We start from the raw sequence: 288,358 nt of genomic DNA, 5'->3' as shown, positions 1-288,358 counted from the left end.
GACGTGGAAATGTTGCCCTTGCATTAGAGGGAAGGAAGTCCCAGAACAAGGCGAAGAAGGGAATGCTTGCCTTTTTATGAATCGTTATCCCATCCCTCCAGGGCACGGACAGGAACAACACAAGGAGCATGCTGGGGGATGCGTGCTCATGCCGTATATTATGTGCTCCAGATTGTTAAGTGTCAACCTCCTGGTGGGGAGAGTTAGAGAGGCAACAACACAGGCATATGCAGCACCAGCGTGAGATAAACAACACAAGGGCCCTGTCAGCAAGAGCCAGGCAACTCTAACATCTGGATGGGAAGATTCACTATTCTTTATTTAATTATAAATATATATAATTCATTTGTTGTTAAACAGGCCCCCTTTACAATGCTTGCACGTTCCCCATCGCTACAGCTGGATGGTTACTGAACTATTTCCAATGGAGCGCTTGGAAGAAGGCCACCCACTGTGAGTAGAAATAGACATTCACATTTTTACTACACCAATGTGTCTAGAGAATACATGATAGACTAACTGACAGTAATGGTAAATAAATGTAATAACAGATTTTTTTTTATCATACTCCACCCGAAGTTGTTTAAGGACTAACAATGGGATGTCATCTGGCATTGGCCCATCATTGTTAGACTATTTATTAGTCAAATATCCCTCTTGATAGATGAAGGAGCTTCATACTGAAAGGTTTTGCGTCACATTTTTGTATTAATTTACAGCACAAAATCCATGCATGTGTCCATGCAGATGACACAATCCACACCCATTGGGGAGCGCGACTACCAAGGATTAGTTTGGACCTAATTATGCTAATACCAGACAATATGTGAGAATGATTCATCCACTTCACCCAGCGAATACAAATAGATCCTCATAACCGGTGAGTTATAGTGAGGAAAATAGCTTACAATCCTTCCTCTCCTCTCTGACATGTTCTGCAATCATAACAGACAGAGAAGAGGTAGGAAGCAGTCCTCAGGGAAATAAAAAGGTTGGTGTTGGATGAAATCTGAAGAGTAGCTAATTTTACACTCTCTGTGCGACTCCCCTACCTGCCATTATCTGTGAGACTGTGGCATTTTACACACATCCTTGCTGTCTGTATACTGTATTGTCGCAGCAAAATAATCCTTCAGCGACAGGATTTGAACGTTTAGTCCATAATGTTGCTTGATCCTTGGTAACACTATTTGATGGTCAAAATGAGGCTACATGAAAAGTGGAATGCTGCTAATATAACCGTGTGTTAGTATGGGTTTTTGTGAATTGATTTAAATCACAAAGCTCATCAAAAGAGTTATCAAATGAAGATCCTACATCTGTAGCCCTGAGACTGATGTGAGAGTAGCAGAAAAAAAAGTACAGTACGGTGGAATGGTGGAGGTCGTGTTAGGGGGAAATTGGTTAAATCTATGCCTGCTGCTTTAGTTTTCTTTTGTCTTTCTCGCTTTCTGTGTGATGTATTTACACCACTGTTGTTTATCCTATCCAGCCCCAGCTGTCGTGTGTGAACAAGAGAAATAACAAGAGAGAGACAGAGAGAGAGAGAGAGAGAAGAGAGAGAGAGAGAGAGAGAGAGGTGTAAAAGAGAGGGAAGAGAGTGGTAGAGGAGAGAGCAAATTATGGTTTAAAAGGAGCTAAAAAGAAAACAGGAATGCACATACTCTATATGAGGACATACCTCAGTGGTGACAATGACATTTGCATGTTTGCATTACATTGCACCAATGCATTATATCAACCTCGATTCGTTTTGCATGCAACCACCAACAGAAATGGACTTGCATCTCACCTAGTACACCATTAGTGTAGCAGTGAAATCATTTATTTAGCAGACCATTTTTAGGGGGGAAAAGCCTGACTGATGGCTGTAGAAGTGGTGTTGAGACTGTGCGGAGTCAATTCTGACTTGAGGACATACCGGTATGCAGAGCGTACTGGGACCTGGCGCCTTACCGAGAGAGGTGCTTAATGTTAATTCCTTCATTTATTTCAACAGCTGAGAGGGGCTCCAATCGAGAGAGCCTCCAAAGCGGCACCTTCACCTGGAGCCAACGGCGTGCTACTGATAAGACATTAACCATTTTGATCTATCCTCAGCATTAAATTGTCTCTCTCATTAGGTGAAGTATATTCACAGCAGGCCGGCCCGTGTTGCTTGCTGCCAGGCCAAGTAACCAACAGAGGCTTTCACTATCAAGCTTAGCTTGTCAATAAGAAAGAACGGCCGTGTTGCTAATCACCGCTTTTATTATCGCTATTACCGACACCATGGTCTCTACTTAAGATATTAAACATCATATAAATCAAAGGGGAAACATCCTATTATCTGGAGTAATCCTTATTTACTCTCCCGAATACAGAGGATTCTGGAACGAAAACCCGACTTTCGCTTATGACAATTCCTCTCAGCTAGAAAATCAACAACACAAATAATCCTTTTTTTGAGGGGGGGGGACAAGAACAACACAAGAGTAAAGATTAAAGGCTTATTAGTGTATCTGTGCATCCTTGAGGCAGCAAGGATTACACAGATAATTCACATTAGCCTTAGTGAGACAGCAAGCTTGACGCACAGTATTTTATAAAGAGCCTCCCTGCTGACTGTATTTCAAAACTCTCAAATAGCTTATTTTCCCTATAGCCTATTTCTGTGGCAACACTGGACAAGCAATATGGAATAATACTTGTTATGTAGGGCTTTTACAGATGCTCAAAGCACTTTAAATTGTAAAGGGCTAACATCCACTATAAAACTCCATTGGTTTCATCAATCCATTATTTTGGACGGGCCAAAAGAGTAATAAAGCAAATCTTTTTTTCTATGGTTGAATTTATAATTTACAATTCCTGAAGGTATATTTTGAAATGTATTTTTTGCTGTAGGTTATTAGAGATCTCATTACCCTTCCCTGTATTCCACCCATTATATCCATATTGCAGTGTGGTTTAATGTAGTGATATAACAAGTGAAACATAAAAAACCTTGCTAGGTCACTTATCTATTTCGAAAAGGTCACTTCATACTTCAGCAAGTGCTGCATACAAGCCAGTGTGTGTGGGTTGTTTATATGATCCCCCAAGCATGTGCTGAGTCTTGATCTTCCCTTTCAGGTATCGGACAGACATCTTGTCCTCAGTTGACCCAGTGGGCTTACTGCTCATGTCTCGCCTGGCTCGCGGACAAAGAGAGGGTGGAGGCTTATCGCACAGATCCGATCAGCACAGCCAAGCCCCCGGCACATCAACAGCACAATCCCTCTCCAAAAAAAAGTGGAGGCGACCATAACAAAGTGAACAACAGGACGCTTCAGAAGCCCAGGCGGTTTGCTAAGGGAACGGCAGCACTTTAATTGTTTTCAGAGGGATTTAGCCGTTAGCCGCGGATTTCTGCTAGTCCCAGTCCTTCCTTCATTACACCACATCCTCCCATCCCTGGCACTTGTTGACGTGGGCACACTGCCTTCGTCCCCCGTCCCCCACTTCCCTCTCCCATTCTCCCAATCCCCCATACGCAGTGGGCTTCCTCTCCACTTGGCACAGATGGGCGAATCTAGCAGATGTTTTATCAGTTTTTTTCTCCCGCTCTCCTCTCGCAGAATGGATTTAGGTTGGAGAGTTAATGAGGTGATTTGCATCTGTCTAAAGCTGTTTTCTGTTGATTGTTTTGAGGGAAACCAGGCAAGGGAAACTTTCGGCATGCATCCCTCTCACAAGGCTTTTTATTTGTCCGTCTGTCAGGTAGTGTATCTGTTCAGTTCCCAGACTTGCTCTCTGGTTCGTATATGCAGCTATACATTACTGTGCATGATACCGTGCTTGTTTATGGTTTCTTTTTGTTTTGTTTTCCGGCTAACAAAATCTGTGTGAAGCATACAAGTATTTCTCACAATTGCGTCGGCATGCTGTAATGTATCTCACTGCAAGACGTTTGTCAACTGTCCAGGTACAGCAGACACAATAGATTGGCTGCAGAGTGTTTAGTATCTCACGTATTGCTCTCATTGCAACTGGAGCTAATCTCCATGTTTTTGCCGAAAGGGATATAGAAAAGCTGGCTGACAATTTTGATGTTCTGAAATTGTAGATATATATGGGAACAGTAACACACTCATAACTGACCACTTAGGCTGCACATGAATGAACACAACTGACTTTTGTCATACTATGCTCGTGGTCCCAGTATCTTCTTTATTAACTGTAGAGAAATAGAGGGGTTAATGACAATCTGGCAAGATCAGTGTGTGTATGTGTAGATATCGGTTTCTGTATTTCTGTGTGAAAGGGTGTGCATTCAAGGTGAATACACCCCCTCTACTTTCCTTCAGGGTCCAGTCAGTCTTGTGTGTAACCCATTTTCCACTGCTGCGCGTCTATGCTCAGTCATCTCGCCCAATAACAGAGGCCCTCTTCACCTACAGCAGACACAGAGGCCCTCTTCACCTACAGCAGGCACAGAGGCCCTCTTCACCTACAGCAGACACAGAGGCCCTCTTCACCTACAGCAGACACAGAGGCCCTCTTCACCTACAGCAGACACAGAGGCCCTCTTCACCTACAGCAGACACAGAGGCCCTCTTCACCTACAGCAGACACAGAGGCCCTCTTCACCTACAGCAGACACAGAGGCCCTCTTCACAGACAGCAGACACAGAGGCCTTCTTCACCTACAGCAGACACAGAGGCCCTCTTCACCTACAGCAGACACAGAGGCCCTCTTCACCTACAGCAGACACAGAGGCCCTCTTCACCTACAGCAGGCACAGAGGCCCTCTTCACCTACAGCAGACACAGAGGCCCTCTTCACCTACAGCAGACACAGAGGCCCTCTTCACCTACAGCAGACACAGAGGCCCTCTTCACCTACAGCAGACACAGAGGCCCTCTTCACCTACAGCAGACACAGAGGCCCTCTTCACAGACAGCAGACACAGAGGCCTTCTTCACCTACAGCAGACGCAGAGGCCCTTTTCACCTACAGCAGACACAGAGGCCCTCTTCACCTACAGCAGACACAGAGGCCCTCTTCACCTACAGCAGACACAGAGGCCCTCTTCACCTACAGCAGACACAGAGGCCCTCTTCACCTACAGCAGACACAGAGGCCCTCTTCACCTACAGCAGACACAGAGGCCCTCTTCACCTACAGCAGACACAGAGGCCCTATTCACCTACAAGCAGACACAGAGGCCCTCTTCACCTACAGCAGACACAGAGGCCCTCTTCACCTACAGCAGACACAGAGGCCCTCTTCACCTACAGCAGACGCGGAGGCTAACCAGGTTATACCTGAATCGGATGATCAATTTCTCAGCTGAGTTGAAATCTACAGATTGCGGGCAGAAGGGAGTGTGACAGCCTAAGGACCCTGCTGTCAGGGCAGATTGATGGAGCTCCTTATTTGGAGAGACGGAGGACCCATTTATGAAGCTGTAATTGTTCCTGTGATATCGACACTCTTTCCTGGACGCACTTAACCTCTGCCACTGGCTTCTCTCTCCATTCAGCCAGATATCCTATGCCCATAATGTCTTCATCTTCCTTTTGCGTAAATCAAATCAAATAATAAATATCGTTAGATCATAGGGCTGGGAATTGCCAGGGACCCCACAATACGATATTATCACCATACTTAGATACCGGTACAATATGTATTGCAATTATCACGATTATTACAATTCTATATGTATTTTAAAATTTTTATTTCACCTTTATTTAACCAGCTAGTCCTCATTTACAGTTGCGACCTGGCCAAGATTGTAATGCCTGGGGTGTAATGGAGGAAGAAGTCAGGCGCAGGAAGCAGAGAGTTCATGGTAGCGATACTTTTAATACACCACAGCGGTGAAAACGACGCCAACCCAAACAAATGCACCAAACACGGGGAACTAAACAGTTCAGCAAAACACACTCACACGGACAACCGTGACTTACAGTCGTGTACAATAGTACACTGAAAATAGCCCCACACAACCAGCAGGCGGGCCGGCCGGCTGGTAAATAAAGCCCAACCAATTAACCTAACTAAACACAGGCGCAACTAATAAACAGACAAGGGGGAAAGAAGGATCAGTGGCCGCTAGTAGGCCGGTGACGACCGCCGAGCGCCACCCGAACAGGAAGGGAAGCCACCTTCGGTAGGAGTCGTGACAAAGATAAAGCAAAGCAGTTCGACACATACAACAACACAGAGATACACATGGAGTAAAACAAACATACAGTCAATAACACAGTAGAAAAATAAGTCTATATACAATGTGAGCAAATGAGGTGAGAAGGGAGGTAAAGGCAAAAAAAAGGCCATGGTGGCGAAGTAAATACAATATAGCAAGTAAAACACTGGAATGGTAGATGTGCAAGGTAGAGATAGAAATAGTGGGGTGCAAAGGAGCAAAATAAATACATACAGTAGGGGGAGAGGTAGTTGTTTGAGCTAAATTATAGATGGGCTATGAACAGGTGCAGTAATCTGTGAGCTGCTCTGACAGCTGGTGCTTAAAGCTAGTGAGGGAGATAAGTGTTTCCGGTTTCAGAGATTTTTGAAGTTTGTTCCAGTCATTGGCAGCAGAGATTTAGAAGGAGAGGTGGCCAAAGGAAGAATTGGTTTTGGGGGTGACCAGAGAGATATACCTGCTGGAGTGCGTTCTACAGGTGGGTGCTGCTATAGTGACCAGCGAGCTGAGATAAGGGGGGACTTTTCCTAGCAGGGTCTTGTAGATGACCTGGAGCCAGTGGGTTTGGCGACGAGCATGAAGCGAGGGCCAGCCAACGAGAGCGTACAGGTCGCAGTGGTGGGTAGTATATGGGGCTTTGGTGACAAAACGGATGGCACTGTGATAGACTGCAACCAATTCATTGAGTAGGGTATTGGAGGCTATTTTGTAAATGACATCGCCGAAGTCGAGGATCGGTAGGCTGGTCAGTTATACAAGGGTATGTTTGGCAGCATGAGTGAAGGATTCTTTGTTGTGAAATTGGATTGGAGACTGAGATGTTTGGAGATGTTTGATGTGAGTCTGGAAGGAGAGTTTACAGTCTAACCAGACACCTAGGTATGTGTAGTTGTCCACATATTCAAAGTCAGAACCGTCCAGAGTAGTGATGTTGGACGGGCAGGCAGGTGCAGGCAGTGATCGGTTGAAGAGCATGCATTTAGTTTTACTTGTATTTAAGAGCAATTGGAGGCCACAGAAGGAGAGTTGTATGGCATTGAAGCTCGTCTGGAGGGTTGTTAACACAGTGTCCAAAGAAAGGCCAGAAGTATACAGAATGGTGTTGTCTGCATAGAGTCGGATCAGAGACTCACCAGCAGCAAGAGCGACATCATTGATGTATACAGAGAAGAGAGTTAGTCCAAGAATTGAACCCTGTGGCACCCCCATAGAGACTGTCAGGGCCTGGACAACAGGCGATTTGATATTCTAAACATATTTCTCATTATATGTATGCTGCAGAGGGACAAGAGAGAGCCATGAGAAAATGAGTTTTGATCAGTCAGGGAAATAAAAGTGCTGAAAATATGTTGTCTTACTATTTAAAAAGGGTTTTGAGTTTTGGCTCAGGTACATCCTACTAGCGCTAGCTAACGCTACCTACTTTTTTTGACTTTTTAGAAATCAATACTTGCATTCAAATATCGATATATAGTCCAAAAATAATATTGTGATATGTAACTGTATCTATTTATTCCTTACCACCAATATTAGATAACGCCAGGTGGCTGAAATCTTGGAAGTGTTCGAAGATGAGAGAGTGAAAGACAAGAGAGAGACTGAGAGAGATTACTTTGCATGGGTTCTCTCTGTTCTGTATCTCGGAGCTATACAAGCTAGCACATTTAGTATTCAGATTCCATGCTGGTTCAAATCAGATGTGTTATCACACACTGAGGTGCAGGAGATGGGATCTTAAATTAGACCTGAAGAGGAGAAGAGATAAGCCACTATTAGAAGCCAAACTGAAATAACAAGGGGAATGATTTTATATAACACCCCCCTTTTTACCCTCCATTTTTTTGTGGGGCTAACGTCTCAGAATTAGCAAAGCAATTCTCTCTCTTTTTTGCAGCTATGCCTGTTGAGCCATGCTGCCAGTTTTCATCGGTTTTCATTACTCTCTTCCATTATTTCCTAATTTCCGTTCAGTTGCTCTTCGGGCACCTCTCGCATAAAGCAATCACATTGTCATTAATGGCTGCTACTGTCCTGTTCTTTGCAGAGGAGCTGCCAGTCTGAGGGTCCCATGGTTATTCAGAGATAGTGAAAGGAGCAAGAAACGGTGCCATCTGTCTGAAATGTTACCATTAGTAGTGCTCTTTTAAAGGTCCAGCCATGATTAGAGAGAATGTGGCTATCAATTCATCTTATTGGATTTTATTCAGGTGCTCTTCTTGTTTTAGGATATACCAAGGAGTTGGTCTTTGGCTCCTTGATCTTGATATATCAGGTTGATATTTCACTAAGCTTGTTATAAGTCCAATGGAGCCGTTTTTATCTTAATATCAAATCATTTATTGGTAACATTTAAGTACCTTACTGTGATTGTTTTCAGTTCAAATGTTCAAAAAGAAACAAAAATATATTATTCGCAAAAGAGCAATTTCTCAAGCAAGAATTTAGCTTTGACTGTCTGGGAATGGTTTGAGTTGGGAGGGGAAAACTGAAAACTACCTGATATTGGCAAAGAGCTTTGGAACTCTTTTTCTTATTTGTCTATTAACTAATTTATCGCATGTTGATGTCACCATGGAAAGGCCAAAGCTCCATCCCAACAAAATGTCACAGTGTTACTCCAACATCATAGAAATACATTTAAAACACAGGAAAATCTAGTTTTTGACTTCACTGGGCCATAACATAATATTTTAACTTCTGTCAATGTTTTAGAACAAGTCTGGACTTTTTCTTAACACATTCTGATAAGAATAACACATCTGATATAAGCTGTGTCATGCCTCTTCATGGTCTATACAGTCTCTAGATATCAGAGATGATTGGTGATAAGGGAGAACGATTGTTTTTTTTAGGAGCATGGCCTTATTTCTATTACAGCATATTGGATGACTGTCATGCATATTCCATTCACCCAGTTTAATGTAACATCGATAGGTTTAGGCTACTACATGATACTAAAATGTTCCTTATACCCAACTTGAGGTTTTGACAACCTAGCCTCTAAATGAAAGTTTACAATGTAGGTGTACAGATGGAGACAAACTTTAGAAATCAAGGTGACAGACAGCAGTTGTAAATGAGAGTCTCTATTGGACAAAATGCAGGTATTTTTATCCCCATTTCATTGCATATGCTTCCTTTTATGGATTTTGTTTTTACAGAATTGGCGGAATGATCACATGCAAACTCAGTTCATTTTCACAGCAGCCACATACAGCATGATCTCTTCGATCGTTGTAGAATTCATTCTCACATCTACGCTCTCCTCCTCTGACCTTTTACCATTGCTTGTGGACTTCAGTACACAACACATCAGCTGTCTGTGACTAGGTGAAGAAACCTTTCCAAGCCAAACCTTCATATCATAACCGCTAACTGCTACACACAGCCTATGACTGCCACCATATTATAAAGTCATAGTCAACATAGATACTAGAGTTAACGTGTTAGTAAACCCGCTACAATAATGCAGTACAGTGTACAGTCACAAAGGAGTTCAGCAGTTACACCGGCGAGCCCGCGCGGCAATAAAATCTAGCTGAAAGTGAAAGTGAAAACAAATGACTAAATATAGCTAGCTCTCTCTGCCTCTCTCTCTTGCTTCTCCTTAATTTTTAAAGAAATGCATTTGTTCAAAACTATTCAACTATTGTCTTTCTCTGTCTTTGAGTCAACTACACATTGTATGCACTGCGGTGCTAGCTAGCTATAGTTTATGCTTTCAGTACCAGATTAATTATCTGATCCTTTGTTTGTGTGGACAACATGTCAGTTCATGCTGCATGAGTTCTGATCGGATGGAGAACTCCTGGGTTTTGTATTTAAGTCAATGTACCCAGAAGAGTACTGAGCTTCTACATCTGCATTTCTACACCTGCATTGCTTGCTGTTTGGGGTTTTAGGCTGGGTTTCTGTACAGCACTTTGAGATATCAGCTGATGTACGAAGGGCTATATAAATCAATTTGATTTGACTTGATTTACTGAAACTATCTGTCCTCCGGCTACACCATGGTGCTACCCTACAGAGTGCTGTTGAGGCTATGTAGACCTTCATTGCAAAACAGTGTGTTTTAATCAATTATTTGGTGACATCAATATTTTTTGCACAGGACAGGACAGCGGAGTCAATCACCACCTTCCGGAGACACCTGGAACCCCACCTCTTTAAGGAATACCTAGGACAGGATAAGTAATCCTTGTCACCCCCCTAAAAGATTTAGATGCACTATTGTAAAGTGGCTGTTCCACTGGATGTCATAAGGTGAATGCACCAATTTGTAAGTCGCTCTGGATAAGAGCGTCTGCTAAATGACTTAAATGTAAATGTAAATGTACAGTTTTACCTAAAAAGGATACGTTTTAAAATGTTTCACTATTTAAATGTTTCTGAAATTCTTCTGAGAAGCATGGTCCTCCCTCCCCTGAGGAGCCTCCACTGCTAGGCATATCATCTTCCACATTAGTTTTTTTTGGTGTACTATATAATATTGGCATTAATCGTGAAAATTGATATGGACAGACATTCCAGAACTCTAGGAAGGCCAAATCCTCCAGATGCCACCTCCATTTCCTCAATGTTTCGGGGTGCACAACTTGGGGTGCACAAGCGAGGTCAAAACCAATCAAAGGAGTAAAATGCCAAATTAGGGGTGTAGTGTAGTATGCGGTGATTGGGTAAAGAGTGACTGTGGTCATGCGATTATCCTGCCATTCCCTGTGGGTGATTACACCTTGTGGCCTCCCCTGCCAGCTCTCAGTGCTTGTTAATAAGGCTCCAGAGGTGGAGTAATTGGCTCTTAATTATTGTCGTCGCCCCACCAACAGGCATCTAGAACAGCTGCATCCACCAAAGGAACAAAAACGCAAGAATCCAGAGGGATGACATAGCAAGAAGAGCACGGGCAAGTCATTCAAAGGGTTTTGTTCTCTAATTGCGAGCAGGGTAAACACTCCGACGCCTCATCGGGACAAATTGCTGAATCCCTGAATTATATATTTCAGAGAAACTATTTCCCTCGCTTTCTCTCCCCTTCCGAACAGCTCTCAGGCTGGGGAGGCAGCCTTGCTCATGAAAAGTTAAGAGGACAGATGGTAACAAAAACACTGCATGGAAAACAAGAAGGAAAAGCAAGGGGAAGACCCCACTTTAGACCTTACCAGTTTAAAGTGCACAGCATATGAGAGGATTTTTTTCTCCCATTGTGACAGAAACTATAGGGTCATTGCAGCAACCCACACCATAGTAACGCGTATCTCTTTATTAAAACATCCTAATAAAGAAATCCCCATCAAAATATGTCAGTTTAAGCTAGAGATATCCTTTTAGTTTTTTGCAATCCACCACATCCACCTCTGGCAGCCTTCTGCGTCTGCAGAAGAAGGTGGCCGAGCTACAGTGGTGTAGTCTGTAGCGTCCGAACGGTTAGTCCTAAAACACTAATATGACCACTCTCCGATTTGCTCTACGACCCCCATAAACCCCATGGGACTCATCTGAAGTCAATACCGTTGATGTGCCAACTTCTGTTTGTAGCGTCCAAACCGTTTTGGCTATAAACTAATGTAACCCGACTGTAGAAAGGGGTTCACACACGGCCATGATGGTGTTCTCCCATTCACTCTACATCCCACCACAAGTCTTACAGCACTTGTCTGAAGGTAACCGGTACCGTTTTTTAAAAATCATGGCAAATGGAGGTAAAAAACAGGGTTAAATGTGTGTAAAAACACCAACAATATTTCCTGAGCTTTCTTAGATCTCCTAGATATAGGACAGACACTTCAAAACCTTGTTCCTCTTTATTCATTTTTCACTTTCTTTTTTGACGTTTATGAATGTGTTATTCAATGCATTTCTATGGGCTATAATGGGCTATAATTTCTCAAATATTTTTTATATATTATTTTTATTACATAAAGGGATCCTAAAATTCTAAATCAAATAGCTAAATTATTCATAGTACGACCATCTTAAAACAATTCCATAAATTAGTAACCTTAGGAGGCGATTTCGTGGCACTTATCACCTAGTTGTGAGTTAAAATGTATATTTCAGTGAATTGATATCAAATTTCATTCTCCCTCTAGAGCAGTGTCTCCCAAACTCGGTCCTGTGGACCCCAAGGTGTGCATGTCTTGGTTTTTGCTCTAGCACTAGACAGCAGATTCAAATGATCAAAGATTGATGATTAGATTATTATTTGAATCAGCTATGAAGTGCTAGGGAAAAAACTAAAATGTGCAGCCCTTGGGGTCCCCAGGACCGAGTTTGGGAAACACTGCTCAAGAGGATACTAAATCTGTATGAACTTAAACTCTGATTCACACAAGATTAACATTCTGCAAACCATGATTGATCACCCAATTAGAACAGAATAACATTTCTTCAATACTGTTCAGGTGGCTGGTACTGTAATAATGCAACAATATTGAACTTAAAGAGTCATGAAGATTGAAGAGTGTGTTGTGAATAGGTTTGCACATATCTGTCAACCTTACCAAAGTTCCCTCCTGGTAGTTTTGGGAAAGTTACCATAGTTGCACAACACATTTTCACAAAGTCAGCTGCCTTAGTTTGTATGATGGCAATTTGCATATACTCCAGAATGTTATGAAGAGTGATCAGATGAATTGCAATTAATTGCAAAGTCCCTATTTGCCATGCAAATTAACTGAATCCACAAAAAGCATGTCCACTGCATTTCAGCCCTGTCACAAAAGGACCAGCTGACATCATGTCAGTGATTCTCTCGTTAACACAGGTGTGAGTTTTGATGAGGACAAGGCTGGAGATCACTCTGTCTTGCTGATTGAGTTTGAATAACAGACTGGAAGATTCAAAAGGAGGGTGGTGCTCGGAATCATTGTTCGTCCTCTGTCAACCATGGTTACCTGCAAGGAAACATGTGCCGTCATCATTGTTTTGCACAAAAGGGGCTTCACAGGCAAAGATATTTCTGCCAGTAAGACTGCACCTATATCAACCATTTATCGGATCATCAAGAACATCAAGGAGAGTGGTTAAATTGTTGTGAAGAGGGCTTCGGGACGCTCAAGAATGTCCAGCAAGTGCCAGGACTGTCTCCTAAACTTTATTCAGCTGCGGGATTGGGGCACCACCAGTACAGAGCTTGCTCAGGAATGGCAGCAGGTAGGTGTGAGTGCATCTGCACGCACAGTGAGGCGAAGACTTTTGGAGGATGGCCTGGTGTCAAGAAGGACAGCAAAGAAGCCACTTCTCTCCAGGAAAAACATTAGGGACCGACTGATATTCTGCAAAGGGTACAGGGATTGGACTGCTGAGGTCTAGAGTAAAGTAATTTTCTCTGATGAATCCCCTTTCCAATTGTTTGGGGCATCCGGAAAAAAGCTTGTCCGGAGAAGACAAGGTGAGTGCTACCATCAGTCCTGTGTCATAACAACAGTAAAGCATCCTGAGACCATTCATGTGTGGGGTTGCTTCTCAGCCAAGGGAGTGGGCTCACTCACAATTTTGCCTAAGAACACAGGCATGAATGAAGAATGGTACCAACACATCCTCCGAGAGCAACTTCTCCCAACCATCCAGGAACAGTTTGGTGACGAACAATGCCTTTTCCAGCATGATGGAGCACCTTGTCATAAGGCAAAAGTCATAACTAAGTGGCTCGGGGAACAAAACATAGATATTTTGTGTCCATGGCCAGGAAACTCCCCAGACTTTAATCACATTGAGAACTTGTGGTCAATCCTCAAGAGACAGGTGGACAAACAAAAACCCACAAATTCTGACAAACTCCAAGCATTGATTATGCAAGAATAGGCTGCCATCAGTCAGGATGTGGTCCAGAAGTTAATTGACAGCATGTCAGGGCGGTGTCACGCCTTGGTCATTGTATTTTGTGTTTTTGGTATATGTTTGGGTAGGCCAGGGTGTGACATGGGTTTATATGTTGTGTTTCATATTGGGGTTTGTATTCATTGGGATTGTGTATGATTAGGGGTGTGTCTAGTTAGGCTTGGCTGCCTGAAGCGATTCTCAATTGGAGTCAGGTGGTTCTCGTTGTCTCGGATTGGGAACCGTATTTAGGTAGCCTGAGTTCGCGTTGTATTTTGTGGGTGTTTGTTCCTGTCTCTGTGTTGTAGTCACCAGATAGGCTGTAATTAGTTTCACGTTTCGTTTGTTGTTTTCGTATTTCAGTTATTTCATGTACCGTTTTCATTTCATTAAAGTCATGAGTAACCTACACGCTGCATTTCGGTCTGACTCTCTTCTTACAACAGACGAACGTCGTTACAGGCGGATTGCAGAGGTCTTGAAAAAGAAGTGTCAACACTGCAAATATTGACTCTTTGCATCAACTTCATGCAATTGTCAATAAAAGCCTTTGACACTTATGAAATGCTTGTAATTATAATTCAGTATTCCATAGTAACATCTGACAAAAATATCATAATATCATAGTAATATAATAGTTGTGTCAGACAAACAACTCAGTCAGACAGAGGGACTGGGTATTGTTTGGTCAGTCATCGCCACAATGTATTGGCTGGAATTGTTTATTGCTGCTCATTTTTTGGCATCGAGACATTCCCATTGACAAACCCAGTGTGTAGCCTACCGTTACAAGACTAAACTCAAACTTAGTTTAAATGATATATTGCACAAAAACGGTATTCTGGAAAACAAGCTAAACACTGTAAACACTGTAAACACATGACATAAGTATTTGATCACCTACAACCCGTAAGAATTCCAGCTCTCACAGACCATATTTTTCTTTAATGAAGAATCCCTCCTGTTCTCCACTCATTACCTTACTGGTAGGTTGGTGATCAAATACTTATGTCATGTAATAAAATGCTAATTAATTACTTAAAAATCATACAATGTGATTTTCTGGATTTTTGTTTTAGATTCTGTCTCTCATAGTTGAGGTGTACCTATGATAAAATTACAGACCTCTACATGCTTTGTGAGTAGGAAAACCTGCAAAATCGGGAGTGTATCAAATACCTGTTCTCCCCACTGTATTTATGTATTATTATTATAAGGAGCACAGCTACCACTAATATGGTCATCAAGAAAATGTACAATACTGTAATAAATTGAGAGCAGAAATGTCACTTAATTTTCCTCCATCTACAGAACCACATGATCCATGAAGATATGCTGACCTTGTAGTTGTCCTCTACCTGACACCAACACACAGGATAAAATGGATCATGAAAAGTATAGGATACAGCAATAATGCTGATAAAACGAATGCATGTAGCAATTAGACAGGACGAACTTGTGAGACAGATCATTCACCCAGGGGTTAATGCAGTGTAATGGAGATGGGAGTATCGATGGAGATCCAATTCCATACTCAGATTCTAGTGGGTGTGGGGTCAGCAGTGAAATTTCATATGGATCCTTTAGGCCAGAACCCTCACGTCTATCATGGGGGGGGCCAAAAGCAGTGGCTATCTCTGCCTGACTAATGGTGTTATTATAATACCATACCATGAAACCCAAGTCTTGGGCCTCATAAATATCTAAGCTTGGGATTTCTGTGTCATAATGTGGAACGGGAGGGAAATGTAACCAGGGGTCATTTTAGAGTTCAGAAATATGCATTTTCAAAATGCAGACCATCAAAAAATCTGTTTTAAGTCATTTCACCTTCATTTTATATTGAAAGTCAACATTTTTTTTTTTGCTTGAATAGAGTGATCAGAGGTGTGCAACTATTGGTTTCCTCCACAGAAAATACACTAGTACAACATATTTGGCCAAAAATGTTTAAATTTTCATCAGATGCCAACATCGGTGCAACAATATTTAGCTAGCAGCCTACAATGAAAAACTATGCATGGCCGTCATACTACAATTCTATATGTTCTACTAAGCTAACATATGGAATTATTTTATATTTTAAGATGGTCGTACCATGGTAATTGCGCATTTTAGGACCCCTGTATGTATCCTTAAAAAAACTAACATTATTTGATGAAATATTGAATTTGGCCTTTCCTACTATAGCCTATAGAAACGCATTGAATAACAGATTCATAAATGCCAAAAAATGTATGATAAGGAATCTGGTTTTGAAGTGTCTGTCCTATATCTAGGAGATATAAGAAAACACTGTTTTTTTGGACACATATTTAACCCCTTTTATTGGCACAAAACTACCTCCATACTACCATTAATTTGTATGAGTTTACCTTCAGATGAGTCACTTGACACTTGTGGGGGTCGTAGAGCAAAACAGAGAACCATCATGTTCTTGAGAGTCTCATCTTTCCAAAAAGTGGTCCTCTTAGTTACTATTCAGATGCTAGTTACCGTTCAGATGCTACAAAAGTTTTCTAGAGAAGACTGATTTTCGGGATGTCTCCTGGTCTGACAAAAACTCCTGTAGCTTGCTCACTTTCCACTGCAGCTGTGGAAGGCAAACATAGACAGATGTGGTGGATTGAGACACAACCCATGCAAAACACAGACATCTTTAGCTAAAAACTCTTAATTATCCACCGCTTTTTAAAAAACATTTTTGCGTAAAATGACATACCCAAATCTAACTGAGTGTAGCTCAGGCCCTGAAGCAAGGATATGCATATTCTTGGTACCATTTGAAAGGAAACCATTTTAAGTTTGTGGAAATGAGGAAAATAATGTAGGAGAATACAACACTATAGACCTGGTAAAAAATAATACAATGAAAAAACAACCATTCTTTTGTATTTTTTTGTACCATCATCTTTGAAATGCAAGAGAAAGGCCATAGTTTATTATGCCAGCCCAGTTGCAATATAGATTTTGTATGTTAAAAGTTTTAGACATCCATTGAACCATTGCCTTTCTGTTCAAAACTGTGAATCAAGACTGCCCAAATGTGCCTAATTTGTTTATTAAACTGACGGATTTTGATAGCGATTTTATAAAATATGTATTGACACACGTCAATAGACTGTTAAGGATATTGACACACGTATTGACAAACGTGTGGATTTAACCTTTCATTTTACCAGAGAAAAGTATGTTACACCGAGAAAATTCTCATTCGAGTGGAGAAATGTGTCTGAAGCAAAAATGCTGTCTGATGCCGAGCAGAAATTATAATAGATAGTATTTTATATTTACAAAATGTAACAAGATATTTCTTCTGCGTTTTGTCTTCGCTTTCTGCGTGAAAAACGAACGAGGCCCCTGGTAACGGGTCTGGATCTGTATCTCTGATAAAGATGATGAGGAGAACCTCATGAGGTTCAACCTCTGAATATTCTAGATGGCCAGTAGACTCTATCCTTTTACCTTATATCTTCTTTACAATACACTGATATATTATGATATACAGTACAGTATATTGGCAGCTGAGCAAGTCTACCTATAGGTACAGTATATGTAGGCTGCTTCAGATCTCCAAGCTGTATTTGCGTAGGCCAATGCATTGGCTGGCAACACATGGCATTTTCCTGTACACTTTCACACCTTCTCGGGCGACAGTGAGTGGGATGTAATTAGGAGTCTAAAAGGGTCTTTTATATACTCAAACACCCGGTGACACAGGGTCGACCCCTGATAGTCACTGCTGTTTGTTAATGAAAGCAATGCCCTTTGACCCCACATATTGCATTCTTTCTGGGAGTGATTATTTGGCAATGGAGAGATGTTTTCATTTACCCTTGCACCTGTCACTGGAAAGGATAGACAGTTGGTGACAGGCAGGGTCGACCCCGGAGCTGAAATGATGCGGTCTTGGAAAGATAATTGCCAAGCCGCAGGTCATGTTTGCAAATGTATCTCAGGCCACGGTGTCAGAATCTCAATGGTGTGTCAGAATCAAAGTCTACAATAATGGGGATATGCTCTCTCTTCTCTGGCATTATGTTTTTCTCTCTCTCTCTTTCCCTCTCTCTGTGTTGTTTCTTGATATGCCCATGCAAAACGAATTCCCGCTTGATTTGACAATTCTCTCCTTATTTCACATTGCGCCAAATGATTTCAGAACACATTTCACAGATTTTCATGAGCATCGAACTGTTTCTTTTAGGCCACTGTCACTCTCAATATTTTACAATTTGAGCATTTCTCCATGAAGTGATGCTCCTTCTGCTTTTTTCCAGATGAAGTATTTGTCTCGTCCTGTCCTTAAGCATTAGTCTGCACAGCTCACCATCCCATGACAGAAACAAATCCTTCACTGTGCTAAACCATATTAACGTCACAGCTTAATTAGTTGTTGTTTCTCTCTCTCACTTTCTCTCGCCATTCTGACGCTTGATGACGGGAACAGAGTCTGAGCTGTCTGTCATTAACTCACAGACTCACAGGCCAAAGCCTCACCTGAGCCATATCAATTAGATCCACAGTTTAAAGGAAACTGAGATCAGTGAGATCTAAATGAGATGAACGTTGTTTGTGAGGTCCTCTCTAACATGTCATGTCTCGTCCATTTAAGCCTTTACAAGTCCAGCCTAGTTAACACTTTACAAGTCCAGCCCAGTTAACACTTTACAAGTCCAGCCCAGTTAACACTTTACAAGTCCAGCCCAGTTAACACTTTACAAGTCCAGCCCAGTTAACACTTTACAAGTCCAGCCCAGTTAACATTTACATTTACATTTACATTTAAGTCATTTAGCAGACGCTCTTATCCAGAGCGACTTACAAATTGGTGCATTCACCTTATGACATCCAGTGGAACAGCCACTTTACAATAGTGCATCTAAATCTTTTAAGGGGGGTGAGAAGGATTACTTTATCCTATCCTAGGTATTCCTTAAAGAGGTGGGGTTTCAGGTGTCTCCGGAAGGTGGTGATTGACTCCGCTGTCCTGGCGTCGTGAGGGAGTGTGTTCCACCATTGGGGAGCCAGAGCAGCGAACAGTTTTGACTGGGCTGAGCGGGAACTGTACTTCCTCAGTGGTAGGGAGGCGAGCAGGCCAGAGGTGGATGAACGCAGTGCCCTTGTAAACACTTTACATTTCAAGCTTCTGTGGTTTTGTTCATTTACACTACAAGTCCACAATTGCATAAAAGCTGTCTAAAACCCATAACAATACATATACTGTACTTACAAACTACAAAATAACCATTAATATACACTCAGGAGAATAATGGACTGCCCTGTTTTAATTTTCTTTGCCTATTGTCCTTAAGTTAAATTACACCAATTAATTGCTGTGAATGCACAGATGTTGTGTTGTCGATGCGACATGAGCATTCAACCAACAATTGAGACTAAAATGTCAATGACGTATTTAAAGGGATACTGCAAGATTAAAACATGTTTATTTCTCTGCGTACAGAACGAAGGACGTTAGCGGTAGTTTTGCAAGCCAATGCTAACTAGCGTTAGCGCAATGATTGGAAGTCTACAGGTACAGCAGCAACGTACCAGAATTTCAAATGCTAATCTTGTAGTATCCCTCTAAATGTACACAGTGAACAAAACATTAAGAACACTTTCCTAATATTTGGATGATGGATCATTATTGATACACACAGGAAACTGTTGAGCGTGAAAAACCAAGCAGCGATGCAGTTCTTGACACAAACCAGTGTGCCTGGCACCTACTACCATACCCTGTTCAAAGGCACTTCCATATTTGTTCTTTCCCATTTACCCTCTGAATGGCACACATACACGATCCATTGACTCAATTTTCCCCTCACCTTCATCTACACTGATTGAAGTGGAATTAATAGGTGTCATCAATAAGGGATCATAGCTTTCACCTGGAATTTGATTTGATTTCAATCTCCTGGTCAGTCTATGTCATGGAAAGAGCAGGAATTCCTAATGTTTTATACACTCAGTTTGTGTGTCTTCCAGTTTCCATCTGCGGTAGTACAGCAGTAGTAGCAATTTAGTTTTGTCTCTCCATTTTCAGCAATTTCTCTTTTAGTTCCCTCTACTTTGAACGCTGGTGGACTGTCAAGGCCTCTGCCTTAACTAATGGCTGCAGTGGACCATCTGTGACTGACTCAGCCATGTTCAGTTCTGCAGCACTTAGAGGGATTAAAACCATTAGCACGATTTATATCAAACATCCACCATCAGACTGGTCATCCGTAATTATTTTTTTTCCTTCGTTTATTCCAACTTTCCCGAGGAAGACATCCACACATAATCTAATTGAGGCTATAGCTGTGGGCCACAAATCGTTACGGCTGGAATGCATTTGAATACAGGGGGAAATCAGTTCTTCCCTATAATAAGAGGGATCGACTGTTGTCCAGAAAATATATAAAGAACTGTAGGTAGCCAGGGGCGGAGTGTTTTATTCTGGGACATGATTGGGCTGAGGGTCAGTGAACCATGGGTGTGGGGGAGGATGTTCCGACCCCCAATATTTGCTTCTAGTCTTGTGCTCTTCAATCTGTCATACCTATCGGAACAGACAGCCCAGAAGCCTGGTCTAGGGGAAGATGCATTGGACTGCAAAGGAAGGGGTATAAATGAACCGGAGATTTAGCATCAGAACTGTACGTGCTCATTAAAATTAAAACACTCATTAAAGCTAATTGCCAATTTAGGAATACGATCCATCCACCCCGTTCTCTTTGTCTGTCATTCACCAACGAATGGCCAGGAATCCACTGGCCAGCACTGGTCTCAAGCAGGGCAGCTAGCCCTGAAGAAAGGGGTCAATGGAACACTCCTTGCATAGATGGCACTATGCCAGCCGCAAATCAGGGGCAGCCTTAACCAAGGAGCCCTTTCATGAAATGACCCGGGGTCCTTACCAGCTGTGGTGTACATTCATTAATTGCTTTGGGCCCTAGGCTAACTGATTGGCTCAGATCATACCCAGACAGACACAGGGAAAGCCACATGCCACCTCACCAGAGGCTGGATAGTAATAGCAGGTGAACAAGCTGCAATGGCGTGGACCCCTCAGGGTGAAAACAAACGTGGGAGACCAGGAAACACCTGGATAACATCTTACATCAGCAATAACAGAACGGAACATAGTCTGGCCCAAAAAATACTATAGTGGAGAAAATGAAGATGTCCTATGCTCCTCACGGGGTTAGTCAAGTAAGTAGCAGCATTGGAAAGTCAAACTTATAGAAATATAATCAAAACAGTCAAACAATACAGACTGGCAAAACCTTGGAAGACAAGTTCCATGTGGACGAACAACCATAGACTCAGGAAGAGCAAAGGTCAGAAGTCAACCCCTTAAAAACCTATACACTGATACAAAAATCCACATAGCCTAAATGCATCCAACTTGCTCATCCAGATCAATAGAAAATGGTCAAGCTCTCTGCAGGCCAATTGATAATGCACAGGTTAACATTACTCATGTTGACCACGAATAGATTTACAAGGTCAAGCGTTACATCCTACATTACTAGAGGTCAAACAGACATTCTCTGCTACATTAGGTTCAGTCTTATGGGAGACTATAATGAACTATTGTTATCAGGGTACTTGTATTAATATGCTACATGGCCAAGAACACAGGTATATGCAGTATGCTACACACAGGTGTATGCAGTATGCTACACACAGGTGTATGCAGTATGCTAAACACACGTGTATGCAGTATGCTACACACAGGTGTATGCAGTATGCTACACACAGGTGTATGCAGTATGCTACACACAGATGTATGCGGCATGCTACACACAGGTGTATGCAGTATGCTACACACAGATGTATGCAGTATGCTACACACAGGTGTATGCAGTATGCTAAACACACGTGTATGCAGTATGCTACACACAGGTGTATGCAGTATGCTACACACAGATGTATGCAGTATGCTACACACAGGTGTATGCGGCATGCTACACACAGGTGTATGCAGTATGCTATTTTCTAATTACATTTTTGTAATTAGAAAATATATGATATATCCCTCCTAATATTACATGTATTATTAGGGAAATATCATATATTTTCCAATTACAAATATGTAACTTTTGAAACCCAGAATATACAGTATATATATTTTTCGACATAAAATCCAAAGTTTCATGGCTTCCAGTTTCTAAATTCTCACATTCCCTTGCACTGAATTGATTGACTGTAATCCTGTGAGGAATAATTGAGGATAGAGTTGATCATTTCTTTATGAAATCAGATACACCTACAACAACCCTGTGGTGCTTATAGATTTGGGATTTTTCCTAAAAGGGTTCCAGAAACCTCATTTTGTTGGCAGTTACTGGGCAAGTTATGGCCCATCCAATACACTAGTGGATTAGGGCTGAGTATGGATCATATCTATCTCTCTCTCTCTCTCTCTCTCTCTCTCTCTCTCTCTCTCTCTCTCTCTCTCTCTCTCTCTCTCTCTCTCTCTCTCTCACTTGCTCTCTCTCTCTCTCTATCACTCGCTCTCTCTCTCTCTCACACACACACACACACACACACACACACACACACACACACACACACACACACACACACACACACACACACACACACACACACACACACACACACACACACACACACACACACACACACACACACACACACACACACACACACACACACACACACACACACACACACACACACTGGTCTGGCTCTCACACCCCACCCCACGGCTTTGAGCGTTAATATTAACATGTGTGTTTTGGGATCTTAATTACGCTCTGCTGTATGGAGGTACACCATTTATAACAAGCACACACCACCAGTCCCCTGTATCCACTTACCTTGCTGAGATTTTGCTAAATTGGAAGATTATTCACTCAGGCGAGCAAACATGACTAGCAATAATTGCCGCTTGTGGATTGAACTTATTAGTATGATGCATCGATCGGCACAGATGGAGCTGCACAGAGCTCTGCGTGGCTGAAATCTATATCCTCTGTTTCCTGTTTGTTGTCTTTGTCAAAAGGTCAAACGAGAGAGCGAGAGAGAGAGGAAAGGAGAGGAGTGGGAGAATGCCCAACTAGTGGACTAGCTTGTGCAATACCACAGATGTATGCCTCAAAGATAACCCTCTCAGTTTGTTTTGATTGCCGGCTCCGCACTGCGATACCATTCATGAGGGAGAGACGGTGCCATCATTGATCATGGGGTGAGTGGGGGGTAGACCTATGTGCACTGTGTGGCCCTCTAATGACCTAGGCAGTTTCCGCCAGTATCTGTCAGGTAAACCGATTATAACTATTCTGCCATGGTACCTCGGAAGCACCTGAGAAAGTTTAAACAGATGATGGGGTCAGAAGAAGGGGGGTCAGGACAGAAGCCATTTTGATTAAGTGTTAAGTGATGGAGGGTTTGTGACGGTACAGGAGAGATAGGTCACCTGTCATGGCCCCCTCTGTCACCCCGGAGCAGTCCCCAGCAGCGCCAGAAGGACCCCAGACAGCATGATTCATGACCCTACCTGGCAGAAGCCTCTCAAAACAATTTAAGGATAAAATATCCACATTTTTCTCCCTGCCACTTAATGCGTGACACCCCATTTTTCCCTCCCTTCTTACTCTGCTTCTAACGACTTCCTGGCCCCTCAGTTGCTTCTGACCTGGATCGTTTTGTCAGGACAGAAATAGGCTGAAAGAGATAGTTCACCCAAATTACAAAATGACTAATTGGTTTCCTTACCGTGTGAACAGTCTATGGACAAGGTAAGACTGCAATACTTTCTTCGGTTTTATTTACCTGGCCACTCTCTCTAAATGCAAACGTTTTAGTATTTGTGCCACAAATCCAATGCAAGTCATTATCCCCCAATATTAGTATGTTTTGTGCATCCCTGAACATTTTGGAGTGTGGTATAAGCAACTGTTATTTGGCGGAGAGAGAGGCCCTAACATTTTCTCAGTCAGAACAAAGCCTTGTATCCACTTGCAATGAATAATACAGTAATTAGGTGGACATTTTGCAAATAATTTGTTCCAGTCATCCTCAGTGAGACCTGTCTCATTCTTATACCGCACCGCTAGCTTAGCACAGTCCTTTATCGAGGATTAATGAATTCCAAAGCTCACACTAATATCAATCACATGTCTTTGGCACTAGTGAACATTCATCAATCACATAGATGGGAGGAGAAAAAACAAAATAACTGCTAGTGGAAGTGGAATTCCTTCTGCTGTTCTGCTATTCTCCATCCAGCTCAACAGGCCTCCAGGACACAGAGCTGAGAAGGCTTGCGCTGCATAATATCACTGTTACAGAGGCCTTAATCCACGAAAAAACCATCCAAAACAAAAATTATGCTTATGAACATTTCTAAGGCAAGGCTTCACTCGTTCCTATTCAGGTGGCGTTCCACCTTCAGCTTTATTTTCCTCTGTATTGTTCCCTGAAACAAGTGCTTGATTTGAAATCACTCACGATGCAAAAGTGCTTGAAGGTAAAATGTACATAGTTTAAACTGGTGGGATTTTATTTAAATTGTATTTGTTTGATGCAAAAGAGTAGTGTTTTTCGGCAATCTGAACATTAAATCATTTGAATTAAAGGGATAGTTCACTCCAATTACAAAATGACATTGGTTTCCTTATCCTGTAAGCAGTCTATGGACAAGGTATGACAGCAATCCATGTATTGGTTTAGTTTCCTTGGCAATGTTTCCAAAAGCTAACATTTAAGCATTTCTGGCACAAATCTACCTAAACCAAAGCATGGATTTCTGTCATACCTTGTCCAATTTGGGTGAACTATCCTTTAAACACATCGGTGAACATTTCATTGGTATGTGAGAACTTGACAACACAGATAAAGCAGGGGGTAACCAAGTATTCCAAGTGAATTATTGTCATGCCATTGATTACCTCAGGTGAATCATACATCAATTGTCAAGTCGAATAAAACACAATCCTTTATTGTCCTCTGGAAAGGAAACTCTTCACTCATACGCCAAACCAATATTGTAATAATGTTCACACAGACCGTTGAGTGTAAAATATGAACTTTGTGGCCCAAATATAACAAATGTGAACAAATGTGGCTGTTCTGGTTACATTACGCCTTGTCTATAACTAAAAGGCTTGGGTGAGCTAATGTCCCTGAATGGCCCTTTTCTCTGCAGGGGTTTGAATGGAGCCAAAACAGCCTTTGATGCAGGATTTGGATTAGTCCAGGTAAATCGTAAAGGCACTGGGGGTTACCAAGTTACGGTCATGGCCAGGTGTTTATCAGCATATGTGTAACCTTCAAATAACCTTCTTTGCCTGACTAAACCACTCCCACTAGGAAACAAAAGTAATCACCCTGATTCTAAAACTTTTCCTTTATTCAACCCTTGTGTTTGACTGTCAGAATCAGATTTCCATCCAACAGGTGAGGCAGAAAGAAATTCAGACATGAAAGGAGATAACAAACGTCCATGAAAAGGTTTCAGTGTTGATCATGGTGTAAAGTTAAGATGACTGAATGCCTACTATGGTGTAAAGTTAAGAAGGCTAATTGGCTATTATAGAGTAACCTTAAGATGGCTGAAGGAATACTATGATGTAAAGTTAAGATGGCTGAAGGCCTACTATCATGTGTAGTTAAGATGGCTGAAGGCCTACTATGGTGTATAGTTTGTCCCCTGAGACACATATATCTCGTTGTGGTTGCTGAAGACAGAAGTGTGCACAGACATGAGGTACACACATAATTTACATTCATTTAGATCAATGAGGACATATTGACATGCACAAACATACAAATACAAAACAAGCATTTCCCTACACCCACAATAACATCTGTTAAATATGTGTATGTGACCAATTAAATGTGATTTTATTTGACACAAAACACACACACACAAACACACACACACACCTATTCCAGTCCCTGAAGTGAAAGTCAGTATCCACTGTCATGGTCAAGTCTCTCCCGGAGCCCAGCAGGGGGAATCATTAGAGCAGGGACGTGTGGAGGGGTGCTCGACGGGCCCACGGAGCTCCATCAATCCTTCACCGCTCTTTGACAGGCTGAGAGGGCCAGCGCTGTGTCCCGCTCGCTCAGGAGACTGAGGTTGTCATTGAGGTTTAAGATCATTACTGGATCACACCAACCCTTCCTGAGTTCAGCCACTCTTCTCGATGTACACCTTCACCCCAAGATTATGGCTACTTGTTTGTTAGGGCATTTTGGTGTACGTCTCTGTGGGTAGTGGAGTGTTAATGTGGTGTGTGTAGACGTGTATGCCTGGAAGGGCTTGTGTTTCCTTGGCCATATGGAGTGTATGGTGTACATGTATACAGAATCCATTTTCGGAGATTCTAAGTGGTCTGACTCATAATTAGAGGATGCCTTTACAGATGACAACAGAGAACTGACATTGTAAATTACAAGTAAAACATTTGAGAATGACGCCTGTGTCCATTTCACCTGACTCCAATTTTGCATTTCCAACTGAGAGGTGAACCGAAGCTTCTCGAAAGAGAACAAATCCCACATAAGTTGAAGAGTGACACATTCGGTAGACAACTGAGGATGTTGTTGAATGTACTCCAGCTTTGTACATTGTATGTGTAACAGGCATCGGCGTACTTGCCAGTATCTCCTCCTTCCATGTCCCTAACCGAGTTTACAGGCTCGAACCAGGGATCATCTGCATCGCAAACATGCGTGACCGCCCACTTGTCAAGGTACTATCCAGCTACCCCACCAAAAAGCTAGCAATTCAGCGCCACAGGTGAAGACATTTCAAACTGTGGAGTGAGGTTATGGTTATGATCTTAACTCTGTCACATATGTCCTGTGCAGGTACACATGATAACGCAAGTTCAAGAAAGACATCTGTCGAAGTGCACTTGAGCAAGGCACTTAATCCTAGTTGTTCTGCATTGTCTACTATTTGACTGAAATGTCATGGAAAATGATTGGTCTGTCTTTGCAGATAGAGGGATGTCAGTCTTTTCCCCTTTGTTGGACATGATCCTGGATTTCAGTCATACACATGTTCCTTGTAGAGAGACAGTAGAATGATGACCCGCAGAGAGCCGTCACGCCCAGATCCTTTTTATTCTCCATTTTGGTTAGGTCGGGGTGTGACTAGGGGGGTGTTCCTATCTAGGTTGTATAGTTATATGTTGGCCTGGTATGGTTCCCAATCAGAGGTAGCTGTTTATCGTTGTCTCCTGATTGGGGATCATATTTAGGCAGCCATTTTCCCCACTGTGTTTTGTGGGATCTTGTTTTTGTGTTGTTGCCTTTGAGCACTTCATTTACATCACGTTTCGTTGTTTCTTTATTTTGTCTGTTCAAAGTTCCACTTCAATAAATATGTGGAACCCAGATCACGCTGCGCCTTGGTCCGAGTATGCTTCCAACGACGAACGTGACAGCCGTAGGTGGCCGTTACATCACTTACGGTCAACAGTTATATATAGGGAGCACCTGTGGGGTGGTTGCGGCAGTGGCCGTCTTCCAAATTCAACATAGATTTGGAATGGCAGTCAGCCCCGTTTTCACACCCTTGAGGCAAACCAGCCAATCAGACAGTGTGCTAGGGCGCTTTCCCCCAGCGAAAATGAAAGTTAAACAAATAAGCTTTCGGCTTTATTCTAGACAGTAAGTTCCAGTGCATCTTTGAACTAAATAAGTAAAAAGATTTCAGCAGACAACCCAGTCGAAAGCACTCAGTAGCATTCCTGTGTATGTGTCTTACCCAATAGGGGCCTACGTGGAGAGGAAGCAGTAAGAACACTATAGGAAAGCTCAATAACAGCTATGGAGAAGAAAGATTGGGAATAAACGATTTGCAGTATTTTGTGCACATTCTGAACGGTCTGAAATGTCATATCATTACCCACGTGTAATTACTTAATGATACTTTTGGGTAATAGGAAACTTTGGTTACTCATTATTTTTTAACTGAACCATTCAACATTAGTTTGATTTTCAATTTCAGACTGATTAGATTTTTTCATTCACTGAATTGTATTCTGCCATTACTCTAATAATGCCTAATTGCATTTTAAAGACGTGATAGATTATAAAGTCGTATAATGAGGCCTGCCACTTCATTTATGGCATAAATCTCTGTCAGCGTAATTTGTGTCCGTAATAATGCTTGTTCACAGGCTACTGAATTAATTCAAATCAATTGAACCTCTGGTATAAATCAAGCTAATATATTATTAAATTATATTGTGTCACTTTATGTGCACAAAAGAGACTTCAAGAATGCATATAACCAACGACAATCAAGACAATGGGTGTGTGTGTGTTTTGTGTGTGTTATGCATGCATGAGCGAGAGAGAGAGAGAGAGCGAGAGAGAGACAAAGACATATGTTTCCCATGCCAATAAAGCCCATTGAATTAAAAGAAAGAGAGAGAGAGAGAGAGAGAGAGAGAGAGAGAGAGAGAGAGAGAGAGAGAGAGAGAGAGAGCATGTGAGTGTAATGTTTAATGTAAAAAAATGTATTGTTGATTTCACTTTTGTTAATGATCTATTTCACTTTCTTTGGCAATGTAAACATATGTTTCCATGCCAATAAAGGCCTTTAAATGAGAGAGGGAGAGAGAGAGAGAGAGAGAGAGAGAGAGAGAGAGAGAGAGAGAGAGAGAGAGAGAGAGAGAGAGAGAGAGAGAGAGAGAGAGAGAGAGAGAGCGAGAGAGAGAGAGCTCTATGGTATGTATTTTGTAATATTTCTGCCCGACTCTTCACACATTCCCCATCCCCCACATACACAAACAAACACATTTGTATGCTCATCACTTCACGCCCATACAACTCCCCTCCTGTCCCACCTCTGACACTCAGATGTGATGTGTACATCAGCCAATGGGTGAGTGTAAATTGATATGGCTCTAATCTTGTTTCCCTTAATGGATGAGCCTTTGAAAAGTCAATAGTGTATAGTGTACTTCCTGCTAAGTGCCAAAGACCAGCCACCATTTACACCTCTGAGGTACATATTGACCCACTGTAATGTACAGGATGTAGATTTATCATAAAATAAGGCCCCAATCTCCCTGGTTAACTTGATTTGTGTAGAAGGATTGATTACAATGTAATGTCTATTTCTCTGGTTAATGTATTAATGTCCCAAGCTCTTCAAGTACTCCAGCTCCAGACAACCACTTGTGTATTGATTTATTACTTTCTCTTTCTAATTACTGGGGAGGGGTGCTTTATGAAGAGAAAAAGGAAGCCCCAGTGAATACAGCCTAGCTTGACTGAGGAGGCTATTGAGGAGGGTAATGAATGTGATTTTGACAGTGTCGTCTTTAACGCTGGCCTGCAGGTTTAGCCAACTGAAAAAGGGCAGGGACCTTTTCTCTGTCCCTCCCTTCCTGTTATCTTATGTAAGCCTTGATTGGAAAAGGGTGGTCAAAGTGTATCAGCAATGTCATGGATATCCAGGATCAGACATCCGGTCGAGGTGGAAAACATTGGGCAGTTCATCACAAATGTGAACTTTGGTCATGGATAGATTGCTACACATGCACTACATACAACATATATATATTTATTTATCTCTCTCTCTCTCTCTCTCTTTCTCTCTCTTTCTCACTCTCTCCCTGCCTCTCTGTCTCTGTCTCTCTCTCTTTCCCTCTGTCGCTTTCCCTTTCTCTTGCTCTAGTTTTCTCTCTCTCGCTCTCTCTCTCTCTCGCTCTCTCTCTCTCTCTCTCGCTCTCTCTGCACCATAGCAAATTCAGATATGTGTTAATTCACAGCTGAGCTGGCTTTGCTGTGTGCAGATGAATAGGGGAGAGCAGAAGCAGACAGTCAAGTTCAATATTGATCCTTGGTGCACTCATCTCAGAGAGCAGAGAGGGACCTTGGCTGTGACCCACTACTAGGTGACACAGTTTACACTGACATCTAGTGGCTAGACTGTCCGGATTTGAATGTGCCCTGTAAACACACACATGCACGCATGCACGCACACACAGACACAAACACATGCACACACAACCACACACACACCCTTCTGTTATGAAAGTGTATAAGTTTGTCATTCCTATTAGATTTTCACACTTATCTTCATGCTTCATGTGTGTGTAATAAAAACTCATATTAGTCAAGGTTATAAAAATTCCATCAAATGAAAGGATAACGAATAAGAAATGATAATGAATGACGAAAGGATAATGAATTCTTAAAAGGATAATGAATAATTAAAAGGGTAATGGATATGTAGATGATGCACATACAGCGCATTCTGAAAGTTTTCAAACCCCTTCACTATTTCCACATTTTGTTGCATTACAGCATTATTCTAAAATGTACTAAATTGTTGTTATTTTCTCATCAATAGCCCATAATAAAATACGAAAATGTAATATCACATTTACATAAGTATTCAGGCCTGATTTACAGCTTTGGGTCTTCTTGGGCATGAAGCTACAAGGTTGGCACACCTGTATTTGGGGAGTTTCTCCCATTCTTCTCTACAGATCCTCTCAAGCTCTGTCAGGTTGTCATTGCTGCACAGCTATTTTCCGGTCTCTCTAGAGATGTTCGATTGGGTTCAAGTCTGGGCTCTGGCTGGGCCACTCAAGGACATTCAGAGAGTTGTGCCGAAGACACTCCTGCGTTGTCTTGGCTGTGTGCTTAGGGTTGTTGTCCTTTTGGAAGGTGAAGCTTCACCCCAGTCTAAGGTCCTGAGCTCTCCGAAGCAGATTTTCATCAAGGATCTCTCTGTACTCTGCTCTGTTCATATTTACTAGTCTCCCAGTCCCTGCCGCTGAATAACATCCCCACAGCATGATGCTTTCACCACCGTGCTTTACGGTCGGGATAGTATTGGCCAGGTGATAAGCGGTGCCTGGTTTCCTCCAAACGTGACAGTTGGCATTCAGGCCACAGAGTTCAATATTGGTTTCATCAGTCCAGAGAATCTTGTTTCTTATTGTCTAAGAGTCTTTAGGTGCCTTTTTGGCAAACGCCAAGTGGGCTGTCATGTGCCTTTTACTGAGGAGTGGCTTCCGTCTGGCCACTCTATCATTAAGACCTGATTGGTGGAGTGCTACAGAAGGTGGTTGTCCTTCTATAAGGTTATCCCATCTCCACAGAGGAACTCTGGAGCTCTGTCAGAGTGACCATCAGGTTCTTGGACACCTCCCTGACCAAGGCCCTTCTCCCCCAATTGCTTAGTTTTGCCGGGCAGCCAGCTCTAGGAAGAGTCTTGGTGATTCCAAACTTCTTCCATTTAAGAATAATGGAGGCCACTGTGTTCTTGGGGACATTCAACGCTGCAGACACTTTTCATACCTTTCCCCAGATCTGTGCATCAACTAAATCCTGTCTTGGAGCTCTACGGACAATTCCTTCGACCTCATGGCTTGGTTTTTGCTTTGACATGTACTGTCAACTGTAAAACCTTATAGAGACAGGTGTGTGCCTTTCCAAATCATGTCCAATCAATTGCATTTACCACAGGTGGACTCCAATCAAGTTGTTAAAACAGTTCAATGATGATCAGTCAAGATGCACCTGAGCTCAAATTTGAGTCTCATATCAAATTGTCTTAATACTTTTGTAAATAAGGTATTTCTGTTTTTTATTTATAGTACTTTTGCAAAATTTCTAAAAACCTGTTTTTGCTTTGTTGTTGTGTGGTATTGTGTGTAGATTGATGAGACAAAATGTAATTCATTTCAGAATAAGTCTATAACGTAACAAAATGTGGAGAAGGTGAAGGGGTCTGAAAACTTTCGGAATGCACTGTAGGTCCTGAAAAGTATTTCCCAATTGTTGCCAGTACATTTCCAAATGTATTGAGCTGAACATACACAGTCTTAGTAAGATATAATTCATGTTTGCATCAACATACAGTAATGTGCATCTCTCACACACTTAACAGAATGCACATACATATATATACTGCATGTATCTCTTATATAGCATACTGAACTACATCTACAATCCTCAAAACAGTAGCATCATAACAACATGCAGCGTCTTTGTGTGCAGAGAGCATTCAGCATTCTGCTCACACCAGCATCACACTAACTAGGACACAATTAGCCTGTTGGCTTGAACTCATGGTTCAATGTAAAACCCTTTTTCACAGACCTGCTCATGTGAACATGGTCTAGTGGGGCTAGAGTGAAAAGTGGCACATGCTGTCTTCTAAGCATGTCATCATGCACGGAGCCACTAAGCCTATATCCCCCCCCCCCCCACACACACACACACGTTTACACATACATGGACACACACACACAAACACACACATATTTACACATTCATGGACCAAAACACACACTGTCCCCACCCTTCCACTGGCCTCTCTCAGCCACCCATCCCACCAGTACAAACCACTCCTTCAGCGGAAGCCGATTATCCGAGCTGAACTCTGTCTCACGTTGGGAGAGTTGGTAGGGATTTGTAGGGAAGCGGCATGGAGAGCAAAGGCAGGAGGCTGTGGAAGAACAGAGAAAAACAGAAGGTTGGCAAACGGCGATCGGCGGGACCCTGACAGCTGGTGACGAGGGGCTCCCCTGCTTTTCAGCCGTCCACGGATCGGCTCACCTGTATGATCCTGCAGCCCATTGTCCTTGCTCCGACACCGGCTAACTCTGGCTCTCTCCGGCGCTCTGCTCTCCTTGGCAGCTCCAAGGCTCCTTGTGGATTAATAGCAGGCGGATCGCGGGGCATCTGCTGCGTGCGCTGCACCAACTGCTCGGCGTGACATGATTAAACGTCCCCCCGACGGCCCCGGCACATGTGGAGTCTGCCTGTCTGCCTGCTCAGAGCACACTGCTTTGTGTTAGCGTAAAGAGGGCTTGGTTCCATCCTCTTACAGAACATGTTTAGACTTGTCCAGCAGGGAGTTTGTAGTCCCCATCTTGGCATTTGGTCAGTGTAGATGTCCTTCAATGAGATGTGTTCCGTTGTTATTCAGGTTGGTCAGTTTTTATTCCAAACATGAGATTTTACCTTTTGCATGAGATTTTTCAAAACATGGACCCCTTCATAATGTCCATCTATATCTCAAACCATGGGCCTCTTCATAATATCCTCTACAGTATATTTTAAAACATGGTCCCCTATAGTAATTACAGCTATATTAGACTTTTGCAATTCTGGTTGCTCATTAGATCTTGGTAAAACAATTATAATTGCTTCCATATTGTTCCACTGTGAAGCAATTTTTCTTCCTTGGGCAAGCGTCAGTAGAATGGAGCTGTAGAACATTGAAAAAGTCCTGAGACTCCATTAGTGCTGTCCATCTTGACGCCTGCTCTTTTCAGTCAGTGTCTTTGAGGAACACTGTAAGCTAGCCTTACCCTGACAATGTAATGCTAATTGTTTTTCTTATCTCTCCTGACCATTATTATGTTAATTAAGAGTCAATATCTTCTCTCATTTCTTTTCCGCAAATCACCCTCTTGAGAACATCAATGATTTGAACAACAATATTTTTTTGCGGGGGGTAAAGTGAAACGAGATCATATATTAGCCCCTGGTGTTGAGTTGAAAATTGCCATTTGGATTAGAAAACAACACATTTTGTTGAGAGCTTTGGAAAAGTTCAGTGCAGAGTGAGAAAGGCGTTTACTTTTTATGGTTTGCCCTTGTCTGAGTCTAACTTTCTGTTGTCTCTGAACACCACTACTTAGGACGGCTGCCATGACAAGGTCACAGCCCCCAGCCCAGCTGCCATTAAAACCCTCAAGCAGAAACACTATGCACCTTGTGTGTGGTGTCTTCAGGCATGTGTGATTTGAATTTGGTCAACTATGAACTTTGAGAAGAGTCGAAACGAACTCATTTTAAATAAGACACTATTTCCTTTGTTTTACCCTAGAGCAGGGAGAATGGAGAATGAAATCTATGGACATGAAATGTTGATTAGTTGGACAGTGACCAGGTTCAAATGTGCGTATTCCGGATAGTGGCTCATAGCAGCTCATATCCCACTTAAGGTCTTATTGGGAATAAGCTGTTTACATGCACCTTTGATATCCCGCTCATGAGTATCCCTGTTACCACGACTAAATAGAATATTCCTTATTTAAGTATATGGGTTAAATGGAATAGTAACTAACTATTCTATAACGACTCACATGTAATATAACATTAGCTAAATTACACAACAAATGTTAATTTTGTCTCGGGAACAGGAGTGGAGAAATATGATTTAATTCTTTCAGCATTTCTTGAGAAAATGTCAATGTGTGTGTAATGTGTTATCTTTGGCACTGTTATGCAAGCAGACAGTATTTCAACCACATAAAATACACAGCCAAGAGGAACTGAAATGAAGTCTTATTGGAAACGTGTTTTGTCACTTTCTCAGCATTTAATTCCTTAAAACTGGTCAAATTGATTACATTTGGACATTTTGCACAACACCAATCTTTCCACTGTTTTGGAGTTATTGCGTAGCCAAGAGTAAATTATAGTAAATTAATTATAGTAGGCAAAATTATTATGGAAATATTATGGTGGATCGAACTGAGCAGGTAGCCTACCTTTTGAAATGATTTGTTTGACAATCAGATGAAAACATCATCACAGAACACCCATGATATGAGAAACGCAGACCGCAAAAGCAGTAAATGGAATAAGATATTTACATGCCACAGTATCCCTTCTTAGATCAAAATATGCCAGGCATCTTATTCAGGTTTCACATAACCGGGATACAAGCTTTTGGGGGTTAGTGTAAATGGGATATGATGTTAATATGCATCAACTCAAGAGCAGAATACTTGAGTATCCCGAATAATAATGGGATATTGGTGTGCATGTAAATGTGCTCATTGTCTTTCTGTTAGTTACTTCCCCCTTTCTCTTCCTTGTCTGTGTACGTCCATCTTGTCTCCCAACTTGCCTTCCTGTCAATCCATAAGAACAGGTAGCTACACTGGAAGGAAGACCTGAATAATTAGTCAATATGTGTGTAAAAAGGAGCATGACTAGGCATCTCCCTATTGAAGCAGGGTCTCCACACCCGGAGTATGGGAGCACAGCACCCCCTAGAGAGCAAATAGAGAGGCCCTGGCCTCCCGCCTCTTCAGGGGCAGAGGGAGAGGAGGAATGAATATTTCACAAGGTTTAAGTTCAGTTAAAGGATTCATTCTAATTGGGCCTAAGTGGAGTATCTCTGCTCTAAGTAGATCTGCTCAGCTGCAAGCTTTTTTTTCTAAACTGACATATTTCATAAACTTGATGTTTTCTAAACTTGGCTCTCCTTTTTTATTTTTTGCTCCCGGTGGGAAGTGAACTTGCTGAATCTACTCACATTGTGAGCTTTAAAGAGACTCATTTGACTTGGCCTCCTGCAAAGTCTTGCAGTGCTGTAAAACACAGCGACGAGCAATTGAGATGAGTACTGAAGCAAAGTAGAACATCTATTTTGTATCCTGAGTAATAAAACTGAGTGCATCTATGACATTTTGAATACATAAATAGGCATTAGGGATGACCTGTGTGCTACGTGAAATGGCAGTTGAGACTTTATTCAGAGACGGTCGATGTGACTCAAGCTGGGAGAGCCTCCACATACAATCTGATAAGAAGGGGCTAGCTCATTGACATATACAATGCATACTCACTCAGAATCACACACCATGTCACTCAGAAACACACACCGTGTCATACAACACGCACAACCATGTCATACAACACACAAAACCATGTCATACAACACACACAACCATATAAACACACACTATGTCACATATTACACACATTAATTAAGACAAACGCTAACTGTCGCAAAAATAAGTTCAAAAACACACAAGGGCTATCTCTTCTTTCTCGCTCTAAAACACCCCCACACATAATCACAGGAGGCTCCTGTAGGCTTGAGAGGAGAGAGAGAGGAGAGAGATTGCCGTAGCCCTGCTGTGGGGGTACGTAGTCTCTCCGTAGTGGTCTTCGCTCGTTTGATTCCCCTGTTCCAGCGTCTCTGCGCTGGTTTCTCTCTTTTTCCCTCCCGACAGTTCAGAGAAGTAATGGACGACAGGAAGACGGGCGCAGTGCTTTGTTGCCATGGCAATGGCAAAGAAACTAATAACCTGGCAGAAGGGAGATAAGGCGGGTGTGCGGAGGAGAGGGACGCCTGAGGAGAGGGACGTCTGTACAGGGGATGAAAATAGTTGTACACGAACAATCACTTGTTACCAGAATGAAAAGCTTCTTGAAAGACATTGGCTGCCCATCGGCGGTGGCGTGCTGAACAAGGCACCACCGAGCCACAGGCCTTAACTCACCTGCGGGGCAACACACTCGAAAGATCAAGATGGAGTAAAGCCGCAACTAAATCCAAAACCGGAAGAAGAAACCCTTTTTGAAAGCTCATGCATAATACAGGGAAAGCATTTCGAATGTACCGTCAAACCACTATGCAATTTGCGAAACGAATAATTAAGCAATAAGGCATGAGGGGGTGTGGTATATGGCCAATATACCATGGCTAAGGGCTGTTCTTAAGCCCGACGCAATGCAGAGTGCCTGGATACAATCCTTAGCCGTGGTATATACCACAAACCCTGAGGTGCCTTATTGCTATAATAAACTGTTTACCAAAATAATTAGAGCAGTAAAAACAACCTCGAACCACCCAGTTTATCATTTCCATTTGTAAACACAAAGAACACAAGAGAAGCAATTGGCATCACTCTCACTCACTATTAAAACAAGTGCGCCTATTCCTTTCTTTTGAGTTTTGGTTGCACTTCGTCTAACTGGTTGAGCGCCTTCTAACTAGTTACTACTCTTCAACACTGGAGAAGCTGCTGAAAGTCTCAGACCGAAAGTCTTGACCATCTGAACTCTTGTGTTTAGTTTCATATAGAATGACCGTGTGAATGATCCCAAAGAGGCATGCCTCACAGACCCTCCAACAAGACATGTCTGAGCACACCTACAAGACTACGGAAACTATTTTCCGCTTGTCCGCTTACCGGTAATAGAGCACCAAGAAATTCACCGGAAAGGAAGATGGCATCAATCTAAAGCCATAGAGACGAAAAGTAATACTGGGTCTCCCAGATATGAAACTGAGATTTTTAGCTGGAGTCCATTTGGTGCTGTGCAGGAGGGTGGAAGTGACTGGAGTGGCTGTCTGGCCATAAATGTCAAGACCTGTAATTGTTCAATCTGTGGAGCGGTTATCGCTGAGAGTGGCGTCTGTTTTGGGGGGTGAATGTGAGAATAATCCACTGCCACTCAGAACAATGTGCGGCCTCAGCCAGTGGTGATAGAGTCAATATCCAGTCCTCTGAGCTCATAAGCTCCCAAACACCAGGACGCGATGCACTCAAGTGTAGTGGAAATCTCCCAGGGCCAACAGGGCAAGGCACCGCACACACGCACACGCACACACACGCGCACACCCACACACACACACACACACACACACACACACACACACACACACACACACACACACACACACACACACACACGCACGCACGCACGCACGCACGCACGCACGCACACACACACACACACACACACACACACACACACACACACACACACACTAATCACCACAACTTATATGAGCTGTACATTCAAATGTTTTAACCTAAATTGAGACTGAATACTACTTTGACAAAACTTCAAGAAATCTGTCATTTTTTATGGTAGGCGTTGTTACAAGGAGACATTAAGCAAATTGATAGTTGAGGGTGCAACCAGAGTTGAGCAAGATTGAATATTATGCAAATAACTGGTGAAGTCGTGACTTTGATACTGTGTTACATATAGATATAATTTCAGCCAGTTTACCACAGCAGGAAAATCCTCCTGCAGCTTCAGGAAATATGAATTATTATGTGGATTATAATTAATGAACATTTTATAGATGTTGATGCATATTTCGTAAGGGAAAATTAAGACTAACATATCAAAAGTGGACATTTGAAATTTCAGAAGCCTTTTTTAAACCTCAAATACAACACACATTTTTAATTTTCTGCATTGCAGGAATATTTTCCGGCAACAGGGTGATTAAACAGGGTGATTAAATTAAGATCTGTAGGCTACCAGACAATGTGTCTGCTGCATGATGCCCTAGTAATCTGTTTGTATTCAAGCCTACAGTTAGGCTTGAATATTGCAAACTCAAGTGATTTGATCTTGAAACAAGTTGCATATTCATCATACTATTACTAAATATTATAGTGTTAATCTCCGCTCAACTATATAACAACTGTATATGTCATGTCAGTGAACGATCAGAAGAATGAGTTTCAACAGATGTTTGCAGTATGACTACAGGAAAATTCTCAGATGGAATACTTAATCATTCATATCCGGGACTCTAAAAGAGCATTTAATGGAAAGGATTAATCACTGTTTCATTTTAAATAATGCAACATCTGATATTGATGATAGAGTGTCCGTCCTTGTTTCTTTCTAAGGGGTCTGGCAAATCCCTGACATGTTTAAAGCATTCTGTAATGAGGCGAAATAAGTGAATTTATCCCTGTGATGTGTCTCTGAACCTAGCTGATGAAAAGATTTCCTCCCTTTGCATTTGAGGCGACACAGACAAGAGAAAGAGAGAGAAAAATGGGAGCTTTCAGAACGTCTATTTGCTCACCATATCAAACAGCTCCAGACAGGTTTCTCTTTTTGGTATAATTTAACCCACATCTGAAATGAGTTTGGTACTTACGCATGTAACTATCCAAATTCAATTTTCTCTGAATACTCTAATGTAGTGCATATACACCAAACTGTATTTGCATACATGAGAAAAGAAAAGGCTTGAATAGAGAACTCCAGTTGGGCTTATTACCGTCATGCCAAGACTCTGCCGAGTAGCAATTAATCATAGTTTTGCTTTGGGTTAGAATACTGATTTCCATCTCTCGCACAGGAAATGTAATATCTTTAGATCCTAAAATTCCTCCTGAAGTGGGCATTGGTCTCATGTTTTCTCCTACCTGAACCCAGCAACCCACTGTGCTGAATATTATCAAATGCTCCAGTCAAGGCAATGACGTCCTTCTGAAACCTTTTTGTACCTTGACTTGGACACCTGGAGCGAGGCTACCCATGGTCTGTCTTGTCTGTTCATTTGGTGCCTGTTAATACCAGACAAAAACTAGACAGTAGGTGTACAATTGCAGTTGTCCTCACCAACTGTGGTTCCAGTTTATGGGTGTGATTGTGAGTGAATGGTAGTAGTGTGTGTGTGTGTGTGTGACATCTGTGTGTTTGGTGATTACTGCAGCATCAAGGCAGCCATTCCCAGCTACTACTTTTAATTAAGTGATTTCATTTCCAGTGTGATAAGTGTCAGTTTTTAAATGGAAACCTTGAGAATATCTCAACATGTACAAATGAACTTCCCCCGCGCTATCTAATGTGTTCACATTAGGATGTTATTAAAATTCTAGTTGTGGGTAATATATGCTTTTCACACATTAGCAAGATGTCAGTCACTAAATGTATTCTCCTACATTAGGATTGAGTGTTTGCTCTCCTCACTGTCCGTCTATGGTAATATTCAGAAAATACTAATCTGAGTAACGTATAAGCACATTCACTAATGTAAATGGAACTTTGAAAGAGATGAATATCATCATCGTCAATTTTAATTAAAATTGAAGAAAACTATCAGCAAATTTGTTTTTAAACTTTCCAATAGTGGATGTTAACACCCACCATTGAAACACACTTGTATTCTTAGTCAAGCATCTGTTAGACCCAAAAAGCAGACCATATTGATTGACCAGTTTCTTTCTGTCATTTGCTTTTAACCCAGCCCTAAAGAATCTATATAATTTTTAAACCATATTTACATAATCAAGTATTCCGACCCTTTGCTGTGAGACTCAAAATTGTGCTCAGGTGCATCCTGTTTCCGTGGATCATCCTTGAAAAGTTCCTACAACTTGATTGGGGTCAACTTGTGGTAAATGCAATTGATTGGACATGATTTGGAAAGGCACACACCCATCTATATAAGGTCCCACAGTTGACAGTGCATGTCAGAGCAAAAACCAAGCCACCTGATGGAAGGAATTGTCTGTATAGCTTCGAGACAGGATTGGGTTGAAAGGTATCAAAACATTTCTGCAGCATTGAAGATTCCCAAGAACACAGTGGACTCCATCATTCTTAAATGGGTATCAAAACTCCTGTTTTCACTTTGATTCTAGGTCTCTGCAGGGGAAATCCTCAGAGCATCATTTAGACTTTTCATACAAATTTAAACGACTGACCAAAAGTAACTTGTTATAGAGCACTGTGCATGGAATGAGTGTCCTCTTGCATGGAATGTGTCCACTGCATGGAATGAGTGTCCACTTTGAATGGAATGAGTGTCCACTTTGAATGGAATGAGTGTCCACGGTGAATGGAATGAGTGTCCACGGTGCATGGAATGAGTGTCCACGGTGCATGGAATGAGTGTCCACGGTGCATGGAATGAGTGTCCACGGTGCATGGAATGAGTGTCCACGGTGCATGGAAGGAGTGTCCACGGTGCCTGGAATTAGTGTCCATGGTGCATGGAATTGAGTGTCCACGGTGCATGGAATTGAGTGTCCAAGGTGCATGGAATTGAGTGTCCCCTTTGCATGGAATGAGTGTCCACTTTGCATGGAATAAATGTCAGACTAACTCTTTTTTTGGGTAATTGGCAATGTCATGGGTAGCCTTGGCCTCTGTTACTAGTGTCGAGTGCAGGCTTGCTCTTGAAATTAAATGTGTAACATTGATTGCGTCACAGTGAAGATGTCTTAGGTAAAACCACATCATTTTTGTCCTGTGTGTGATTAGTGTTAAAAAACAGATGGCGAGTTAATTTGTGGTACATCCATGTTGCCATGGAGCCCACTCTAAAGTACATGCATTAGTAAGATTTAGAACAAAACTCTGTGTTTAGATGTAAAGCAGGAAAGGTGGAGAACACCTAAGTAAATACCTAGTAGTTTCTTTGTTCCACAAAACATTTTCAGAGAAAATTCACTATAGAAGCTTGTTGAGATTTAGAAAAGTGTCTATTTAAAACTTCTTAGGGCTAGGCCTCTTTATTTTCTCAATTTCTGCCTGAATGATATGCCCAAAGTAAACTTCCTGTTACTCAGGTCCTGAAGCCAGGATATGCATAGAATTGGTACCATTGGAAAGAAAACACTTTTTTAAGTTTGTAGAAATGTTGAAATAATGTAGGAGAATATAACACAAAGATAGGGTAGGAGAAAATCCAAAGAAAAACCAACTGGAATTTTTTTTTGAGAGAGACCATCCTCTTACAATGGCAAGTATGAGGTCATACTGGATACAATTCCTATGGCTTCCACAGGGTGTCAGCAGTCCATGGTCAGGATTTCAGGCTTGTCACTTCAAAAACGAAAAAGGTATAAGAGTTTTAGTAGAATGACACAGTCTTGGAAATTCATATTTGCGCGCACCGTGAAGACAGGAAGCACCTGCTACAATCGGTTTCCTATTGAACATACTTTTTTCTGTAAGAAATGTTATAGATTGATCACATTTTAGGGTATCTGAGGAGTAAATTATTTTGACTTGTTGAATCAAAATTTAGGGGTAGATTTTCAGATTCCTTTCTCTGCATGTTGAACGAGTGGATTACTCATGTAAAGAGGGATTTTATCTAACAAAACAACACTACATGTTATAACTGGGACCCTTTGGATGACAAATCAAAGGAAGATTTTCAAAAAGTAAGTGAATATTTAATTGCTAATTGTGAATTTATGAAACCTGTGCCGGTGGGAAAATATTTTGATGTGGGGCGCTGTAACGAACTTCTTTGTCTGATAAGGAGTAAGAACCAAAATGCAGCGTTGTAAGTGTCCATGATAATTTATTATATAAGAACATGAAAAATACAAAATAACAAAGTGGCTCACTGCAAAATCACCAGATGTTTTTGGAACTACTGAACATAACGCGCCAATGTATACTGAGATTTTGTTGATATAAATATGAACTTCATCGAACAAAACATACATGTATTGTGTAACATGAAGTCCTATGAGTGTCATCTGATGAAGATCATCAAAGGTTAGTGATTAATTTATCTATATTTCTGCATTTTGTTACTCCTCTCTTTGGCTGGAAAAATGGCTGTGTTTTTCTGTGTATAGGCACTCACTTAACATAATCGTTTGTGGTGCTTTCGCTGTAAAGCCTATTTTAAATCGGACACTGTGGTGGGATTAACAAGAATATATCTTTAAAATGGTGTGAAATACTTGTATGTTTGAGCAATTTTAATTTAGAGATTTTTGTTGTTTGAATTTGGCGCCCTGCACTTTCACTGGCTCTGGCGCGGGCAAGTCCAGGCAAAAGTTCAGATGAAAAGTCATATTACAGTTCGTAGAAACATTTCAAACGAAGTATATAATCAATCTTTAGTATGTTTTTATCATAAATCTTCAATAATGTTTCAACTGGAGAATTCCTTTATCTGTAGAAATGCAATGGAACGCAGCTAACTCTCAAGGGAGGGTGCGAGACTGAGCTCTTTGCACTCTGCCAGACACCTGACTCAATCAGCTCTCATTCCCCCCTCCTTCACAGTAGAAGCCTCAAACAAGGTTATAAAGACGGTTGACATCTAGTGGAAGCATTAGGAAGTGCAATATGATCAATATCCCACTGTGTATGCGATAGGTCAAGAGTTGAAAACCTGAGAAATTCCACTTCCTGTTTGTATATTTTCTGGGGGTGGCAGATTTTCAACCAAGCTCTCATTGAAATTACAGTGAGATATGGATGAGTTTTCACTTACTACGCCTTCCACTAGATCTCAACAGTCAATAGAACTTTTTCTGATGACTCTAATGTGAAGGGGGGTCGAATGAGACAGGAAATAGTCACCACTGCCACGAGTTGACCATGCTTTCACTATGCACGTTCACAGGGGAAGGACTTGCGTTCCACCGGTCATCTGAAGTCATTCTAATTCTCTGGTTGGAACGTTATTCAAGATATATGTAAACAGCATTCTAAAGATTCATTCAGTACATCGTTTGGCATGTTTCTACTGACTGTTACGGAACTTTTGGATATTTCGTCACGTTATAGTGGACGCGCTTTGTGACTTTGGAATTGTTTACCAAACGCGCTAACCAAAGTAGCTAATTGGACATAAATAATGGACATTTTCGAAACAAATCAAGCATTTATTGTGGACCTGGGATTACTAGGACTGGATTCTGATGAAGTTCATCAAAGGTAAGGAAACATTTATCATGTATTTTCTGGTTTCTGTTGACTCTAACATGGCGGCTAAATTGGCTACTGTTCTGAGCTCTGTCTCAGATTATTGCATGGGTTGCTTTTTCCGTAAACTTTTTTTGAAATCTGACAGCGATTGCATTAAGGAGAGGTATATCTATAATTCCATGTGTATAACTTGTATTATCATCTACATTTATGGTGAGTCTTTCTGTTGAAGCGATGTGGCTATGCAAAATCACTTGATGTTTTTGGAATTAGTGAACCAAATACGCCAATGTAAACTCAGATTTGTTCATATAAATATGAACTTTAGCAAACAAAACATGCATGTATTGTGTAACATGAAGTCCTATGAGTGTCATCAGATGAAGATAATTCAAGGTTAGTGATTCATTTTACCTCTATTTCTGCTTTTTGTGAATGCTATATTTTGCTGGAAAATGGCTGTGCTTATTGTGGTTTGGTTGAGACCTAACATAATCGTTTGTAGTACTTTTGCTGAAAAGCATATTTGAAATCGAACACTTTGGTGGGATTAATTATGAGAATAGCTTTATAATGGTATGAGACACATGTATGTTTGGGGAATGTTAATTATGCGATTTTTGATGTTTTGCAAATGGCACCCTACACTTTGACTGGCTGTTGTCAAATTGCTCCTGTTAACGGGATTGCAGCCATAAGAAGTTAATCCACCAGGCGTGTCAGATTTCAATAAAGCTTTTCGGCGAAAGCATACCAAGCGTTTATATAAGAACTTCTCTCAGTAGACAAAATATTACAAACAGCATGCAGCCAAGTAGATTGGTCACGAAAGTCAGAAAGGCAATTAAATTAATCGCTTGCCATTGATGATCTTTGGATGTTTGCACTCACGAGACTCCCAGTTATACAGTAAATGTTCCTTTTGTTCCATAAAGATAATTTTGATATCCAAACTACCTCCATTTGGTTGGCGCGTTATGTTCAGCAATCCACAGGCTCGAGCGGTCAAGACCGGGCAGACAAAAATTCCAAATAGTATCCGTAAAGTTCATAGAAACGTGTCAAACGTTTTTTATAATCAATCGTCAGGTTGTTTTTACAATATTTAAACTGTTAAGTCGACCCTCTACTTTTTCGAACATTCTGTTAAAAATCGCGCAACATTTCAGCGCCCTGCTACTCAGGCCAGGAATATAGTATATGCATATGATTAGTATGTGTGGATAGAAAACACTCAGACGTTTATAAAACTGGTTAAATCACGGCTGTGACTATAACAGAATGTGCGTTTCATCGAAAAGTGCAGGAAAATCTGATCACTGAAAATGGAAAAAAATATCCATGCGCGACTTCAAGGAATTTGTTCAAAGTGAACCGAATTAAATGAGGCCGAGGTTGCAGTGCCTACAGCTTCCACACGTTGTCTAGAGTCTTGTCATTTGATTCAGCTTTGATTCTTGGTCTAACCGAATCAAGGGAATCGATTCCCTCCGGTCTCCGACCGGATGTTTTGGTCGAGCTCTCTCCAAGACATTTTTTCGAGACAGACACCTATAGAATTGACATCGCCTCCTGATGAATTTTATCGCTTACATTTACATTTACATTTAAGTCATTTAGCAGACGCTCTTATCCAGAGCGACTTACAAATTGGTGCATTCACCTTATGACATCCATTGGAACAGTCACTTTACAATAGTGCATCTAAATCTTAAAAGGGGGGGGGGGTGAGAAGGATTACTTATCCTATCCTAGGTATTCCTTAAAGAGGTGGGGTTTCAGGTGTCTCCGGAAGGTGGTGATTGACTCCGCTGTCCTGGCGTCGTGAGGGAGTTTGTTCCACCATTGGGGGGCCAGAGCAGCGAACAGTTTTGACTGGGCTGAGCGGGAACTGTACTTCCTCAGTGGTAGGGAGGCGAGCAGGCCAGAGGTGGATGAACGCAGTGCCCTTGTTTGGGTGTAGGGCCTGATCAGAGCCTGGAGGTACTGAGGTGCCGTTCCCCCTCACAGCTCCGTAGGCAAGCACCATGGTCTTGTAGCGGATGCGAGCTTCAACTGGAAGCCAGTGGAGAGAGCGGAGGAGCGGGGTGACGTGAGAGAACTTGGGAAGGTTGAACACCAGACGGGCTGCGGCGTTCTGGATGAGTTGTAGTGGTTTAATGGCACAGGCAGGGAGCCCAGCCAACAGCGAGTTGCAGTAGTCCAGACGGGAGATGACAAGTGCCTGGATTAGGACCTGCACCGCTTCCTGTGTGAGGCAGGGTCGTACTCTGCGGATGTTGTAGAGCATGAACCTACAGGAACGGGCCACCGCCTTGATGTTAGTTGAGAACGACAGGGTGTTGTCCAGGATCACGCCAAGGTTCTTAGCGCTCTGGGAGGAGGACACAGTGGAGTTGTCAACCGTGATGGCGAGATCATGGAACGGGCAGTCCTTCCCCGGGAGGAAGAGCAGCTCCGTCTTCCCGAGGTTCAGCTTGAGGTGGTGATCCGTCATCCACACTGATATGTCTGCCAGACATGCAGAGATGTGATTCGCCACCTGGTCATCAGAAGGGGGAAAGGAGAAGATTAATTGTGTGTCGTCTGCATAGCAATGATAGGAGAGACCATGTGAGGTTATGACAGAGCCAAGTGACTTGGTGTATAGCGAGAATAGGAGAGGGCCTAGAACAGAGCCCTGGGGGACACCAGTGGTGAGAACGCGTGGTGAGGAGACAGATTCTCGCCACGCCACCTGGTAGGAGCGACCTGTCAGGTAGGACGCAATCCAAGCGTGGGCCGCGCCGGAGATGCCCAACTGGGAGAGGGTGGAGAGGAGGATATGATGGTTCACAGTATCGAAGGCAGCCGATAGGTCTAGAAGGATGAGAGCAGAGGAGAGAGAGTTAGCTTTAGCGGTGCGGAGCGCCTCCGTGATACAGAGAGGAGCAGTCTCAGTTGAATGACTAGTCTTGAAACCTGACTGATTTGGATCAAGAAGGTCATTATTAACGTGTACTAATACCTAAAGTTGCATTACAAAAGTATTTCGAAGTGTTTTGTGAAAGTTTATCGTCAACTTTTTGAATTTTAAAAAATGACATTACGTTATGAAACACAATTTTTTTCCGTTTATTACACAGTCTTCATAGATCGATATCTAGGCTATATATGGACCGATTTAATCGGAAAAAAAAGACCCAATAGTGATTATGGGACATCTAGGAGTGCCAACAAAGAAGATGGTCAAAGGTAATGAATGTTTTATATTTTATTTGTGCGGTTTGTGTAGCGACGACTATGCTAATTATTTTGTTTACGTCCCCTGCGGGTCTTTTGGGGTGTTACATGCTATCAGATAATAGCTTCTCATGCTTTCGCCGAAAAGCATTTTAAAAATCTGACTTGTTGCCTGGATTCACAACGAGTGTAGCTTTAATGCAATACCCTGCATGTGTATTTTAATGAACGTTTGAGTTTTAACTAATACTATTAGCATTTAGCGTAGCGCATTTGTATTTCCAGAGCTCTAGATGGGACGCGTGCGTGCCAGGTAGGAGCAAGAGGTTAATAGATAGTATTTCAATGGGGACTGTAGCTTCTTCAATAAGAGAGAGAGAGAAAATGTCTGCTCCAAGCTGTTACGCATGCAAAACGCTGCTGGCACCCAGCCATCCACTGACGTGATGTGATCTTTCTCACTCATTTTTCTATATAAAAGTCTGAAACTATGCCTAAAGACTGTTCACACCATGGGGAATCCATAGGGAAAGGAATCTGGTTTATATCCCTTTAAATGGAGTGAATGCAGGCTATAGAACAGAGAGCTTTCAGGAAAAACAGCACTTCCGGGTTGGATTTTCCTCAGGTTTTCACCTGCAATATCAGTTCTATTATACTCACAGTCAATATTTTGACAGTTTTGGAAACTTTAGAGTGTTTTCTATCCTAATCCGACAATTATATGCATATTCTAGATTCTGGCCTGAGAAATAGGCAGTTTCATTTGGGTACGTTTTTCATCCAAACATCAAAATACTGTCCCCTACACTCAACAGGTTAAATATAAGTAAACGTATGGCCAAACATACATTTTCATCCCCGACACAGATAGGCTGAAGCTCATGTTACTCAAACTTGTTGGCATTGACTGAACTACATTTTACTTAAATATTTGATTGAATGTAGAAATCCCAACTATATGTTAGATGCAAAGGTGTATCAATAACATTGACAATCAACTTCAACTGTCAAACTATCATCGACATTTCAACACATTTGGGTTTTGAGTGTAGCAGTCTTGCAACCACCAAAACACAATGCAACATTTTTGCTTCTTAATTGAGCTTATCATACTTGATAATTGAGGCTCATTACCTAGCCATTTATCTGCCTCCGATCTTCTGAAACGGGATAAGAATCAATCAATGGCCATTCGTCTCCCCAGCCCCATCCTCCAGATGGAGAATTAGGAGAGCTGAATTAAAGAGTGGATTACGGTGGTGGCAGTCGCAGTGCCAGGGCTGGGAGCGCTTTGATGACACCACACAATCGTAATGGGCTTCTTCACGCTGCGCTCACCTAATCACCCATATCAAAACCTTTCACAGGGAAAAATAGAGAAGCGAGACCCCCGTTATTTATTTGATTTCTTTCACATTAAATTATATGGGATTTAGAGAAGGGATTAAAATTGTACACTTGTAAGAAGCCTTAGCTACTTAATTAAGGCTGAAAATAATACTGTAATTATTTTGGGGGAGTGCGAGTGAATTTCTATGGCCTCTGTGTATTCAGCTAATTATAATGGTGCACTTTGACTGATAATGTGCAAAAACTGAATTCACTCTACTTTTATAGAGAACTTGTCATTGCATTTTTTATGTAGTGACCGTAATAGTGTCTCTCTAACAAAACAGTGGTCAGTGAAAGTCCATTACTTGACTAGTACATGGTAATTGCAACTGTTGCCTCAATGTTGAGCCGTCGCAAACAAACCACATTTTCATGATATCTCAAATATACTAGCTAACTGAGCAATCTCATTATTATACAGTTAAAGTCAGAAGTTTACATACACTTAGGCTGGAGTCATTAAAAAATATTTTTCAACCACTCCACAAATTCCTTGTTAACAAACTATAATTCTGGTCGGACAGGACATCTATTTTGTGCATGACACAAGTAATTTTTCCAACAATAGTTTACAGACAGGTTATTTCACTTATAATTCACTGTATCACAATTCCAGTGTGTCAGAAGTTTACATACACTAAATTGACTGTGCCTTTAAACAGCTTGGAAAATTCCAGAAAATGATGTCATGGCTTTAGAAGCTTCTGATAGGCTACTTAATCATTTGAGTCAATTGGAGGTGTACCTGTGAATGTATTTCCAGGCCTACCTTCAGACTCAGTGCCTCTTTGTTTGACATCATGGGGAGAAAATAAAATAAACCAAGACCTCCACAAGTCTGGTTCATCCTTGGGAGCAATTTCCAAATGCTTTAAGGTACCACGTTCATCTGTACAAATAATAGTATGCAAGTATAAACACCATGGGATCTAGCAGCCATCATACCACTCAGGAAGGAGACGTGTTCTGTCTCCTAGAGATTAACGTACTTTGGTGCGAAAAGTGCAAATCAATCCCAGAACAACAGCAAAGGACCTTGTGAAGATGCTGAAGGAAACAGGTACAAAAGTATCTATATCCACAGTAAAACTATTCCTATATCGACAAAACCTGAAAGGCCGCTCAGCAAGGAAGAAGCCACTGCTCCAAAATTTCTATTTAAAAAAGCCAGACTACGGTTTGCAACTGCACATGGGGACAAAGATCGTACTTTTTGGAGAAATGTCTTCTGGTCTGATGAAACAAAAATATGTTTTGCCATAATTACTATGTTTGGAGGAAAAAGGGGGAGCCTTGCAAGCTGAAGAACACCATCCCAATCGCGATGCATCGTGGCAGCATCATGTTGTGGGGGTGCTTTCCTGCAGGAGGGACTGGTGCACTTCACAAAATAGATTACATTATGATGGAGGAAAATCATGTGGATATATTGAAGCAACATCTCAAGACATCAGTCAGGAAGTTAAAGCTTGGTTGCAAATTGGGTCTTCCAAATGGACAATGACCCCAAGCATACTTCCAAAGTTGTTTCAAAATAGCTTTAAGGACAGCAAAGTTATGGTACTGGACTGGCCATCACAAAGCCCTGACCTCAATCCTATAGAACATCTGTGGGCAGAACAGAAAAAGCGTGTGTGAGCAAGGAGGCCTACAAACCTGACTCAGTTACACCAGATCTGTCAGGAGGAATGGGACAAAATTCACCCGACTTATTGTGGGAACCTTGTGGAAGGCTACCCAACACATTTGGCCTAAGTTAACAATTTAAAGGCAATCCTACCAAATCTAAGTGAGTGTATGTAAACCTCTGACCCACTGGGAATGTGATGAAAGAAATAAAAGCTGAAATAAATCATTCTCTCTACTATTATTCTGATATTTCACATTCTTATAATGAAGTGATGATCCTAACTGACCTAAGACAGGAAATTTCTACTAGGACAAATTGTCAGGTATTGTGAAAAACTGAGTTTAAATGTATTTGTCTTAGGATTATGTAAACTTCTGACTTCAACTGTATATGCAACTCTTATATAACTGTGATCAGAGATCAGAAATTAGGTGTGATGTATTAAAACAAAGTAAATTTAAGGTAGTTTTGAATAGTGAATTGTTTACTGTGATAACACGATGCCTTTAAATGGCATATTTAAACAGATAATATTAAGATAATTGATGTCTATTGTATATCAGTGGATCAGTATTCTGATTTCTGGGGCATCTGTGTCCATGAAGTATAACTGTTTGTTTTAGCTGGCTTCCTCAGGTGGTTAGATCTGCAGAATGATAATATTGGATAGACCGTAGAATTGGCTGCATTTTGGACATACTTCTCTTTTCTCCACACACCTCAGTTCCAGTTTGAGTGACAGCCGAAAGGGTAGTGAAAAGGTAGAACAAATCCTCTGCCACTTCACACTCGAGCAAGTTTCCTGTCTTCATGCTAACTTTTCTAATGGCGTCTAACAGATTACATCTGTCCGTTGTTGCAAAAAAAAAGAGGAGGAGGGAAACGATGACTGGGCTGAACGAACGCTTGTCCGTTAACAGAGTTACCTGTCATGCGAGAGCTGAAGCAACGCTTCGCACATTCCGTCAATCATCCCCAGTTCCAAACTGCAGAACACACTGTGGATTGATAAGCTGTGTGCTTCAACAGCCCTCTGCACAGGTGAAAAGTTTCCTTCGTTAGTCACAGTTGTTTTGGTTTCCAAGAACACAAGGAGGAGATAGAAGCTATGGAAGGGGGAAATAAAAATCATTCTATAACACAGAGGGAGTAGTATGACTTCTCGGCTTCTCTTCGGCAAGCACCCGGCAATGCACTACCCATGGGTTTCTTGCTCAAAGTTCAAGGATTTGGTTGGATTGCCTGTAGGCTATTCGGTTTGATGGATGGAATGAAACTTTTCAGCTGTCGGATGAGGTAGCACATGCTGTATATTGTGCTCGGGCAACCCTCATGAGACTACGAATAAATAATAAGGATTTTCATTATATGCATTCTGATATTAATTATAATGAATCATAGGTTCAAATGTCAGTTATATAGTTATAGCAAATGCATGATATTCACATTAATAAGGCTAAGGAGATCACTACAGTAAGAGGCAGAATACACCAGGGCATCAGGGCATCTGCCCCCTCAGATTTGTCCTGTTCAAAAATAATTAGATGTTAAAATAATTGCTAAACTTCCTTTTTAAGCCCAGGTTTTCAATAATCAGTCTCATGTCAGAATTAGACGTTCATCCATGTTTCTGAAATGTCAAATTTTGAAGTTGTTTAAGGTTAAGTTTAGACATTAACTCAGAAATCGTAACATTAGGTATTTACACAAATGGTTAAGATAAGGCTTAAGATTTGGCATAGACTTCAAACAAAAATGTAAAAAACTAACTTATGCTGGTACCGAACTTGCAATCTTTTGGAATCAGAGGTCGATGCATACACTCATTCGCTAGCCCCTTCCACAACGCCCTAGCAAAACAGAAACCTACTTGAAGGTAACAGCTCTCACTGTTGTCCCTACTGTCCAATTTCCACATCATCTCCCGACGTCCTCAGACATGGATGGACATCGAATACTGACTTGTATCATGGGTGACCTGTTGTTACTCTGTAATACTAGCCACCTAGCACTTTGAGGAAGTTAGCTTTAGATAGGTTCCCAATATCTCAACCTCATAACTAGCTACCAAGCCATTTCAGACTATCAAGTTAGAGCAATTTGTCTAACTATCTTAGCTTGCATGCCTGCTGGCAAGGTTGCGACTTTAGAAAAGCAAGCTATTACTAAATGTACTGGATACAACTTCCTTTCAATATTTTACCTAGATTTTAGAGAGAGAACCACCAGTCAGGAGAATACAGACAGCTCAAGAAGTATAAATGTTATTTGGCACATTATGAAAATATCATGATATTTGTGTATCCATTATGATGCCATGACATGTGCCTGTATTGATGATGTGTGTTATGATCCCATGTACTGTGTTGCAATTTGCAGTGACGCGCGGTGAGGTCTGAAGCCGGGTAGGTGCTTTCTTGTCAGAGCTGTCACAGACGGCTATATATTCCAATGCAGCAGCCTTGTAGCACACACAGTGTTTGAGGGATACACTTGGACATTCCACCTGTCATGCCATAACACTGGAGGGACTCTTAGAAAGCACACTTGCTTGAGGGGGTAAGACATAAGACTAGCAGAAAAGGTCACATGCATGAGGATTGGCAGCTGATATTTGCAGTTGAGTCTGCACCCAGCACGGTTGTGGCAGCACAACGTGTTACACCACACCATATGAGCTGACACGAACATGCCGCAACAGACATTTGTAATGTTCCCAAGCTCAACTGAAATTGTAAAAGTTCTGAAAACCACGCCGGTTTTGCGCAAACGTCCCTAGTTTGGACAAACTTGAGTTAACACTTTACTTAAGGCATCCATGTGTAATGGTTTATAACTTGTAAAAAGTGGTCCTTCTGTGGCTCAGTTGGTAGAGCATGGCGCTTGTAACGCCAGGGTAGTGGGTTCGATTCCCGGGACCACCCATACGTAGAATGTATGCACACATGACTGTAAGTCGCTTTGGATAAAAGCGTCAGCTAAATGGCATATATTATTATATTATTATTATAAGCATGTATGATAAGCATGTCCCTTAATACAAAGCTGATAATATGTTATGTTTCTCTATTCATAAAATGTATAACTGTCCCAAACTGGCTGTTGGTCCAGATCATTATGATATGATTATCAGACATTATAAAGGAGCAACATTCTCATGACAAGTCCTTGAAATCTGAGTTCCTTACAAAATAGAACTGGCAGCAGAAAACCAACTGTGTCTTCAATTACTTCCCGGAGAGCCTGAGATTTAACATCATTTACAACAGGGGTCGGCAACCGGCGGCCCGCAAGCCAAAACTGTCCAGCTAGTGATTTATTTTGCCCCCGCGAGTGATTTATCATCAGGAATTCAAAATGAGTTTAATTTAGTAAATCTGTTCTTAAGTATTCCCACAAATTAAACAAGACACATATTTAATTGTGTCTCAATGTAATCAAGGTAGGACATTGTTGTTATTTTCAAATATAATCTCTTTTGGGGCTTAGTTGTGGTCAATTTGCACGGACAAATTATTATAATTATGCTCCCCAACTGTCCGCTCCGACAAAAATCGTCCAGGGCTGAATCTAGTTGCCTACCCCTGATTTACAAGATGTCATAATGAATTATAGGAAATCATTTTTAAATTGCTCATTTTGTGGAGTGATTCAGATAGCCATTTTTATGTCAATTTAAGTACATATGATTGGAGTTTACTCAACCAAATGGTGATTGCATTGACCATTGTGTGTTTGAAAAAATTACATATTTTGTTATTTTCATGCCAAACTCTTTCTGGATGGCATATTCTGACACTATTAGCCATTCTAGACAAAGTTGTTTTAGCCATGGTATTCTCTGTGTGTTGTATTCTCTGATCTGAATACAATTCCCATTCCTTTATTAAAAACATAACCTAATGTAGATGATGGTGATGTAAAATCAGTGGTGGGCCGTCAGGGCCAGCAAGGCCTTCTCTGCTGGCCTAAACATCATCAGAATATATATATACCAGTGGTGGGCCGTCAGGGCCAGCAAGGCCTTCTCTGCTGGCCTAAACATCATCAGAATATATATATACCAGTGGTGGGCCGTCAGGGCCAGCAAGGCCTTCTCTGCTGGCCTAAACATCATCAGAATATATATATACCAGTGGTGTCAGGGCCAGCAAGGCCTTCTCTGCAGGCCTAAACATCCAGCACCAGGCCTTCTCTGCTTGCCTAAACATCATCAGAATATATATATATACCAGTGGTGGGCCGTCAGGGCCAGCAAGGCCTTCTCTGCTGGCCTAAACATCATCAGAATATATATATACCAGTGGCTGGCCTAAACATCATCAGAATATATATATACCAGTGGTGGGCCGTCAGGGCCAGCAAGGCCTTCTCTGCTGGCCTAAACATCATCAGAATATATATATACCAGTGGTGGGCCGTCAGGGCCAGCAAGGCCTTCTCTGCTGGCCTAAACATCATCAGCCTAAACATCAATATATATATACCAGTGGTGGGCCGTCAGGGCCAGCAAGGCCTTCTCTGCTGGCCTAAAAACATCATCAGGCCTTCTCTGCTGGCCTAAACAATATATATATACCAGTGGTGGGCCGTCAGGGCCAGCAAGGCCTTCTCTGCTGGCCTAAACATCATCAGAATATATATATACCAGTGGTGGGCCGTCAGGGCCAGCAAGGCCTTCTCTGCTGGCCTAAACATCATCAGAATATATATATACCAGTGGTGGGCCGTCAGGGCCAGCAAGGCCTTCTCTGCTGGCCTAAACATCATCAGAATATACATTTTAAAAATATGTATTTTCCCACAAATATGTATTAAATTATTCCCCAGAGTAAGAGTTACACTCTTCATTTCATAGCGTTCCTCTTAGTTGCACTGCTTCCAACCCCAGGTTGAGATTTGGAGGGCTGGTCTTTATGTTAGATCTTTTATCCAATCATATTCAGCCATCATGTGTTGCCAGGGGTCTAAAATCTGCCCTCAGGCCTTCAGAATCAACAGTGCGGGTGCTTGTAGCTTAAAGTGAATGGAAATTAAAATTTAGTGTCAACCAATCAGCTTTAGAGTTGGCTATTGTACGTCTGCTGGCTGGCTCCAGTGTTACACAGGAGCCAGCTAGCAGGCGTAGTGCGTGCACGTCTTTTGTTTGGATTACCAATATTGAGAGGCAGGTCCTATATGGGCAGGTCTCAGAACTAGGAAACTGAAAGTGATCAACGAATTAATTTGCGTACTACTAAGCTGTTTTTTCAACCCACAATGGCGGAAGGAGAAGATATCGATTTGGTCGAGGATATAATTATAACGCCATTCTCAAGACAAACCTTTCAAGAAAAGTTAGACATTATCAGGAGAGGTAGACGCCGACGCTACAAAGCCTGTCACAGGCGGGAAAGGGGTTCGTTCGCCACTTTCAACTATGGGCGCTATCAATGACTCACAGGCTCCGAGAAGCACTGCAAACTGTACTGCTGGGAATGCCTATTATTTGCAAGTGATCGATTTGGTGTTTGGAGCCACACTGGCTTTGCAAGCCTGAGTTGTCTAACCAAGGCAGCAATGAGACACCAAAGTACGGCTGGGCACTTACAAGCAATGGTGCTTTTGAAAACTTTTGGGGACACCCGAGTGGATCTACAGCTCAACGAACAAGCGCGCAGGGCAACGAAGCTGCACAATGAAAAGGTATTATACTCTTCCCCTGCAATTCTCTGAATAAAAATGTCAATTTCAAGGTGAACGCAATGCCTGGTTATACTGTGTTTCTGTCTAAATGTATAGTGTCTAGAGCCATGGCATCATAATGATGGTAATAAGAGGTGGATTCATTCGGGTGGGACTGTGTAGGACTTCACTGAATGCCCAGACCCCAGAACCACGGCACGCTACTGTGTAAAATGGATCCCTTGCCTCTTTTTCTAAGATGTCAAAAGAAAAAAGCATCTTCTTCATCAGAATGATAGAAAAAGCATCCTCTTCATCAGAGTGGTAGTACAAGCCTTCTCTTCATCAGAGTGATAGAACAAGCCTCCACTTCATCAGAGTGATAGAAAAGGCATCCTCTTCATCAGAGTGATAGAAAAAGCATCCTCTTCATCAGAGTGGTAGTACAAGCCTTCTCTTCATCAGAGTGATAGAACAAGCATCCTCTTCATCAGAGTGATAGAAAAAGCATCCTCTTCATCAGAGTGGTAGATCAAGCATCCTCTTCATCAGAGTGGTAGTACAAGCCTTCTCTTCATCAGAGTGATAGAACAAGCATCCTCTTCATCAGAGTGGTAGATCAAGCATCCTCTTCATCGGAGTGGTAGTACAAGCCTTCTCTTCATCAGAGTGATAGAACAAGCCTTCTCTTCATCAGAGTGATAGAAAAAGCATCCTCTTCATCAGAGTGATAGAAAAAGCATCCTCTTCATCAGAGTGGTAGTACAAGCCTTCTCTTCATCAGAGTGATAGAACAAGCATCCTCTTCATCAGAGTGGTAGATCAAGCATCCTCTTCATCAGAGTGATAGTACAAGCCTTCTCTTCATCAGAGTGATAGAACAAGCCTTCTCTTCATCAGAGTGATAGAACAAGCCTTCTCTTCATCAGAGTGATAGTACAAGCCTTCTCTTCATCAGAGTGATAGAACATGCCTCCACTTCATCAGAGTGATAGAAAAAGCATCCTCTTCATCAGAGTGGTAGATCAAGCATCCTCTTCATCAGAGTGGTAGATCAAGCATCCTCTTCATCAGAGTGGTAGATCAAGCATCCTCTTCATCAGAGTGGTAGATCAAGCATCCTCTTCATCAGAGTGATAGTACAAGCCTTCTCTTCATCAGAGTGATAGAACAAGCCTTCTCTTCATCAGAGTGATAGAACAAGCCTTCTCTTCATCAGAGTGATAGTACAAGCCTTCTCTTCATCAGAGTGATAGAACATGCCTCCACTTCATCAGAGTGATAGAAAAAGCATCCTCTTCATCAGAGTGGTAGATCAAGCATCCTCTTCATCAGAGTGATAGTACAAGCCTTCTCTTCATCAGAGTGATAGAACAAGCCTTCTCTTCATCAGAGTGATAGAACAAGCCTTCTCTTCATCAGAGTGATAGAACATGCCTCCACTTCATCAGAGTGATAGAAAAAGCATCCTCTTCATCAGAGTGATAGAACAAGCCTTCTCTTCATCAGAGTGATAGTACACACCTTCTCTTCATCAGAGTGATAGAACAAGCCTCCACTTCATCAGAGTGATAGAAAAAGCATCCTCTTCATCAGAGTGATAGAACAAGCCTCCTCTTCATCAGAGTGGTAGAACAAGCATCCTCTTCATCAGAGTGGGAGAACAAGCCTCTTCAGTGATAGAACAAGCCTCCTCTTCGTCAGAGTGGTAGAACAAGCCTCCTCTTCATCAGAGTGATAGAACAAGCCTCCTCTTCATCAGAGTGGTAAAACAAGCCTCTTCCACTTGCCTGAGTCCACCAAGAGCCTTAGCGGAGTAAGTCTCCTTTAGGGATCAAAACTTGACCATGCTCTTTACAAACGTTATGTCTAACTCCTTTAGGGATCAAAACGTAACCATGCTCTTCATAAACATTATGTCTGACTCCTTTAAGGATCAAAACGTAACCATGCTCTTCATAAACATTATGTCTGACTCCTTTAGGGATCAAAACTTAATCATGCTCTTCATAAACATTATGTCTGACTCCTTTACGGATCAAAACATAACCATGCTCTTCATAAACATTATGTCTGACTCCTTTTGGGATCAAAACGTAACCATGCTCTTCATAAACATTATGATTTCAGTCTCCTTTAGGGATCAAAACGTAACCGTACTGTTCATAAAAATATTGATGTCAGTCCCCTTTATGACTAAAAAAATAACCATATTCTTTATAAACATTATGATGTCAGTCTCCTTTAGGGATCAAAACTTAACTGTTCTCTTCATAAACATTATTATGTCACTTTCCTTTAGGGATCAAAACTTAACCATGCTCTTTATAAACATTATGATGTCATTCTCCTTTAGGGATCAAAACGTAACCGTTCTCTTTATAAACATTATGATGTCTGACTCCTTTAGGGATCAAAATCTAACCATACTCTTTATAAACATTATGATGTCACTTTCCTTTAGGGATCAAAACTTAACCATGCTCTTTATAAACATTATGATGTAATTCTCCTTTAGGGATCAAAACATAGCCCAAATGGATCAAAATATAACCATACTCGCCATAAACACACTGATGTCAGTCCCCTTAGGGATCAACACGTAGCCATACTATTCATAAACACACTGATGTCAGTCCCCTTAGGGATCAAAACGTAGCCATACTATTCATAAACACACTGATGTCAGTCCCCTTAGGGATCAACACGTAGCCATACTATTCATAAACACACTGATGTCAGTCCCCTTAGGGATCAACACGTAGCCATACTATTCATAAACACACTGATGTCAGTCCCCTTAGGGATCAACACGTAGCCATACTATTCATAAACACACTGATGTCAGTCCCCTTAGGGATCAACACGTAGCCATACTATTCATAAACACACTGATGTCAGTCCCCTTAGGGATCAACACGTAGCCATACTATTCATAAACACACTGATGTCAGTCTCCTTAGGGATCAACACGTAGCCATACTATTCATAAACACACTGATGTCAGTCCCCTTAGGGATCAACACATAGCCATACTATTCATAAACACACTGATGTCAGTCCCCTTAGGGATCAACACGTAGCCATACTATTCATAAACATTACTAATATTTGGCCCATCTGTCTTTACTGTCCCTTCAAGGAACCGACTCTTCAGAATCTCTATAACTACTCTGAGCTCCCTCTGGGATCTCTGACTGTTTTGTCTTTACGCTGCAGATCTCCAATCTATTATATCCATGATCCACTCTCCATGAACTTCAGTTCTAGCCCTGCCCTAGATCCCTGACGGTCCTCTGCCCCCATCTAGATCCCTGACAGTCCCCTGCCCCCATCTAGATCCCTGACAGTCCCCTGCCCCCATCTAGATCCCTGACGGTCCTCTGCCCCCATCTAGATCCCTGACAGTCCCCTGCCCCCATCTAGATCCCTGACGGTCCTCTGCCCCCATATAGATCCCTGACAGTCCCCTGCCCCCATATAGATCCCTGACAGTCCCCTGCCCCCATCTAGATCCCTGACAGTCCCCTGCCCCCATCTAGATCCCTGACGGTCCTCTGCCCACATCTAGATCCCTGACAGTCCCCTGCCCCCATCTAGATCCCTGACAGTCCCCTGCCCCCATCTAGATCCCTGACGGTCCTCTGCCCCCATATAGATCCCTGACAGTCCCCTGCCCCCATATAGATCCCTGACAGTCCCCTGCCCCCATCTAGATCCCTGACAGTCCCCTGCCCCCATCTAGATCCCTGACGGTCCTCTGCCCACATCTAGATCCCTGACATGCCCCCATATAGATCCCTGACAGTCCCCTGCCCCCATCTAGATCCCTGACAGTCCCCTGCCCCCATCTAGATCCCTGACGGTCCTCTGCCCACATCTAGATCCCTGACAGTCCCCTGCCCCCATCTAGATCCCTGACAGTCCCCTGCCCCCATCTAGATCCCTGACGGTCCTCTGCCCCCCCCCATCTAGATCCCTGACAGTCCCCTGCCCCCATCTAGATCCCTGACAGTCCCCTGCCCCCATCTAGATCCCTGACGGTCCTCTGCCCACATCTAGATCCCTGACAGTCCCCTGCCCCCATCTAGATCCCTGACGGTCCTCTGCCCCCATCTAGATCCCTGACAGTCCCCTGCCCCCATATAGATCCCTGAAAGTCCCCTGCCCCCATCTAGATCCCTGACGGTCCTCTGCCCCCATCTAGATCCCTGACAGTCCCCTGCCCCCATCTAGATCCCTGACAGTCCCCTGCCCCCATCTAGATCCATGACAGTCCCCTGCCCCCATCTAGATCCCTGACGGTCCTCTGCCCCCATCTAGATCCCTGACAGTCTCCTGCCCCCATATAGATCCCTGAAAGTCCTCTGCCCCCATCTAGATCCCTGGCGGTTCTTCGCCCTCTCTTCCACTGTAACTCTGACTCAATGTCCCGTCGGCTCAGCCTGACATTTCTCGCCGCACTCCTCACCAGCATCTTTCACCGGGGCTGCCTCCCCCTTCCTCACTGACCTCAGTCTCAAGCGCCCTTGGAAATGTCATCCTGCAAGGGCTGCAGCCAAGCGTGTGACAATGTCAGGCCCTGGCTTCATGTTTAGAGTGGGGGGAGATATCAATGGTAAACCCTAAGGAGAGCCATGCTGTATATTTTGCCGGGTGAGGAGGATGAGAGTCCAATCCTGCTTCTGTATCGCCATCCTACGGATCACTTCCCCCAGTAGCCTCAGCAAAGTGTAGAGACTCAGCGAGATCAGGTAAACAACTGTGTGTGAGTGTAACCTAACCTGCGTGTTGCTGGCCTTTTAAAATCACAGATCCTCCCGGTAAATAAAAGAGACGTTGTTTGGTCACATTGCTGTGCCATTTACACATTGTCCCTTTTTCTCATCGTGCCTCAGAAGGACAGGCAGTTTTAGTCTGTTAAATGGTTATTTGCTCTTGCTGCCTGACCCAATAGGATTCAGCCAGCCGTGCTGGTGTGGACACGGAGGCTGTGTCCACGATTAGGCAGAGAGCTCAGCTGTGGGCTCGGGGATTACTCCCAGTCTCTGTGTATTGCAGCAACCTTTGGGGGATTAGACTTAACAGACTCCATTGGTTTACATCCGAAAACTCCCTTTAACCATGCACACAAAGTTGGAGGTATTTGTTTTTAGGGACCGGCTGATTTGTTTGAACTCTTAGAACATTGAGAAAATAAAGTTCTTTGCTCACACACAGTAACACCAATGTAGAAATGCACATGGTTTATACCAGAGAAGATGTGATTCTGTTAATTTTCATTTTTTTTGTCCCTTCCAAACATGAAATCATAATGACATATGACAATACCTTCTGATACATTATGATTGGTTGTGCTCTGTGGGCTGTGGCAAGAAGAAAGTGTAAGCCTCACAGAAGGCAAAATCCTATCTTGAGATATAGAGCCTACAGTACAGCTGATCAAACTTCAGTGCAAATCTCCCATGGACATCAATGCAAAATTTTCCAAATTATCTCCAGGACAATGTTTTGAGTTTCTTTTCAATGCAGTATACAGTTCTTATAAATGCACCTAATAATGTGATAGATGCGTGTTATACATTTTTATATTCATGAATACATGGTTAAAATGAAAGTTAAGCTCCGGCACTTATCAAATCTGCATCACATAGACTTTTATGACTGTTTATATTAACATCATTCACATTTGAGTATGTCTCAGAATATGAGATTTGATATGGAAGAATACAGGATTACCTTTCCTTTTCTGTGGCACTTTAGGATGTCAGTCGTCTTGTTGTATCTACTATATGGAATCTATTTGTCTACCACTCTACCAAGCTATTTTAAATACTCATTCTTTGAATGCTGCACGATAAACCATGAATTCCTGCCTCATGTGGGGATACAGTGAGATTGTAGTTGATATCTTGTTACAGAGCTGTTTTAGCTTTCAGGCATACAATAGACTCATATTCACCTTTTCCATTGGGAAACCATCTTCTGTTTCCTTACTGCGTATGTACAACACCTATTTAGAGAAGGTGTTACCTTAAAAAAAGGGAATCCTGATATCCTTTGAATGTCAAGATAATGAAGAGCATCACAGAAGGTGGCGTGCGCTGCACTTTACTCTTTTTTTCAGTCCTCTGTGCGACAAGTAAACATTTGCCGGAGGGCTCAAAACCATTTCTTTCATTTAAATCTCCTCTCTGCTGGCTGCCAGTGACATTTGAATTGAGATTACTTTTATTATCGTTGCAAACTGGGTGTATTGTGGGCAAATATTGCAGGTTGAGGGCAGGCTGGGAGAATGAGCTTGTTTTAGGAGGTGAAGCCTTAGGGCAGGAGTACTCCACAATACAAAAATAAACCCTGTTTTAAAAGCGCTTGTGACGCCTAGGTGTTATGTATATGAAGTTGTTGAATTATTTCAAATAAGAAAGACACGTTAATAACGTAATGAAATGGATACATTTGACTTGCAAAAGGAAAGCAACTCACCCATAAAAAGTGCCATTGCATTTGATTTTGATTGCATTTGATCATTGCTCGATGAAGTTCATTAAATTGTTCTTCATAGCATATTCAACACGTCAGTTTGTGTGTGTGTGCGTGTTCATGAGTGTGTGTTCATGTAAGTTCAGTACTATTTGCCAGTATGTTAATGTGAATGAACAGAGAGAAGTCTTCAGGGAGATCTGGTCTTGATTATGCAATATTGCCTCCTCCTTACCGCAGCATGTCTTGGAGGCATTCAACTCCTATAATCTATGCATATGATGAAACATTTATTCTGATTTAAGACATAAACTGACAATCTAATTGAACCATTTTAGCTGCAATGCTATTTCCCCATATTTTTCTCCTCCCAACTCTCCAATCTCATTATGGCTGTTTTAAAACATTTCCTCCCCCTCTCTTGTAGCTCCAACATCATAGCGCTTTCTCACCCAATTTGAATTAATGGATAGGAATTAGTCCGGCTTGAGGATAAATGAGCGAGACTCAAATCCGCTTCATGGCACAAAACCTTTCTTCGTCTGTGTCCATACTGTGTAGGATATAACTTACATGTAGGGTTCAATCAAATCAAACTTAAATCAATCTTCACTCAAAGTAAGTGTATGTGATGCAGTGCAATGTCATATACATTGGAAACCGAATGAAATGTAATACACATTAGAAACCTTTAAGATTTCAAAATGAAATTAGGTGAGAATATTTAACCACACTCTGGAAGAGGAAAAGTCCAGTTACCTTGATTCAACAGGTCCCATTCAAGTGTTTCAACCCCGATTATGTAACCGTTTCAGGGATGCTACAGTCATAATGCAGCTACAGCTACACAGGCCCATACCATGGTGAAGTGAATATGGTTGACCAATCTGGACCGTCAATGATCGGAGAGTGAAGGGGAGATTCTTGTCTGGTTTGTAATACATTACAGACCTGTGACACTAGATGCTGACATGTGGACCTGATATGCTCCCATTAGTCAATGCAGCAGGTGAGTAGAGCATCAACGTGAAGCATAAAATGATGCTTTTAGTCGGTTTGCTACACATCTCAAAACTGTGAACACTTGATCAACTGTTTCACACCTCCTCCATGGTATGAGACCAGTGAAACAGCTAAAAACCTACAAAGACAATACACTTTCATAACACAAGTGTGACCACAGTGTCGCAGCTCCATTGTGGGAGCAATGCCCAGGGACGGACTGGGACCAGAAATTGGCCCAGGCATTTCTAACACACCGGCCCATTTTCTCCTGGAGGCTCCCATGAGGAGTCAAATAATGACTCCTAATGGGAGTCATTATTTAGACAGACCCAACTGCCCAAACTTTTTCTGCCAATGACCTTCTGACTTGTGTATGCCTGAAGTTCGGACAGAGCAACTGTGGTTCAAGCTGCAGAGAGGCAGATTTTTTTGTCCTTCAAGGCGACCTCAACATATCCCCACCGTGGAAATAAACAAATGTGACTTTTACTTGTTTCCACAGCCCAATGACAAGCTGTTTTCCAAAGATGTAATTGGCATAGCTTCCCATCCTACAGGAAGCCATTTATATCTCCCAGATAAACATACACGATGCTTCCACATCCTCTACCCCAATAAGGTTAGCCCCCTCTTTTTCCCAAGAAACTGTCTTTCTGGTCAGCCCCACACAGGCCCGAGTATGGCAGAAATTCAGAAAAGTGGTGTCCCCAGCATTCTTCCCACACTCTCCAGTTCTGGGAAGAATCCCAGCCGGCCTCTTGCTTCTGGGGGTCTCTAATTGCTCGTCATGGGTCTCTTTTGTTCTTGGTGTACACTACAAGAGCCTCCCAGATGAACTGTTTAAGGAGACTTTTCAGCCACATGGGGCAAATGTCTGCTATCTGTAGCCTCCACTTTATTTCTCAAGCCCAGGAAAAAGAGGAAGAAATGTTGGATCATTTCCACACAGCCTTTTCTAGTAGAGGAATGGTAATACTACAGTTCCTGTCTACTTGTGGTTAAATAGATGGCAGTGTGTAGCTATTATCTCACATTTAGTCTTTGACTCACTAAATTTGTATGAACAACACAATAGCTCGGGCATGTTTTACAATTATCAGCATTTTCTTGTTATCCTTTGTGGCAACAGGTAGGTAAGAAATATATTCCATTCTTATTTTATTTTATAAATTGGTTCATTGCAGTGCTTCCCTATGGGTTTGACTAACTCATGTATGTTGAACTCAGGTCCTCATTACCTCAACAATATACCTTTTCAGAACCCAATATCAGACAGTAGCTTTCGTTATGCCTCTAATCAGAGCATGGGTGAAAGCTGGAAGCTTGCACGGAGGGAGCCTTTTGCTTTTCATCGTCCTTAGTCAGTGAATAGACCAATACATCCCTTTGAAGTTGTCTAGAGAGCGAGGGGGGGGGGGGTCTACGAACACGGAATGTCACATTAGTTTAAGTCCACTTTCCCAAAGAGAAGCTGCACTCTCTAGTTCCACCTGCTATCCTGCTGATGCACTGGTTTTCCCAAGCTGGAGCTACTGAATGGAAACACAATGAAATATACATCAGTCTCTGCCTGGATAGACCATTTTAGTTTGTCTCAGGAGTCATCATTAAAAGCCAATTCATCTGTCCTTCACAGTGTGGCCTCCTGCCTGCACATCCCTTTAGTCCCTCTCTACAGATGAAGTTTACACCACTCCTGAAGTGCCCCGGGCGATCACATCTTTCATGGCGCAAAGGCTTCAGTCGCATCGGTGCAGGCCCACTGCCAGGCTCCATCTCACTACCCTGGCACTGCTAACACACACACACACACACACACACACACACACACACACACACACACACACACACACACACACACACACACACACACACACACACACACACACACACACACAGCACACACACAGGCGACACACATAGGCACATAAATGCTCTTCCATGGACACATGCTCAAACTTGGAGGAAGAAGCACACACACTACACACATTTTTTTTTTTTTTTACCTTAATCTTTATGAAAAGATTTTAGATTCAAAAGAAAATTGGAGGCCACTGAAACAACAGGTGGAATGGTATGTTATACAATATTTTACATTTTTCATATAAGTAGACTAGTCACATCATTTCTCCCGCACAGGTTGTTGTCAGAAGAAAGAATCAAATAGAGTTATGTAATGAAGGTCAGGCACTGAGCAAAGACAGTGAGTCACAATTCAAAGGGTGATGATGGGTGTTGAAACAAAGTCAATTCAGTGGTGAAGGCCTACATGACAATGATCAAAAGGTAGAGGAATGTGACCCAAGTACAGTACATTTCTGATGTCCACTAACAGCTGTTTCTATTAACCTGCCCAAACGATTACAGAACGATGGCTATGTCAATGAACTTTGACAGCCAATAATATTATGTATGAACAGAAGCTAGGAAGTTAAATATGGTAATACCGAAACCTTGATTAAAACTTTGGGATCGGTGTCCCTTCCACAGGAAGGTTGAGCTAACATAGGCTAATGCAATTAGCATGAGGAGTAACAAGAATTTCCCAGGACACAGACATATCTGATATTGGCAGAATGCTTAAATTCTTGTTTATCTAACTGCACTGTGCAACTTGCAGTAGCAATTACAGTGAAAGAATACCATGCTATTGTTTGATGAGAGTGCACAATTTTGAACTTGAAAAGTTATTAAACAAATTAGGCACATTTGGTTAGTCTTGATACAACATTTTGAACAGAAATGCAATGGTTCATTTGATCAGTCTAATACGTTGTACATACACTGCTACCATCAGTGGCCAAAATCTAAATCGCACCTGGGCTGGATAATTTCATAAGGGTCTATCTTTTGCATTTCAAAGATGATGGTACAAAAAAAGAATTATTGTATTATCTTTTACCAGGTCTATAGTGTTGTATTCTCCTAAATTCCTTTTGCATTTCCACAAACTACAAAACGTTTGCTTTCAAATGGTACCAAGACTATTCATATCCTTGCTTCAGGGCCTGAACTACAGGCAGTTAGATTTGGGTATGTCATTTTAGGCCAACATTTAAAAAAAGGGGCATATCCGTAAGAGGTTGGTAAGCTACGTGATTTAGTTTTGGGGTCCATATATGTTAGAAGTCAACACCCTTGCAAAAGAAAACTCTCTGCCTCTCTCAACTACTTTCACCTGTGTTTATCATCCTTGCTGTTAAAATTGTTTAAGCACCCCTAAATCAGTGACAAAAACCCAAACACCTCTCAACAGATTATTTCATTCATGTGCAAAACCTGTCCACAAGAGATTGGTGAATCTGTACAACATGTTCAAATAAAACTTTGTTCATAGAAAGACTTGGCATCAGCTTTGGTCAGATCCTGAACTATATTGAGTTCTAATTTTAGTTCTAATTTTATCTCACCACCCGACACATTTAGTATGTACATCTATACATACAAACAGATCATATTGGAACCAAAGGCATGTTCAATCATCTTTTCCGCTATCAGCCTGCACATCTACACAAAAACTGGTTAAATCAATGTTGTTTCCACGTCATTTCAACCAATAATATTAGTGTGATGATGTTGAATCAACGTTGAAAACTGATTGGAAAAGTTATCATCATAAAACCTCTTGAAGCTAGGGGGCACTATTTTTATTTTTGGAAAAATAACGTTCCCAAAGTAAACAGCCTATTTCTCAGGACCAGATGCTAGAATATAATTATAATTGACAGCTTAGGATAGAAAACACTCTAAAGTTTCCAAAACTGTAAAAATATTGTCTGTGAGTATAACAGAACTGATTTTGCAGGCGAAAGCCTGAGAAAAATCCAATCAGGAATTGACTCTTATTTTGAAACCTCTGTGTTCCTATGCATCCCTATTGACCATTGAAAGGGATATCAACCAGATTACTTTTTCTGTAGCTTCCCTAAGGTGTCTACAGCCTTTAGACGTAGTTTCAGGCCTTTATTTTGAAGAATGAGCGTAAACGTCCACATTGTGTAAGTGGTCAGTTGTTGGTTCTCAGTGTGATATTTGAGCAAAACAGAGGTAGCCATTTTTCCTCCCAGTCCTAGTGAAAAGCCAACTGTCCCGGTTGATATATTATCGAATAGATATTTGAAAAACACCTTGAGGATTGATTATAAAAAACGTTTGCCATGTTTCTGTCGATATTATGGATATAATTTTGAATTTTTGTCTGCTTGTCGTGACTGCTATTTCCGGTGGATTCCTGAGCATAAAGCATCAAACTAACGGAGGTATTTTGATGTAAAAAATATCTTTATAGAACAATGGGAACATTAGCTGTCTAACTGGGAGTCTCATGAGTGAAAAAATCTGAAGATCATCAAAGGTAAACTATTAATTTGATTGCTTTTCTGATTTTCGTGACCAAGTTACCTGCCGCTAGGTGTACATCATGTTTTGTTAGTATTTTGTTAAACTTAAACTTACACTTGTGTTGTTTTCGCTGTAAAGCAAAATTTCAAAAAATCTGAGACTATATTGAGATGGTATGAATATTTTCGTAAGATTATTTACGTGCGCTATGCTATAGTTGATATTATATCCGGGAAGGGTGTTTCCAAGATTATATATATATATTTTCATGTTACCAACCAAATATAAATCAAAAGTAGACTTTGAACTGTATACGTATATATATATATATATATATATATATATATCTCGGTCTCTCGCTCTCTCAATTTAATTCAATTACATTGGCATGATGTAACAATGTACATATTGCCAAAGCTTACCTTGGAGATTTACAATATTAACATAATTTAAATAATAATAATAAATATTGGCAATGGGACAACAGCAACAATAATCAAGGGTCAAAATAACCATACGTGTGAACAATAACAATAAACATAGAGGACATGTGCAGGTTGGTTGATCTGTCAGACACTGTCCCTCAACTTATGGCAGGCAGCAATGTAGTGTGCTGCCAACCCACAGCGCTATGCGTCCAACAGGACAGGTAACCTATTCTCATCAGAGAGGTCTTTGAAACTTTGAATAAGGGTTTCACATTTGGGGAAATGACACTCTCACTCTCTTTGTCAGGAAATGCAGCTCTGTCTCAGTTTCTGCTGTGGTGTAGTGGTTGCCCATAATTTACTCTACAGGGAGCCAGGTTTTCCTGTGTCTACCCTTCTCAATAGCAAGGCTGTGCTCACTGAGCCTGTGCTTTGTCAAGGTTTTTCTAAGGTTTTGATCAGTTACCATGGTCAAATAGTTAGCCACGGTGTAAAGTCAATTTAGCACCAGATAGCAACTGATTTTGCTTTGTGCTTGTGTTTCCCAATAAACAATGTAGTTTTGTTTTGACTGTGTGTAATTTGGTTTATTCTGATTGATTGGATGTTCTGGTCCTGAGGCTTCAGTGTGTTAGTAAAATAGGTTAGTGAACTCAGCCCCAGGACCAGCTGGGTCTCTCTCTCTCTCTCTCTCTCTCTCTCTCTCTCTCTCTCTCTCTCTCGTCTCATTGCCGTGAAGTCAGTGGAATAAAGAGCGATGTCATAAAATGTCACTTAGGGCCCCCCCGCCAGCTGCGTGGTGTCAGGCAGAGAGATGACATATTGGAGCTCTTTGGAGTAAAGCTGGTGTTTAATGATCTCTAATGTGGCGCTGGCTGGAGCCAGGGAGCCCCGGTGTGATCTGCAATCTCTCCCCAAAGCGTCGCGCTGGAGTGAGAGCTGGAATGCACAGGGTGCATACTTAAGCTGGGATCCACTGGGCCACTGTGTGGGAATGGGCCCCGCCGGTGTGTCACAAATGTGTGAGTGTGTCTGTAAAATCAAATCACATTTTATTTGTTGCATGCTTCATGAACAACAGGTGTGGACTAACAGTGGAATGCTTACGGGCCCTTCCCAGCAATTTAGAGAGCGATAGAAAAATAATAGAAAAGTAATAATAAAAGTAATAATAAATGAGAAACGGTACCATTACCGAGTCGATGTGCAGGGGTATGAGGTAATTGATAAATAAATATATATATATATATATAAACAAACATATAAACTCAACATGCAACAATTGCAAAGATACTGAGTTACAGTTCATAGAAGGAAATCAGTCAATTGAAATAAATTCATTAGGCCCGAATCTATGGGGTCAGTCATTTCACAATACTGGGAATACAGATATGCATCTGTTGGTTACAGATACCTTTAATAAAAAGTAGCACTCCTCTTCAATGGCTGTACGAAGTTGATGGATACAGGCGGGACCTGGAACATGAAGTCGTACACGTCAATCCAGAGCATACCAAACATGATCAATGGGTGACATGTTTGTTGAGTCCATGCAGGCCATGGAAGAACTGGGCCATTTTCAGCTTCTAGTTATTGCGTACGGATCCTTAAGACATGGGGCCATGCATTATCATGCTGAGACATGAGGCGATGGGGATGAACGGCACAAAAATGGGCCTCAGGATCTCGACACGGTAACTCTGTAAATCCAATTGAGTTCGTTGTCCGTAGCATATGCCTACCCATACCATAACCCCATTGGCACTCTGTTCACAACATTGACATCAGCAAACCGCTCGTCCACACGATGCCATACACCCTGTCTGCCATCTATCTGTGAGAGTTGAAACCAGGATTCATCTGTGAAGAACACACTTCTCCAGCATGCCAGTGGTCATCAAAGGTGAGCATTTTCCCACTGAAGTCGGTTATGACGCCGAACTGCAGTCAGGTCAAGACCCTGGTTAGGACAATGAGCACGCAGATGAGCTTCCCTGAGAAGGTTTCTGACAGTTTGTGCAGAAATGTTTTGGTTGTATAAACCCACAGTTTTATCAGCTGTCCCGTAGGTGAAGAAGCCGGATGTGGAGGTCTTGGGCTGGCATGATTACACGTGGTCTGCGGTTGTGAGGACGGTTGGACGTACTGCCAAATTCTCTAAAATGACGTTGAAGGTGGCTTTTGGTAGAGAGATTAACATTAAATTGCTTGGCAACAGCTCTGGTGGACATTCCTGCAGTCAGCACAACAATTGCATGCTGTAGCATTGTGTTGTGCCACAAAACAACATTTTAGAGTGGCCTTTTATAGTCCCCAGCACAAGGAGAACCTGTGTAACAATCATTCTGTTTAATCAGCTTCTTGATATGCCACACCTGTCAGGTGGATAGATTATCTTGGCAAAGGATAAATGGTAGGTCATAATTGTAAATAAGAATTTGTTCTTAACTGACTTGCCTACTGTAGTTAAATAAAGTTTAAATAAATAAAAAATCTCGGAGCATATTCCATTCTGTGCCAGTGAAACAGTCCTGCAGCTTAGCATCCACTTCATACAGTGGCTTGCTAAATTATCCCCCAAGGCTATTTTTCCTATTTTGTTGCTTTACAACCTAGAATTAAAGTAGTTTTTTGGGGGGGTTGTATCACTTAATTTACACAAAATGCCTACCACTTTGAAGATGCAAGATATTTTTATTGTGAAGCAACAAGAAATATGACAGAAAAACTGAAAACTTGAGCATGCATACGTCACGTTCGTTGATGGAATGATCGGACCAAGGTGCAGCGTGGTAGGCGTACATCATAAATGTATTAAATGAACACCAAAAAACAAGAAAGATAAACGACGCGTAACGTTTCGTAGCTCTAACACAGCAACTAACAAAAACCAGATTCCACAAAAACTCAGTGGGAAAAAGCTGCCTAAATATGATCCTCAGGGCGAGTGCGAGGAGCTAGCACAGGACATACTGGTCTGGGAACACGTACTTCAGAGCGAGTACGAGGAGGAGACACAGGACGTACCGGACTGGGGAGGCACACTGGAGCCCTGATGCGTGGGACCGGCACAGATTGCACTGGACTGGTAACACGCTCCTCCAAACGCCTGCGTTGCCGCATACTCCTCGCCAACTCCATTCTCCGGTATCCCTCCTCGCACTGTTCTATTGACTCCCAGGCGGGCTCTGGCACTCTCCCTGGGTCGACCAACCACATCTCTACCTTCAGTTTCCCTGCATTAAAATCACTGGCCACTAGGATCGCTGCCTCTGGATCAGCATTTCTTGTTTGCTTATACAGCTTGTTGAGTGCCGTCTTGGTGAATAGTATGGTCTCCAGCTCATTTCAGCCAAGACTCAGAGAAACATAGAATATTACAGTTCTTCAGGTCCCCTTGATAGGATAGTCTCGAACAGAGCTCGTCCAGTTTGTTCTCCAGTGATTGTAAGTTTGTCAATAGAATGGAGGGAAGAGGCAGTTTATTTACTCGCTGACGTAGTTTGGTCAGGGTTCCCGCACGTCGGCCTCTCTTACGCCGTCTCTTCCTCTTCCAAGTCTCGTGAATTAGGGCCCGGTCTGGGGTGAGCAGTATGTCCTGTTGAAGTAGGTCCCGTTGAAGTAGGAATGTTTCATCAAAAGGTTAGTGATCACAGTTCTGATGTCCAGAAACTCTTTTCATTCATAGGAAATTATGGCGGAAATATAATGCACAAAATAGATTAAGATCGGCACAAAAAATAACATTCAGAATTGGTCAGGAGCCCGTAAAACGACAGCTATCCATTGCAGTGCCATTCTTTACATAAAAGCAGGTTCAGATCAGAAATAGCACATGCTGGTCATGAACAAAGAAGAGTATTTGTCAATGTGTGTATGTGTGTTTTACAATTAGCTTGAATATGGATGTATGCAGAGTGTATTGTGTTTTTTTTTACAGACTTTAAGGAACGTATTTCTGTGTGTGTGTGTGTGTGTGTGTGTGTGTCTGTGTGTGTGCACGCTAACATATTTGTACTGTGATGTGTACGTAACTATTATATGAATATGTATGCTTACATATCTGTGGTGAAGCAAGGGCAGCATGTACTTAATGCTCTGTAGCTCTATATGCAGGTGTTTTGAGGTGTGTCCATGTGTGTGGGTGTGTGTTGTTCTGCATGCATGGATGGATGGATCACTATATCTACTTCCATCACATGTAAACTGGGGTTGGACCTTCTGTCCTGAGACATGGCTGTACTCCTGTGTGTGTGTGTGTGTGTGTGTGTGTGTGTGTGTGTGTGTGTGTGTGTGTGTGTGTGTGTGTGTGTGTGTGTGTGTGTGTGTGTGTGTGTGTGTGTGTGTGTGTGTGTGTGTGTGTGTGTGTGTGTGTGTGTGTGTGTGTGTGTGTGTGTGTGGGGGTGTGTGTGTGTGTTAGTGTGCGTGCATGTGTGTGCTGTCATCCTCATCAGGTGCCAGCAGGTCTGAGGGATGGTGTAGGCTCTCCTCTCCATTCATCGCTGACTGATTCCGTGACCTGGAGGCGAATCCTTCTCTCTCTCTGCCATGGGGGTGCTCAGCTGTTAAATGAGAACACGGAGGCCAAGCTGATAAAATGTGAAATGCATCCACCAGGCTTTCTGTGAACACACACACATACACACACGCACACCCAGCATCCATTTCTCAACCAACGAAGCAAAAGCCTCCCTCGCTCACTTTCTTCCCATCTTTTTTAAAAGGCTTTGCATTAGCGTGATCACATTAGCGAATCTCTCCTCTCCGAATGTTAATGATAAATATCAAAGTGCTTAATGCAACATGATCGCCTGTGACATTAGCTGGCCAAATGCTGAAAGATTCAGGCTGTAATGGAAGAATGATCGCCTGTTGCGTGGAAGCTCCTTCCATCTTCACTCACGTGTAGTTAACGATGTAAGCTTTTCTGAGATTTGCCTCGCCTATTTATGTCAAATGCTAAATAACCCGCATAAAATGGCTTTCATGGCATCAACAAAATACATTTCTAGTGGCTTCATGTTATATATGAAACTGCACAGATATATAATATTCACAGTATTTTGCAGTATATTGCTTTGTTTTTCTCAAGAGACCCAACTCTTCAAGATGGATGACAAGCTTGTTGAGCTTGTTCAGTTTTTCAAACATTCTGATTGGATTACCCACAAAAGAGGATGGTGTCTTCATATTTTTATTTATTTTTTATAAATCCATAAAAGCTTGTTTGGCAGTTAATTAAAGATACCCAAAAATAGCAATAAAGAGTGTCGCTAATTTGCACTCAATGTTTATTGGCACACACAGTTGCATTGTCACTTCTGTTGCCACAGACAGTGGTCGAGTTCAGGCCGACTATTATACGTGTTGCATTGTATCAACCAATGGTTGCATGTTGCGTCATCGACTGTGCAGTCAGGCATCAGATTAATATATCATATGCTATGGTTAGTTTATATGGTAAACACCTATTGAGGTTTTGTGAGACCAAGCATGCATCTGCAATGTTGTCAGCCTGGAACACAGACATTCCCTTAGACCTGCAGCTCTTGACTCCTATCCAATCATTACATGCTTGCTTCAACCAGTTTACAGCTTTGATACCGTGACATTACAGTTTACTGAAACATCTAACCTGTGATGTTGTACCGTGACAGATAAATGCGAGGAATAAGTATGCGTGTGTACACACACCTGTGTTTTGTCACTCAGATTTGAGCGTGAGAGGTTTTGACATGACAAATATACATATTTTTTCTTCTCCATCATTAGTCTACTCTCTGGTTCTAATTACGAGGGGGACTGATTGAGAGATTGTGTGGTCTCGTGAGATGAAAGGGACAACAATGTTTCCAGCTGGCTCCGACGGGAAGCTTCTTTCCTCCTGTGTGTCTATGAAGGGGAACTTTGCACTCTCGTGCTGCGCCTCTCCAAGGAAGATTTAAAAAAAATACTACTCACTAATGGGAATGGCACTTTGTGTTTTGTTACTGTCGGGAGCGGGGACCTCAGAATGATAAAATGCCATATTTTCTTCTTAGCATGTCATAAAGATCACGCTGTGAGATGCTTATGAGTAATTTTGCCAAGGGGGCTCCCTCCAGCCTCTGATAAATACAGTCATTAACTTGGTAAACTGTGACTTCTGGCGAAGTGCAGCTCTTTACTAAACAGTATGTTGTCTTAGGGGAGGTGCCTAGAGCCTTCCATCCGCCATGTAGCGCTACCATTGATGTGTTTGGGAAAGTGTGTGTGTGTGTGGGGGGAACAATCGTTTGGGATCCCGGAGAAGGGAACATTAAATAGGATTTTTTTGTTGTTGATCTTTCTCTGTATCCCCCTCAGTTTGAGGCTTCTGAGTGGTGCAGCGGTCTTAGGCACTGCAGTTCAGTGCTAGAGGCGTCACTACAGACCCTGGTTTGGCCCAGATTCGGGAGGGTTTGACTGGGGTAGGCTATCATTGTAAAATAAGAATTTGTTCTTAACGGACTTGCCTAGTTAAATAAAAATGTACAGTTTATAATTCAGACCGCTGAGCATATTTTACTAAACAGAGATTAAATGTCACTCAACCTAAGTTCATAATTGATTGATATCAACTGCTCTTAGCAGTGATGCACCACAGGATGTTGGTGGCACCTTAATTGGGGAGCATGGGCTCCTGGTAATGGCTGGAGTGGAATAGGTGGAATGGAATGAAATACATGCTGTTCCATTTGCTCCGTTCCAGCCATTATTATGATCTGCGCTCCCCTCAGCAACATCCTGTGTGATATACTGTAGGTTTGCAGTACTGGCTGAACATTTGTCCCAATCCATGAGCCACACAATGCTTTACAGCATCTTTACAATCATTTGACACAAAAAAACCTCTACAGTGTAAAAAAAAATACACCTCAGTGCCTGCAACTGTAGGTCTAGAGCTTTTCAACATTACATTCACTACCTAGCTGAAGTTTTTTTTTTTACTGTCCTGAAAAAATATGTGGGCATAGTATCGTAATACCCATAAACTGGAAAAGGTAATTGTTTAGACAAGACGGACAGAAAGTTGACAGTTGCTGAAGGAAAAGACTGTATGGGTCCTCGTTATAGAAGTTTTGTAGACGAAAGAGTTGACCTGGTATATGGCTTGTCTAACATGGAGAGGTTGAGCAGGAACAAGTTGTTGGTAATCCAGGAGGAGATTTGGGGAAACAAACCTGAACTTTGTACTCATCCCTATGAAACCCACTTCTCTACTTTCACAGAGAAACTTCTGTTATGAAAAACAATACAGAGAAAACAGTCTTGACATGCCTGAGGAAGACCAAACTATTCATGTTAGTTTATCCATAAAAATGTACACTGTTTTTGTATAATTAAACAACACATTCAGGTAAACCCATTTGAAATGAAGGTGCTCAAATTTGACCATGCCACACCATGAGACATCCATGTCTTCATCACTGGACAAAATGTACAAACAGAGTTGTCAAACTATTTGATCGTATTGATATATTTGCTTCATGTATTTTCTTCTTCATAAACATCAATTAACAAAATAATGTGTGCAGTCAGACTTCTTTCAGCATAAGTTAGTAGCTTGTGTTGTGCCCACCATCGGTTGCGACACAACGTGCTCTCGAATACAGGGTGGGTGTCATCTTTTGGCTAATAAATGTACTAAAATGGGAATAAAATGGGAATAAAATGGAAATGTTTACTTTCAAACGGTACCACAAAGATGATTGGAGGTCCACACATCAGAGAATGTTGACTTGAATTGGAATATCTGTTGTTTTAAATGATACCGCTATAGGAAACCTATTGAAATGATAGAAATCTAGATCATATAAAGGACATGACCATTTAAGTTCTAATTGGCTCATTCATCCCGCCTCCTCTACCTATAACTATTCCCCAGGTCGTTGCTGAAAATGAGAATCTGTCCTCAGTCAGCTGGTCAAATAAAACAAAAGTTGACATTCGATGATGGGTGGACCGGCTGCCATCTTTGTGGTAGTCATTAGAAGTAACATTTTCAATTTAAACAAAATGTCAATGGTGTACCAGCTAAATTGCAGTAGTCTGATGGTATCGGTTCATTCTATGAATGATATTTATATGATTGAAATGACACCCACCTTGTATTCAAGGTCATGTCGTGTCTCAACTCATGACGGGCACAGCACAAAAATCTACCAAAAAGCTACTGTGTTGTTCAATGTATATGCAACCAGGTCAAAATTCCAGACCTACGCTTCGCAATGCTCCCATGTAGGGAAATAGAGCCTGCGAGAAGAGCCGTGTAGCTGAATACTATTCGGGATGGAAAATGTGGGGGACCACGTAGCTATGTGTGTGGAAAACATTTAAATGCAGTTCAGACATTTAACTTCTTTAGTATAGTCCGTTTGTTTTCTGTTGTTGGTATTGGCTATCTTAATGTGCCGGTTGGTAGTTAGCTAGCACTCACTCATTCATGATGGTGGCTGCTAGCCTCATCATGAAAACAAGTAGGGAACAAGTAGGGAAGCCCTACAATATTCGGTTTTCTATGGAGTGAGAATGATCGGGAGCAGGTAACGTTGAAAAGTAATCTTTAGACATGTTGTACTATTCCTAAATGTAGTTTTGTAATTTACTACAACAAGAAAATTGTGTGAAAAAGGTAAAATGTTTGCCGTGAGCAAATGTTTTGGCATTCAGGTCCAAAAAGTAACTTTCTGGACACTTCTTCCATGGGCAACAGTTTTTTTTTAATCAAAAGGGTATGCTGCCAAAAAGTGATTGAAATCAAATGTATTTAACCTTCACGGCAAGGATGGGTTAGATCCATGTGAATTTAATATATATTTTTTAAGTCAAATGAATCAATCCAATATTAAAAATTGACTGAGAATACATTGTCATTTACAGCCACAACCTATGGGAAGAGTTGCAGGGAAAGTGGTTAAATACAATCAACAAAGAGATTTTGACAGAACTCTCAATCTAGGACACTCAGGCTTGCGATTTATCATCACTTTCCTCCCTCAATATAGAAAAGACCAGCATGGGCTTTTTGTGTGGTGTGAACCCTAATTGACCCTAGTGAGGCCTGAGAAGACTTATCCATAGTGGCCACAGGGCCTCCTTTGAGCACACTCAAGCCCAACGCTCCCACCTGCTCCTTAGCCAGATCCAGCTGCCTCCCACTCACATGGGCTTCACCGCTCAGAGAGCTAGCCAGGTGGGGCCGACTGTGAGGGCGCACCCCAACATGGCAACTACTGTGCATGGCTTCAGTGTGGCCGATATAGGAAACCATGCTGAACCCTGGCTACTGTTAGCCCGGTGATGTAAACTTTATCTCTAGCCACCTATGTGAGGTGATGCTGATGACTTTGGGGAGTAAGTGCCTCTGGATTCACCTCAAAATGGACGTCATAATGGACTCTACTATGGTTTAGCTATGAATTCATGCCAAACTGCTTTTTGACTAACAGGGAAATGTCAGAGCGAACCCATGAGGAGATTGTATGGTATTTTTAGGCCATACTTTCCTTGGCCTCTCTCGACTCTTATACTCTTGCCTTAGGCTATCATCTCAGCCCAGAATCGCCTTCTCTGTAGGAGTTGTGTTATATCCAGCCGAACACCCTCCAATACCATTACTAATAGACAAACACAACAACAAAGCTTGAAATACTTCCATTCAATGACCATATCTCATAGAAAAGAAACACAACATATGTAAGACATATCCCAAACTGAACTTTGATTTTACAGGTCCCGGAGAAACACTGTGAACAAAAAAATCCAATATACAGAGATGGTGTATTTTACCCTTAGGCTGTCTCAATCACTTGCTCATAGGGTTAGATATTATATGGTGGAATAATTGACCTGTCAAATGCCTGACGCCAGAAGTCCCATCATTCCATAGTGGCAGGAGGGGGGCTAGCTAAGAACAGATAGCTCTGCTTGCAGCAAGATGTTCAGCAAGTGCTTTAGATTCTTACATTTAGTTTCCCACACCCATCCTATAATGCTAAAATAACATGCTTGAGCTATTTGTTCTCATGTGTCATGTGAACTCAAGTCAACTGTACCATCTGAGCAATTCAAAGATGTGTACAGTAGGTTAGCTTTTTATTTTAGAATGCAAAAGAGCACATGGGTATTAGTTCCAATATGTACACTTGGCATTTATCAAATACTTCCTTTGGTCATTTACCTCCACCCAAACATTTGAGGCTAGATACATACTCTAATACACTCACACATACACATCCTACTCCAACATCCTTTCTCTTAGGATGCTTCATGACACTCTGATTTCCACATCCTGTCTCTTGCTCTCTCTCCTACCCATACACAAAATGTCTTATTTACACAAGCATATGCCTCTCTCTTTCGCTCTCTTTTTGCCCTCTTCTCTCTCTGTCTCTCTTTTGCTCTCTCTCTTTTGCGCTCTCTCTCCTCCAGAATTGTCCATCATCTTTGTATTTGCAAAATGTTTCCCTTGGCGTCTGCGGGGCTGGCGATGCGTGACTCACTGTATTGAGAAAACACAGGGCCGGGTGATTCTGTAAGGTGGTGAGTGCAGTACCTCCTGCCCATCCGCACCAGCACACATTCTCCTAATCATCAGCCATTGATTGATGAAGTGCTGGTTGCCGCGTAGGACCTTATATTGGGTTTATAAAAGCAGCTGAGAGGTAGTTTAATCTGAAGACTGCATAATGGAGATCTTTATTTTCTTTCTTTTCATACAGCCACTGCCTTTCCCCTCACGGTCATTGTAAATCAGCAGAGATGAAAAAATCGCACAGTCAAAGGAATTGAGGTGATGGCAGGTGAAAAACCTGACATTAAGATTATTGCTTGAATGTTCTATTTAGAAGTGGGGCCTAAAATTGAATTCAGGGCCTCGTCGTTCACGGTCAAAGTCTTTGGAAAGGGAATGTGTTTAGTGACAGTACAAAGGCACCAACCAAAGCACCTTGAAGCCTTTTCCAGGGAACTCATGTTTTATCTGGCACTTGTGGCTACCATTGAGTCTGTGATCACAGAACACTGCCAATGCAATAATGTATGTATGTTTAATGTCACAAATATGAATTTAATGCTCTTCTGCTCATTATTTTTGGACTGCATTCAAGCGCCAGAGGTTCCATGTTTTTTACACATGACATATCAATGTGAATACGCATACTTATATCTCAATTACCCCTTCTCTCACCCAAACACTAGCCTCATATTGTTAAATTACATTCTGGAACTCTAGTAGGGATAGCATGTTGAGATTGCTCTTATAGCTTTCACCCTCCCACACCCATACACGCACGCACGCACATACACACACACAAACACTCACTCACTGTCACACACACACACACACACTTTTCATCCCTTTCTTGGCCTGGGCATAATACCCCTCCCCATAGCCTCCATTGGGTGATTAATGTATTTAGTCAAAATTTTATTTCGGTGTGTGCGTGAGTGTATGGTACAGAATCCCTCATGTATCCCGGGGAGGGATCATGCTACTTATACTTCCATATAAAAACACCAGCTGGCCTATTCTAGGTCTACCATCATGAAAGGTTCAAACTGTAGGAGATGCCTTTAATGCTTGTCCAAAGGAATATTATTTAGGGTAGCCATTTAGAATGATGTAATCAAAACAGTCCATCCAACACTAACCGATGTTGAAACATAGTTTGTCAAAGGTCAAATGAAAGGACACTAACCTCTGTTATCCTCCTTTGAATGTAGCTTTCAGCTATCTTTACCAACACTGTGCGAGGTCTCGCTCTCTCTCTCTCTGTGTGTGTGTGTGCCAGTCAAACGTTTGGACACATGTACTCATTCAAGGGTTTTTCTTTATTTTTACTAGTTTTTACATTGTAGAATAATAGTGAAGACACAACTGTGAAATAACACTTATGGAATCATGTAGTAACCAAAAAAAGTATTGAACAAAACAAAATAGATTTTATATTTTAGATTATTCAAAGTAGCCACCCTCGATGACAGCTTTGCACGCTCTTGGCATTCTCTCAACCAGCTTCACCTGGAATGCTTTTCCAACAGTCTTGAAGGAGTTCCCACATATGTTGAGCACTTGTTGGCTGCTTTTCCTTCACTCTGCGGTCCAAATCATCCCAAACCATCTCTCTTGAGGACATGTGGTTGTGGAGGCCAGGTCATCTGATGCAGCACTCCATCACTCTCCTTCTACTTCACTACGGTGACAGTCTGTGATATTGTTTTGGCGAAGCGCAGCTCGCTGAAGGTGAACATGGGCGGCCTCCTATGTCTTCTCTGCTCGCCTGAACCAGTCGTCCACCGCAGGAGCCTCGGTCTAACCCTGATGCCACGGCGCCAGAAACGGCTGGTACCCCAATACGCACTGAAAGGGTGAGAGGTTAGCGAGTTCTGTGCCATCTCGGCCCAGGGCACGAAAGCCGCTCACTCCCCCGGCCGGTCCTGGCAATCGGACCGCAGAAACATGCCCGCATCCTGGTTGACTCTCTCTACCTGCCCATTACTCTCGGGGTGAAAACCGGAGGTAAGGCTGATCAAGACCACCAGACGTACCATGAAAGCTAGACTCTCGACATGAATTGGGGACCCCGATCAGACACTATATCCTCATGCACCCCGTAGTGCCAGAAGATGTGAGTAAACAGGGCTTCCGCAGTCTGTAGGGCCGTAGGAAGACCGCGCAGAGGGAGGAGACGACAGGACTTATAGAAACGATCCACAACAACCAGGATAGTAGTGTTTCCCTGCGAAAGAGGTAGAATGGTTAAAGAATCTACAGACAGGTGTGATCAAGGTCGTTGTGGAATGGGTAAGGGGTGTAGCTTACCTCTGGGCAGGTGTCCCGGAGCCTTACACTGGGCACACAACAAGCAGGAGGAAACATAAACCCTCATGTCCTTAGCCAAGGTGGGCCACCAGTACTTCCCAGTCAGACAGCGCACCGTCCGACCGATCCCCGGATGACCAGAGGAGGGTGACGTGTGGGCCCAATAGATCAACTGGTCACGGACAGCAGACAGAACGAGCATACGCCTGACAGGACACTAGAGGGGAGCAGGCTCTGTATGCAATACAGACGGGACAGTGCGTCTGCCTTCGTATTCTGGGAACCTGGTCTGTAGGACAGGTTAAACACAAAACAGGTAAAGAACATGGCCTACCTTGACTGACGAGGATTCAGTCTCCTCGCTGCCCGGATGTACTCCAGGTTACGGTGGTCAGTCCAGATGAGAAAAGGGTGTTTATCCCCCTCAAGCCAATGTCTCCACGCCTTCACCGCTTTAACCACAGCCAACAGCTTTAACCACAGCCAGAAAATCCACATAACAATAAACAATTACACACAAAGACATGGTGGGGAACAGGGGACTAAATACATGCAGTAGTTATGGAATAAAACCAGGGGTGTAATGGAACAAGACAAAACAATGAACCGATGATATCGATCCCTGAATGCCGCCCAAACAAGGAGAGGAGCCGACTTCGGTGGAAGTCGTGTCAATGGAGTATTAGTGCAGAATGCTGTGGTGGCCATGCTGGTTAAGTGTGCCTTGAATTCTAAATAAATCACCAACAGTGTCACCAGCAAAGCACCCCCACACCATCACACCTCCTCCTCCATGCTTCACGGTGTAAACCAGACACGCAGAGGTAATCCGCTCCCCTACTCTGCGTCTCACAAAGACCAAAGGATATATTTCCACCAGTCTAATGTCCAGTGCTCGTGTTTCTTGGCCCAAGCAATTAAATTCTTCTTATTGTTGTCCTTTAGAAGTGGTTTCTTTGCAGCAATTTGACCATGAAGGCCTGATTCACATAGTCTCCTCAAAACAGTTGATGTTGAGATCTGTCTGTTACTTGAACTCTGTGAAACATTTATTTGGGCTGCAATTTCTGATAACTGATATAGCTGATAGCTGATAACTCTAATGAACTTATCCTCTGCAGCGGAGGTAACTCTGGGTCTCCCTTTCCTGTCGCTGTCGTCATGAGAACCAGTTTCATCATAGCGCTTGATCGTTTTAGCGACTGCACAAAGTTCTTGCCATTTTCCGCCTTGACTTACCTTCATGTGATAAAGTAATGATGCACGGTCATTCCACTTAGCTTATTTGAGCTGTTCTTGTCATATTATGGACTTGGTATTTTACCAAATAGGTCTGTCTTCTGTATACCAACCCTACCTTGTCACAACACAACTGATTGGCTCAAATGCATTAAAACTAAGAAGGAAATAAATTCCACAAATCAACCTTCAATAACCACAATTGTGAATTTATATGCATTCCAGGTGACTACCTCATGAAGCTGGTTGAGAGAATGCCAAGAGTGTGCAAAGCTGTCATCAAGGCAAGAATCTCAAATAGAAAATATATTTTGATTTGTTTAACACTCTTTTGGATACTACATGATTCAATGTAATACATCTTATTGAATAGTTTTGATGTCTTCACTATTTTTCTACAAGGTAGAAGATAGTACAAATAAAGGAAAACCCTGGAATGAGTAGGTGTGTCCAAACTTTTGACTGGTACTGTATATATATTTACAGTATATACTGTATACAGTGCCTTCCGAATGTTTTCACACCTCTTCACCTCTTCCACATTGTGTTGTGTTACAACCTGAATTTAAAATGGATTAAATATATTGTTTTTGTCACTGACCTATAGACAGTACCCCATAATGTCAAAGTGGAATTATGTTTTTAGACATTTTTGCAAATTGAATTAAAAGTGAAAAGCTGAAATGTCTTGAATCAATAAGTATTCAACTCCTTTGTTATGGCAAGCCAAAATATTGGACACACCTTCAGGGGAAGAAATGTGCTTAACAAGTCACATAAAGTTTTATGGACTCGAGCAGTACATTTCAAATAGATTCAACCACAAAGACCATGGATGTTTCCCAATGGCTTTCAAAGAGGGGCACTTATTGGTAAGTGGATAAAAAAAGCAGACATTGATTATCTCTTTGAGCATGGTGTATAAAATGTTTAACACTTTTTTGGTTACTACATGATTTCATATGTGTTATTTCATAGTTGTGATGTCTTCACCAGTATTCTACAATGTAGAAAATACAAAAAATAAAGAAAATACCTGGAATAAGTAGGTGTGTCCAAACTTTTGACTGGTACTGTGTGTGTATATATATATACATAAATACATACATATATATATATATGTGTATAGATATATATATATATGTATATTGTCATGTATGTATATATTTTTTGATTTTACCTTTATTTAACTAGGCAAGTCAGTTAAGAACAAATTCTTATTTTCAATGACGGCCTAGGAACAGCGGGTTAACTGCCTGTTCAGGGGCAGAACGACAGATTTGTACCTTGTCAGCTCAGGGGTTTGAACTTGCAACCTTCCGGTTACTAGTCCAACGCTCTAACCACTAGGCTACTCTGCCGCCCCATATGTATATATATGTATACGTACGTACGTATGTATGTATGTGTATATATCTATACACTACATGATTAAAAGTATGTGGACTCCTGCTCATCGAACATCTCATTCCAAAATCATGGGCATTGATATGGAGTTTGCTCTCACTAAGAGCATTAGTGAGGTCGGGCACTGATGTTGGGCGATTAGGCCTGGCTTGCATTTGGCATTCCAATTCGTCCCAAATGTGTTCAAAGGAGTTCTTCCACACTGATCTCGACAAACCATTTCCGTATGAACCTTGCTTTGTGCATGGGTGCATTTTCATGCTGAAACAGGAAAGGGTCTTCCCCAAACTGTTGCCACAAAGTTGGAAGCACATAATCGTCTAGAATGTCATAATGTGCTGTCATTAAGATTTCCCTTCACTGTAACTAAGTGGCCTAGCCGAACCATGAAAAACAGCCCCAGACCATTATTCCTCCTCCAACAAGCTTTCTAGTTGGCAATATGTAGGTAGCATTCTCCTGACATCGGCCAAACCCAGATTCGTCCGTCAGTCTTCCAGATGGTGAAGCATGATTCATCACTACAGAGAAGTCCAATGGCGGTGAGCTTTATACCACTCTAGCCGACACTTGGCATTGACACTTCGTGCAGCTGCTCGGCCATGGAAACCCTTTCATGATGCTCATACGAACATTTATTGTGCTAATGTTGCTTCCAGAGGCAGTTTGTAACATGGTAGTGAGTGTTGCAACCGAGGACAGATGATATTTACATGCTATGTGCTTCAGTACTCGGCCATACCGTTCTGTGAGCTTGTGTGGCTTACCAATTCGTGATTGAGTTGTTGTTGCTTCGAGACATTCCACTTCACAATAACATCACTTACAGTTTTTTATTTTTTTTATTTATTTCACAAGGTAGGCTAGTTGAGAACAAGTTCTCATTTACAACTACGACCTGGCTGAAATAAAGCAAGGCAGTGCGACACAAACAACAACACAGAGATTGTTCAGTTGACAAAAGTATGTATTTATGTATGTATGTGTGTATATATATATACATATTCACAAAAGTATGCAGACATCCCTCCAAATTAGTGGATTCGGCTATTTCAGCCAGATCTGTTGCTGACATTATCAATATACTGTATATTATCGAGCGCACAGCCATGCAATCTCCATAGCTTCATTGGCAGTAGCATGACCTTACTGAAGAGCTCAGTGACTTTCATCGTGGCACCGTCATAGGATGCCACCTTTCCAACAAGTCAGTCCGTCAAATTTCTGCCCTGCTAGAGCTGCCCCGGTCAACTGTAAGTGATGTTATTGTGAAATGGAAACGTCTAGAAACAACAACGACTCAGTTGCGAATTGGTAGGACTCACAAGCTCACAGAACGGTACCGCCGGGTGTTAAAGCTCATAGCATGTAAAAATCAACCTGTCCTAGGTTGTAACACTCACTATATATATATATATATATATATATATACACACATGTGGGGTGGATGTGTGGGTGGGTGTAAGGAGGGGAGGGCGGTGCTGTCTGAGATTATTGATGCTGGAAGAAAATGATCAAACTCCTTTCCTCATGCACCTGTTTCCAGACTGCCACTTTCAATTACAGTTCTTAGAAATCTTCATCAGAGTCCAGGCTTACAGGCCATTTATGCCTTCTCTTGAATGTCTCCCTCTCATAAGAATAATATAGTACTATTATTATGCTGACTATGGGTGGACTGCCCTACATTTTCCCCCAAAACCACATTATTTTACAACTCTTATATTTTGTTATGTTGTGCCTTTATGGTTGCTATGACACTATTTAGGATGCAAAGAACATCAATAGACACTAAATGCATGATTACTCCTATTTGAAGGAAAATATTTCATATTTTGCTGTCTGAGTTTTTTTTCTAAGGTTATATGCAGCAGAATTGAAACAACTCAAAGAGCTGCAGTCCATTACTTGCAGGCTCATGCTTTTTTAAACATTATTTCATAGGTCGCTTTTGGAGAGCCTTAAGTAGAAAAAATAATAGAATCGAGATATTATAGAAAAGATCATCCCACCTACATCTCCTACCACTTGTTTTGGATTGAACACGTCAAACAATTGTCTCAGATACCAGACCCAGGTCTCCTCCCCCCGCATCCCCTCCACACCAGGAGAATATTTGAAACATTTCTTAAATGGGGAGGTACCTACCTGACTTTGTCCATTAGAAAATCTGTTTTACACTGTCTGCTTCCATTTAGTTCTTAAACAGTAAACGGTTTCCGTAATGAATATTCTCCTGGCTGGCTACCCCTGAACAAGACCGTACGTCGGATTGGCAGATGGCATCAGCTGGTGCGCTTGGTTGGCTTGTGGCATGTGCATGAGCTATAGGCACAAGGCAGGGTGGGTTGGCATGTGAGGGTTGGCAGGGTTTGGGCTCTCCTTGGGTGGGGCGTGTCGAGTCTCCCGTGGTGCGGACCGGTCCCCGGGTCGGCAGGAGGTCACAGAGGTTTAATCACATCCAGCTGGGTTAACTGGCTGAACAGCGGCCTCTGATTGCACTCATTAGTGAAGGAGCACTCGGGCACGGGCAAGGGGTCATCCTTCCTTCACCCACTCATCTCCTATATGAGGCACCAGGAGGTCCTTCACTTGGCTGTCTCCAAGACACAAATACACACACATACACACACAATGGCCATCAGTCATCTCATTTGACATTCACTTACAGTGCTAAATTTACTCCACTGTGCAGTAATTGCCATCGTCATGACATTGACATGGAGTTTTAATTTTAGCGAGACATTAATAGACATTCAAAATGGATACATGACCAAACCTAAGTTCTGTTCAACTGAATATGACAAGAAAACCTTCCTATGCCTTCTAGTAAATGTCAAGAAGCGCTTATACACTTAGTCTGGATGCAATAGACTCACTTCAAAGGAGGCTTTAGTAGAGATGGAGATTACTTGATCCAGTTCAGTCCAAGTACTGCCTCAGTATATTCCATTTACTGTCTCGGGAAATGAGCAGAAGCTCTGAACTATCTGTTCAGACTCCAGTCCTACCTAACTACAGGTTATGGAAAATGTCTTATTTTAGTATTTGTACAGTACTATGCCTCAAGCAGAAGAGACGCAAGCCAGAAACCGGAGGATTGACAATATGAATCCCAGGTCCGATGTGAAAAATCTGTGTAGCTGAAATGAGCTGACAACCGGAGGGTTGCTGAAAATCAAATCCTAGATGCCATTGTGTCCTTGAGCAATGCCATTAACCCTCCAAATCAACAGTTTCCCAGGCGCCCAGGGATGCAGCCTCCTGCACCTCTCCAAAAAACCTGTACATGTATGTGTATGTATGTGTGTCTTTCAGAGGGGTTGGGTTAAAAGCAGAAGTCACATTTCGGTTGGACCTTGTGTGCAATTTACCAATGATGATCTTAAAGTGATCTTAATCTCTTAATCTTGTAACGAAACGCAGCCACCTGGGACCTAGTACAAAAGATTCCCCCTAGAAATGCACTTGTTCTAAAAGGCTAGGAACCTAAATGCCTCTGAGATGTTGTTTCCTGTAGAGTATGCCTCAGTGAATGTCGGAAAGGGACAGATAGGGGAAGGTGAAGCTCTTTGAAGAAAATGCCAAAGTCTGAAAAGCTGGTGCGTGACCTACACAGGTATTAACCACACCGCTGGGTGGCTATAATGGAATTATGAGCAGGTTGGCATTAAATATGAATAAATATGCAACAGCCTAGCTATATACAAGATTGCATTCAGCTAACGTTATAGAAACATAATATAACATGCATTGTCTTTTGAATGTGAATTAGATTGAAGAATAATTACAATACTATAGGTTTCATTAATCTCACAATATTTGTCAAAACTCATTTAGCATGCATGAATAAAGCACAATGCAATATCATCATTTCAAATATCCGCCATAGAAACGCTGTTGTTGGAGATAGGGGGATTAAAATGACGCTGCCAATTGCTGCTTTGTCCTTATTATCTTGTCTGTCTTTGACCACACAAGTGTGAAAATGTCAGCTGGTGGGTGAAGTGAGCAGTCTGTCATCAAAGGAAGGGGGTCACAATTTGGAGACATTCTGTCCAAACCCACACCCAATAGATTTTGACAATTTGATTGGATTGTTGAAGCTTGAATGCTAACACTCTAATCTGATAGCCCCTTTTCGGCAATGTTTCCACGTTCGCGGAGACCACATTCACGGTAAATGCTGCAGTTGTCGGTTCAATAGGAAATGACTGTTAAATGTCAATCGGACAATAATGCGGATCTTCTGCGGTCTGGATTGAATCTAGACCCAATTATTTGTGAGCCAAAATTACAAGTATTATGAATGATTTCCAACAGCAATAAGGTTCTCTGTGTTTTATATGTACATTTCCACATGGATTACACACACACACATAGGGCCAGTACCTTCTTTTCCTTCCCCAGCAAGGCCAAAACTTGCAGTGTAATTGGATCAGTAAAAGCTGGGAAAATGTTCACTTCATAGGGTTACAGAAAATGCCAGCCCTCCTGTAACCACAATTGGTAATGGAGACAAATATGGCATTGCATCCTGGGAGAGTTCTCTAATAAGAGAAATAACACAAGAAACAGCAGAAACCATTTCAGAGGAGGCTTCCAAGATACCATGGGCTGCTGGGTATTCTTCAGAAACATCTCCCCAAATCCCCTTAAATATCTTGAGGTAAAGTAGTCAGCAGTGTCATCAAGCTCTTTCTTTCTCTTTCTTTCCCCTTTAAAAGTAGTTAACTCAACAGAGACCCAGACTTACATCTACCTTTCAAATGTGCAACCCTGTGCTTCCTCTAAACTGTTTAACTCAGCACAAAGCAGCATCAAACTCTCCTTCAGAAGTTTTCCCCAACACAGTTTTGCAAATCTGCATTAACTTTAAAATAATCTTGTCAACAGAATATATAATCAAAACAGGCCAGAATGAGTTTTAGTTTTCATGACCAAATGTTCTTAAAGGCACTGTTTGCAATTTGTTCGCTAATTTCATATAATGAAATGATCTCTTATTTTTAAAGAATATGCCATCTACTGTAAATTTTCTCATTAACAAAAAATAAAGGACCACTCTAACAAAAACAACTGTCACGACATGCGCCGAAGTCGGCTCCTCTCCTTGTTCGGGCTGCGTTCGACATCACTGGTCTTATAGCCATCGCGGCTCCACTTTTCATTGTTCCATTTGTTTTGTCTTGTTTCCCCGCACACCTGGTTTACATTCCCTAATCACATATATATTCCCTCTGTTCCTCCCATGTCTTTGTGTGGAATTGTTATGTTACGTGTTTTGTGGGACGAGCCAGGCTGGTTTTTCCCCGGTACCGTGTTTATCCCAAAGTATGTTTAATTGTTAAACGTTTTCATTATTTTGACTGTTGTCACACTTTTCACTTTTGCCATTGGCTGGAGGTTTTTGACTCAGTTACATCCGTCTGTTGTTGCTTCTGCCAAATAAAGTGTGTGCCTGATCACAACTCTCTGCTCTCCTGCACCTGACTTCTATACCAGTAGAGCACAACCTGACAGAAACATTCAAGAGGCCTTTTAGGTCCTAAACTAAACCCCAATTCCTGTACTATTGAACTGTCTCAATTCCACTAGGTTTTATTAAAAAAAGTCATGGCAAAGACTTATGTTGTACCAATTACAGTGGGGCAAAAAAGTATTTAGTCAGCCACCAATTGTGCAAGTTCTCCAACTTAAAAAGATGAGAGAGGCCTGTAATTTTCATCATAGGTACACATCAACTATGACAGGCAAAATGAGGGAAAAGAAATCCAGAAAATCACATTGTAGGATTTTTATGAATTTATTTGCAAATTATGGTGGAAAATAAGGATTTGGTCACCTACAAACAAGCAAGATTTCTGTCTCTCACAGACCTGTAACTTCTTTTTTAAGTGGCTCCTCTGTCCTCCACTCGTTACCTGTATTAATGGCACCTGTTTGAACTTGTTATCAGTATAAAAGACACCTGTCCACAATCTCAAACAGTCACACTCCAAACTCCACTATGGCCAAGACCAAAGAGCTGTCAAAGGACACAAGAAACAAAATTGTAGACCTGCACCAGGCTGGGAAGACTGAATCTGCAATAGGTAAGCAGCTTGGTTTGAAGAAATGAACTGTGGGAGCAAATATTAGGAAATGGAAGACATACAAGACCACTGATAATCTCCCTCGATCTGGGGCTCCACGCAAGATCTCACCCCGTGGGGTCAAAATTATCACAAGAACGGTGAGCAAAAATCCCAGAACCACACAGGGGGACCTAGTGAATGACCTGCAGAGAGCTGGGACCAAAGTAACAAAGCCAACCATCAGTAACACATTACGCCGCCAGGGACTCAAATCCTGCAGTGCCAGACGTGTCCCCCTGCTTAAGCCAGTACATGTCCAGGCCCGTCTGAAGTTTGCTAGAGAGCATTTGGATGATCCACAAGAAGACTGGAGAATGTCATATGGTCAGATGAAACCAAAATAAACTTTTTGGTAAAACCTCAACTCGTCGTGTTTGGAGGACAAAGTATGCTGAGTTGCATCCAAAGAACACCATACCTACTGTGAAGCATGGGGGTGGAAACATCATGCTTTGGGGCTGTTTTTCTGCCAGGGACCAGGACGACTGATCCATGTAAAGGACATAATGAATGGGGCCATGTATCGTGAGATTCTAAGTGAAAACCTCCTTCCATCAGCAAGGGCATTGAAGATGAAACGTGGCTGGGTCTTTCAGCATGACAATGATCCCAAACACACCGCCCGGGCAACGAAGGAGTGGCTTCGTAAGAAGCATTTCAAGGTCCTGGAGTGGCCTAGCCAGTCTCCAGATCTCAACCCCATAGAAAATCTTTGGAGGGAGTTGAAAGTCCATGTTGCCCAATAGCCCCAAAACATCACTGCTCTAGAGGAGATCTGCATGGAGGAATGGGCCAAAATACCAGCAACAGTGTGTGAAAACCTTGTGAAGACTTGCAGAAAATGTTTGACCTCTGTCATTGCCAACAAAGGGTATATAACAAAGTATTGAGATAAACTTTTGTTATTGACCAAATACTTATTTTCCACCATAATTTGCAAATAAATTCATTAAAATCCCTAGAATGTGATTTTCTGGATTTTTTTCCCTCATTTTGTCTGTCATAGTTGAAGTGTACCAATGATGAGTGGGAGAACTTGCGCAATTGGTGGCTGACTAAATACTTTTTTTGCCCCACTGTATATCCTCAATAACTATAATCCCTAAGTGATCAAAATTAATAATTACAGTCAATGTAATAATAATCCATCAATGCTTAAGACCGAGTGGCATACTGTTTAGGGAGAGAGTGATTGCGAAAAACAAGGACGACAACCAGCGTCCTTGAGGAACCTTAGTTGAGAACCTAATCTGTGTTTAGCAGTCCTCCTTGATTGTCACAGCGAGCAATTAGGAGTTTATAAACTTCTAAAATGCTCTCCTTACATTCAACTTGTTTTTTTCTTCCTCCCTTCCCTCTCACAGTAATAAGCCATTCGTTATTTCTCCTCTTTTTTGATTCCCATATCTGCATTCCCAGTCACACTGGGATAATTGTACACCTATAATGGAGAAATTAGTCGGCCCTGAAATGAGATTCCCTTCTGTAAAAAGCTGTCGCTCTGTGACATCAAAGTACAACCATGTGCCTGACTCGAAAAAAAGCACAGCTCCCAGGCATACTCAAATCAGCTTTGATTCTCAAGGTTCTCTCTTTCTTCCTCACATTCTCATTTTGAGCTTTTATTCTAATATCACTTTAATATCACACGGCAGGTATTTCATATCCTCACAAAATCAATGTTGTATGAAGTGAATGTTTTAGCTATGTCTTTAATTTGTGGTCCTTCCCACCAAATATATATCAAATATGTGACAGTCTCAGTTATCCACTGAAATGTACACTGTATTTCAAGTTCTCTTGAGTCTCCTGTAGCTAGAATTTGCTAGCTGCTTTGTTGTGGATCAGGAGAAGATAGTGTCTAGATTTCTGCAGATGTGTGTCATCTGTCGGCTCTATTTCTTCATCAAGTCTCCACCTCTTCTACCCCCTCTATCTTCCCTCCGTTATCCTCCCCCTTTTCTCCCTCTAAGTAATCTCTGAGCATCTAGGACAGCTGAAAGCAGGTACTGTATTTCATAAGCTACTCAGTGCATCAACGACATATACCATCAGATATATTTAGAGCCCTGGGGGGATAAGGCTAGCTTCTATTCTCGCATGGGTAGCGCTCTGCATATTGATACTCATTTTCTTTCTCTCTCTTTCTCTCTATCGCTTCTCTTATTTCTTCCCCATTAGCATTAGGGGAAACTGACAAGACAATGAAAAGGACTCTACATAAAGGCTGAGAAGCGCCATAGTCCCTTAATCAATTTATTTGAAATCCTGCTTTAGTCAGACGGCCGCCCAGGCTCAGAGCTTCACTCCTCCTCCCTCTCTCGCTCCATCCATTTCTTAGGTGAGTCATTAGACAGTTTCAACAGTAGGCAGATTATTAGTGTTAACCTTTCATAAGACTTCACATAGAGGAGAGCTCATTGTGGCTACCTCAAAACAGCCCTGTTTCAAAGATATTCTATTTCATTTAGGTTCTGGAAAGATAAGAACTTAGCTCGACTGACATGCCCAATAATAAGTCGTCGAGCCATAATATAGGCACATACCATATAAAGCCTTCATGGGATTACATGGCTATACCATTTAGGCCTCAATACAATGTGATATATTATCATTATTAGTATCATCGATAATGTACTGTTTTTCTGATTTCCCAGCAAAGGATCCTATGCTCTCCAGCCTTAGTGTGTTGTTTTGACTTTGTTATCAGAACCAATTGTGACTCACCACCTGGATTTGGTCTTATGTAGCAAAAATTGGAAATTGTGTTTTTTGGATAAAAGTAGAGACTCAGAGCTACAAACTGATATTTCATACATTGCATTTTTGAGGAACAATGGGAAAGTAATTCTGCTTTGAAAGTGAATATGCTGGGAGCTAACCAACCAGGTTTAATGTTATTCGCTAGCTAACATTAGGCTCTAACTAGCAAAGCAAACGGTTCTGGGATACAAATAATAACGTCCTAAACGTAACATTAGCTAGGGAACCAGCCAGCTAAAGTTAGCTAGCTACCTAACAGTACACTTTAGCTTAAGACATGTAGCCAGCTAGTTAGTTAAACAATGAACCTAGCTACATAAACAACGTGTAAGATCACACACATCACGTAAAGTTAGCTAACGAGCCAGCCAGCTAACGTTACCTAGTTAAACAACAATGAACATAGTGCCAAATAATGTTGTTACTACCCTGCATGAATATGCTGGGAGCTAACCAACCAGGTTCAATATTAGCTAGCTAACATTAGGCTCTAACTAGTGAAGCAAACAGCTCTGGGATCAATTTGTAAGTCGCTCTGGATAAGAGCGTCTGCTAAATGACTTAAATGTAAATGTAATACAAATAATAACGTCAGCTAATGTTAGCTAGCTAGCTAACAGTACACTTTAGTTTAAGATGTGTAGCTAGCTAGCTAGCTAGTTAAACACTGAACCTAGCTAGGTAAACAACGTGTAAGATCACACATGTCGCGTAACATTAGCTAACTAGCCAGCCAGTTAAACAACAATGAACATAGTGCCAAATCATGTCGTTACTTGTATTTATTTATTTTATTTCACCTTTATTTAACCAGGTAGGCAAGTTGAGAACAAGTTCTCATTTACAATTGCGACCTGGCCAAGATAAAGCAAAGCAGTTCGACACATACAACGACACAGAGTTACACATGGAGTAAAACAAACATACAGTCAATAATACAGTATAAACAAGTCTATATACGATGTGAGAAAATGAGGTGAGATAACGGAGGTAAAGGCAAAAAAAGGCCATGGTGGCAACGTAAATACAATATAGCAAGTAAAACACTGGAATGGTAGATTTGCAGTGGAAGAATGTGCAAAGTAGAAATAAAAATAATGGGGTGCAAAGGAGCAAAACAAATAAAATAAATACAGTAGGGAAAGAGGTAGTTGTTTGGGCTAAATTATGTACAGGTGCAGTAATCTGTGAGCTGCTCTGAGAGTTGGTGCTTAAAGCTAGTGAGGGAGATAAGTGTTTCCAGTTTCAGAGATTTTTGTAGTTCGTTCCAGTCATTGGCAGCAGAGAACTGGAAGGAGAGGCGGCCAAAGAAAGAATTGGTTTTGGGGGTGACCAGAGAGATAGACCTGCTGGAGCGCGTGCAACAGGTGGGTGATGCTATGGTGACCAAAGGGAAGTTGCACAACTGAAATGTGCCTCTGAATCAGAGGGGTGAGAGGGGCTGCCTTAGTCAACATCCACGTCTTCAGCGCCAGGGGAACAGTGGGTTAACTGCCTTGCTCGGGGTCAGGATGACAGATTTCTACCTTGTCAGCTCAGGGATTCAATCCAGCAACCTTTCGGTTACTGGCCGAACGCTCTAACCACTAGGCTACCTGCCGCCCCTACCCTGCATGAAACTGTTGGGAGCTAACCTGAAGGGGCAGCAGGGTAGCCTAGTGGTTAAAGCGTTGGACTAGTAACCGAAGGTTGAGTGTTCAAACCCCCGAGCTGACAAGGTACAAATCTGTCGTTCTGCCCCTGAACAGGCTGTTAACCCACTGTTCCCAGGCTGTCATTGAAAATAAGAATGTGACTTGCCTGGTTAAATAAAGGTAAAATTTAAATTAAAAAAAACATATCAGGTTCAATAGCTAGGCTTTAGGCTTTAACTAGCAAAGCAAACGGTTCTGGGATACGAATAATAACACCATACAGTGGGGCAAAAAAGTATTTAGTCAGCCACCAATTGTGCAACTTCTCCCACTTAAAAAGATGAGAGAGGCCTGTAATTTTCATCATAGGTACACTTCACCTATGACAGACAAAATTAGAAAAAAAATCCAGAAAATCACATTGTAGGATTTTTTATGAATTTATTTGCAAATTATGGTGGAAAAAAAATATTTGGTCAATAACAAAAGTTTATCTCAATACTTTGTAATATACCCTTTGTTGGCAATGACAGAGGTCAAACGTTTTCTGTAAGTCTTCACAAGGTTTTCACACACTGTTGCTGGTATTTTGGCCCATTCCTCCATGCAGTTCTCCTCTAGAGCAGTGATGTTTTGGGGCTATTGGGCAACATGGACTTTCAACTCCCTCCAAAGATTTTCAATGGGGTTGAGATCTGGAGACTGGCTAGGCCACTCCAGGACCTTGAAATGCTTCTTACGAAGCCACTCCTTTGTTGCCCGGGCGGTGTCTTTGGGATCATTGTCATGCTGAAAGAACCAGCCACGTTTCATCTTCAATGCCCTTGCTGATGGAAGGAGGTTTTCACTCAAAATCTCACGGTACATGGCACCATTCATTCTTTCCTTTACACGGATCAGTCGTCCTGGTCCCTTTGTAGAAAAACAGCCCCAAAGCATGATGTTTCCACCCCCATGCTTCGCAGTAGGTATGGTGTTCTTTGGATGCAACTCAGCATTCTTTGTCCTCCAAACACGACGAGTTGTTTTTACCAAAAAGTTATATTTTGGTTTCATCTGACCATATGACATTCTCCCATCTTCTTCTGGATCATCCAAATGCTCTCTGGCAAACTTCAGACAGGCCTGGACATGTACTGGCTTAAGCAGGGGGCCACGTCTGGCACTGCAGGATTTGAGTCCCTGGCGGCGTACTGTGTTACTGATGGTAGGCTTTGTTACTTTGGTCCCAGCTCTCTGCAGGTCATTCACTAGGTCCCCCCGTGTGGTTCTGGGATTTTTGCTCACCGTTCTTGTGATCATTTTGACCCCACGGGGTGAGATCTTGCGTGGAGCCCCAGATTGAGGGAGATTATCAGTGGTCTTGTATGTCTTCCATTTCCTAATAATTGCTCCCACAGTTGATTTCTTCAAGCCATGCTGCTTACCTTACAGATTCAGTCTTCCCAGCCTGGTGCAGGTCTACAATTTTGTTTCTGGTGTCCTTTGACAGCTCTTTGGTCTTGGCCATAGTGGAGTTTGGAGTGTGACTGTTTGAGGTTGTGGACAGGTGTCTTTTATACTGATAACAAGTTCAAACAGGTGCCATTAATACAGGTAATGAGTGGAGGACAAAGGAGCCTAACTAACAGTACACTTTAGCTTGAAATGAAACCACTTTCTGTCAAAATTAGAAACATGTAATATCTGAACATTTTGCTAGCTAGACTATTTTACTCGTATCGTCATGAATGATGGACACATCTCCCTGTCATGGATGACATGTCACGGTTGCCCTTAGTTTGAAGATGTAATCCGGAGACAGGTGTTGTCTCCATCTCTTTAGCTATCATACTCTAATTCCACTGATTTTAAAACTCAATCCCCCAGAAAGTTGAGAGTAACACTTATGCAGCTCCACTACACCTTACATAAAAACATCTGCATTCGACAGGATTACCAACCCAGACTGACCAGCTCAAATTGACAGAAACATTCTATATGGCAGACCAATCTGAACTTCTCTCTTAGCATGTACAGCCCACTCATTATCTCACTCATTATATATATATATATATATATATATATATATATATATTTGTATATTTTTTTCGTTGAAATGGCTCTCCTGTGAAGTCGTGACTTGCGACATATGCCTAGTTCCCTGAAACGGGTCACGTTTGTGTCCGTATTGCCTTTGTTGAATGTATTAGTTTTACAAATTGCATTTCACCATTTCCAGTTCATACTACTAATTCCATGACCTTTAAACTTAAGGGGGCTGAATAATTTTGCACACCCAATTTTTCAGTTTTTGATTTGTTAAAAAAAGTTTGAAATATCCAATAAATGTCGTTCCACTTCATGATTGTGTCCCACTTGTTGTTGATTCTTCACAAAAAAATACAGTCTTTATGTTTGAAGCCTGAAATGTGGCAAAAGGTCGCAAAGTTCAAGGGGGCTGAATAGTTTCGCAAGGCACTGTATGTTAAAACGTGTAATGAGTGTCACACTGACGCTCCAACAGTATGAAAAGGCTTCCTCCTTCACAAACTCTCATTCATGTGATAATGGTTCCTCTGTCTCGCAAACACATGTAAACACCCACATGTAAACAAACTGTGCTACCAAAAAGCTAGCAATTCGATTGTGCAAGTGAGGGCATTTCAACGGTCACAGATGCACAAAGCCTGGAAACATTGTCATTTGCAGTATTGTCCGTCCTCCTAGCTATACATGACCTAGATATACATGACCTAGCTACAGTGTACATGACTTAGCTATACATGACATAGCAACAGATTACATTACCTAGCCATACATGACCTAGCCACACTATACATTACCTAGCTATATATAACTGAGATATAGATTGCCTAGCTATACATGACCTAGCAACAGTATACATGACCAAGCTACAATATACATGACCTCGCTATACATGACCTAACTACAGATTACATTACCTAGCTATACATGACCTAGCTACAATATACATGACCAAGCTACAGTATACATGACCTAGCTATACATGACCTACAGTAGCAATACATACCTACATGACCTAGCTACAGGAAATATGGCCTAGCTATACATGACCTAGCTATATATAACTGAGCTATACATGGCCTCGCTATACATGAACTAACTACAGATTACATTACCTAGCTATACATGACCTCGCTACAGTATACATGACCAAGCTACAGTATACATGACCTAGCTATACATGACCTACAGTAGCTAGACATACCTACATATGGAAATATGGCGTAGCTATACATGACCAAGCTACAGTATACATGGCCTAGCTATACATGACCTAGCAATACATGACCAAGCTACAGATTACATTACCTAGCTATACATGACCTAGCTACAGTGTACATGGCCTAGCTATACATGACCTAACTACAGATTACATTACCTAGCTATACATGACCTAGATACAGATTACATTACCTAGCTATACACGACCTAGGTACAGTGTACATAGTCTAGCTATACATGAACTAGCTATACATGACCTAGCTACAGATTACATGACCTAGCTACAGATTACATTACCTAGCTATACATGACCTAGCTACAGTGTATATGGCCTAGCCATACATGACCTAGCTATACATGACCTAACTACAGATTACATTACCTAGCTACAGTATACATGGACTAGCTATACATGACCTAGCTACAGATTACATTACCTAGCTATACATGACCTAGCTACAGTATAGATGACCAAGCTACAGTATACATGACCTAGCTATAGATGACTGACAGTAGCTATACATACCTACATGACCTAGCTACAGTATATATGGCCTAGCTATACATGACCTAGCTACAGTATACATGACCTAGCTATGCATGACCTAACTAGAGATTACATTACTTAGCTATACATGACCTAGCTACAGTATACATGACCTACAGTAGCTAGACATACCTAAATTACCTAGCTACAGTATATATGGCCTAGCTATACATGACTTAGCTACAGGATACATTACCTAGCTACAGATTACATTGCCTAGCTATAAATGACCTATCTACACTATACATGACCTAGCTATATATAACTGAGCTATACATTGCCTAGCTATATATGACCTCGCTACAGTATACATGACCAAGCAACAGTATACATGAGCTAGCTATACTTGACCTAGCTACAGATTACATTACCTAGCTATACATAACCTAGCTACAGATTACATTACCTAGCTATACATGACCTAGCTACAGTGTACATGGCCTAGCTATCCAAGATGGCGTAGCAGTCAGACGTCCTTGTCCTATCGTGTCCCTTGTATATATCATTTTACATGAAAAATTTCGGCGCATATCCTTTAAAATATTTTGCTAAACCTCATTATCTAAATACTCTCCTGCAACCTGCCTCACCCAATGTGGCGTGGATCTGCTTTTTTCCCCTAAAGTATTTATATTTACTTTGGATCGGGAATCCCTCAACTGAAGCTAGCCAGCTAACTACCAGATATCAGTCAGCAAACCATTGCCAGCGGCCAGGGCTCAAGCTAGCCCGGCCAGGGCTCCTGTGCTACCACCAAAGCATACTCCTGGGCTACAATATCGGCCTGCAGAACCCTACTAATTCCACGACTGGTCTATCGACGTCACCGCATGAAGAGGCAAAAACAGACTTACCCCCATCGCGACGTCCCCCCCCCAAAGGCTAACTTTCTAGCCCCTGCTATCTGCTTGCTTGCTAACCCGTCTGCTAACTGCTAAACTGCCGGGCCCTGGTCTGCTAATTGCTAGCTTGCCTGCCCGGTCTGCTAACTGCTAGCCCTTGCTAACTGCTTGCTTGCTAACCAGGTCTGCTAACTGCTAGCTTGCCCTGGTCTACTAACTGCTAGCCCATGCTAACTGCTTGCTTGCTAACCCGGCCTGCTAACTGCTAGCTTGCCCTGGTCTACTAGCTGCTAGCTTGTTTAGCTCCGGCCTACTAACTGTTAGCTTGTTAGCCTGCTAACTGTCTGAATTGCCGTGTCCCCAGCCAGCCCAATCACTCACTGGACCCACATGTTCACTTGGCTACGCATGCCTCTCTCTAATATCAATATGCCTTGTCCATTACTGTCCTGGTTAGTGATTACTGTCTAGTTTCACAGTAGAGCCTCTAGCCCTGCTCAATATGCCTTAACCAACCGTGTTGTTCCACCTCCTACATATGCGATGACATCACCTGGTTTAAACATCTCTAGAGACTATATCTCTCTCTTCATTACTCAATGCCTAGGTTTACCTCCAATGTACTCACATCCTACCTTACCTTTGTCTGTACACTATGCCTTGAATCTATGCTATCGTGCCCAGAAACCTGCTCCTTTTACTCTCTGTTCTGAACGTGCTCCTTATCCTACTCCTCTGTTCCTCTGGTGATGTGGAGGTTATTCCAGGTCCTGCAGTGCCAAGCTGCCTTCAATCTCACACAAATTATCAATGAACCTACCAGGTACAACCCCAAATCAGTAAACACGGGCACCCTCATAGATGTCATCCTAACTAATTCGCCCTCCAAATACTCTGCTGTTTTCAATCAAGATCTCAGCGATCACTGCCTCATTGCCTGCATCCGTAATGGATCTGCGACCAAACGACCACCCCTGATCACTGTCATACGCTCCCTGAAACACTTCTGCGAGCAGGCCTTTCTAATCGACCTGCCCGGGGTATCCTGGAATGACATTGACCTCATCCCGTCAGTAGATGTTGCCTGGCTATTCTTTAAAAGTGCCTTCCTCACCATCTTAAATAAGCATGCCCCTCTCAAACAATTTAGAACTAGGAATAGATATAGTCCTTGGTTCACGCCAGACCTGTCTGCCCTTGACCAGCACAAGAACATCCTGTGGTGTTCTGCATTAGCGTCAAATAGCCTCCATGATATGCAACTTTTCAGGGAAGTTAGGAACAAATATACACAGGCAGTTAGAAAAGCTAAGGCAAGCTTTTTCAATCAGAAATTTGCATCCTGTCATACTAACTCAAAAAAGTTATGGGACACTGTAAAGTCCTTGGAGAATAAGAGCACCTCCTCCCAGCTGCCCACTGCTCTGAGGCTAGGAGACATTGTCACCACCGATAAATCCACTGTGATTGAGAATTTCAATAAGCATTTCTCTACGGCTGGCCATGCTTTCCACATGGCTACCTCTACCCCGGTCAACTAGCTGGCACCCTCCACAGCAACCCACCAAAGCCCCCACCATTTCTACTTTACCCAAATCCAGATAGCCGATGTTCTGAAAGAGCTGCAAAATCTGGACCCCTACAAATCAGCCGGGCTAGACAATCTGGACCCTCTCTTTCTAAAATGATCTGCCAAAATTGTTGCAACCCCTATTACTAGCCTTTTCAACCTCTCTTTCGTATCGTCTGAGATTCCCAAAGATTGGAAAGCTGCCGCGGTCATCCCCCTCTTCAAAAGGGGTGACACTCTAGACCCAAACTGCTACAGACATACAGTATATCTATCCTACCCTGTCTTTCTAAGGTCTTTGAAAGCCAAGTGAACAAACTGATTACCGACCATTTCAAATCGCACCGCACCTTCTCCGCTATGCAATCTGGTTTCAGAGCTGGTCATGGGTGCATCTCAGCCACGCTCAAGGTCCTAAACGATATCTGAACTGACATCGATAAGAAACAATACTGTGCAGCCGTATTCATTGACCTGGCCAAGGCTTTCGACTCTGTCAATCATCACATCTTCTTCGGCAGACCTTTGTTTCTCAAATGATTGCCTCGCCTGGTTCACCAACTACTTCTCTGATAGAGTTCAGTGTATCAAATCGGAGGGCCTGTTGTCTGGGCCTCTGGCAGTCTCTATGGGGGTGCCACTGGGTTTAATTCTTGGGCTGACTCTCTTCTCATCAATGAGATCAGTGATGTCGCTCTTGCTGCTGGTGAGTCTCTGATCCACCTCTACGCAGACGACACCATTCTGTATACGGGGCGGCAGGGTAGCCTAGTGGTTAGAGCGTTGGACTAGTAACTGGAAGGTTGCGAGTTCAAACCGCCGAGCTGACAAGGTACAAATCTGTCGTTCTGCCCCTGAACAGGCAGTTAACCCACTGTTCCCAGGCCGTCATTGAAAATAAGAATGTGTTCTTAACTGACTTGCCTGGTTAAATAAAGGTCAAATAAAAAAAATACTTCTGGTCTGTGTTAACGAGCTTCAATGCTATACAACTCTCCTTCTGCGGCCTCCAACTGCTCTTAAATACAAGTCAATCGATCGCTGCCTGCACCTGCTCGACCGTCCAGCATCACTACTCTGGACGGTTCTGACTTAATATGTGAATATGTGGACAACTACAAATACCTAGGTGTCTGGTTAGACTGTAAACTCTCCTTCCAGACTCACAGCAAACATCTCCAATCCAAAGTTAAATCTGGAATTCGCTTCCTATTTCGCAACAAAGCATCCTTCACTCATGCTGCCAAACATACCCTCGTAAAACTGACCATCCTAGCGATCCTCAACTTCGATGTCATTTACAAAATAGCCTCCAATACCCTACTCAATAAATTGGATGCAATCTATCACAGTGCCATCCATTTTGTCACCAAAGCCCCATATACTACCACCACTGCGACCTGTATGCTCTCGTTGGCTGGCCCTCGCTTCATACTCGTCACCAAACCCACTGGCTCCAGGTCATCTACAAGACCCTGCATGGTAAAATCCCCCCTTATCTCAGCTCGCTGGTCACCAAAGCAGCTCCCACCTGTAGCACACACTCCAGAAGGTATATCTCTCTGGTCACCCCCAAAACCAATTCCTCCTTTGGCCGCCTCTCCTTCTAGTTCTCTGCTGCCAATGATTGGAACGAACTACAAAAATCTCTGAAACTGGAAACACATCTCCCTCATTAGCTTTAAGCACCAGCTGTCAGAGCAGCTCACAGATTACTGCACCTGTACATAGCCCATCTATAATTTAGCCCAAACAACTACCTCTTCCCCCACTGTATTTATTTATTTGTTTATTGTGCTCCGTTGCAACCCATTATTTCTATTTCTACTTATCACATTCTTCCACTGCAAATCTACCTTCCAGTGTTTTACTTGCTGTATTGTATTTACTTCGCCACCATGGCCTTTTTTTTGCCTTTACCTCCCTTATCTCACCTCATTTGCTCACATTGTATATAGACCTATTTTCCTACTGTATTATTGACTGTATGTTTGTTTATTCAATGTGTAACTCTGTGTTGTTGTATGTGTCAAACTGCTTTGCTTTATCTTGGCCAGGTCGCAATTGTATATGAGAACTTGCTCTCAACTTGCCTACCTGGTTAAATAAAGGTGATTTAAAAAAAGTATACATGACCTAGCTATACATTACCTAGCTACATATGACCTAGGTATATTTGACCTAGCTATATATTACCTAGCTATAAATTATCTAGCAATACATGACCTAGCTATACTTTACTTAGCTATACATGACCTAGCTATACATGATCTAACTACAGTATACATGACCTAGCTTTACATGACCTAGCTACAGTATACATGACCTAGCTATACAAGACCTACAGTAGCTATATGTACCTACATGACCTAGCTACAGTATACATGGCCTAGCTCTACATTACCTAGCTATACATTGCCTAGCTATACATGACCTAGCTACAGTATACATGACCTAGCTATGCATGACCTCGCTATAGTTTACATGACCTAGCTATGCATTACCTAGCTACATTATACATGATCTAGCTATATATTACCTAGCTATACATGACCTAGTTATACATGATCTAGCTACTTATGCATGACCTAGCTACAGAAAACATGATCCATCACCATGCTTCACCGTGGGGCTGGTGCCAGGTTCCTCCAGACGTGATGCTTGGCATTCAGGCCAAAGAGTTCAATCTTGGTTTCATCAGTCCAGAGAATCTTGTTTCTCATGGTCTGAGAGTCTAGATGCCTTTAGGCAAACTCCAAGCGGACTGGAATGTGCTTTTGACTGAGGAGTGGCTTCTGTCTAGCCACTCTACCATAAAGGTCTGATTGGTGGAGTGCTGGAGAGATGTTTGTCCTTCTGGAAGGTTCTCCCATCTCCACAGAGGAACTCTAGAGCTCTAACGGAGTGACCTTCGGGTTCTTGGTCACCTCCTTGACCAAGGCCTTTGTCCCCCGATTTCTACAGTTTGGCCAGAGAAACAGCTCTAGGAAGAATCATGGTGGTTCTAAACCTCTTCCATTTAAGAATGATGGAAGCCACTGTGTTCTTGGGGACCTTCAATGCTGCAGACATTTTTTGGTTCCATTCCCCAGATCTGTGCCTCGACACAATCCTGTCTCGGAGCTCTATGGACAATTCCTTAGACCTTATATGGCTTGGTTTTTGCTCTGACATGCACTGTTAACTGTGGGACCTTATATAGACAGGTGTTTGCCTTTTCAAATCCAGTCCAAACAATTGAATTTACCACAAGTGGAATTCAAATAAGTCGTAGAAACATCTCAAGGATGATTAATGGAAACATGATGCACCTGAGCTCAATTTCGAGTCTCATTTCTAAAAACCTGTTTTGGTTTGTCATTAATGGGTATTGTGTGTAGATTGGTGAGCTATTTATTAATTTAATCAATTGTAGAGTAAGGCTGGAATGCAACAAAATGTGGAAAAAGTCAAGGGGTCTGAATATTTTCCGAAGGCACTGTATGTCCAATAATATTGTATTAGCATACAATATGTGTCAAGCATTACCTCACTACATGCAAATACGAGTATTTCTGCATCTCACCAGTAGAAATGAGCCATCTACATTTCCTGGTTGTAAGCAAACCACAATATCCATAATTCATAGCAATTTCAGGATGTGATACCACCCCTGTGGTTTGGATCCGGTTTTACAATTAATGTCAACAGCTAGCTAACGTTACTCATTGCCCATCCACTCCTTCATAAAACATCAGTTTGCGAATGGTGTGGTGGTGTGGTGCTTAGAACGTGGATGTACAAACTACAAGCAAGCACAGGCTGCTGGGGTAGCAATTCATTGTTTACCTTTCTAAGATGTCAAACAGAGGTAATGTAGCTTACTTAGCTAGCTAGCTAACTAGATAGTGAACTACATTTGTTTATCTAAACCAAAATATATCTTGCGATGTGATTTGTAACTTTGAAAGCTAACTTTAGCTACGTTAGGTTACATTCGCTACTGCCTGTCGGGCCGTATCTAACCGTTAGCGCCAACCCGGACAGGAAGATCACGTCAGTGATCCCACTCAAATGATGCACCCCTCCTAAGGACGGCATGGAAGAGCACCAGTAAGTCAGTGACTCAGCCCCCGTAATAGGGTTAGAGGCAGAGAATCCCAGTGGAGAGAGGGGAACCAGCCAGGCAGATACAGCAAGGGCGTTTCTTCGCTCCAGTGCCTTTCCGTTCACCTTCACACCCCTGGGCCAGACTACACTCAATCATAGGACCTGCTGAAGAGATGAGTCTTAAATTAAGACTTAAAGGTTGAGATTGAGTCTGCATCTCTCACATGGATAAGCAGACCATTCCATAAAAATTGAGCTCTATAGGAGAAAGCCAGCCTCCAGCTGTTTGCTTCAAAATTCTAAGAACAATAAGGGGGCCTGCGTCTTGTGACCCTGTCCTACGTTTAGGTATGTATGGCAGGAACAAATCAGAGAGATAAGTAGGAGCAAGCCCATGTAATGCTTTGTAGGTTAGCAGTAAAACCTTGAAATCAGCCCTAGCCGTAACAGGAAGCCAGTATAGAGAGGCTAGCACTGGAGTAATATGATCGCATTTTTGGGTTCTAGTCAAGATTCTAGCAGCCGTGTTTAGCAGTAACTGAAGTTTATTTAGTGCTTTATCCTGGTAGCCGGAAAGTAGAGCATTGCAGTAGTCTAATCTAGAAGTGACAAAAGTATGGATTAACTTTTATGCATCATTTTTTTAAAAAGCTGTCCTTGAAATTGTCTTGATATGTTTGTCAAAATAGAGATCAGGGTACAAAGAGTCGCCAAGGTCCGGCATTACTCAAGGAACTAGGGTAAGTCACCTTTGCTAAATCTTTCCATGAATCCATTATTGAGCAAATAAATATACTGGACCTAGGCATAAACATGGTTCATATTTTGTTGTCATACAACTTTTATACTGCCTTACCAAGCAAAAAGGAAGTTCCTGCTCACAGCGTGGAATTGAGAAATATTGCTTTTATTTACCTTGGTTTCACAGTAACTTTATGCAGTTACTGCTAACATGACCCCCATTTTCTCCAAAACACAATACAATAGAGGCAGGATACTTGTTCACATAATTAAGCATGTATTTCATGTTAAAAAAAATGACATCAACTCATTTTCAACCAAATTAGCAGATACTGCCTTTGCTTGGCAGGGCAGTATAGTTCTCTATATTATGGAGGCTTAGTTGATTGTTATTGCAAAGCTTGAAGTCTGAATTGGAGAAAGGCAGAGTTTTAAGTAAGGAGGGGATAGTGTCTGTGACTGACGGGTGTCTGTTGGGTGTGGGTAATGTGTGTGTGAAGGTTAGTCAAGATGATCTATTGATCAGCAGCTGTGAGTGTGTAAAATCACTGGGGAAGCCAATCCAGAAAAAAAGCATTATTACAACCTATGTGATAGTATTGTTTGCACTATAACCCGTTAGTTCATATGCCTTGACACCGTGACATATAGGCCTAAGGCTGAGACTATAAGAAGACAGTGGCAGAAGAAATTCAGCCACATATTTGTTTCATTACAAAACTGCAGAACATCTGTCCTGTGAAGTCCACAAAACATATGTATGTAACAAACAGTTACATTACCTAGAGCATGGTCAAGCAAGGTAATGTTTCCGACATTTTCGGGCCACAAAACAACTACTGATTTAGAACTACAGAGAGTTACCGCAAGTCGCAAAGAAGACAGTAGCTGCCTCCACTATTTCAGCACCATTTCAGCTTCAACATTTCAACATCATTGAATCACCTATGCTTAGTCTAATACAGTGACAACTAAACGATAACCCCAAATCTTTAGTCCAATCAACGTAAGCAAAGTATCATGTGGCTATTCATGGTACTGATTTGTGTGTGTATGCGTGGTGTGTGTGTGTGCATGCAAGTAGAAAAAACATGTTGACTCACCCTGCTTGTCGATAAAGCCAATGCTATCCTCCTATTTCATTTGACTCTGTCATACAGTCCACGCTTTTAGTTTTTGTTGTCCTAGTCTACCTGGCAAAAATACTTGCTCACTAGTCATTAGCCAAACATCCTTTCTTGGGCAACGATACGTCAGGCCAGCCAGTTAACATTGGCATACTACATTTTCCTAAATGTTTAACTTCCATCCTCTCAGACCAGGGGCCCAAGTTATGAATGTATGGTTGGATCAATGTCACCGCTATAATTATTGTCCAGTAATGAGAATTAAGTCAAACAAGAATCCCTATCTCCATCCATGGCTAATTTAGGACGGGGACGATTTTAGCTAACTAGCTAACCACCGGAGGACAACAACACAAAGAGAAGCAACAATTCAATTTTTTTGTCTGTCAATAATGAAGTTTGGCTTGTGATGTGATTGATCTGAAGCCAAATCCAAACGGGCTTTCCTTGACACTTTGTTTTGGTGCATCAGGACCATTCACAGCTGAGCTCACTCAGGTTCGCTCAACGCTGATTGGCTATTATTTATTTTTTAATGCTCGCTGGCTTCCCTTGCATTCAATGCTACAGGTGGCAACAATGTCATACTCATTCTAATTAGACAGCATCAGATAGATACGCTACACAAACTGAGACGAGGTGCACTGTTTAGTTCACTTGGATGCTTTAACCGGTGAGATACATTGAGCCTCTTGAAGGAAATGTATGAAACACAGAGAGGTGACAAATAAATGATATCGTATGTTTTTGCTTATTTATTGGTACATTTTTTTAAGGAAGACAGGCTTCCCTTGGCATCCATGAGTACACGGCACTGGTGGATAATACAGTTGAAGTCGGAAGTTTACATACACCGTAGCCAAATACATTTAATCTCAGTTTTTCATAATTTCTGACATTTAATCCTAGTAAAAAGTCCCTGTATTAGGTCAGTTAGGATCACCACTTTATTTTAAGAAATGTCAGAATAATAGTAGAGAGAATGATTTATTTCAGATTTTATTTCTTTCATCACATTCGCAGTGGGTCATAAGTTTACATACACTCAATTAGTATCTGGTAACATTGCCTTTAAATTGTTTAACATTGGTCAAACGTTTCGGGTAGCCTTCCACAAGCTTCCCACAATAAGTTGGGTGATTTTTGTCGCATTCCTCCTGACAGAGCTGGTGTAACTGAGTCAGGTTTGTAGGCCTCGTTGCTCGCACACACATTTTCAGTTCCGCTCACAAATGTTCTATGGGATTGAGGTCAGGGCTTTGTGATGGCCACTCCAATACCTTGACTTTGTTGTCCTTAAGCTATTTTGCCATAACTTTGGAAGTATGCTTGGGGTCATTGTTCATTTCGAATACCCATTTGCAACCAAGCTTTAACTTCCTGACTGATGTCTTGAGATGTTGCTTCAATATAGCCACATCATTTCCCTGCCTCATGAAGCCATCTATTTTGTGAAGTGCACCAGTCCGACAGCAAAGCACCCCAACAACATGATGCTGCCACCCCCTTACTTCACGGTTGGGATGGGGTTCATCGGCTTCCAAACCTCCCCCTTTTTCCTCCAAACATAACGATTGTCATTATGGCCAAACAGTTCTATTTTTGTTTCATTAGACCAGAGGACATTTCTCCAAAAAGTACGATCTTTGTCCCCATGAGCAGTTTATGACGGTTTTTGAGCAGTGGCTTCTTCCTTGCTGAGCGGACTTTCAGGTTATGTTGATATAGGACTCATTTTACTGCGGATATAGATACTTTTGTACCTGTTTCCTCCAGCATCTTCACAAGGTCCTTTGCTGTTGTTCTGGGATTGATTTTCACTTTTTGCACCAAAGTATGCTCATCTCTCCTTTCTGAGCGGTATACCGGCTGCGTGGTCCCATGTTGTTTATACTTACGTACTATTGTTTGTACAGATTATCGTGGTACCTTCAGGTGTTTGGAAATTGCTCCCAAAGGATGAACCAGTACCTTGTTTGAGTATGTATTGATGGGGACAAAGTAGTCAAATGTTGGCTAATCACCGACTAGTGTATATCCTACAGACAGTGGTGGAAAATGTACCCAATTGTCATACTTGAGCAAAAGCAAAGATATCTTAATATAAAATGACTTAAGTAAAATGGAAAGAAACCCAGTAAAATACTACTTCATTAAAAGTATTTGGTTTTAAATATACCTAAGTATCACAAGTAAAGGTAAAAGTATGCATCATTTTTAAGTCCTTATATTAAGAAAACCAGATATTTTTTATATAAACTCAGCAAAAAAAGAAACGTACCTTTTTCAGGACCCTGTCTTTCAAAAATAATTTGTTAAAATCCAAATAACTTCACAGATCTTCATTGTAAAGGGTTTAAACACTGTTTCCCATGCTTGTTCAATGAACTATAAACAATTTATGAACATGCACCTGTGGAACGGTCGTTAAGACACTAACAGCTTACAGACGGTAGGCAATTAAAGTCACAGTTATGAAAACATAGGACACTAAGAGGCCTTTCTACTGAGTCTGAAAAACACAAAAAGAATGATGCCCAGGGTCCCTGCTTATCTGCGTGAATATGCCTTAGGCATGCTGCAAGTAGGCATGAGGACTGCAGATGTGGCCAAGGCAATAAATTGCAATGTCAGTACTGTGAGACGCCTAAGACAGTGCTACAGGAAGACAGGATGGACAGATGATCGTCCTCGCAGTGGCAGACCACATGTAACAACACCTGCACAGGATCGGTACATCCGAACATCACACCTGCAGGACAGGTACAGGATGGCAACAACTGCCCGAGTTACACCAGGAACTCACAATCCCTCCATCAGTGCTCAGACTGTCCGCAATAGGCTGAGAGAGGCTGGACTAAGTGCTTGTAGGCCTGTTTTAAGGCAGGTCCTAAACAGACATCATCGGTCACAAACCCACCATCGCTGGAACAGACAGGACTGGCAAAAAGTGCTCTTCTCTGATGAGTCACAGTTTTATCTCACCGGGGTTGATGGTTGGATTTGTATTTATCGTCAAAGGAATGAGCGTTACACCGAGTCCTGTACTCTGGAGCGGGATCAATTTGGAGGTGGAAGGTCCGTCATAGTCTGGGGCAGTGTGTCACACCATCATCGGACTGAGCTTGTTGTCATTGCAGGCAATCTCAACGCTGTGCGTTACAGGGAAGACATCCTCCTCCCTCATGTGGTACCCTATCTGTAGGCTCATCCTGACATGACCCTCCAGCATGAGAATGCCAGATCTCAATCCCATTGAGCACGTCTGGGACCTGTTGGATCGGACGGTGAGGGCTAGGGCCATTCCCCCCAGAAATGTACTTTTGATTTCCCCCCCCCCTTTAATCAGGGACACATTATTCCATTTCGGTTAGTCACATGTCTGTGGAACCTGTTCAGTTTATGTCTCAGTAGTTGAATCTTGTTATGTTCATGCAAATGTGTATCCATGTTAAGTTTGATGAAAATAAACGCAGTTGCCAGTGAGAGGACATTTCTTTTTTTGCTGAGTTTATATACGAATACCCAGGGGCACACTCCAACACTCTGACATAATTTACAAATGAAGCATTTGTGTTTAGTGAGTCTGCCAGTTCAGAGGCAGTTGGGATGACCAGGGATACTCTCTTGATAAGTGTGTGAATTTGACTAATTTCCTATCCTGCTAAGGATGTATGGAGTAAAAAGTTGATTATTGTCTTCAGGAATGTAGTGAATTAATAGTACAAATGGAAAAAATATGAATAGTAAAGTAATGTACAGATACCCCAAAAAACGACTTAAGTAGTACTTTAAAATATTTTTCCTTAAGGACTTTACATCACTGCCTAAAGACTTATCATGCTGCTGATGACAACGACTATGAAATCAGCTCCAGTAGTACAAGTCCTGTAGACCCATTGGATGAAAGCTTTCAGTTGAGAAAAAGCACAGCATCATCTGAAACGGAAGAGGAAAAGATTGCACATGGAGTTTTATATCAACTGTTTTAATATAATATTTTTACAAGTGTACTGACAAGTGTCTAAATTATTCCAGCTGCATCAGAAACCAATAAAGTATTGACTTCAACTTCTGGATCAATTCATTATGATATTCATTCAATGTATTTTGAAGTAACTAGCTACGGTCTTACAGCTAAAACAAATGATGCAGGGAGGTGGTGTATAATTTCAACTTTAATTTATTGGCAAGTAAACATGCTTCAATATAACAGTAGATGAGTCTGTCAATGTAGCACATAAGTAGACAGGGCTTGTTGTAACGGGAGTCGTCGTCAGATGAGAAGTAATCGGACCAAAACGCTGGTGAGTGTTCATGACTTTTATTGAACTGAACACTTTAACAAAAATAACAAAGTGAATACACAAAACTGAAACAGTCCTGTCAGGTGAAGAACACTAAAAAGAAAACAACTACCCACAAAACATAGTTGGGAAAAAGCTGCCTAAGTATGGTTCCCAATCAGAGACAACGATATCAGCTGTTCCTGATTGAGAACCATACCCGGCCAAAACAAAGAAATACAAAACATAGAAAAAATAACATAGAATGCCCACCCCAAACCAAAATAGAGACATAAAACGCTCTTTACGGTCAGGGCGTGACACTTGTATTCAAGACAATTTATTTTCTCTGGAGACCGAGGTGAGTCTACACACCAGTATGCAGAAACAGTTTTGGCAATGTATGACATATATACAGTAGAATACAAAATACACTGTACTACTAATGCCTATAATAAATACTGCAGTTCTACAAAGGGAATACATGCATATAGTCCCTTTGTAGAACTGTAGTATTTGTATTACCAACATTTGTAATACCAAAGTTTCAGCTTATTTTGTATTCTACTGTCTATATCTCATACATTGCCAAAACTGCATAATGTATGGTGTGTTTGGGGGGTGCAGTGAGGTGTCGAGTCACTTTGATGCAAGGGGAGATTGTTGTTATGGCCTTTCACATCTTCTCTTGAATTGCTCAAATGACCGCAACAACACATGCAGGCAAGGGGAGTCGGTGTCCTGTGCCTAGATTCTCCCCCAAACAATATGTAGTTCACCAAGCGGCATTGTCTGCAAGATAGTGACAAAAACGCTATTCGACCTTCATGGGCAATCATTGTTTACTATCCATACTGCTACTGTAGCAGCACAATGCAGAACATTACCGATCTCAGACACACGTTAGGTAGCTAGCTACAACACAAAGGTATAGTTACTCAAAGATGCGTCATTAACTTCTTAAGGATGTCGCAGAATACAGTTCCCATGCAGGAACATCACTCAGCGGAATTTCAGAGTGCCACCTATAGTTTTTGATAAAATTCAAACTTTCATTATACTTTCATTAAAATACACATTCAAGGTAGTGAATTAAAGCTACACTCGTTGTCAATCTATCCACCAAGTCAGATTTGTAAAATGCTTTACGGCGAAAGCATGAGAAGCTATTATCTGATAGCATGTACCCACAAAATACTGCAACGTCACCTAACACGACAGATTTTGCGTTAGCAGGCGCTACCCAAAACGCAGAAATAAAATATAAAACATTCATTACCTTTGACGAGCTTCTTTCTTGGCACTCCTAGATGTCCCATAAACATTTATTTGGGTATTTTTTTCGATTAAATCGGTCCATATATAGCCTAGATATCGATCTATGAAGACTGTGTAATCAAGGAAAAAACTGAGTTTGATAACGCAACTTTCACAAAACACTTTGAAATACTTTTGTAATGCAACTTTAGGTATTAGTAAACGTTAATAATCTATCAAAATGATCACGGGGCGATGTTTATTCTTTCGCTCCACGTCTTGAAATCATGTCCGGATATTTCTCAACCAAAACATCCTGTCGGAGACCGGAAGAAATCAGCTTCCTTGTGTCCGTTTGACCCAAGAAATCATGTCCGAGACAAAGTGGAACAGCCACTTGCATCTAAATCTTGTTGGGGGGGAGAAGGATTACCTACCCTTACTTACCCTATCCTAGGTATTCCTTGAAGAGGTGGGGTTTCGGAAGGTGGTGATTGACGTGAGGAGTTTGTTCCACCAAAACAGTTTTGATGAGCGGGAACTGTACTTCCTCAGTGGTGAGTGCCCTTGTTTGGGTGTAGGGCCTGATCAGAGCCTGGAGGTACTGAGGTGCCGTTCCCCTCACAGCTCCGTAGGCGAGCACCATGGTCTTGTAGCGGATGCGAGCTTCAACTGGAAGCCAGTGGAGAGAGCGGAGGAGCGGGGTGAAGAACTGGGAAGGTTGAACACCAGAAATGGCACAGGCAGGGAGCCCAGCCAACAGCGAGTTGCAGTAATCCGGGAGATGACAAGTGCCTTTAATGTGAGGCAGGGTTACGGATGTTGTAGAGCATTACAGGAACGGGACATTGTAGTTGACCAGGGTGTTGTCCAGGATCACGCCAAGGTTCTTAGCGCTCTGGGAGGAGGACACAATGGAGTTGTCAACCGTGATGGCGAGATCATGGAACGGGCAGTCCTTCCCCCGGGAGGAAGAGGAGCTCCGTCTTGCTGAGGTTCAGCTTGAGGTGGTGATCCGTCATCCAACTGATATGTCTGCCATCGCCACCTGGTCATCAGAAGGGGAAAGGAGAAGATTGTGTGTCGTCTGCATAGCAATGATAGGAGAGACCATGTGAGGTTATGACAGAGCCAAGTGACTTGGTGTATAGCGAGAATAAGAGAGGGCCTAGAACAGAAATCACCTGTCAAGACTCAAGCGTGGGCCGCGCCGGAGATGCCCAACGGAGAGGGTGGAGAGGAGGATCTGATGGTTCACAGTATCGAAGGCAGCCGAAGGTCTAGAAGGATGAGAGCAGAGGAGAGAGGTTAGCTTTAGCAGTGCGGAGCGCCTGATACAGAGAAGAAGTCCAGTTTGGCCCCATTTAATGCTGGGTTACATTTAATGTGGGTTTTAACAATTGTTTGAAGTTGCGCATGGATATATTTTCCCATTTTCAGTGATCAGATTTTCCTGCACTTTTCGATGAAACGCACGTTCTGTTATAGTCACAGCCGTGATTTAACCAGTTTTAGAAACGTCTGAGTGTTTTCTATCCACACATACTAATCATATGCATATACTATATTCCTGGCATGAATAGCAGGGCGCTGAATTGTTGCGCGATTTTTAACAAAAAGCTGCGAAAATTCGCAGCTTCCTTTTAAGCCAAAGTCATTCCTTTACTCTCCATCATCATCATCATATAGACCACCAAGTGCTAACATTATCTGGATAATATGTGTGAAATGCTTGATAATGTATGTGATATAAACAGAGAAGTATATTTTCTGGGTTATTTAAATATTGACTGGCTATCATCAAGCTGCCCACTCAGGAAAAACTTTAAACTGTAACCAATGCCTGCAACCTGGATCAGATTGTCAGTCAACCTACCAGGGTAGTTACAAACAGCACAATAATTAAATCATCAACATGTATTGATCACATCTGTACTAATACTGAAGATATTTTCTTTAAAGCAGTATCGACATCCATAGGATGTAGTAATCACAATATAATAGCCATATCTAGGAAAACCAAAGTTCCAAAGGCTGGACCTAATATAGTGTACAAGAGGTCATACAAGCAGTTTTGTAGTGACTCATATCTTGATGATGTAAAGAATATTTGCTGGTCTGTGGTGTGTAATGAGGAGCAACCAGATGCTTCACTTGATGCATTTATGAAACTACTTATTCCAGTTACTAATAAGCACTATGAAACAAAAATAAATTGTATGAAGAATGATAGTAAAAAGCTTTGGGGCACCTTAAATGACATTTTTGGGAAAAAAGCCAACTCGGCTCCATCATTCATTGAACCAGATCGCTCATCACAAAGCCTACTGATATTGCAAACTACTTTAATTAATTTTTCATTGACAAGATAAGCAAACTTAGGGATGACATGCCAGTAACAAACGCTGACACTACACATCCAAGTATATCGGACCGCATTATGAAAGACAAGAATTGTACTTTGAATTCCATAAAGTCAGTGTGGAAGAGGTGAAAATGTTATTGTCTATCAACAATGACAAGCCACCAGGGTCTGACAATCTGTATGGAAAATTACTGAGAATAATAGCAGACGATTATGCCACTCCGATTTGCTACAAGAGTGTGTGTGCCCTCAGGCCTGGAGGGAAGCTAAAGTCATTCCACTACCCAATAATAGTAAAGCCCCCAACAAATCAGCCTGTTACCAACCCTTAGTAAACTTCTGGAAAGTATGGTGTTTGACCATGCTTGGTGCAATGCTATTTCACGGTAAACAAATTGACAACAGAATTTCAGCATGCTTATAGGGAACGACACTCAACAAGCACAGCACTTACACAAATGACTGATGATTGGATGAGATAAATTGATGATAAAATGATTGTGGGGGCTGCCTTGTTAGACTTCAGTGCAGCTTTTGACATTATTGATCATAGTCTGCTATTGGAAAAACATATGTGTTTTGGCTCTACACCCCCTGCTATAATGTTGTTAAAGAGTTACTTGTCTAACAGATCACAGAGGGTGTTCTTTAATGGTATCCTCTCAAATATAATCCAGTTAGAATCAGGAATTCCCCAGGGTAGCTGTTTAGGCCCCTTGCTTAAAAATAAACATTTTTACTAATAATATGCCACTGACTTTGAGTAAAGCCAGAGAGTCTATGTATGCGGATGACTCAACGCTATATACGTCAGCTTCTACAGCGACTGAAATGACTGCAACACTCAACAAAGAGCTGCAGTTAGTTTCAGAGTGGGTGGCAAGGAATAAATTAGCCCTAAATATTTCTAAAACTAAAATCATTGTATTTGGAACAAAACACTTAATAAGCTCTAAACCTCAACAAAATCTTGTAGTAAATAATGTGGAAATTCAGCAAGTTGAGATGACTAAACTGCTTGAAGTAACCCTAGATTGTAAACTGTCATGGTCAAAACATATTGATGCAGTAGTAGCTAAGATGGGGAGAAGTCTGTCTATAATAAAGCGATGCTCTGCATTAACAACACTATCAACAAGGCAGGTCCTAAAGGCCCTAGTTTTAACCCACCTTGACTACTATTCAGTCGTGTGGTGTCGACTGAATATACACAGAGAGCTAATATGAATCATACGCATGTCAATCTCTCCTGGCTGAAAGTGGAGGAGAAATTGACTTTGTCACTACATTTATTTATGAGAGGTATTACAGAGGTGGGACCAAGTCATTGTTGTACAAGTCACAAGTAAGTCTCAAGTTTTACCACTCAAGTCCCAAGTCAAGACAGGCAAGTCCGAGTCAAGACCTTCAAGTATCAAGTCAAGTCTCAAGTCTTTAACTTTGAGTTTCGAGTCCTAAACAAGTCATAATGTGCGCTTTTCCCCCCTTTATTTAACCAGGTAGGCTAGTTGAGGACAAGTTCTCATTTACAACTGCGACCTGGCCAAGATAAAGCAAAGCAGTTCGACACATACAACAACACAGAGTTACACATGGAATAAACAAACATACAGTCAATAACACAGTAGAAATAGTCTATATATATATATATACAATATATATAGGCAATAAATAGGCCATGAGGGTAAAGTAATTACAATATGCCAATAAAAGACTGGAGTGATAGATGTGCAGAAGATGAATGTGCTAAGCGTGCTCTTCACCAAATGTAATACAATTTCATATTTTTAACAAGAGTAATAGTTAGTATATTACATGTACGCAAATCATGAATGCTTTTAAAAATATCTATATTTATTACTTTCCAAATAAATGCTATCCTTCCATGGAAATACATGGGTAGCCATGAGAAAGACACAGCCATGAGAAAGCCTACATCGCCGCAATCGGGCAATGTAGGCTTGTACACAATCGCCCAAACTTGTTTTAGGAACGTCAGGCAGGATTTAGGCTACCAACTGCCTAGCCAGTTGTAGCTCAATTTTGGGTGCAATGATCACGTTCCTGCACTGACTGACTGTGTGGAGGCTCATTGATTTAACTTTACGCTAGCCTACATGATACACTAGTAAAATAAAAAAATATATAGCTGTTGGCTATATTAGCCATGACTTACCATTCTTTGTGCAGCCTCAAATGTCGAAAAAAGTTGGAAATTGTTGCGCCTCTGTCTGTAATTTTCTTCCCGCATGTTTTTGCAAGTTGCAATCTGTTTTTTGTTGATACAGCGTTGTCTTTATATCCGAAAATAATAATTTTGGTTATCATCTTTCCAAGGGCTCCATCTGAATTCACGTTCCTCTGCACTGCCACGCACACCTTTATCTCAGCTGGCACAATTTTATTGGCTGCTGTCCGATTCAAACTGTAATTCGATAAATGAAGAGTTGATGCGCTGCACACTTTTTTAAATAGCATCATTTTTAATATGTGGGTTTGGGGAGGGTATCAAGTCAGGTCGAGTCATTGGTGTCAAAGTCAAGTCCAATTCATCATATTGTGACTCGAGTCTGACTCGAGTCCAAGTCATGTGACTCGAGTCCAAACCTCTGGGTATTGACATGTTGAATGCACCTTGCTGTCTGTCGAAACTACTGGCACACAGCTCGGACACCAATGCATACCCCACAAGACACAGAAGCAATCAATCAATCAGATTCCAAACTCTCCACCATGGCCAAGACCAAAAAGCTCTCCAAGGATGTCAGGGACAAGAGTGTAGACCTACAGAAGGCTGGAATGGGCTACAAGACCATCGCCAAGCAGCTTGGTGAGAAGGTGACAACAGTTGGTGCAATTATTCGCAAATGGAAGAAACACAAAAGAACTGTCAATCTCCCTTGGCCTGGGGCTCTATGCAAGATCTCACCTCATGGAGTTGCAATGATCATGAGAAGGGTGAGGAATCAGCCCAGAACTACACGGGAGGATCTTGTCAATGATCTCAAGGCAGCTGGGACCATAGTCACCAAGAAAACAATTGGTAACACACTACGCCGTGAAGAACTGAAATTCTGCAGCGCCCGCAAGGTACCCTGCTCAAGAAAGCACATATACATACCCGTCTCAAGTTTGCCAATGAACATCTGAATGATTCAGAGGATAACTGGGTGAAAGTGTTGTGGTCAGATGAGACCAAAATGGAGGTCTTTGGCATGAACTCAACTCGCCATGTTTGGAGGAGGAGGAATGCTGACTATGACCCCAAGAACACCATCCCCACCGTCAAACATGGAGGAGGAAACATTATGCTTTGGGGGTGTTTTTCTGCTAAGGGGACAGGACAACTTCACCGCATCAAAGGGACTATGGACGGGGCCATGTACCGTCAAATCTTGGGTGAGAACCTCCTTCCCTCGGACAGGGCATTAAAAATGGGTCGTGGATGGGTATTCCAGTATGACAATAACCCAAAACACGTGGCCAAGGCAACAAAGGAGTGGCTCAAGAAGAAGCATATTAAGGTCCTGGAGTGAACTAGCCATTCTCCAGACCTTGATCCCATAGAAAATCTGTGGAGGGAGCTGAAGGTTCAAGTTGCCAAACGTCAGCCTCAAAACCTTAATGACTTGGAGAAGTTCTGCAAAGAGGAGTGGGACAAAATCCCTCCTGAGATGTGTGTAAATCTGGTGGCCAACTACAAGAAATGTCTGAACTCTGTGATTGCCAGCAAGGGTTTTGCCACCAAGTACCAAGTCATGTTCTGCAGAGGGGTCAAATACGTATTTCCCTCATTAAAATGCAAATCAATTTATAACATTTTTTACATGCGTTTTTCTGGATTTTTTTGTTGTTATTCTGTCTCTCACTGTTCAAATAAACCTACTATTAAAATTATAGACAGATTATTTCTTTGTCAGTGGGCAAACGTACAAAATCAGCAGGGGATCAAATTATGTTTTCCCTCACTGTACATATCTTGCAATGTCCTGGCAGATAGGGCTAGATAGGGCCAAGTCCAATCCCAACAGGCAATGAGGAAACGTCACCAGAAGCGTCTCTCTTCTGGAGGTCCGGAATCGGGTGTCGGACTTGGCCCGGAATCAACGTGAATGACTGCCCAGAATCGGCCCAAATACATCGGGCCATTTCGGTCTACCGGAATTCAGCCGACTCTGCCGGCATCTTACCAGAATCCCCCCAGAAGCAGCCCGATGCAATTTTAAATAAATGTATACAAAATTATCCAATTTAGTGATTTTAAATATTACTATTATACATTTTGTACATAGAAATTAAACCCATCCACATTTTTTTTTAATAATTGTATTGAGTTTTACCTTTAAGTCAAATCCAATTGTCTTGTCCCATCGCTGCAACTCCTGTACGGCCTCGGGAGAGTTGAAAGCCGTGCGTTCTCCCAAACACATCCCAGCCAAGGCGCACTGATTCTTGACAAGCCAGCCGCAACAATGTGTCAGAGGAAACACCGTACATTTGGTGACCGTGTCAGCATGCCCGCCACAAGAGTCACTACAAAGCGATGGGACAAGGACATCCCTCCCCTATCCTAGATAACGCTGGCCCAATTGTGCGTCGCCTCATGGGTCTCCCGGTCGGCACAGGTATCGAACCAGCATCTGTAGCAACACAGTTTGCACGGTGATGCAGTGTCTAAGACCACTGCGCCACTCGGGAGGCCCAAACCACAAAAGCTTTTAATGCTTATCAATTGCCTTGCACAAAGTATTAAAATACTAAAATACTAATTAAACAGGACTCTTCAAGAATTTTATTTAAATGTACATTTTATTTTTTGACCACAAAAACAATGAGAAAATACGGAAAAATAAATAAATAATGAAAGGTTAATTATATAAAGCAGCCCGTGTAATCATCTGCCAGAGAGTAGACACAATCGGCCCGAGCCCCAAGTAGTACATTTGGACCAGATAACTCACACTGGAATCGGCCTGAGCTCAATCCCCATATCCCAGCCATAAGTAATACTGCTGAAGGTGGCCCATACTCGGGCCACATGACATCGGCCGAGTGCCCCGACTCTCAGCTGGAATCGGACCAGATCCACTGTGCTAGCTGGGATGGCTTTATTGGACAAGGACAACCATATCTACTCACTGCTAGCGTGATCGTGCACATTGCGATAACACGAAGGCCACAATAATTGCTTCAACACATGGCTCCATTCATTTTTAGATCAGACAGAAGGCTCACTCAAAATAATGACGTCATTAGTTGAACTCTCCCAGCGCGAAAAGTTTCAAAAAATACCACTATGGTGCATAATTATGCCTGAAACACCTCTTATCAATCATGGAAAAACTCCCAAAATACTGTCTAATGGGGAAGTTTCCCTTTAAAAGGGGTTTGATGCTGTTTGTGGAAGTCTAAAATTGAATGCACAGTCAGAGGTTGATATTTATTGAAAATGTACTTTTTCATATACTAATGGTTAAAATTCAAAGTGAACACAAGTTTGCCAATTAAGACAGAGAAAGAGGGAATAAAGCTGTGAACTTCATATTTGAGGTGTCTAAACTACACACTCTGTTTTGCTTTAGGGTTGTGTTTTTCTTTTTCTGGGAAATGTTTCCTCATTCTCCTAAAACGCTGGCATCTGCCCCTGTGTCTGTTGACTACTTTGGAGGGGTTAATGAAGGGTAATGTTGCTCTGAATTGAGCGGCAGATGAGCAGAAAGAAGTGTTTCTCGCTAGAAGCCAGAGCACATAATTACTGGTGCTGAATGGCCCATACAGGATGAGGAAAACAGCTGAAAAACAGCACAGTTGGTATTGAGGACTAAATTAACAACGATTGAATGCCAGGCCTGGTGATAGAAATGGATAAAAATGTGTTGCTACCAGAAACTGACTGGCCATAGGGCTGTTTTGGAAAATGCCAGATGGGATGATCTATATTTAGGCCAGTGGGCCTGTCTAAAAAATGTGTTTTGTGCAGAATGATCATTATTTGGCTCATAGGCCTTGAGGCAAAATGGGTCGGTGTGTTCGATATACCCGGGCCGATTTCTGGTCCCAGTCCGTCCCTGGTTGCTCTATATGTTGTCTGTCTTTATTGTGAATAACCCATTTCAATTGCATACATTTGTGTGTGTGCATGTAACAAGGAAGTATTGAGGGGAAATGATGTCTAATCTCATACATAGCCACTTCATCTGTGGCGAGTGGAAAGGGTGGCATAAGGAGGCACGGTGGTGTCCAGGGGCCCATGGAGGCTCCTGATCCAGGCCTCTGAGGGGAGTCAGAGGTGCCATCCACTGGAGAACGAGCCTCTCCACAGGACCCAGGGTTATCTCCAGGTCACCCCACCGCTCCAGACAGGCCAGCCAACTCTTCACTCTTCATTACATCATTCCACAGACAGCAGGTGTGCCATGGTGAAACATATTACAGGGCTGGGCCGGACTGAAACAGAAATTCTTTAACTTCTTATGGTATAGGGGACACTTGTTTCTCATTTGGCCAAAAGCCAGGGAAAATGCAGTGCGGCAAATTCAGATAAATTGATATAAATATCCAACTTTCATTAAATCACACATGTAAGATACTAAATTAAAGCTACACTAGTTGTGAATGTAGCCAATATGTCAGATTTTAAAAAAGGCTCTTCGGAAAAAACACAAGAAGTTATTATCTGATGATAGCGCAACAGTAAACAAAGAGGGTAGCATATTTCAACCCTGCAGGCGCTACACAAAACACATAAATAAAATATAAAATATGCCTTACCTTAGACAAGCTTCTTTTGTTGGCACTCCAATATGTCCCATAAACATCACAATTGGTCCATTTGTTCAATTAATTCCGTTTATATATATCCAAAATCTTTGATCCAGAAAAAAACAGCTTCCAAATTGCGCAACGTAACTACAAAATATTTCAAAAGTTGCCTGTAAACTTTAGGTATGTTTAAACGTTAATAATCGATCAAATTGAAGACGGGTATATCTGTGTTCAATACAGGAAGACAACAAGCCAAGCTACTTTTCAAGTTTTGCGCAACTCTCAACAGTGTTACACAGTTCCTAGATAGATGGCCTTACTTCTTCATTGCACAAAGGAATAACCTCAACCAAATTCCAAAGACTGGTGACATCCTTTGGAAGCGGTAGGAACTGAAAACAAGTTCCTAAGAAATATAATTTCCCAATGAGAAATCACTGAACAGACAGACCTAAAAAAAGAAATTCTGAAATTCTGTTATACTCACAGACATGATTCAAACAGTTGTAGAAACTTCAGAGTGTTTTCTATCCAAATTTAAAAATATGCATATCTTATATTCTTGGCATGAGTAGCAGGAAGTTGAAATTGGGCACGCTATTTATCCAAAAGTGAAAATGCTGCCCCCTATACCTTAAGAAGTTAAGTATATGAGCTGCACTATCTCAGTGTTGTTGTTTTTTAATGAACATTGGATATAAATTAACATTTTGTTGAGCCGGTCCAACTAAAATGCTTCTATGGAATGGGGTGTTCATCTGGGTAAAGTCACGTACAGTGCCTTGCAAAAGTATTCATCCCCCTTGGAGTTTTTCCTATTTTGTTGCATTACAACCTGCACTTTAAATTGATTTTTATTTTAATTTCATGTAATGGACATACACAAAATAGTCAAAATTGGTGAATAGAAATGAAAGAAAATTCAAACAAATAAAAAAATGTAAAAGTGGGGCATGCATATGCATTCACCCCCTTTGCTATGTAGCCCCTAAAGAAGATTTGGTGCAACCAATTATCTTCACAAGTCACATAATTAGTTATAATGTCCACCCGTGTGCAATCTAATTGTCATATGATCTGTCACATAATATCAGTATATATACACCTGTCCTGAAACGCTACAGAGTCTGCACCACCACTAAGCAAGGGGCACCACCAAGCAAGCAACACCAGCTCTCCAAACAGGTCTGGGACAAATTTGCGGAGAAGTACAGATCAGGGTTGGGTAATAAAAAATATCTGAAACTTTGAACATCCCACGGAGCACCATTTAATCCATTATTAAAAAACGGAAAGAATATGGCACCACAACAAACCTGCCAAGACAGGTCTGCCCACTAAAACTCACAGACCAGGCAAGGAGGGCATTAATAAGAGAGGCCACAAAGAGACCTAAGATAACCCTGAAGGAGCTGCAAAGCGGAGATTGGAGTATCTGTCCATAGGACCACTTTAAGCCGTACAATCGACAGAGCTGGGCTTTACGGAAGAGTGACCAGAAAAAAGCCATTGCTTGAATAAAAAAATAAGGAAACACGTTTGGTGTTCGCCAAAAGGCATGTGGGAGACTCCTCAACACATGGAAGAAGGTACTCTGGTCAGATGGCCATCAAGGAAAACGCTGCCTGGCGCAAACCCTACACTTCTCATCAACCCAAGAACACCATCCCCACAGTGAAGCATAATTCTGTGGGGATGTTTTTCATCGGTAGGGACTGGGAAACTGGTCAGAATGAAGGAAGGATGGATGGCACTAAATATAGGGAAATTCCCCAGGGAAACCTGTTTCAGTCTTCCAGAGATTTGAGACTGGGACAGAGGTTCATCTTCTAGCAGGACAATGACCCTAAGCACACTGCTAAAGCAACACTCAAGAGGATTACGGGGAAATGTCTTTCAATGGTCTAGTCAAGGCCCAGACCTCAATCCAATTGAGAATCTGTGGTATGATTTAAGGATTGCTGTACACCTGCGGAAGCCATTCAACTTGAAGGAACTTGAGCAGTTTTGCCTTGAAGAATGGGCAAAAATCCTAGTGGCCATGCTTATAGAGACATACCCCAATATACTTGCAGCTGTAATTGCTGCAAAGTATTGACATTGGGGGGGGTGAATAGTTATGGATGCTCAAGTTCTTTTTTTACCTTATTTCTTGTTTGCTTCACAATAAATACAAAATTGCATCTTCAAAGTGGTAGGCATGCTGTGTAATTGAAATGACACAAACCCTCAAAAAATCCATTTTAATTCCAGGTTGTAATGCAACAAAATAGGAAAAATGCCAAGGGGGTGAATACTTTTGCAAGCCACTGTAGTCCAAAAAAGATGATGCTATCTTCCACAAAAGACAGTAAAAACAAGCGCTTATTTATTGAAAAAACAGACGTGGTTTGACCTTAATCGGGCATTTCACTTTTTAATAAATAGAACACTACGAATAGTTACAATTCTTTATGGGAGAAACCATCATTCTTTTTTATTGAATAAATAGTATGTATTATGCAGTGAATGTGAAACTATATGTGAGGCCTTCAAAATATGTAATGTTGAGCAGAGGTTAAGTGAAATCCATACGGCCAAAGGTAAAACAAGACCGAAGAGAGGTTTCCTTTGGCCACTTGTGAACATCCCTTTCAGTATATACCTTATGTAAGGCCAGTTGAAACTATTCAATGTTTTCTTTTCAATCGGGATCTGATCCTATTAGCTACCAGCTTATCCACAATTTAAATAAAATGTAAATGGTATGCTTTAAATCCTCTAACGTTGACCTGAATATAATTCCTGCAGACTAACACAAATGTTACATAAGTAACATTGAAAAAAATGAATACAGTCCATAGTCCTTTGGAGTGAGAAGCCAATTTCGAGATATTAAACACAATCCTATTGAAGCAGGCCCAAAAGTGCCATAGTATATATACAGCAAATGAAATTGTACATATTATTGTGGTATAGGTATTGGTTGAAGCTCAGTGTTAAATTAAAATCTCCCTACCATCATAGCTAAGCCAGCTTGATTGGAGGTACGTCCATTACCGTCTTCCGTCCGTCCATTACCGAGAACCACATACCAGAATATTTAACATTGTTGTTAGCAATTGAGTTTTAAGAGTATTTCTTGTGCTTACCTAGCTCAAATTCTACATGTCAGATTAAAACGAGACTATAGCATCCACGAAGTGACGATTGGACATGAAAAAGTTTGTAGGTGTAATGTATATTGTATATTTTATTGCTCTCACACGCACGTTTCCATTCTTTAAAAAACAATAATATGCTAAACAAATATGCATTTCTGGCAATGCTAACATCTAGTATAATGGCGCTGAAGAGGATGGCTGATGGTTTACATGCTCCTAACCAACTGCGCTATGTTGTTAGTTTTTCTGCATGGTTTGTAACTTATTTTTTAAGTTATATGTACATAATGTTGCTGCTACCATCTCTTGTGACCAAAAATAACTTATGGACATCAGAACAGCGATTACTCACTACAAACTGGAACCTTTAACGAGTCACACAAACCTTTAACGAGTCCGAAGAGAAGGATATATTCATTTCCTGGGAACAGGCCCAAATCCCCATCATCAACGATGAGACAGCCTACAGGGAGGAGGTCAGAGAACTGGCAGTGTCATGCCAGGACAACAACCTCTCCCTCAATGTGAGCAAGACAAATGAGCTGATCATGTACAAGAGGAAAAGGTGGCCAAACAGGCCCCCATTAGTATTGACGGGACTGTAGTGGAACGGGTCGAGAGTTTCAAGTTCCTTCGTGTCCACATCACCAACGAACTATCATGGTCCAAACACACCAAGACAGTCGTGAAGAGGGAACGACAAAACCTTTTCCCCTCAGGAGAATGAAAAGATTTGGCATGGGTCCCCAGGTGCTCAAAAAGTTATACAGCTGCACCATTGAGAACATCCCGGTTAAATTAGTATGTGATAGCATTTCCTTTAAATTGTTAAACTTGGGACAAAAGTTTAGGGTAGCCTTCCCACAATAAATTGGGTGAATTTTGTACCATTCCTCCTGACAGAGCTGGTGTAACTGAGTCAGATTTGTAGGCCTCCTTGCTCGCACACGCTTTTTCAGTCCTGCCCACAAATTATCCATAGGATTGAGGTCAGGGTAATGTCATGGTCACTCCAATACCTCAACTTTTTTAAGCCATTTTGCCACACCTTTAGAAGTATGCTTGGGGTCATTGTCCATTTGGAAAACCCATTTGCGACCAAGCTTTAACTTCTTGAGATGTTGATTCAAATTATCTACATAATTTTCCTACCTCATGATGCCATCTATTTTGTGAAGTGCACCAGTCCCTCCTGCAGCAAAGCACCCCCACAATCTGATGCTGCCACCCCTGTGCTTCACGGTTGGAATGGTGATTTTGGCTTGTAAACTTCCCCCTTTTTCCTCCAAACTTAACGATGATCATCATGGCCAAACAGTTCTATTTTTGTTTCATCAGACCAGAGGACATTTCTCTAAAAAGTACGATATTTGTTCCCATGTGCAGTTGTAAACCGTAGTCTGGCTCTTTTATGGTGGTTTTGGAGCAGTGGCTTCTTCCTTGCTGAGCGGCGTTTCAGGTAATGTCAATATAGGACTCATTTTTACTGTGGATATAGATACTTTTGTACTTGTTTCCTCATTGATCTTCACAAGGTCATTTTGCACAAGGTCCCCTGTTCTGGGATTGATTTGCACTTTTTGAAAATCCGTTCATCTAGTACGTTCATCTCTAGGAGACAGAACGTGTCTCCTTCTTGAGCAGTGTGACGCGCGTACCGTTGTTTGTACAGATGAACGTGGTACCTTTGGAAATTGCTGCCATGGATGAACCAGACTTTGGGGGGTCTACAATTTTTTTCCTGAGGTCTTGGCTGATTTCTTTAGATTTTCCCATGATGTCAAGCAACGAGGCACTGAGTTTGAAGGTCGGCCTTGAAAAACATCCACTGTTACACCTCCAGTTGACTCAAATTATGTCAAGTAGCAAATCAATTGTGATACAGTGAATTATAAGTGAAATAATCTGTCTGTAAACAATTGTTGTAAAAATTACTTGTGTCATGCACAAAGTAGATGTCCTAACCAAACTATAGTTTGTTAATTAACAAGACATTTGTGGAGTGGTTGAAAAATGACTTTTAGTGACTCCCACCTAAGTGTATGTAAACTTCCGACTTCAACTGTAAATGTGCCTTTTGTCCAGGTGAGAAAGGGCGGTGTGGAGTGCGATTGAGATTGTGTCATCTATGGATCTGTTGGGGCGGTATGCGAATTGGAGTAGGTCTAGGGTGTCCGGGAGGATGTTGTTGATGTGAGCCATGACCAGCCTTTCAAAGCACTTTGTTCACATCGGCTACCGAGACCATTATCACACAGTCATCCAGAACAGCTGGTGCTCTCATGCATGCTTTAGTGCTGCTTGCCTCGAAGCGAGCATAAAAGGCATTTAGCTTTTTATGTGCAGCTCGCATCTGGGTTTCCCTTTGTTGTCCGTAATAGTTTTCAAGCCCTGCCACATCCGACGAGCGTCATTGCCGGTGTAGTAGGATTCAGGATTCTTAATCCTTTATTGACGCTTTGCTTGTCTGATGGTTCGTCTGAGGGCATAGCGGGATTTCTTATAAGCGTCTGGATTAGTCTCCCCCTCTTTGAAAGCATCAGCTCTACCCTTTAGCTCGATGCGTATGTTGCCTGTAATCCATGGCTTGTAGTTGGGATATGTACGTACAGTCACTGTGGGGACGACGTAGTCGATGCACTTACTAATGAAGCCAATGACTGAGGTGGTGTATTCCTCAATGCCATTGGATGAGTCCCAGAACATATTCCAGTCTGTGCTAGCAAAACAGTCCTGTAGTGTAGTATCCGCATCATCTGACCACTTCCGTATTGAGCGAGTCACTGGTACTTCCTGCTTTAGTTTTTGCTTGTAAAGAAGGATAGAATTGTGGTCAGATTTGCCAAATGGAGAGCTTTGTATGCATCTCTGTGTATGGAGTAAAGGTGGTCTATGATTTCTTCTATGAGTTTTCTATGATTTCTATGATTTTTCCCCCCCCCTGGATTCACATGTGCTGGTAAAAATGTAGAAAAAATGATTGAAGTTTTGCCTGCATTAAAGTCCCCGGCCTCTAGGAGCACCGCTTCTGGGTGATCATTTTCTTCTTTGCTTATGGCCTTATAGAGTTGGTTGAGAGCGGTCTTAGCGCCAACTTTGCTTTGTGGTGGTAAATAGACGGCTATGAATAATACAAATGAGAACTCTCTTGGTAGATAGTGTGGTCGACAACTTATCATATGGAACTCTACCTCAGGCGAGCAATTACTCAAGACTTATTTAATATTAGACATTGCACACCAGCTGTTATTGACAAAAAGACACACACCCCCACCCTCGTCTTTCCAGAGGTAGCGTCTCTGTTCTGCTGGTGCATGGAAAATCCCGCCAGCTCTATATTGTCCGTTTCTTTGTTCAGCCACATCTCGGTGAAACATAGGATGTCAGAGTTTTTAATGTCCCGTTGGTAGGATAATCTTAATAATATGTCATTAATTTGATTTTCTAATGATTGCACGTTAGCAAGGAGAATGGAAGGCATTGGGAGTTTACTCGCTCACCTCCGGCTTCTCAGAAGGATCCCGGATCTGCGTACCCTTTTCTGGCGTCTTTTCTTCACGCAAAAGGCGTGGATCTGGGCCTGTTCCAGTGAAAGCAGGATATCCTTCTCGTCGGACTCGTTAAAGGAAAAAGTTTCTTCCAGTCCGTAGTGAGTAATCGCTTTTCTGATGTCCAGAGGTATTTTCCGTCATAAGAGGCTGAGCAGCAACATTATGTACACATTAAGTAAAAAACTAAATTACACAAAATGCAAAAAATTGCACAATTGTTTGGGAGAATGTAAAACGTCAGCCATGTTCTTGGCGCCATCTTTAGCGCTACACCTGGTGGGAAGAGGCTGTACGACACAGAATGAGTTACTTTATGCGTGCTGTACGTTACATCATGACACGTCACAATTTAACGGGGGTCAGTATTTTCAACTTTTCTCCAAATCTATCAGTCCATTACCATGTTAATCAACGCTTGAAAATAAATGTAGTTCACACCCCAGATGTTGATGGCAACACAGTCACTACAGTCCCATTAGTTTTCATTGCAGCCTTGTTTGAATGCCGCGGTTGAGCAAATTTGTACGGAATGGGGTTAGTCAACAGTAGCTAGGTAACTTTAGATTGTGTATGGCCATTTTATGCATCACAATATATCATACTTTCTTACACCAAACATATCTAGTTAACATTAATTACAGTAAGTTTAAAACCACTAAACTTTGGCAAAATGCCACACTGCTGACTTTCGTTTGCATTGCACAGAGCAAGATACGGTAATTTATTTATTTCGTTTATTTCTTTATTTCACCTTTATTTAACCATGTAGGCCAGTTGAGAACAAGTTTTAATTTACAACTGTGATCTGGCCAACATAAAGCAAAGCAGTGCAACAAGAACAACACAGAGTAACAAAATAAAAAATATATATGTACAGTGTGTGCAAACGTAGTAAGGTTAGGGAGGTAAGACAATAAATAGGCCACTGTGGTGAAATAATTACAATTTAGCATTAACACTGGAGTGATAGATGTGCAAGTAGAGATACTTGGTGTAAAAAAGCAAAAATAAATAACAGTATGTGGATGCGGTAGTTGGGTGGGCTATTTACAGATGGGCTGTGTACAGGTACAGTGATCGGTAAGCTGCTCGGACAGCTGATGCTTAAAGTTAGTGAGGGAGATATAAGTCTCCAGCTTCAGTGATGTTTGCAATTCGTTCCAGTCATTGGCAGCAGAGACCTGGAAGGAAAGGCGGCCAAAGAGGGTGTTGGCTTAGGGGATGACCAGTGAAATATAGCTGTTGGAGTGGGTGTTGGTGGGTGTTGCTATGGTGACCAGTGAGCTGAGATAAGGCAGAGCTTTACCTAGCAAAGACTTATAGATGACCTGGAGCCAGTGGGTTTGGCTGCGAATATGTAGCGAGGGCCAGCCAACGAGAGCATACAGGTCGCAATGGTGAGTAATATTTTGGACGTTGGTGACAAAACGGATGGCACTGTGATAGACTACATCCAATTTGCTGAGTAGAGTGTTGGAGGCTATTTTGTAAATGACATCGCCTAAGTCAGGGATCGGTAGGATAGTCAGTTTTACGAGGGTATGTTTGGCAGCATGAGTGAAGGAGGCTTTTTTGCGAAATAGGAAGTCGATTCTAGATTAAATTTTGGATTGGCGATGCTTAAAGTGAGTCTGGAAGGAGAGTTTACAGTCTAACCAGACACCTAGGTATTTGTAGTTGTCCAAATATTCTAAGTCGGAACCGTCTAGAGTAGTGATGCTAGGTGGGCGGGCAGGTGCGGGCAGCAACTGGTTGAAGAGCATGCACTTAGTTTTACTAGCATTTATCAAGAGCAGTTGGATGCCACAGAAGGGGTGTTGTATGGCATTGAAGCTTGTTTGGAGGTTTGTTAAAAACCTCTTATGGCGATATTACAACAGCCAGTCAAAGTGTAGGGCGCTATTTTCAAAACATCAAAAATCTTGTAATTAACTTTCCTCAAACATACATGTATCTCATAGCTATAGCTCTAGCTATTCTTTATTTTATTTATTTTTATTTTACCTTTATTTAACCAGGCAAGTCAGTTAAGAACACATTCTTATTTTCAATGACGGCCTGGGAACAGTGGGTTAACTGCCTGTTCAGGGGCAGAACGACAGATTTGTACCTTGTCAGCTCGGGGGTTTGAACTCGCAACCTTCCGGTTACTAGTCCAATGCTCTAACCACTAGGCTACGCTGCCGCCTTGTTGTTAATCTTGTTGTTAATCCCACCACAGTGTCTGATTTCAAATATACTTTACAGCAAAAGCACCACAAACGATTATGTTAGGTCACCACATATAGCCATAGATAAAATTAATCACTAACCTTTGATGATCTTCATCAGATGGCACTAATAGGACTTCATGTTACACAATACATGTATGTTTTGTTTGATAAGTTTACATTGGCGTGTTACATTCACTAGTTCCAAAAACATCCAGTGATTTTGCATAGCCACATCATTCAACAGAAATACTCATCATAAATATAGATAATAATACAAGTTATACACATGGAATTATAGATATACCTCTCCTTAGTGCAACCGCTGTGTCTGATTTCAAATAAACTTTACGGAACAATTAGTCACAATTAGCCGCCATGTTGACATCAACATAAACAAGAAATTACATGATAAATATTCCGTTACCTTTGATGATCTACATCAGAAAGCACTCCAGGAATACCAGGTCCACAATAAATGTTTGTTTTGTTCGATAATGTCCGTTATTTATGTCCAAATACCTTTTTGTGTGAGAGCGTTTGGTATTCATATCCAAACGCTCATTCTGGTCAGCGTTACATTGGACAAAAACTTCAAAAAGTTATATTACAGGTCGAAGAAACATTTCAAACTATGTACAGAATCAATCATTAGGATGTTTTTAAAATATACCTTCAATAAAGTTCCAACCGGACTATTCCTTCTTGTCTTCATGAGCCATGAAACGCAAGTGACTACCATGAGGAATAAGCATGATCAGAAAATGGCTGACTGCCAGACACCTGACTGATTCTGCTATTATTTACTCCCACAACACCATAGAAGTCTCATTATAATTTCTATTGATGGTTGACATCTCGGGGAACCCTTAGGCAGTACAACATCATTAATATCTCAAGGGGATTTCATTGGGGACTCTGGTGAATACATACAAAGCTCAGATTTCTCACTTCCTGTTTTGATTTCTCCTCAGGATTTGGCTTGCCATATGTTATGTTATACTCACAGACATCATTCAAACTGTTTTAGAAACTTTAGAGTGTTTTCTATCCAATACTAATAATAATATACATATATTAGCAACTGAGACTGAGGAGTAGGCCGTTTACTTTGGGCAACTTATTCATCCAAGCTACTCAATACTGCCCCCAGCCATAAGAAGTTAACAGTGTCCAAGGAAGGGCCAGATGTATCCAGAATGGTGTCGTCTGCATAGAGGTGTATCAGAGAATCACCAGCAGCAAGAGCGACATCATTGATATATACATAGAAAAGAGTCGGCCTGAGAATTGAACCCTGTGGCACGCCCATAGAGACTGCCAGAGGTCCGGACAACAGGCCCTCCAATTTGACACACTGAACTCTATATGAGAAGTAGTTGGTGAACCAGGTGAGGCAGTCATTTCAACTAAGGCTATTGAGTTTGCCGGTAAGAATGCGATGATTGACAGTGTCGAAAGCCTTGGCCAGGTTGATTGAAAACGGCTGCACAGTACTGTCTTATGATATCATTTAGGACCATGAGCGTGGCTGAGGTGCACCCGTGAACAGCTCGTAAACTATATTGCAGTGCGAAGAAATGTACGGTGGGATTCGAAATGGTCATTGATCTGTTTGGTAACTTGGCTTTCAAAAACTTTAGAAAGGCAAGGCAGGATGGATATAGGTCTGTAACAGTTTGGGTCTAGAGTGTCGCCAATTTGAAGAGTTGGATGACCGCGGTAGCTTTCCAATCTTAAAGGAATCTCAAACAATACCAAAGAGATGTTGAACAGGCTTGTAACAGGGTTTGCAGCAATTTCGGATGACACATTTTAGAAAGACAGGGTCCAGATTGTCTAATCCATCTGATTTGTAGGTATCTAGATTAAGCAGCTCTTTCAGAATATCAGCTATCTGGATTTCGGTGAAGGAGAAGTGGGGGGCTTGGGAAAGTTGCTGCGGGGGATGCAGAGCTGTTGTGTAGCCAGGTGAAAAGCATGGCCAGCCGTAGAAAAATGCTTATTGACATTCTTCATTATCGTAGATTTATCGGTGGTGACAGTATTTCCTAGCCTCAGTGCAGTGGGCAGCTGGGAATAATTGCTCTTATTCTCCATGGACTTTACGGTATCCCAAAACCTTTTGGAATTAGTGTTACAGGATGCAGATTTATTTTTGAAAATGCTAGCCTTACCCTTCCTAACTGACTGTGTATATTAGTTTCTGACTTCCTTGAAAAGTTGTATATCGCGGGGGATATTCGATGCTAATGCAGTACGCCACAGAATGTTTTTCTGCTAGTCAAGGGCAGTCAAGTCTGGAGTTAACCAAGGGCTGTATCTGTTCGTACAGTGCCTTGCAAAAGTATTCCCCACCCTTGGTGTTTTTCCTATTTTGTTGCATTACAACCTGTAATTTAAATTGATTTGTACTTTTATTTCATGTAATGGACATACACATATTTGTCCAAATTGAAGAAAAGTGATGCGAGCATATGTATTCACCCACTTTGCTATGAAGCCCATAAATAAGATGTGGTGCAATCAATTACCTTCATACGTAGAATGTATGCACACATGACTGTAAGTCGCTTTGGATAAAAGCGTCTGCTAAATGGCATATATTATTATTATTATTAAGTCACATAATTAGTTAAATAAAGTCCACCTGTGTGCAATCTAAGTGTCACATGATCTGTCACATGTTCTCAGTACATATACAACTGTTCTGAAAGGCCCCAGAGTCTGCAACACCACTAAGCAAGGGGCACCACCAAGCAAGCGGTACTATGAAGACCAAAAGCTCTCCAAACAGGTCAGGGACAAAGTTGTGGAGAAGTACAGATCAGGGTTGGGTTATAAAAAAACTATCAGAAACTTTGAACATCCCACTTAGCAACATTAAATCCATTATTAAAAAATGGAAAGAATATGGCACCACAACAAACCTGCCAAGGGAGGGCCGCCCACCAAAGCTCACAGACCAGGCAAGGAGGTTCATTAATCAGAGAGACAACAAAGAGACCGACGATAACCCCGAATTAGCTGCAAAGCTCCACAGCGGAGATTGGAGTATCTGTCCATAGGAACACTTTAATCCGTACACTCCACAGTGCTGGGCTTTACGGAAGAGAGGCCAGAAAAAATCAATCAAACATGTTTGGTGTTCGCCAAAAGGCATGTGGTAGACTCCCCAAACATGGAAGAAGGTACTTTGGTCAGATGAGACTAAAATTGAGCTTTTTGGTCATCAAGGAAAACGCTATGTTTGGAACAAAGCCAACACTTGCCATCACCCCGAGAACATCATCCCCGCAGTGAAGCATGGTGGTGACAGCATCATATTGTGGGGATGTGTTTAATTGGCAGGGACTGGGAAACTGGTCTGAATTGAAGGAATGATGGATGGCACTAAATACAGGGAAATTCTTGAGTGAAATATATTTTAGTCTTCCAGAGATTTGAGACTGGGACGGAGGTTCACCTTCCAGCAGGACAATGACCCTAAGCATACTGCTAAAGCAAGGGGAAATGGGTAACATTTACATGTCTTGGAATGGCCTAGTCAAAGCCCAGACCTCAAGATACTTGCAGATATAATTGCTGCAAAAGTTGGCTATATAAATCTAGTTAATAAATGGTTGATCACCAAATGCAAATGTAAACAGAACCTCAGTTGTGCATGCTAGCAATTATCAGACTTGGCTGACAACCTCACTGTTTCAAACATGTGTAGAATAAATTCCAGATCCAGTATACGCTCTCTCTCCTCCGCGCTTGTCATTCTTATCTAAATGTGTGTGTTCACAGAAAATCTGAAATCCACAAGTAAATCCATGCACAAGTAAAACATAGTCAGAAGATTGCACATGGTGCAGCAGGGTAAAACAACAACATCAGAATCATTGTTTTCGTGACATGATGTGTGCCAGCCTGGTCTCATAGACTAGATGTAACATAGTAAATGTAAATCCGGAACAGTATGATGTATTATGATTGGTATGGATACGTAAGACAGAAGGTTACTTAAGATAAAGTTAGGGTGGTTGGTCAGGGTGGAAGGATGGGCTAATGTCTAGCAATCCAAAGGATCAGTGTTTCAATCTCATCATGGACAACTTTGACATTTTAGCTAATTACCAACTTTACAAATACTTTATAGATAATTTGCAACTACACTGAACAGAAATATAAATGCAACACGTAAAGTGTTTGTCCCATGATTCACGAGCTGAAATAAAAGATCCCAGAAATGTTCCATACACAAAAAAGCTTTTGTTTACATCCCTGTTAGTGAACATTTCTCATGTGCCAAGACAATCCATCCGACCATGCAGTAATATCTAACAAGTATCTAACAAGTAATCTAACTTAACAATTTCACAACAACATCCACCTGACAAGGGTGGCATATCAGGAAGCTGAATAAACAGGTTGAGAAATACGGACTGGTTTTCTGATCCACACCGCTTCCTTTGTAAAAAGCTATCTGTGACCAACAAACGCATATGTATTGCCAGTCATGTGAAATTCATAGATTAGGGCCCAATGAATTTATTTCAATTGACTGATGTCCTTATATGAACAATAACGCAGTATAATTGTTGCAAGCGATTAGCATGAGGTTGTAAGTAACAAGAACATTTCCCAGGACATAGACATATCTGATATTGGCAGAAAGTTTAAATTCTTGTTAATCTAACTGCACTGTCCTATTTATAGTAGCAATTACAGTGAAAGAATACCTATTATTTGAGGAGAGTACACAATTTTGAACATGAAACGTTTTAATAAACAAATTAGGCACATTTGGGCAGTCTTGATACAACATTTTGAACAGAAATGCAATTGTTAATTGGTTCAGTCTAAAACTTTGCACATACACTGCTGTCATCTAGTCGCCATAATCTAAATTGCACCTTGGCTGGAATAATACATTACGTCCTTTCTCATGCATTTAAAAGATGGTGGTATAACAAAAATACTAAAGAATGGTTGTTTTTTCTTTCTATTGCTTTTTACCAGATCTATTGTGTTATATTCTCCTCCATTCCTTTCATATTTCCACAATCTTCAAAGTATTTCCTTTCAAATGGTACCATGAATATGCATATCCTTGCTTCAGGGCGGATGCTTAAGACGTGAATGGCGCAGTTAGTGTCAGCAGCTTCAGACCTGAAAGTCCTGGGTTCGCGTTCGCGTCTCAGAGGATACATATTGACCATTCTCTTTAGTGTATACAGTTAAAGTCGGAAGTTTATATACACTTAGGTTGTAGCCATTAAAACCCATTTTTCAACCACTCCACAAATTTCTTGTTAATAAACTATAGTTTTGGCAAGTCGGTTAGGACATCTACTTTGTGCATGACACAAGTCATTTTTCCAACAATTGTTTACAGACAGATTATTTCACTTATAATTCACTGTATCACAATTCCAGTGTGTCAAAAGTTTACATCCACTAAGTTGACTGTGCCTTTAAACAGCTTGGAAAATTCCAGAAAATGAGATCATGGCTTTAGATGCTTCTGATAGGCTAGTTGACATCATTTGAGTCAATTTGAGGTGTACCTGTGGATGTATTTCAAGGCCTACCTTCAGACTCAGTGCCTCTTTGATTGACATCAAAAGAAATCAGCCAAGAACGCAGAAAAATAATTGTAGACCTATACAAGTCTGGTTCATCCTTGGGAGAAATGTCCAATTGCCTGAAGGTACAACGTTCATCTGTACAAACAATAGTATGCAAGTATAAACACCATGGGACCACACAGCCGTCATACCGCTCAGGAAGGAGATACGTTCTGTCTCCTAGAGATGAACGCACTTTGGTGCAAAAAGTGCAAATCAATCCCAGAACAACAGAAAAGGACCCTGTGAAGATGCTGGAGGAAACAGGTACAAAAGTATCTATATTTCCACAGTTAAACTATTTCTATATCGACATAACCTGAAAGGCCACTCAGCAAGGAAGAAGCCACATTTCCAAAACCGGCATAAAAAACCCAGACTACGGTTTGCAACTGCACAGGGGGACAAAGATCGTACGTTTTGGAGAAATGTTCTCTGGTCTGATGAAACAAAAATAGAAGTGTTTGGCCATGATGACCATCGTTATGTTTGGAGGAAAAAGGGGGATGCTTGCAAGCTGAAGAACACTATCCCAACTGTGAAACACGGCAGTGACAGCATGAGGTTGTGGGGGTTATTTGATGCAGAAGGGACTGGTGCACTTCACAAAATAGATTGCATCATGAGGGAGGAAAATTGTGTAGATATATTGAAGTAACATCTCAAAACATCAGTCATGAATTTTAAGCTTCGTCGCAAATGGGTTTTCCAAATGGACAATGACCCCAAGCATACTTCCAAAGTTGGGGAAGTAAGCTCTGACCTCAATCCTATAGAAAATGTGTGGGCAGAATTGGAAAACTCAGTTACAGCAGCTCTGTCTTGAGGAATGGGCCAAAATTCACCCAACTCATTGTGGAAAGCTTGTGGAAGGCTACTCGAAACGTTTGACACAAGTTAAACAATATAAAGGCAATTCTACCAAATACTAATTTAATGTATGTAAACTTCTGACCCACTGGGAATGTGATGAAAGAAATCAAATCTGAAATAAATCATTTTCTCTGCTATTATTCTGACATTTCCCATTCTTAAAATAAAGTGATGATCCTAACTCACCTAAAACAGGGCATTTTTACGAGGAGAAATGTCAGGAATTGTGAAAAACTGAGTTTAAATGTATTTGGCTAAGGTGTATGTCAACATCCTACTTCAACTGTAGTTTTTACACAGAGTGCTTACTTGCATTTATTAGGTGGCTTTTAAAAGAGCCTTTTGGTTTGTGGAGTGGCAGGCAAGTGACAGTGAGTGTGGTGGTGTGTACTGCTGCGTGCCTTTCGCGAGAACGGAGGAGATACCAACTCTCAGACTCTCAAGGAAGAAAGAGGTTGTTGCTCTCATCCATGAGATGCACACCATCCCTACAGTACTGCCCAGGGACACAGTGCATTATGGCAGAATGGCGGATTGTGGGAAAGCGCCTGTCATGGACAAATTCAAGCTGGCCCATGTTGAACTGACAAACGACTTATGCCAATTCAAATGCACACACTACACTTGGTACTTTGCAAACTATCAATACTTAAAATGGATGTTATGTTCCAAATCTGTGAGTACTCCCATCTGTTTTCATATTTATACCGCCATTTATAAATGAGGATGTGTGATTTTTTACTGGAGTTGGACAGCTGTGTAGAGCATTACTTAGGACATTTGGTGCTGAAGTTTTATATTGAAGCATTTAGAGCACCTATCAATTTCAGATTTGTTAATATGTCTATAATTTTTCTTAAGAGTTTTGAACTTGTCGAATGACTGTATTTTACAGGTGTTTCTCAGCAGTTCGTCTTTTGTTGCAGTGTTTATATCAGGAGTTTTTTAAATTGCTCTTGATGATCCAAAGTGTCATGCAGGCTTTTCTGCCCAGTTGTCATGCATAGGTGTAATAGGTGGCAGGGAAGTCAGGCACAGGAGAGTCAAATGGAGTGTAAAATGGAGTCTTTTAATAAAGTCCACGGAGTGTGCTCCATAACACTAAACGTACATAAACAAACAAACATGGGTATGAGGACCCGACGCTCACCTATACAACAAACACACTACACTGACAATAAAACAATCTCTGACTAAGATATGAGGGGAAACAGAGGGTTAAATACACAACCGGTAATGAATGGGATAGAAAACAGGTGTGTGGGAAGACAAGACAAAACCAATGGAAAATGAAAAAAGGATCAATGATGGCTAGAAGACCGGTGACGTCGAACGCCGAGCACCACCCGAACAAGGAGAGGCAACGACTTCGGCAGAAGTCGTGACACCAGTGCTACCACACCTGATTCTACGACTCAGCTGTTCATCAAGACCTCAGCTGTTCATCAAGACCTCTGCTGTTCATCAAGATCTCAGCTGTTCATTGACACCTTGGATAGTAGAATCAGCTGTGGTAGAACTGGGTTGGAACAAAAAAGCCTGGGTAAACCAGTAGCAATTGTGGCCATCTGTGAATTATATTTACAAAGTTGACTATATCTGATGAATGTACATCTGGTTGTACATTTTATATTTAGTGATGACTCACTTTTGTTTACAGGTAATGTAGTACTAGGCCTTTCTTCGGTAAACTATAAGATATCTTTTTGTGGAAATAGTTAATGGGTACATTGATTATTTGTGTATTTTCCATGAGCTTGCTCAATTGTCTTAAGGGGATTTTTTTTCCCTCCAGTTTACTCCATATTGGCTTGAATGGGTTTCTGTTTTTTCTCACTGGAAAATCAGATATTAATATTAAATAAATACTAATAACTACATTACTTCTGCTAGCATTTGTCGTTGTTGCTTATTTTTACTTCACTTTTATTGCTGTGTTATGCTGTATTGTAATGTTGAATAATAATGTTGCATGATCACCTTCTGGTGTAAAAACCATGGGAGAGTGTATGTTGGTATTGTATTTCATACTATGTGTGGGCAGGTTGCTTAGGATCCAAACCTTCTCGAACAGCCTAATTCATACTCTTCAGATGGATAATGGGGTTTTTCAATGTCCTGCTATACAATTTAAAAAAATATATATTATACTAAAGACATCAAAACTATGAAATAACACAGATGGAATCATGTAGTAAACAAACTAAAATATAAAACTGAGCAATCGGGGGAGAAAGGCCTTGGTCAGGGAGGTGACCAATAACCTGATGGTCAGTCTGACAGAGCTCTAGAGTTCCTCTGTGGAGACGGGGGAACCTTTGTCGTGGTAATTATTCTACTCAAAGGAGAGACTTAGATTTATTCCAAATAATTGTACTGTATTATTTAGTTATTGCAGTAATGGAGCTGGTCGGCAACCACCCTGGAGGTAGTGACTGAACTCTCCGACTAGAACTAAGCCACAGCATTTCATAGCAAATTCCATCCTCCTGTATTTTAATGTCAACAACAGATGTGTGGAATGGGTCAAAAGGTTAGGATTTGTTTGAAATAAATTAATAATTCACAGCAGACAGTATCTGCTGTGTAGACTGTTCTCATTGTAAAGAAACCAGGGTTTGGCCACTAAGACATGGTTCCTCTCATCATTATCCATACCCAAGCCATCTCCTCCCTGCTACCTCATTGTACACAAACACCAACTCATTCTATAGAATGTTGACTTATCACCAAGCCATCGTAAATCAACAGTCAGCATTAAGCCTCAGGGGCTCCTCTCAGTTCACACAGACAGATGAGAGTTCTAAGAACCCTATTGCCTCTCAGAAAACAGACTGTGTCAATCCGCTAATATAGGAATACATTCTAATATAAAATTACTGTGATTAACAAAATATTGTAATGCTACCACAACTTCCAGAATGACATCCGTCTCTGCAGCACTCCACCAATCAGGCCTTTATGGTAGTGTGGCCAGATGGAAGCCACTTCTAAGTAAAATGCACATGACAGCCCACTTGGCACCTAAAGACTCTCAGAGCATGAGAAACAAGATTTTCTGGTCTGATGAAAGATTAAACTCTTTGGCCTGAATGCCAAGCGTAACGTCTGGAGGAAACCTGGCACCATTCCTATGGTGAAGCATGGTGGTGGTGGCAGCATCATGTTGTGGGGGTGTTTTTCAGCGGCAGCAACTGGGAGTCTAGTCAGGATCCTTGGTGAAAACCTGCTCCAGAGTGCCCAGGACTCAGTCTGGGGCGAAGGTTCATCTTCCAAAAGGACAACGACACGAAGCACACAGCCAAGACAACAGATGTGTGGCTTCGGGACAAGTCTCTGAATGTCTTTGAGTGGATTTAAACCTGATCAAACATCTCTGGAGAGACCTGAAAATAGCTGTGCAGCGAAGCTCCCCATCCAACCTGACAGAGCTTGAGATGATCTGCAGATAACAATGGGAGAAATCCCTAAATACAGGTGTGCATGTGCACTCAATCATGTGCACTCAATCATAGAAATAATGTACATTGTGTGATAAACATGATTTAGGTGAGAAGGTGTGTTCATCAATGTTCTTGAGTGGCTCATTGAGAAGCATTTATTAGCATCATTTCATGGCAGATGATGACAGTGGACAACAGATAATAAACAGTTCCACACGGTTGGATGTTCCTTCTGAGACTCTCTCTTCTCCAGAACCTTTTCCAACACCTGCACACTAGCCGGCACTCCTCACTCTTTTTTCCAGATCCCTCTCCAACACCTGCAACCTGGCCTGCAGCCTTAACTCTCGAGGAAGAGTGGCAAGTTGATCTTCTCCCATCCGAAACTCTCCCAGCCAGATGAATGTGATGTCAGTTTTCTATTCTTCTTTTCACAGAGCAGTAATCTTGTGAAAAAGCATGGCAGGTTACAGCTGCTGCTGTGTGTCACTTTTGGGAGAAGTTGCAGTTGATTTTCTTTCTTTTGTCGTTGTCATCACCAGCTGTGGAGACTCGTATTTTCAGCTGCAAGTGTGAGAGATAATGGCTGAGGATGATTCTCTCCGAGTCTTGTTATCTAATTCACAAAGAGCTTAATATTCCTGATCTAATTCCTGCTCCTTGTTGCCTATCCAAGGATGCTCCTTTCTCCCTGTGGAAATACATTCATATTACTGCTCATATAAATTACAGGCATTGAATTATAAAAATACCCATATCTCTTACTAGACAAGACTTTTTTTGACTATTAATATAATGACTTTGAAATAGTAACCGGAGTGAAATCTTTCCTCCTCTGATGTCATGGGTCCATTTTCGTCTCCCTAGAAAAGAGTTGCATTTGCAACAGAGAAATTAATAACGACGAGTGGGATATGAAATATGATTCCTAATCACACAGAGAATGGGATGAGGGGCAGAGAGTTCACTACTTCTTAATTAGTTTGCAGTATATGTGTAATTACTCCTGCATTTTTAAATTCACTTAAGGCACTGTTCCTCTATTCATTTTTAAGTATCTAGTTCAAGGATGTCCTGGAGTAACATTGCCAAATCAATTCCGTGTTAAACGAGAGCCTTGAAGTAATTATTCCCTCTTTTCAAACATAGAGGAATGGACATATGGATTTGAACTATGTTTGCCACCATGGAATGGCAATGTCCCTTATGGCAGTTTGATTTGGTATAAAATTAATTAAATAACTAAATCAGGAGGAAGAGTCAGGTCCTGAGTCTAGTTTTGTGGAACTGTCGATGTGAGGTTGTAGCAGTAATTAAGTACACAGAATACACCTTGGCTGGTTGCCATTCTACAGTTAGTCACTACATATAGCAACTTTGCCACTAAGGTTGTGTTTGACAGCCCAATTGGCAGGCCAATTCAGATCTTTAGCCGAATTATTGGCAAAATATCTGATTTGATTGGTCAAAAGACCAATTAGTGGCAAAATATTCAAATTGGGCTTTCTGTGCAAATGCAGCCTAATGGTACTGCAAGTATTGTTGAATACATTTTGCACTTTTCCAAGTGTATAATCCATGTGAATTATATATGCAATGGATGACAGTTTAACTAAGGTCATGAGGCTTCATGAAGCTCATCAAGTTATATTATTCAATAATCAATGTCTCTATATAATTCATTTAAAAGTCAAACTGTATGTATCAATCACAGATGACCCCTTTAAGTAACACTACATTCTCAAAATGAATGGTTCAACAAGTGTTATTCTAAGATCCTTACGGTTCTTGGCACTGAACATTGCTGCCAAAAGGTTCTTCCAAGAACCCCACCTCCTGTGGGGTTCATCGAGGAACCTCCTCAGTTGGTGGGGGTTCTTGCAGAAACCTAAATGCCCAACTTTAACATTTGGATTATATTTTGGAAGGACAGCAGGTGCAGGCACGTAAATGAAAAATGTAATGATCTCTTTAATTTAAGGTAAGGTTTTCCTTTGTTATGATTTAACAAAGAGGTAAGAATATGTAGGCTATAGGAATATGTTGAAGGCTAGCTGTACAGATGATTTTTTTTTCTGCAGGAATACAGACGAGAAGGCATACAAAGGTATGTCAATTGGTATTGATATGTTATGCAGATCACATGTACCATCCTCCTCCCTTACCTCTTCGATGAATATCCCATAGTCCTCAACATTATGGACAAGGTATGTGTATGAAAACCAATATCTAAACAGTTTTTCATTCACATTTACCTCAAAAATCAAGGTATGAATGCTGTCATGTGCATGTTTTGTTAAACATCTGTATAATTACAATTTTTTTGGAGCCACAGACTTCACCCTTCCCACAACTCTGATGAATATAATAGGAAACCTGTTCGATCAACATGCACTCCAAAATCATGCTGGCTATGGATACGCTAACATTGACAAGCCAGAGGATATTCCCATTATACTTGAGCCTCTGCTGGGAGTTTAAACACTGACAACTAAAATATTGTGTTATTGTTATGCATATTATTATTTAATAGTAATAATAATAATAGGGTGGAGGGGTAGTTAAAAAATATACCCCAAAAGGTTCTTCGGAAGGTTCTTCGAGGATCCATTAACAGGGGTTATTCGAAGAACTTATAGGGACTCCCCCACTGTTTCAATTTGAATAACCCCTAAAGGATACTCTGGGAACCTTTTCTTTTTAGATTGTAATAAAACAAACAGTCTTCAGCTCCTTGGCCTCAAAGGACTTTTTTTGGACAGGAACCGAGTGCCTTCAGAAAGTATTCACACCCCTTTACTTTTGTTGTGTTACAAGGTGGGTTTCAAATTGATTTGTTGTAATTTTTTGTCAACGATTTACATAAAATTCTCTCATGTCAAAGTGCGAAACAAATTCTAACATTCGTAAAAATAAAATAAATGATAAAACCCCCACTAATATACTATATCTTGATTATGTAACGGCGTTCATTTGTTGAAGGAGAGTCGGACCAAAATGCAGCATGGTGGTTGCTCATGTTCTTTAATGACGAATAGCGAATACATGAAATAACTATACAAATACAAAAACAACAAACGGAACGTGAAAAACCTAATACAGCCTGTCTGGTGAACAACTACACCGAGACAGGAACAATCACCCACGAAATACACAGTGAAACCCAGGCTACCTAAATATGGTTCCCAATCAGAGACAACGAGAATCACCTGACTCTGATTGAGAACCGCCTCAGGCAGCCAAGCCTATGCTAGACACACCCCTAATCAGCCACAATCCCAATGCCTACAAAAACCCCAATACGACAACACAATAAACCCATGTCATACCCTGGCCTGAGCAAATAATTAAAGAAAACACAAAATACTAAGACCAAGGCGTGACAGAACCCCCCCCCCAAGGTGCGGACTCCCGGACGCACCTCAAAACCATAGGGAGGGTTCGGGTGGGCGTCTGTCCATGGTGGCAGCTCCGGCTCGGGACGTGGACCCCACTCCATTAATGTCATAGTTCCTCCCCCTCGCGTCCTGGGATAATCCACCCTCGCCGCCGACCATGGCCTAATAGTCCTCACCCAGAACCCCACTGGACTGAGGGACAGCTCGTGACTGAGGGGCAGCTCGGGACTGAGAGGCAGCTCGGGACTGAGGCAGCTCGGGACTGAGGGGAAGCTCGGGACTGAGGGAAAGCTCGGGACTGAGGGGCAGCTCGGGACTGAGGGGCAGCTCGGGACTGAGGGGCAGCTCGGGACTGAGGGGAAGCTCGGGACTGAGGGGCAGCTCGGGACTGAGGGGCAGCTCGGGACTGAGGGGCAGCTCGGGACTGAGGGGCAGCTCGGGACTGAGGGGCAGCTCGGGACTGAGGGGCAGCTCGGGACTGAGGGGAAGCTCGGGACTGAGGGGCAGCTCGGGACTGAGGGGCAGCTCGGGACTGAGGGGAAGCCCAGTACTGAGAGGAAGCCCAGTACTGAGAGGAAGCCAAGTACTGAGATGAAGCTCAGGCAGGTAGTAGGCTCCGGTAGATCCTGGCTGGCTGGCTGATCTGGAAGAGTCTGGTTGACTGGCAGATCTGGAAGAATCTGGTTGACTGGCAGATCTGGAAGATCATGGCTGACTGGTGGATCTAGCTGCTCCATGCAGATTGACAGCTCTGGCTGCTTCATGTAGACTGACAGCTCTGGCTGCTCCATGCAGACTGGCAGCTTTGTGCAGACTGACAGCTCTGGCTGCTCTATGCATACTGGCATCTCTGGCTGCTCCATGCAGATTGGCAGCTCTGGCTGCTCCATGCAGACTGGCAGCTCTGGCTGCTCCATGCAGATTGACAGCTCAGGCTGCTCCATGCAGACTGACAGCTCTGGCTGCTCCATGCAGACTGGCAGCTTTGTGCAGACTGGCAGCTCTGGCTGCTCCATGCAAACTGGCAGCTCTGGCTGCTCCATGCAGACTGACAGCTCTGGCTGCTCCATGCAGACTGACAGCTCTGGCTGCTCCATGCAGACTGACAGCTCTGGCTGCTCCATGCAGTCTGGCAGCTCAGGCTGCTCCGAACAGGAAGGAGGCTCCGGCAGCGCTGTAGAGGAGGAAGGCTCTGGAAGCGCTGAACAGGCGGGAGACTCCGACAGCGTAGGAGAGGAGGAAAACGCTGGCTGCACTGAACAGGCGGGAGGCTCCGACAGCGCTAGAGAGAAGGATGGCTCTGGCTGTGCTGAACAGGCGAGGCGCACTGAAGGCCTGGTGCGTGGTGCTGGAACTGGTGGTATTGGATTGAGGACACGCCCAAGAAGCCTGGTGCGGGGAGCTGCTACCGGAGTACTGGTGTGTGGAGGTGGCTCTGGATAGACCGGACCGTGCAGGCGTACTGGAGCTCTTGAGCACCGAGCCTGCCCAACCTTACCTGGCTCGATGCCCACTCTAGCCCGGCCAATATGAAGAGCTGGTATGAACCGCACCGGGCTATGCACCCGCACTGGAAACACTGTGCGCTCCATAGCGTAACACAGTGCCTGCCCGGTCTCTCTAGCCCCCCGGCAAGCACAGGGAGTTTGCGCAGGTCTCCTACCTGGCATAGCCATACTCCCTGTAATCCCCCTGAGCCCTCCCCCAATACATTTTTGGGGCTGCTTTTCTGGCTTCCTTGCCAACCGTGTTCCCTCGTATCGTCGGCTCCTATCTCCGGCTGCCTCTGCTCTCCTAAGTGCCTCCATGGTGGTTACTCATGTTCTTTAATGATGAATAGCGAATACATGAAATAACTATACAAATACAAAAACAACAAACGGAACGTGAAAAACCTAATACAGCCTGTCTGGTGAACAACTACACAGAGACAGGAACAATCACCCACGAAATACACAGTGAAACCCAGGCTACCTAAATATGGTTCCCAATCAGAAACAACGAGAATCACCTGACTCTGATTGAGAACCGCCTCAGGCAGCCAAGCCTATGCTAGACACACCCCTAATCAGCCACAATCCCAATGCCTACAAAAACCCCAATACGACAACACAATAAACCCATGTCACACCCTGGACTGAACAAATAATTAAAGAAAACACAAAATACTAAGACGAAGGCGTGACAGATTACATAAGCATTCAACCCCCTAGGTCAATACATGTTAGAATCACCTTTTGTAGCTATTACAGATGTAAGTCTTTCTTTCTAAGAGCTTTGCATACCTGGATTGTACAATATTTGCACATTATTATTCTTGGTTTTTGGTTGGTTGTTCATCATTGCTTAGACAGCCATTTCAAGTATTGCCATACTTTTTTAAGCCAATTTAAGTCAAAACTGTAACTAGGCCACTCAGGAACATTCAATGTCATCTTGGTAAGTAACTCCTTTGTGTATCTGGCCTTCTGTTTTAGGTTTTTGTCCTGCAGAAGTGAATTTGTATACCAGTATCTGTTGGAAAGCAGACTGAACCAGGTTTTCTTATAGGATTTTGCCTTTGCTTAGATCTATTCTGTTTCTTTTTATCCTAAAAAAAACTCCTTAGTCCTTGCCGATGACAAACATACCCATAACATGATGCAGCCACTACCATGAATGAAAATATGAAAAGTGATGTGTTGTGTTGGATTTGCCCCAGACTTAACACTTTGTGTTCTGGACATACAGTAACTTCTTGGTCCAATTTTTTTGTAGCTTAACTATTTTTGCAGCTTTACTTTAGTGCCTTATTGCAAACAGGATGCATGTTTTGGAATACTTGTCTTCTGTACTGTACAGGCTTTCTTCTTTTCACTCTGTCCATTAGGTTAGCATTGTGGAGTAATACCACCCTAAGTTTTGTCCTATCACAGCCATTAAACTCTGTAAATATTTTCATGTCACCATTGGTCTCATGGTGACATCCCAGAGTGGTTTCCTTCCTCTCCGGTGACTGAGGTCGGAAGGATGCCTGTAGCTTTGTAGTGGCTGGGTGCATTGATACACCATCCAAGGTGTAATTAATAACTTCCCCATGCTCATAGGGATATTCAGCGTCAATTTTTTTACCCATCTATCAATAGTTGCCCTACTTGCGAGGCATTGGAAAACCTCCCTGGTCTTTGTGGTTGAATCTGTGTGTGTAATTCACTGCTCGACTGAGGGACCTTACAGATAATTGTATATGGTGGGGTACAGAGATAGTAATTCAAAACCCATGTTAAACCCTGTTATTTCACACAGAGTTATTGCACACAACCTTATTATGTGACTTGTTAAGCACATTTTTACTCCTGATCTTATTCAGGCTTGTCATAACAAAGGGGATTTTAGTATAGGTGACATGGGCAGCTGCCCAGGGTGGCACCTTGCCAGGGGTGGCCGTGGGTGCCCACACAAACATTTTTGGAAATGGTGACATTTGCGCAATCGTTTTTCTATCGCTTATTTGCATGTCACGTCAATGATATCATGTCACCTTGTCGGAGTGGGCGCCCTGATTATAGTCTGTGAGCTAGGCAGGCTACTGCCTGGGAAGGTCCCCCACTCAGAAGTATGAGATGTGGAGGGGGGCAGGGGTAGGTTGACCTCAGGTCTCCCCACTGGAACCTTGAGGTAGGGGGAGTGGGGGAATCTATCAAATAGCGCACCTCTAACTTTGTACAGTAGTATTGCAATTAGTCAAATCAGTCCCACTGCAAAATGCTACCAAATAATCCACAATAAATTCATAATACTGTGAATATTTAGTTTCACAGACATATTGATGCATTTATTTCTGGCTTGTGCGAAATCTTTAAGAGTAATATAAAACCAGTCTGCACACCACCAAGGTGAATTGGTTTAGTCTTGACTCTTGGTTGACAGTGTTGGGGGATGGGTAATGTTCCAAATCAACAAAAATGTGTTTCTATTTGTCTTTGTTACTTCTTTTTTAAATTTATGAGTCTTATTTATATATATTTTTAATTTTTTATATAGTTTTAAATGTTTTGATTATTTATTTGTGTTGTTCCAAATGTCTGAATTAAAATTACGGTTAGTACAGAATGGTGCTTTTTCTGGCAGGGGGGGTTCGCCCAGGGAGCCAAACAAGCTAAAACTGCCACTGGGGTTGAATTATTTTTGGCTCAAGACATTTCAGCTTTTCATTTTTTAAATTAATTTGTCAAAATGTCTAAAAACACAATTCCACTCTGACATTATGGGGGTATTGTGTGTAGGCCAGTGACACAAAATCTAATTTTACTCCATTTTAAATTCAGGCTGTTACACAACAGAATGTGGAAAAAGTAAAAGGGTGTGAATACTTTCTAAAGGCCCTGTACTTGCATACCCCCATTCCCAACTAAAATGCATGTTCACATGTCAATCTTTTTAAAATTTCAAACCCCTTTAAGCAGGCCATTGTGTGCACAGCCTGAAAACCCAATGACAAATAACCAACTTAAAAATACAGCTAATAATATGAATGAATCCAATTTAATGGATGTGCAATTCCCACACCCTTGTGATATTATCTACCCGAGACTGAATTTCTAAATCTCACCATACATAAATAACCTGCTGAGGAAGGATTGGAAATTGTTGTGAGTTTAGCTCTGGTGATTCCAAAAGTTATTGCATTTACAAGACAAAATCGCTAATGTATTATATGCAAGCAAATAGCCATGTTTATGAGGGAGCACCATGGCCGCGGGAACATAGTATGTCTAGGGATATATTGACCTAATGTAACATTCTCAATAATGGGTACAGTGTGTAGTTAACATATATATATATATATATATATCTACCTGTTGTGTGGTTAAAATACATTTGAATAATCTATCTTGGATTTTTCAGACAGCACAAGTTTAGAGTGAGAACACCCATTTATTTCAATGTAATACGGGAAGATACATCTAAACTTAATCAAGGCAATTCTACACCATGATAATCATAGATATTTAGAATCTCAAACTCTGTCCACAGATATCTAAAACTAAAGGGTATTTGAAGGTTGTATCATGCCGTCTTCTTCAGCTCCAGTACAGCCTTCAACATCAAAGGTTTAATTGTCAATCACATACACGTAAAGTCCACTTTGGAAGTGACCATCAGTTACCTCGAACTCCACAGCCCAGAGGGCCAAAAGCGGCTCATCATTTTAAGTTGGACTTACTTCCATGGACAACCATGCACGACATGTCCAGTAAAAAACTGTCCATCACTCTAGCTCCTGCAGGCCTTCCCCTTACACCACATTCTGCCTAAGACATGATGGTGTCCGGAGACGTCTGTCACGGGTAACACCGGCTAAGTGACACCCATATTGCAGTAATATCCTTTGGGGGCTTGGGATGTAAATGGTTGACAGCCTTGGGTCTGGTTAAAGTCATGACTGTGCCACTCATTTATGAAAACAGTAGCCCCTGGCAGGCAGGTATGGTAATAGGCATTGCATCCCCCCAGCATGGTAAAAAAAATAGGTACAACTTTTTATTTTACATTTCATGGTTAAGTGTTTCTGGCATACAGTACCAGTCAAAGTTTGGACCCACCTACACATTCAAGGGTTTCTACTTTGTAAAATAATAGTGAATACATCAAAACTGTGAAATAACACATGAAATAATTTAGTAACCAAAAAAGTGTTAAAAACATCAAAATAGATTTTTTAGATGCTTCAAAAATGAGATTCTTCAAAGTAGCCACCCTTTCCCTTGATGAAAGCTTTGCACACTCTTGGCATTCTCTCCACCAGCTTCATAATGTAGTCACCTGGAATGCATTTAAAATAACAGGTGTGTCTTGTTGAAAGTTAATTTGTGAAATGTATTTCGTTCATAATGCATTTGAGTCAATCAGTTGTGTCGTCACATGGTAGGGGTGGTAAACAGAAGATAGCCCTATTTGGTAAAATACCAAGTCCATATTATGGCAAGAACAGCTCAAATAGGTAAAGAGAAGCAACAGTTAGTCATTACTTTAAGATTTCACAAAAACCATCAAGCACTAAGAAGAAACTTGCTCTCATTAGAACCGCCACAGGAAAGGAAGTCTCAGAGTTACCTCTGCTGCAGAGGATAAGTTCATTAGAGTTACCAGCCTCAAGAAGTGCAGCCCAAATAAATGCTTCAGAGAGTTCAAGTAACAGACACATCTCAACATCAACTGTTCAGAGGAGCCTATGTGAATCAGGTATTCATTTTTATACCTTTATTTAACTAGGCATGTCAATTAAGAACAAATTTGTATTTTCAATGATGGCCTAGGAACAGTGGGTTAACTGCCTTGTTCAGGGGCAGAACGACAGATTTGTAACTTGTCAGCTCGGGGATTTGAACTTGCAACCTTTCGGTTAGTAGTCCAACACACTAACCACTAGGCTACGCTGCCGCCCCACCCTGGCAATTCATGGTCGAATTGCTGCAAAGAAACCACTACTAAAGGACACCAAGAAGAAGAAAATACTTGCTTGGGCCAAGAAACACAAGAAATGGACATTAGACCGGTGGAAATCTGTCTTTTGATCTGATGAGTCCAAATTAGAGCTTTTTGGTTCCAAACGCTGTGTCTTTGTGAGACGCAGAGGAGGTGAATGGAGTATCTCCGCATGTGTAGTTCCCACTGTGAAGCATGGAGGAGGAGGTGCGACAGTGTGTGGGTGCTTTGCTGGTGACACTGTTAGTGATTTATTTGGAATTCAAGGCACACTTAACAAGCATGGCTAACACAGCATTCTGCAGTGATACGCCATCCCATCTGTGTTTTTCAACGGGAAAATGACCCAACACACCCCCAGGCTGTGTCAGGGTTATTTGACAAAGAAATAGAGTGATGGAGCTGGTTGAGAGAGTGCCAAGAGTGTTTAAAGCTGCCATCAGGGCAAACAGTGGCTACTTTGAAGAATCTAAAATATACAATATGTTTTGATTTGTTTAACACTTTTTTGGTTACTACATGATTCTATATGTGCTATTTCATAGTTGTGATGGCTTCACTATTATTCTACAGTGTGGAAAATAATACAAATAAAGAAAAACCCTTGAATGAGTAGGTACAGTTTTATCCAAACTTTTGACTGGTGCTGTATATATGCAATTTTCTGCCCCAGCACACTCATTAGATTTTTAAAAAAGTATTTATTTAACTAGGCGAGTTAGATAAGAACATATTCTTATTTACAATGATGGCCTACCCCGGCCAAACCCAGACAGCGCTGGGTCAATTGTGCACTGCCCTATGGGATCATGCTGAACTGAGGAAGAGCAAAATAGTTTTATTCTGTTTACTTGGATTGTATGGAATGGACAGGTTCAAAGAAGCTGTGTGGTGCTCAGCTCACAGAATATATTGAAGTTCTTGTCCTCAGAGAGCTGCATATGGCCAAGAATGGAAACACCACTTTGGACAGTATTCCTTGCATTATAACATTTTATTGGTATTGAAATGCCAGTTGTTTTTCTGTGACATAAATGAACTACCAACATAGCATGTGCATAGAATATACATCATATGCTGCAAAATGTGATCTCAGGTACCCAATGGAAGGATTTTGTCTGTGCAACGTAACACTAGCTAGAATAAGTTTGTGACTTATTCTCCCCTTTAACACATAAAAGTCTAATTTTGATGCAACCAGCTGGGACGGTGAAAGGAGCAACAGAAAGAGAGAGAGTATAGGTGATACCGCTATGTAAGAAATTCTGAGCTACTAGGGTGGGTGTGCTGTATCCCATCTCCCCATCAACCCATCTCCCATCGCTTCCAACACAAATAATGCTTTTGCCTCAGCCACATCAGCAGTAGGGACCAAATCCCATTAACAGAAAGATGGAAAAATGCAGCAATAGTTTTTATGTTCCGCTTTTCTCTCCTCTCTCGACCTTTTTCATTATCTCTGTGATGGAGGGGCATAAAAATAAAAACCACTTTAACCTGTGCCTTTGGGTCTTGGATAGGACGTTATAATCAAATCATTACTTTTATTAACGTTCAGATGGCTTTTTAATAGAATCACTTTATTACGTTGTTTCTCATTCTCATCGCTTTTGTGATATTACGTTTGTTAGTTGTTCTGTAGCATGTGGCTGCAGGGTATACATCCCGGAGAGACAAACTTTACATTCAGGGAAAACAGAGGTTATGTGTTTGTTTTTACTATTTGTTTTGGGGAGCAATGTCCTGTCCTCACTCACAATCCCCAAGATGCTGTTAGCTTTACCTCGCAGCTCTTGCTTCAAATATTCACTCTTTTCTTCTTCCATTCATCCAGTCTTTCATAAAAGAAACAAAAGACTGACCTTTGTTTTTAGATCTGAGGTAGCTTGACGTTCAGTGGAAACTCAAAAGTCACTTGATTTTGTCCATAAAGATTTTCAACAAAAAACATAACTGGCACTTGCTTGCTCTGTGGGGCAATCAATCAATCAAATGTATCTATGTATTTTATAAAGCTACTTTTACATCAGCAATTGTCACAAAGTGCTTCACAGATACCCGGCCTAAAACCCCAAAGGGCAAGCAATCCATGTGCGCCAGCACAGTGGGTATCAAAAACTCCCTGGAAAGGCAGCAATCTAGGAAGAAACCTTGGTTCAGAGGGGAGGCCAGTCCTCTTCTGGCTGTATCAGTTGGAAATGTAAGAAGACATGTGTCCATTAAGGCCAGATTGTTTGTCAAGACTTGAATATGAAATTAAATGAGTCAAACTTTGGTGGCCTTTAACAGTGGCTTCCGAAAGTATTCACCCCCTTGGTATTTTTCCTATTTTGTTGCCTTGCAACCTGGAATTAAAATGAATTTCTAGGGGGTTTGTGTCATTTGATTTACACAACATGCCTATCAATTTTGTTTTATTGTGAAGCAAACAAGAAATTAGAAAGAAATATGAAAACCTGAGCATGCATAACTATTCACCCTCCCAATGTCAATACTTTGTAGAGACACCTTTTGCAGCAATTACAGCTGCAAGTCTCTTGGGGTATGTCTCTATAACCTTGGCACATCTAGCCACTGGGAGTTTTGCCCATTCTTCGAGGCAAAACTGCTCTGGCTCCTTCAAGTTGTATGGCTTCCATTGGTGTACAGCAATCTTTAAGTCATACGACAGATTTTCAATTTGATTGAGGTCTGGGCTTTGACTAGGACATTCCAATACATTTAAATTTTTCCCCTTAATCCACTTGAGTGTTGCTTTAGCATTATGCTTAGGGTCATTGTCCTGAAAAACAGTGAAGCTGTGGTGGTGGCAGCATCATGCTGTGGGGATGTTTTTCATTGGCAGGGACTGGGAAACTGGTCAGAATTGAGGGATTGAAAGATGGTGCTAAATTCTTGAGGGAAACCTGTTTCAGTCTTCCAGAGATTTGAGACTGGCACAGAGGTTCACCTTCCAGCATGGTGTTATCGGGGTGATGAGAGGTGTTGGGTTTGCACCAGAATATAGCGTTTTATTTAATTGCCAAAAAGCTCAATTTTAGTCTCATCTGACCAGAGAACCTTCTTCCATATGTTTGGGGAGTCTCCCACATGCCTTTTGGCAAACGCCTATTTTCTTCTTCAAGCAATGGATTTTTTCGGGACACTTTTCCGTAAAGCCCAGCTCTGTGGATTGTACGGCTTAAAGTGGTCCTATGGACAGATACTCCAATCTCTGCTGTGGAACTTTGCAGCTCCTTCAGGGTTGTCTTTGGTCTCTTTGTGGCCTCTCTGATTAATGCCCTCCTTGCCTGGTCTGTGAGTTTTGGTGGGTGGCCACCCTCTCTTGGCAAGTTTGATGTTTTGCCATATTCTTTGTATTTTCTAATAATGTATTTAATGGTGCTCCGTGGGATGTTCAAAGTTTTTGAAATATTTTTATAACCCAAACCTGTTCTGTACTTCTCCGAACTTTGTCCTTGACCTGTTTGGAGAGCTCCTTCATGGTGCCGCTTGCTTGGTGGTGCCCCTTGCTTAGTGGTGTTGCAGACTCTGGGGCCTTTCAGAACAGGTGTATATATACTGAGATCATGTCACAGATCACGTGACACGTAGATAGCACGCGGGTGGATTTTATTTAACTAGTTATGCGACTTCTGAAGGTAATTGGTTGCACCAGATCTTATTTAGGTGCTTCATAGCAAAGGGGGTGAATGCATATGCCCGCACCAGTTTTCCATTTTTTATTGTTAGAATTTTTTGAATCAACAATTTTTTTTTTCATTTCACTTCACCAATTTGGACTATTTTGTGTATGTATTTTGAAGAAATCATAAATCATAATGAATGTAAATTACAGGTTGTTTTGCAACAAAATAGGAAAGTCGCCAAGGGGGATGAATACTTTTGAAAGGCACTGTACTCACCCAACATGCAGAGTTCATGATGTAGAATGTCTCCCAAAACAATGTTTCCAGTTAGAATATAATGGCGGTAGCCTCAGATAATACATCCCGTTAAGGAAGTCAACAATGGATCACATTGATATAGTTAATCTACTCTAGAGAATATATTGTTAATACCACCTGAATGCCATCATAAAAATGTGCATTAATGGGCTCAATCCCATTATAAATAAAATTGTATGTTTTAATGCTTATTAAGATACCATCAATTGGACCATGGCCATGAACTGTTTATAACTTCTTTCCCGGGTTTTCTGAACTTCAGAATAAGGTATACAGCCCTCACCTTCCTAAAATGTGTGTAATGCACATGGCACAAAAGTAAATGAAGAAAGCTCCTCTTATTTTCCATGGTCCTAATAACGTGATGGTGTGGAGGGATACTTTAGCGCTTCTGTTATTTGTTTTAAGGCCTTGTTCCTCCCTGTTGTCTTGATGTGTATCCATGGCCAAAGAATACAAAATATTGTATATTACATGTATTTATTTTATTTTCATGGTCATTTATTACTCAAAAATCCATAATCCTTTTGTCCCTAAAAAATAATGAGCATAATTGGACACGGCCCTGATTATCTCAAATCCAAGTGGCATCAAAACCGAAAAGGAAAAGTCACAGTGAATGTGAGTTGAAATGGCAGGTGGTAAAACAGCAATTATAAAACTAAACTGTGTCGTTTCTCAGAAGTGTGTGTCTTATTTGTAGCAACTGATGTGATAAAGAAAGAAAATAATTAGATTTTTTTTCTTCAGTCTCTCTCCTCTCACTCTCTCCCTCCTTGTCCCGAGTGTTTGGACAAGCCTCTTTGAACAAACTTTATTCACTCTAACCTTTGATTAAGTGCTTCCCACTCAAGACTGAGAAGAAAAATAACAAATTATACCCAGAAGATATTCCAGCAAGTCTCATTATCATCCGCCATCTTTTCTAGGAGGGGTTTTCCATCACTAAATGATGTGGTAAAATATGGTTAGTCCAATTAAAATGTGTTCAACAAACAGATTGACTTTCACTGCATACAATTAAAATAAGAATTCATTGTGTAAAGCATTTTTGATGAACATTATATCATGTCTAGTCCTAGGCCTAGTCTACAATAAATGTGGGAAGGGAGACTTGGCTTTGGAGAGTTAGCACTAAAAGAAACAACTGCTATGTCTAGTGTGGAATATACTGTACCTGGTGTGTGTGGCGTGCCTACCTTGGCTGCCTTCTCTCCGTCTCACGCTTCCCAAAACAGGTCCTGTACCTCTAGCTAAATGCAGGGCAGCTGGCAGCTGGCCGGGAGGACTAAGTAAGTGCTCCAAGGACAATGTCAGAACCAACCTCAGGAAGTGCCTAATCAACACTATCAACTGGGAGGACAGAAGTACTGTAGATGGAGGAAGACTGTCTAAGAGAGGGATGCACTCTACTAACGATACGTCTGCCCTGTCGCACCGGACAAGTGGCAACAACATAACCAGAGGCTTCCCACCATGAAGACTCAACCATCATCCACCACCATCACATACAGTACCTTCACCCCACGTGATCAAAAATGGCCATGATGTGTGTGTGTGCATGTGCTTCTCCTTTTCTTTAACCCTCTTATTATGTTGCGGGTCAATTTGACCCAGAGGCTTTCATGTATAGATATTTGCACAGGTATAAAATAAACAAGTGTCTCTGATATATTTAGTTTTGACTGGTTCTGATTGCACTTTCATTAATATGTTTGGGTGAAATGGAGCTTCCCCAAGCTTCTCCTTCGCAGTGCGAGAGCAGCAGATCTCTGACACAAAATCAAATGAGCTCCAAACAAATAATTCTTAAATATAGAGTTTTTGAAATCAAATGTTATTGTATTTCTTCTTTCTGAAAGGTCTGACAAGACAACATAAAGTTTTGGCTGTTTTTACTTGGTTCTTTGTCTGTCTTGAGTGTGTTTGTACTGTGTGTGTCAATCTGACCCATACCACAATGGGCATCATTTTGTTTTCAGCAAAGCACAAGGGTTAAGCAATCTTTCAGATCCTTCCCCTCATTGCCATCTGTAGAAAAGTTATCTGAATGAAGGGACCTTTATATTATGTGAATGCTTTTTATTCCAAATCTCTCAATAAAAAATCCACTTTTTGGTGACCTTCGGCTCTGCAAGCAATATTTTAAAAGTGTGACAGCAGTGTGACATTCAGCTGCTGTATGACCTCCCAAGGCCCATTATAATTGTTTTATTTTTCCACCAGAATAAATGGAAGAAAGGCAGGGGGAAAATCAATGTCTGCAGAATGTTAAAAAATATATATTTTGAAACTAAAAGCTAGTCCCTTACAAAGGTCAGGTGTAACGTTTCCCAGCTTTACATTCGAGAACTAGAGAAATGGGGACTCCCCTATAGCAAGGAAAGTATCAGTTCCCAATCTCCTGATTAGTGCATTATTGTAAGACTCAATTTATGTTGAATAAAAGTAGTCCTGATTATAATGAGTGATAAAATGTAGCAGTGAGTTCGATTATGGAAAGGGCCTGTGTCGTGTTGTTTGATGACATAAAATGCTGCATTATTTGAGAGAATGTATTAGTTTTGAAACACATTTCAGTGGGAGATGAAAGCAATGGAGCCATGCAATGAACAATCCATCCAGGTCCCCCATTATACAAGTCAGTATTCAACGTCCATCCACGTCTGAGGATGTCGGGAGAGGAAGTGGAAACCGGCCAGTAGAGGCAACAGTGAGTGCTGTTCAAATCAAATAGTATTTATTTCAAATCAAATAAATCAAATTGTATTGGTCGTATACACATATTTAGTAGATGTTATAGCGGGTGTAGCCGAGTGTCCTAGTGTTCCTAGCTCCAATAGTGCAGTAGTATCTAACAATTCACAAAATACACATATCTCAAAGTAAAATAATGGAATTAAGAAATGTACATGTATAAGGACGAGCAATGTTGGAGTTGCATTGACTTGAATACAGTAGAATACAGTATATAGATATGAAACGAGCAAAACAGTATGATAACATTATTATAGTGACCAGTGTTCTAAAATTAAAGTGACCAGTGATTCCATGCCTATGTACATAGGGCAGCAGCCTTTCAAGTGCAGGGTTGAGTAACCGGGTGGTAGCTGGCTAATGACTGTGACTAAGTTCAGGGCAGGGTACTGAGTGTAAACCTGCTAGTGATGGCTATGTAGCAGTCAGATGGCCTTGAGATAGAAGCTGTTTTTCAGTCACTCGGCCCCAGCTTTGATGGACCTGTACAGGCCTCTTTTTGGTCTTCCTGTGACATCGGGTGCTGTAGGTGTCCTGGAGGGCAAGCAATATGCCCCCGGTGATCCATTGTCACCTTCAAGTTGGTTTCGGTTTTGCTAGGGTGTTGTGGATGGGGATGGGCGTAAGCATCTGCCTCTGATTACAAAGGTTGCATGTTTGATCCAGCAATAGAAAGTGTTTTAAACCTATCCCAAGGAAAAACAAAAAATTGGACATTTGAGGAACATGGATGAATGTCTAATTCTGACTAGAGACTGTGAGAGCGTGTAGGAACAATCTTACCCAACATGAACCGCACATACAGTACATTTCTTTACTTTGATTGGATGTCCCACTTCGATAACCCCCCCAATCACAATGGTCATCCCTTCTTTCTTTCATGGTCGTGTTCAGTAGGCAACAAACGGGAAAAACGGACTGGTACAGGGAGGGATTACCAGACTGTTTTTCACAATTCTGTTGCAAACCCCCATTTCCATTTCGTGCCCTAATGAAGACAACCCAGGTCTGAGTATGAAAGAACCAACTGTCCGGCTGGACAAGTGGGTGCCATCAAAAAAGCCATATAATGACTCATTTCCTCTCTTAGTGGGGACACACGTGGACTGGTGTCCACTTCTACTCCCTAGACTGTGTTGAGGATGAAAACAGGGCCCAGTCTCCCACTCCGCCATATAATGAGAGGTCTCATTATCCTGACATAATCGTACCTTTGCCCACAGCGCCTTTGAAGGCAAACACACGACACGATCCCCTGTCCCCAAGCCCGTTCACTTCACACGTCCCGAGCATGATTAAAACGGCTTTCACCATGCCAGAGATGGCACCCGTGTCTGCCACAGAGATTAAAAAGGGTGTTTGACTTCAGGAACACGTGGCTGCCACCTTGGGTGTGTTTGTAAGGGGAGATGCTGTCGGGCACATTCATTCCTGCGCTGTGTTTATCTGCCTCATCCAAAGGCAGTATCTTCCAGGACGGTTGAGACAGTTCGGGGAAAGCATGTCTCCTGTTACTTAAGAGAGGAGAAGTGAGAGAATGGCATTGCCTTTTTCCCCTCCTTCTTCTGAAAATTAAACAGAGCGGTTCCCTATTAATGCACAGTATGCCAGGATAAGTAATGCTGGTACAATTCTGTCATAATTGCCAACCTCCCCAGGTATAAATACATTTTCTGATTTGTTTGCATGATTACTAAAGTTGCATAATAAGCAATAAGGCCAGAGGGGGTGTGGTATATGGCCAATATACTATGGTTAAGGGCTGTGTGTGCCTGGACACAGTCCTTAGCCGGGCTATATTGGCCATATATCACAAACCCCAGAAGTGCCTTATTGCTATTATAAGCTGATTACCAACGTAATTAGAGCAGTAAAAATACATGTTTTTTCATACACGTGGTATATGGTCTGATATACCATGGCTGTCAGCCAATTGGCATTCAGGGCTCGAATCACCCAGTTTATAAATTTACTAACATGTTACATACAGGGTAATTACATTGCTTAAACACATCACTCATATGGCATTGTCTGTCTTACAGGTTGCATTACTGGTTGAGAATCACATCAGTACATGTCTACCTTTTAGTTACCCTGTGCGTCATCCATCCTGTAAATAGTATCCTATTTGGGAAATCAAACATCATGATAAATAGCAGTCCCCTTTTAACTTTGTTTGTTTCATTGCTATGTCAAGGCCTTCCCAGCTCTATAACAATCCAGGACTAGGTCCTTGCTACACAGCCATAGCTAAGAAGCCCCCTTATACGGCTGATGAAGATTAGGAACATTGAAATGGTCCTCTGAGGCCAAATGTAAAGCAATAATACCCAGGCAAACTCAGTTACCCAACAAGCACATTACCTTCATATAAGACGACTAAATCTAATTGTCAGGTGCAATATCCGAAGAGAATTACACCATTAGTTTTCATCAGTGTTCTATTGCAATACCTTCCAGCTAGGTGGGGCTACAAGATACGTCTGGTCAATCTAATTGCAAACATTAACTCCAGAATTGTTTGCAGGGTTGTTTTTTTATGTCTATAATTTTTTGAAAAATGTGAGGTCTCAAACCACAGCACCCATGTGAAAGGTTATCTTTTTAGAATCTAGGACTTCAAAGGACACAAAATTAAGTAACATTTTCAAAAGATGGCTAATTAATTTGAAGCCTATCCTTTGAGATGCCGTGATAAATAAAAGATTGAGGAAGACCAAATGATTTCATGGAAAGAAAGAGAAGGGCTGGAATTAAATGAACCATCTGAGACAAAGGCAGAACTCCTAATGTGGGGATTCTTTGATTGTTAATCTTTTAAATGCTGCTTTGATCAACTTTGTTGTGTTTTCATTGGTTTCGTTGTGCCATTGGGAAGATTCAGATAGCTGCAGTGTTGTTAGATTTTCCTGTAAAAAAGGTTGTTTTCTTTTCTTGTTTTTTTTTACCAGTCAGGAAAAAAGGGGACACGCCACATCCCCTGCCCACCATAATTGGCAGTAATGCTCCAGTTGGCAACATGGCCCAGTTGCTAGGCAACCATCTTTAAGCTTTCACAAACCATCCAACAAATATATTTTTATATGGGATGTTTACAGCACACAAAATGAAAGACAGCCAACTGTTTGTTAACTTGTGTTAGATTTTTCATTTAGTTTGCCGACATTAGTGGGGCCAATAAACACACTCTCGGATGAACAGTGGCAAGAGCGATGTCTCTTTTCCTTGGCTATTACCAAGTTGGGCCAGACCCTGAGGTGCTTTTAACTGTGACTATGTGGTCCAGAACATTCTCCCCTCATTCTCCGATGTTAGCCTTTTCCCTGACTGTTGTTTGATGATAAAAGCAATTTAAAGTCAGAGGCAGCATGCCTTGTTATCGAGGAGTTATCTTTCCTTTATGTATCTGCTGCTACCCCATCTTTTCCTTGTAATTTTCAAAGGTTAGCTACCCCATTTGTATTTAATTGTAATTAATTATGAAGTAAACATTTGACCTACAACAAATATGCTGAAATAAGAGGACTGTCATAACACACATTAGAACCACTCTATATTAATTGATCTGTCCATACATTTGATTTCATAATAATGATAGATTACTGGTCATAACCACAGAGATGGCTTGATCAGTCTATTGTCTATGAGGTAGCAATTTTCAACAAGTTAGTTCAACTCCACTCCCCTTTACATCCTTACTGAATGTACCTAATGCATCATGTATGTGTTTATGCCAGTTCCTATAATACCTTATAAATCTGCAACACAATAGAGCTAACATCTCTCTCTACTGTGGTGTTGGTGCTTACAGACCTGGAAAATGGATGGGAAAACATCATGAATAATGGATGGGCTTGGTGTGGGGAAGTCATCAGGACGTGACAGTGCTGTTGAATTATGAAAATCGATGAGGCTTTGCAGTTATCCCTCAGGTGAGAGGCTAATTTTAAAGGGGAAGAGGGGTCGCTGATGTTTACAGTACAGCTGCACCTCTGAAGTGATGTTGAAGGTGTTTGGGTGAAGCATTTCAAATTGTGATGAGACAACTTTTGGTGCATTCAAGCACACCATTGATTTTGAATACAGATTGGAGTTGCTTCTATATATATATATATATATATATATATATATATATATATATATATATATACACTTCTCAAACAAATAAAGGGAACACTAAAATAACACATCCTAGATCTGAATTAATGAAATATTCTTATTAAATACTTTTTTCTTTACATAGTTGAATGTGCTGACAACAAAATCACACAAAAATGATCAATGGAAATCAAATGTATCAACCCATGGAGGTCTGGATTTGGAGTCACACTCAAAATTAAAGTGGAAAACCACACTACAGGCTGATCCAACTTTGATGTAATGTCCTTAAAACAAGTCAAAATGAGGTTCAGTAGTGTGTGTGGCCTCCACGTGCCTGTATGACCTCCCTACAACGCCCGGGCATGCTCCTGATGAGGTAGCGGATGGTCTCCTGAGGGATCTCCTCCAAGACCTGGACTAAAGCATCCGCCAACTCCTGGACAGTCTGTGGTGCAACGTGGTGTTGGTGGATGGAGCGAGACATGATGTCCCAGATGTGCTCAATTGGATTCAGGTCTGGGGAACGGGCGGGCCAGTCCATAGCATCAATGCCTTCCTCTTGCAGGAACTGCTGACACACTCCAGCCACATGAGGTCTAGCATTGTCTTGCATTAGGAGGAACCCAGGGCCAACCGCACCAGCATATGGTCTCAGAAGGGGTCTGAGGATCTCATATCGGTACCTAATGGCAGTCAGGCTACCTCTGGCGAGCCCTCCAAAGAAATGCCATCCCACACCATGACTGACCCATCGCCAAACCGGTCATGCTGGAGGATGTTGCAGGCAGCAGAACGTTCTCCACGGCGTCTCCAGACTGTCACGTCTGTCACATGTGCTCAGTGTGAACCTGCTTTCATCTGTGAAGAGCACAGGGCGCCAGTGGCGAATTTGCCAATCTTGGTGTTCTCTGGCAAATGCCAAACAAGCACAACCCCCACCTTTGGATGTCGGGCCCTCATACCACCCTCATGGAGTCTGTTTCTGACCGATTAAGCAGACACATGCACATCTGTGGCCTGCTGGAGGTCATTTTGCAGAGCTCTGGCAGTGCTCCTCCTGCTCCTCCTTGCACAAAGGCAGAGGTAGCGGTCCTGCTGCTGGGTTGTTGCGCTCCTATGGCCACCTCCACGTCTCCTGATGTACTGGCCTATCTCCTGGGAGCGCCTCCATGCTCTGGACACTACGCTGACAGACACAGCAAACCTTCTTGCCACAGCTCGCATTGATGTAACATCCTGGATGAGCTGCACTACCTGAGCCACTTGTGTGGGTTGTAGACTCCATCTCATGCTACCACTAGAGTGAAAGCACCGCCAGCATTCAAAAGTGACCAAAACATCAACCAGGAAGCATAGGAACTGAGAAGTGGTCTGTGGTTATCACCTGCAGAACCACTCCTTTATTGGGGGGGTCTTGCTAATTGCCTGTAATTTCCATTTCCATTCCATTTGCACAACTACATGTGAAATATATTGTCAATCAGTCTTGCTTCCTAAGTGGACAGTTTGATTTCACAGAAGTGTGATTGACTTAGAGTTACATTGTGTTGTTTAAGTGTTCCCTTTATTTTTTTGAGCAGTGTATATGTATATCAACTGCGAGAGACGGAATCTAAAACAAAAAACCAGAAAATCACATTGTATGATTTTTACGTAATTCATTTGATATTATTTATATTTGATCACCTTCCAACCAGTGAGAATTCCAGCTCTCACAGACCTGTTTTTCTTTAAGAATGCCTCCTGTTCTCCACTCATTACCTGTATTAACTGCACCTGTTTGAACTCGTTACCTGTATAAAAGACACCTGGCCACACACTCAATCAAACAGACTCCAACTGACAATTATGAGTTCATAAGAAGGGATTGTGTGACAGGACAAGGAATAATAAAAAGTTAATGAACACCATTCCAACTAGGCAGAAACAAATGGGTTGCGGACTGTGTAAACACAGAAGGTCGTTAGCCTATGGTTGACCCTACTTGTCAGGATTTGGCCAGGGTTGTTCCGGTTTTTGGTCACTAGATGCCCCCATTGTGCCTTTTGACCTTTTGTTTTCCCTTGATCCCCATTATTATTTGCACCTGTGCCTCGTTTCCCCTGATTGTATTTAAACCCTTTGTTTTCCTCAGTTCTTTGCTCTGTGTTTGTATGTTAGCACCCAGCCCTAGTACTCTGTGAACTCTTGTTGATCCCGGTGGACTCTCTTGTGGAATTCTGTTTTTTGTTCTTGTTTGTTTGTTTTTGAGTATCTTTTGAGGCTTTTTGTGCCATACCTTCCACCTTGTGGATTTACCTTTTTGTCTTGGAGGATTACCTTTGTTCTTGTGGAATTCCTTTTGAGGTTGTGGAGTTACATGTTTTCCTGAAGAACTTCACTTTTTACTTCATTAAATACACCGTCTCAAGTACTGCTGGGTTCTGCCCTCTTTTGGGTTCTGCCGACTGGCTCAGTTGGTTAAGTGACTGTTTCTCACTCCGTAGACCCGGGTTCATAACCGGGTCCTGACAGAAACACAGAGCCAAAAATGAACCCAGAGAACCCAGAGGCAGCCAGTTCCCAGGACCTTGTTGCCATGCTGTCCCACCACCAGGAGACTGTCCAACGCCACGAAGCCGCCCTGGTTCAGCAAGAGGCCTTAATGGCTAGACATTCTCACCTTCTGTCAGAGATGCTGACTTCCATAAAGCAGATATCTGATCGACTTACCCCGGCAACAGTTCCCGTCCCAGTACCTCAGATTCACGTACCCATGGCAGTTAACCCTCTGGCTGAACCTCGTCTTCCACCTCCCCAACGGTTAGTACTTCCGGCGCCGACTGAGATGGCCGCTTCGCGTTCCTAGGAAACTATGCAGTTTTTTGTTTTTTTACGTGTTATTTCTTACATTAGTACCCCAGGTCATCTTAGGTTTCATTACATACAGTCGAGAAGAACTACTGAATATAAGATCAGCGTCAACTCACCATCAGTACGACCAAGAATATGTTTTCCGCGACGCGGATCCTGTGTTCTGCCTTACAAACAGGACAACGGAATGGATCGCATGCAGCGACCCAAGGAAACGACTCCGAAAAAGAGGGAAACGAGGCGGTGTTCTGGTCAGACTCCGAAAAAGGGCACATCGCGCACCACTCTCCAGCATTCTTCTTGCCAATGTCCAGTCTCTTGACAACAAGGTTGATGAAATCCGAGCAAGGGTGGCATTCCAGAGGGACATCAGAGACTGCAACGTTCTCTGCTTCACGGAAACATGGCTTACTGGGAAGACGCTATCCGATGCGGTGCAGCCAACGGGTTTCTCCACGTATCGCGCCGACAGAAACAAACATCTTTCTGGTAAGAAGAGTGGCGGGGGCGTATGCCTCATGACTAACGAGACATGGTGTGGTGAAGGAAACATACAGGAACTCAAATCCTTCTGTTCACCTGATTTAGAATTCCTCACAATCAAATGTAGACCGCATTATCTTCCAAGAGAATTCTCTTCGATTATAATCACAGCCGTATATATCCCGCCCCAAGCAGACACATCGATGGCTCTGAACAAACTTTATTTAACTCTTTGCAAACTGGAAACCATTTATCCGGAGGCTGCATTCATTGTAGCTGGGGATTTTAACAAAGCTAATCTGAAAACAAGACTCCCTAAATTTTATCAGCATATCGATTGCGCAACCAGGGGTGGTAAAACCTTGGATCATTGTTACTCTAACTTCCGCGACGCATATAAGGCCCTGCCCCGCCCCCCTTTCGGAAAAGCTGACCACGACTCCATTTTGCTGATCCCTGCCTACAGGCAGAAACTAAAACAAGAGGCTCCCACGCTGAGGTCTGTCCAACGCTGGTCAGACCAAGCTGAATCCACACTCCAAGACTGCTTCCATCAGGTGGACTGGGACATGTTTCGTATTGCGTCAGATGAAAATATTGACGAATACGCTGATTCGGTGTGCGAGTTCATTAGAACGTGCGTCGAAGATGCCGTTCCCATAGCAACGATAAAAACATTCCCAAACCAGAAACCGTGGATTGATGGCAGCATTCGCGTGAAACTGAAAGCGCGAACCACTGCTTTTAATCAGGGCAAGGTGTCTGGTAACATGTCCGAATATAAACAATGCAGCTATTCCCTCCGCAAGGCTATTAAACAAGCTAAGTGTCAGTACAGAGACAAAGTGGAATCTCAATTCAATGGCTCAGACACAAGAGGCATGTGGCAGGGTCTCCAGTCAATCACGGACTACAAGAAGAAACCCAGCCCAGTCACGGACCAGGATGTCTTGCTCCCAGGCAGACTAAATAACTTTTTTGCCCGCTTTGAGGACAATACAGTGCCACTGACACGGCCTGCAACGAAAACATGCGGTCTCTCCTTCACTGCAGCCGAGGTGAGTAAGACATTTAAACGTGTTAACCCTCGCAAGGCTGCAGGCCCAGACGGCATCCCCAGCCGCGCCCTCAGAGCATGCGCAGACCAGCTGGCCGGTGTGTTTACGGACATATTCAATCAATCCCTATACCAGTCTGCTGTTCCCACATGCTTCAAGAGGGCCACCATTGTTCCTGTTCCCAAGAAAGCACTCACTTCCGTCATCATGAAGTGCTTTGAGAGACTAGTCAAGGACCATATCACCTCCACCCCACCCTACCTGACACCCTAGACCCACTCCAATTTGCTTACCGCCCAAATAGGTCCACAGACGATGCAATCTCAACCACACTGCACACTGCCCTAACCCACCTGGACAAGAGGAATACCTATGTGAGAATGCTGTTCATCGACTACAGCTCGGCATTCAACACCATAGTACCCTCCAAGCTCGTCATCAAGCTCGAGACCCTGGGTCTCGACCCCGCCCTGTGCAACTGGGTACTGGACTTCCTGACGGGCCGCCCCCAGGTGGTGAGGGTAGGCAACAACATCTCCTCCCCGCTGATCCTCAACACGGGGGCCCCACAAGGGTGCGTTCTGAGCCCTCTCCTGTACTCCCTGTTCACCCACGACTGTGTGGCCACGCACGCCTCCAACTCAATCATCAAGTTTGCGGACGACACAACAGTGGTAGGCTTGATTACCAACAACGACGAGACGGCCTACAGGGAGGAGGTGAGGGCCCTCGGAGTGTGGTGTCAGGAAAATAACCTCACACTCAACGTCAACAAAACTAAGGAGATGATTGTGGACTTCAGGAAACAGCAGAGGGAACACCCCCCTATCCACATCGATGGAACAGTAGTGGAGAGGGTAGCAAGTTTTAAGTTCCTCGGCATACACATCACAGACAAACTGAATTGGTCCACTCACACTGACAGCGTCGTGAAGAAGGCGCAGCAGCGCCTCTTCAACATCAGGAGGCTGAAGAAATTCGGCTTGTCACCAAAAGCACTCACAAACTTCTACAGATGCACAATCGAGAGCATCCTGGCGGGCTGTATCACCGCCTGGTACGGCAACTGCTCCGCCCTCAACCGTAACGCTCTCCAGAGGGTAGTGAGGTCTGCACAACGCATCACCGGGGGCAAACTACCTTCCCTCCAGGACACCTACACCACCCGATGTTATACAGGAAGGCCATAAAGATCATCAAGGACATCAACCACCCGAACCACTGCCTGTTCACCCCGCTATCATCCAGAAGGCGAGGTCAGTACAGGTGCATCAAAGCTGGGACCGAGAGACTGAAAAACAGCTTCTATCTCAAGGCCATCAGACTGTTAAACAGCCACCACTAACATTGAGTGGCTGCTGCCAACACACTGTCATTGACACTGACCCAACTCCAGCCACTTTAAAAATGGGAATTGATGGGAAATGATGTAAATATATCACTAGCCACTTTAAACAACGCTACCTTATATAATGTTACTTACCCTACATTATTCATCTCATATGCATATGTATATACTGTACTCTACATAATCGACTGCATCCTTATGTAATACATGTATCACTAGCCACTTTAACTATGCCACTTTGTTTACTTTGTCTACATACTCATCTCATATGTATATACTGTACTCGATACCATCTACTGTATGCTGCTCTGTACCATCACTCATTCATATATCCTTATGTACATATTCCTTATCCCCTTACACTGTGTATAAGACAGTAGTTTTGGAATTGTTAGTTAGATTACTTGTTGGTTATCACTGCATTGTCGGAACTAGAAGCACAAGCATTTCGCTACACTCGCATTAACATCTGCTAACCATGTGTATGTGACAAATAAAATTTGATTTGATTTGGTTCTCAGGTGATCCAAGTGCTTGTAAAGGGTTTCTCACCCAATGTTCTCTCTCCTTCGAGGTGCAACCCTCGTCGTTCCCCACCGACCGGTCTAAGATCGCATATATCATCACCCTGCTGTCGGAAAAAGCCCTGGCCTGGGCTACTGCTGTGTGGGATGCCCATAGTTCCTGCTGTGCCAGCTACTCTGCCTTTGCTGAGGAATTCAAACGAGTGTTTCAAGGCCTAAGCAGTGGTCCTGACTCAGCCAAACAGCTCCTGACTCTCCACCAAGGTCGGCGCAGCGTGACGGACTATGCCATCCAGTTCCGCACGGTGGCAGCAGCGAGTGGCTGGAACAACGAGGCGCTCACGGTGTGCTTTCTGAAAGGCCTTTCCGACACTATCCAAGATGAACTGGCCACTCGGGAACCACCGGACAATCTCGAGTCCCTGATCAAGTTGGCCTCACGCATTGACCAGCGTCTGAGAGAGAGAGAACTCAACCGTAGACCTCTAGCCCCTATCAGTCCCAGCTCCGAGTCCCCACCTTTATCCTCGCTGGCTCCACCGGAACCCATGCAGATTGGACGCATCTCCCAGGCTGAGAGACACCGCCGGATGAGGGAGCGACGCTGTCTATATTGCGGCAAACCGGGCCATTTGCGTTCCACGTGTCCCGGGCTCCAGGGAAACGCTCTGTCCCGTACAGACCGGGGGAACTGTAACTGGAAACATAACCTCCTCCCATCCGTCCAACTCCCGTCTGCTCATTCCAGTCACCCTTTCCTGGGACAACCACAAGCTTCACCTTCAAGCCTTGGTAGACTCTGGAGCCGCAGGTAACTTCATGGATGGTGTCTGGGCGAAGGAGAATGGCGTTCCCTCTGAACCTCTAAGTGACCCCATGAGGGTTACTACATTGGATGGAAGCCCTTTGGGATCTAGACTTGTCACTCATGTCACTACCTCCTTGCGACTTTCAGTTTCACAACACCAGGAATTGATGAACTTTCATTTGATCTCCTGTTCCGAGTTCCCTCTCGTCCTTGGATACCCCTGGCTTCACAGCCATAACCCTCACATCGACTGGTCTGTGGGCACTATCAAGCAGTGGGGTCCTATGTGCCAAGCTACTTGTATTTTCCCGAATTCCCCGAGTTCTACTCCCGAGTCTTTAGAATCCATCGACCTGACCCGAGTTCCCGAGTGTTACCATGACCTCAAACTGGTATTTAGCAAACAGGGGGCCACCATGCTACCACCCCATAGACCTTATGATTGCCCCATCGAACTGTTTCCGGGCACTTGCCCCCCCCAGGGGTCGGATCTTTTCCCTATCTCCACCCGAACGAGCTGCTATGGATACCTACATCAAGGACGCTCTGGAAGCAGGCCTCATGCGTCCATCCACCTCCCCGGCGGGAGCAGGGTTTTTCTTTGTGGCCAAGAAAGACTGTGGATTACGTCCTTGCATCGACTACCGGGGACTCAATGCCATAACCGTCCGTAACCGTTACCCGCTACCCCTTATGGCCACAGCCTTCGAGCTGCTCCAGGAAGCAGTTGTTTTCACTAAGCTTGACCTGCGGAACGCATACCATCTTGTGCGGATCAGACCTGGTGACGAGTGGAAGACTGCTTTCAACACGCCTACTGGTCACTATCGCCCCAGCGGTGTTCCAAGCGCTCATAAACGATGTGCTTAGGGATATGCTTAACATATTTGTGTTTGTTTACTTGGATGACATCCTCATCTTTTCGAGCTCTCTTCAAGAACACACAAAGCATGTCAGACAAGTACTCAAACGCCTCCTAGACAGCCATCTGTACGTTAAGCCGGAAAAATGTGAATTCCATTCATCCCGAGTACAATTCCTGGGATTTGTAGTGGAACCCGGTCGAGTCCAAATGGACCCCAGGAAGGTAGGGGCGGTAGCGGATTGGCCCACCCCCAAATCCGTTAAGGAAGTTCAGCGTTTCCTGGGCTTCACTAACTTTTACCGCAAGTTCATCAAGAACTTCAGCTTGGTGGCAGCCCCTCTCTCAGCTTTAACCAAGGGTGGCAATGCAAGGTTTTTGTGGGGAAGAGAAGCTGAGACGGCCTTCCAAGGACTCAAGCAGCGCGTCCTCTCTGCTCCCATCCTGATACTACCGACTACGGATGAACCGTTTGTGGTGGAGGTAGACGCCTCAGAGGTTGGTGTTGGAGCTGTCCTGTCTCAGAGGGGTGAAGACAAGAAGCTTCATCCGTGCGCTTTCTTCTCACACCGGCTTACCCCGGCTGAGAGGAACTACGATGTGGGGGATCGTGAACTCCTAGCGGTTAAGATGGCATTGAAGGAATGGAGACACTGGCTCGAGGGGGCTTCTCACCCGTTTCAAGTGCTTACGGACCACAAAAATCTGGAGTATATCCAGCAGGCGACGCGGTTGAACTCTAGACAAGCTAGATGGTCTCTTTTCTTCAATCAATTCCAGTTTATCCTCACCTATCGGCCCGGGTCGAAGAATCTCAAACCGGATGCCCTGTCCCGAGTCTACGCTCCTGCCATTCGAGATGACACGGACATGCCTGTCCTTCCTGCTGCTAAGATCGTGGCTCCGATCTCGTGGCAAGTTGAGGATACCGTGAGACGAGCTCAAGCTATTGAACCAGACCCGAAAGGAGGTCCTGCCAATCGGTTGTTTGTCCCCAAGGCAGTGAGGACTCAGGTCCTTCTGTGGGGGCACTCCTCTCGCCTCACCTGTCACCCGGGCGTAGGTCGCACCTTGGAGTTCATCCAGCGTAAGTTCTGGTGGCCTACCATAAGAGAAGACGTTGCCACTTTCGTCAATGCCTGCCCCATGTGCTGCCAGGGCAAATCTTCTCACCTCCGCCCGCAAGGACTCCTTCACCCTTTACCTGTTCCCCACAGACCCTGGTCCCATATCTCGTTGGACTTTATTACTGGCCTTCCTCCATCCCATGGCAATACTACTATCCTAGTCATAATCGACAGGTTTTCAAAGGCGGCCAGGTTCGTCCCTCTGACTAAGTTACCTTCTGCCAAGGAAACGGCTGAGTTGGTAATTAATCATGTGTTCCGAGTCTTCGGCATTCCTCAAGATATGGTTTCTGACAGAGGTCCCCAGTTCGCCTCTAGGTTTTGGAAGGCCTTCTGCCAACTCATGGGGGCTTCTGCCAGTCTATCTTCAGGGTACCATCCGGAGTCCAACGGCCAAACAGAGAGGATGAATCAAGAGCTGGAAACCACCCTCTGATGTATGACTCGTAACAACCCGTCCACATGGTCGTCCTTCATTGTTTGGGCCGAATACGCGCACAACACCTTGCGCTCCTCCTCCACTGGTATGTCCCCGCACGAGTGTCAGTTTGGCTATGCCCCTCCATTGTTCCCGGACCAGGAGGCAGAAGTCAGAGTGCCTTCAGCCTTGAAGTTCGTCAGACGCTGTCGGCTTATGTGGAGGAAGACCCGTCTTAATCTTATGCGTTCCTCACAGAGGTACCAACAACAAGCCAACAGACGTCGCCGTCCCGGGCCTACCCTGCGCCCCGGCCAGAGAGTCTGGCTCTCCACAAGAGACTTACCACTACGGGTGGAGTCTCGCAAGCTGTCCCAAAAATACATCGGTCCCTTTAAGGTTGCCAGGAGAGTTAACCCAGTTTCTTATCGCCTACACTTACCCAGATCCCTTAAGATTAATCCCACGTTTCACATTTCCTTATTAAAACCTGTTGTTTTTTCTCCCCTTGTCCCGGCAGACAGACCTCCCCCTCCGCCTCGTGTCATTGGAGGCCAGCCGGCTTATACCGTCCATCGGATACTGGATTCCCGCCGGGTGCAGCGGTCCTGGCAGTATCTGGTGGACTGGGAAGGCTACGGTCCCGAGGAGCGCTCCTGGGTTCCTGCCAAAGACATACTGGACCCTGACCTCATTCGTCAGTTCAGGGCCCTCCACCCTGAGAGAGCTGGTAGGAACGTCAGGAGCTGTTCCTAGGGGGGGGGATTCTGTCAGGATTTGGCCAGGGTTGTTCCGGTTTTTGGTCACTAGATGCCCCCATTGTGCCTTTTGACCTTTTGTTTTCCATTGATCCCCATTATTATTTGCATCTGTGCCTCGTTTCCCCTGATTGTATTTAAACCCTTTGTTTTCCTCAGTCCTTTGCTCTGTGTTTGTATGTTAGCACCCAGCCCTAGTACTCTGTGAACTCTTGTTGATATTATTATTTATTATATTATTATTATTATTATTATTATTATATTATCCCGGTGGACTCTCTTGTGGAATTCTGTTTTTTGTTCTTGTTTGTTTGTTTTTGAGTATCTTTTGAGGCTTTTTGTGCCATACCTTCCACCTTGTGGATTTACCTTTTTGTCTTGGAGGATTACCTTTGTTCTTGTGGAATTCCTTTTGAGGTTGTGGAGTTACATGTTTTCCTGAAGAACTTCACTTTTTACTTCATTAAATACACCGTCTCAAGTACTGCTGTGTCTGCCTCATCTTCTGGGTTCTGCCGACTATTCGTGGCTCAGTTGGTTAAGTGACTGTTTCTCACTCCGGAGACCTGGGTTCATAACCGGGTCCTGACACTACTGAAACTTAGCTCTAGGGTTTTTAGATAAGGCAGTGAGTGCATTCCTAGTGTTTCTGTTAATTAAAACTGTCAGTTCAGTGGTGATCGATAATGTTGAGGGGTCAAAAGTTATCTGGGAGTGTGGTAGTAAGTTAGAATGAACTTTTCACCTTACTTTGTCCCGGTCGAGAGGAGGGGATTCTGTTAAAGCAGTGAAATGACTTCATGATCTGTATATAAACTGCTACGTGTGTTTAAGTGGTAGTTTTGGAAACTTTAGAGTGGTTTCTATCCAATACTAATAATAATATGCATATATTAGCAACTGAAATTGAGAGGCTGGCCGTTTATAATGGGCACCATTTCATCCAAGCTACTCAATACTGCCCCTGCAGCCATAAAAAGTTAAGGAGAGGTATATCTATAATTCCATGTGTATAACTTGTATTATCATTTACATTTATGATGAGTATTTCTGTTGAATTATGTGGCTATGCAAACTCACTTGATGTTTTTGGAACTAGTGAATGTAACGCGCCAATGTGAACTTTATCAAACAAAACATACATGTATTGTGTAACATGAAGTCCTATGAGTGTTATCTGATGAAGATCATTAAAATTTTTATTCGTTTTCTCTCTATTTGTGCTTTTTGTGACTGCTATCTTTGGCTGAAAACAATGGCTGTGTTTATTGTCGTTTGGTGGTGACCTAACATAATCATTTGTGGTGCTTTTGCTGTAAAGCATATTTAAAATCGGACTCTGTGGTGGGATTAACAACAAGATAACCTTTAAAATGGTATAAAATACATGTATGTTTGAGGAATTTTAATTATGAGATTTTTGTTGTTTTGAATTTGGTGCCCTGCACTTTCACTGGATGTTATCATATCTTTACCGTTAATAGGATTTCAGCCCCATGGCTACCAACTACTGTGCTCTCTCTACCACAGACTATCCACACTGACTCTATCCCCATCCAGAGGTCTCTACCCACTCAGACTCAACCTACGCTGCTGCTAAATTGACTACTGATTAGATTTATTACTCCATTACACTGCTGTCCATTGATTATTGAATGCCATTAGTATTTCGAAACAAACCAAATGTTATCTGTCACGCTTCGTCGACAACAGGTGTAGACTAACAGTGAAATGCTTACTTACGGGCCCTTCCCAACAATGCAGAGATAATAATACACAACAAATTATATCATGAGGAATAAATACACAATGAGAAACAATAACTTGGCTTTATGCACAGGTTACCAGTACCAAGTTTATGTGCAGGGGTACGAGGTAATTGAGGTAGATGTCTACATATACACTGAGTATACAAAACATATACAAAACATGCTCTTTCCATGACAAAGGCTGATCAGGTGAATCCAGGTGAAAGCTATGATCCCTTATTGATGTCACTTGTTAGAAATCCACCTCATTCAGTGTTGATGAAGGGGAGGAGACAGGTTAAAGAATGACTTTTACACCTTGAGACAATGGAGACATGGATTGTGTCTGTGTGCCATTCAGAGGGTGAATGGGCAAGTCAAAATAATGAAGTTCCTTTGATCAGGTTATGGTGCTAGGTGGCTGGCGAGTGTGTCAAGAAATGCAACGTTTCTGGGGTTTTCACGCTCAACAGATTCCCTTTTGTATAAAGAATGGTCCACCACCCAAAGGACATCCAGTCAACTTGTCACAACTGTGGGAATCATAGGATTCAGTCCCTGGGGGCTAGTCCCTGTGGAACGCTTTCGACACCTTGTAGAGTCCATGCCACGACAAATTGAGGCTGTTCTGAGGGCAAAAGGGGGTGCAACATTTCATTAAATGGCTACCCGGAATATTTGCATTGACTTCTTATTTGATTCATATTAATTATATATTTTTTTACACTGACTCTCTTACACAGGCTCAACGTACACTCACTGAACACTAATCACAAATACAATTTTATTTGAACTCAATATTAGGAGGTTGTTCCTAATGTTTTGTCCACTCAGTGTATGTAGGGATAAAGTGACTTGTCATTTATGTGTTGAGTCAAAAGAGTTAGTGCAAAAAAGGGTCAATAGAGATAGCCTGGGTAGCTATTTGGTTAACTATTTAGTAATCGTATAGCTTGGGGGTATTTATCTATTTATTCTGCTACTGGTTACTATTACTCCTATTTACATGTATATTTTATCATTAGTAAACCATATGCATTCATATATTCCTGCTACCAGTCACTTTTCAGCCCTGTTTACATATATATGCAGGAAGGCAGGGTAGCCTAGTGGTTAGAGAGTTGGACTAGTAACCAGAAGGTTGCAAGTTCAAACCCCCGAGCTGACAAGGTACAAATCTGTTGTTCTGTCCCTAAACAGGCAGTTAACCCACTGTTCCTAGGCTGTCATTGAAAATAAGAATTTGTTCTTAACTGACTTGACCAGTTAAATAAAGGAAAAATAAATATCCCCCCAACCTCTCCAGTAGCCCTGCAGATTGAAGGTGCTGACCTGGATGTACTTGCATTCTCATGTTTCTAACTGACATCTTAGTTGTTGTGGTTTTTATTTTTCTATTATTATCTTCATTATTATATATATTAGTATCACTGCATTGTTGGGAAAGAGCTCTTAAAGTAAGAGGTTAACCTGTTGTATCCAGTGCATGTGGTGAATAAACTTTGAAACTTGAACACAGGACTCCATTTTGGCTCATGACTTTGGGTTGAATGGATGCATTTATAAGTCTTCATATGCATTCATTTCCATCAGCTTTATATTACAATTGACTAAATAACTTCTGACATCAAATGTTTGCATCAATTCTCAAGAACACCATAACCAGAGTATAGAATTACAGACACGTAATAGGTCAGCAACTAAAAATTTCAAGAGAAGCCCAAGAACCCTAGATAGATGTGACTTTGATTAAGTGTGATTCTCTCTCTCATTCAATAGTAGGGTGAGTCCAGAGCTACACACAGCAGGACAGGAGGGTTGTAGCAAAATACATTTAAAATCATGCTTGTCTGCAACTCTTGTGCACGTCTAACTCCCAATATTTCTCAATAAAATACACACACTCATACACAAAGCCAGCCAAAGGTTCTACCTCCCTTCCTAGCTCCTAGGTCTGTTCAACGGCCACAATATGCCCAAAGACAGGCCACCAGAAACCACAGTTTTCGATAAGTTATTAATACTTGATGCTGGCAGCCCATGTGCATTATTTAACAATAATGATAATGTCTGTTCCATTATAGATTAAAGGAGCTGGGCTCTTTTTTTATATCAGGCATTTCAAAGACAAAAGAAATCCCTGCAAGTCCATTTGGCATACAATAGATGAGGACGGTGCCATATGGGAGATAAAAATAAAAGAGAAATGTTATGTATCACTGACTTTCGCCTCAGTTCACCATAGCCTCCACAGCAACACAGACAGACAGACAGACAGAGACTGTTGGGTTCCTAAATTCAAGCTGCCCATGAAATCAGATATTAGCCTCTGGGTGACACTTCTCTGAGGTTCAGGGTCACCATCCTAGGTGTCCATCCTGAGGCTAAGGCTGATAGCTGTAACCAAGCTATAGCAACGTTCAAGTATGTCTAATGTACTGTGTACTCTGACCCAGAGTAGGATAACCTTGACTAATGTTTTGACCAGGCCCTGAGCACTTGGAGCGCAAACAGAGATAGAATGCGTATATCACAAGGTTCTGTCCTTGAGTTGTCTGTAGATTGGTACCAACCACTCAGATGAACGTGTCTGTCTCCCCATATGCGTAGTTATGTCTATTGTTTGTCCATTAAACCTTTAAATACAGAAGTCATTCGCCTTCTCTTTGGGTTCATCATTTTCCACACTGAGAAAATCAAGAACATGTATAATGGAGATTGGTATTCCAATAATTAAAACATTTCTCAAAGCCAGGAAAGCAGCGTAATATATAAGAACTAGGAAATATAAAGAGTTAAAATAAAGAGTGTACCAAAGCCCCCAGAAATGCCCTTAGATGTGGTAGTACGTTTAAGGAAAATCTGATATCTTCAAAGAAATTCATCACTCTCTCAAGCCATTGAAGTGGAGCAGACTGAGATAATAGAAAAGCCGAAGCCTGGACTAATGCACTGTGCGATATGATAGGCTCATTTTAATAGAGGGCCAATGAGTAGAGTGTCAGGTCTTGGAGACACGTCTCCCAGCTGTCTACTAGTGTGTCTTGGTTGTCCCTTTTAAAGTAAGTCTCTCTCAGTAGAAAAGTCTCTCACATTCACCCACCTTCACCTCACCTCAGACCCCTATCGCCTGAGAACACAAACCAAGTAATGTCATAGCAGCCTTGGCAGCCTTTGCCGAGTCGTGGTAATTGCTCTTCATGGATGTTGGCACCAAAGTAACTGAGGGCGAAAGCCAGGTTGACCTGGTTAATTTGACATTTCAGCACCAGATATTTGAGTTGTGTGGTGAAATACATTCCCAACCACAACCACAAACCAGGAACACAATTATTTTTAATCATAATGTTGACGAGAATAAATGTACCTAGGTGAAATCATGTGTGGGTTATTTAAAAAAAATATATGAATCTACAGCGTCGATTTTGGGGCTGTTAGTTCCTGCACAACAAATGTGAAGTGTGGTTGTGTGCTTGTTAACCCTCTCCTGAATACATTTCATCATCAAACAGCCTCCTCCTAGTAATATTCTGAGACAAATGTCTGAAATACTGGTGCCAAAATGTATTTCCAAGCACCAAAATGGTGTTCAGTTGTTCAGTGTTAGATTGACCATAGTGTTAAGCCCACCCCAAAGTACCATAATGTTGTCTACTGGATTACTCATAAGATATGTTTTGCAATTCTGATTACAAAACATACAGCAAAAGTAATTTGACTGTAATGTTTGAAGACAAGAATCATACTTACAATTGCGTTTGCATCTCTTTTACCACATAATATTGTTCTGGAAACGTAACTTTTCCACTGTATGTACATTTATTTACTTAATTTATTTAACTTGGCAAGTCAGTTATGAACATATAATTATTTACAATGACAGCCTACCCTGGCCAAACCCTAACTCGGACAATGCAGGGCCAATTGTGCACCACCCTATGGGACTCCCAGTCACAGCCAGTTGTGATACAGACTGGAATCAAACCAGCATCTGTAGTGACACCTCTTGCACTGAGATGCAGTGCCTTAGTCCGCTGTGCCACTCAGGAGCCTCCTTGTACACAGAATGTATCCACTGTATGTACACATAATGTATCCACTGTATGTACACATAATGTATCCACTGTATGTACACATCATGTATCCACTGTATGTACACATCATGTATCCACTGTATGTACACATAATGTATTCACTGTATGTATCCACTGTATGTACACATCATGTATCCACTGTATGTACACATCATGTATCCACTGTATGTACACAATGTATTCACTGTATGAGTGAATGTTGCTGTTTTGTTGTTATTAGCATGTGTAGTTATCGTTCATATTTTGTGTAATCACAGTGGGTACCGATGCAGCTCAATGCTTTTTAGGAATAATTGATTGGCGCCATAGCTAGAACTCATAGCTCCAGTAGAACTCCAGAGGCCGCAAGAATCAGAGTGCCCCAGGGCAGGTGTGTCCAGGGACTGAGAGATGAGAGAATGTTTATGCTTTTAAAAATTCTTAAAATAGCATATCATATCATACATCAACACATATATAACCCAACACAGCTCACGTCAAAACACTACAACTGTAACGGTTCTCTTTTGGTGAAGGAGAGTCGGACCAAAATGCAGCGTGTAGATTGCAATCCATGTTTAATCAACAAACGTAAACACGAATTAACACAAACACTACAAAACAATAAACGTAACGAAAACCTAAACAGCCTATACTTGTCAACTAACACAGCGACAGGAACAAAGACACTAAGGACAATCACCCACGACAAACTCAAAGAATATGGCTGCCTAAATATGGTTCCCAATCAGAGACAACGATAAACACCTGCTTCTGATTGAGAACCACTCCAGACAGCCATAGACTTTGCTAGATACCCCACTAAGCTACAATCCCAATACCAACACCAAAACCCCATGACAAAACACACCACAATACAAAAACCCCATGACACACCCTGGCCTGACCCAATACATGAAGATAAACACAAAATACTTTGACCAGGGCGTGACAACAACAGAAGAACTCCTGTCCTGTTTACAGTACAGTATGCGTTGTATCTACCAGTGTACAGGGATGATACAAAGATAACTGCAGGGACCACTTCATAGAAGGTGAGAGTTAAGCTCACTTATTTGTAGTTGGAGCTTAAACACTATGCACATATTTTAACTTCAACACTTATGAGCTAGAAATAACTAAAACCCAGAGGAAATTCAATGGAATTTTGACACTTGGCATTCTCCTCATGAGGCTAACCCTTTGTGAAACCTACATCAGAGAATTTCTCCCAATAACTCCCATTCAGCATCAACACAGTACTCTTGTCAACTACAATTACAGAGTTGAGTGAAGCAAAACCAACCCTACAATCAAGGCGGCTGGGCAAGCCAATGCCGTTTAATCTCATATTTTATATTATTTTCACCTGTTTGTTTATTTGACTGGACCCTTTTTCACCACCCTCACAATATTTCCAGAAATGCCATTTCAGAGAAAACAAAAGGCCAATGTGGTGTTTGATTCAATCAAGTTGGAATAGAACTCAAATGAGCGCCTGTTGTGTGATGCTGTTGTTTGTGTGTGTGGTACCTAGGCTTTAGTCTGCTTCATTAAGACCCCCACATTGGCCTCACTGGTTCACGGCAATGTGGGTGGCTAGAAATTGAAAAGGAAACACATTTGAAAAGCACATGCTTTGCTGTGGTCAAATACATCAGACCAAAGATAACATTTAGATTTTATCATGCCAAAGATAAAACTTGGGTATTTTCAGGCCAAAAATAACACTTAGGTCTTATCAGGCCAAAGATAACACGTAGGTCTTGTTCCTTTTCTTTATTGTCTGAGTGACAAAGAACAATGTTACACAATGTCTAGCAACAGCCACGACCATCAGAATGCTCCTCCAAGCCCACTTTACATCAAAGGTCAACTCCTAATTGGCTTATCTTTAAAAAATAATCCTCCATGGACAATTTTGTTTTTCTTCCGTCCACCGTAAAGGAGAGACATTTTAAGCTTGGTTTTATTCATTTACGCAATGACCATTTCCCTTCGATTCACAACGCTTTGTGTTTACTGAAGTAAGTACTTTGCTCAAGGGTAGAGACAGCAGTGGTGCTCCGACTCCCTCTCTCCTCTACTACAGCTGTACAGGCTGAGGACTGCATATCTTATCATATGTTTGCAAACAATCTGTATTTCTCAGGCCCTGTGGTAGGCCCTGGGGGACGCAAAGGAGTGTCTCAAGTGCTCACACTTTGTTTTTCCCATCTCCTTTTATGGTTGCCATTAGGCAGCTGGCCAGCGGCAAGAGGTAGCAAAGCAGCTGGAGTGGAGATTTCCTGTAGCTTGGGTTCCATACGCTCGAGGAGGAGCAGCGGAGGAGCAGTCCTTCGGGAAAGGGAAGACTGCAAAGAGAATAACTTTTAATAGATTGCAGTTGGGGCGAACTGTGCTCGGCTCTCTGACCTAACAGGTCTCTCAGGCCCAGTGCTCTGTCGGGTGGTCAACACCACCACCATTCCTCAGCCAGTGGAAAACTAGGCTCCATGGGTTTTGTGTTCCTCAAGGGGAGGGACTTTATGTCCCCCCGAGGGAGTTGTGTATCAGCTGTGTGTTCTTTAACGGACCTACTGGGTCTCTCTTCTTTTTCTCCTCCTTTCCCTTTCAACAATCAAGTCTCTATATACAACATACTTTGAGCAACCTCCTCCAGTTCACATAATGTGTCCTCAGTCCTTGCAGATTATTAAACCAACCAGCAAACATTCCGACAAACAAGCAACATTTCATAAACAGTAATTTGTTGACACTTTTACACAACCGCTTTCCACGAACGGCCACCTCTGTCACATGGATCTCCAAGCCATTTATAATGTGATCACAATATGTCTGCTCAAAACGTCTCAAGCCTCTTCAGGCTTTATGACTCCCATAACTACTCTAAAGTTGCCGTGTTCCCAGGAACAAATGAGAGGTTTTAAGGTTTGAACTTCAAAGACGCCTCAGAAGGTAAAGTTGAAACTTTTAACAGTTTAGACTTTGCAGACGAACCAACTTTGGAGAAACAAATTAGTTGTGTATTTGTTTTATACCCACCCCACTGGGCACAGGTGTCAATTCAATGTCTATTTCATGTTGGTTCAATATAATTTCATTGACATGGCGTGGAAACAATGTTGATTAAACCAGTGTGTACCTAGTGGGACCTGTGTCTACAGAGATGACATGAAATAGCTGGAAAGCACAGTCAATTACTTTTCTTTTTGATTCCTTTCAGATATCCTCTATTTCACTCACATGTGTGTATATTGTGTGTGTTTCCAGACACACCTGTCAGAGGCAAGCCTCATCGCACCTTTAGCCTCTGGAGAATCTGTTTTAAAGGCACCAGGCCGCCGATTTCTGCAAGACAGAAATAATTAGGATGAAGCGTTAAGAGGTAGACGCTAAACCTTAGAGTACGCTTACCTTGGAGGTGTGAACAGGTATTTACTCCAGCTGAGAGAGGAGCCAGTGAAGCGCAAACTTGCTAACGCTGGATTAGTGGTGGAGCTTTGTCAGCCTAGCTTCACTAGGGCCACATCAAGAGCTGATTTGGAAACATTTATACTAATGTGACATGCTGAAGGCATTGTGCACAGCTTCACTACAAACACTGACAGATGACTTCATACAAAGACACTGAGAAGGGAGCTGGAGGCTGTTGCTGATAATACATACAGTGGATATGGACAATCTATGTGATCTGAGTTTGGCAAACTTTTGAATGAAGGTATCCATAGATGCATAACGCACTTATAGTTATAAACAACTATTCAGCATTGACTTTGCCATTTAAAAAAATATTTTTTTAACCTTTATTTAACTAGGCAAGTCAGTTAAGAACAAATTCTTATTTTCAATGATGGCCTAGGAACAGTGGGTTAAATGCCTGTTCAGGGGCAGAACGACAGATTTGTACCTTGTCAGCTCGGGGGATTGAACTTGCAACCTTCCAGTTACTAGTCCAACACTCTAACCACTAGGCTACCCTGCCGCCATTGCCAAGAGTAGGGGATATATTCAATCTTTATTGCGGAAGTTCAGCTTTGAAGCCCAATTGTAATTTAAAGGCAATGTTCCCGAGTTGGCTCAATTGGAAATCACCTTTACATTTATATCACACAATCTGTAACGATTCAGCAATATAATTTGAACAGAGCCCTAGGTTTAGAAGCCTAATGAGGATAGGCCGAGTAGTCACATGGCAATGAAATTGAAGCAATCTGATCATTTTTCATCTATTGGTCATTAGGAACAATAACAGTTGAACTCTGTACCCTTCCCTCCTAAATTAATCATACATGTATACATTTTTATTCCAATCTATATACCCTAGAGTTTCCCAGACTATAGGAAGATGTTGTCCTTTTTAAATTCCTTCAAACTTCCTTCCCTTTCACCTCCTGAGTGGTGCTATGGTCTAATGCTATCAAAACTGGTCATCTAGTGTGTTGGGGACAGAGAATAAAAGGAGCAGATTTCTGGGCGTGGTAGAATAGATTCAGGGCATAATGTACATACAGGGTTATGGTAGGGTGTGGGTAGAGTGGAGGTAAACCTTGGCATTGAGTGACAATAAGAGAGGTTGCATCTCTGGAGGCACTAGTTATGCTAGGTGAGGTCACCCCATGTGTGGGAGGTGGGACAAAGAGGTATCTGAGGCATTTTGAGTGGGGCTAGGAGCTCTGCAGTAAAATAAAAAAAATGATAACTAACCTACGATAACAACAGTATACAAGGCATATTGACATTAGAGAGAGACATAAAGCGAGGCATAAAGCAGTCACAGTTATTGATTGGGAGAGCTAGCTCAAATCAAATGTATTTGTCACATACACATGGTTAGCAGACGTTAATGCGAGTGTAGAGAAATGCTTGTGCTTCTAGTTCCGACAATGCAGTAATAACCAACAAGTAATCTAACTAACAATTCCAAAACTACTGTCTTATACACACAAGTGTAAGGGGATAAAGAATATGTACATAAAGATATATGAATGAGTGATGGTACAGAGCGGCATAGGCAAGATACAGTAGATGGTATCGAGTACAGTATATACACATGAGATGAGTATGTAAACAAAATGGCATAGTTAAAGTGGCTAGTGATACATGTATTACATAAAGATGCAGTAGATTATATAGAGTACAGTATATTTGTATACATATGAGATGAATAATGTAGGGTATGTAAACATTATATTAGGTAGCATTGTTTAAAGTGGCTAGTGATATATTTTACATTATTTCCCATCAATTCCCATTATTAAAGTGGCTGGAGTTGAGTCAGTGTGTTGGCAGCAGCCACTCAATGTTAGTGGTGGCTGTTTAACAGTCTGATGGCCTTGTTCTCATTACAACTGCGACCTGGCCAAGATAAAGAAAAGCAGTGCGACACAAACAACAACACATAGTTGCACATGGAATAAACAAACATACAGTCAATCACACAATAGACAAAAAAAGTGTATATATAGTGTGTGCAAATGAGGTAAGATAAGGGAGGTAAGGCAATAAATAGGCCATAGTGGCGAAATAATTACAATTTAGCAATTAAACACTGGAGTGATAGATGTGTAGAAGATGAATGTGCAAGTCGAGATACTGGGGAGCAAAGGTCCACAGCTTATGGCAGGAATCCGGCAATGTAGTGGCTTCAAGCCATGTTAGTGAAGATTCCGGGAGGCATCAGCTGTGTAGCCGAGTGATCATAGGGTCCACTGAGCAGGCCGGGAGATGGGCCTGGGTCAACTGTTAGCTTCGGGCTGGGCCACTCGGTAGCAGCTAGCTAGCTGCGATTATCTGGAATATTGGTCCAGTAATGGAGTAATCTGGAGTAATGGTGGAGAAAAGCAGTCTGATATGCTCAGGGTTGATATTCAGACTGGTGGGTATTATACAGGGTAAAAAAAGCTGGTGTCTGAGCTACAGGTAAAGGCCGCTATAAGCGGCTAACAATGACTAAACATTGGTTCAAATCTGATGGCTAGCTTCTTATGGAGGTTCTAGCTGTAAGGTCTAAAAATAGCTGATCCGAATCACATTGGGTGAGGTGGGTTGCAGGAAGGTACATTTGAAGTCGGAAGTTGACATAATCCGTAGCCAAATACATTTAACCAGCTCGGGAGTTTAATTCCTCTGCTGGTAGCGTGACTACAGCTCAAGCTCATTACCATAACGCACAATGCGCAAAAATATTCCTAAAAATATTTAACCTCCACACATTAACAAGTAAAATAGCTCAAATGAAAGATAAACAAGTTGTTTATCTAGCCAGCAAGTCAGATTTCTAAAATGTTTTACGACGAAAACATAGCACATATTTATGTCAAACCACCACCGCAGACATAGCTCATTAGCATAGCCAAGTAGGAAAAAATATGCAATCAACAAACGCAGGATTAAAAGAAAAATCATTTCACTAACCTTTTGAAATCTTCATCAGATGACAGTAATATAACATGTTACACAGTACATTCATTTTTTTTCAATAATATGCTATATATATCCATAAATCTCTGTTTACAATGATGCATCGTTCAAAAAATGCTACCCAAATGTCCTGAGAAATGACGATAGCCCCGGCAGATAACGTCAGCTAACAAGGAATACACATCATAAACTTTGACTAAATATGCATGTTTTACATATGTATAGCAAGATACACTTCTTCTTAATGCAATTGCATTGCTACATTTAATTTTAACGTTACATTTTGCGTTCACTAGACTATAATATGGAGTCGGCGCTCCCACAGTAGCATAATGACTCCTCTATCTTGGAGTCGACAGAAACCCAAAATGAATACATTAAATATTCCCTTACCTTTGTTATTCTTCCATCAAACAACCTGTAAGGGATTATACTCACCAAATTAGCGTTCAGTTTTCAAGTCTGCGTCTTTCGGTTCTCAAAATAGCCTGATTTTGGTAAAAATGTAGTCAAAATTGAAGTGGTTGCGCACCAAAACTTTGAAAGAATATATAATATGTCGAGTAAACTTGTCAAACTAACTTCATAATCAAGCTTTAACATGTTATAAAGGTGTACAGCAATGTTGAGAACAAACAGAAACACAAGCACTGTTCAATCGATCTTGGAAAAGAGAGAGGACTTGACCATTGCGCACAGGTTTTTTTGAGTGACTGAGAGCTTACCGCGTGCTCAAACTCTCGCGAGCGGGCGATTCTCACAATGAGAAGTCCCATTGAAAGCTGAGATCACGCTGAACACGTGGAGACTCTTCCTGAACACGTGGAGACTCTTCCGGGTGCTGTGACTGTTTGGGAAGGGTGTTTGCGATGAGGTCAAAGGTGACCCAACTTTTCAGATGAGAAGAGATATTTTGGGAAAATGCAGATTTTGAGAGTTCTGCTATACATAGAGACATAATTTAAACGGTTTTAAAAGCTTTAGAGTGTTTTCTATTCGATAATATTTTTTATTTGCATATATTAGCAACTTTTGACAAAAATGTATCATGTTTTATATGGGTACCCAAATCCTCCAGAAGGGGCAGTAAACCGTGGTATCCTGAACAGGTTAAATTCAGTTTTCACAATTCGTGACATTTAATCCTAGTAAAAATTCCCTGTTTTAGGTCAGTTAGGATCACAACTTTATTTTAAGAATGTGAAATGTCAGAATAATAGGAGAGAGAATGATTTATTTCAGCTTTTATTTCTTTCATCACATTCCCAGTGGGTCAGAAGTTTACATACACTCAATTAGTATTTGGTAGCATTGCCTGTAAATTGTTTATCTTGGGTCAAATGTTTTGTGTGCCTTCCACAAGCTTCCCACAAAAAGATGGGTGAATTTTGTCCCATTCCTCCTGACAGAGCTGGTGTAACTGAGACAGGTTTGTAGGCCTCCTTGCTCGCACACGCTTTTTCAGTTCTGCCCACAAATTTTCTATAGGATTGAGGTCAGGGCTTTGCGATGTCCACTCCAATACCTTGACATTGTTGTCCTTGTTGTCCACAACTTTGGAAATATTATTGGAGTCATTGTCCATTTGGAAGACCCATTTGCGACCAAGCTTTAACTTCCTGACTGATTTCTTGAGATGTTCCTTCAATATATCCACATAACTTTCCTCCCTCATGATGTATTTTGTGAAGCGGACCAGTCCCTCCTGTAGCAAAGCACCCCCACAACCTGATGCTGCCACCTTCATGCTTCACGTTTGGGATGGTGTTCTTTTTCCTACAAACATAACGATGGTCATTATGGCCAAACAGTTCTATTTTTGTTTCATCAGACCAGAGGACATTTCTCCAAAAAGTACGATCTTTGTCTCCATGTGCAGTTGCAAACCGTAGTCTGGCTTTTTACCGGCGCCGACAGAGATGACCGCCTCGCTTCGCGTTCCTAGAAAACTATGCAGTATTTTTTTTTTTTATGTGTTATTTCTTACATAGTTACCCCAGGAAATCTTAGGTTTTATTACATACAGTCAGGAAGAACTATTGGATATAAGATCAACGTCAACTCACCAACATACGACCAAGAATACGACTTTCCTGAAGCGGATCCACTGATGTCATTGTGAACGACTGTAATTAATTGACTGTTTGGTACCAAATCAATAATTATCTGGGCACAACTTCTAATTTTCATGAGTTATCGCCTATTTGAAATAACATTTTTAGTTTATGCCCTTTACATTGGTTTACAGCGTTGAAAAGCTACGGTGTACAATAGAACGCCAAACCAAGCTCCCACTCTTTATTGAAACCACTTTCTTGTCCAAGGTAAGCCTGAATGGTGTCCTCACTATATGATAGGCTAGTGACTCATAACATAAAACATCTACCTGTGATGGAAATCTGGGAGAAGGACCTACAAAGTGCAGCGTTTTAATCTGATTGGAAGACAATATGGGGAAGTATTTTTGCCTCTTTTAAGAGTATTGCCCATCAATTTATTCATTTCAAATTTGCTCAAAGGTTTTATTAACCCTCTTGCTGTGTTCCAGTTGAAATGGACCGATTTACAAGTTTCTTTCTGAAAAATGTAGTTAATTTAATCTGATTGTCTATCAGGTTCCACGACTTTGTCCACACAGGGCACCTGAGCACACAAAATACATTTGGATGATTTTCATAACATTTTGGGTGTTATGTACACCTGTGCTGTTCGCGGTCAAAAATGACCAGTCATTAGAAATGAATAGGTGAGACTACAATTAGTACACACACACACACACACACACACACACACACACACACACACACACACACACACACACACACACACACACACACACACACACACACACACACACACACACACACACACACACATGCCTCACTCCTCTTCTTGGCTTCCATGGCAACCCCCACGGGAACCTTTCCCCAATAGAATCTTTCCCCCACAGGAACCACAACTGTTGGCATTCTCACAAACAATCGCAACATTGTATAATATATATAACATTTCTCGCAGCGCTGGTATATAAAGCTTTTTTGAGGCCTTGCTCACAATTCATTCTGTGGCAGCACAATGACCCAACGATATACTAAATGTGAGGCTCTTGATCATATCTTTGATCATGACACTGGTGAGAAGGAAAGAGTCCTTGTTAAACTTTGACACAAAGTAGTCTGTGATAAATAGCACAATATGTTTCATCTGAGTATTTGTTATAGTCAAAATAATCCGTAAATTATGCTTTTTTACTCAAAAACAAGTTGTTTGAGCTACAGTCATACAGGCCATGAATAACAAATATAAGTTCAAAACTTGTAATGTCCACAAGAACTTAAGTTGATAAAAAGATCTAACACAACATTTGATGATAATTGTTGTATTATTATGGATTTAATATAATAATAATAATAATATATGCCATTTAGCAGACGCTTTTATCCAAAGCGACTTACAGTCATGTGTGCATACATTCTACGTATGGGTGGTCCCGGGAATCGAACCCACTACCCTGGCGTTACAAGCGCCATGCTCTACCAACTGAGCTACAGAAGGACCAAAAGTTGACTAAAATCAGCTATAATGGGAGCGGTCATTTTGGACCGGGAACACAGGATTCATTAACATGAAACGAACACAACAGGAGGGTTAAACCCCAGAGCAAAGGTTCGACATGAAACTTGTGGATCGTGATTTATGTAATAAATGTAACCAATCTCAGCTGGGCAATTATATGCATATGTTTTGGAGCTGTGTACTGGTGAAGTCTCCTTGAGTTCATGTTATTAGTGTTTTAAATGGTATTATTGGCAGGAACCTACCTACTTACCCATCCATCCTCCTACTGGGTGGTAGCCCTAGCATTTCGTTGTCTTATCAAGAGAGGCGGATTGTTATGGCTACATTGACAGCAGGCACAAAAACTATTCTTTGGAGTTGGCTTGAACCCGGTATTGCACTTTGCAGATGTTAGTTGTTTATGTACTTGGACATTGCACAGCTGGAAATATCCACTGCCAGACTGCATGGGGCCAAGCCCGCAACTTTGGTCACATACTATCTCCCACTTGCAAGAGCTAATTTAACAACAATGTGAGATAGCATTGCCCTTATCTGTCTTTTTCCCAGCTTTCCTACATTATGTCTAATCAAATGAAATCAAATGACATTTTATTAGTCACATGGGCCGAATAAACCTTACAGTGAAATGCTTACGTACGAGCCCCTAACCAACAATGCAGTTAAAAAAAATATGGATAAGAATAAGAGATGAGGCAGCGATGTGCTTTATAACCATGAGGTGGGCTCCGAGCAGTCAGGTAGGCTGTTTGGAGAGTTTTTCCGACTGGATAAAAAAATGTTACATAAAAAAATGATTTCCTCCCCACTTCTAAAACCAAAGTTGTGCCCCTGTGTGTCAAAGCTGTATGAGTCATTGAGTCATGTTGCAAGATCACAGTGTCTCATGGATACAGTAATACCTAGCCATTCTCCTCAGTGCACAAACATCCAACTCCAATGATACAACTGGGGGGGACAAAAATGCTATTTCAGAATATGGGGGGACCTGCCCCGTCCCCAGTGAAAGTTGTGCCCCTATTGACATGAATAGAAAATGCGAGTGACTCTGGATTGACACTAATCAAGTATATTTAACATGAAGGCAATATTTATTTAGGATGCCCTATGAGGGTTGATTAAAAGTGCCATTTTGCTGTGTATAATATTAATACTTGCACGAGGAATAGACATAATTTGTCTGTCACATCTTATATCTACAAATAGTTTAATTTAATTTAATTTTGGTCCCTTCTGTGGCTCTGGGTTGGTAGCATTTGAGATTGACATTTGAATAGACTGTTTTAATTTAGAAATAATGAAAACTATTTAATCCGTTTTGTTTTGTCCTTTTTCATTTGTGTGGTGTTGTTTTTGTGTTTTGACATTTTGTTTGATTTCCTCCTATTGAACTGTACATATTTATATGTTGAAACTGTAATTGTCTAGGACATGTAACAAAAAAAATGAATAAATAATTGGTCACAAAACAGAAACCTAAGAACAGATATGCGTTGTGTTACCATCAAAAGTGTTTAGAATGAGTCCACAAGGCCTCGCTCTAATGGATGTTTGTGCACTGAGGAGAATGGCTAGGTATTAGTATCCATGAGACACTGTGATCTTGCAACATGACTCATACAGCCTTGACACGCAGAGGCACAACTTTGGTTTTAGAAGTGGGCAGGAAATCATTTATTTTACATGTTACATTTTTTTTATCCAGTCGGATAAACACAAAATGCCTACCCAACTGCTCGGAGGCGTCCTCATGGTCATAAAGCACACCATTACCTAATTTTGTATCACATTCCAATGATAAAACTGGTGGAGGGGACAAACATGCTATTTCAGAATGTGAGGGACATGCCCCATCCCCAGTGAAAGTTGAGTCCCTGTTGACATGAATAGAAAATGGATTAATACTAACCAAGTCTTTTTAACATGAAAGGTAATATAATGTATATTTAGGATGCCCTATGCAGGTTGATTAAAAGTGCTATTTTGCAATATATAATATTAATACTTGCACGAGCAATAGACCTAATTTGACTGTCACCTCGAATATCTACAACCAGTTTAATTTGTGTCCCTTCTGAGTTTAGAATATTCTGTTCATCAGTCAGGATTATTTTTTAGTGTTATTTTTTGTTGTTGTGGATTGTTCATTTCTGCCCTCCCCATTCCAATCAAACGTGTCCATAAAGTGTACTATCATAACACAGTGTGGTATCATCTGGTCCAGTGTGTTCCAAAAACATATTTTTTTATTTAGGTTTCCTATGACAAGGAGTTATTTATTTAGTAATAAATTGAATTTAGTAATCATTGAATAAGGGATACTTCTCAAACATAGATTATGTGCTTTAATGTTTCAGAGCCCAGTGAGAAGAACAAACTAAAATAAAACATTTGACAATGTTCATGCTTTAACCTACACATAGTGTTCCTGTGTCATTTTATCTTTTTTTTTAAAGGCACCTTAAATATTATGGAGTTTTCTCAGCTGGAAAGGTCCATCTACTGCATGTCACTGTCACCATGAGAAATGTCTCTGTTGTGGAATGGCACCAGCCTCTCGTTGTGTTATCCTTATTCTCTCCATAGTCGGCAGCTTTGTTAAATTATACAGTGAGAAGAAACTAGCAGATAAAGTATCTTCTGCTTCACAAAGTTATAGAAGGGAAAAAAAGAATGATTTGTGCAGCAGAGCTGACTTTGAAGAGCAGACGCAAGACTCATCTAATCCAGTAGGCAGATTTGGCAGTACAAAGAGAAAGAGAGCCGTGTGACAATGGTGGCGAAATGAGGAGACAGGAGGAATCCATGTGGCAGGCCACTGTAAAAGCCTCTCCTTTTCCTTTTCTTTCTTCTCACGTGTTTCTTTGCGTCGCTCCTCTTTGAGTAGAAACAGGCTGCTCAGTGTCCCAGAGATTATTTATGCCATTTCGTGGATGGTGAGTGGTATTAATGGGTTTGTCTCTACTCTGGGCACACAGCAGCATTGGCAAAGGCAAACGTGTCCCATCTGGAGGTATGGCATCAGAGCCTTGCATTTTCCCCTGCTACCCCTCTCATCACCCCACCCTCTCTATCTGAAGTAAATTATTCAGGGTGATATGGGGAGGGGGGGCTCTGGAGTGTCCTGGCATCCCCAAGCATATCCTGTCATAGACGTTAGTGTGGCCTTGTGCTCTAATGTGGCATAAACCACCCAGGGGGCAGTTCGTTAGTGCCTAGCTTGCCTCCAGCAAACATTACTTCCAGATCCGGATTGATTAATGCCTAATGGGAGGCATATCGGGAAAGGAACATTATGCAGGCATGTTGGGTTTGTTGACTTGCTTATGTCAGAATTAAAGCAGTCATGAAAGGAAAGGGAAGACATAGGTACCTAACTTGTTCTGAGCATCAACATATTTGATAGGAAGTCTGTTTATTCTGCGCATGTTTTGAGTTGGATGTTTCCTTATGTGTTATGCCCTAAAACATTAACCCAAATTAAGTTTGATCATTTCATTCTACAGAATTAAATTATTGTGGTTAATCAATGTTCAATGAGAATTTGATGAACTTCACGGAATAGCCTTGAGAACAAACTATTCCACATTCATAAGCTTTTGTCCAGTGGTGTGTATTCATGGATGCCAAGGGTAGCCAGGTTTCCCCCTTCCCAAAAATGTAATTAAAATGATGTATCTTTAGTCTCTCTGTGTTTCATAATTTTCCTTCAAATTGCAAGAGGTTGAATGTATCTCACCAGAGAAAGCATTCGAGCGAGCAAAACAGTGCACCTCCATCACTGTATGTGTAACCCATCTATATGATGCTGTCTGGTCAAAAAGATTATGTCACTGTTGCCGCCCACAGGGTTGAATGCAGGATTGAAAGTGAGTGAGCTTAACTGTGAATGGTCCTGGTGCACCAAAAACAAGTGCTAAGGGAAGCCTGTTTGGATATGGCTTCACTCCAATCACAACAGCGTCATTGACAGAAAAAAACTTGAATTGTTGCATCTCATTGTATCGTTGTCCTCAGGTCACTAGCTAGCTAGTAAAAACAGTCACTTTCCTAAATTAGCTATGGTTTTTACTTAATTCTCTGTACCTGCCAATGAATATAACAATAAATTCTTACATTTTGCCTCAGGCCTGAGAGAATGGAAGTTCAATATGCAGCTAGATGCAATAGGCTAATGTTAACTAACTGGCTCAGCATTGCCCATGAAAGGAAGTTAGGTAATTTTGCCAGGTAGCCTAGGCCTAAAAAAACTAAAAACTTAGTGTAGTGTATGACAGAGTCGTAGACCGTTTTGTCAACATGAAAGAGAGGAGGACGGCATTGGCATTTCTCTTCAAACACACACACAATCTCTCACACACACACACACACACACACACACACACACACACACACACACACACACACACACACACACACACACACACACACACACACACACACACACACACACACAGAAATCAGAACCATGGACAACCACATCATATTTAGCTTACATTGATTGGGCTAACTTGTTTTTCCTATCTTTTAGGAGTCACTGTATTAGACTAAGCTGAAATTGTGCTGAAATGACGCTGGAAAAGGCAGCTCCTGTTGTCTTTGCGACTTGTGGTAACTCTCCATGGTTCTAAATCAATAGTTGTTTAGTAGTCCGGAAATATCGAAAACATTAACTTGCTTGACCATGCTGTAAGTCATGTAACTGTTTGGGGCTTGACTTCCCCAATGATTTTACCCACACACAGCTACTGCTTTTATTGTGGCAATTTCCTTATTTTTACAGAACAGGTAGTGTTGTTTTGTTGGTTTGTCTTTGGGAGAATGCGCTCTGTTTCTATGGGAACTCATTGTGGTGCTACGCATAACCATTTAGCACAAAGAGCAACCCCCAACAGCAAAGAGCTTAATGAGGCCTCTCAGAGGCACAGCCTGCATGCACTATGTGGCTCCCAAAAAGTCTGTGACAATAACCAAGACACTGTATCTACTGTGTGATATTGAAGTCCCCTGGTTAAGCCTGCAGGTTGAGCAGTGGTTTAGTGGTGTCTGGAGAAGTGGGTATAATCTAATTTTGCCAACTATTTCCCAAACAGCCCACCCGGCACCCTGGCTGAACATTATTTATGATAAACAGTGATATACTGTATACTCTAAATGACTTAAAAAGATCAATCCCATATTGGTCTTTCAAAGTCAGGCCAACCCAAGCTGTACTGTGCAAGTAGGTTAATAGTAGGCCTACTATTGAAACAGATAAGTGAGGGTGTCAACTGAGTCAGATATTCACAGGTTTCAGATTATATTTATATTGGAAGTTCTAAGTCCACAACAATGCTTGAACCACATCAGGAGACTATTTTTGAGGTCTGCAAAAAAATCAAAGAAATGTCGATTTGTTTTGTGTGTAGTTACCCTTTAATTAAATGCACAGGCCCATAGCAATGTTGTTTCGTTAGTGGTTTCTCTGTAATGCACATGAGATGGAGTTTGCAAAACAAATGGCCAGTGGATTGATGCAAATAATCATGATATCATTCTGCCAGGTAGGCTACATTTAATTTAGAAGGATTTTAGGAAGACGGTTGGGCCAATCATTGGCATCGCTATATTTTTCCTGGTACTTAATTGTTTGAAACCTGGATGTTTGACTTTATATTATGAGACATGTCTTACTTTGCTTCAAAATAGCCTAGACAAAATTCAACCATAGAAACCTGAGGCAAATCATGATCGAGCAGCCAAATGCACTATCTTAGTCATATTAGAAACCCATGATAGTTGTTGAATCTTTAGGTCCTCCACTCTTTTAACATTTCTACAGATATGCCTATCTCGGTCCACTAAACCACTAGCATGTGCTGTGTGCATTTTAGAACAGTGTTTTCTGCAAATTGCATTTTGACACATTCACATGTAGGCCTACCACAGTGTGCAGATTGCTGCTCTTAAAATATGAAGAAATAATAGTTTATCAACATTTTAACATCAGCAAAATGAATTGATACGGTGAATACCTCCGCTACACTACTTTGATACGCATCATGTGGATTAAGAAATGAGTATATGCAATGCCCAATAAAAAAAAGTGGGTACACGTTGTATACCTGCGTATACACTCCGCTACACCACTGCAGTTTAGCCTGACACAATGGTATTGGCAAAGGGGTTCGAAGAAAATTCAAATGAAAGAGAATAATCTTTACATTACCTCCGTGTTCGAGTACAGAAATGGTCAATAAGCTCTTGTTTTTGTTCCACTGATTCAGTTTCGAGGAAGATAATTTCAGATGGATTGTACCTAGGTTTGCTCACCTACAAAAGTGCCATTCACTCAAACATTGTCAGGAGATGAGTGTCTCCCAAGGGCCAGGGTTCCGGTCTCAGAGCACAGTTTTGACTGCTCCTACAGTTTTCCTTTGGTACTGCAGTTGAACTGACACCCAGCCCAGAAATACCATTTCCATACACGTTGACAATGAGAATTCAGATTTGAAAATTCCTAAAAAGACACTTTAGTCATCACCTTTGTGCGCAAAATATCCATTCAGGTAATCAAATAATTGTCGCTGAGGCCCATTGGTTTTCCATTACTCACAGGCAAAGATATTAATGTTTTATATTCATCCAATGTGTGCCATGTTTTTGGATGACGTGATGACATTGTCACTGATCGCGCTGTTCCCTGTGCGCACTGGGTGCTAGTGCACATGTGATGTTGGTCCGTATATACCAGATGCAACCCAGATATACAGTTGAAGTCGGAAGTTTACATGCGCTTATATTGGAGTCATTAAAACTAGTTTTTTAACCACTCCACAAACATCTTGCTAATAAACTATAGTTTTGGCAAGTCAGTTAGGACATCTACATTGTGCATGACACAAGTAATTTTTCAAACAATTGTTTACTGACAGATTATTTCACGTATAATTCACTGCATCACAATTCCATTGGGTCAGAAGTTTGAATACACTATATTGACTGTGCCTTGAAACAGCTTGGAAAATCCCAGAAAATGATGTCATGGCTTTAGAAGCTTCTGATAGGCTGATTGACATCATTTGAGTTAATTGGAGGTGTACCTGTGGATGTATTTAATTAAAGGCCTTCCTTGAAACTTAATGCCTCTTTGCTTGACATCATGGGAAAATCTAAATAAATCAGCCAAGACCTCAGAAAAAAAATTGTAGACCTCCACAAGTCTGGTTCATCCTTGGAAGCAATTTCTAAATGCCTGAAGGTACCACATTCATCTGTACAAACAATAGTATGCAAGTATAAACACCATGGACCCACACAGCCGTCATACCGCTCAGGAAGGAGATGCGTTCTGAGATGGACATCCTTTGGTGCGAAAAGTGCTAATCAATCCCAAAACAACAGCAAGGGACCTTGTGAAGATGCTGGAGGAAACAGGTACAAAGGTATCTATATCCACAGTAAAACGAGTCCTATATCGACATAACCTGAATGTCCGCTCAGCAAGGGAGAAGCCACTGCTCCAAAACCTCCACAAAAAAGCCAGACTACGGTTTGCCACTGCACATGGGGTCAAAGATCGCCCTTTTAGAGAAATGTAACAAAAATAGAACTGTTTGGCCATAGTGACCATCGTTATGTTTTGAGGAAAAGGGGGGAGGCTTGCAAGCCGAAGATCACCATCCCAACCGTGAAGGTTGTGGCATTATTATGTTGTGGGGGTGCTTTGCTGGAGGAGGGACTGGTGCACTTCAGAAAATGGATGACATTGAGGGCGGAAAATTACGTGGATATATTGAAGCAACATCTCAAGACATCAGTCAGGAAGTTAAAGCTTGGTCACAAATGGGTCTTACAAGTGGACAATGACTCCGAGCATACTTCCAAAGGTGTGGCAAAATGGCTTAAGGAAAACAAGGTCAAGGTATTGGAGTGGCCATTACAAAGCCCTGACCTCAATCCTGTAGAAAATTTGTGGGCAGAACTGAAAAAGCGTGTGCGAGCAAGGAGGCCTACAAACCTGACTCAGTTACACCAGCTCTGTCAGGAGGAATGGGCCAAAGTTCACCCAACTTATTGCGGGTAGCTTGTGGAAGGCTACCCAAAACGTTTGACTCAAGTTAAACAATTTAAAAAGCCAATGCTACCAAGTACTAATTGAGTGTATGTAATCTTCTGACCCACTGGTAATGTGATGAAAGAAATAATAGCTGAAATAAATAATTCTCTCTACTATTATTCTGACATTTCACATTCTTAAAATAAAGTGTTGATCCTAACTGACCTAAAACAGGGAATTTGTACTTGGATTAAATGTCAGGGATTGTGAAAACTGAGTTTAAATGTATTTAAACTTCTGACATCAACTGTAGACGGTCCATGAATCGGTGTGTGCAAACGTGAGTAGATTACCTTAGAAACAACAGTCTCCAGTTAATATTATTCCTCAGTGGTCTCTCCCGTATTCAACCTCAAGTGCATTCATATGCACAGGAACAATTCAGAAAGCATCCACATGCCTTGGAACTTCTTTAATAATTCATGTTCTAAAGGAAACTGTTCACCATTGATAAAGCTCCCATTGGTTGCTTGAAAAAGTGAAGCTTAAGATCCACTGATCCCCCATGGTTATTTCACGTTCTTTTGGCTCTTAAGAACCCCTCCTTTGAAAATGCCGAAAGACAGATGTGATCCATACTGAAATCAGTGGAACAGCTCCTTGGATTGAAACAGTCACGGGGTGTCAGCCTTCACCTAAAGAGTGAATGTATTCAGTGTACAAGGCCAAACTGCATCCTGCTTCTGTCAAACAGTTCAGCGACAGGATCCAAAGAGACAGTGGGAGAAGTTTATAGCTTCATCCGGAGTAGGACAAATCGGCTGAGATTTCCCCTGCGAGATTAATGGCATGGCGAATCATGGCTCATGTCGCCGTAGCGACAGGCGTTCCCTGGGACGCGTTCCCCATGGCTGCGGCTCATTTAAAATGCTGTATAATCTCGACGTTGGTGGCGGGATGGCGAATGGTGTGTGCGTTGTGCAATGCATCGCTGGACCGGCGACACTGACAGCTGCATTAAGAGCTGCCAGGCTCGGTTCATGCCCAAAGGGTCCCCCCACCCTTCCTTTTCACTCTACCCCTCCCTACCATCCATCTCCTCTTGTGTAGTAGATATGTCCTTATGGAACCTGTGGCTAAAGTCGGAATGTTACACAGAAGTGTATTAATTGTTGGTATCTAGAACTCATTGTATGACTGTGAAACTACTAAATGTAATAATATTGCATGTTAACTGGTAATCAAAAAACATAATTACTTTTATAATAATCCTTGTTTACAAATATACATATATTTTTAAATCTCATCAAAAGTCAATATGCATTGTGTGCAGTTATGGTTACCAGGACTACTCTCTGGAAGGGAATGTAATGCTGTAGAGCCCTTCAAAAAAAACTCCCAATCACTCCCTATTGGCACACAGTTAAGAGCGCTGTTAGTACCACAGGTCAGAGTGCTGTTGGTACCATCCCTGCTTTGAAAGAAGTGAGCATATGTGTGTCAGGCTAAACTAAAATTAATTGCAGGGGCTTGGCAATCTCCCATTATCACTTTACTCTCTCTGGTGTTCCCTCGGTTCCCTTTCACTTCCACTCCCTCTCCCTCAGTCTCTGTACTCCCACTCTGTCTTTCTCTACTCTCACTGAGTCCTAGCCACGGGCTTCTCAGCACTGCTCTTTCATTCCCAGTACAGGTGTGTGTCTGATATCCAGAGCCTGTCTTTGTATGTAGAAAAGAGATGCCTTGTGAAGAGGCATGTTGCCATTGCACCGCCTCCTCCTTTTGATCTGTTTTAGCATCAAAACCACTCAGTCTTTCCCTGTCAGATTTTAGTTTTTATATTAAAGAAATTGACAGGTAATGTGTTCTCTTTAAGCAAAGCATTTTGTTCCTTTTGACATTATCCTGGATGAAATGTATGTAGTTTTAAATAACATTTTTGCATAACACCGAAAGTACAAGTGTTAAATTAATATAGCTTTAAGTAAGAATTTAGTTTACATTTAAAGTTTAAATATGATATAAAATGACTTAAATGTAAATATAATTTTCAAGATATCCAGTCAAAACCTGCACAGAGACTGATAATGATTAAAGTTTGACAAATTATGATTTCATGCCTGGTGTATGCAGTGTATGATGGAAACATTTCAATTTAAAATATACAGCTTTAATGGAGACAGAATTTGGAAGCTGTTGTGAGGAGAGTGTCTCTTTGGTTATTGTTCCCTCAAATTCATTACTGAGAACATCTGCAACGACACGTTGCAGCAATTAAAACAATGTGCAGCCATGATGCCATCAGTTAGGGAGCGCCATGTGAAGGTTAAAGAATAAATTAAGATACAACTATCTGCTCATTCAGATAAAGATTAAGAAATGAAAAACCAAAATAGTTTTTTCTTTGTTTGCTTTTTAAACTGGCAGAATGTGAGATGTGATTTCATTGACAGATGGCAACATGTACTAAGACCAACAATCAAGGATCAGGGCCTGGAGATATGTAAATGATAGTATCTGTTAGGCTAAATCTAACACAGTGCATCAACATCCTTGCTAGAGTTGTATAAGTAGTTGCCTATAAAGGATAGGTTTACTCTTTTACAATGTAATGTTTAATGGTTCCCTAACCTGGAAGTCGTCTATGAGCCTGGAGAAATTGGAATCCATGGTTCGGAGTTCTTACATTCTTCAGTTTTTTGATAGGGGCAACTGGGCAATTTTCTAAATGTCAAGGCAAATCAACTGAAATCAACTCAATGGCTTGGTTGAAGTTACTATAAGGTGAATTGGCCAAAAGCTTTGTTTTGCGGTTGCACCTGTTAGGCTAGCTGAAAATTATAGTGCCAGTTTTAAGAAATCCGAACCATGGATTACAGTTTCTCCTGGTTCATAGACTACTCTCAGGGTAAGGAAGCATCTAACATGTTTAAATGTTTGATTAATCTATGTCTTTTTGTTTTTTGGCAGAGGTTTTTTGGGAGGGGAGTGACCATTGTGATGGCAGCCAGCCACCTCCATTCCTTCTGCTTTCCCCACTACAGCCAATGTGTCCCAAGTGCCATTAATATTGTACAGGTCTCGCTCATGTTTAATTCATGACAACTAAACGTTTAATTAGAAACGGGTTGTAGCTGTTTAAGTCTGTTTTACCATCCCTTCCGCTAAACCTAGACACTGACATTTGTTGCAATGCCAAATCCTGTTAGTTCATTATCATTCCATCTCCGTGTTTTCCTCCTCTTCATAATACACACTACAGTGATTTTGGAGTCACTGAAGGGGAGGTTGAGAGCCAATGAGGGGTAGGAAGCAGACGTCCCTGGTCCTGGCAAAATTATGCTTGTCGAGCTTAACTGATACGCAGCAGATGGGACCCAATGATACAAAGTCAAAGAAATGCAAAGCAGGTGCTGGGCTGGAGACAAGGATGGACAGAATGTTTAGAGACCTCTTCATGTCCACCACTTACTCAAAGTCACGTCTTAAAGAGGATATCCAGGCAAATCAACCACTAAGTTGGATATCTAGAGGTTGTTTATAGATCCACATAATGTGTTTCTTGTCCTGGAATGTAGTGTTTAGTGCGAAAGTGTTATTTTTGAGCACATGGAATAGAGCTTGGCTGAAAAGAAGTGGTGGGAAGAATATACTTGTGGTTTCGTTATAAGTTATAAGTTATATACAAGCTTGGTATTGTTAGATAGTAATAGTTACATCCCCAGGGAAGGAAATTAGTGTAGCCTGCTCAACAGAGCTTTTTTGCTTAAGAGCAGAATATTTGTTTAAATTTTTTTAAATTTCACCTTTTTTTAACCAGGTAGGCTAGTTGAGAACAAGTTCTCATTTGCAACTGCGACCTGGCCAAGATAAAGCAAAGCAGTGTGACACAGACAACAACACAGAGTAACACATGGAGTAAACAATAAACAAACCAATAACACAATAAACAAGTCAATGACACAGTAGGAATGAAAGTCCATATACAGTGTGCAAAGGGCATGAGGAGGTAGGCAATAAATAGGCCATAGAAGCGAATGATTACAATTTATCAGATTAACACTGGAGTGATAAATGAGCAGAAGATGATGTGCAAGTAGAGATACTGGTGTGCAAAAGAGCAGCAAAGTAAATAAAATAAAAACAGTATGGGGATGAGGTAGGTAGATAGGGTGGGCTATTTACAGATGGACTATGTACAGCTGCAGCGATCGGTTAGCTGCTCAAATAGTTGATGTTTAAAGTTGGTGAGGGAAATAAAAGTCTCCAACTTCAGCGATTTTTGCAATTCGTTCCAGTCACTGGCAGCAGAGAACTGGAAGGAAAGGCGGCCAAATGAGGTGTTAGCTTTGGGGATCATCAGTGAGATATACCTGCTGGAACATGTGCTACAGGTGGGTGTTGTTATCGTGACCAGTGAACTAAGATAAGGCGGAGCTGTACCTAGCATAGACTTATAGATGACCTGGAGCTAGTGGGTCTGGCGACGAATATGTAGCGAGGGCTAGCTGACTAGAGCATACAGGTCGCAGTGGTGGGTGGTATAAGTTGATTTGGTAACAAAATGGATGGCACTGTGATAGACTGCATCAATTTCGCTGAGAATTGAGAATTGAACCCTGTGGTACCCCATAGAGACTGCCAGAGGTCCGGACAACATGCCCTCCGATTTGACATACTGAACTCTGTCTGCAAAGTAGTTGGTGAACCAGGCGAGGCAGTCATTAGAAAAACCAAGGCTATTGACTCTGCCGATAAGAATACGTTGATTGACAGAGTCGAAAGCCTTGGCCTGGTCAATGAAGACATGAACATTTGTGCCAAATTTACACAAATAAAAAGAAAAGAGGAACAATCATGGATTACTAGAAGATACATGGGACACAATCCACAATGGTAATATAATATTGTAATATTGCCTTGCCTGTAAATAATTGGTAATGGGTTTATTTTAAATAGGGTCATCACAGATCTGACATTACACCTACAAAATCTGCTAGCAAACAGCACAGACCTAAATAAAACCTAAACACGAGACAGGGGTCACAAAAGTACACAGTAATTATAAAATCACCCTGCACTTTCTGATCGTCTCAGACATAGAACTCTGTTACCTGGTAACAGTGAGGACAGTAGGCTTCCTGAAGTCTTTTATCAACTCAACATTTTGCCATTCCAGGTAAAACAAAATGGCCAACTTGCTTCACTTTCCTTGTTCTTTGTGAGGTCAAGAGAATGCTGAGGGGCCGATCAGCAGATCCCAGGGTTTTTCCAGGCAGGACAGAGAACAGCTTAGTGCATCAGTGGAGAGGACAGTTGGTAAGGGGAGAGCAGGCCATTTCTCAGAGATCCCAAAAACTAATTAAAGACGTCCAATTAATGGCCCATCATGGCCAGTCAGAGGCCCTCCAGAGGGCTGTCCACTGGAAGAGCTGGATCCTGACAAAATGCTCTGCACACAGACACAATTTCCTCCACTCACACCATCATCAATCTGCAGGCCCAAATCCTCACTAGAACAACATTAGAGTCCACAACAGCATCCACAGAGCAGCCTGGTCGCCAGCATTTGGCATATTTTTAGACGTTTGTGCAAGATAGAGTTCCACAATATGACATCTGAGGGTGTGATACTGCCTTCTGTGACATTTTGGCAGTTTTGGGTTTGGTGGATGGGCTTTAGCATTGACTTACAGCTCCGACCCTCCCTGTTATGGATCGACTCCCATGTGTGGCAATTTACTTTCGGTTTTGTTCTTGGTTTCCTGTTTTAACCTCTCCCATGATCTTTACCTTTACCTTAACCTCACTTTAACTCTGGAGGTTATTGCTTCTTTGAGGTCTTAATTAACCCCTTACGGCAAATTGCTTTAATTCAGTTTCCAGGGATACATGTACAACAACAATTTTGAGGAACATGTCAAGACTTAAAAACATCAACAAACTACCACATTTCTTCCCACTGCCATTTGAGAACAATGCGCTTTGGTATCCCATTCAACTGTAACCAAATGTGTATGGAACTGAGTGAACTGTGGCAACCAACACAAACATCTTTAGACTTATGTGTGAGGGAAAGAGTGTGTCAGTTGAGGAAAGGAAAACCAAACAGTGGCAGCATCACTAAGCTCATGAACAATAGCAAAGGTTTAGAGAGGGAGTTAGCCTCATATCCCAGAGAATGAAAAACATTGAACTCAGACATGGAAAAAGACTAGCTCCTCTCCCACCTGCTGTTTGCTTTGATAAAGACAGCAGTAAGACATTATTCCCATTTACAGGGCTTCCACCCTGTCTCTCTCGCTCTCTGTGCTCTGTCACATTGGACTAGTGACACAAATCTTCTCTCTTCTTACTTTTCCCCCATAGATATTGCCTGTGATCTGGAATACCGTCAGAAATCACCAGTGTGTGTGCATCTGACACATCAAGGAAAGTAATGCAGACAGGGCTATAAAAAAACACAACAGTGTCAGCATGTTGATGTGTGTGCAGACGTGAGGTGACTCCACAGTGATTCTAGGACCCTCTGCCATGAGCTGCCGCCTGCCGATCACATGGCCAAGTTTGCTGTATAACCCTTTTTATTAAGTAACTGAAATCATGTAAAATATTCCATGGATTTGCTACAAGCTATCACAGTCTCACGTCAGCATTAGACTTGCATCGATGTTTCTCAAACGTCAGTGGTTTCAAAGTGTTTAAATGTAAGGTTAGGCATGGATTCAAAATCGTTAAGGTAATGGTACAGGTTTGGGATAAGCTTAAAACGAAAATATTAGAAACACTGTATTTTGAACATGCAACCTTTGGAATCAGCGGCAGATGCTTACACCCATCCACCATATTTGCCCACAATGCCCTAGCAAAATCAAACCTACTTGAAAGTAACAACACTCACTGTTGCCCCTAATGGATGGTTTCCACGACATCTCCCAACATCCTCAGACATGGATGGACTACCGACTTGTATCACAGGTGACCTGCCTGGGATTTGAAAGTATTGAAGGCATGTATAGACACTGTGACACAATGTTGAAGAGTGTGAATGGTCACACAAACATAGCCTCTGTGTATCAACACCAATCAGCTTTCACAGGCAGGGACTCATTGATCTATTCAAACAGCTGTCACTGGGCCAAATAAACCGGTGGTCCCATGATTGGATGTGGCAAGGCATTCCATTTGGCTCTACCACCATGGGAATCTGCTCCCATAATGTGGTTCCATTTGGCTTCTAGAATCCCAGAAATAAGAGGGATTTGATGAAAAACGAATGGTTGCTGTTTAAAGGAGCTTTATTGAGTTTTGATTCCTCATTGAATTTGATGAGAAAACGGTGCAGATGCTACACTCCGCTTCACAGCTCCCACTTTCTCCAAGGGCCTTTGCCCAAATTCTCCAGCAGAATTATGCATGGATATTGCTGGATTTTGGATGGTTTCGGGAAGAGCATATGGCTTTAGTGGTGCCATTGTAGAGAAATGTCCCTGCAGTGTTTTATACTGTACACATATTAAAAGCTCAGGATCCTGGATTTAAAACCAATCCTTGCACAGTTTCAAACTCATGGGGTTTAGCCTATACGGTAAGAGCACTTTTGAGATAGTTCACATAAATACTAAATTCATCATAGGGGAACATAATGTATCAAAACAGTCGAATGTGAGACCCTGTCGTGAAGTTAATCATTATGACTGCTTTAATGTAAATGGGTTATGTATTGTGTTTCAGTCACATCAGGCATCAGGCCGTCAGTGGCATCATTACATGTTTTTTCAACCGACCACCCAAGCCGCAAATCTTTAGCTGCAGCCCATTAGTAATCCTCAGCCGCTCACTCTTCTACAGGCTGCTGTTTGTTGCCAAGGTTTGGTCTAATTTATTATGACTTCGGTGGAGAGAGCCCTCCCTTCCTCTCTACCTGCCTGTCTCAACTGTGTGCGGGTCAGAGCTAATACAAACCTAATACAGGGCCAATACACAGGGGGATTTAGTCCCGTGAATCCCACGATACCATGACAGATTATCAGATATCATACAGTCACAAGATGCATGACTGCCATGAAATTTCCCAGCATTTCTTCAGTTTAGTTTTTCCTTCCAAAAAAAAGAAATTAGACGACCACAGCACCAAAGGTGGGTGAGCTGTCTCAAATTTCAGAGTATCTCTCTACATGCTGTTGTTTCTCCATTTTGCCCCGAAGGAAAGTGCCGATGCTGACATAAATGCCAAAACTCCCAGCACGCTCCATAGACCTAATCAAAGCTCCTTGGCTCTCTAGCGTGCGGCAGAGTGGCAGTACAGACGGCAGAGTCGGCCCATTACCTGCGACAGGTGTGGAGCACAGGTCTGCCGGGGGGCTGGTGATGAGCATGCTGGGAAAAACGTCATTCGAAAAGTTACCCAGCGGCAGAGATATGTCTGTCCCTGCTTTTTACACCAACACTCTACTGAGGAGCCCAGTGCCCCCTACAGTGGTGCACCTTTCCAATCCCTTTGATGTGGAGAGGCACACTGAAGACTACCACTGAGCCATGGTAATTCCAGGCATGTCTGTGAGTGACAGTCCAAGACCTGCAGTCCTAGACCTGTGATACTCGCGTTGAAGCAGAATGCGCAAGTCTACATAACATTGTATGAATGTTCTCTAGCTAGCAATATGCTCATTATGCTAGCTTGCATTATGCTCATTAGCATTATGTTCATTATGCTAGCTCCCATTATGCTCATTACACTAGCTAGAATTAGGCTCATTAAGATAGCAAGCATTATGCTCATTACACTAGCTATAATTATGCTCATTACCCTAGCTAGAACTAGGCTCATTAAGCTTGCTAGCATTATGCTCATTAAGCAAGCTAGCTTTATGCTCATTATGCTAGCTAGCTTTATGCTCATTACGCTAGCTAGCATTATGCTCATAACATTAGCAGTATGTTCAATTACATAGCAGTGATTTTTCAAATCAAAAATGATTTTTTTAGTCACATGCGCTGAATACAACGGGTTACCTTCACCTTACAGTGAAATGCTTACTTACGAGCCCCTAACCAACAATGCAGTTTCAAAAAATAAGGATAAGAGATAAAAGTAACAAGTAATTAAAGAGCAGCAGTAAAATAGCAATAGCGACACTATATACAGGGGGGTACCGATACAGAGTCAATGTGCAACGTTTAGTTGAGGTAGTATGTACATATAGGTAGAGTTATTAAAGTGACTAGAGTAGCAGTGGTGTAAAAAGGGGTGGGGGGAGGCACTGCAAATAGTCTGGGTAGCCATTTGACTAGATGTTCAGGAGTCTTATGGCTTGGGGGTAGAAGCTGTTTAGAAGCCTCTTGGACCTCGACTTGGCGCTCCGGTACTGCTTGCCATACGGTGGCTGGAGTTTTTGACAAATTTCAGGGCTTTCCTCTGACACCGCCTGGTATAGAGATCCTGGCAGGCTGAAAGCTTGGCCCCAGTGATTTACTGGGCTGTTCGCACTACCCTGTGTAGTGCCTTGCGGTCGGAGGCCGAGCACTTGTCATACCAGACAGTGATGCAACCAGTCAGGATGCTCTTGATGTTTAGCTGTAGAACATTTTGAGGATCTGAGGACCCATGCCAAATCTTTTCAGTCTCCTGAGGGGGAACAGGTTTTGTCGTGCCTTCTTCACGACTGTCTTGGTGTGCTTGGACCATGTTAGTTTGTTGGTGATGTGGACTCCAAGGATGACAATGAGGGCGTGCTCGGTCCTCTTCCTTTTGTCCACAATCATCTCCTTTGTCTATCATGTTGAGGGAGAGGGTCTCGTCGTTGTCGGTGATCACTGTCGGTGATCACTGTTGTGTCATCTGCAAATTTAATGATGGTGTTGGAGTCGTGCCTGGCCATGCAGTCATGGGTGAACAGGGAGTACAGGAGGGAAATGAGCACGCACCCCTGAGGGGCTCTGTGTTGAGGATCAGCTTGGCGGATCTGTTGTTATGTACCCTTACCAGCAGTGGGTGGCCCGTCAGGAAGTTCAGGATCCAGTTGCAGAGGGAGTAATTATTTAGTTCAGGTTTGGACTTCAGGAAGCTGATCTGAGATCTATTTGAATAACCTCCCTAAAGTCAAGAACCACAGACCCCCAACACAAAACACTGCAAGTTATTTTTAAAGATCCTTGCTGTCACTTTATTGTTTGTCATTTAAAATAGATTTCTAAGTATTTTTGTAAATTATTGTAAAGCCCAATATGGATTAGTCCCAGGGTCCTTAGTGTAGTGATGAGCTTTGAGGGAACTATGGTGTTGAATGCTGATCTTTAGTCAATGAATAGCATTATCACATAGGTGTTCCTTTTGTCCAGGTGGGAAAGGGCAGTGTGAGTGCAATGGAGATTGCATCATCTGTGGGTCTGTTAGGGCGGTATGCAAATTGGAGTGGGTCTAGGGTTTCTGGGATGATGGTCTTGATGTGTGTCATGACCAGCCTTTCAAAGCACTTCATGGCTACAGACATGAGGGCTACGGGTCGGTAGTCATTTAGGCAGGTTACCTTTGTGGTCTTGGGCACAGGGACTATGGTGGTCTGCTTAAAACATGTTGGTATTACAGACTCAGACAGGGAGAGGTTGAAAATGTATTTGAAGACACTTGTCAGTTGATCAGTGCATGCGCTAAGTACACGTCCTGATAATCCATCTGGCCCAGCAGCCTTGTGAATGTTGACCTGTTTAAAGGTCTTACTCACATTTGCTGCAGAGAGCGTGAACACACAGTCTTCCGGAACAGCTGGTGCTCTCATGCATGTTTCTGTGTTATTTGCCTCGAAGCGAGCATAGAAGAAGTTTAGCTCTTAACTCATGAAGCTGATTGCCTCACTTACATGTGTTTAGGTTGCTTCAAAAACTTTTCTACAAGCACGTTAGTGTTTTTCGTCATTAATCCTGTTCCGGAGGTAGCTTCGCAGAGTGGTCACTAGCTGGCACAGCCACACAGTCATAAAATCTGATTTTAAACCTAACACTAACCTTAACCCCAACCTTAACCACACTGCTAACCCTAATGCCAAACCTAATGTTGAGTAACATTCCAAAAAGCACATTTTTCTTTTCATACATTTTTACAATATAGCCAAATCTGAATTCACAGCTGGCCTATCTAAGGGAAAACATATCAGTTCTGCCTCCAGGACGAGACTCATGACATTAAATGTCAACCTGCGTTCTACAAATAAATAATTGTGCTATGCATGAACATTTCTGTAGCTCAAAGGTGTCAACATCTTAAAATCAGTTTGGTGTATCACAGTGTTCTAAAGGTCATTATCAATTGAAAATTGTTTTGAAAATAATCAAGTCTAGCATCAGTGAGGTGAAATTTTAGCACATGATATACCATGAGGTAATGGATTTAGACGGGTCCTTGCTATCAGGGATCCTTGGGACATCCCTACCCTATTGAAGTCTACATTTAAAATGGTTAAGGTAAGGGTTAAAGGGGAATGGAAACACTAGGGGTTTCGAACACCAGCTAACTGTAAATTGCTATTTTAGCATTGTTGCATCAGAGTTTTGGAATTCCTGGATTTACTGAGACCATGACCTCTGCGTATATTAATGAGCATTCTTTGCTGGTGTCAAACCATATATGAAAACAAGATGCATGTTTTGAAAGATGAGAAGCAGCCCTTTCTAATGGTACAACATGCAATAGCATCACATCAATCTAATGGTATTCATGATTGATATCATTTACACAACTTCCTCATGAAGGTAAAGGAAAACAGTAATAATTCCTTTTACTGTGTGTTAGTTACAGTCGTTTTAGTGGTATTTCTCTAGAATTCTATGGAATGTTCTGTGATCAGATATTTCCTAGTTTGGACACACCAAGTCATTCATGGGTTTTTCTTTATTTTTACTATTTTCTACATTTTAGAATAATAGAGAAGACATCAAAACTATAAAATAACACATATGGAATCATGCAGTAACCAAAAAAGTGTTAAACAAATCAAAATATATTTTATATTTGAGATAATTCAAAGTAGCCACCCTTTGCCTTGATGACATCTTTGCACTCTCTTTTTCCTTCTGGATGTTCTCCCATCTCCACAGAGGAACTCAAGAGGTCTGTCAGAGTGACCATCGGGTGCATGGTCACCTCCCTGACCAAGGCCCCTCTCCCCCGAATGCTCAGTTTGTCCGGGCGGCCAGCTCTTGGAAGAGTCTTGGTGGCTCCAAACTTGTTCCATTTGAGAATGATGGAGGCCACTTTGTTCTTGGGGGCATTCAATGCTGCAGACAATTGTGGGTACATTTCCCCAGATCTGTGCCTGGACACAATCCTGTCTCGGAGCTCTACGGACAATTCCTTTGTCATGGTGCCATGGCTTGGTTTTTGCTCTGACATGCACTGTCAACTCTGACCTTATATAGTTCCTTTCCAAATCAGGTCCAATCAATTGAATTTACCCCAGGTGGACTCCAATCAAGTTGTAGAAACATCTCAAGGATGATCAATGGAAACAGGATGCACCTGTGCTCAATTTCAGGTCTCAAAAGCAAGGTATTTCTGTTTTCTCTTTTGAATAAATTTGTAAAATTTCCAAAAACCTGTTTTCAAGTTGTCATTATGGGCTATAGTGTGTAGAATACCAATAATGCTTTATTTATTTAAGACATTTTAGGTTAAGGTGTTAACGTAACATAAGGTTTTAAGGTTTTAACGTAACAAAATTTGGAAATAGTCAAGGGGTCTGAAAACTTTCCGAAGGCACAGTATTTCTACATATATATATATATGTGTCCTGTGAGGGTGAGGGTGTGATTGTCTCTGAGCCCTGTTTGCAGCCTCAGCAGCATGTTTTCCAGTCTCTCCGAACCCTGTCTATCCTTGTCACAGTGGAGCATAGCTGACATGTCTATAGTGTCATCCTCCTCACAGTGGTCTGAGAGCTGACAGTCCACCACAGTGTCCTAGAGAGAGTTAAATAAAGAGTGAGATAGAGAGAGTGAATGAACGAGCGAGAGAAAAAGTATTTTAAAATACATATACCTAAATTATGTATAGGCCTAATATTACATAACAATAATATATAATTGACAGTTACCTGTCAGTCAAAAAGCTAGGCTGAGAAATGGAATCATCACATGGTGGCTCCAACTTCCTCCGGCCCCTCCATTTCAATCTCATCCTCTTCATTCTCATCTTCCCTAAGTAGTGATTACCCGTCAGCACATAAAAAGGGAATCATGAATGGAAGGGAATTGTACAAGTTATCAGGGTTAGGCTTCAGGCTTATGCTACATTTTATTTTATTTTTTACCTTTATAGGCAAGTCAGTTAAGAACAAATTATTATTTTCAATGACGGCCTAGGAACAGTGGGTTAACTATCTGTTCTGTTATAGCTGATATAGCTATCACAGATCAAAAGAAACATAATATATCCAGATATGTAGCTAATAATTACTGTATATATGGGGATCATACATTTTACTGGTAAAATAACAATCCTGCAGCAGCTCTCTCTTCTGCATGGCTGGCTAGCTAACTAGCTTCATATTTAATCACTAAAGTCAACTAGTTAGTTTTAGCGAGGTCTAAGCTCACACCGAATGACAAATGCTCTTCAAATTAAAGAGGAATGGAAACGCTTCAGAAAGCTGAGCAAAGGGATGCTCCACAAACACGCTTGTAACATAGAACCATCTCAATTTGTATTATTTTGATCTTGAACAACGTTTATTAGAGTTAAGCGACAAAGTAACAACTGACGCCAATGTGTCATTGGTAGGAGTGAACAAATTGTGAGTTTTGGCATGGAGACTGAAAGTGAATGTGCCTTGCCACTACTGGATTTCAAAAGGGTTCTCACAACTTTAACAGTTAGGTCATTGAGATCAGGACAACAATATTAAGTTAAGAAATGACATTTTGATAACAAGCCGAGTAGACAATCAGCCAAAACGGGGCAAGGTAGCTAACATTAGGGTTAGCGTTAGTGTTCGTTACCCTAACGTTAGCTACCTTGCCTCGTTTTGGCTGATTGTCTATTTTTCTTTTCTTTTTGTGTTATTGACTGTACGTTTGTTTATGTGTAACTCTGTGTTGTTCTTTTTGTCGCACGGCTTTGCTATATCTTGGCCAGTGCAACATACTATGCGTAAACACACAACAAACAGGTCAAAAGGTGAAAACACTTATTTATTATCCCGATCAACTTTGCATTTTCTTCAGCCTGAGCTGTAATTTAAACTTTACAATGATCCGAGGCTACTATGTTGTCCTGAATGCCATGCTAGGTCAGGAGCTGAACAGGAAGGGACTTGAGAAATGCCTTCACTTAGTCAGTAACACTGTGATCAATCTGTCTGGCAGTCTGTCTGACTCACTTAGCCTCTTCATCCTGAGAATAGAGGCCTCGATGCCCTCGTTGTAGCGATAAAAGCACATAGAATGCAGCCATTTGGTGCAAAGTGTCACTAAATGTGTTCAAAAAAGCCACACACCAGACAGGTTTCCTCCAGTCTTCTCAACCTTTCACACAGGACATTGTGAGACACGATTGCCAGCTCCAACATTCCCATCTGGGTTTTAGCCAGGGAAAAAAAGAGACAGTCTCCATTTAAAAATGATATATATATATATATATATTAACTGAAATGTTCAATTACTCAAACTTTATAAGACATGGGATTGACAAGGGAGTCACCATCCTGCAGTTCACAGTCACAGGCCCAGAGAAAGAGACATGAAAGGAAAATACACAACACCCACATGACAGTCTAGTGGCTTTCATGGTATCCTTATGCAATAATTTGTGAGTTATTAATGAATTTCTGTAGTTGAGGTTCAATGCTTCAAGAATGACTGATTATGTTCAGCTGATATTGCATGTGTCATGATCGATCAGTTAGCACCCTTCTCTGATGATGGGGCAAGCTGAGTGGTCGATATAGGGAGGTACCGAAACAAACATGAAAGGTAAGTAGGTGAGTCTGAAGTTGATTCTAGCGTTCCCGAAACATGTTGTCAAAAGTGTTGTTTCTTTCATTCTACTTCCAGAAAAGGAAATAGTGAGGCAAGCACATGCCCAAGGCAACATGTTCCAAAATGAAAGATGAAGGTGTGAAGTTGAGAAAGCTTACCAGATATTCCTTTGAAAACCACAGCAAGACAGAAGGGGAAAAGAGAATAAAGCATCTTCCAGTGCCTCTCACCATCTAACGCACAAGGAGTTCAGCTCTCTACAGTTATTTCACAACGGTACACCAAATTGAAACGCTAGCAGTGTAGACGTCTTGGTTTATGAAATAATATACGCTGCAGTCTGCACAGAACAGGTATTGGTCGTGTTTTAAATATCAGTATGAAAGTCTTCAAAGCCTTTATAATCATTCATCAGTTTCTAAATGATATAGTAATTGTCCTTTAAAACTGCCACTGGGTATTTGCATCTGCTATACCAAGGACATTGAGCAGGCGCTAACCTAACGACGTCGTTTGATCCCATTTTTCTCTGTGAAATACTAATACTAATAATATAGTAAAGGTGTATCATAAAAGTCCAGCAGATAGCATCGGTCCACACACTGAGTTCAATTTGATCATAGTAATTACTGTTGATTTGCTGCACCCTGCGCTGAGCTGATTGCAGGAGAAAGGTGTGCTTCCCTGAATGTTGCTTCTAAAGAACAACATTTTTCTTGTGCACTGTAACATGCTTCACCATAAAAGTATTAAAGCAAGAATGCAATGAAACATACATATATATATAGTTGAAGATTATGTGACGTGCCTAATCCAAACAATCTGTTGAATGCCTGACAGTATAGGAAGCATGTGTCTTTTTTAATTGTACTTTTATTTAACTAGGCAAGTCAGTTAAGACCAAATTCTTATTTTCAATGACAGCCTAGGGACAGTGGGTTAACTGCCAGAACAGTAGATATTTACCTTGTCAGGGATTTGATCTTTCAAAGGACACCTGTTTAGGAGTCTTCGTTTTCATTTCATTATTTTCCACATTGCTTTCCCCTTTCTTTCCCCTAGTCCAATGCTCTAACCACTAGGCTACCTGCTGCCCCACTAGGCTACCTGCCGCCCCACTAGGCTACCTGCCGTCTTTCTAAGGGTGTCTCACTATTCTCAGAAAGGGGAAAGCAATGTGGAAAATAATTTAATTAAAATGGAGACCCCTAAAAAGGTGTCCTTTAGCCAGGTAAATGGGAATCTTAATGGAGTAGGCCTGAGAAAGTAGAAGCACTAAATCCTGGCGTCTGCATCATTGGTTATGCCTTGCTTTCACTAAGAGACAGGTGTAGTGTTGCCAGCATATACACAATGGGCATTTGTGTTTCAGTGTGGTCCGTGTTAAATTATATTCAAAGCTGGTAGCCTGGCTTAGAAAGATCAGATCAAGCTGCTGATCCCCAGGGGTGTGGAGAGAGAGCCAATCAGCCTGTGAGCACCTAACCCTGCTTCTCACATCTCCCCCCAAAAATACCAACTCTGCAGTGAGACACACACTGACTTCAGATCACCGGTAATCATCATTCCACTCCCATGCTCTGAAGTCCACACTGCCCCAGCCCAACAATATGACCCACAGACAGATAGCTTTCTATGGCTTCACAAACCACCAGACCTGGGTTCAAATACTAGCTATTTTAAATTATGTCACATATTTTCGCTGTGAATAATTGAGATTGCCTGTTGCAATAGAACCAATAGAATTTTTTAAATATTTTTTTAAATTTGACCTTTATTTAACCAGGCAAGTCAGTTAAGAACACATTCTTATTTTCAATGACGGCCTGGGAACAGTGGGTTAACTGCCTGCTCAGGGGCAGAACGACAGATTTGTACCTTGTCAGCTCAGGGGTTTGAACTCACAACCTTCCGGTTACTAGTCCAATGCTCTAACCACTAGGCTACGCTGCCGCCTTTTGTGAAAAGTCACAAAAGGGAAAACCTCTAGAGCAAAGGCTAGAGCAAATGATCATACATTTTGAAAGATTTCAAATCGTATTTAAACCCAGGTGTGTCAACCTCACTTGGGCACAATGTTATTAGATAAAAACCCAGAAGATGTGCAGAAGCACCACAAAGCTTTATAAATATGAGCTTTCATAATTCAGTTGGGTTTGGTAGCCAAGTGGAGAAAGACATATGAGTGGATGTTGTCCCCCCCCCCCTAAATGTGGGCTCCATTACTCTCCCGTAGACATTCCTCTACTCCTGGGCCTCTTTGTTTTGAGTTCTGCAGTCGTTGGTTTGCACCGCGCTGGGCTCCAGTGTACGCCAGCAGATCAATAATCACACAGACATACCACCGTCAGCAGTTCAGGTCATATTCTTACCACTTGAGTGCCTATAAATCTGCCGTCTATCTCTACCCAGTTCAACAGGCTTAGCAGTTTCTCTCTCTCGCTCTCCTTGTGGGAGGGGAAGAGAGGCAGTATTAATCAGATTTACTGCCAAACTGATAGACAAGTCATTCCTCACATATTCATGCGGAATTCTTTGCATATCCATCCTTACATATGGGTTCCTGGGTTGAGGAATGTAAAAATGGGTAAAGTTTCATAGGATATTCTATTTTGATTTTCTTTGTATTACTTTTGGTTTGACTAGGAGTGAGCAATATGTTGATGCACTTGCTATCACGGTTTAATATCAATTCACTATCAACGCATAACATCTGGATTTAAAAAACAGAGTAGGAAGGAGAACGTCACTCTTATGTTTACTAATATTCTGGTCAAATAGAGAATATATTGATTGTATTGTAGCTGTAGTTGAAGTTGGAAGTTTACATACACTTAGGTTGGAGTCATTAAAACTCGTTTTTCAACAACTCCACAAATTTCTTGTTAACAAACTATAGTGTTGGCAAGTCGGTCAGGACATCTACTGTGTGATTGACACAAGTAATTTTTCCAACAATTGTTTACTGACAGATTATTTCATTACAATTCCCCGCATCACAATTCCAGTGGGTCAGAAGTTTAAATGCACTAAGTTGACTGTGGCTTTAAACAGCTTGGAAACTTCCAGAAAATTATGTCATGGCTTTAGTAGCTTCTGATAGGCTAATTGACATAATTTCAGTCAGTTGGAGGTGTATCTGTGGATGTATTTCAAGGCCTACCTTCAAAGTCAGTGCTACTTTGCTTGACATCATGGGAAAATCAAAATAAATCAGCCAAGACCTCAGAATAAAAATTGGAGACCCCCACAAGTCTGGTTCATCCTTGGGAGAAATGTCCAACCGCCTGAAGGTACCACGCTCATCTGTACAAACAATAGTATGCAAGTATAAACACCATGGGACCACGTAGCGGTCTTACCACTCAGGAAGGAGACGCATTCTGTCTACTAGAGATGAACGAACTTTGGTGCGACAAGTACAAATCAATCCCAGAACAACAGCAAAGGACATTGTGAAGATGCTGGAGGAAATAGGTACAAAAGTATATAGATACAGTAAAACGATTCCTACATCGACATAACCTGAAAGCCCACTTAGCAAGAAAGAAGTCACTGCTTCAAAACCTAAAAATAATAGCCAGACAGTTTGCAACTGCACATGGGGATAAAATATCGTACTTTTTGGAGAAATGTCCTCTTATCTGATGAAACAAAAATAGAACTGTTTGGCCATAGTGACCATCGTTATGTTTGGAGGAAAAAGGGGGAGGCTTGCAAGCCGAAGAACACCATCCCAACCGTGAAGCACGTGGTTGGCAGCATCATGTTGGGGGGTGCATTGCTGTAGGATTGATGACCTTCACGAAATAGATGGCATCATGAGGGTGGAAAATTCTGTAAATATATTGAAGCAAGATCTCAAGACCTCAGTCGGGAAGTTAAAGCTTGGTCGCAAATGGGTCTTCCAAATGGACAATGACCCCAACCGTACCTCCAAAGTTATGGCAAAATGGCTTAAGGACAGCAAAGTCAAGGTATTGGAGTGGCCATCACAAAGCCCTGACCTCAATCCTATAGAAAATTTGTGGGCAGAACTGAAAAAGCGTGTGCGAGCAAGGAGGCCTACAAACCTGACTCAGTTACAGAAGCTCTGTCAGGAGGAATGGGTCAAAATTCACAAAACTTATTGTGGGAAGCTTGTGGAAGGGTACCCAAAATGTTTGACCCAAGTTATATCTGGAGTACTTCTCCTGTTCTATCCGGTGTCCTGTGTGAATTTAAGTATGCTCTCTCTAAATCGCTCTTTCTCTCTTTCTTTCTATCTCTCTCTCGGAGGACCTGAACCCTAGCACCATGCCTCAGGACTATCTGGCATGATGACTCCTTGCTGTCCCCAGTTCACCTGGCCGTGCTGCTGCTCCTGGCCGTGCTGCTGCTCCAGTTTCAATTGTTCTGTCTGTGATTATTATTATTTGACCATGCTGGTCATTTATGAACTTTTGAACATCTTGGCCATGTTCTGTTATAATCTCGACCTGGCACAGCCAGAAGAGGACTGGCCACCCCACATAACCTGGTTCATCTCTAGGTTTCTTCCTAGGTTTTGGCCTTTCTAGGGAGTTTTTAGGCTGGGTTTCTGTACAGCACTTTGAGAAAACAGCTGATGTACGAAGGGCTATATACTGTAAATACATTTGATTTGAGTTAAACAATTTAAAGGCAATGCTACCAAATACTAATTGAGTGTATGTACACTTCTGAACCACTGGGAATGTGATGAAAGAAATACATGCTGAAATAAATAATTCCCTCTATTTGGCTGGGTTTCTGTACAGCACTTTGAGATATCAGCTGATGTACGAAGGGCTATATAGATACTGTGGAAGGACCACCAGAGGGCAGGCTGGGCTCATGGATAGTAGCCTAACAAGGAATGGGAGACAAGGTAACCAGAGGCAATTAAGCACAGCTGACGGTACTAATGACATACTCTCCTTCCCCTATAAGAGAGAGAATGGAACCACCAGAGTGGGGGGGTAAAACTATCTCTGGAAGATGGCCACCGAGAGAGAGGAGCCATCCAGGAAGAACCACTAAGACGGTGACAATCCCGTGACTTTTTGTTGTAGTTTAAAGATAATCCTATTGCGTTCCTGTTTCATCTGGAGAAGATGTATGTTTTTTTCTTTGGAAGATTTTCATTGATTATGTTGGAGTGTTTGTGTTGACCAAATGCCCTCAATAGAGAACTGTGTTCAATCAAGAAAACCTACTCCTGACTCGTTTATTCCACCTTCCCGCTTTAGAGTGACACCCAATTACTTGGTCCGCTCACAATACATTTGATTTGATTTGAGTTAAACAATTTAAGGGCAATTCTACCAAATACTAATTGAGCGTATGTACACTTCTGAACCACTGGGAATGTGATGAAATAAATACATGCTGAAATAAATAATTCCCTCTACTATTATTCTGGCATTTCATATTCTTAAAATAAACTGACCTAAGACAGGGCATTTTTGCTTCAAATAAATGTCAGGAATTGTGAAAAACTGAGTTTAAATGTATTTGGCTAAGGTGTATGTCAACTTCTGACTTAAACTGTAGGTTGTAGGCTACACCTCACAGCAAGCACACTCACATTTATACAGATTCTTAACTACTATGATACTCACTTTCCTGCAAACCAGTTATCTAAGTCATACCCCTAATATAAATGGATGCACGAATCTCAAAGTCCAATTTGTGCACCAAGGACAATGTTTCTGGTATGGCTCTGCATGAAAAAGGGTTCAGTCTGGATCTTGTGAGATTCTCAACTTTCTCCAGTTCTCCCTTTCGAACATGACTGTGAGCATGTTTTATTCTCAAGGCAAAATAACACTGGAGACAACATGATGTGAAAATTAAATTAAAATTCTCTGAAAATGTTGAATCACTTGCTTCAAAGGTCTGTTTTGCTTGAAGGTCACAGGGTTAGAATAATTTCCACTTCTCTTTTTCAGTGTCAGTGCACATTCAAAAGTGTTTGGAGGTAAGTTAGCAAGTAATTTCTTGCTCATGCAATGTAAACAAACTTGCATTTCCGACAAACAGGTTACTGCCATTTCATTTCAAACCAGCTAAAGTGTGGAATGGCTTGATTCCACTGCAAATGGAATGCCTCTGAACAGGCCTTGGTACAGTACTCAGACCAAGGAAATGCCAGGATGGCCTAATTGTCGAACTAGGGCAATTTTGAGACACATTCAAAATGAAGACACAAAGAAAAGACAATGCATGCTTATTTTATAAAAAACATTATGTAATGCTATGAAATGGTTCCAAAACATTCTCACAACATCAAATAACAACAATCACTTTTGAGCATCTATGCTAGAAACAATAACCCAACCTCCAGGCCTATCCAGTTTGTCTGTTTCATGTTAATAGACTCATAAGAAGAACACAACAATACACGGATATAACATTAATTAATAAAGACATAAGATTACTATTTAGATTATTACTCTCCATACTTTTTTAATTTTGCCAGCTCTCAATCTACAGATACAAATGTGTAGCTAAGCTCTCAATTTAGCCAATGTTTGCCTTAGGTCTCTGAGAGATGCTTGTCTCTGTTCTCACTGAGCACTTGGAAATGTCAGCTGAGCAACTACTTGGAAAATCTCAACTTGTTTCAGCACAATAGCAGTGCCTTCTATCTGAGCCTGAGCGAAATAAACAAAGACATTCTTTCGTGTGCCATTTTGTTTTGAATGTTCTGCCCTTGGTGCCATATGATACAGTACATTTTCAGTTTCTTACTGTTAGCATCCACTCAATGGAAGGACTTTTATGCTGAAAATAATACATATTAGAGAAAATTAAGTCACATATTAGAACATTGAATGTGTCTGGTGAAGGTGTCAAGTGTTGCTGATTGTAATGAGCTACATTTGCGACAGTTGGCACGTTCTCTTATTCGTTAGCTTTGAGCTCTTGGATAGGTGGGGCCTAATGATAGGCCAGGCTCATGTTCAACTTTTAGATGAGGGTACTGTAGTTCAAGAGGACGTTATCAAAAGAAATAACACATGTATTATTTACCATAACTTGAATAGTGACACAATTGCATGTTCGTTTCCTGACCCTCATGGCTGTTCAATGTCGGTCATGGAGAGCCAAAAAACTTCAGGTTTTCATACTCTCCTTCTAATAAGGACTAATTCAAACTTGGGACACCAGGTGAGTAAAATGAAATACCCGAAAGTGTTTCGGCCCTCCACGACCAGAGATGAACAGCTCTGTTAAGCATTCTTTGAACAAGGACCGATCCAAAGGTCAATACATGCTTTGGTTTTGTTTACTTGACTTGGTCACCAAATGCTAACTTCAGCATTGTTTATGCCATTTTATTTTACCTTTATTTATTCAGGCAAGTCAATTAAGAACACATTCTTATTTTCAATGACGGCCTGGGAACAGTGCCTGTTGTTGTTGTTACAGTTGTCCCTGCTCTCCCTAGGTCAACTGCACTAACATTAAAGGGTTCATGTTCAGAGTTTCCTCCCACCTGTTCTTAAAATAGAGGGTCATTTTAGTGATGAGGAAAAAATTGCACCTCTGTCATTTGAAGTAAATCATCACCAAATTCTGCCATTGACTGAATAATGTTCATATTGAAGAGAGCCTGTGTTGACTATGATTTTATCATGATGTTCCAACCAAATTTTTGGAGATAATATTCAGTCATCTACCTTAAACCTGTGCTAGCTACGACACAACATAAAAATACTTCCTCATGTTCCAAAACACAAACCCTTATGAGCATATGGGAAAATATAGTTTTTTTTCAGTCGTCAAGACCTCATAAAATATAAATGTGCAATAATAGTATACTTAGCTACATGTTTAATATATTTATGAACAGCTTGCAGTGTAATTGCTTTGATAGTCCTGGGTTGTCATGAACACAGCTCTAAACATGCCTCCATTCATTTGGATCAATTTATGTTCTCTCACCCCCTCCTCTGTTGGGGCTTTTTTGCATATTTCTGCATTCTGTTGACAGCAGCGATATTATTAACAATATTAATTTACATGGACCTTATCCTGCTGGACTTATTTCAGGTGTCTCAGGGAGTGTTGGGATGTGCAAATTATACATTTTTGTACAACCAAATGATGACTTTATTATTATTTTTTTATAATGTTGGTTCTAGTTATTAGCTAAATGTTTCAGTTCATTTAAATGTAAATACTTACTTTGCAGCATTTATGATATTACCTCATCTGGTTGACTGAGAGAAATGTGTCATTGGTAAATGTCCACTTACCAACCAATTACATAGTCCTTTGTAATATCCTTTTAAAGTGTTATCAACTTAGGAGGCAGACACAGCAATAAACATAGTTTGGGTACCAACTTTGTATGGCAGCCATGATGACTTACCTCCTCTTTCCAACATGCATCATTTGGTTATAAGAGAGTGGGACTATTTTCTGGCGCAGCAATGCATGTGTTGGATCTGGCATGCATCCCAAATAGCACCATATTCAATATAAAGTGCACCACTTTTCACCAGAGCTCTATGGGCTCTGGTCAAAAGTAGGGCACTATATAAAGAATAGCCATTAGGGATGCAAAAATGGAATTGTTGTTATTACCACTACCACTACCATTACCACTACTATTAATCAATGGCCACCCAGACTATTTACATTGACCCCCCACTGCTGATACTCAATGTGTATTATCTATGCACTTTACCCTTCCTCCATGTACAAATGATCTTGACTTACCTGTACCCACGCATATTGACTCGGTACCGGTACCCCCTGTATATAGCCTCGGAATTGTTATTTTATTGTGTTACTTTTATTTTATTTTTACTTTATTTTATTTACTAAATATTTTATTAACTTTTATTAACTAACTATTTCTTGAACTGCATTGTTGGTTAAGGGCGTGTAAAGTAAGCATTCGGTTCATGTGACAAATACAATTTGATTAGATAATTACTGTCAGGTTAACAGTAGTCCTTGTAAAGCAATGTATGTTTGTTATGTTATGTTTGACACCACCAAAGGCTCGGTAATGACTAGAGTGATGGGATCTCTGTCCACATGGATCAAAGACAAACGTCTTTACTCCCATCTCATCACCTCCAATCCCATTGATTCCAGTAATATTCTCGTAAGGGTTGTTGCAGGAGAAATACATCCGTAACCTTATTATGGAGAGTCCCCACGCCACCCAAGGTGCTCAATGCACACATAGGGTGCTATTTGCGATGCAGCCTATTTTCTGCGGGCCCTGGTCAAAAGTAGTGCTCTACGTAGGTAATTGGGTGCCGTGTAGGACACAGTGTACTCTCTTTATTTTCTGGATTAACTACCTCTTTGTTTAGTTGCACATTAATCTCAGACCCAATCCCAGACGTACTCCACGGTTGGTTAGTGGATATAAATAAACATGTATTTCACATGTGTTCTGGCCTTGGAACGCATGATTTTGTCAGATCTGCTGATTTCAGGAAATTTAGGCCTATACCAGCTGACTGCTTCTGGACTGGGCCTTTCTAACAGAGTCTGGATAGTCAGCAGAGCGGCTCACTTCAAGCTTTCATGTCACATACACAACTACTAACACTGATGACATCTCTTGGGATGAAGCCCCCCCCGCCACACACCCCTATGCACACACAAACAAGCACACAATGAAAGACACACACGTTTCTTTCTCTGTTTGAACCCTGAAGTGGGGGGTCCCATATGAGGAGAGCAGTCGTGTGTGTGATATGGGTAGGAACTTCATTGTTAGCGCCTCACTTCACAGAGAGTGGAGGGGAGTAGGGGAACCCATGATCAGGCGATAACTTTTTCTCTGCCATTCATTTACTTGGCATCTCTCACAAGACTTTCCTAACCGTTTGAAAAACACAGCTGTTTATATCTCGTTCCCATAGGTTGTGTATCAGTTTGAGAACAACATGTTATGTCGACTTGACATGCCGTTGTCTATGTGATTAGTTAAATGTAGGCCATGGTCATTTTACAACACTGTGGTAGCTTTATTCTAAAAACCACAACACAATGTCTCAGCATATTTACCGCTAACGCTACACTTTAACAAAACACCTGAAAACAGGTGCTGTTGCTAAGCTAAGAAAGTCTATATTTACACTACATCCAAGTGTGAACGCACGTCACCTGAGATCATGTAAACTCAAACTAAGGGTTGAACAGCATTGCAATTGCATTTCCCGATGTCATGACATTATTAAAATCAACTTGCATGTGTAATTAAAGGAACCATATGTAATATAGGGCTATGCATTTCAGAAATTAACCGGAGCATATTATTTAAGGCATGGCGGGCAAAGTGGTGGCAACGGCATGTGTTGAATTCTCCCCCTGCCTCCTTATCTCCTCACCTCCCAACTTTCTGTTGTGACATACAGCAAGCTGCGAGTGGAATGTAATTAGTTCCCCTCTTCAGTTTCTCTCTGTCAGGTTCCACTGGAAGGTTGTTGTCAGGAAGGCCATACAGCCGAGGCCACTGTTTCAGAGACTCCTCGCTTAAACAGTTTGCGGATTAATTAAACTTTAATATTAAGTATCTGGAGGGAATAGGCAGTTGGGAGCTGGACTTGAGACCAGATGGTTGCAGATATGAAGCGTTGTAGGGTGACTGCTTTGTTGCCTTCAGCTGAGAAAATGAGAAATACTTTATAATTAAAGGAACTGCCACTTGGCTTTATGGTGCAGTACCACTTTCAACTATGTTTCTTGGTTACACTTTTTCGATATGGATGATTACCTAAAGCTGGAATCCTCAGCTGCTACATCCATTTTGGACGTAATTATATATACCCATTTATTCTTGAAAAATATAACTAATAAATACCACATAAGTTAATTAGATTGTCGTACCCCATCAGAACAAAAAAAAGATATGCTTGTTTTGTTCCGGCCCAGATTAGCCCTCAGAAAGAAAAAAGCAACGGAAGTTAAATTAAAGCTGATATTTCAGTAATCAAAAACTGTACCTAATCAGATTTGCATGTAACACAAAATGTATCACCCTGTTTTTAAACACGGTTTGTCATCGTCGTGTGTATAGGTGGCAGGGAAGTCAGGCGCGGGAGAATCGAACTTGGTATAATGGAGTAGTTTAATAACTTAAAAACACAGCTCCAAAACCATAATACATAATCAAAACAAAGTGGGTACGAGGACCCCGACGCGCACCAATAAAAACTACACGATCATGAACAACAAACAATCTCTGACAAGGACATGAGGGGAAACAGAGGGTTAAATACACAACAGGTAATGAATGGGATTGGAACCAGGTGTGTAGGAAGACAAGACAAAACCAATGGAAAATGAAAAATGGATCAATGATGACTAGAAGACTGGTGACGTCGACTGCCGAGCACCACCCGAACAAGGAGAGGCCTCGACTTCGACAGAAGTCGTGACACGGTTGCTCTCGCGGCTTTGCCACAGACTTTTTTTTTTACAATGTTTGATCAGTCATACATTGTAACCACTGCATGAAAAACCATGACCAGAAAACCTACCCAACAGCACACAGTAGACTGCCAAACTGAAATTATTCGATGGGCTGAGATGTAGACAGAATGTGGATGGGTAATCCATGTCTGTGTTATAAGTAATACAAGTATTTGAAAGAACTGTATAAAAAGTGAAATATAGTCTCATGCCATTTTTTCCCAGAAAGTATTCCAAGCCCTTGACTTTTTCCACATTTTGTTGTTACAGCCTGAATTTAAAATGGTTGAATATAGATTTTGTGTCATTGGCCTACACACAATACACTATAATGTCAGAGTGACATTATGTTTTTAGACATGTTTACAAATTCATTGAAAATGTCTTGAGTCAATAATTATTCAAAGTGGACATTGAATATCCATTTAAACATGGTGAAGTTCTGAATGACACTTTGGATGGTGTATCAATACACCCAGTCACTACAAAGATATATGTGTCCTTCCTAACTCAATTACTGGAGGATAGAAACCCCTCAGGGATTTCGCCATGAGGCCGAAGGTGACTTTTAAACATTTGCAGAGTTTAATGACTGGGATAGGAGAAAACGGAGGATGGATCAACAATATTGAAGTTACTCCACAATAATAACCTAAATGACAGAATAAAAAGAGTCAGAAACTTGCATCCTATTCAGTAAATATTTTAGCATGTAAATCTTGGTGGGGCCAAGAACAACGGTTTTTTGTTTTTATGCATGCCAGCAAAGCCACTGCATAACACTAAACAACACATTAATTGCACTATAACAGTGACAAACAGTGCCTACAAACTGTTAGTGCCTACAGTACATAAGCTGTCCCAACAACAGAGTCCCAACAGCAGTCCCAACACCTTACCACTGCTACACCTGGCTATCAGCGGAGCCTTGTCTGTCTGCAAAACAGTTAATTCAGCCTTATTTACTGTTTTTAAAAGAAACATAGCTGATATTGTTGACTTGCTTAAACAAATGTGGTTTCTACTGACAATTGAGATGTAAAAACTATGGCATAAGGGGACGACGAGTGGATAAGAGGCAATCCGTAATTTAGTTTAAGACATTAATGAGTGAGCCAGGATGGACGTAGTCAATATAACTTTTTGTTCAGCACTTTTGACAGAATTCAGAACATGGGCCATTCATACACGTTTCTCCCTGTACACCAAGTCAAAACCGTAGGAGAAATAAAGGGGTCATATAAACTGACAATGAAAGCTCTTACAATAATTGATGATGACTTTTCTCTAAAACAAGCTATAGGCTACATGTGCACCACCAAGTCAGAACAGTAGGGGAAAAGGCACCAAATTATTAAGGTGAAAAACATGGCTACTGACAGCTTACTACACAACATAAACTTACTATTACTTTCTTAGCTACAGTATACCCTGGCATATTACATAATTTATGCAGCAGCATACAATACATTTTTGGACTCACCTTGATGTGCTGTTCTCATTTGAACGGGAAGGTGGTGCACCGGTCCTTCGTGGGCAAATTTTGTCATTAAAGTCTGGCATTCTCTGGATTTATGGTGCTTTCAAGACAACTGGGAACTCTGAAAAAAACAAGGTTGAATCATGAGGTCAGTGATCTTCAGGTCGGAGCTCTAAAAGAGGCTTGGAATTCCAAGTTGGATGACCCTTCAAAACGTATTTTCCCAGTCGGAGCTTGTTTTTTTCCAAGTTGTCTTGAACTCACTGAAGTCTGAGATTTCCCAGTTCTGATTTTCCAGTTGTTTTGAATGTGGCAGTAGTTATGCTGGATTGACAGCACGGCCAATGTTGCATGTTTATCATTTTAAGCTGAGAAAAGAGACCCTTAAACCCAGACTTGGACCACACACCCACTTCACTGAATAGGCTAGTGATTGCTTTGCAATGCTTGCAGTTAGCCACTGATTCCTTCCAAACCACTTGTCATTTAGGGGGTATTGCATGTAATCAATGTAATCCATTTATCCATTTTGAATTCAGACTGTAACACAACAAGGTCAAGGGGTATGAATACCTTTTGAAGGCACTGTATCTTGGGACATTTTTTGTGAGAGCCAGGAACACCCATCTGTAGTTGACATACAACATGGTACCATTCGCATCACTGTGCTTTAGAATATAGCATGATGAGTTTGCTCTTTCAAGAGTTTGAGAAGGAATATTCAGTAAAACATTTTCAGTTAAAAGGACATATTTATAATAATTTAGAAATCATATTTCTAATATAATATAATTTCTAATGTAATTTCATCAACAGAGAGAGAGAGAGAGAGAGAGAGAGAGAGAGAGAGAGAGAGAGAGAGAGAGAGAGAAAGAAAGAAGGAGAGATTATCTAATTTTATATGTTTTAAATGAAGTCTTTGGACGAGTTGGAATTTAACCACAAAATATTTTTAACATTTTCAAACAAATCTATCCATACTGTATTTAATGGTCGTCATCCAATGTTTGTCAAATAGTGACCTAAGGTATATAGCCATGAAGAAAGGAAATGCATGTGTGCATGGGAGGGAAGATTACATTTAACTTCATATAGATCGGACATTAAATTACTGTATTTCACATACCATAATGTTTCCCTCTTTAAAACATAATTGGCATGAGAGAGATGCCCTTGAGATGTGTCTATGCTCGTCCATCAAAATACATGTTTTGTACTACTAACACTTCATGCATCTACTGTGTGGCCGTGAGGGGTCAGTGGCTATAGAGAGAATGCCCCCTAACATGTTATACATGTAGGATCACAGTCCACCACTGGGCAAGATAGGGATTAAATAATTAGAGCCTGCAGGTCTTCACAGTGCACCACTATGTGTTTCATTAATAAAGAGCTATGGCCAGTGTCAAAAGTATGATATCATCTTTAATATCCATTTAATTGGGCTGGTGAAATAGCAGGGTCTCTCAGGTGAGAGATCTTTCTTGTAGTGTTGCTAGCCAAGAATTTAGTTCACTCAACAGCAGTCATGGTTCCAAATTGTTTGTACTGTAGGTTGTCTGAAAATGATACTTTTTTAAGCCCATAGATTGCAATCTCTACTAAGCTAACATATGCAATTGTTTTAAGATGTTCCTATAATGTATCGTTTAGATTTTTTTTTTTTTGAATTTTAGGAGCCTTGTAGGTATAATTTAAAAAATATATAATTGGCTTTTACTGCTATAGCCCATAGAAACGCATTAAATATCACATTCATAAATTACAAAACATAAAGGGAAGAAAATGTATCATCATGAACAAGGTTTTAAAGTATATGTCCTACAACAGAGATATACAGTAAGAAATTGTAGGAAAAATATAATTTTTAAGGCCCTTGTTTGGTCACGTTATTCAATTTTTACAGCCTGGTATTAAGTTACCTTTTAGATGACTCCACTGAGGCTTGTGTGCAGAACAACTGACACCAGTGTGCAGAACAAGTCTCCCCTTTCGATATTGGTGACATAATCGTTTGTTGCTCACCCGGTTCTGGTTTTACAGACGATTTTGTGATGATTTTTTGGACCGGATCCTCTCACGTGTAGAAAATAGGCGCTTTCACAAGCCCCATCTTATGGAATAGGTGCTTTCACAAGCCCCATCTTATGGAATAGGTGCTTTCACAAGCCCCATCTTATGGAATAGGTGCTTTCACAAGCCCCATCTTATGGAATAGGTGCTTTCACAAGCCCCATCTTATGGAATAGGTGCTTTCACAAGCCCCATCTTATGGAATAGGTGCTTTCACAAGCCCCATCTTATGGAATAGGCGCTTTCACAAGCCCCATCTTATGGAATAGGCGCTTTCACAAGCCCCATCTTATGGAATAGGCGCTTTCACAAGCCCCATCTTATGGAATAGGTGCTTTCACAAGCCCCATCTTATGGAATAGGCGCTTTCACAAGCCCCATCTTATGGAATAGGTGCTTTCACAAGCCCCATCTTATGGAATAGGTGCTTTCACAAGCCCCATCTTATGGAATAGGCACTTTAACAAGCCCCATCTTATGGAATAGGCACTTTCACAAGCCCCATCTTATGGAATAGGTGCTTTCACAAGCCCCATCTTATGGAATAGGTGCTTTCACAAGCCCCATCTTATGGAATAGGCGCTTTCACAAGCCCCATCTTACGGAATAGGCGCTTTCACAAGCCCCATCTTATGGAATAGGCGCTTTCACAAGCCCCATCTTATGGAATAGGCGCTTTCACAAGCGCCATCTTATGGAATAGGCGCTTTCACAAGCCCCATCTTATGGAATAGGCGCTTTCACAAGCCCCATCTTATGGAATAGGCGCTTTCACAAGCCCCATCTTATGGAATAGGCGCTTTCACCAGCCCCATCTTATGGAATAGGCGCTTTCACAAGCCCCATCTTATGGAATAGGCGCTTTCACAAGCCCCATTTTATGGAATAGGCGCTTTCACAAGCCCCATCTTATGGAATAGGCGCTTTCACAAGCCCCATCTTATGGAATAGGCGCTTTCACAAGCCCCATCTTATGGAATAGGCGCTTTCACAAGCCCCATCTTATGGAATAGGCGCTTTCACAAACCCCATCTTATGGAATAGGCGCTTTCACAAGCCCCATCTTATGGAATAGGCGCTTTCACAAGCCCCATCTTATGGAATAGGCGCTTTTACAAGCCCCATCTTATGGAATAGGTGCTTTCACAAGCCCCATCTTATGGAATTAGGCGCTTTCACAAGCCCCATCTTATGGAATAGGCGCTTTCACAAGCCCCATCTTATGGAATAGGCGCTTTCACAAGCCCCATCTTATGGAATAGGCGCTTTCACAAGCCCCATCTTATGGAATAGGCGCTTTCACAAGCCCCATCTTATGGAATAGGCGCTTTCACAAGCCCCATCTTATGGAATAGGCGCTTTCACAATCCCCATCTTATGGAATAGGCGCTTTCACAAGCCCCATCTTATGGAATAGCCGCTTTCACAAGCCCCATCTTATGGAATAGGCGCTTTCACAAGCCCCATCTTATGGAATAGCCGCTTTCACAAGCCCCATCTTATGGAATAGGCGCTTTCACAAGCCCCATCTTATGGAATAGCCGCTTTCACAAGCCCCATCTTATGGAATAGGCGCTTTCACAAGCCCCATCTTATGGAATAGGCGCTTTCACAAGCCCCATCTTATGGAATAGGCGCATGTTTTATATCGGCGGAAAGAGTGGATTGATCAGCAGCCACTACAACAAAAAGGTCTCTAGAATAAACACACAGGGAGCTATTCAATATTCAAAATTATGTCACTGTGTGACGCACGGATGCGTTAATCGACTCCATAAGACATTACAATTGATGCAATTACTTCTGCACAGTTTTATAAACACTTTTTGGAGTGTTGCCCTTCCACAAAATAACAAAGGTGTATTATTTCACATTACGTTTTCAACATTATAACTACTGTACTTTAATACAATCTTGTAACACAGTCATCTGAATGTTTGTGAAAAGCTCCATAGCAAACATGTAAGAAAGAAAACAAAAACATAAATCAGTATGTGAAGAAAAACATATTCTATCATTTAAACAAAATCCAGAGGCAGCCTTTAAGGAGAAAGCAAAAGGTCTCCATCTGTCTCTGAGTTGAAATACCCCTGTCACAATAATGTATGGCTGTTTGTTTGGGGGAGATTTGAAACTACTCCAAACTGTCAAATGACCCACATCAGTAAAAATGAAAACAAACGACGAGGTAAATAACTTCAAATATGAAATACTCTGGCCATATATCCTGGGAGTGGGAGGCACATAGCTCAGGTGTGACATTCCGTGGATGCCATGCATGAATAATAGCAAATAGAGAAGAATGAACCCTTGATGTATTTGCAGCTCTGCCTGGCGCAGCCCAGTGCTTTATTGCTTTCACATTTCTGCAGCTTTTGCAGAAAGAGATTTCTGGTGGCAACACAGTCGCGGTGGGGGAACCACAGCTGGGACCTGGGACTGGGGGCAAGGGCGCAGATACACACACATAAGGATAACACATACACGATCGGGGGCACACACACACAGGATCACGTGCACATACACTCGCACCCCCACACACCAGTAAACGAGAGAATGCAGGACACAACAACTGGGACACAAAACTCAAGGGACAACATTTACCACACAAGCTGGCTAGCCTCGCACTCGCACTAGACCCATCCCTATGTCAATGTAATACAGAGAATGAAGACCCATCCATCCCTATGTCAATGTAATACAGAGAAGGAAGACCCATCCCTATGTCAATGTAATACAGAGAAGGAAGACCCATCCCTATGTCAATGTAATACAGAGAAGGAAGACCCATCCCTATGTCAATGTAATACAGAGAAGGAAGACCCATCCCTATGTCAATGTAATACATAGAAGGAAGACCCATCCCTATGTCAATGTAATACAGAGAAGGAGTGGCCTGCTCCAAGGTGTGCTGGGTTATCTGCAAAATCATCTGGCTTTAATAGTTTTTTAATGAGTTTGTGGAATGCACTCTGGCGACAATCTAATAAAGGACGAGCTCTGTTCAGAGACTCTTAAGCTGAATAATGCATAGGGGCAGAGGTACCTTTAATGAAAAGATGATGAGAGGCATTCCTGCGAGAGGGAAAGACAGAAAGGAAAAGGAGCTCTGAACGTTGAAAGAGGGGTCCAATTAATCTTCATGTGCTTACAGAAGAAATTAAACAAAAGAGCAAAAGAGAGTGAGGGAGAATGCCAGTTAGACTAAATGCACGGGGACCCAGGAAAGAGGGAAAGGGTCAGGGAATAGGAACCATATTCATAATTCTGTATGGAGACTGGGTCGAGAAGAAGTGGAAATCTATTTTTTACAAAATTATTGTTTTCCCTTACACTTTCATGCCTCTGTTCCAAATGAACACCTCCGTCGCATATGTTCCAGCTAATACTCCCACATTAACACACAAAGTGCATCATATCACCAAGCATTAATTCAATTCACATGGCTACAAATTCCAGCATCGCACACAATTATTTCATGCCTTTAATTCTATGTGGTCGTCACGTCTCAAAGGAATGATCGCTTAACGGGAGCAACACGTATCTAAACAACATCTTTGTGTGTGTTTTCTTCAGTCATATACACATGACAAACCGTGTCTTTCAAAACACAGAGGGGCTCCACCTGAGCACATTGCACCGTTGTATAATGAAAGCCATTTTGCGATTTGAATATTTGCCGATGTAAAAGACATTTAGGGAATTTGTATTACTGTTGGTCGAGCATAGCGCCCCATGTAAATGAGGCCCGGAATGGCCAGTCAGTCAGAAGTAACCTGAACAAACAGACAGAGGCCTCATTAACGGATGAGAGATCAAGGAAATGAAGCAGAGCAGCGGGGGAAATGACTTGGTCCCAGATATGAGGTGGATGGTTTAATTCTCTGCAGATTCTAGTATAAGCAGATTTAGGGCTCTGTTCAATCCACATCGTGGAAGTTCAGCTTTACACCGTGATTGAAATTTAAAGGCAGTGTTCCCGCTTTAGTAGACACTGCATTCACAGCAAACACTGCATATGTCGGCTCAATCGTAAATTAACTTAACATCTCTATTGCGTAATCTGTAATGCTTCAGCGTTACAGATTGAATAGAGCTTTACTATTTTGCCTTTGCCCATTGAGCTTTTTGGAAATCAGCTGCTAAGGTTTTATAATGTATCACTGATCAGTCATTAATTAAATGTTCTTTATCTCCAAATGAAAAGGTAAAAATCGTTCCAATGCTAGTCAGTCAAGTGACAAACAGATTTAGAATTACAAACTAACAATTTGAGAACCTCTCGTGGGGAGAGCCCTTTCATTTACTTTGTGTCTCAAATAATCTTCAGGAAAATATGTTGATATACTACAATGGAAGAATGATGAATGATGAAGAGGGGCTGGGAGGGCCAGGGAGGGGCTTTGGGCTGCTGAAGCATTAGTTTACATCAATTTGGTTAGAACCCTTTTGTGTTCTATGCCGAACCCTCTGTGAAAAGGGTTATACATGGAACCCAAAAGGGTTCTATCTGGAAACAAAAAAGGGTTTTCCAAAGGGATCTCCTATGGGAACAGCCGAATGTGGGCTGGAAAACCCGGTCTTGAGACCAACGCTGGTAAGGTTCGCTAAAGTATTTAATAATAAACCATAACTATTTCATTGATGTGTTAGGAGGCTGAAGAAATTTGGCTTGGCCCCCCGAGCCACGGCCTGTTCACCCTGATACCATCTAAGGTAGAGACAGTACATGTGCATCAATGCATGGACCGAGAGACTGAGAAACATTTCCAGACCATCAGACTGTTAGACAGTCACCACTAGCTGGCCTCCACCCAGGACCATGCCCTGAACCTTAGTCATTGTTACTACCTGGTACCACACGGTACTCAACCCTGCACCTTACAGACTGATGTCCTATGTACATAGTCATTGAACACTGGTCACTTTAATAATGTTTACATACTCTTTCACCGACTATATACTGTATGTATATACTGTATTCTAGTCAAGACACATCCTATATAACTACTGCTGTACACCTTTTCTATTGATATATTATCCATACTGTCTTTTCACATACTTATATGTATATTTACGTATATACACTACCGTTCAAATGTTTGGGGCCACTTAGAAATGTCCTTGTTTTTGAAAGAAAAGCAGATTTTTTTTGTCCATTAAAATGACATCAAGTTGATCAGAAAAACAGTATAGACATTGTTAACGTTGTAAATGACTATTGTATCTGGAAAAGGATGTTTTTTTATGAAATATCTACATAGGCGTAAAGATGCCCATTATCAGCAACCATCACCTGTGTTCCAATGACACATTGTGTTAGCTAATCCAAGTTCATCATTTTAAAAGGCTAATTGATCATTAGGAAAACCTTTTGCAATTATGTTAGCGCAGATGAAAACTGGTGTTCTTTAAAAAACAAGGACATTTCTAAGGGACCCCAAACATTTAAACGGTAGTGTACATATATGTGTATATTTATATTTAGGTCTCTGACATTGCTTGTTCTGATATTTCTTAAGCACTTTATTTTTTGTATTGTTTTTGTATTATGTGTGTATAGTTTTTATTGTTAGGTATTACTGCACTATTGGAGCTAGAAACACAAGCAATTTGCTGTACGTGCGATAACATCTGCAAATCTGTGTAAGCGACCAATAAACGTTGATTTGGATACTGAATATTTTGATTGTTTTCTTTCAAGACATTGTTTTATGAACATAATAGGAATCTGGTTATTTATATAATATATGGAGAGAAAAAAGCATACCAAATGTATTATATTTTGAGTTGAAGTCAGAAGTTTACATACACGCAATTAGTATTTGTTAGCATTGCTTTTAAATTGTTTAACTTTGGTCAATCGTTTTGGGTAGCCTTCCACAAGCTTCCCACAATAAGTTGGGTGAATTTTGGCCCATTCCTCCTGACAGAGCTGGTGTAACTGAGTCAGGTTTGTAGGCCTCCTTGCTCACACACGCTTTTTCAGTTCTGCCCATAACTGTTCTATAGGATTGAGGTCAGGGCTTTGTGATGTCTACTCCAATACCTTGACTTTGCTGTCCTTAAGCCATTTTGCCACAACTTTGGAAGTATGCTTGGGGTATTTGTCCATTTGTAAGACCCATTTGCGAACAAGCTTTAACTTCCTGACGGATGTCTTGAGATGTTGCTTCAATATATCCACATAATTTCCCTCCCTAATGATACCATCTATTTTGTGAAGTTCACCGGTCCCTCCTGCAGCAAAGCCCCCCCACAACATGATGCTACCACCCCCGTGCTTCACGGTTGGGATGATGTTCTTCAGATTGCAAGCCTCCCCTTTCTCCTCCAAACATAGCAATGTTCATTATGGCCAAACAGTTATATTTTTGTTTCATGAGACCAGAGGACATTTCTCCCAAAAGTACGATCTTTGCCCACATTTGCAGTTGCAAACCATAGTCTGGCTTTTTTTTATGGCGGTTTTGGAGCAGTGGCTTCTTCCTTGTTGAGCGGCCTTTCAGGTTATGTCAATATAGGACTTGTTCAAACCAAATCAAATCAAAATGTATTTTTCACATGCGCCGAATACAACAGGTGAAATGCTTCCTTACAGGCTAAAAAGGTATTAGGTGAACAATAGGTAGGTAAAGAAATAAAACAACAGTAAAAAGACAGGCTATATACAGTAGCAAGGCTTTAAAAGTAGCGGGGCTACATACAGACACCGGTTAGTCAGGCTGATTGAGTTAGTATGTACATGTAGATATGGTTAAAGTTACTATGCATATATGATAAACAGAGAGTAGCAGTAGCATAAAAGAAGGGTTGGTGGGCGGCGGGTGGGAGACAATGCAGATAGCCCGGTTAGCCAATGTGTGAGAGCACTGGTTGGTGGGCCCAATTGAGGTAGTATGTACATGCATGTATAGTGACTATGCATATACAGTATGATAAACAGAGAGTAGCAGCAGCGTAAAAAGAGGGGTTGGGAGAGGCACACAATGCATAGAGTCCGGGTAGCCATTTGATTACCTGTTCAGGCGTCTTATGGCTTCGGGGTAAAAACTATTGAGAAGCCTTTTTGTCCTAGACTTGGCACTCCGGTACTGCTTGCCATACGATAGTAGAGAGAACAGTCTATGACTGGGGTGGCTGGGGTCATTGACAATTTTTAAGACCTTCCTCTGACACCGCCTGGTGGAGAGGTCCTGGATGGCTGGCAGCTTAGCCCCAGTGATATACTGGGCCGTACGCACTACCCTCTGTGGTGCCTTGCGGTCAGAGGCCGAGCAATTGCTGTACCAGGCAGTGAGTCAGGATGTTCTTAATGTTGCAGCTGTAGAACCTTTTGAGGATCTCAGGACCCATGCCAAATCTTTTTAGTTTCCTGAGGGGGAAAAGGCTTTGTCGTGCCCTCTGCTCGACTGTCCTGGTGTGTTTGGACCATGATAGTTTGCTGTTGATGTGGACACCAAGGAACTTGACGCTTTCATCCTGCTCCACTACAGCCCTGTCAATTAGAATGGGGGCGTGCTTGGTCCTCCTTGTCCTGTAGTCCACAATCATCTGCTTAGTCTTGGTTACGTTGAGGGATAGGTTGTCATTCTGGCACCACCCGGCCAGGTCTATGACCTCCTCCCTATAGGCTGTCTCATCATTGTCGGTGATCAGGCCTACCACTGTTGTGTCGTCTGCAAACTTAATGATGGTGTTGGAGTCGTGCCTGGCCATGCAGTCGTGGGTGATAAGGGTGTACAGGAGGGGACTGAGCACGCACCCCTGGGGAACTCCAGTGTTGAGGATCAGTTTGGCAGATGTGTTGCTACCGACCCTCACCACCTGGGGCGGCCCGTCAGGAAGTCCAGGATCCAGTTGCAGAGAGAGGTGTTTAGTCCCAGGTTCCTTAGCTTAGTGATGAGCTTTGAGGGTACTATGGTGTTGAACGTTGAGCTGTTGTCCATGAATAACATTCTCACAAAACTGTTCATTTTGTACAGGTGGGAAAGGATGGTGTGGTGTGCAATAGAGATGGCATCATCTGCTTGAAACATGTTGGTATTACAGACTCAATCAGGGACATGTTGAAAATGTCCTTGAAGACACCTGCCAGTTGGTCAGCATATGCCCGGAGCCAACGTCCTTGTAATCCAATCCGTCTGGCCCCGCAGCCTAAGATCTTACTCACGCCGGCTACAGAGAACATGATCACACAGTCGCCCGGAACAGCTGATGCTCTCATGCATGCCTCAGTGTTGCTTGCCTTGAATCGAGCATAGAAGTGATTTAGCTTGTCTGATAGGTTCGTGTCACTGGGCAGCTCACGGCTGTGCTTCCCTTACAAGCTGTTTAAAGGCACAGTCAACTTAGTGTATGTAATCTTCTGACCCACTAGAATTGTTACATAGTGAATAATAAGTGAAATAATCTGTCTGTAAACAATTGTTGAACAATTGTTGCATATGCACAAAGTAGATGTCCAAACCAACTTGCCAAAACTATAGTTTGTTAACAATACATTTGTGGAGTGGTTGAAAAACGAGTTTTAATGACTCCAACATAAGTGTATGTAAACTTCCGACTTCAAATGTATATACCTGGCTCTACGTGGAATTAAAGGGATAGTTCACCCAAATTACAAAATTATTATTAGTTGGCATTTGGATACAGTGGCCAGGTAAACAAAGCCAAAGCATGGATTACTGTCTTACCTTGTCCATAGACTGCTTAAAAGGTAAGGATACCAATATGTAATTTTGTAATTTGGGTGAACTATCCCTTTAAGCATAAGGTCACATTAGTCAAAGGCAAGTTAATACCAGGTCAGATAATAATATATGTACCTAGACAACAGTGTTATCAAAATCACCAGGCCTACCATTGTCATTGTAGGTGCCTTTTTATATAATGTATGGTTGTCTGAGCAAGAGAGGCGCCTAATTGCAGGTTTCCTGGGAAGTAAAATTCAATTGTGTAATGTAAGGTGAGGGAGGGAGGATTAGCATAGACGTGCACAAGGTGAGGAGAGTGAACTTTTAATTTCCATAAAACAGCCATTCTTCCTATATGGAAGAATGGCTGTTTGGGATATTGTCTGGCTCGTTTACCATGTGATAAATGAACACCTCTAAATATTGATGTCTAAATATAACAGTGACCTTATCTTTATTGCATTTTATTGGCATTATCAATTGTGATCCTAATGACAAAAAGCACTTCATTGTTTCTAAACTGAAATGTAGTACATCAAGCATCTACCATCAAAAATCCAGCTGCATTGCACTGAGTGTACAAAACATTAAGAACTACTTCCTAATATTGAGTTCCACCCCCAACCCGTTTGTCCTCAGAACAGCCTCAATTCATCGGGCATGGACTCTACAAGGTGTTGAAAGCATGCCACAGGAATGCTGACCCATGTTAACTCCAAAGCTTCCCACAGTTGGCTGGATGTCCTTGGCTGGATGTCCATTGGGTGGTGGACCATTCTTGATACACATGGGAAACTGTTGAGCATGAAAAACTCAGCAGTGTTGCAGTTTTTTACACACTCAAACCGGTGCACCTGGCACCAACTATCATCTTTTATCTTGCCCATTCACCCTCTGAATGGCACACATACACATTCCATGTCTCAACTTTCTCAAGGCTTAAACATGTTTATCTGTCTCCCCCCCTTCATCTACACTGATTGAAGTGGATTTAAAAAGTGACACCAATAAAGGATCATAGCTTTCACCTGGTTTCAGCTGGTCAGTCACCTGTCAAGGAAAGAACAGGTGTTCTAAATGTTTTGTAGACTCTATGCTTTTAACGTTGGTCCCAGCCCTTACTGGAACTGCAGATACATTTGGTCTGCTCATCCTCACAGTTATCTTTAAAAACACACAGAATTAGCTGCATCTGTAGAGAGATTATGCTCATGCTAATTTGCTACTTAGCGGGATGTTGTGACCTCCTTCCCACTCCCTGTATTTTGCGAGCTGAGAGAGCTGCAGTTTAGCATGCATATATTAGTAAGGTCAAAGTTCAGAATGGTGCGATGTGGCTTCCTCAGGTGGGAGGGCGCGTGAATGAATCCACTGGGGGTTATATTGTTATTGTTAAATATGGAATTTACTCTCTCCACATCCTAGTTTTGTCTTACTGACTCCTTATTGGTTGAGGAGGATACAGTGACCCCATAGCCCAGGGGCCTCAGCATGTTTTATTTATGAATCTGATTAAACACGACTCAGGGTCCAGGCGGGATAAAGATCTATAAAAGGACCTTAAAGAAAAGGGAGAGGGATGTAATTCTAATTTATTATCTCTGGCTGTACTAAATAAGAATCATTCCATATGCATAATTGAGAATAAAGGCTTACACAATGCTCCTTGAAATCCCCTGCTTGGCCTATTAAATCAAACTTTTAGGAACCCTTAACGCAGGGCAGTGTGTGGCAATGTGTTAGGGGTATAGATCAACACCATTGGGGGCATGGAGAAAAGATGTGCAGATCTTGTGCCTTTACTTACTGACGAGTTCAAGGGATAACACATACAGGCTGCATGGGAGCCCACATGAGAGCCTTGCAGAGTACATTAAGACTCCATTAACATGAACCATTGCCAATCTGTGTACTGCAGAAATGTTTCCTCTTTAAACTACCATATGTAGATTTTGTTTATACTTAAGTATGATACAATTAAGGAATTCTAATTACATATAACATATCACCATCATTTGAGCAAATGTGCTCTGCTCTGCTTGGTGCAGTATTTAACCATCCCTCGGGTTCAAATGGATTACTGGAGTCTAGTCTGTTACAATCCATTACTGGAGTCTAGTCTGTTACAATCCATTACTGGAGTCTAGTCTGTTACAATCCGTTACTGGAGTTTAGTCTGTTACAATCCATTACTGGAGTCAGGTCTGTTACAATCCATTACTGTAGTCTAGTCTGTTACAATCCATTACTAGAGTCTAGTCTGTTACAATCCATTACTGAGTTGAGTCTGTTACAATCCATTACTGGAGTCTAGTCTGTTACAATCCATTACTAGAGTCTAGTCTGTTACAATCCATTACTGGAGTCTAGTCTGTTACAATCCATTACTGGAGTTTAGTCTGTTACAATCCATTACTGAGTTTAGTCTGTTACAATCCATTACTGGAGTTTAGTCTGTTACAATCGATTGCTGGAGTTTAGTCTGTTACAATCCATTACTGGAGTCTAGTCTATTACAATCCCTTACTGGAGTCTAGTCTGTTACAATCCATTACTGGAGTTTAGTCTGTTACAATCCATTACTGGAGTTTAGTCTGTTACAATCCATTACTGGAGTTTAGTCTATTACAATCCATTATGGAGTTCAGTCTGTTACAATCCATCACTGAGTTTAGTCTGTTACATTTCATTACTGGAGTCTAGTCTGTTACATTCCAATACTGAGTTTAGCCTGTTACAATCCATTACTGGAGTTTAGCCTGTTACAATCCATTACTGAGTCTAGTCTGTTACAATCCATTACTGGAGTTTAGTCTATTACAATCCATTATGGAGTTCAGTCTGTTACAATCCATCACTGAGTTTAGTCTGTTACATTTCATTACTGGAGTCTAGTCTGTTACATTCCAATACTGAGTTTAGCCTGTTACAATCCATTACTGGAGTTTAGCCTGTTACAATCCATTACTGGAGTTTAGTATAATACAATCCATTACTGAGTTTAGTCTGTTACATTCCATTAAAGGAGTTGAATCTGTTACATTCCATTACTGGGGGTCTAGTCTGTTACATTCCATTACTGAGTTTAGTCTGTTACAATCCAATAGTGGAGTTTAGTCTGTCACAATCCATTACTGGAGTCTAGTCTATTACAATCCATTACTGGAGTCTAGTCTGTTCTGTTACAATCCATTACTGAGTTTAGTCTGTTACATTCCATTACTGTAGTTTAGTCTGTCACATTCCATTACTGGAGTCTAGTCTATTACAATCCATTACTGGAGTCTAGTCTGTTCTGTTACAATCCATTACTGAGTTTAGTCTGTTACATTCCATTACTGTAGTTTAGTCTGTTACATTCCATTACTGTAGTTTAGTCTGTTACATTCCATTACTGGAGTCTAGTCTGCTACATTCCAATACTGAGTTTAGTCTGTTACAATCCATTACTGTAGTTTAGTCTATTACAATCCATTACTGGAGTTTAGTCTGTTCCAATCCATTACTAGAGTTTAGTCTGTTGCAATCCATTACTGAGTTTAGTCTGTTACAATCCATCACTGAGTTTAGTCTAATACAATCCATCACTGAGTTTAGTCTGTTACAATCCATTACTGAGTTTAGTCTGTTACAATCCATTACTGGAGTTTAGTCTAATACAATCCATCACTGAGTTTAGTCTGTTACATTCCATCACTGAGTTTAGTCTAATACAATCCATCACTGAGTTTAGTCTGTTACAATCCATCACTGAGTTTAGTCTAATACAATCCATCACTGAGTTTAGTCTGTTACAATCCATTACTGAGTTTAGTCTGTTACAATCCATTACTGGAGTTTAGTCTAATACAATCCATTACTGAGTTTAGTCTGTTACAATCCCATCACTGAGTTTAGTCTGTTACATTCCATTACTGGAGTCTAGTCTGTTACATTCCAATACTGAGTTTAGTGTATTACAATCCCTTACTGGAGTTTAGTCTGTTACAATCCATTACTGAGTTTAGTCAGTTACAATCCATTACTGTAGTCTAGAATGTTACAATCCATTACTGGAGTTTAGTCTATTACAATCCATTACTGGAGTTTAGTCTGTTACAATCCATTACTGGAGACTAGTCTGCTACAATCCATTACTGTAGTTTAGTCTGTTCCAATCCATTACTGGAGTTTAGTCTGTTACAATCCATTACTGGAGTTTAGTCTATTACAATCCATTACTGGAGTTTAGTCTGTTACAATCCATTACTGGAGTCTAGTCTGTTACAATCCATTACTGGAGTTTAGTATAATACAATCCATTACTGAGTTTAGTCTGTTACATTCCATTAAAGGAGTTGAATCTGTTACATTCCATTACTGAGTTTAGTCTGTTACAATCCAATAGTGGAGTTTAGTCTGTCACAATCCATTACTGGAGTCTAGTCTATTACAATCCATTACTGGAGTCTAGTCTGTTCTTTTACAATCCATTACTGAGTTTAGTCTGTTACATTCCATTACTGGAGTCTAGTCTGCTACATTCCAATACTGAGTTTAGTCTGTTACAATCCATTACTGTAGTTTAGTCTATTACAATCCATTACTGGAGTTTAGTCTGTTCCAATCCATTACTAGAGTTTAGTCTGTTGCAATCCATTACTGAGTTTAGTCTGTTACAATCCATTACTGGAGTTTAGTCTAATACAATCCATTACTGAGTTTAGTCTGTTACAATCCATCACTGAGTTTAGTCTGTTACATTCCATTACTGGAGTCTAGTCTGTTACATTCCAATACTGAGTTTAGTGTATTACAATCCCTTACTGGAGTTTAGTCTGTTACAATCCATTACTGAGTTTAGTCAGTTACAATCCATTACTGTAGTCTAGAATGTTACAATCCATTACTGGAGTTTAGTCTATTACAATCCATTACTGGAGTTTAGTCTGTTACAATCCATTACTGGAGACTAGTCTGCTACAATCCATTACTGTAGTTTAGTCTGTTCCAATCCATTACTGGAGTTTAGTCTGTTACAATCCATTACTGGAGTTTAGTCTATTACAATCCATTACTGGAGTTTAGTCTGTTATAATCCATTACTGGAGTCTAGTCTGTTACAATCCATTACTGGAGTTTAGTCTGTTACATTCAATTACTGAGTTTAGTCTGTTACAATCCATTAGTGAGTTTAGTCTGTTACAATCCATTACTGGAGTTTAGTCTGTTACAATCCATTACTGAGTTTAGTCAGTTACAATCCATTACTGGAGTTTAGTCTATTACAATCCATTACTGGAGTTTAGTCTGTTATAATCCATTACTGGAGTCTAGTCTGTTACAATCCATTACTGGAGTTTAGTCTGTTACATTCAATTACTGAGTTTAGTCTGTTACAATCCATTAGTGTGTTTAGTCTGTTACAATCCATTACTGAGTTTAGTCAGTTACAATCCATTACTGTAGTCTAGAATGTTACAATCCATTACTGGAGTTTAGTCTATTACATACCATTACTGAGTTTAGTCTGTTACATTCCATGACTGGAGTCTAGTCTGTTACATTCCATTACTGTAGTCTAGTCTGTTACATTCCAATATTGAGTTTAGCCTGTTACAATCCATTACTGGAGTTTAGCCTGTTACAATCCATTATGGAGTTCAGTCTGTTACAATCCATCACTGAGTTTAGTCTGTTACATTTCATTACTGGAGTCTAGTCTGTTACATTCCATTACTGTAGTCTAGTCTGTTACATTCCAATATTGAGTTTAGCCTGTTACAATCCATTACTGAGTTTAGTCTGTTACATTCCATGACTGGAGTCTAGTCTGTTACATTCCATTACTGTAGTCTAGTCTGTTCTGTTACAATCCATTACTGAGTTTAGTCTGTTACATTCCATGACTGGAGTCTAGTCTGTTACATTCCATTACTGTAGTCTAGTCTGTTACATTCCAATATTGAGTTTAGCCTGTTACAATCCATTACTGGAGATTAGTCTGTTACAATCCATTACTGGAGTTTAGTCTGTTACAATCCATTACTGGAGTTTAGTCTGTTACAATCCATTACTGGAGTTTAGTCTATTACAATCCATTATGGAGTTCAGTCTGTTACAATCCATCACTGAGTTTAGTCTGTTACATTCCATTACTGGAGTCTAGTCTGTTACATTCCATTACTGGAGATTAGTCTGTTACAATCCATTACTGGAGTTTAGTCTATTACAATCAATTATGGAGTTTAGTCTGTTACAATCCATCACTGAGTTTAGTCTGTTACAATCCATTACTGGAGTCTAGTCTGTTACAATCCATTACTGGAGACTAGTCTGTTACAATCCATTACTGTAGTTTAGTCTGTTACAATCCATTACTGGAGATTAGTCTGTTACAATCCATTACTGGAGTTTAGTCTATTACAATCAATTATGGAGTTTAGTCTGTTACAATCCATCACTGAGTTTAGTCTGTTACATTCCATTACTGGAGTCTAGTCTGTTACATTCCAATACTGAGTTTAGTCTATTACAATCCATTACTGGAGTTTAGTCTGTTACAATCCATTACTGAGTTTAGTCTGTTACAATCCATTACTGGAGTTTAGTCTGTTACAATCGATTGCTGGAGTTTAGTCTGTTACAATCCATTACTGGAGTCTAGTCTATTACAATCCCTTACTGGAGTCTAGTCTGTTACAATCCATTACTGGAGTTTAGTCTGTTACAATCCATTACTGGAGTTTAGTCTATTACAATCCATTATGGAGTTCAGTCTGTTACAATCCATCACTGAGTTTAGTCTGTTACATTCCATTACTGGAGTCTAGTCTGTTACATTCCAATACTGAGTTTCGCCTGTTACAATCCATTAGTGGAGTTTAGTCTGTCACAATCCATTACTGGAGTCTAGTCTGTTACAATCCATTACTGGAGTTTAGTCTGTTACAATCCATTACTGGAGTTTAGTCTGTTACAATCCATTACTGGAGTCTAGTCTATTACAATCCATTACTGGAGTTTAGTCTGTTACAATCCATTACTGGAGTTTAGTCTGTTACAATCCATTACTGAGTTTAGTCTGTTACAATCCATTACTGGAGACTAGTCTGCTACAATCCATTACTGTAGTTTAGTCTGTTCCAATCCATTACTGGAGTCTAGTCTATTACATTCCATTACTGGGGGTCTAGTCTGTTACATTCCATTACTGAGTTTAGTCTGTTACAATCCAATAGTGGAGTTTAGTCTGTCACAATCCATTACTGGAGTCTAGTCTATTACAATCCATTACTGGAGTCTAGTCTGTTCTGTTACAATCCATTACTGAGTTTAGTCTGTTACATTCCATTACTGGAGTCTAGTCTGCTACATTCCAATACTGAGTTTAGTCTGTTACAATCCATTACTGTAGTTTAGTCTATTACAATCCATTACTGGAGTTTAGTCTGTTCCAATCCATTACTAGAGTTTAGTCTGTTGCAATCCATTACTGAGTTTAGTCTGTTACAATCCATTACTGGAGTTTAGTCTGTTCCAATCCATTACTGGAGTTTAGTCTAATACAATCCATTACTGAGTTTAGTCTGTTACAATCCATCACTGAGTTTAGTCTGTTACATTCCATTACTGGAGTCTAGTCTGTTACATTCCAATACTGAGTTTAGTGTATTACAATCCCTTACTGGAGTTTAGTCTGTTACAATCCATTACTGAGTTTAGTCAGTTACAATCCATTACTGTAGTCTAGAATGTTACAATCCATTACTGGAGTTTAGTCTATTACAATCCATTACTGGAGTTTAGTCTGTTACAATCCATTACTGGAGACTAGTCTGCTACAATCCATTACTGTAGTTTAGTCTGTTCCAATCCATTACTGGAGTTTAGTCTGTTACAATCCATTACTGGAGTTTAGTCTATTACAATCCATTACTGGAGTTTAGTCTGTTACAATCCATTACTGGAGTCTAGTCTGTTACAATCCATTACTGGAGTTTAGTCTGTTACAATCCATTACTGGAGTCAGGTCTGTTACAATCCATTACTGAGTCTAGTCTGTAACAATCCATTACTGAGTTTAGTCTGTTAAAATCCATTACTGGAGTTTAGTCTGTTACAATCCATTACTGGAGTTTAGTCTATTACAATCCATTACTGGAGTTTAGTCTGTTATAATCCATTACTGGAGTCTAGTCTGTTACAATCCATTACTGGAGTTTAGTCTGTTACATTCAATTACTGAGTTTAGTCTGTTACAATCCATTAGTGAGTTTAGTCTGTTACAATCCATTACTGGAGTTTAGTCTGTTACAATCCATTACTGAGTTTAGTCAGTTACAATCCATTACTGGAGTTTAGTCTATTACAATCCATTACTGGAGTTTAGTCTGTTATAATCCATTACTGGAGTCTAGTCTGTTACAATCCATTACTGGAGTTTAGTCTGTTACATTCAATTACTGAGTTTAGTCTGTTACAATCCATTAGTGAGTTTAGTCTGTTACAATCCATTACTGGAGTTTAGTCTGTTACAATCCATTACTGAGTTTAGTCAGTTACAATCCATTACTGTAGTCTAGTCTGTTACAATCCATTACTGGAGTTTAGTCTATTACAATCCATTACTGAGTTTAGTCTGTTACAATCCATTACTGGAGACTAGTCTGTTACATTCCATTACTGTAGTCTAGTCTGTTACATTCCAATATTGAGTTTAGCCTGTTACAATCCATTACTGGAGTTTAGTCTGTTACAATCCATTACTGGAGTTTAGTCTGTTACAATCCATTACTGGAGTTTAGTCTGTTACAATCCATTACTGGAGTTTAGTCTATTACAATCCATTATGGAGTTCAGTCTGTTACAATCCATCACTGAGTTTAGTCTGTTACAATCCATTACTGAGTCTAGTCTGTTACAATCCATTACTGGAGTTTAGTCTGTTACAATCCATTACTGGAGTTTAGTCTGTTACAATCCATTACTGGAGTTTAGTCTGTTACAATCCATTACTGGAGTTTAGTCTGTTACAATCCATTACTGGAGTCTAGTCTGTTACAATCCATTACTGGAGACTAGTCTGTTACAATCCATTACTGTAGTTTAGTCTGTTACAATCCATTACTGGAGATTAGTCTGTTACAATCCATTACTGGAGTTTAGTCTATTACAATCAATTATGGAGTTTAGTCTGTTACAATCCATCACTGAGTTTAGTCTGTTACATTCCATTACTGGAGTCTAGTCTGTTACATTCCAATACTGAGTTTAGTCTGTTACAATCCATTACTGGAGTTTAGTCTGTTACAATCCATTACTGAGTTTAGTCTGTTACAATCCATTACTGGAGTTTAGTCTGTTACAATCCATTACTGGAGTTTAGTCTGTTACAATCCATTACTGGAGTCTAGTCTGTTACAATCCATTACTGGAGTTTAGTCTGTTACAATCCATTACTGGAGTTTAGTCTGTTACAATCCATTACTGGAGTTTAGTCTATTACAATCCATTATGGAGTTCAGTCTGTTACAATCCATCACTGAGTTTAGTCTGTTACATTCCATTACTGGAGTCTAGTCTGTTACATTCCAATACTGAGTTTAGCCTGTTACAATCCATTAGTGGAGTTTAGTCTGTCACAATCCATTACTGGAGTCTAGTCTGTTACAATCCATTACTGGAGTTTAGTCTGTTACAATCCATTACTGGAGTTTAGTCTGTTACAATCCATTACTGGAGTCTAGTCTATTACAATCCATTACTGGAGTTTAGTCTGTTACAATCCATTACTGGAGTTTAGTCTGTTACAATCCATTACTGAGTTTAGTCTGTTACAATCCATTACTGGAGTTTAGTATAATACAATCCATTACTGGAGACTAGTCTGTAACAATCCATTACTGTAGTTTAGTCTATTACAATCCATTACTGGAGTTTAGTCTGTTCCAATCCATTACTAGAGTTTAGTCTGTTGCAATCCATTACTGAGTTTAGTCTGTTACAATCCATTACTGGAGTTTAGTCTAATACAATCCATTACTGAGTTTAGTTTGTTACATTCCATTACTGGAGTTTAGTCTGTTCTGTTACTATCCATTACTGGAGTCTAGTCCGTTACAATCCATCACTGAGTTTAGTCTGTTTACATACCATTACTGGAGTCTAGTCTGTTACTTTCCATTATTGAGTTTAGTCTGTTACAATCCATTAGTGGAGTTTCGTCTGTTACAATCCATTACTGGAGTCTAGTCTATTACAATCCATTACTGGAGTCTAGTCCTTTCTGATACAATCCATTACTGGAGTTTAGTCTGTTACAATCCATTACTGGAGTTTAGTCGGTTACAATCCATTGCTGGAGTGTAGTCTGTTACAATCCATTACTGGAGTCTAGTCTGTTACAATCCATTACTGGAGTTTAGTCTATTACAATCCATTACTGGAGTTTAGTCTGTTACATTCCATTACTGGAGTCTTGTCTGTTACAATCCATTACTGAGTCTAGTCTGTTCTGTTACATTCCATTACTGAGTTTAGTCTGTTACATTCCATTACTGAGTCTCGTCTGTTACATTCCATTACTGGAGTCTAGTCTGTTCCATTCCATTACTGGAGTCTTGTCTGTTACAATCCATTACTGTGTCTCGTCTGTTACAATCCATTACTGTGTCTCGTCTGTCACATTCCATTACTGAGTCTAGTCTGTTACAATCCATTACTGAGTCTAGTCTGTTACATTCCATTACTGGAGTCTAGTCTGTTACAATCCATTACTGAGTCTAGTCTGTTACATTCTATTACTGGAGTTTAGTCTGTTACAATCCATTACTGGAGTTTAGTCTGTTACAATACATTACTGGAGTCTAGTCTATTACAATCCATTACTGGAGTTTAGTCTGTTACATTCCATTACTGGACTTTAGTCTGTTACAATCCATTACTGGAGTTTAGTCTATTACAATCCATTACTGGAGTTTAGTCTGTTACATTCCATTACTGGAGTCTTGTCTGTTACAATCCATTACTGAGCCTAGTCTGTTCTGTTACATTCCATTACTGAGTTTAGTCTGTTACATTCCATTACTGAGTCTCGTCTGTTACATTCCATTACTGGAGTCTAGTCTGTTCCATTCCATTACTGGAGTCTTGTCTGTTACAATCCATTACTGTGTCTCGTCTGTCACATTCCATGACTGAGTCTAGTCTGTTACAATCCATTACTGAGTCTAGTCTGTTACATTCCATTACTGGAGTCTAGTCTGTTACAATCCATTACTGAGTCTAGTCTGTTACATTCTATTACTGGAGTTTAGTCTGTTACAATCCATTACTGGAGTTTAGTCTGTTACAATACATTACTGGAGTCTAGTCTATTACAATCCATTACTGGAGTTTAGTCTGTTACATTCCATTACTGGACTTTAGTCTGTTACAATCCATTACTGGAGTTTAGTCTGTTACAATCCATTACTGGAGTTTAGTCTGTTACAATCCATTACTGGAGTCTCATCTGTTACATTCCATTACTGGAGTCTTGTCTGTTACAATCCATTACTGGAGTTTAGTCTCTTACAATCCATTACTGGAGTTGAAGGTATATTAAATTATACATTAAATTATACATTAAAGGTATAATTTTCAGCCAATATGTACACCTGGTTAAAATGTGCTCCCAAGCAGCAGATTATGGAAATGAGGTGCTTGATAGCTGGTTGGGCTTAATGTGCAGATTGGAAACCAGGCTTTTGTTTTCTAACCTACCCTACTTTATACTTAACCTTAACCTTACCCTAGATTAGAGTTAACCTTACCCTACATTAGAGTTAACCTTCACCTTACCCAAGATTAAAGTTAACCTTAACCTTACCCTACATTAGATTTAACCTTAACCTTACCCTACATTAGATTTTAACCTTAACCTTACCCTACATTAGATTTAACCTTAACCCTACCCTAGATTAGAGTTAACCTTAACCTTACCCTAGATTAGAGTTAACCTTAACCTTACCCTACATTAGATTTAACCTTAACCTTACCCTAGATTAGATTGAACCTTAACCTTACCTTAGATTAGAGTTAACCTTAACCTTACCCTAGATTAGAGTTAACGTTATCCTTACCCTACATTAGAGTTAAGCTTAACCTTACCCTTCATTAGATTTAACCTTAACCTTACCCTACATTAGAGTTAACCTTAACCTTACCCTTCATTAGATTTAACCTTAACCTTACCCTACATTAGAGTTAACCTTAACCTTACCCTACATTAGATTTAACCTTAACCTTACCCTACATTAGATATAACCTTAACCTTACCCTACATTAGATTTAACCTTAACCTTACCCTACATTCGATTTAACCTTAACCTTACCCTACATTAGATTTAACCTTAACCTTACCCTACATTAGATTTAACCTTAACCTTACCCTACATTAGAGTTAACCTTAACCTTACCCTACATTAGATTTAACCTTAACCTTACCCTACATTAGATTTAACCTTAACCTTACCCTACATTAGATTTAACCTTATCCTTACCCTAGATTATAGTTAACCTTAACCTTACCCTACATTAGATTTAACCTTAACCTTACCCTACATTAGAGTTAACCTTAACCTTACCCAACATTAGATTTAACCTTCACCTTACCCTACATTAGAGTTAACCTTATCCTTACCCTAGATTATAGTTAACCTTAACCTTACCCTACATTAGATTTAACCTTAACCTTACCCTACATTAGAGTTAACCTTAACCTTACCCAACATTAGATTTAACCTTCACCTTACCCTACATTAGAGTTAACCTTATCCTTACCCTAGATTATAGTTAACCTTAACCTTACCCTACATTAGATTTAACCTTCACATTACCCTACATTAGAGTTAACCTTAACCTTACCCTACATTAGATTTAACCTTAACCTTACCCTACATTAGAGTTAACCTTATCCTTACCCTAGATTAGAGTTAACCTTAACCTTACCCTACATTAGATTTAACCTTCACATTACCCTACATTAGAGTTAACCTTAACCTTACCCTACATTAGATTTAACCTTAACCTTACCCTACATTAGAGTTAACCTTAACCTTACCCTACATTAGATTTAACCTTAACCTTACCCTACATTAGAGTTAACCTTAACCTTACCCTACATTAGAGTTAACCTTAACCTTACCCAACATTAGATTTAACCTTCACCTTACCCTACATTAGAGTTAACCTTAACCTTACCCTACATTAGATTTAACCTTAACCTTACCCTACATTAGAGTTAACCTTAACCTTACCCTACATTAGATTTAACCTTAACCTTACCCTACATTAGAGTTAACCTTAACCTTACCCTACATTAGAGTTAACCTTAACCTTACCCAACATTAGATTTAACCTTCACCTTACCCTACATTAGAGTTAACCTTATCCTTACCCTAGATTAGAGTTAACCTTAACCTTACCCTACATTAGATTTAACCTTCACCTTACCCTACATTAGAGTTAACCTTATCCTTACCCTTGATTAGAGTTAACCTTAACCTTACCCTACATTAGATTTAACCTTCACCTTACCCTACATTAGAGTTAACCTTAACCTTAACCTACATTAGAGTTAACCTTAACCTTACCCTACATTAGAGTTAACCTTATCCTTACCCTACATTAGAGTTAACCTTAACCTTACCCTACATTAGAGTTAACCTTAACCTTACCCTACATTAGAGTTAACCTTAACCTTACCCTACATTAGATTTAACCTTAACCTTACCCTACATTAGAGTTAACCTTAACCTTACCCTACATTAGATTTAACCTTAACCTTACCCTACATTAGAGGTAACCTTATCCTTACCCTACATTAGATTTAACCTTCACCTTACCCTACATTAGAGTTAACCTTCACCTTACCCTACATTAGATTTAACCTTAACCTTACCCTACATTAGAGTTAACCTTAACCTTACCCTACATTAGATTTAACCTTAACCTTACCCTACATTAGAGGTAACCTTATCCTTACCCTACATTAGATTTAACCTTAACCTTACCCTACATTAGAGTTAACCTTAACCTTACCCTACATTAGAGTTAACCTTCACCTTACCCTACATTAGAGTCAACCTTCACCTTACCCTACATTAGAGTTAACCTTAACCTTACCCTACATTAGACCTTAACCTTACCCTACATTAGATTTAACCTTAACCTTACCCTACATTAGAGTTAACCTTCACCTTACCCTACATTAGAGGTAACCTTATCCTTACCCTACATTAGAGTTAACCTTAACCTTACCCTACATTAGATTTAACCTTAACCTTACCCTACATTAGATTTAACCTTAACCTTACCCTACATTAGATTTAACCTTATCCTTACCCTAGATTATAGTTAACCTTAACCTTACCCTACATTAGATTTAACCTTAACCTTACCCTACATTAGAGTTAACCTTAACCTTACCCAACATTAGATTTAACCTTCACCTTACCCTACATTAGAGTTAACCTTATCCTTACCCTAGATTATAGTTAACCTTAACCTTACCCTACATTAGATTTAACCTTAACCTTACCCTACATTAGAGTTAACCTTAACCTTACCCAACATTAGATTTAACCTTCACCTTACCCTACATTAGAGTTAACCTTATCCTTACCCGAGATTATAGTTAACCTTAACCTTACCCTACATTAGATTTAACCTTCACATTACCCTACATTAGAGTTAACCTTAACCTTACCCTACATTAGATTTAACCTTAACCTTACCCTACATTAGAGTTAACCTTCACCTTACCCTACATTAGAGTTAACCTTATCCTTACCCTAGATTAGAGTTAACCTTAACCTTACCCTACATTAGATTTAACCTTCACATTACCCTACATTAGAGTTAACCTTAACCTTACCCTACATTAGATTTAACCTTAACCTTACCCTACATTAGAGTTAACCTTAACCTTACCCTACATTAGATTTAACCTTAACCTTACCCTACATTAGATTTAACCTTAACCCTACATTAGAGTTAACCTTAACCTTACATTAGATTTAACCTACTAACCTACATTAGAGTTAACCTTAACCTTACCCAACATTAGATTTAACCTTCACCTTACCCTACATTAGAGTTAACCTTAACCTTACCCCATTAGAGTTAACATTAGATTTAACCTTAACCTTACCCTACATTAGAGTTAACCTTAACCTTACCCTACATTAGATTTAACCTTAACCTTACCCTACATTAGAGTTAACCTTAACCTTACCCTACATTAGAGTTAACCTTAACCTTACCCAACATTAGATTTAACCTTCACCTTACCCTACATTAGAGTTAACCTTATCCTTACCCTAGATTAGAGTTAACCTTAACCTTACCCTACATTAGATTTAACCTTCACCTTACCCTACATTAGAGTTAACCTTATCCTTACCCTTGATTAGAGTTAACCTTAACCTTACCCTACATTAGATTTAACCTTCACCTTACCCTACATTAGAGTTAACCTTAACCTTACCCTACATTAGAGTTAACCTTAACCTTACCCTACATTAGAGTTAACCTTATCCTTACCCTACATTAGAGTTAACCTTAACCTTACCCTACATTAGAGTTAACCTTAACCTTACCCTACATTAGAGTTAACCTTAACCTTACCCTACATTAGATTTAACCTTAACCTTACCCTACATTAGAGGTAACCTTATCCTTACCCTACATTAGATTTAACCTTAACCTTACCCTACATTAGAGTTAACCTTAACCTTACCCTACATTAGAGTTAACCTTCACCTTACCCTACATTAGAGTTAACCTTCACCTTACCCTACATTAGATTTAACCTTAACCTTACCCTACATTAGAGTTAACCTTAACCTTACCCTACATTAGATTTAACCTTAACCTTACCCTACATTAGAGGTAACCTTATCCTTACCCTACATTAGATTTAACCTTAACCTTACCCTACATTAGAGTTAACCTTAACCTTACCCTACATTAGAGTTAACTTTCACCTTACCCTACATTAGAGTTAACCTTCACCTTACCCTACATTAGAGTTAACCTTAACCTTACCCTACATTAGACCTTAACCTTACCCTACATTAGAGTTAACCTTAACCTTACCCTACATTAGATTTAACCTTAAAGGTGAATGGAAATACTTTAGGAATTCAATCTAAATAAAGAGATGTATTCAATCCACTAATACTAACCATGTGCATTTGACATAAAAACATCTCTATATTTAGTATTTTGATCATCTACAATGTTTATTAGAGCTATGGTCAGTGATTTTAAATTGCCATAGTAATGACTGACACCACTGCATCACAGACAGGAATCAGCTAATTGACTATGGTATAGAGTTTTCTTGCGGAGAATCAAAAATAGTGAGTTTAGTTGCAGACATCGAAGATGGCAGCAAGTAGTAATTCAAAATTAACTGTATAGTGCCAGGCTGAATGAATTGGCTCCAAAAAAATCCCTCGGTAAACTACCATCGGCTGCCCAAGGGGACCCAGAACTTTTGAAGAAGTGGCTTCATGTCCTGAAGAGGAAGGACGTGCCAGCTCGAGCCAGCAGGGTCCGCAGACTTCACAATGAAGGGCACTTTTGATGCGACAACCGGGAGTTTCCGAATTAAAAGGAGTCATAGGCCTACAATGAAGCCCTCAGCTTGCACATGCATTTTACATTTTGAGGGTTATGGTGTAGGGGTTACCAACTGATCATCATCAACATCGCTGACTTCGCAGTCAAGCAAAAGCAACTGAATGGAGGAGGCGACGTTAGTCAATGCAATGGAGCCTGAGGTAACGTTAACCGGTCATGACTGTTGTTGACTAGGCTAGCCTTAGACACAACTTTGTTGCAACTCTAGTTGAAGGTAACGTAGCTAATTGCCTCTGAAGTGTTTTGTGTAACACACCCCACCCAGCAAGTAACATTAGCAAGCAACTCAACTGCAACTAAAATTGCAACACAGTTTCTCCATGTAGCCCTGTTATTAGATAGTTACTGTAGCAAGCTTCCACCTCAGATAGTCAAGTACTATAATACATTTTGTTGACAGATTTGTTTTTGTAATGTCTTGTTAGCTCCACCTCATTTAGCTAGACTGAAGTTGACATAGCTAATGTGTGCTGAAAAATAAATGTCCCTGTATTTGCTGTGTGTGTGTGTGTGTGTGTGTGTGTGTGTGTGTGTGTGTGTGTGTGTGTGTGTGTGTGTGTGTGTGTGTGTGTGTGTGTGTGTGTGTGTGTGTGTGTGTGTGTGTGTGTGTGTGTGTGTGTGCGTGTGCGTGTGTGTGTGTGTGTGTTGACAAAGCATACAAGACAGGTAGCCTGTTTATGCCAACTGATACATTTGGGTTCAGTTGTCTTAACAAAACATTTGTTTGTTTTCAGGATGAAATCTTCATCCCTGAAAACGTTTTCATCCTGGAGGAGACTGTGTAGGAGGCAGAGGGGGTACATGCAAATCCATGTTATTTCTAAGTCTATTGTTTATTTCAAGTACATGCAGGTGATTCTTGAATATAAGTTTAACCTAATAGATTACATAATTGTTTTCTACCAACAGGAAAGAACGTTTAGTACAGCATGCCAAACTGACCCCTGGGTGCCAGAGTGTTCCTGTGCTGCAGTGGAGTAGAGGTCCACCGGGACCATCACTAAAGACCTCGGGGCCCAGATAGATTGCGCTCACGACAATCAGTATACAACCGAGTCCTGGCCCTATACGCCACAGATGGAGCTGACGGAGAGTGAGATCAGTGAAGACCATAACTCTCTGTGTGAACCTGAGAGCTCAGAATCACAATCATCACAGTGCGAGCCAAGATATACTGTACTATCGATCAATTTGGGGGAGCGGCCTGGTGTTCCAAAAATGGAGAAGGAGCAGGCCATTCAACAATGAATTCAAAGATACACCCATCCACAAAGGGAATCGGAGTGGATTTTTTTTTACACAGATTTGCTTACCCGTTTCAACAGATGCCCTACCTTGACCCGGTCCTGCTGTTTCGACTCTCTCTCTCTCTACCTATGAATGCTCAGCTATGAAAAGCCAACTGACATTTGCTCCTGAGGTGTTGCACCCTCTATAACCACTGTGATTATTAGTTTGATGTAAAATGGGCTTTTGTAAAATATATTTGATGGATTGATTGTTTGCTGTGCTGGATACTGTGTAATCACTTTTATCTGAGCGATGGGACATTTTTCTAGTATTTGTAACATATGTTGGTGTGTATTTAATCTGCATCTTAACTTCTTAAAGTGGTAATCAGCAGTAGAAACAATAACAAAATGTCTCCCTGCTCCTCTTTCGGTAAAAAGCTGAGTGATGGGGCTTGAGAAATGTAACCACTCTCAAATTCATAGACAGAGCTATAAATGCAAGGACTGATCATCAATGATATTAACATTGTAATACTGTTTCTATGACCTGTTTCCACTGCCATGCACCCAGTTCACTTTGGATAAAGGCGTCTGCTAAATGGCATATATTATTCAAGTCTACTTTGACTCTGCCAGCTAGCTGCCCAGTGTAGGTACCATTTCTTTCCAATAGATGGCAGCCAAAGCTAGTTGAAGTCACTACTCTTGCGACAGGAACATGGGATTACTGCATGTTGAAAGTAGTTTTATCTTCAAACAAGTTTCTCTGGTTACGCTTGAATCTGTTGTTATAGTGGATAAGCTAATTAATACTATTGTTACATAAGGCACAGGCAGTAAGTCTATGTCTTAAAGAAAATACAGCAGGCAATATTTTCTAAGGAAAGTAATCGCTATCCTGATATCCAGAAGCTATTTTCGGTCATAAGAGACGGTGCAAAAACATTACGTACAAAATAAATTACAAATAACGCAAACAATCACACACAATAGCACAATTGGTTAGGAGCCCGTTAAACGTCAGCCGTCTCCTCCGGCACCATTATCCATAAATATCGTTGTAGGATACTGGTTATATACACTGCTAAAAAAAATACAGGGAACACTTAAACAACACAATGTAACTCCAAGTCAATCACACTTCTGTGAAATCAAACTGTCCACTTAGGAAGCAACACTGATTGACAATAGATTTGCCATGCTGTTGTGCAAATGGAATAGACAACAGATGGAAATTAGAGGCAATTAGCAAGACACCCCCAATAAAGGAGTGGTTCTGCAGGTGGTGACCACAGACCACTTCTCAGTTCCTATGCTTCCTGGCTGGTGTTTTGGTCACTTTTGAATGCTGGCGGTGCTTTCACTCTAGCGGTAGCATGAGATGGAGTCTACAACCCACATAAGTGGCTCAGGTAGTGCAGCTCATCCAGGATGGTACATCAATGCGAGCAGTTGCAAGAAGGTTTGCTGTGTCTGTCAGCGTAGTGTCCAGAGCATGGAGGCGCTACCAGGAGACAGGCCAGTACATCAGGAGAAGTGGAAGAGGCCGTAGGAGGGCAACAACCCAGCAGCAGGACCGCTACCCTCGCCTTTGTGCAAGGAGGAGCAGGAGGAGCACTGCCAGAGCCCTGCAAAATTTATTTTTTATTTTTTATTTTTTTTCACCTTTATTTAACCAGGTAGGCTAGTTGAGAACAAGTTCTCATTTGCAACTGCGACCTGGCCAAGATAAAGCATAGCAGTGTGAACAGACAACAGAGTTACACATGGAGTAAACAATTAGCAAGTCAATAACACAGTAGAAAAAAATGGGCAATCTATATACAATGTGTGCAAAAGGCATGAGGAGGTAGGCGAATAATACAATTTTGCAGATTAACACTGGAGTGATAAATGATCAGATGGGCATGTACAGGTAGAGATATTGGTGATATTGGTGTGCAAAAGAGCAGAAAAGTAAATAAATAAAAACAGTATAAAAACAGTATGGGAATGAGGCAGGTGAAAAAGGGTGAGCTATTTACCTATAGACTATGTACAGCTGCAGCGATCGGTTAGCTGCTCGGATAGCTGATGTTTGAAGTTGGTGAGGGAGATAAAAGTCTCCAACTTCAGCGATTTTTGCAATTGTTCCAGTCACAGGCAGCAGAGTACTGGAACGAAAGGCGGCCAAATGAGGTGTTGGCTTTAGGGATGATCAGTGAGATACACCTGCTGGAGCGCGTGCTACGGATGGGTGTTGCCATCGTGACCAGTGAACTGAGATAAGGCGGAGCTTTACCTAGCATGGACTTGTAAATGACCTGAGCCAGTGGGTCTGGCGACGAATATGTAGTGAGGGCCAGCCGACTAGAGCATACAAGTCGCAGTGGTGGGTGGTATAAGGTGCTTTAGTGACAAAACGGATGGCACTGTGATAGACTGCATCCAGTTTGCTGAGTAGAGTGTTGGAAGCCATTTTGTAGATGACATCGCCGAAGTCGAGGATCGGTAGGATAGTCAGTTTTACTAGGGTAAGCTTGGCAGCGTGAGTGAAGGAGGCTTTGTTGCGGAATAGAAAGCCGACTCTGGATTTGATTTTTGATTGGAGATGTTTGATGTGAGTCTGGAAGGAGAGTTTGCAGTCTAGCCAGACACCTAGGTACTTATAGATGTCCACATATTCAAGGTTGGAACCATCCAGGGTGGTGATGCTAGTCGGGCATGCGGGTGCAGGCAGCGATCGGTTGAAAAGCATGCATTTGGTTTTACTCGCGTTTAAGAGCAGTTGGAGGCCACGGAAGGAGTGCTGTATGGCATTGAAGCTCGTTTGGAGGTTTGATAGCACAGTGTCCAATGACGGGCCGAAAGTATATAGAATGGTGTCGTCTGCGTAGAGGTGGATCAGGAATCGCCCGCAGCAAGAGCAACATCATTGATATACACAGAGAAAAGAGTCGGCCCGAGAATTGAACCCTGTGGCACCCCCATAGAGACTGCCAGAGGACCGGACAGCATGCCCTCTGATTTGACACACTGAACTCTGTCTGCAAAGTAATTGGTGAACCAGGCAAGGCAGTCATCCGAAAAGCCGAGGCTGTTGAGTCTGCCGATAAGAATTTGGTGATTGACAGAGTCGAAAGCCTTGGCGAGGTCGATGAAGACGGCTGCACAGTACTGTCTTTTATCGATGGCGGTTATGATATCATTTAGTACCTTGAGTGTGGCTGAGGTGCACCCGTGACCGGCTCGGAAACCAGATTGCACAGCGGAGAAGGTACGGTGGGATTCGAGATGGTCAGTGACCTGTTTGTTGACTTGGCTTTCGAAGACCTTAGATAGGCAGGGCAGGATGGATATAGGTCTATAGCAGTTTGGGTCCAGGGTGTCTCCTCCTTTGAAGAGGGGATGACTGCGGCAGCTTTCCAATCCTTGGGGATCTCAGACGATATGAAAGAGAGGTTGAACAGGCTGGTGATAGGGGTTGCGACAATGGCGGCAGATAGTTTCAGAAATAGCGGGTCCAGATTGTCAAGCCCAGCTGATTTGTACGGGTCCAGGTTTTGCAGCTCTTTCAGAACATCTGCTATCTGGATTTGGGTAAAGGAGAACCTGGAGAGGCTTGGGTGAGGAACTACGGGGGGGGCGGAGCTGTTGGCCGAGGTTGGAGTAGCCAGGCGGAAGGCATGGCCAGCCGTTGAGAAGTGCTTATTGAAGTTTTCGATAATCATGGATTTATGACCTCCAGCAGGCCACAAATGTGCATGTGTCTGCTCAAACGGTCAGAAACAGACTCCATGAGGGTGGTACGAGGGCCCGACGTCCACAGGTGGGGGTTGGGCTTACAGCCCAACACCGTGCAGGACGTTTGGCATTTGCCAGAGAACACCAATATTGGCAAATTCGCCACTGGCGCCCTGTGCTCTTCACGGATGAAAGCATGTTCACACTGAGCACATGTGACAGACGTGACAGAGTCTGGAGACGCCGTGGAGAACGTTCTGCTGCCTGCAACATCCTCCAGCATGACAAGTTTGGCGGTGGGTCAGTCATGGTGTGGGGTGGCATTTCTTTGGGGGCCGCTCAGCCCTCCATGTGCTCGCCAGAGGTAGCCTGACTGCCATTAGGTACCGAGATGAGATCCTCAGACCCCTTGTGAGACCATATGCTGGTGCGGTTGGACCTGGGTTCCTCCTAATGCAAGACAATGCTAGACCTCATGTGGCTGGAGTGTGTCAGCAGTTCCTGCAAGAGGAAGGCATTGATGCTATGGACTGGCCCGCCCGTTCCCCAGACCTGAATCCAATTGAGCACATCTGGGACATCATGTCTCGCTCCATCCACCAATGCCATGTTGCACCACAGACTGTCCAGGAGTTGGGGGATGCTTTAGTCCAGGTCTGGGAGGAGATCCCTCAGGAGACCATCCGCTACCTCATCAGGAGCATGCCCAGGCGTTGTAGGGAGGTCATACAGGCACGTGGAGGCCACACACACTACTGAGCCTCATTTTGACTTGTTTTAAGGATATTACATCAAAGTTGGATCAGCCTATAGTGTGGTTTTCCACATTAATTTTGAGTGTGACTCCAAAACCAGACCTCCATAGGTTGCTAAATTTGATTTCCATTGATAATTTTTGTGTGATTTTGTTGTCAGCACATTCAACTATGTAAAGAAAAAAGTATTAAATAAGAATATTTCATTCACTCAGATCTAGGATGTGTTATTTTAGTGTTCCCTTTATTTTGTTGAGCAGTGTATATTGAGCATCTACCCACTACTGATATTAACCTTAAACAGTTCATAATCATGCAACATTTAATAAATTATTTAACTGGCATATCGGCTGTTGACTGGTAGAGTAACTTCTTCTGCCGGGATGTCTTTCATAAGGATTAGTGACACGTCCAATAAATACATTGGCCATCCAGACAAATTGACAGGAACCTCTGACTGGATGTAATACACCCACCATCCGCAAGGATTTTGTGCTCTATCGCCACCATCTCTCCACAACACACACAGTCATACTCTAGCCATTATCTGGCAGCATCCACACGTGCACAAGTTTGTGTTTGTCTACGCCGACCTTCTAGCTGAGGTGTTTCAGTCTGTGTTGTTACTGCTACGAGAATGAACTCCTTGATCGGGGCAACGATAGGCTCAAACGATCGGCTCAAACATGAACGGCTTCAATAGGTTTATTGTCTTCCTAACTAACAGTCTCGGTAATGAACCCATTCTCAGACTCAGAACTATTCGGTAAATTCAGCTTTTTGGGGGAGTTCCAAATATTTACAGATTTACAGTTACAGTTAGATGGTGTTCTAAATCATAGTGTTTCCATTCCTCTTTAACCTCAACCTTACCCTACATTAGACTTAACCTTACCCTTACTCTTACCATACGTTAGACTTAGCATTAACCTTACCCTACATTGGACTTAACCTTAACCTTACCCTACTTTAGACTTAACCTTAACCCCACCCTACATTATCAGCATACCACCCTGCATCCCACCAATGGCTTGCTTCTGAAGCTAAGCAGGGTTGGATGGCCAGTAGAAGGCACCCTTTTCTTTGGTCTAAAACAAATATCCCAATGCACCAGGGCAGTGATTGTGGACATTGCCCTGTGTAGGGTGTCGTCTTTCGCCCTGTCTAGGGTGTCGTCTTTTGGATGAGATGTTAAACAGGTGTCCTGTTTCTCTGTGGTCACTAAAGATCCCATGGCACTTATCGTAAGAGTAGTTGCTGCTGCTCAATGTTCGCCTGCTGTGGGAAAAAGACACAAATACAACGCTCTCTATAGCACTACCTGCCATTGACAACCGAACTAGCCATTGACTACCGGACCAGCCATCGACTAATGACCCCAGCTCGGGAGGAAGAGCTGAACCCTTATCGTGAAGAGCCAAATAAACGAACGCTGCTTGGAAAGAGCCGAACGAACTTACATTGACCACAGCTCCGTGAGGGAATCAACTGTTGCCAAGTTAAATAAAGGACGAATCAACATAATAAAGTAAAAAATGACTTTGCCCCATTGCTCATAGTGAGCCTATAGCCCTAAATATTCTAATCGGGCCGTAGTGGTACTGTGTATTGTCATTTGTAAAAGCTGAGTTTATAATAAAGGGACCTTTGATTGTACTTTGACCTGCCTCTGTGATTGTTTGCCGTGTGATTTTAGAACTCTGCTTTTGACACATGTATCAGCCATTTTCCGATTCAGAGAATATGAGCATATCTCAGGCTCTTGGATTGTTTGCCAATGTGAGCATTTGTTGTGAGATCAAGTTAAGATAAAACATATACAGCGATATGGAGAAGAATGAACAGTAACTGATCATGTGTAGATCTATCAGCCATCTATACCCTAAGGTAGCATAAAACCCCCACCACCTCTTCAGAGGCTATAAATTTGTCTCCATTCCACTTTGGCATGGACCTTCCAGCTATCTCATAGGAAGGGATGTGCATCTGCTGTCATACTTTGGCTTGAAGGAGAAGTGTAACCACGCTGCCGCAGAGTGACCATCAATCCCCAAAATGACACTTAAGGGCCCTTCACAAATAACGGGGCATAGTGGGGACACTGACAGCTGTGACAGAGGAATATGGCAATAATGATTTTTATCTACAGCAGTGAAAATAAACCTGTCAAACCTATTAGAATTTAATAGAGAGAGCAAAGGGAGAGAAAAACTGTGAGGAGATGGAGGTTATGGTAAGGTAGCAATGGAAGTGTATGAAGGTAAACAAAAATGATTAACGTGTGACCATTTGAGGACAGATGACATTGTACATTTGTGTCTAGGTAAAAGTTGCCATCATCGTAAACTGTTTTTATTCCTGCTGCTCATTATTCCTGCTGCTCATTTTGTGTTCATTTAACATAATTTGATTTCAACATACAATCCATTTCCTCACAAAAATAAACTCATTACACTCGGATAAAGTTTTAAATTAATTTTTCGAAAATCAACTACATTATGGGCAATAAACTTCAGAGTAGCTTTCTAATATCCTTTTAATGGTAAACAAATATTTGCTTACTATACTGCAAAATGCATAATTACAGGTTTACATATTTAATGTTTACACACGCACGCACATACACACACAATGACCCATTTTATAATCTGAGGTTCATATGTACCTCCAAAACAAGTCACAGCTGAATCTTTGGAGTTTGTGTAGGCATGTTCATACTGTATTGAATATATGGAAGTAAGAGGCACACTTTAATTAATATTGTGGTGGGTGCTATATGTTTTTAGCTTTTGATGCTTGATGCCAATAACTAATTTACATGGTGGATTGCAAGCAGCGGTTATGGGTTGTGGCAGTGTACAATAAACTGACATTTTAATCAGACCCCATTCTCAATCTCCCTCCCTCTCTCGTCCTCTCTCTTGTCCTCTCTTCCCTCTCTCTCACCTTGTCTCCCCTCTCTCTCGTCCTCTCTTCCCCTCTCCCTTGTCCTCTCGTTCCCTCTCTTCCCTTCTCTCTGCTCTCCTAGGGATCTCTCTATTTGTAATTTGTAATTTGTGGTAAGAGTTGAACACGGGCCGTGATCAGAAGGAAACCATTTAAGATAAGACAAATACAGAATACAACAATGGGGGGAATGGAAGGTTAACACCAACCCTCTGATGAAGGCTTCATTCCTCTCTATAAGGGCACACTGGTGTCATCTGTCGGGCTTTATGTCCTTAAGAAGGGTGGAGAGATAATCTGGGATTGGTCAGGTGTAGGTTGTTGTGTAGATTAAGCTTTCACTGAGGAGATTCCTACTGTATGTCTTATGAAATGGATTAACTTATCTTGACACGAAATGCTGTTCCTATACCATGATTCATTATGTAGGAAGGAGCAGAGGTAATGAGTGTCTGGTATGGCTGTCAAATAAGAGGATTACCTAGTTTATGGCTTTCCAAAAGATAAGTGGTTATTTGAGTCCTCACAAGACTGGATGTCTGTGACTTGACCTTACACAAATGGATGACGGTGTAGTCATTGTATCGTACCCCAGCCTCATCCTCAGCCTCATTCTTAAGCAATGCTGGACTTTTCAATGTCCATAGAGATTATATATCAGGAGACCTGACATTTTATTCATGGTCCAGACTCCACACTTCTGAGATGGACACAGAATTCAGAAAACAATACATTGTCATAACCCGTGCTGAAATGCATTCATATGCAAAAAGACACTAATACAACCTTTGCTTTATCAAATCAGCCTGGACCGAGATTATCTTTCGAAATCACCTTAACCCTTAAACATTTGTGCAGTGATTCAATAGAACCAGCTGCCTGGAACCATCTAATCTGTCTAAATTAAATAAAATCCTGCCAGGATGTTGATAATAGGCCCTGAAGATTGTGTGCAAAAATCTGCATTAATAATTCAAATAAGGCTTTTTTCACTATTTATGAGTGGGATTGAGCAGGATGAGTGTGCAGGAACTCAGATGGTAATGTGGAAGAACAGTTTCTCAGTGCAGCTTCATGCAACAATGGATGGCATATTTATAACATTGTTTTGGTTTAGTTTGTTCAATGTGTAGTTGTTAGGAAAGCGGTATTCACCTGATTTTATCATCTATTTTTCAGTCCAGTTCATCCTTGGTTATATGACAGAAAACCTCAATTCTAGGACATACCAACCAGGGTTGGGGTCAGTTCTAGTTCAATTCAAGTCATTCTCCCTATTATTATTCTGACGTTTCACATTCTTAAAATAAAGTGGTGATCCTAACTTACCTAAAACAGGGAATTTTTACTAGGATTTAAATGTCCGGAATTGTGAAAAACTGACTTTAAATGTACTTGGCTAAGGTGAATGTAAACTTCCAACTTCAAATGTATGTCTCCGGTCTGATTGAGCCTGCATTCCATAGACATGATATGGTGCATGTTTAGCCAGGATAGAGACATTCTGGAGGAGCAGAACAAAGGCCTCAGTATTCCTAATTATCCTGGAATCTGTGAAACTAAAACAAGGTGGGGTTAGAAATAACACCAGAGGCAGAAAACCAGGAGATGAACCCAGAGTGGCTTGTGATGGACCTTACTCTGCATGGGAAGGGTGGAGCCAGCCATAACAGCATTTTTAGGTCTACTATATATAGAACTCTGCATTTCTGTAAAGGTTAAACACTCGGTCCGACAGTCAAGACTGTTAGATTGACGCCTTCATTATTGCAATAATTAATCAATATTAAATAAAGATGATTGTTTGAAGAAAAGACCAAGTTTCTCTCAGTACGGAATTTCCTTGACAGGTTGCGTTGTCATTTTGGCTTCTTAGCAATTAATTGAAACCAACTCCACTATACCAGGTAGGAACCACCACCACAATACCAGGTAAGAACCACATACACTATACCAGGTAAGAACCACCACTACTGTACCAGGTAGAAGTTTTCTGCTGACATAATAACAAAAAGTCCATGGTTTTAAGATTTAAACATACATTAGTCTTCTTGCTTGGTTCAGGTTTTTAATATTTTACACTTGAAATTCCGTTGGAGACGGATGAATGTGTATGGCTGGTGCCACACAGATTAAAAAATAAGGTATTAAAGAGGTTTTAAAAGGAGGCTGTGAGGTGTGATGTTTTAATACATTCCCAGATAACTGTCCATCTATGAAAGTGTACAATCTCATTAAGAGGCCTTTCAACTGAAAGCCACACATTCCACATTCATCCACCAGCAGCCAGGCTCTAGACTTTACAGGGGTAACTTTTAATGAGGCTTAAACTTGAGTTACTCCTCAAGCGGTAGAAAAACTATTTATGTTAATGAAAACAAAAGCAACAAGATATAAAGAAATGTAGATAAATGGTCAGAAGTAATAATAACTAAGTATATGTCATATCTTCTGCTACACAAGTCAAACACACTTTTACTCATCTAGCAGATCAATTGTCATTTGTACATTTTTTAGGAATCTCCACACAATTTCGTACATGGGTGATACATAAACACATCTCAACACCTCAGTGGCAGTCGGTGCCGATTAAGATGAGGGAGGACGATTCATTTTTTTTCTGAGCATGGCCTTATTTCTCTTACAACATATTGGATGGCTGTCATTCATATTCCATTCACCCAGCTGAATGTAACATCAATGGGTTTAGGCTACTACATGATACGAAACATTTCCCTATAGCCATCATGAGGTTACTATAACCTAGCCTATGAATGAAAGTTTACAACGTAGCCAGATAAATGTCGAGATAAATACTTGAGTAATCAAGGTGACAGACAGTGACACATTCAATACAGCCTGGCACACTCTTGCCTGAATCTAGCTAATCTAGGGTGTAATTATTTGTTCAATTGTTGAAAATGAGACATATTCAGGTATATTTATCCCAGTTTCGTTCCGTTTGCTTCCTTCCATTCAATAAACTTTTTTCAACAGAATCGGCAGAATGAATACACACCTGATCACACACAAACACAGTTCATTTTCATAGCATCCACATACAAACAGCTTAATCGCTTTGCTCGTTGTATAATTCCTTCTCGCATCTATGCTCTCGCCTCTTGTTACCCTTTCCCTTCACTTGTGGACTTCAATGCACAACCAATCAGCTGGCTCTCTGTGACTGTAATATTCAAATGTCTGCATACTGAATTGTAATTGGTTGCATTCTACCGTCATATCATATTGCGCTATGATTGGTTAAGACCATCCAGGTCGTGAGATCATTTCAGTTGATCATGGCCGGAGACACATGAACATGCCAGTTACAGCTAGCTAATGAAGAGCTATGTTTTATAAATATCCTGTCGTACTGCATTTTATTATTTTGTACAAAGCATGCAAAAGAAGACAGTGACCAGATGAAAAAAACTTTCCAAGCCAAACCTTCATATCATTACTGTTAACAGCCACACACAGCCTACATCATTGTCACCATATTAGCTAACGGCATAGGCAACATAGAACTAACGTGTTAGTAAACCAGCTACAATCATGCAGTGCAGTTTAAGAAATGTATTTGTTCAAAACTGCTCAACTATTGTCTTTCTCTCTCTGAGTCAACAACTCACCACTTTTTATGCAGTGCATTGCTAGCTGTCTGTAACTTATGCTTTCAGTACTAGATTCATTCTCTGATCCTTTGATTGGGTGGAAAAAAATGTAAGTTCATGTTGCAAGAGCTCTGATAGGTTGGAGGACATCCACCGGAAGTTGTCATAATTACTGTGTAAGTCTATGGAAGGGGGTGAGAACCATAAGCCTCCTAGGTTTTGTATTGAAGTCCATGTTTAAATGTTTTTATTTGAATTAAATTCACTTTGGAGCAAGGTCCTCCCCTTCCTCCTTTGAGGAGCCTCCACTGCAACATATATACAGTACATGCCAAACGTATAAGTTCCATTATGGTAGCCTCATTAGTTTGATTCTCACTGCATTGCAATTGGAACTTTTCTACAAAGTGAAAACAGTGCCACAGTGTCCTTGGGTGAGTTTGAAACAACTTCCCAATGCCATAACCCACTTAATGAGCTTGTGTGTTCTTTTTCACCCCTCATTAACAAAAATTGGTGCACTCTCCAAAAACATAATATAGGCCCTCACCACTCCTCTGCTTGCTTTTGGCTAGCCCAATACTGGTTTAAACTTCCAAAGGACACAAATGATCCTGGAGTAGGGAAAATGAAGTAATCTATATGCTAGTTATCTCTCTGTGTGCTTCCTTGAATAAAATTGACCATTTTGGTTTCTTGCTTACATCTCCATTAAATTAGTGTGAATTCAGAGTGTTAAGAACTGCCGTTTGTGTTTATTCAATAACTTAGTGTTATTCGCAGGTTCGGATCTAAGGGTTGGTGTTTGTGGTAGGGATTGTTCGCTTCGAGACACAATGCTAACTGTTCTCTAATCAAATTAAATATTTTTTCTGTGAATATTATTACTGAACGTATCCGTGTTTAACAGGTTCCAAACAATTGTTTAAGTGGTGAGCATACAGTGAGATAACTTTAATACACTGTTTATGATATACTTTGTGAGCCATTCATATTTTTCATCTTGAAATGTCATTTTGATTACCTAAAATGTGCCCTTCATTCCTTTTGAAGACATGCTGTATTTGGGGCCACAGTCGCTAAAGATGCCAGTCCATAATCCCCAGCTATGAGTGTCAAATCTGGAGCGGGATAAATAAGTCAAATGACACTGAAATATTTAGGAGATTCAGGTGACTCAGTAGCTTTGTGAACTGTCGTCCAGTGAGCCAGGTATGAGCGACAGGGGATGCGATGCGGAAAAAGAGAAATGGATCGAGGTGTGAGTTGAAATTCCCTTCAGAATCATTTTGGTTCCTTGGGAAGACAATCCAACTGGAAAAACACTTCAAAGCTCATTCTCTGCCTATTCCCTAAACCTTACCCTATTCCACAGCGATCTCAAAGAAAAGCAATCCAGCTGTATCTTGGTGTAAACAAACATTTACATGCGTGATAGGTCGTTGGTTTAATCTTGTATGTCCTTTGTCACGAATATGTGATGTTGCGATGATATACATGATTTTTATCCATGAGGTAAAGAATAGACTGAAATAGTGCAGAATAAAACATTGAAATAAAAGTCTGAAATCGGTTGCAGCCAAGCAAAAATGTGCACAACACATATACGTAACCTGTATGTCCTTGGTGCATATCTTTCATGTTCAATGCCGTGCCACCGTGCCAATCACATTATTAGGGCTGTAAGATATTGATGGCGTTGGATATAACATTTTCCCCCACAAACTCCATGCGCACAGAAGCAGCATGTTGGGCATTTCTAAACCTAAGATCATAAAGAACATGAGCAAAATATAGTACCTGTTTCCTAGCTTTCAGCCAGTGATGAAAGAATAATATCGACAAGACCACTGTCACTTCTCACAAGACGAGAGGCTTATCTGGAACCAGTACATTGAGAATGGAAGCTTTGATCCCTCTGGTCCTGAAGAATTGTTGACCTCCCGGTCGAGGCTGAGGGAAGGAGCGGATGGAATCAGACACAGGCTAGGAGGAAGAAGAAAATAAGAAGTGAGGATTACTGGATGGCATTGAATGGCTTTGGACAAGGAGTGAGGAATTAAAGATAACAATGGACTGGGTTATTTGGTGTTATCAGCAGGTGAGTGGCAGGTAGACTCACACACTGTACAAAAGAGGCAGCCCCTGTCACTCAGAGTAAGAGATGAGAGAGAGAGAGAGAGAGAGAGAGAGAGAGAGAGAGAGAGAGAGAGAGAGAGAGAGAGAGAGAGCGCTCTGGGAACTCACTCCCCACAACACCCTTTCATACAATTCCCCTGCAATTTGTTTTATCTCTGAGGAAGGGTTCAGCCTCAGGAGTGATACCTGTAGAAAGCAGGCAGCCTCAGAAGTGATAGCTGCAGAAAGCAGGCAGAGTGTGTCATTTAATATGCTATTAGCATGTAGCAAACTACAATGTAATTGTCTTGGACTAAGGATTTGCACAACATTTATCATTCATGAATTGGTTATGAATCATGTATTTGCTGAGACATTCACTGAGACTTTTTATAGAACCGTTTTGCTACCATTATTTACTGGCGTCTTGCCAAACTGCATCTCAGTCCGTTATGCAAATAAGTACATGAATATGCATTTCCAAGATGAACGTTCTAAAACGGGAGATTTAGTGAATGAGATTAAGCATTAGAACATTTTGCAGATATTGTAAGCTATCCTTTACAAGTAGCAAGCACCACTTACTAGCATCTTGTAATCTTCAAGCAGAGTACCCACTGGGCAAAAACTGGTTGAATCAATGCTGTTTCTGCATCATTTCAACACCAACAAATCTATGTGATGACATTGAATCAATGTGGCAAACTGATTGGATTTGCAAAAAAATCATCAACGTAAGGTCATTTAGTCTCTTTTCAGCTAACATTGAACCTAAATCCAATAAATGTTTGGTTGATTTCATGTTCAACCAAATGTCAATCAAAACTACACGTTGAACTGACATCTGTGCCCGCTGGGTAATGACTGAGACAAATCTAGGCATGTGCGTTTTACTCTGTGGTAGTCCAGTACAACTCTTTCCACGCTCCATGCTTATAATCTCAGTGTATGGTGTCCATATTAGGACAGCATCAGACAACATAGCACTATACAACATAGCACTGACCTCAATAAATACACTCAAGGCCTCCCGGGTGTCGCAGTGGTTAAGGGTGCTGTACTGCAGCGCCAGTTGTGCCATCTGAGACTCTGGGTTCGCGCCCAGGCTATGTCGTAACCGGCCGTGACCGGGAAGTCCGTGGGGCGATGCACAATTGGCCTAGTGTCGCCCGGGTTAGGGAGGGGTTTGCCAGTAGGGATGTCCTTGTCTCATCGCGCACCAGCGACTCCTGGGGTGCTTCAGAAGCGGCTGGCTTCCGGGTTAGATGTGGTTGGCTTCCCATGACTTTCAACCTTTGTCTCTCCTGAGCCTGTACGGGAGTTCTAGCGTTGAGACATGATAGTAACTACTAAAAAACTATTGGATACCACGAAAAAGGGGTACAAATAAATAATACATACATATGGAAACACAGTTTTACCTTGTAGCATCTATAGGTTGTTTTCAAATATTTTCCACACTAAAATGCTTTGCAAATATTATGAATAGATATTCAAAGGAAATGTTTGATATTCATGCTGCTCATGGTTTTAAATAACCCAGCCAACACAAACATCAGAGTTCTACAGAGCCATTGTAGTCATTACTGCATACCTCTGCTTCAGAATAGGCAATTGTAGTCATCACGCGCATGCTTCTGCTTCAGAAGAGGACATTGTAGTCATTACTGCATACCTCTGCTTCAGAAGAGAACATTGTAATCATCACGGTTGCTTCTCCTTCAGAAGAGGCCATTGTAGTCATCACGTCATGCCTCTGCTTCAGAAGAGGACATTGCAGTCATCACATAATGCCTCTGCTTCAGAAGAGGACATTGTAGTCATTACTGCATATCTCTGCTTCAGAAGAGAACATTGTAATCATCACGGCATGCCTCTGCTTCAGAAGAGGCCATTGTAGTCATCACGTCATGCCTCTGCTTCAGAAGAGGCCATTGTAGTCATCACGTCATGCCTCTGCTTCAGAAGAGGACATTGTAGTCATCACTGCATGCCTCTGCTTCAGAAGAGGACATTGTAGTCATTACTGCATGCCTCTGCTTCAGAAGAGGACATTGTAGTCATCACCGCATGCCTCTGCTTCAGGAAAGGCCATTGTAGTCATCACAATGGGCTTTTGCTTCAGAAGAGGCCGTTGTAGTAATCACGGCATGCCTCTGCTTCAGAAGAGGCCGTTGTTGTCATCAGGGCGTGCTTTTGCTTCAGAAGAGGCCATTGTAGTAATCACGGCATGCCTCTGCTTCAGAAGAGGCCATAGTAATCATCACATATGCCTCTGCTTCAGAAGAGGACATTGTGGTCATCGCTATGTACCTCTGCTTCAGAATTGGCAATTGTTGTCATCACTGTATACCTCTGCTTCTGAAGAGGCCATTGTAGTCATCACGGCATGCCTTTGCTTCAGAAGAGGCCATTTTAGTCATCATGGCATGCTTTTGCTTCAGAAGATGCCATTGTAGTCCTCTTGTCATGCGTCTGCTTCAGATGAGATACAGCATACATAAAACAACTGTGGATAGATGAAGATAAGATACAACTAAGGGGCCAGGGTTCCGTTCTAGGAGCACGGTTTTGACTGCTCCTAAGGTTTTGCTTCAGTACTGCAGTTTATCTGATGCCAGGCCCAGAAATACAATTTCCATAGATGGCCACATAAAGTCAGATTAGAACATTTCTAATAAGACACTTTAGACATCACCTTTTTGCACTAAATATCCATTGAGTTATTCAAATATTTGTTGCTGAGGTCGTTTTTTCACCCATCACCCACAGATATTTATATTCATCCAATGTCTGCATGTTTTTGGAAGAAGTGATGACGTCGTCACTGCTCCATCCGCTCCCTGTGCACACTGAGTGATGGTGCGCATGTGATGTTGGTCTGTATAAACGGGATGCAACACGGATATTGACGGTCCATGAATAAGAGAACATGAGTAAATTACCTTGAAAACAACGTTCGGACATCTTGGGCACAGTCTCCAGTTCTTATTATACCTCAGTGGATATAACACATAACACAATTGTGGATAGAAGAAGTGCATGAGATCATATTATACACTGACCAAGCTGAAATTGTTTTTCTGATTTACAATGAAGGATTCCTTTAACAGTAAGTCATATTTCAGGTTTCCCTTGTGTAGAGAAGAGAGAGCAATCAGTTGTAAAGGCTTTAAGGGTTGTGGTGTAAGGATGCCAACCCTGAGGTAGAGGTAAAACTACAAGCAGCTTCCAAGTGAGGGGATGGAAATCTCCCGTAGACATGGGGGTAGCAGGTAGACGTTGTGCTACAAATCAGCTCAACAGAGTGATGAAAAAAGAGGGGGAAATATGCTAAACTCTTCCCATCCATATTCCCACTAAGCTCCATTGTAAGATAAGCTCATCTTTCTCTGAAATGAGTGCAACGCCACTGCCTTTTTGAAGTCCTGAGTTGTGGAAAGCCACTGCCTTTTTGAAGTCCTGAGTAGTGGAAAGCCACTGCCTTTTTGAAGTCCTGAGTAGTGCAACGCCACTGCCTTTTTGAAGTCCTGAGTAGTGGAAAGCCACTGCCTTTTTGAAGTCCTGAGTTGTGGAAAGCCACTGCCTTTTTGAAGTCCTGAGTAGTGGAAAGCCACTGCCTTTTTGAAGTCCTGAGTAGTGGAAAGCCACTGCCTTTTTGAAGTCCTGAGTAGTGCAACGCCACTGCCTTTTTGAAGTCCTGAGTAGTGGAAAGCCACTGCCTTTTTGAAGTCCTGAGTTGTGGAAAGCCACTGCCTTTTTGAAGTCCTGAGTAGTGGAAAGCCACTGCCTTTTTGAAGTCCTGAGTAGTGGAAAGCCACTGCCTTTTTGAAGTCCTGAGTAGTGGAAAGCCACTGCCTTTTTGAAGTCCTGAGTAGTGGAAAGCCACTGCCTTTTTGATGTCCTGAGTAGTGGAAAGCCACTGCCTTTTTGAAGTCCTGAGTAGTGGAAAGCCACTGCCTTTTTGAAGTCCTGAGTAGTGGAAAGCCACTGCCTTTTTGAAGTCCTGAGTAGTGGAAAGCCACTGCCTTTTTGATGTCCTGAGTAGTGGAAAGCCACTGCCTTTTTGAAGTCCTGAGTAGTGGAAAGCCACTGCCTTTTTGAAGTCCTGAGTAGTGGAAAGCCACTGCCTTTTTGAAGTCCTGAGTAGTGGAAAGCCACTGCCTTTTTGATGTCCTGAGTAGTGGAAAGCCACTGCCTTTTTGAAGTCCTGAGTAGTGGAAAGCCACTGCCTTTTTTCAAGTCCTCTGTAGTCAAAATCTACTGCCCTTTTCAAGTCCTGAGTAGTGGACAGCTACTGCCTTTTTCAAGTCCTGGGTAGTGGAAAGCTACTGCCTTTTTCAAGTCCTGGGTAGTGGAAAGCTACTGCCTTTTTCAAGTCCTGGGTAGTGGAAAGCTACTGCCTTTTTCAAGTCCTGGGTAGTGGAAAGCCACTGTCATTTTGAAGTCCTCGGTATTGGAAATCCATTGCCTTGTTGAAGTCCTGGGTAGTGGAATGCCACTGTCCTTTTGAAGTCCTCGGTAGTGGAAAGCCACAGTCTTTTTGAAGTCCTGGGTAATGGAAAGCCACAGTCTTTTTGAAGTCCTGGGTAATGGAAAGCCACTGTCTTATTTAAGTCCTGGGTAATGGAAAGCCACTGTCTTTTTGAAGTCCTGGGTAGTGGAAAGCCACAGTCTTTTTGAAGTCCTGGGTAGTGGAAAGCCACAGTCTTTTTGAAGTCCTGGGTAGTGGAATGGCACAGTCTTTTTGAAGTCCTGGGTAGCGGAAACACGCTGTCTTTTAGAAGTCCTGAGTAGCGGAAAGTGTGTAAAGAAGAAGGGGGAAAAAACATTAAAGGGTTCTTGACGTCATCAATTTGAAAATAAGAGAATAATTGTGGACGAAAAAACCTATTCATCTATTATGCAAAACCAGATCAGGCATTGTTGCTCTTAAGAGAGAGCATTTGGAGGTAAACGAGATGCCTGAAACAATTCGGATTAGTTGGGAGAGAAGAGGCCATAGTAAATTTCTAACGAAGGGAGATGAATACTACGGTATTGTACATATCTACTGTGTTCAGTTATATCAAGTACAATCTTCGCACCTTAAGAAGAAAGCTCTTTGGCCTTGGGTTGTACTCCCATCATTATGACTTAGGTGTCAAATAGGTATCTTTTTACTCTGTTATCTCAGCAGAGAGCATGCTAAAGGTCTGACTGATCACATACATTATGGTCCCTCACCCGCTCCTTCCTCTCTGTGTTTGTCAGATTTTTATGACAAACGCTGCAGGGTCTGTTTCTTTTCTACCATGTTCTGCTCCAAATGTTGTGCTTGCCTGCCACCATGTGGATGTCACTTGTCATAATCACCGGATTCCTTTCTCACACTGAGATAGTAATCGATGTAGGACGAGGGGGATGTGTTGTCGGTCCAATGCGTCTATTTTACTTCTGACCTTCGTCTCGACTTCTCCTGTCCCTGCATTGACCCAAACTCTAACCTAAGCCAAACGGTAACCCCTCAGTAAGCCTTAAAACATAAGGGTTGCTTGAATGGATTCAAACAGTCCCCCAAACGCTTTCCCCACGTTGTGAGTAACATTAGAATAAAATTCCGGGCTACTTCATTTGTTTTCTCTTCTGCTGTAAGCATAAATCGCTTTGAGCCTAGCTCAGTCTCATATAAATGTCAAGATAGCCAAGGAAACTCATAAACCCATAATTTGATCTTTATTCATCTGGGACAGCCAATGAATAAAGGCCCACCTAGTAAATCATCATTTCCCCCTTTATGTCAACAGCGTACTGAGCAGAGAGAGCATTCTCCACCGCGCGCCCCAGCTTTTTCATCATGAAGCCTCAGCGGATTTAATGATAGTCATTTAGCATCTCTGCATTTGATCTGCAACATGTGTGTGTTTGGCATTACAGAATTTATTTCTCATTTAGGACATTTACAAATGGCTGTGTTTATATGTGGAGAGAATGTACATCTATATGTGAAGGAAAAAAAAGAGAAAATGGACACTACAGTTTCCATACACATGAGAGGATGTTGGTAATGGAGGATCCAATACTAATGAAATAATACTTGAAAGCCATTTCCCAAACTCAATCATTTGTTATTGGAAAGTAGAAACGTACAATATCACGACATTCCGTGTCCCTAAGTCCATAGCTGTGGGTTGTGTGTGAATCTCTCTCTCTCTCTCTCTCTCTCTCTCTCTCTCTCTCTCTCTCTCTCTCTCTCTCTCTCTCTCTCTCTCTCTCTCTCTCTCTCGTTCATCCCCTCCTTCCCCTGTTCATCCCCCCTTCCCCTGTTCATCCCCTCCTCCAGACTGCATCTACAGACAGTTCTGCTTTTGGGTGTTTTAGAATACCACATTATCATGGATCCCCGAGTGTTTCACCTCTCTGGCAGAACTGACTGGCATTTCCCTTTGGCATTTTTCTGCCCTTCCTGCCAAGCGCTCAAAGGCAATATGATCTGGCCTTAAGGCGGCTTCTCTGAAATGAGGAGGGGGGGCGAAGCATTCAGACATCAGCTATTATCTCAGAGCACAAAAATATCAGGATCGTAATGTATACAGGGTACGAAACAGATGTCATAAGCAAGATAGAACTCAATTTGCATCTAAAAAGGAAATCATTTTTTGCTTGGGTGATGGCGGTGGGGGACGTTTCTCCTCTCCATGTTAAAACATCCTGTGAATAAGACCCAAATGGAGAGATTTTTTTCTCCCATTTTCCAGCTGGAGACCCTAAAGAGACCGCTCATGAATAAGGAGTGGATCTGTGCTCCTCTGCAAAGTGGCTTGCTTGTAAACAGATGCACCACTTTAGGTGCCTTGGCCGAGGAACAGCCAAACAAGAAGTAACGTCTCTTCGAGCTTTGAGACTCTCCATCTATAGCTGCCCAACACAGATTCCCAGAATAATGCTGAACAGTGTGTTTGGGCGAGACAGTTTCCCCAGAGACCCAAAGTTACATCGTTATACTGCCACCTTGTGTCACAAAGAGAACTGCCATGAAGACGGCAGGCACAATGTGGATGTCTTTGATGGTGAGCTGGGAGTAACTACTGTATGTTGAGAGGTCATCGTGCTTTGCAGACATTTCAGAATGTTTTTAATCCTGTTTGAAGTGGAAGTCAATCCTTTCGAAACTGCTGTAAGTGTAAATTAGCTTCTAACTCTCCGTCATAATTGTCCTTAAGACAAGTGTGCTCTGGCACAGAAAAAACACCCCAAAACTCAAGAAATTAGGATTCTCTACAAAGAAGCATGTCTCTTTTATACGTCTTATTAGCATGCAGGCATCCTGAGTGACAGAAATATGGTTCTGACCCCAGTATTGTCTCTGTGCATTTTTGGGGGGGGATTTACTGCAAAATGACTGTGGGGGTAGAGACTGGTCTTGGATAAAACCTTTCTTTGGAAAGTGGCTCCAACCCTCTCTGAGCATTGCATTTTAATGTCAATTTATTTGCAAGTTACTCCAGCTGTATCAGTGTTTTGGAACTAAACACGCCTTTGACAAACATTTAAATTGCATTTTTATTGTGGTGTGTGCATTACAGAACCCACTATAGTTAAAGCACAATTCTCTTGGGTTTGTCAGTGCTGGAAGGAATAAACTATTTTATTCTGGCTGCCTTGTTCATTGTTTTGTATGCAGAGAAAGTGGCTCATGTGTAATTGTTGCATGGACAATGTCAGTTGTCAAGAATATTGTGATTTAAGCAGAGCAGGAACAAAGAACAAATAATGAAAAGAGTGGAAAGAATTGGGGGGCACTGTGTATATGAATTGGCTGTCATTACTCCTGACTTTGCCTGTAAAAAAACGTTGTTTTAAACTCTACACTCTCTCTAGAGTATACTTTGATTACCTTGTTGCTATGGTACTTCAAATATAATGTATTGCATGTTTACTGTACAACCACTTACTATGTTAATTGTTTTTAGATCGTTGTAATTGGAGGGCTATAAATGTTGTTGCGTACTTGTATGTTTGAGGTTATGTGTTAATTGCGTGTTTGTGTTATGAGGACTGGTTGTCTCTATGGAGGAGTGGTTGTCTATATGGAGGAGTGGTTGTCTCTATGGAGGAGTGGTTGTCTCTATGGAGGAGTGGTTGATTGCTATGATGGATATTTAGAGGAAAAAAGAGAACTGCCATCCACCATAGACTTAGCCTACCTCGTATCAACATTTCCATGACCAAAAAGACAAGAATGTCAAGTTAATATATTGTTCTCTCTTACCAGAGGTGTGACAATAGAGTGAATGTTTTATGGTGATTGTCGACCAATCTGTAGGCCTGATGATGCTGTGCCCTCAAGTGGTTTTGAGGCGAATATCTGCAAGAGTCCAAAGAGGAAATGGTGTTGCTAGGAGGGGTTGCGGACGGATAGTTATAAGGAGCAGGACTTCTATTACATGAGTGGCAGTGGTTAGAATCTAATCACCTTTTTTGGTTTTAACATGTTGTTTTTCAACATTACCCTAACCCTAACCCTTAACCACTCATGAGCAAGCATGCCTGAATTTAACCTTACCCTACCACTTAGCCTACTTTGTAAATATTAGACGTTTGGCAGTGGCGACCGGTCATCTTTGATCCACCTGCTTTGAGCCCCACATTTTTAGCAATAAATAAATAATAATAATAATTTGGGGGTGGGTTGCCTAATGTTCTTGTTATTTTGACACTAATACGTGTCACATATCAGTTTGCAAACAATGTACTTAAAAAATATATTTCATTGAGTTAATAAATCCGCAAACAAAAATGGTCTCTTTTTGGCAGCTTCAAAATCCAGGTTTTTCAGCGTAGCTCAGTGCTTTCTGTGGTGGTGGGGCAAGCCGGCAGAAAATATGGAGCATTGTGCCGTGATTGGCTCAGTGTTCTGTCACTAATGGGGACACTACGTCACTACCAAGTCTAAGAGTAGAGCTCTAAAATTCTAGCCCCTTGGGTGCTGCCATAGCGTTACATTAGAATTGCCCATCCAAGAAGGCTCAAGGTCATTGGCCACAGATAAAACGACGTCAAATCATGTTATATCTACAGTAGCTTTAATTGGACATTATAGACATTATAGATAAAACGTATCAGTGCTCATCGGCCATTGGACATAAACATTACACAACCATTTGGATATCGCAAATTCAACAATTAGTGATTTGGAAGGAATCAGTGGCTAACTGCATGTATTGCAAAGCAATCGTTAGCCTGATATTCCGTGGAGTGATTGTGTGGTCCCAAGTCTAAGATTAAGGGACACTTTTCCTAGTTTAAAACTATAAACATTCAACATTGGCCATGCTGTCAATGATGCAATGTCGCTCTCAAAACAACTGTTAACTCGGAACTGCAAAATCTGACTTTAGTGATTTCAAGACACCTGGGATCTCGGAAAAAATGAGCTACAGCTGGGAAAATGTGTTTTGAACTGCGACCTGAAGATTACTGACGTCACCATGAGTTCCCAGTTGTCAAGAAAGCACCAGAGAATGCAAGACTTTGCTTACAAAGTTTGAAGCCAAAATTTGCCCACGATGGATGGCCGAGCCACCTTCCCGTTCATGTGAGCACAACACAACAAGGCGAGTCCATAAATGTATTGTATGCTGTATAAATTATGTAATATGCCAGGGACATATGTATACTGTAGCTAAGTAAGTAATAGTAAGTGTATGTTCTGTAGTAAGCTGTTAGTAGCCCATGTGCCTCACACTAATAACTTGGTCTATTTCCACCTCTTTATTGTGCCTACTGTTCTGACTTGGTGGTGCACATGTAGCCTATAACCTGTTTTTGAGAAATGTAATCATCAAATATTGTAAGAGCTTTCATTGTCTGCCCCCTGTATTTATCCTATGGTTCTGACTTGGTGTACAGGGAGAACACAGTAAGAACGGCCCGTGTTCTGAATTCTGTCGCTGTACGTTTCAAAAGTGCTGAAAAAATAGTTATATTAACTACGTCCATCCTGGCACACTCATTAATGTATCCCACATTATTTATTTTTTGCCCCACCAAGATTTACATGCTAAAATTGCCAGTGAAATGTTGTGATTCAAATCATATGAGAGTTGCTAAGCCTGTTGGAATTCGGACAATGTGAGCATTTGTTGTGAAATAGTTGTCTAACTTCGCCAGCAGTTGTCTTGAAAAAAAATATATAAGGCAATATACCCAATTCAAAGCCTAAATATGAGCCATGAGGGCAGATACAATATGTTAAATATGTCATGCAGTAAGGCATGAGAAGCTGTGGTATATTGTGAGTAAAACACGGCTAACGGATGGTCTTTATACCCTGTTTGTCCCTACAGAGTCAATTAATGAGGACTAAAATAATATATTTCTTTGTTGATCTGCAGGAACAGATGTTTCTCTCACATCAAGGAACTCTGAAATTTCGAGGTGCACGAGCAAAAAGCAAAGTGTGTCTTTTCCCTGAATGTACATACTGTATGTCATTCAATGTGAAGGACAAGCTGGCAACAAGGAAAGCAGGCAGGCTTGAATTCCATCTCTGCCCCTCTGAGTGTGCTTCTGTGGATTCGGTGTCATGGGTCTCAATCCATCTGCGTTATCATTTCACTGGGCCCAAATCCCACTGCTGCCACTCCTCATCACAGCACCGAGCTGGGATCAAACAGGACTCATCAGGGTGACATAACTGGCAGACCACAGGGTTACATTCACAAACGCTTTTAAGTGAACAAGGAAAATCAAATCTGAGGTCTGGGGTAGAAGATAAAGAGGGAAAATGTGTTTTTTCTCAGCTCAACAATTATGGCAAGGTGTAATGGAAGGATTATAATGGGTAAGAAAACAGATATTTGTTTTGTTTTGTCCTCTACAGTTATAATAGACCATTCGCTGTGAGGTGCCCACTCTGACACGTTGTCTGAGACACAGGATATACGTATAGGAGGAGGCAGAGGGATCTGAGGAATGTCCTAAAATGGACACCATATTATTGCTTACTGTTTAACAAAAAAGCAATGAGGTAGTATCTCTAACCTAGCATGTGACACAGGTGAGTATGCTACAGTCAAAATGATTCCTAACATCAGAATGTCAGTAAGGCAACCAAAACAAGTTGGTTGCTCTGTTGTTCTGAGTGTTGAGCTGAACTAGTGTATCTATTAGAATCATCAAAAGAGCAGTGACCTGTGTCGTCCAGTGGTTAGTGCTGCTGACCATGCCACACACATGCCGTGCACACATGCTGCATGGGTTGGAATTCGGCCTACTGCCCTCTGTATTCAAACTTCTCCTATATTTCCTCCACTGTCCTACATGTTCAATAAAAACAAAACAAAATGCAAGAAGTGGGACGGTGCCCACTCTTTTAGAGAAAAGAAATCCCTGAGAGAGCACTTCCAAACTTCCAGTACGGAGGAGATTTAAAAACACTCAGTCCTGAACTGAATTATCATCATTTACCATATGTAGTTTGACTGACAGGCATTTGAAATGTATCAGTTACTGCTAGAAACACAGTGTCCTTGTCCTCATCCAGCATTAAATGAATGGGAATAAGGTGAGCTGAGAGAGAGAGAGAGCTTGGGAGGCGTGCCAAGAATACAGACCAGCTCAGTGGGCCTTACAGTAGTTCATGCTTGGCATATCCACTCCAAGTCTTCTCCCTGGGCATTCTTACCTTAAAGGCACAGATCTGATGTGCCCTTTAAAGGTTATCCATGCGCTCAGAGAGACAGCCAGTTTGGCAAGTGATCTCTAGAGGTATTTATTAACCAACGAGTTAGAATTGCCGGGACACTGCAGCGCTTGGTGTTAACAGTCCTGAGCTTGCCCTTATACCCTCCACAGCCATCTCAAGGCTTGTAGAACAGAAGGCCAGACCCATGTCATGGACTGGGTAGACTGTCCCTGAGAGTAGGAGGTACATTAAAATGTGCAACTGTGGCTGCAGCTACAGACAACACATGTAATTTAATCATGTGACTCCAAGAAACGGGTTCAATTGGCATCACAACAAAAATGGGAGGATGGGACATTTCATGTAGCACACTGCTGCTTCCGACTGGTAAGGGGACAATATTCAATGTGTTCATTTAATACCTTTACCTTTGTTTTACCAAGTTTACTGAACACATCGTAATTTACAAAACTTGATAATTATGATAAAAACATACATCAGACATGATCTGACTTACATATTGTAGTTTATGGAGAAATTAATGTGTTTTAAGAGATTATTGGAACCACTCCAATTAAGACATACTAAAGTTTTACATTGAGTGTAAAAGCTAACCAGTACACCACAAGCATAATGAATCATGTTTCCCTAGTATGTGTGGGCTGTGCAAATACACAAACAATACAGAAGATCCCTTGTGAATAATACTTTTAATGGGTAAAGGGTGAGAATATTGTGACAGTGAATTATATACTCTTTAGGAGTTGCTCTTTTAGAATTCCATGTTTCGTAAGTCTTAAAAAGCTGTTTTTTATCAACTTTAAATTAAATGATGAACTACATTAAATATTACAAAAACATTATCTTCCATGAGCAAGATTGAAGCTTGGTAACAGATCAACATATTATGATTCTTTCAAAGTACTATTTTTCCCACTATCCACACACCACCATCATCAGACAACTTTATTTTTAACTGAAGAGCTGTGGAATTTTTTATGTCTATAGCTAAAGTATTAATGCTGTGCATATTAATGCACCGTGAATATAAGTCATCTTCAAGGGGTATTATCTCTTTCACGTGCTAATATTTTCACTCAGGTACACCTATATGCAGGGGTGCATGTACTGTATATGGCGGGACTATTCAAATCTGTTTGATCATGGTCAAACATATCTTTCCTTTGTTCATCGCTATGATCGCTTGTGCCAGTAAATCACCTACAGTAGAATTGAAAGAGAGGTGAGAGTTGTCCACTACACCACATGGTCACTGGTTTCTCGCTGTCATTTCCTGTTGTTGATGTTGTTATTGATCGTCTCTGTTGAAGGGATGCAGCACATTAGCTTTTGAATTATTTGTTTTTATGTTTCTGCCAAGTCACTCAGAGCCTCGGAAATGTATCTGCCGTGGACTGTTGTGGAAAGCTCAAAAGGCGCAATTACGCTCCTCTACACTGTTTTCAAACGTGTTTCAACCAGTTCATCATTTTACACAAAATACAAATGATAGTGTCACGATCGTCATTTGAGTGAGACCAAGGCGCAGTGTGGTATGGGTACATTCGCTTTTAATGAATGAAACACTTAACAAAAACAACAAAACCAACGAAAGAAACGTGAAGCAATACAGATTAGTGCAGACAGGCAACTAAACATAGTCATACAAAAACCCTAGATGACCCACCCTAGTCGCTATCACGCCTCAACCAAAAACAGCTTACTATGGTCAGGGAGTGACAGCAACCCCCCAAAAGTACGGACTCCGACTGCAAAACCTGACTCAATAGGGGAGTGTCCGGGTGGGCATCTAGGATGGATGATGGCAGGGGCGTCGGGGGCGGAAGCTCCTGACAGTGGGTCGTTGCTAGAGGCACCAGACCGTGGATCGTCGCCGTGTGCTCCGGACCGTGGATCGTCGCCGGAGAAACCGGACAGTAGATCGTCACGGGAGGCTCTGGACCGCAGACCGCCGCTGGAGGCTCTGGACCACCGACCGACACTGGAGGCTTCGTACCGCCGACCGTCGTTGGAGGCTCCGGAACGCCGACCATTGTTGGAGGCTCTGGACCGCCGACTGTTTCAGGAGGTTTCGGACCGTAGACCATCTCAGGAAGATCCGGACCGTAGACCGTCTCAGGAGGTTCCGGACCGTAGACCGCTGTTGGAGATTCCGGACTGTGAAACGTCGCTGGAAGCTCTGGACTGGGAACTGTCGCCGGAAGCTCTGGACTGTGGAGGCACACTGGAGGCCTGATGCGTGGTGCCGGCACTGGTGGTACCGGGCTGGTGACACGCACCTCAGGGCGAGTGCGGGGAGGAGGCACAGGACGTACAGGACTGTGGAGGCGCACTGGAGGTCTGATGCATGGTGTCAGCTCTGGTGGTACCGGGCTGGTGATACGCACCTCAGGGCTAGTGAGAGGAAGAGGCGCACTGGAGATCTGAAGTGTAGAGCTGGCACAACAAGTCCTGTCTGTATGTTCACTCTAGCCTGGCAAGTGCAGGGCGCTGGCATAGGACGCACTGGGCTGTGAAGGCGCACTGGGATATCCTGGACTGAGGAGACATACTGGACACCAAGAGTGCTGAGCCGGTACAACCTGTCCTGGCTGAAGGCTCCCTTTCGCACGACATGTGCGAGGAGCTGGCACAGAACGAACCGGGCTGTGGATGCACACTGGAGACACATTGCATATCTCCTCAAAACATGGTGCCTGACTGGTCCCACACTCCTCGCGGCGACTGTCTTGCTCCAGACACCAAAACATCCACTCTACCTCATCACTCCCTTCAACTATCTCACAATACTCCTCGCTCAGTCTATCCAATACTCCTCTTCACTCTCAGACTCGCCCCTCGGCTTCGCCGACCAACCCATGTGCCTCCCCCAAAAATTGTTTTGGAGCTGCCTGTCGGGCTTCTGTAGTGGTCGTGAACTTCGGAATCGCCGTTGCTCCTCCTTCGCTGCCTCTGCCTGCTTCCATGGCAGGGTCTTGTCCCTGCCATCATTTCCTCCCATGTCCATGATGTCCTCCACTCGTTTTTCTCCCGGGCCCAGGATGTCCTCTCCTCCTGACCACGCTGCTTGGTCTGTTTGTGGTGGGATCTTCTGTCACGATCGCCGAAAGGAGTGCAAAACAGTAGCTTAACATTTTGTTTGTGCTTTGTTGTTTTTTTTTGGTGAGTTTCAGTTTATTAAAATATGTGGAACTCTACTCACGCTGCGCCTTGGTCTACTCCTTTCGACGATCGTGAAAGATTTTGGAGCATTAAAAGACTCATGTTAGCAATCTCGCAATGTGATTTCTCTGAAAACATTGGATGATGTGGGCATCAGGAAATATGCTTTATTACTTTATCTGATAGATAAGTAGAACAGATCTTCGCTGATTTCAACTAACCAGTGTTGACCTCTTCTGCAAGACATTTTAGGTGACATAGTGCACTTTCAAATAATTGATATGGGAATAGCCAAAGGGAAATGGGAATTGAAATTGGCAGGCAATTTAAAACCTAATCCACATGCACTTACAGCTTCATGCTCCAATACAATATCCATGAGACACAACCGCCTACCTGTAGTAAACAGTGCCCTCCTTTCAAACAAATTCATCAAGGGCTCTTTGCTGTACAACATTTTGACAGCACTTTACGATAAAATATCTAATTGGTTGTCTATACAGAAATGTTAACCCTTGCCCCTTCAGGACTGAGCTGTATAATGTATTGCGATAGAAGGTTTTGTATTAAACCAATAAACCACACTTTCTGCTGGGCCATTGGTCTGTATCTGACACTGGCTGCTGGAGATAGTTGCAACTGATACCCATTAGAATGGATTAAGCAGAGTGAATTCTGCCTGTTTTTAACAATATTAAAGATGTTCGTGACCCATACTCCATTGCAGAGATGAGTTGATGTAGATATGACTGAGATTGCTGCAGTCTGCAGTTGTGGAGGCTAAAATACCGTCACAGTAAGGAGTAGGGTCTGTTCCTTATTCCACTGGTAACAAAACTTAACTCTGTTACTATGCAATAACAAAGCAATTATTAAAATAGCATGTCACAACAACAGACAGCAGCAACAGTGTAACTAGCACAGCGGTAACACAGAGACCATGGAGCACTCATAAGCGTTCGCACTTCAACCCGACTGAAGTTTGGCTGAAATTTAGGAAATGTTAATTCATCTGTTTAAGTAAATTAAAGCAATATTATGGCAATTATTAGCACAACGTGGAACAAGTCGCAGGCGAGATTGTGAGACCACTTGTCTTTAAATCTGATTTCCTTGCACAGGCGATAACATGCATATCAAGTTGGTTCTGTTAGCTACAGTACAAAATCTTCCCGACAGCTTCGTTACCATGTACCTCAATTACCAAATGAGACAAAGTGCAAATGAGCCAAGAATACTTTTATTCATTTTATTTCAGTATGCTGTTTTTATTGCATATTTTATGGGTCTCCTTATTAAGCAGGTCAGAGAGAGAGAGAGTGAGAGAGAGAGAGAGAGAGAGAGAGAGAGAGAGAGAGAGAGAGAGAGAGAGAGAGAGAGAGAGAGGTGCCCTCCTATGAGATTTATGCTATGCCATTATCCAACAGGGTGGCCCATGGGCACCAGAGGCGGAGAGCTCCACTGCATGTCTAAGTGAGCCGGGCTGATGCCCAGCCAGAAGTCCTTATGCAGATGAATTGGGGGCAGTGACACCACTGAATGAACCAGGTGCGCCGTCCAAATCGATCTGCACAGCTCTACTGCTCTCAGCTGAGGGAATTTCTTGTTAAGGGGAAAGCAATAGGAGAGGCTTGGGAGTGGGGCTCAGTGCAGAGACCTATCTTTTACTTTTTCCTCCAGAAGGATCACCATTAGACTTCTCTGAGAATATGGGTGTAGGCCTACTGCAGAGAGAGTGTGTCAAAGGTGTGTCCACATTTCCATGGTTTATAGTGGTCTCGTAATTCAACAACTCCTCATGTCTATTGTTACATTTAGTTTCATAGGTAGTACAGTGAAACTGACACGGTCAGGACACAATCCAGAAGCATGTTCTTATTTTATATATTTTTTTACCTGTCAAAAGCATTAGAACACCTGCTCATTCAAGGGTTTTTCTTTATTTTTAAAATGTTCTACATTATAGAATAATAGTGAAGACATCAAAACTATGAAATAACATATATGGAATCATAATATAGTAACCAAAAAAGTGTTAAACAAACCAAAGAATATTTCATATTTGAGATTCTTCACGTGCTAAGCACTTGTTGGCTGCTTTCCTTCACTCTGAGGTCCGACTCATGCCAAACCATCGCAATTTGGTTGAGGTTGGGTGATTGTGGAGGCCAGGTCATCTGATGGAGCACTCCATCACTCTCCTTCTTGGTCAAATAGCCCTTACACAGCCTGGAGGTGTGTTGGGTCATTGTCCTGTTGAAAAACAAATGATAGTCAAATCAAATCAAATCAAATTGTATTTGTCACATGCAGATGTTAATGTGAGTGTAGCGAAATGCTTGTGCTTCTAGTTCTGACAATGCAGTAATAACCAACAAGTAATCTAAGGAACAATTCCAAAACTACTGTCTTATACACAGTGTAAGGGGATAAAGAATATGTACATAAAGATATATGAATGAGTGATGGTACAGAGCAGCATAGGCAAGATACAGTAGATGGTATCGAGTACAGTATATACATTTACATTACATTTAAGTCATTTAGCAGACGCTCTTATCCAGAGCGACTTACAAATTGGTGCATTCACCTTATGACATCCAGTGGAACAGCCACTTTACAATAGTGCATCTAAATCTTTTAAGGGTGGGGGGTGAGAAGGATTACTTTATCCTATCCTAGGTATTCCTTAAAGAGATGGAGTTTCAGGTGTCTCCGGAAGGTGGTGATTGACTCCGCTGTCCTGGCGTCGTGGGGGAGTTTGTTCCACCATTGGGGGGCCAGAGCAGCGAACAGTTTTGACTGGGCTGAGCGGGAACTGTACTTCCTCAGTGGTAGGGAGGCGAACAGGCCAGAGGTGGATGAACGCAGTGCCCTTGTTTGGGTGTAGGGCCTGATCAGAGCCTGGAGGTACTGAGGTGCCGTTCCCCTCACAGCTCCGTAGGCAAGCACCATGGTCTTGTAGCGGATGCGAGCTTCAACTGGAAGCCAGTGGAGAGAGGAGCGGGGTGACGTGAGAGAACTTGGGAAGGTTGAACACCAGACGGGCTGCGGCGTTCTGGATGAGTTGTAGGGGTTTAATGGCACAGGCAGGGAGCCCAGCCAACAGCGAGTTGCAGTAATCCAGACGGGAGATGACAAGTGCCTGGATTAGGACCTGCGCCGCTTCCTGTGTGAGGCAGGGTCGTACTCTGCGGATGTTGTAGAGCATGAACCTACAGGAACCGGCCACCGCCTTGATGTTAGTTGAGAACGACAGGGTGTTGTCCAGGATCACGCCAAGGTTCTTAGCGCTCTGGGAGGAGGACACAATGGAGTTGTCAACCGTGATGGCGAGATCATGGAACGGGCAGTCCTTCCCCGGGAGGAAGAGCAGCTCCGTCTTGCCGAGGTTCAGCTTGAGGTGGTGATCCTTCATCCACACTGATATGTCTGCCAGACATGCAGAGATGCGATTCGCCACCTGGTCATCAGAAGGGGGAAAGGAGAAGATTAATTGTGTGTCGTCTGCATAGCAATGATAGGAGAGACCATGTGAGGTTATGACAGAGCCAAGTGACTTGGTGTATAGCGAGAATAGGAGAGGGCCTAGAACAGAGCCCTGGGGGACACCAGTGGTGAGAGCGCGTGGTGAGGAGACAGATTCTCGCTGCGCCACCTGGTAGGAGCGACCTGTCAGGTAGGACGCAATCCAAGCGTGGGCCGCGCCGGAGATGCCCAACTCGGAGAGGGTGGAGAGGAGGATCTGATGGTTCACAGTATCGAAGGCAGCCGATAGGTCTAGAAGGATGAGAGCAGAGGAGAGAGAGTTAGCTTTAGCAGTGCGGAGCGCCTCCGTGATACAGAGAAGAGCAGTCTCAGTTGAATGACTAGTCTTGAAACCTGACTGATTTGGATCAAGAAGGTCATTCTGAGAGAGATAGCGGGAGAGCTGGCCAAGGACGGCACGTTCAAGAGTTTTGGAGAGAAAAGAAAGAAGGGATACTTTTACAATCCATTACTGGAGTTTAGTCTGTTCCAATCCATTACTGGAGTTTAGTCTGTTACAATCCATTACTGAGTTTAGTCTGTTACAATCCATTACTGGAGTTTAGTCTAATACAATCCATTACTGAGTTTAGTCTGTTACATTCCATTACTGGAGTTTAGTCTGTTACAATCCATTACTGGAGTCTAGTCTGTTCTGTTATTATCCATTACTGGAGTCTAGTCTGTTACAATCCATTACTGGAGTTTAGTCTGTTACAATCCATTACTGGAGTTTAGTCTAGTTTAGTGATACATGTGTTACATAAGGATGCAGTCGATGATATAGAGTACAGTATATACGTATGCATATGAGATGAATAATGTAGGGTATGTAACATTATGTAAGGTTGCATTGTTTAAAGTGGCTAGTGATATATTTACATCATTTCCCATCAATTCCCATTATTAAAGTGGCTGGAGTTGAGTCAGTGTCAGTGTCAGTGTGTTGGCAGCAGCCACTCAATGTTAGTGGTGGCTGTTTAACAGTCTGATGGCCTTGAGATAGAAGCTGTTTTTCAGTCTCTCGGCCCCAGCTTTGATGCACCTGTACTGACCTCGCCTTCTGGATGATAGCGGGGTGAACAGGCAGTGGCTCGGGTGGTTGATGTCCTTGATGATCTTTATGGCCTTCCTGTAACATCGGGTGGTGTAGGTGTCCTGGAGGGCAGGTAGTTTGCCCCCGGTGATGCGTTGTGCAGACCTCACTACCCTCTGGAGAGTCTTACGGTTGTGGGCGGAGCAGTTACCGTACCAGGCGGTGATACAGCCCGCCAGGATGCTCTCGATTGTGCATCTGTAGAAGTTTGTGAGTGCTTTTGGTGACAAGCAGAATTTCTTCAGCCTCCTGATGTTGAAGAGGCGCTGCTTCGCCTTCTTCACGATGCTGTCTGTGTGAGTGGACGAATTCAGTTTGTCTGTGATGTGTATGCCGAGGAACTTAAAACTTGCTACCCTCTCCACTACTGTTCCATCGATGTGGATAGGGGGGTGTTCCCTCTGCTGTTTCCTGAAGTCCACAATCATCTCCTTAGTTTTGTTGACGTTGAGTGTGAGGTTATTTTCCTGACACCACACTCCGAGGGCCCTCACCTCCTCCCTGTAGGCCGTCTCGTCGTTGTTGGTAATCAAGCCTACCACTGTTGTGTCGTCCGCAAACTTGATGATTTAGATGGAGGCGTGCGTGGCCACGCAGTCGTGGGTGAACAGGGAGTACAGGTGAGGGCTCAGAACGCACCTTTGTGGGGCCCCAGTGTTGAGGATCAGCGGGGTGGAGATGTTGTTGCCTACCCTCACCACCTGGGGGCGGCCCGTCAGGAAGTCCAGTACCCAGTTGCACAGGGCGGGGTCGAGACCCAAGGTCTCGAGCTTGATGACGAGCTTGGAGGGTACTATGGTGTTGAATGCCAAGCTGTAGTCGATGAACAGCATTCTCACATAGGTATTCCTCTTGTCCAGATGGGTTAGGGCAGTGTGCAGTGTGGTTGAGATTGCATCGTCTGTGGACCTATTTGGGAGGTAAGCAAATTGGAGTGGGTCTAGGGTGTCAGGTAGGGTGGAGGTGATATGGTCCTTGACTAGTCTCTCAAAGCACTTCATGATGATGGAATTGAGTGCTACGGGGCGGTAGTCGTTTAGCTCAGTTACCTTAGCTTTCTTGGGAACAGGAACAATGGTGGCCCTCTTGAAGCATATGGGAACAGCAGACTGGTATAGGGATTGATTGAATATGTCCTTCAACACACCGGCTAGCTGGTCTGCGCATGCTCTGAGGGCGCGGCTGGGGATGCCGTCTGGGCCTGCAGCCTTGCGAGGGTTAACACGTTTAAATGTCTTACTCACCTCGGCTGCAGTGAAGGAGAGTCCGCATGTTTTCGTTGCAGGCCGTGTCAGTGGCACTGTATTGTCCTTAAAGCGGGCAAAAAAGTTATTTAGTCTGCCTGGGAGCAAGACATCCTGGTCCGTGACTGGGCTGGATTTCTTCTTGTAGTCCGTGATTGACTGTGGACCCTGCCACATGCCTCTTGTGTCTGAGCCGTTGAATTGAGATTCTACTTTGTCTCTGTACTGACGCTTAGCTCGTTTGATAGCCTTGCGGAGGGAATAGCTGCAGTGTTTGTATTCGGTCATGTTACCAGTCACCTTGCCCTGATTAAAAGCAGTGGTTCGCGCTTTCAGTTTCACGCGAATGCTGCCATCAATCCACGGTTTCTGGTTAGGGAATGTTTTAATCGTTGCTATGGGAACGACATCTTCAACGCACGTTCTAATGAACTCGCACACCGAATCAGCGTATTCGTCATTATTGTTATCTGACGCAATACGAAACATATCCCAGTCCACGTGATGGAAGCAGTCTTGGAGTGTGGAGTCAGCTTGGTCGGACCTCAGCGTGGGAGCCTCTTGTTTTAGTTTCTGTCTGTAGGCAGGGATCAACAAAATGGAGTCGTGGTCAGCTTTTCCGAAAGGAGGGCGGGGCAGGGCCTTATATGCGTCGCGGAAGTTAGAGTAACAATGATCCAAGGTTTTTCCACCCCTGGTTGCGCAATCGATATGCTGATAAAATTTAGTCCCACTAAACCCAAACCAGATGGGATGGAGTATCGCTGCAGAATGCTGTGGTGGCCATGCTGGTTAAGTGTACCTTGAATTCTAAATAAATCACTGACAGTGTCACCAGCAAAGCACCCCCACACCATCACACCTCCTCCTCCTTGCTCCTATGAGAGTAACTTTTTTTTTAAGAGTGTACTGAAAATGTATTCAATGTTCTACCTTATGCAGTAAAGCCATATGCCCTGCAAGCTCAACATTCCCAATAGGTGCCATGTTTTCACGTAATATTACAAAAAAACTGTTGCTTTTTACAGCTCGTGGGCCTGGCCTTAAACTTAAGTGGCCCAATGGAACCTATTTTGAAGGAAAGTTCTCCACCTATCTGCAAACTAAAACATGTACTTATTAATGCAAATAGTCCTCATGGAATGTTGTTGTTCTTTATGGTTATGAAGTTAAAGAAACGGAAAGATAATGCCGTGTGGATCGTCAATCCTGTTATTATTTGCAGGATTTGGGAATGTAGCCCACTGACCCATACAATTGTGCTTTGCAGTATAACCTCTCAAATGATTTTAAATATGTATTTATTCATATCTTCCATAGACAAATACCAGCACAAAACCCTGACAGTGTGGGCATAGCTCTTTTTATTAAAGAGTGCACACCTAATACTCATTAGTGAATGTTATGGCATCCATTATGTGCCGCCGCCTCCTTTACCATGATTAAGCCTGCATATTTACAACAATCCTCATAAACAACTTAAATGACAGGATCTTAGATGTCCTCCTGTAGTTTACAAATTCAGAGTGCACTCATGGCGAGTGTTCCTGTCACCGTCTCGGCACAGCATGGTGAAACGATATCCTAATTACCGCCACACGGTGAGCTGACAGAAAGCGAAAGAGTGAGAGGAGCCAACCTCTTCTCTCCCCCACTCCAAGACTGAGACCAATTCACTCTGATCGGATCCTACCTGGGGACCACACTCTCAAACACAATAACTTAAAGATGTTAAAATATTTAAAAAACTGGGAAGTGAAAAGGTGACAGTTGGTAAGACACAAAACGGTGTGAAAGCTCCTGGTCATGTTTAATTGTAAATTAGATCCTGCATGCATTCTCTTAATACAACAGTATTAGCTTAATCTGGAGGCAATGGATGATGTTTAGATAGGTACATTTCTGCATTAAGCATCGGAAGGAAATACTGGTAATGTCCCCACCCCCAAGAAACTATTTTACAGAAAATTTCACCATTGGAAATGTAATTCATTTAACCTTTTCTGGACACTTATGTGATGGGGAAAAGGAATGGAGCATAGCATGCAGTGACATACATCTGCATTCACCATCATTCACTTTGTGCTGTCTTGTTGTCCAGCTGTCTTGTTATCCAGCTGTCTTGTTGCCCAGCTGTCTTGTTGTCCAGCTATCTTGTTGTCCAGCTATCTTGTTATCCAACTGTCTTGTTGCCCAGCTGTCTTGTTGTCCAGCTGTCTTGTTATCCAGCTTTTGCTGCATCAAACTATCAACCTCTGGTCATCTGTCTCACCAGACAATGGTTGGGAGGATACTGTTGAAATTACAACATCCTGTCAGTTTTAGCCACTGATTAAATGGGACATACCAATAGCAACTTCACCCAACACAGTGGCCCAACACACCCAACACAGTGGAACAATTTAATTTGTCAAGGGGGCAACAGGACATGGAAAAGGGGGGATAGGACTGCAGCCAGTAGTAGTTTTCCACTACTTAGTATTCAATCCCACTTTGATATTTCAAGGCAGCCATCAAGAACATGCAAATATGCTCATTTCTCTAAATATGGGATTCACCCAATCTCTTCCAGCATTTGACAAGCAGAACTAATGCCCCACATGCATATGCTCAGATGTGGATGTGTAGTGCTGGTTGGGGCAGCAATGTTCTCTGCTACATTTGTGTTCTTATTAGGTTTTTATCCTCTTTTTTCACTACTTGGTCACATTTAATTTGTGCATTTACTGTTAAATTAGTCATCTCAGATGAGCGAGGGCTTAGCTGCAGCCTAAGCATTAGGAACAACTTCTGTGTTACAAAAGTTAAATGATTTGTTATTCATATAGCAAAAATTAATGTTGTACCTTTGAGTAGTAACGCAATCTTCATACAATTCTATACATTTGATGACGATAGAGATCCTATTAAATTACTAGAGGGGCTTTGCCATTATCCCGTGAAGTTCCAGATTGGGATAAAAAATGGCACAAAAAAAGGAATCCAAACCAGACTAATGAGAATGAATGGCAGTAAATGCATAATCCAGATTTGACTTATGCAGGAAAATAAAACTAAGAAATGTGATATACAGATCATTTGGAAAATATTGAGACCCCTTACATTTTTGCCACATTTTGTTACATCACAGCCTTATTTCAAAATGGATAAAATACAAAAGAAATCCTCATCAATGTATACACAATACCCCATAAAGACAAAGCAAAAAATATTGTTTTTTTTAATTAAAAACAGAAATACATTATTTACATACAGTTTCAGTCCAAAGTTCGGACACACTTAATTATTCAATGATGTTTCTGTATTTTTTACGATTTTCTACATTGTAGAATAATAGTGAAGACATCTAAACCATTAAATAACACATATGGAATCATGTAGTAACCCGAAAAAGTGTTAAACAAATAAAAATATTTGAATTTTAGATTCCTAAAAGTAGCCACGTTCTGCCTTGATGATAGCTTTGCACACTCTTGGCATTCTCTCAACCAGCTTCACCTGGAAGGCTTTTTTAACATTCTTGAAGGAGTTCCCATATATGCTGAGCACTTGTTGGCTGCTTTTCCTTCACTCTGCAGTTCATCTCATCCTCAACCATCTCAATTGGGTTGATGTCAGGTGATTGTGGAGGCCAAGTCTTCCGATGCAGCACTCCATCACTCTCCTTCTTGATCAAATAGCCCTTACACAGCCTGGATGTGTGTTGAGTGATTGTCCTGTTGAAAAACAAATGATAAATGATAGTCCAACTAAACACAAACCAGATGGGATGGCGCATCGCTGTAGCCATGCTGGTTAAGTGTGCCATGAATTCTAAATAAATCACTGACAGTGTCACCAGCAAAGCACCCCCACACCATCACACCTCCTACTCCTTGCTTCACGGTGGGAATTACCCATGCGGAGATAATCCATTCACCTACTCTGCGTCTCACAAAGACACTGCGGTTGGAAACAAAAATCACAAATTTGAACACATCAGACCAAAGGACAGATTTCCAACGGTCTAATGTCCATTGCTCATGTTTCTTGGCCCAAGCAAGTCTCTCCTTTTTATTGGTGTCCTGTAGTAGTGGTTTCTTTGCAGCAATTC

The sequence above is a fragment of the Oncorhynchus keta genome, chromosome 4, assembly GCF_023373465.1.
Source record: "Oncorhynchus keta strain PuntledgeMale-10-30-2019 chromosome 4, Oket_V2, whole genome shotgun sequence".
NCBI lineage: Eukaryota > Metazoa > Chordata > Actinopteri > Salmoniformes > Salmonidae > Oncorhynchus > Oncorhynchus keta.
Note: the sequence above shows the minus strand (reverse complement) of the source record.